At 42.6% G+C, this 288,358-nt stretch overlaps 4 protein-coding genes across 12 annotated transcripts; 2 read left to right on the top strand and 2 right to left on the bottom strand.

Annotated features, from left to right (window-relative positions):
• Positions 1–84,802: 84,802 nt before the first annotated feature.
• Positions 84,803–92,944, bottom strand: LOC139573950 (galanin receptor type 1-like). The gene is made up of 3 exons (XM_071397965.1): positions 91,912–92,944; positions 91,600–91,665; positions 84,803–85,997 (listed from the first exon to the last, which is right to left on the bottom strand). Exons 1-3 carry the CDS (start codon positions 92,641–92,643, stop codon positions 85,680–85,682), a joined length of 1,116 nt encoding a protein of 371 aa, XP_071254066.1. The 5' UTR covers positions 92,644–92,944; the 3' UTR covers positions 84,803–85,679.
• An 11,512-nt stretch (positions 92,945–104,456) lies between these two features.
• Positions 104,457–151,345, top strand: LOC139573947 (myelin basic protein-like). 2 transcript variants are annotated; one of them, XM_071397954.1, is made up of 4 exons: positions 104,457–104,693; positions 116,211–116,269; positions 134,520–134,613; positions 150,972–151,345. In XM_071397954.1, the coding sequence occupies exons 2-4, from the start codon at positions 116,225–116,227 to the stop codon at positions 151,268–151,270; spliced, it is 438 nt and encodes a 145-aa protein (XP_071254055.1). In that variant the 5' UTR covers positions 104,457–104,693; positions 116,211–116,224; the 3' UTR covers positions 151,271–151,345. The 2 variants fall into 2 exon arrangements, with proteins under 2 accessions (XP_071254055.1, XP_071254057.1); XM_071397956.1 differs by lacking the exon at positions 116,211–116,269 and having other exon boundaries at positions 104,530–104,693.
• Positions 151,162–168,029, top strand: LOC139573948 (myelin basic protein-like). 8 transcript variants are annotated; one of them, XM_071397962.1, is made up of 7 exons: positions 151,162–151,496; positions 161,533–161,628; positions 161,930–161,956; positions 162,285–162,314; positions 163,704–163,778; positions 163,986–164,004; positions 166,382–168,029. In XM_071397962.1, exons 1-6 carry the CDS (start codon positions 151,383–151,385, stop codon positions 163,986–163,988), a joined length of 345 nt encoding a protein of 114 aa, XP_071254063.1. In that variant the 5' UTR covers positions 151,162–151,382; the 3' UTR covers positions 163,989–164,004; positions 166,382–168,029. The 8 variants fall into 8 exon arrangements, with proteins under 8 accessions (XP_071254063.1, XP_071254061.1, XP_071254059.1 ...); XM_071397960.1 differs by having other exon boundaries at positions 163,695–163,778; XM_071397958.1 differs by lacking the exon at positions 163,986–164,004 and having other exon boundaries at positions 151,231–151,496.
• A 514-nt stretch (positions 168,030–168,543) lies between these two features.
• LOC139573946 (zinc finger protein 236-like) lies at positions 168,544–273,372 on the bottom strand. Its single transcript, XM_071397953.1, has 32 exons — positions 273,232–273,372; positions 269,634–269,767; positions 268,466–268,630; positions 267,910–268,088; positions 267,539–267,669; positions 254,249–254,421; positions 251,553–251,675; positions 250,917–251,087; positions 248,428–248,605; positions 246,062–246,334; positions 234,515–234,718; positions 234,301–234,433; positions 228,227–228,487; positions 227,659–227,915; positions 224,482–224,583; positions 221,125–221,264; positions 220,119–220,228; positions 213,825–213,976; positions 209,474–209,650; positions 207,752–208,040; positions 202,030–202,133; positions 200,528–200,929; positions 196,035–196,180; positions 195,448–195,670; positions 193,649–193,852; positions 192,321–192,464; positions 190,514–190,680; positions 190,017–190,145; positions 189,706–189,900; positions 180,691–180,820; positions 179,157–179,330; positions 168,544–170,788 (listed from the first exon to the last, which is right to left on the bottom strand). Exons 1-32 carry the CDS (start codon positions 273,281–273,283, stop codon positions 170,646–170,648), a joined length of 5,565 nt encoding a protein of 1,854 aa, XP_071254054.1. The 5' UTR covers positions 273,284–273,372; the 3' UTR covers positions 168,544–170,645.
• Positions 273,373–288,358: the final 14,986 nt, after the last annotated feature.

Genomic DNA, 288,358 nt, shown 5'->3' with positions numbered 1-288,358 from the left:
CTTTTATTCAAATGATCCAAATCACATATGGATCATTGCCAAATATAATCCCCTGTATATTCTGAGAATGGACTCCCAAATTGTTGGACTCTAACTCTGGCTATATGATGAAAGAGTTGATTCTTTCTTTTTTTCAAGTATCATTTTATAGAATCTGGCACTCACTAAATCACATACAAGGGCACTAGATTAGAAGCATTAAAAAGCCACTACCATTATCTCTCATGTTTACTGGGCTCATGAACATATCAACCAATTTAATAGTGTGCTCCAATCAAGGATAATCTGCCAATTTGAAATACTAATTAAAACCTGTCTTGTTTTCTGTTTGTGCCATAGGGATGCTACTCTGTTCTCTCCAGAGGATCTGGCCTATGGTATATCCTTAATGCAATGTAAACTTTTATCATCAAGATAAACAATGCCTTATCAAAATAATGAGTTCATAATCTTATGCTTTTTTTGTGCAGATAACACATTCCCTATCATTGCATTTTAATTGCAGTAATTTTGGGGGGAGACTATTTTATTATGCAGTCCCTTACTCCACTGAGCTCCTAAAGTAGGTCCCATACTGACCCAGCAGGCCAATTAAGACCGTTCCTTGATGGAACAGAGAGGAGGGTCACCAGGGACCAGACTAGTGCTGCTATCAGTGGACCATCCCAAGCCTGTTAAACAGTTCCTTCCAAGATAAAGACCTTGTTCTACGACATAGACTCTCTCACTAAAATGTGTCCGTCTCTGGGATGCCGCGTCGAGCAGATTTACTGAATTTATACATATGTCTGTCTGCCTGCCTGCCTGCCTGTCTGTCTCTCTTGCTCCCTCTCCCCCTCCTTTTATAGTGACAGCATTATTAACAGTGAAGTATTAAGAGCAACATGGGGGTGTATTAATGTCAAACACACATGGTAGCTGTCAAGGCCATATGCTGCCATTTTGTTTTTTACAATGACAAAAAGTCAAAGCAGAGATGGACAGCTTGGTATGACATGCCATCTCAAAATCCTGAGGCCTCTCTTGTTTGCGCTCTCTCTCCATTTCTGTTTTGAGACACAGTAAAGGGATCAGAATGCACGTTAACACAGACAATCTCAGTCAATCCCCTCAGAGGTACACTCTGATGACATTACATGAGAAATAACCAATCAGAACTTTGGCTTCACTGAAAACAGTAACACGATTTGTGGCTGTGTGTATGTGCGTTATCCAATTCTCCAGTGGTTCTTGGGATCGAGGTGATGTTCCAAATCATCTTATGGGAACAGCTAATTCATTTTCAATTGATCACAGTTTGAGGGAATACCCTTTCGTTTACGTTTGTCAGAGGCTTGAGGATAGTGAGGGCCAATGCGTACCTCTGTGATAAAACAACATATTTGAAGAGTGAATTCATGTTTAAACATCTATATTTTATTATTGGTTCCATGTGCTTCCACCACCAGCCTCCCTCCATGCCCAGCGAGTGCCCCGTATCAGGCCAAGCACACTCTATCAAAGCCCCACTTCACCACGGGCCCCAGTGGATAAAATAAAATACTGCACTTCTCGTTATTGACGGAGTGAAATGAAATAATCTATGATCCATGAACAAGTCCTAAATGAAATAATAATATCCTTAGCAGTGAAGAACGGATTGGAGGTACAGTAATTGAGCAGATATATTTTTCTCCCCGTGGAAAATAGGAGGGAAGGGGCCCGCCCCCGCTTGTCTCCTGAAAACAGCCCAGCTATTTTATTTAATCTCATATTGGAGGAATTATTGGCTGGTAATCCATTGTTAAACATCATTTAGAGTGATGGATGAAGAGTGTCAAGCTTTTCCCCACGTAATCAATTCATATCTCATTAGTACATATTATTTATGATTCTCATAATGTCCCCCGCGGGTGCTCAGCTGGGGAAGGGGCTGCAGAATGGAGGCCTCAGCTGTTGCTGAAATGAAGTGTGACATACTGTAGCTTATGACTTAATAACTGCATATATAAAAATGCTCTTGCTGGTGCTATTGATTTGTTTCACCCATTCCAGAAATGAATGGAGATGGTGGAGCTTTAATGGAACGTACTGAACTCCCCTCATACACACAAGGAGAATAACTCAGGCCATGGGGGATAAAGAAAAATAGCCTGCCTATATCTAGGGGGAAAATAAGTAACTCATATTCAAACTCTAAATAGTGTACTGAATTACTAAATAGGTGTAAAATTGATTTAAACGGTAGTCTGTAGAGGGGAACTCATTGGTTGCATTGCCGAGTTAATCTCGGTAAGGAAAGAATCCCAGTAAGGTTACTCCAGTTTGACCTATAGCCAAATGAATTTTCACCCTCCGAATAAAAACGAAGAGGCTCAGGAAGCAACGGAGCCAGTGGTGGAAGATAATGTCTAATGGGTAATTGTGTAAAATGGTATCAACGGGTGCTCCAATTAAACTAATTTGCCGCCTCCTGTTTTTGATCTGTATTCTTTATTCAGGTGAGTTGTCCTCTTGCTTCTGGACTCGTGAACATCCAATAAAAACCAATAAGGTGGAATAAGTCATAAACAATGTTCAGGAGAGGCCGTGTTATCAGATTCAGATTCAGAGTGTTTAATGGTCACATGTACAGGGTTGCATGTGTGATTGCAGGGTACAGTGTAAATCTTAGGGCTTCGAGCTCCAATATGCAGGACTATGTGAAATAAAATAAAGAAAATTGTAATAAAATTAAAAAAAACAATACAAAATAACAACTGTGGCAGTGATTAATAAATGAATGTCCATTGGGGTGGAGGCAGAGTAAAGACTTGAGGGGGTGGTGGGAATGACATTAGGGGGAGTGGGGACCAAGTTAAATAAAAAAATGTTAAAACTTTTGGCCAGTCAGTTTGATGCCATGATGCTCCTGTACTACCCGCATCTAAGTAATTGAAGCAGAGGCAACAGGGCATGGCTTGGGTGGCTGGGGTTCCTGATGATCTTCTTGGCCTTCCTGCGACACCTGGTGTTGAAGGTGTCCTGTAGGGCAGGCAGTGTGAACCCAATGGTGCGTTCGGCTGCACGTATCACCCTCTTAATAGCCTTGCGGTCCGCGGCGGTGTAGTTGCCGTACCAGGCTGTGATGCATCCCGACAGTATGCTCTCGATGGTGCTCCTGTAGAACACTGTGAGGGCCCTCTGGGACAGGCCGAATTTCTTCAGCATTCTGAGGTTGAAGAGTCGCTGTCGTGCCTTCTTCACTATGGTCTCCGTGTGGTTAGACCATTTCAGCTTCTCTGAGTTGTGTACGCCAAGGAATTTAAAGTTACTGATTGTCTCCACAGTGGCCCCGTTGATGAGGATGGGGGCGTGTCCAGCCTGGTTCCTCCTGAAGTCCACAATCAGCTCCTTTGTTTTGCTAATGTTGAAGGAGAGGTTGTTTACCTGGCACCATGTTGTCAGAGTGCCTGCCTCCTCCCTGTAGGCTGTCTCGCCATTGTTGGTAATCAGGCCTACTACTATCGTGTCGTCAGCGTACTTGATGATGGAGTTGTAACTGTGTGAGGCCACGCAGTCGTGGGTATACAGGGAATACAGGAGGGGACTGACGACGCAACATTGTAGGGCCCCATGTTGAGAATCAGTGTTGAGGTAATGTTGCCTACCTTCACCAACTGGGAGTGGCCCGTCAGGAAGTCCAGGATCTAATTGCATAGGGAGGAGTTCAGACCCAGGGCTGTGAGCTTTGTGATGAGCTTAGAGGGCACTATGGCATTGAAGGCTAAGCTGTAGCTGATGAACAGCATCCTCACATATGCATTCCTTTTGTCCAGTTGGGTAAGGGCCATGTGCATTGCAATTGCAATGTGCATTGCAATTGTGACCGAGTTGACGTATTCATTGATGTTATCTCCAGAAGAAATTAAGATCGTATTTGCCTGTAAAATACCCATCATCTGCCGTGGTGGGAGAGGAGACGGGAGCCCAGATGGGAGAGGGAGAGGACGGCTGTGATCGATATCCTTGTCTAGGGCCTGGTGGAAAGGCAGCTCTCAGGCTGTGCAGCGAGCCAGCGAGCACAGAAAAGGAAAAGTGTCATTTTGTGATCTTTATCCAGTAATCTTGCTGACACTGGCACTGTGATATATGTATCGGCTGGTCTGGTCTAGTCTGCTCCGGGGCCCTTTGAGTCTCTCTCAGCCACATAGCGTATCATCTCTACTGTGCGCTGGCCTGTGTGCGGGTTATACTTACACACACAGGCTATATGGAAGCCGTTACTGGGGAGAGCTGAGCTATGAAGAGAGTCATCTGAAATGAAAACAAAATTGACAAGAAAGGAGAATGTGGCGGTTGTGTGCAGTTATCCAGAAGGAAGCCCATATCACTTCACAGATAGATAAACGATCACTTCCAGAGGTCACAACAGATCGAGAGGAAAATTATGATAGGGCATTTGGTAAAGAGATATGATCTAAGTAGCTGAATTAGCTTTGATGTGGAGCTCATTTTGAGTGTGTAGGCTAATATTGAATTATCACTGAATATGATACTGTGTGAGAATGCACTGTGTATGACCAAACTCTGTCTCTTAATTACTGCATTCATTTGTTATAATTAACTTAGAAATTAATGATCTACTGTATGCATGGGCTATGTGCTCAACTTTTGTTTGCCACAAGACCATTCTGTATGTATGCAGGCTTTCTGCAAAACATTAATTAGCACACCACATTTGATTTCAACAACTCAGATAAAAAATAAGTGGATTTAGCCATTTCTTTCCAAGTATTTTCCTGTGAAGGAGTCATTAAATACAGGCTGTCATTCTTTTTAATGTCCTTTTTTAATATCCAGAACAGTTTTGAAGCAGAGAGGTGACCACAGACAATTTGGATATCGTGTCATAAGTCGCTCTAAATTTTCAATTTTTCTGCCTGTTGGTTTCATATAGGGACATTTACAGGATGTTACGTTGATGAAGTGATTTAAATTTGAAAATAACTTTATTGACGTCATAGTAAAATGCTTTCATTAAACCTTAACACATCGGTTATATGGAAAAGCATCATTGTACCAAGATACAGTGCATTCAGGAAAGTATTCAGACCCCTTGACTTTTTCTACATGTTACGTTACAGCCTTATTTTAAAATGGATTAAAAAGATTTTTCCTTCATCAATCTACTCACAATACCGCATACTGACAAAGCAAAAAGTTTGAAATTTTTGCAGATTTATACAAATAAAAAATATTACATTTACATAAGTATTCAGACCCTTTAATCAGTACTTTGTTGAAGCACCTTTGGCAGCGATTACAGTCTTGGACATGACGCTACCAGATTGGCACACCTGTATTTGGGGAGTTTCTTGCATTCTTCTCTGCAGATCCTCTCAAGCTCCGTCAGGTTGAATGGGGAACATCGCTGTACAGCTATTTTCAGGTCCCTCCAGAGATATTCGTGCGAGTTCAAGTCCGGGCTCTGGCTGGGCCGCTCAAGGTCATTCAGAGACTTGTTCCAATGCCATTCCTGCGTTGTCTTGGCTGTGTGCTTAGGGTCGTTGTCCTGTTGGAAGGTGAACCTTCGCCCCAGTCTGCGGTCCTGAGCACTCTAGAGCAGGTTTTTATCAAGAGTCTTCTGTACTTTGCTCCACTCATGTTTCCCTCGATCCTGACTAGTATCCCAGTCTCTGCCGCTGAAAAACATCCCCACAGCATGATGCTGCCACCACCATGCTTCACCGTAAGGATGTTGCCAGGTTTCCTCCAGACGTGACGCTTGGCATTCAGTCCAAAGAGTTCAATCCTGGTTTCTTCAGACCAGAGAATCTTGTTTTGAGTCCTTTAGGTGCCTTTTGGCAAACTCCAAGCGGGCTGTCATGTTGGTTTTCCTATGGGGCCTTTTACTGAGGAGTGGCTTCAGTCTGGCCACTCTACCATAAAGGCTGATTGGTGGAGTGCTGCAGATATGGTTGTCCTTCTGGAAGGTTCTACCATCTCCACAGATGAACTCTGGAGCTTTGTCAGAGTGAACATTCTCCCCCGATAGCTCAGTTTGGCCGAGCGGCCAGCTCTCTTGATCTGTGCCTCAAAACAATCCTGTCTCTGAGCTCTACGGACAATTCCTTCGACCTGATGGTTTGGTTTTTGCTCTGACATGCACTGTCAACTGTGGGACATTATATAGACAGGTGTGTGCCTTTCCAAATCATGACCAATCAATAGAATTCTCCACAGGTGGACTCTGATCAAGTTGTAGAAACATCTGAAGGATGATCAATGGAAACAAGATGCATCTGAGCTCAATTTCGAGTCTCATAGCAAAGGGTCTGAATACTAATGTTAATAAGGTATTTCAGTTTTTTACTTCTGATAAATTTGCAAAAATGTCTAAACCTGTTTTCGCGTTGTCTTTATGGGGTTTTGTGTTTAGATTGATGAGGAAAATATTTAATTTAATCCATAAGACTGTAACGTAACAAAATGTGGAAAAAGGGAAGGGGTCTGAATACTTTCTGAATGCACTGTATATGGTTCAGTTTTGCAATGTCTCTAAGTCAAATGCCAGTTTTCTTATCGTTGATGTCAGGTCCAACTTGATTAGTTATAGAGTCTTAACGCTAAGAATCAAGTTGTGATGAAGATATTAAAAAAAACAATACAATATCTATACCATTGGACTTTTGATTTTGAAAGCTACCTTGCCCTTTCGGGTCACCATCTTACGACAAGGTTATTGTTCATTGTGTGCAGACATTTCACTAAAACCACAATTTCTCAAGGTTTCATGTTGTACTTTACTTTCTAACTGCAGCCAATTAATTCAACTATCGGAGCAGGCCTTGAACAATATCTAACCTACTGCTCGGGGGTTTACTTATACAAAGCTGCCACCTACTGGACACATATCATCATTGGGCTGCAATAATGGTAACAAAAATGAAAGCTGCACCAAATATGTATATCCATACTGACGTACTGATAATCTTTACTGTTTTTTCATTAGTCTATTTGTCTGCCACTAAACGGTAAACCATTCTCTATAGGCCTAAAGTAAGCAGTTGATAACCTACAGTACCATGAATGAAACTACCACATTAAAACTTAACATTTTCAGTCATCTCAATACTGTACATCCACACACTGAAATTCTGTGAGTGAAATACATCAGGTTGATCCCATAAGGCAGAAATCACGATCTAATGACAGGGCTTACTTTTAGGTGTCCTTCTACTGCCTTGTGAAAAACCAACTTGCTCTTATGCCTACAGACCTAGGTCTCAGAGTGTTCTGTACAGAGAAAACAGACATAGTGTATGTATGAGGGCATTGTTGCCTTTGCCAGGCTGTATAACGATGGAGAGGCATCTGCTGCGTTATTCATAAAGGGCCATTACACCTTATGCATTTTTAATTGGCCAGACATAGCCTTTTTGTCACAATATGGGGGGTTGTAATGAATATTTACTGCCTATTATTATTAATGACAGAAGCGATTAATAAGCAGGGAAGAAGGCACATCAAAGCAATTAAATTCCACCATACTATTCATTTTCTGGTGAGTCGTATTATAAATGGCCCTTAAGATTGGATTATCATAAAGTTGGGTGCCGTTTCATGCGTTTCCATCCCATATGCAATGTTAATATCTGTGTGATCGCTCAGCATACTGTAGGCATCCAGCGGTCCATATCTGGCCTAATGAATAATAGCAGAAGCAAGTAAAACTGAATAGGCTTTGTGATTTCTCTAATTGTGACTTTGTCTGTTTCCATGAATCTCAGTGTGATTCTTTATGTGGATCCTTGCCTATGTTCAACACGTATTTTGGAAAATTGTAAATTTACATCAACAACTTTTAATTTTGCCAGGAAATAAAAAGAGGCAAATGGTCTCTAATATTTCACAAATGATTTACATTACATTTTGATTGCATTACAAATGGTTGCATTTAAACAGTATATAATGCCGAGGAGTACAATTTGGGACTACATTCCAGTAATGAAAAAAGCTTCCTACATTCTTCGAAAAAAAGGTGCTATATAGAACCTGAAAGGGTTCTTCAGCTGTTCCCATAGGAAGAACCCTTTGAAGAACCCTTGTTGGTTCCAGGTAGAACCATTTAGGGTTCCATGTAGAACCCTCTGTGGAAAGGATTTTACATGGAACACAAAACCAAATGGATTCTACCTTGTATCAGCAATCTACCCCTGCATCCTGCTATTTCCATACAGTGTACACTTTTAGAAATAAAAAAATGTGTAAGGGTTCTTCCGCTGTCCCCATAGGAGAACCCTTTTTGGTTACAGGTAGAACAATTCCGTGTAGAACCCTCGGTGGAAAGGGTTCTACATGGAACCCAAAACGGTTCTACTTGGAACCAAAAAGGGTTTAACCTGGAACCAAAAAGGGTTCTCCTATGGGGACAGCCAAAGAACACTTTTGCAAAGAAAATAAAAAGTATATGATGTATAGCAATAGCAGGATGCAGGGGTAGATTGCTGGAACATACAATAAAAATTACTAAGTTCTTTCTCTCTCTCCCCCGTCTCTGTTTCGTTCTTGCATTTATTTAATTACATGTATTGCTGTGTTGTTGTTAGATAAGTGATACTCTACAGTAGTATGTCTGAACAGGAGCAAAAAAAAACATTACCACTCCTCTTAAACATTATGAAGAGTCTTATTAATCCAGTCAAAAGATATGTAGTTACATAAAAAAAAAAGACAATTATGATACAGTATTTGGTGATCAAACATCTAATGGATGTCTCCTATTCTACAGGACACCTATCTCCTCCTTATCTGTTCGGATCGAAGCACAGACTCTTGAATTACCTATCCATACAAAACCACCCAAGTTGGTGTAATCCGACCTTGAAATCAGAGCCAGCAAAACATTTATTCATTAAAGCCTAATCAAAAATGCTGCTCTCCTTTGGATGGGTATCACACAGGAGGGATGATCTGTCCTGATTTTATTTTGCTTCCAAACCACATGATGCATTCAGACAATTAAAATTTCAACAAGTCATTCGCTGATGGCCCTGTGAGTGAGTACTGCGGAGCCGTGGGTCTGGGTTTAGGGTTTCTCGCGGTTTTTCCGACACTTCGAGGGCAGGTTATTTGTTTTGGCTTTTTGCCATGTCCGCAAGAAAACCATGTTTGTCTGAGTGTGCGTCTGCATCCAGAGTTTGCAAGGTCACACAGGCTCAAAGGCAACCCACTTCCAACAAATTAAGAGTCAAATGGCTCTCTATCCAATGCTCTGTCCTTTAAGAGTAACTAAGATTAGGGAGTGTTATATAGCAAACTGACGTATTTGCTTCCACATGGACACACACAATACCGTTCAAAAGTTTGGGGTCACTTAGAAATGTCCTTATGTTTGAAATAAAAACATTTTGTCCATTAAAATAACATTAAATTGATCAGAAATACAGTGTAGACATGTTGTAAATGACTATTGTAGCTCGAAACCGCAAAACACCAGTCTCAACGTCAACAGCAAAGAGGCGACTCCGGGATGCTGGCCTTCTAGGCAGAGTTCCTCTGTCCAGTGTCTGTGTTCTTTTGCCCATCTTAATATTTTATTTTTATTGGCCAGTCTGAGATATGGCTTTTTCTTTGCAACTCTGCCTAGAAGACCAACATCCCGTAGTCACCTCTTCACTGTTGAGACTGGTGTTTTGTGGGTACTATTTAATGAATCTGCCAGTTGAGGACTTGTGTGGGGTCTGTTTCTCAAACTAGACACTAATGTACTTGTCCTCTTGCTCAGTTGTGCACCGGGGCCTCCCACTCTTTCTATTCTGGTTAGAGCCAGTTTGCGCTGTTCTGTGAAGGGAGTAGTACACAGCATTTTATGAGATCTTCAGTTTCTTGGTAATTTCTCGCATGGAATAACCTTTATTTCTCAGAACAAGAATAGACTGACGAGTTTCAGAAGAAAGTTCTTTGTTTCTGGCCATTTTGAGCCTGTAATTGAACCCACAAATGCTGATGCTCCAGATACTAGTCTAAAGAAGGTCAGTTTTATTTCTTCTTTAATCAGAACAACAGTTTTCTGCTGTGCTAGCATAATTTCAAAAGGTTTTTCTAATGATCAATTAGCCTTTTAAAATGATAAACTTGGATTAGCTAACACAACATGCTATTGGAACACAGGAGTGATGGTTGCTGATAATGGGCCTCTGTACACTTCTGTAGATATTCCATAAAAAATGTTGCTGTTTCCAGCTACAATAGTCATTTACAACATTAACAATGTCTATACTTTATTTCTGATAAATTTTATGTTATTTTAATGGATGAAAAAAATTGCTTTTCTTTCAAAAACAAGGACATTTATAAGTGACCCCAAACTTTTGAATGGTAGTTTATTAGTATTTCCTGTTCTTCATGACATTAACATTAAACAATACCCATTGGGCAAAAAATGGTTGAATCAACGTTGTTTACACGTCATTTCAACAAAAGCATTCAACGTGATGATGTTGAATCAACGTAGAAAACTGATTGGACTTGAAAAAAGTCATCAACTTAAAAGGAAATGTTGTTATTTATTTTCACCCAACCTTTTAACCTAAATGACATCCAATGACATGGTACATTGTTTTGTTCATTTCACATTGAATTCAGATTAGTTGATAAGTCAATCAAATATAAATCAAAACTAGACGTTGAACTGACATCTGTGGCCAGCGGGTATTGAGTATGTTTGTGGTTGTCAGAATCATATCAGGAGATCTGTGGCATGTGGCAGTCAGTACTGGACCATTACATTGTGGTGCAAATGGAGAGAGCACATTTAAGACACCATAAGCTTGCTGAAATGTCTGATGTGTATGGAGTCTATGAACACTAGTACAGACATCTGCATCATGGACACCACAGACTGGGGTGCCATGGCATTCAAACAACAGATGTCTCTCTTACATTAGCTTTCAGATAAATCAATGTCATTCAAGGAGAAGAGTAAATGCTCTAGTCTAGAAATTAGGGAACCATGTTGTGACATGGGACCGAGCATGAGGCCTGGTGAGCCCACAGAGGCAATGCTGTAGAAGAGTGTCAGACAGTTCATAGTTAATGAATGGCTGAGACATGAAGTGACTTTGGCTTCTAAGTGTTTGTGTGAGGGAGAGCAGTGTAGCGTGAAGCTGTGGAGATGAAAATGAAAATTGGAAGTGATTAAGATGAGACCATCAACCATAATCTGTCGCTACAAAACATTGAAACAGCACTGCTGGGAGGTCTGGTAGGGGATGGAGGGGATGGGGAAGTGGAAGGGGCATGGAGGACAGATATAGTGTGCAAGAGTGCGTGACTCCCTTTTCCCAGAGGGAGCGGACCAGGATAAGACTGACAGCTCTGATGATGTCATCAACAGTGGCCCTGGCAGGATGTGCTTGAGAAAGATGCCCAGCTGGCGGGGGCTGGCGATTTAGGGGGCAGCCAAGCATGGGAACTCTACTAAGGGCAGTGCATAATTCTAAGCAGCATGGGTAAGGGGCAAATTTTGAGTAAAAAAAGCACAGAGTAAAGAGTATAGCTTCGCCATAAATAATGAAACACAGATGACATTCTTTACCTTTACATTCTTTACCTTGTCCCATGTGGCTCAGTTGGTAGAGCATGGCGCTTGCAACGCCAGGGTTGTGGGTTCATTCCCCACGGGGGGACCAGGATGAATATGTATGAACTTTCCGATTTGTAAGTCGCTCTGGATAAGAGCGTCTGCTAAATGACTTAAATGTAAATGTACCTTCTGGCTGGCTATGTGGCATGCTTGTTTTTCTTTTACCCCATTTTGTGTTTTTCTTCATTGGATTTTAACCAAAGCATTAAAGCATCAACAAGAAATGACTAAATGAAAGCCCTCAAGGTATGAAGAAATAAATGGCTTTCTTTGTGGAGAAAGCTGGAATCCTTATTGGTGAAACAGCCATGTCCGTTTGCGATATTACAACAACAAAGAAATTACTGCAAACAAAAAACACGTTTTTTTCCCGTCGAACATCATTGCATGCGCGATAGTACAGCAGATGTAGTGTAATTTTTTTTTACCTTGACGTGCGACGCTCCCCCAGCACTCCCCACCTCTGCTTGTCAACAGTGTCACGCCCTGATCTGTTTCACCTGTCTTGTGCTCGTCTCCACACCCCTCCAGGTGTCACCCATTTCTCCATTATCTCCTGTGCATTTATACCTGTGTTTTCTGTTTGTCTGTTGCCAGTTTGCCTTGTCAAGCCTACCAGCGTTTTGTCCCGTACTCCTGTTTCTTGTTAGTTCCTGTTTTCTAGTTCTCCCGGTTTCTGACCATTCTGCCTGCCCTGGATCTTATCCTGAGGTCAGATAGTACAAACTGGCCATGACTGACCCAGTAGACTTGGACGAGCTCCGCAACGCCGTCTCCTCCCAAGGAGCCTTATGGAAGGATTCCAGACCTTGGCAGAACGCCATGACCGTGCCTTGAATGCATTGCTGGAGCAATTCTGCGGATTATCTGGGAGGCAGCCGGCCACGACAGTAAACTCCCAGCCCCTCAGTAACACCGCTGTCAGCAGTACGTCTCTCCAGGCCACCCCGGCTTCCCGAGAATCAATCAATTTTTATTTTTATTTATTTTTTATATAGCCCTTCGTACATCAGCTAATATCTCGAAGTGCTGTACAGACACCCAGCCTAAAACCCCAAACAGCTAGTAATGCAGGTGTAGAAGCACGGTGGCTAGGAAAAACTCCCTAGAAAGGCCAAAACCTAGGAAGAAACCTAGAGAGGAACCAGGCTATGAGGGGTGGCCAGTCCTCTTCTGGCTGTGCCGGGTGGAGATTATAACAGAACTATGCCAAGATGTTCAAAAATGTTCATAAGTGACAAGCATGGTCAAATAATAATCATGAATAATTTTCAGTTGGCTTTTCATAGCCGATCATCAAGAGTTGAAAAACAACAGGTCTGGGACAGGTGGCGGTTCCATAACCGCAGGCAGAACAGCTGAAGAGAACCCCGCTTACCTCCCCCGGAGCGCTTCGCTGGATGGTCAGGAACCTGTCAGGCGTTTCTCTACCAGTGTTCCCTCATCTTCAAGCTGTAGCCCTTCCCCTCTCGAAAATAGCATATCTCATAACGCTAATGTCACGGAGGGTTCTCGCCGGGTTCTCGAATCCCTGTTCAATACCTTCCTTCATGGATTATCGGAGGAGGTAAAGGACAAGCTCACAGGCTCCAGGCCCGTGAGCTGCCTACGGATCTCGACTCGCTCATCGCCTTGACCATCCGGATCGATGGGTGGCTACGGGAATGTAGGAGGGAGAGGTCTGATTCCGGTCCTAATCGCTCGCCCAAGGATCCCAGCTTGCCTCTGAGGAACCCTGGAAGTCCCCAGCATCTACGTACCTGAGAGAATCCGAGCTTACCCGAGTTCCCCCGAGGTCTGCTGACTCGCCTTTTCCCAAGCCAATGCAACTCGGAAGAGCTAGGCTGTCTCCAGCCGAACGCTTACGCAGACTTAACACCCAGCGTTGTCTGTATTGTGGAACTCCCGGTCATTATGTGTCCATGCTCATCAGTAGGTACGACTACTCTGGTGGGCCCTACGGATCATTTTTTTTCTCCCCTTACTTACACCACTCTCCATGCCATCCTACTGTGGGGCGACCAGTCAAAATTACAGTGAGTCTGTACAGTTTATGCTCATCAAGTCTTCTCAGGTTCCCGTGATATTGGGGATTTCTTGGCTCCAGCCCGTTCTGCCACGCCCATTGCCTGACGTCGGCGCAGCCTGCCCCAGGACGTCTTGCTGTGGGCTCGGAAGGAGCCTCGGGCCTCTCCTCCATTCCCGCAGAGTACCAGGACGTCCAGGAGGTTTTCAGCAAGGCCTGGGCCACTTCGCTTCCTCCGCATCGACCCTATGACTGTGGTATCGATCTTCTCCCCGGGGATGGCTGTATTCACTGTCGGGTCCGGAGACCAAGGCTATGGAGACGTACACTAGCATTCAAAGGTTTGGGATCACTTAGAAATGTCCTTGTTTTTGAAAGAAAAGCCCAAAAATTGTCCATTAAAGTAACATCAAATTGATCAGAAATAGAGTGTAGATATTGTTAATGTTGTAAATGACTATTGCTGGAAACGTCGGGTTAATATTTTTTTTAAATAATGGAATATCTACATAGCCATACAGAGGCCCATTATCTGCAACCATCACTCCTGTGTTCCAATGGCACATTGTGTTAGCTAATCCAGGTTTATCATTTTAAAAGGCTAATTGATCATTAGAAAACTATTTTGCAATTGTTAGCACAGCTTAAAACTGCTGGCCTTCTAGGCAAAGAAAAAGCAATATCTCAGACTGGTCAATAAAAAGAAAAGATTAAGATTGGCAAAAGAACACAGACACTGGACAGAGGAACTCTGCCTAGAAGGCCAGTATCCCGGAGTTGCCTCTTCACTGTTTATGTTGAGACTGGTGTTTTGCGGGTACTACTTAATGAAGCTGCCGGTTGAGGACTTGTGAGGCGTCTGTTTCTCAGCCAGTGTTTTTAGTTGAGCCAGTGTATCTTGTCTTGTCAAGCCTACCAGAGTTTTTTCCTGTACTCCTGTTTCTCGTTAGTTCCTGTTTTCTAGTTCTCTCAGTTTTTGACCATTCTGCCTGCCTACCGTTCTGTACCTTCTGTACCTGCCCTGGATTATATTGACCTCTGCCTGCCGTTGACCTGTTGTTTGCCTGCCCCCTGTATTGTAAAAAGCATTTGTTATTTCAATCTGTCTGCATCTGGGTCTTATCCTGAAGTCTGATAAACAAAACAATTACAATGGCTGTGGGGCAGACAGTAGTACAGTTTCCCCCTACTGCGGATTCTATCTTTAAAGGACTTGCTTTATGAGTTTCAGTTCTCTTTCACTTTTGTTTTCTTACAACAAAAGGGCCAAAGCAGAGGATGCAATGGTATTTTTAATAAAGACACTGAAGTTGTCTCTTGTAACCTATTAATCCCAGGCCTTTGGAATGACCTCTCCTTTCCCCTTCCCTAATGTTTTAACAATTTACTCACCCAAGAGCATACGAGTGTTTCCACTATCAATGACAAGTCGAAGTATTTGATAGAATGTAATTTTATTTGTTTAACTTGTTATGCATGGACCCCTAAAAGGTCATTTGAACCGGATTTTTCAAAAAGTTAAATAATATCATAATTTTCTACAATTATGTTAGCCGATTATGGGATGACTATGAAACCAATGTTTGAGAGGTAAATACGTTTCAAGAATCTGGGAGCCTACAATAAAGTTCTATATAAGATGTGTTCGTTTTAGGGGTATACATTATAATGTCCCTAAAAAAAAAAAAATACATGTTCTTGAGAAGCATATTTGTTCAGTATATTCAGTGTAAAGTACACTTTTTTTTATATATATAGACCAAAAGTGCTTATATTGCCTTCAACACAAATGAACAAAGTCATCATAGAATACTGAATACAGTTTCATAATGGTAACTAGAGTATTATAAGGAAGGTGACTGGGTTGGCTGGGTGTCTCCTTCACAGGAACATTTATACGAGCCACACACCTGCCACCAAGTGGACAGCTCTTGAAATTACAGAGAGCAGACAATGTTTGTAAAATAATGGAAATACTCTTACCATTCTAGTATTTACTGGAAATTAATGTCTCTCTGTTGCAAAAATGTTATTGATTGTTGTATTCTGATATTGTCTTTACAAACAATTTTTTTGGGTGGGATTGTGATTTGCATTTTGCTGAAAATATTGACCATGACTATCAACAGAGAATCAATTATTGATTTCATCCATTTAAGGAGGGAAAATATTTGTGTCTTTATAAACTCAGAATAAATAGAAACGTCTCTTTTTCAGGACCCTGTCTTTCAAAGATAATTCATAAAAATCGAAATAACTTCAGAGATCTTCATTGTGAAGGGTTTAAACACTGTTTCCCATGCTTGTTCAATGAACCATAAACAATGAATGAACATGCACCTGTGGAACGGTCGTTAAGACACTAACAGCTTACAGACGGTAGGCAATTAAGGTCACAGTTATGACAACTTAGGACACTAAAGAGGCCTTTCTACTGACTCTGAAAAACACCAAAAGAAAAATGCCCAGGGTCCCGGCTCATCTGCGTGAACGTGCCTTAGGCATGCTGCAAGGAGGCATGAGGACTGCAGATGTGGACAGGGCAATAAATTGCAATGTCCGTACTGTGAGATGCCTAAGACAGCGCTACAGGGAGACAGGACGGCCAGCTGATCATCCTCGCAGTGGAAGACCACGTGTAACAACACCTGCACAGGATCGGTACATCCGAACATCACACCTTCGGGACAGGTACAGGATGGAACACCAGGAATGCAAAATCCCTCCATCAGTGCTCAGACTGTCCGCAATGGGCTTAGAGAGGCTGGACTGAGGGATTGTAGGCCTGTTGTAAGGCAGGTCTTCACCAGACACCACCGGCAACAATGTCGCCTATGGGCACAAACCCACCGTCGCTGGACCAGACAGGACTGGCAAAAAGTGCTCTTCGCTAAACGAGTCGCAGTTTTGTCTCACCAGGGGTAATGGTCAGATTTGCGTTCATCGTCAAATGAATGAGCGTTACACCAAGGCATGTACTCTGGAGCAGGATCGATTTGGAGGTGGAAGGTCCATCATGGTCTGGGGCGGTGTGTCACAGCATCATCGGACTGAGCTTGTTGTCTGTTACGGATACAGGTATCCTGTGTCTGTGTATCCTGTGTGTGTATTTCTTTTCTCTCCTTTTCCCCTCACAGGTGGCAATCATCATTCCCCAATCAGTCGCTAATCAGAAGACACACCTCCTCCTGTTTCCATTACCCAATCACATCCCCTTTCCCTTGGTTTAAAAACCCATTCAGTTGTTTTCTCTAGAGCTCGATCTCTCTGTGTCTCAATCTCTCTGTGTCTCAATCTCTCGCAATATCTCTCTCTTTGAGCTCCCGTTTGTTTTTACACCTACGGGTCACTTTGTCCCACCTGTGAGTATTGTTTTGGTTATTGTGTTTGACTGTTTGTTTGATTGTGGGAAAAGGGGTACCAAGACAAGTTGCCCATGGGCATACACTACCCGTAGGTAAACTTTGTCTAAATACACTAGTTAGAACTGGGTGGACCACCCTCTGTATTTTTGGTTAGTTAACTAGCTGTTGAAGCAGGTAGACTAGCTTAGGGGTGTTTTTGAATACTTATTTCCCTGGGTCCAGCTCAGCCCCTTTCCCGCTCCCCCATTACCGTGTGTTTACAAATAAACCTGTCTGTGGTTATTTGTTCTCGCTGTTACTTTTTCACTGGTATAATTTGCATGAGTTATGTTACGGGTCTCGTTGCCATCCCCCTAGACAGTAGAGCCAAAGGGATTCGTAACATTGTCATTGCAGGCAATCTCAATGCTTTGCGTTACAGGGAAGACATCCTCCTCCCTCATGTGGTGCCCTTCCTGCAGGCTCATCCTGACATTACCCTCCAGCATGACAATGCCACCAGCCATACTGCTCGTTCTGTGCGTGATTTCCTGCAAGACAGAAATGTCAGTGTTCTGCCATGGCCAGTGACGAGCCCGGATCTTAATCCCATTGAGCATGTCTGGGACCTGTTGGATCGGAGGGTGAGGGCTAGGGCCATCCCCCCCCAGAAATGTCCGGTAACTTGCAGGTGCCTTGATGGAAGAGTGGGGTAACATCTCACAGCAAGAACTGGCAGATCTGGTGCAGTCCATGAGGAGGAGATGCACTGCAGTACTTAATGCAGCTGGTGGCCACAACAGATACTGACTTTCTTTTGATTTTGACCCCCCCCCCCCCTTTGTTCAGGGAGACATTGTTCCATTCATGTTAGTCACATGTCTGTGGAACTGGTTCAGTTTGTCTCAGTTGTTGAGTCTTATTATGTTCATACAAATATTTACACATGTTAAGTTTGCTGAAAAGTTTGCGACGGCCCGCGGTCCGGAACCTCCTGAGACGGCCCGCGGTCCGGAGCCTCCGGCGACGGTCGGCGGTCCGGAGCCTCTGGCGACGGTCGGCGGTCCGGGGCCCCCGGCGACGGTCGGCGGTCCGGGGCCCCCGGCGACGGTCGGCGGTCCGGAGCCCCCGGCGACGGTCCGCGGTCCGGAGCCCCCGGCGACGGTCGGCGGTCCGGAGCCCCCGGCGACGGTCCGCGGTCCGGAGCCCCCGGCGACGGTCGGCGGTCCGGAGCCCCCGGCGACGGTCGGCGGTCCGGAGCCCCCGGCGACGGTCGGCGGTCCGGAGCCCCCGGCGACGGTCGGCGGTCCGGAGCCTCCGGCGACGGTCCGCGGTCCGGAGCCCCCGGCGACGGTCCGCGGTCCGGAGCCCCCGGCGACGGTCGGCGGTCCGGAGCCCCCGGCGACGGTCCGCGGTCCGGAGCCCCCGGCGACGGTCGGCGGTCCGGAGCCCCCGGCGACGGTCGGCGGTCCGGAGCCCCCGGCGACGGTCGGCGGTCCGGAGCCCCCGGCGACGGTCGGCGGTCCGGAGCCTCCGGCGACGGTCCGCGGTCCGGAGCCCCCGGCGACGGTCGACGGTCCACGGTCCGTAGTCTCCGGCGACGGTCCACGGTCCGTAGTGTCCGGCGACGATCTATGGTCCGGAGCCACTGGCGACAATCCACTGAAGCGGTCCGGTTCCACGGAAGCGGAGGGATCAGCAAGCGGAGCGGGGTCTATGCCCCGAACCGGAGCCCCCACCGAGGCTAGATGCCCACCCGGACCCTCCCTCATAGAGTCAGGTTTTGCAGCCGGAGTCCGCACCTTTGGGGGGGGGGGGGGGTACTGTCACGCCCTGACCTTAGAGAGCCTTTTTATTTCTCTATTTGGTTAGGTCAGGGTGTGATTTGGGTGGGCATTCTAGTTTTCTATTTCTTTGTTGGCCGGGTATGGTTCCCAATCAGAGGCAGCTGTCTATCGTTATCTCTGATTGGGAATCATACTTAGGCAGCATGTTTTTCCACCCTAGTTTATGGGATGTTGTTTTTGCACAGTAGCTGTATAGCCCTGCAGAACATTACGTTAGTTTTTTCCTTTGTTGTTTTTGGTGTTCATTCAAATAAAGTATGATGAACACTTTCCACGCTGCGCTTTGGTCTCATTCCGACGACGGACGTAACAGCATGTAAACTTCCGACTTCAACTGTAGACTAGCCTACAACACCACAATGCGAGTATAAAATTAGACTTCAATGGCAAAATGCATACTGTTTTTATGCAGATTTTAGAGTATTCACATGAAAATCTGTGACTGATTGAATGGGAACCTAGCTATAGACACCATAAAGACTCTGGCAAGTGCACTAGTTCAGTGTCACTTTGATTATGCCTGCACATCATCGGTCACCAGCAGCCCTGGGGAAGAATGAAGAATAAGCTACAGACCAGCCAAAACAAGCATGTTAGAATTGGACTTAAACTCCACACTCATATTCATCTGGAGGTCAAGCATTTTAAGCAGCTAGGCTGGCTATTTGTCGAAAAAAAATAGTAGTATTAATTAAACTTGGTCTGGTCCACATAATTATCACGGACTCAGCCCCCAGGTACCTACCCAACTATTTTTAATTTGTTAAAAATGTCCACCAGCATGATACCAGAAACTCTCCTTTAAATATAAGAGTCTATCTGTTAGGAACACATTTTTATATACCAGCTCTTGAGTGGAACGAACTACCACAGCAACTTAAAGCCATTTCCACAAGAAATGTTCGTTTTTTTCGGTAATGTCCATCATTTATGTCCAAATAGCTATTTTTGTAGCGTATTTGGTAAACAAATCCAACGTCAGGAAGCGCATTCACTAAAACCTGACGAAATGTCCAAAAGTTCCGTAACAGTCTGTAGAAACATGTCAAACGATGTATTGAATCAATCTTTAGAATGTTTTTAACATAAATCTTGAATAACGTTCCAACCAGAGAATTACATTGACTTCAGATGAGCGATGGAACAGAGCTCCCTCTCATGTGAACGCGCATGGTCAAAGAATGGTCAGGTCATGGCATACCTGACTAATTCCCCTCTCATTCGGCCCCCCTTCACAGTAGAGGCATCAGACAAGGTTCTACAGACTGTTGACATCTAGTGGAAGCCGTAAGAAGTGCAAACTCATCCATATCTCACTGTGATTTCAATGGGATCTTGGTTGAACATCGAACGGCCTCAGAATTTCCACTTCCTGTTTGGATTTTTTCTCAGCTTTTTGGCTGCCATATGAGTTCTGTTATACTCACAGACATAATTCAAACCGTTTTAGAAACGTCAGAGTGCTTTCTAACTATGACTGAGGAGCAGGCCGTTTACTCTGGGCACCTCTGTGCACCTTTCATCCAAGCTACTCAATACTGCCCCTGCAGCCATAAGAAGTTAAAGAAACCACAAAGTGTATTGCACTATAAAGACAAAGAAAGACGATTCACACACCTGTGCAGCACAGAAATTAATGTTTGAAGCAGTGACTATGATAACTCCCTTTTACTAAATGTATCATGAAGAGTCTCCTCATCCCTAAAATAAACAATGAGATATTTTATTTTTTATTTAACTAGGCAAGTCAGTTATTAAGAACAAATTCTTATTTACAATGACGGCCTAGGAACAGTGGGTTTAACTGCCTTGTTCAGAACGACAGATTTTTACCTTGTCAGCTCGAGGATTCGATCTAGCAACCTTTCGGCTCTAACAACGAGGCTACCTGCCACCACAGATATGTTAGCGATAGAGATATTACTGTGCAACGTAGACATTCTATTTTCTCCCGAGATTGCAAAACAATTTATGTTGATGTAGTGCCCATCAGTTATGAATGTTTCAACCTCTGTGTTGAGAAGTCGGGTTTTTACCATCAGTTGCTGATTTCCAAGAGCACCAAAAACTACACTAACCTGTTCTAACATGTCCAGCTGTGAATCCGAGGCCATGATTGTGTTTCCGTTGTAGGTGTGGTAGCGAAGCAACCTTTATTGCGCACAAGAGAGGCGCATGCTTGCAGCTCCCCCTAGTGGTAACACAAAGTATACGCGTATTAATGCAAAACCATGGAGGACTAGGCTACAATAATAATGTTGTGCACAAACCAGGGGTTGGAACTACAATTATTTTCCAATTGTTTCATTCTGAAAATAACCATAATATATTTTTTTCCATTCCATGGTTACGACCAGCAAAATAAAGTTCTGAACCGGTTCCTCTTCCTTTAAAAACTTCTGAATTGGGCTTTTTTTTTTTACATTTACCTCAACATTAAATTACTTCACCAATGCGGATAAAACAGCTTGCTATGGAGCGGGCAAGCTATTTACATGCATTGGACAAACAAGAGTAGCATGAGATGCACATTTTTCAGGTGGGTAGAAAGCAAGAGAGGGTGTAGGAGGAGACTTGGCGCACTTGGCGTCTTGTTGTTTAGGCCTGAATTAGGCCCACGGCTTCTATGAAGGAACTTTGAATGTCTTAGAGATGGCCGTAGGACCAGAGCTTGCTAGCTACAGTAGACTATGCTTCGGAGGGGATAGGCAGGTAGCCTAAACATGCACACACGCTGGCATTGGTTTTCAGCTGGCAGGCAGAGACACTGGAATACTTTTCTGAGTGATAAAGTGAGGGCTTTGCAAAGCCCTCAAAAGGCCCGGAATGTAAAAGAACGTTAATAACCAGTTCCCGTGCTTTTAAAATAACGGTTCTGTGTTCCGGAATAGTACAGACCACTTTCACACCTGGTTCTGATTCGGTTCATCGAAAATTCTGTTCTCTGAAGTAGTTCCAACCCCTGGCACAAACATACTTTGATTTCATTTGTATCCCAAAATATGGATTTGTTTTACTACTTGTGCATATGAGTGTATAAAACGTGTGAATTTTGTCCCAATATGATCATTCATGATCTATTGAATTGATTCCATGTAGCTCTGCCATTTTAAAGTAAACCATTTCAAATATTTGACAACTGGGCTCCATGCAAAAAGTATAATACATTTTTTTTTTTTACTTGTTAAAGAACAAGTTAGGCCTGCTAGTGAGGAGGAAATAAAAGTAGTACAATGGAGATTGCATTGTTTTATTATACAGTCTAGTGTTCTGAATAATATGACATACTTGATTGTTGATTATCTTCAAAACAAACATATTAACAAAGTAAGAAGTGTTTGTTTTGGTGTAGGGGAGTTGAGCCAAAGGGGTCAATTGAGCCACCATTGTTTCTAGGAAACCATACACAAAACATTTGACCAAAGATTTAGGAAGAAGTCATATTTTATTGAGTCTGTGAGGGGAAAAAAACAACATGGAAAAAGTGGTAGTCCAAAAAACAGATTTCACCATGTCAAATTAATTTATTGTGTCAGAGGTTTCATGATTCTTGTGTCTAAACCAAAGTAGATAATTTTTAAGATGTTTTTCTTAACATCAATTGGGGTATCTATAAGCTTCAATATGAGGTCCTAAACCTAGCATGAAAGTGCATCCTTTTGTACCTGTGTGGGCTAATATAGTCAAAATATTTACGCTGGGGTAAGTTGAGCCAATTGCCATGGGGTAAGTTGAGCCAATGGCAACTTGAGCAAATAGAATTGTTTTCTTCCCGGGCATATGCAAGGTATTATCGCTGGGAAATGAGGTAACAACAGGGCCTATGTTAAGTGTTTTTTTTTATTTAAGTACAATGTGTTTGTTAGGTGATAAGCCTGTATTTAAAATATGCTTAAAATTATTAAAAGACAAAAAAGCTACTGTGATTGTGTTGAATTGTGTTTGGGAAATAAAGATAGACATGGTTTTAAAAAGGTAGTGGTAATATTTTATTCAGTACAGAAATGTGTAGGCGGCTTAATTTACCCTGTCCCGTGGCTAAACTTACCCCATACCCGGGGTAAGTTTGGCACTTTTTTGGGGACAAGCTATGTTGTAATGTTTACATCAATTCTGAGTATTTCCAGGAATGCTGATCCTGATATATATGTAGCTATCTTTGATAGAAAGAATACTATATTTCCCTTGACGGAGTGATGCCGTCTGCCACTAGCACAGGGATCAGTTAACCACCTAACTGCGGAACTAAATTTAACCTTGCGTAATAACCTAGATGCAATTCGAAAATAGCTCCCTGGTATACAGAAAATATCCGAGCTCTGAAGCAAGCTTTCAGAAATTTTGAACGGAAATGGCGCTCCACCAAACTGCAATTCTTCCGACTAGCTTGGAAAGACAGTAACGTGCAATATCGAAGAGCCCTCACTGCTGCTCGATCATCCTATTTTTCCAACTTAATTAAGGAGAATAAGAACAATCCAAAATGTATTTTTGATACTGTCGCAAAGCTAACTAAAAAGCAGCATTCCCCAAGGATGGCTTTCACTTCATGACTATTTCAAGGACAGCTTTTTCATGTCTTTGTAACATTGCAGAAATCTGAAACTTTCTGTCCAAAAATGATGCAGAAAGGTTTATCCACACTTTTGTCACTTCTAGATTAGACTACTGCAATGCTCTACTTTCCGGCTACCCGGATAAATCACTAAATAAACTTAAATTAGTTCTAAACACGCCTGCTAGAATCTTGACTATAACCAAAAAATTTGATCATATTTCTCCAGTAGATAGGCAGGGCTGATTTCAAGGTTTTACTGCTAACCTACAAAGCATTACAAGGGCTTGCTCCTAACCATCTCTCCGATTTGGTCCTGCCGTACATACCTACACGTACGCTATGGTCACAAGACGCAGGCCTCCTTATTGTCCCTAGAATTTCATAGCAAACAGCTGGAGGCAGGGCTTTCTCCTATAGAGCTCCATTTTTATGGAATGGTCTGCCTATTCATGTGAGAGACGCAAACTCGGTCTCAACCTTTAAGTCTTTATTGAAGACTCATCTCTTCAGTAGGTCTGATGATTGAGTGTAGTCTGGCCCAGGGGTGTGAAGGTAAACGGAAAGGCACTGGAGCGACGAACCACCCTTGCTGTCCTTGCCTGGCCGGTTCCCCTCTCCCCACCGGGATTCTCTGCCTCTAACCCTATTACGGGGGCTGAGTCACTGGCTCCCTGGTGCTCTTCCGTCCCGTCCCTAGGAAGGGTGCGTCACTTGAGTGGGTTGAGTCACTGACGTGATCTTCCAGTCTGGGTTTGGCGCCCCCCTCGGTATCTCCCGACCCCTCCTGTCTCAGCCTCCAGTATTTATGCTGCAATAGTTTATGTGTAGGGGGGCTAGGGTCAGTCTGTTATATCTGGAGTATTTCTCCTGTCTTATCCTGTGTCCTGTGTCAATTTAAGTATGCTCCCTCTAATTATCTCTCTCTCCCCTCCCGGGAGAGAGGACTACCTGGCCTGATGTATCCTTGCTGTCCCCAGTCCACCTGGTCGTGCTGCTGCTCCAGTTTCAGCTGTTCTGCCTGCGGCTAGGAAACCCTGACCTGTTCAACCGGATGTGTTACCTTGTCCCGGACCTGCTGCTTTCGACTCTCTCTCTATAGCGCACCTGCTGTCTCGACCTCTGAATGCTCGGCTATGAAAAGCCAACTGACATTTATTCCTGAGGTGCTGACCTGTTGCACACTCTACAACCACTGTGATTATTGTTATTATTATTATTTGACCCTGCTGGTCATCTATGAACGTTTGAACATCTTGGCCATGTACTGTTATAATCTCAACCCGGCACAGCGAGAAGAGGACTGGCCACCCCTCAGAGCATGGTTCCTATCTAGGTTTCTTCCTAGGTTCCTGCCTTTCTAGGGAGTTTTTCCTAGCCACTGTGCTTCTACATCTGCATTGATTACTATTTGGAGTTTTAGGCTGTGTTTCTGTATAGCACTTTGTGACAGTGGCTGATGTAAAAAGGGCTTTTTAAATACATTTGATTGATTGATTTGAAAAGAAATGACTGCTTCGGGCCCCACTATTACCAAAGGTCCTCTCCAGAATGTATTCTTTTTTTTTTACATTTATGGTACAATCCACACAACATTTGTTACAGATCTAAGAACCATTTTTTTTGTGTTGTTTTCAACACATCACCTCTAAGAGTGCACGATCGAAATATGACAAAACTCAACTAAGGTCTTTCTATTACTTTGAGGATATTGCGCTATTAATTTTTTCTATATTGCGCGAACGATCATAAATCAATTTGAGACGCTGGAAATGTTCCCAGTGGGAGTGAAGAGAAGGGGATTATAATGCCGGCCCCGCATTCACTTATTACCACAACTGTCATCAGAAAATGGATGAATCTCCAGGGGGAAAGAAAGGCTGCATTTCCATAATCATTCACTTTCTTTATGATGGATTTGAGATTCACAAACTCAGGCTTTATGTTTCAATGAATGATTCGAACTTCTAACTTTCCTTCTCGCAGTCGATGCAATCCCTATGCACCCACTGTCTTTGCTTTAACCAAGACATCCATCTGATTTTGTCAATGTTGTCACATCTCCTGCTCATCTGGTAAAGATGTGAGAATAATGCAACCCACCTCCACAACCAAGGCATATCTGACTGTGGCAAACCTCTAGGTGTCACCATAACGCAGTGCATGACCTAAAGACCAATCAGAGACTTTCCTGACTTACCCAAAGGAGAGAACGTTCTCAGACCAGGAATAAATGGCTGTGTGCATGTTTCACAATAATTCAATTAAGTTTAAAATGAGGACAAAGTGTTCTTGGGAAGAACACAAAACATGACTTTGTTGGCATTTCATGACTATTTTCCAACAATATACTTTATGAAGACAAGGTGTTATTCGCCAGAAATATGTTTTTATTCATACTAAAGTGATACTGTAGTTTGAAATGCCTGTCTAATGTCTCAATTGGGCATATACTGTCTGTAATGTACCAGTTTGTGAATGTGTTGATTCAAGTCATATCTTACTTGTTGGATGAAGTCATTTTGTAGGTCATAATATATTGGGGCATTTTTCATCTAATGGATCCAACAAAGACAATATGTTGTCTGTGGCTCTACACAAACAACATCTGGATCAGTGAGATCCATATTGAGTCTGAGTGTAGGCCTGGGGAGTAGCAGTGTTCAAAGACCAACGCATTGACATAAATGGATTCCCTATAGGGGAAAGTGTCTACAGACAGATTTTGAAGATAGAGTGGAAATGAATGAAATCCATAATCTAATCCTGTGTATCTGTGAAAGAAACATGTTGTGGATCCTGAGCCGGAAACGAACAAGTCGTGTGGGTGGAGTAGCCACATCATAAGAACTTGTGTTCTTACTCATGGCCACGATGTTAGTGAAGGTAGTACCTCCTCGTTTCACTCCATTTCAAAATACTTTTTCCCCCCCTACTGAACATGACCCTGATGTTATCTAATGTGGATTATGTAAAGCTCTTACCAAAGCACATGGTCTCCATGACAACCGACATCCAGAAGAAACCACTACTTCGCAATAAACAAAGGTCGGTCATGTGTGCTGCACAGCCTGTGTCTATATCACCTATATCTATATCTACAATACAATTCTCAAATGCAAATTGCCATGACATCTGAAGAGAAACATAAGGGTATGTTTTCAAATCTGCTTTCAAAAGGCCTCACAAGGATAGTAAAGGAAGGTTCGGACAGGTGGAGACATTTCTTTTTCCCCACAAGGAAAAAGGCTTAAATTAGCTTTAGGGTAAAAGTTAGAATTAGGTTTAGAATTAGGGTTAGGTTTAGGAGTTGGGGTTGGGTCAGGGAAATAGGATTTTGAATGGGTGTCTGACAATGTGTGGGCGAATAAGGGTGTCTGACAACCAGGGGTGAAAGTAAGCTGGAATACCGAGTATCAGTCAAATAAATTGTGCGGGTACGCCATTCCATAAAATATGATCCTATCACAATAATTAAAACATAGATTTCAAGAAAAGGCTATGACACTATTTATTATTACCGCATGTCAGTCACATGAAACATTTACGAATAGACTTGAAAACTTGTGGAATAAGCTCCAAAGATAAAAAAAATTGTAACGCTACAAAATGCTGTGCAGTTCAGCGACACTGACATTTTTGCCAACACGCACAGACAGCAGTGTATGACTAATGAATGATGTCATTCATAACACTTTTTGGTGTTTTGTAAGTGATCTCTATGCATTTATCAAATGGCACTGTATGGATGCCAACATTATTTTAGAGTTGAGTAGCTTAATAGTTGTAATAGTAAGTCTGGACAATAACTGTAGGCCTCACATGTAGCCTTTTATAGTATTAATTCCTGCAGAATTAAAATGTTTCTCGCAGTAAAATGATAGCCCAAATGCACATTTTGTTTCGGGAACAGGAGTGGAGAAATATTATTTATTTATTTCAGCATCTTGACGGAATGCAATTGCGTGCTCAGTGATCTATTGTGTAGCCTAAACTCGCATTTTCTTTCAGCGACATTAAAGCTGACAGTACCTAATTTTCAACCACATAAAATATGCACCCAAAAAACAAAAATATGATCAGAAACATGTTGGATCGTTTTTACAGATTTTCATTTCCTTTAAACCGGTCCAGCTGATGTCACTCAGAAATCTCCGTCCCTAAATGTCCTCACCCCGGTGAGAGAAGCAGAAAAGAGAGAACTTTACCGATGTCAATTAGATTGTTGATGTTGCATAGATCATTCTATTGATTTATGTGGAATTTTGTTAGGCTCCGTATCAGCTGTTGTGAAAGCAGCAGCTACTCTTCCTGGGGGCCACACAAAACATGAAACATGACATTATACAGAACATTAATAGGCAAGAACAGCTCGAGGACAAATCTACATCCGATTAAAAACGGCACACATAGCCTACACACACTATATATACAAAGGTATGTGGACACCCTTTCAAATGAGTGGATTTGGCTATTTCAGCCACACCCATTGCTGACAGGTGTATAACATCGAGCACACAGCCATGCAATCTCCGTAGACAAACATTGGCAGTAGAATGGCCTTACTGAAGAGCTCAGTGACTTTCAACATGGCACCGTTATAGGATGCCACCTTTCCAACAAGTCAGTGCATCAAATTTCTGCCCTACTAGAGCTGCCCCGGTCAACTGTAAGTGCTGTTATTGTGAAGTGGAAACATCTAGGAGCAACAACGGCTCAGCCCCAAAGAGATGGGAAACACAAGCTCATAGAAAGGGACCACCGAATCTGTCCTCGGTTGCAACACCCACTACTGAGTTCCAAGCGCCTCAGGAAGCAACGTCAGCACAAGAACTGTTCGTCAAGAGCTTCATGAAATGGGTTTCCATGGCCGAGCAGCTGCACACAAGCCTAAGATCACCATGCACAATGCCAAGCGCGGGCTGGAGTGGTGGAAAGCTCGCCGCCATCGGACTCTGGAGCAGTGGAAACGCGTTCTCTGGAGTAATGAATCACACTTCACCATCTGGCAGTCCGATGGACAAATCTGAATTTGGCGCATGCCAGGAGAATGCTCCCTGCCCCGATACATAGTGACAACTGTAAAGTTTGGTGGAGGATAAATATTGGTCTGGGGCTGCTTTTCATGGTTCGGGGGAGGCACCTTAGTTCCAGTGAAGGGAAATCTTAACACTACAGCATACAGTGAAATTCTAGACGATTCTGTGCTTCCAACTTTGTGGCAACAGTTTGGGGAAGGCATGACAATGCACCCGTGGAAAAAGCGAGGTCCATTCAGAAATGTTTTCTCGAGATCGGTGTGGAATAACTTGACTGGCCTGCAAAGAGCCCTGACCTTAACTCCAACGAACACCTTTGGGATGAGTTGGAACGCCGACTGTGAGCCAGGCCTAATCGCCCAACATCAGTGCTCAACCTCACTAAGGCTCTTGTGGCTGAATGGAAGCAAGTCCCCTCAGCAATGTTCAAACATCTAGTGGAAAGCCTTCCAGGAAAAGTGGAGGCTGTTATAGCAGCAAAGGGGGGACCAACTCAATATTGATGCCCATGAATTTGGAATGAGATGTTCGACGAACAGGTGTCCACATATTTTTGGTCATGTAGTGTATCAATACATACACCTAAAATATCTAGGTCAGATATTTTGTGCCGTGAGGTGTTGCTTTATCTGTTTTTTGTAACTAGGTTTGCTGTTCATTTGAGCAATATGAGATGGGAGTTCCATGCAATAATGCTAATATGTAATACTGTATGCTTTCTTGAATTTGTTCTGGATTTGGGGACACTGAAAAGACCCCTGGTGGCGTAAGTGTGTGTGTCAGAGCTGTGTGTAAGTTGACTCTGCAAGCAATTTGGAATTTAACACATGTTTTTTATAAAAAGAAGAAGCAATGCAGTCAGTCTCTCTACAACTCTTAGCCAAGAGAGACTGGCATGCATAGTATTTATATTTGCCCTCTGATTACAATGAAGAGCAAGATGTGCCACTCTCTTCCTGGCCAGCTGCAGCTTAAACCTTTTCTCAATAGGGGGCGCTGTTTCCACTTTGTAAAATATCGTTCCCAAATTAAACTGCCTCGTACTCAATTCTTGCTCGTACAATATGCATATTATTATTACTATTGGATAGAAAACACTCTCTAGTTTCTAAAACAGTTTGAATTATATCTGTGAGTAAAAAGGAACTCATTTTGCAGCAAACTTCCTGTCAGGAAGTGAGAAATCTGAAATCGAGGCTCTGTTTCAGGGCCTGCCTATTCAATTGCCTAATATTTATCGATATGCATGCACTTCATACGCCTTCCACTAGATGTCAACAGGCAGTGGAAGGTGGAATGGGGTGTCTAGCTTGATCTGAGGTCGAACAAGAGCTCTTGGAATGACGTGTCCAGAATTTCCTTTGTCTACCAAGGCGCGCGAAGCACCTCCATATTGTCTTATGATAAGCGTTCGGTATACACGGCTAATATCTCCGGCTCTGATTTTATTTGATACATGTGATAATAACATCGTAAAGCAGGTTTTTTCAACCGAGTTCTATCAGTTTATTCAACGTTTATTTGGACTTTTGGAGTTTTCCGTTCTTTGCGTCGAGAGAAACTGGGAACATCATCAACACTGGCTAGCATTGTGGCACGAATTCAACAGGAGAAAAGGACATTCTAAAACCAAACAACGATTTATTCTGGACCTAGGACTCCTTGTACAAGATTCTGATGGAAGCTCAACAAAAGTAAGAACAATTTATGATGTTATTTCGTATTTCTGCGGAAAATGTTGATTCCTATTTTCTGCCGTTTTGGCGGGCGCTGTCTCGCAATAACGCAAGCTGTTTGTTATGGTAAAGTTAATTTGGGCACGATTTTTTCCAAAGCGAAAACAGCACCCCCTATTGACAAGAAGTTTTAAGGCTACACTGAACTCCACATCTGAAAGAGACATCTGTTACACAACACGCGTCTCGGTGTCAGCAACTCATCTCTGCCTTGGCTGTGTTTGAAGCTAACCACATGCAGTTGAAGTCGGAAGTTTACATACACTTAGGTTGGAGTCATTAAAACTCGTTTTTCAACCACTCCACAAATTTCTTGTTAACAAACTATAGTTTTGGCAAGTCTGTTAAGGACATCTACTTTGTGCAATGACACAAGTACTTTTTCCAACAATTGTTTACAGACAGTTTATTTCACTTATAATTCACTGTGTTACAATTCCAGTGGGTCAGAAGTTTACATACACTAAGTTAACTGTGCCTTCAAACAGCTTGGAAAATTCCAGAAAATGATGTCATGGCTTTAGAAGCTTCTGATAGGCTAATTGACATCATTTGAGTCAATAGGAGGTGTACCTTATGGTGGCCAATTGAAAAATTATGTTATAATACTTTTATTGCAGCATGGTTGTTTTATTCAACAGAATAGAGTATTGTTAACTATTGTGTGTGTGTTCTACTGAGGATGGGCCTCTGGGAGATAACACTGACAGGAGATTTACAATATATTTTCGGTGATAAAACCTAAAGAGCATTCACAAGCATGAGTTAATGTTTCTGTTCTATACCGTACCAGGGAGAGATGGTTCCAGTTTGGAGTCGGAGGGCCAGACACTGGTCTGTACAATAAAAACTGTTGACACAGCAGATACTGTCTGCTATGTATTATAGGTATCTTTCATACAAATCTTAACCTTGTGACCCATTCTATATATCTGTTGTTCGTCATGTAGGTTGAAAGGGGTGTATCTTGGCTATGAAATACTTTTTTACTTTTGTCTCGGCGCTCTCAACGGATCATCAGAGACGGTGATTCGTCGACCAGCCATCGCTATTGCAAAGCTCTCACTATTAAAGATTTAGTTTAAGTATAACTCTGACTTGTGTGATAACTTTGTCTCTCCTCATTTGATAGTAAAGAAATTAACCACCACAACCTGTGGATGTATTTCAAGGCCTACCTTCAAACTCAGTGCCACTTTGCTTGACATCATTGGAAAATCAAATGAAATCAGCCAAGACCTCAGAAAAAAAAGTGGATACCTCCACAAGTCTGGTTCATCCTTGGGAGCAATTTCCAAACGCCTGAAGGTCCCACGTTCATCTGTACAAACGCAGCTGTCGTACCGCTCAGGAAGGAGATAGGTTCTGTCTCCTAGAGATTAACGTACTTTGGTGCGAAAAGTGCAAATCAATCCCAGAACAACAGCAAATTACCTTGTGAAGATGCTGGAGGAAACAGGTACAAAAGTATGTATATCCACACTAAAACGAGTCCTATATCAACATAACCTGAAAGGCAGCTCAGCAAGGAAGAAGCCACTGCTCCTAAACTGCCATAAAAAAGCCAGACTGTGGTTTGCAACTGCACATGGGGACTTTTTGGAGAAATGTCCTCTGGTCTGATGAAACAAAAATAGACCTGTTTGGCCATAATGACCATCGTTTGGAGGAAAATGGGGAGGCTTCCAAGCCGAAGAACGCCATCCCAACCCTGAAGCACGGGGGTGGCAGCATCATGTTGTGGGGGTGCTTTGCTGCAGAAGCGACTGGTGCACTTCACATAATAGATGGCATCATGAGGCAGAACAATTATGTGGATATATTGAAGCAACATCTCAAGACATCAGTCAGGAAGTTAAAGCTTGGTCACAAATGAGTCTTCCAAATGGACAATGACCCCAAGCATACTTCCAAATTTGTGGCAAAATGATTTAAGGACAACAAAGTCAAGGTATTGGAGTGGCCAGAACTGAAAAAGTGTTTGCGAGCAAGGAGGCCTACAAATCTGACTCAGTTACACCAGCTCTGTCAGGAGGAATAGGCCAAAATTCACCCAACTTATTGTGGGAAGCTTGTGGAAGGCTACCCAAAACGTTTGACTCAAGTTAAACAATTTAAAGACAATGCTACCAAATTGTCACGCCCTGACCATAGAGAGCCCTTGGTTCTCTAAAGAAGTTGGGGGAGAGAGAGGAGAGAGATGTTGGTCAGGTGTGTTCTGCTGGGCTGGGGAGGCGTACTGGAGGCCTGATACGTGGAGCCGGCACAGGTGGCACCGGACTGGTGACACGCACTTCAGGGCGAGTGCGGGGACCTGGCACAGGATGTACCAGTCCGGTGCCACCTGTGCCGGCTCCACGCACCAGGCCACCAGTGCGCCTCCCCAGCCCGGTACATCCTGTGCCAGGTCCCCGCACTCGCCCTGAAGTGCGTGTCACCAGTCCGGTGCCACCTGTGCCGGCTCCACGTATCAGGCCTCCAGTACGCCTCCCCAGCCCAGTACGTCCTGTGCCGGCTCCCCGCACTCGCCCTGAAGTGCGTGTCAACAGTCCGGTGCCACCTGTACCGGCTCCACGCACTAGGCCTCCAGTGCGCCTCCCCAGCCCGGAGCGTCCTGTGCCGGCTCCACGCACTTGACCTGAGGAGCGTGTCATCAGTCCGGTGCAACCTACGCCGATGCCCAGTTCAGGCACGGTGTTCAGTCCCGCTCCAAGGCCGGAGCCTTCCTCTGCGCCGGTGCCCAGTCCAGGCACGGCATCCAGTACCGCTCCATGGCCGGAGCTTTCCTCTGCACCGATGCCCAGTCCAGGCAACGACGTTCAGCCGGCGCCATGGCCGGATCCGGGGTCTGGGTGGGGGCTATGACCCACACCGGAGCCGCCACCAACACTAGTCACCCCCCCTGACCCCCACATTTGGTTTCAGGTTTTGCGGCCAGAGACCGCACCTTTGGGAGGGGGGGGGGGGGGGTGGTACTGTCACGCCCTGACCATAGAGAGCCCTTGGTTTCCTGCTTACAAGCAAAAACTCAAACAGGAAGTAACAGTGACGCACTCAATATGGAAGTGGTCAGATGAAGCGAATGCTAATGTACATGACTGTCTCGCTAGCACAGACTGGAATAGGTTCCGGAATTGATAACATTGAGGAGCTAAAGGCTAGAACTCCTCTTTCAAGGAGCGGGACATTATTCCAAATGCTTATAAGAAATCCCACTACGACCTCCGACGAGCAATCAATCAGGCAAAGCGTCAATACAGGACAAAGATCGAATCCTACTATGCCGGCTCTGACACTCGTCGGATGTGACAGGGCTTGCAAACTATCACGGATTACAAAAGGAAACCCAGTTACAAGCTCCCCAGTGACGCGAGCCTACCAGGTGAGCTAAATGCATTCTATGCTCGCTTTGAATTAAGCAACACTGAACCATGCATGAGAGCACCAGCTGTTCCAGACGACTGTGATCACGCTTTTTATAGCCGATATGAGTAAGACCTTTAAACTGGTTAACACTCACAAGGCCGTGGGGTCAGATGGATTACCAGGACACATACTCAGAGCATGCGCTGATCAGATGGCAAGTGTCTTCCTCTCCCTGACCCTGTCTAATACCTACATGTTTCAAGCAGACCAGCATAGTCCCTGTGCCCAAGAATGGCAATGGAACCTGTCTAAATTACTATCACCCTGTAGAACTCTCATCTGTAGCCATGACATGCTCTGAAAGGCTGGTCATGGCTCACATCATCACCATCGTCCCAGACAGCCTGGAACCTCTCCAATTTACATACCGCCCCTACAGATCCACAGATGACGCAATCCACACACTGCCCTCTCCCACCTGGATAAGAGGAACACCTATGTGAGAATGTTGTTATTTGACTACAGCTCAGCGTTCAACACCATAGTGCCCTCCAAGCTCATCAGTAAGCTCAGGACCCTGGGACTGAAGACCTCCCTCTGCAACTGGATCCTGGACTTCCTGACGGGCCACCCTCAGATGGTAAGGGTAGGCAACAACACATCTGCCACGCTGATCCTCAACACGGGGGCCCCTCAGGGGTGCGTGCTTAGTCCCCTCCTGTACTCCCTGTTCACCCACGACTGCGTGGCCAAGCACGAATCCAACACCATCATTAAGTTTGCTGACGACACAACAGTGGTAGGCCTGATCCACGACAACAATGAGACAGCTTATAGGGAGGAGGTTAGAGACTGGGGCAAACAACCTCTCCCTCAACGTGATCAAGACAAAGGAGATGATTGTGGACTACAGGAAAAGGAGGGCCGAACACGGCCCCATTCACATTGGCAGGGCTGTAGTGGAGCAGGTAGAGCGCTTCAAGTTCCTTGGTGTCCACATCACAAAAAACTATCATGGTCCAAACACACCAAAACAGTTGTGAAAATGGCACGACAATGCCTATTCCCCCTCAGAAGACTGAAAAGATTTGGCATGGGTCCTCAGATCCTCAAAAAGTTATACAGCAGCACTATCGAAAGCATCCTGACTGGTTGCATCACCGCCAGGTAGGTATAGTAGCTTTTGTCTTACTTTGCATAGTCACTTTACCCCTACCTACATGTACATATCACCTCAATTACCTTGACTAACCTGTACCCTCGCACATTGACTAGGTACCGGTACACCATGTAAATAGCCTCGTTATTGTATTGCGTTACTTATTTTTTTTAATTTGATTTAGTATATATATTCTTAACTCTTATATTTCTTTCAACTGCATTGTTGGTTAAGGGCTTGTAAGTCTGTATTTCATGGTAAGGTCTACTACACCTGTTGTGTTTGGCGAATGTGACAAATACAATTTGATTTGACATCTGATATTTGCAGTGCTTTAAAAGAGCAGTGATGGACATTTGGGTGACAACTAAACCCCAAAATCTGACATTGTTTTTCCATTGGAATTAGGTTGTGCTTCAAGATGGTTGAAAGCATAATGATAAAACATTAGAAATCCAACTAACTTTTGGTAGGTGAATACAGGCTGTAGTCTCATTGTTAAACATCTCAACCACATATTACCCAATTATCCAGGTTGAAATGACATGGTGTACCCAGTGGGTAATCTGTAAAACCTCATTAAAATGTCAGCCCACGCTTGAGTGCATTGATATAACTTCAAACATTCCAAAGATTTGAGATTATTACAGTATAAAATAGTTGAGTAAGTAACCAATGATGTCCTTTACGGACATACTATCATAGATAACACAGTATCCCTAGAGATATCACCAATAGTGATACACTACATGGCCAAAAGTATGTGGTCAAATGAGTGGATTCGGCTATTTCAGCCACACCCTTCGCTGACAGGTGTATAAAATTGAGCACACAGCCATGCAATCTCCATAGACAAACATTGGCAGTAAAATGACCCGTACTGTAGAGCTCATTCACTTTCAATGTGGCACCGTCTAAGGATGCCACCTTTCGAACAAGTCCGTTTGTCAAATATATGCCCTGCTAGAGCTGCCCCTGTCAACTGTAAGTGCTGTTATTGTGAAGTGGAAACATCTAGGAGCAACTATTGCTCAGCTGCGAAATGGTAGGCCACACAAGCTCACAGAATGGGGACCGTCGCGTGCCGAAGCACGTAAAAATTCTGTCCTCGGTTGCAACACTCACTACCGAGTTACAAACTGCCCCTGGAATCAACGTCAGAACAAGTAATATTTGTTTGTAGCTTCATGAAATGGGATTACATGGCCGAGCAGCCGCACACAAGCCTAAGATCACCATACGCAATGCCAAGCATTGGCTGGAGTGGTGTAAAGCTCGCCGCTATTGGACTATGGAACAGTGGAAACACGTTCTCTGGAGTGATGAATCATGCTTCACCAACTGGCAGTCCAACAGACGAATCTGGGTTTGGCGAATGCTACCTGGCCGAATGCATAGTGCCAACTGTAAAGTTTGGTGGAGAAGGAATAATGGCCTGGGGCTGTTTTTCCATGGTTTGGGGAAGGCCCTTTCCTGTTTCAGCATGACATTGCCCCTGGGCACAAAGCAAGGTCCATTCAGAAATGGTTTGTCAAGATCTGTGTGGAAGAACTTGACTGGCCTGCACAGATCCCTGACCTCAACCTCATCGAACACCTTTGGGATGAGTTGGAACACCGACTGCGAGCCAGGCCTAATCGCCCAACATCAGTGCCCGACCTCACTAATGCTCGTGGCTGAATGGAAGCAAGTCCCCTCAGCAATGTTCCAACATCAAGTGGAAAGCCTTCCGAGAAGAGTGGAGGCTGTTACAGCAGCAAAGGGGGGGGGGGGGACCAACTCCATATTAATGCCCATGATTTTGGAATGAGATGTTTGACGAGCATTCGTCCACATAGTTTTGGCCATGTAGTGTACCACCAAATGCGATATTACTCATATAACTCAATAAGTGCAGTCCTTCATTCACCATACAGTTTCTCCACTAAGGCCATACAAATTTCAAATGTGTAACGGATTTCTTTTTTTAATTAAACTTCTTAGGGCTCCTTTTTCCTCAATTTCCGCCCAAAGTAAACTGCCTCTTGCTCAGGCCCTGAAGTCAGGATATGCGTATAATTGGTACCATTGGAAAGAAAGCACTTTGAAGTTTGTAGACATTTTTAAAAAAATGTAGGAGACTATAATACAATAGATATGGTGGGAGAAAATCCAAGCGGATTTTTTGGGGGAGACAGACCATGCTCTTACAATGGAAAGTATAGGGGCATTCTGAATTGTAGCTCCCAGCATGCAATTCCTATGGCTTCCACAGGGTGTCAGCAGTCTATGTTCAAGGTTTCAGGCGTGTAAATTCCAAAGCGAATAAGAAATATGAGTTTAGTACAGGGACACAGTCTTGGAAATTCGTGTTTGGACGCACCTGCTAAAATCGGTTTCCAATTGAACATACTTCTTTCCGTAAGAAATATGCTTTCACTGTAAATCGGTCAGTGCAGTTAGATTAACAAGAATTTAAGCTTTCAACCGATATAAGACACTTGTATGTACCTAAATGTTTAATATCCATAAATGTTTATTATTTATTTGAATTGCGTGCCCTCCAGTTTCACCGGAAGCAGGACGCCTAGCCGAAACAGGTTTTAAAGTGAGGCAAATAAAAGTTAAAACCAAAATGTGGATCTTCTTGTTGAAATACTATAGCGATCTGTTAAAGGAATTTAATTCCTATATGTTTATCAACCAATTCAATTAAAACACTCTGCCCATACATAAGAATTTGTAAGATACTTATCAGCATTAAATGGACAGAAACCAGTCTCAAAATCAATCAATCGCGTTTATTCTCGAGAGTACTGACCATAGTACAATTTACATCAGGTTATATAATAATAATGATGTCATAGGTTTTAAAATGTCCTTCCTCCTCTCGGATACAATGGCAGTACAGTTAGCGTTCTTGTTTTGTCTGCCACCTGTTAGACAATCTGCAACCAACCCAAGGTCTCTCCCCTCCCTGGGTAGAGAGAGAATTTCCTGTAAGGAACACATCATTCCAGCCTGTCTGAAGATAACTCCATTCTTTCTAACAAAGAACACATTATATTCAACATTATGATTCATAGGTGCATTCATCCATACAGTAACATAGTAGTATTCTGTTTAGTTATAATTCTAAGTCAAATGTATACATATTTTAGTCATTATTCACAAAAATCCCGTAACAGATCTTAGTTCAGCACCTAGCAATCTAATCAGGATATTTTTGCTTCTTGGGGAGGCTAAAAGAGGCATCGTTCAGCCATAATCCGAGAGGAAGTTGTTTATCTCTTTACTGAAATCTTAAGGGCATTAGGGTTGCTATACCTTTGCTATAATCTTGAACACATTTAGCCGTTTCTATGAGCACTGTGCATTATCGACTGAGTGTTGACAATTTTAGGTCAAACACTAAAAGGCCAGCCTTTTTGACTATTGCTTTATTCATACGCCATCATTCATATGTTGAGTCCTTGAGAACAATTAGGCTACAGTAGATATAAACGTTGGAATGGTTGCACTCACAAAATCCGTTGTCCTGCATGCATCCTGACGTTATGGGCTACTATACCTAACGTCTCAAGCATTCATTTTCACAAGGATGCGGTTTTTGCACTTACACCATCAGTATTCAGGTATGGCTCCCATGGCATCACTACTAAAGTTAGTTTTACAGGAGTCTGATTGAAATACCGTGCCGATATGACTGGGACCGGCTAGGAAAGCAACTCTAAGCTGTCTGGATCTGGGAACCGTCGGTGAGACTGCCTTCCATCCATTTGCTAACACCAACAATTTAATGCAAGGGTTTATCAGTGCTTTTTCTGCATCTGGCGGGCACAAGACATCCTGAGGTTTTGGGAGAGATTCATAGGGTGGGGCTGAGGGATGGGAGCTTTAAGTGTGTGTCTCCCCCTGATAAACATGGCTGTTTAGGCCAGAAACTGAGAAGGAAAAAAAATTCTCTGTTTCTTTTTGTGTGTGCAGGTACAGAATGCCTTGGGACTCGTATTGATGTAGCGCAAGACAGATGTGTCAAGTCTAAGGTTTGTTGTTTGACGACGATGTGAACATAGCATAGCTTATTTTGGAATGCCAATCGAAATGCAGAAGTTTAGTGGAAAATATGTGTCAATTCTATCTCGTGTGTGTTCAGGCTGTGGGAAGACTACGTGTGCAGATAAACATTTTGTGGCGTGCCTGCACTGTAAAACCTTTCCCTATAAAATGACAGCATTATACTGGCAGCAGAGTTGCCAGCTAAATACTGTAATTTTGCTTTACAGCTGTGATGGCGTCATGTTATACAGTAAGACAAATTGTACAATACAGAGTTATACTGTACATGAATGAGCCTACTGGATTCATTACAGCATCACAGCTGTATTATATAATTACAGTAATTTGCTGGCAACTCTGCTGCCAGTATAATGCTGTAAATTTACCAGGGTTTGTATTTTACAGTATTTTTATGTAATTGTATGGGATTGGTGCAAGCAGATTGGCAATGTATTTTCATATTACAGCATATCAAATATATTGTGTATATGAATATTTCCAAACTTGTTGTGATTACAGGGCAAAACAGACCAAGGTACATCACTCTCTCACGGGCGCAACAAATGTAGCCTCTTACAAGACACACCTCAAAATATGTTCATGAGACTGAAACAATACCATGCACCCACTAGTGGTCAAAAGTTTTTTGGCGCTCATAAAATATGGTAGGGGACTGTATTCTGTGGGGTGGAATTACAGTACAATTTGAAATACAGTACTTCTTTACAGTAATGTACTGTTAAATCAATGTTTCAATGTTATTTCCGGTATCATTTACCAGTTATGCCTAAAATCACCAAGAGTGCATTGCGATTTACGGCTGTATGTAACCAAAGAAGCGCAGCATTACAACAGTAATTCAAAACGTATATTGTGTGGGGTGGGTGTTGGGGAGAGAGAGAGATAAAGAGGGGGAGGTAGATGGAGATAAAATTGGGATTCTATGATCAGGAGCAAATCTATTTGGGGTAAGGGAGCTTATAGTCTGAGCTTCATGTCTCTCACCCGACAGCATGAGGATGGCGCCTGAAACGGAAAATGTATATCTAAGAAATACAGTATGTTAGAGTCATTTTTCATGAGTGTTTCAGTATTTTACCCATAATAGTACAATCTACAGTATTAATTCTGTAAAACACATTTAATGTATTTTACTGTGCATTCACCAACCAACACCACCCCACTACTATCTTTTTCAGACCGACCTTTTCTGACCCTCTTTACTCATGCTCTTACAACTAGATACAGTGTTCCTTTCCCTCCAGACTATCTCCATGCACACACTCACACAACAGACACACACACACACACACACACACACACACACACACACACACACACACACACACACACACTTATGGATTCTGTCCCCCACCTCCTCCTCACATCTCCTTGGTGAGATAGTGAATAACCTAGAGGAAAGCATCTGATGATAGAGTACATTAAGTCCACGCAGTCCCACTTTAATTATCAAACACAGGGGGAAAGCAAATGCCGTTCTCCCTCTCCTCAGACAATTTCCCTGGTAATCTCCCTCCCTCTGCGCTGAAAAGAGAGGCTCCTCCATCACCCCCTCTATTGACTTAGGGAAAGATCCGGTGTTGATTCAGCTATGATTGAACCAAACAGTATTCCCTAGAGGGAACTGAGTTTTTTCTCTATTGAAGCCTGGATCATTTAGTAGAATAATTATAACGGTCAGGCAGCACCAAACCCAATATAGCTGATAGAAAAACGAGTGCACAAATGTAATGTACAGAATTATGCTCGTTCATAAATGAATCAGCTGGCAAACGCACGGGCTCAGTCTCTAAATCACAAATGAAAATACAAAAGCAAGTCCCTGTTCTCCAGTGAAAGTACAATTTCAATTTAGTCCCAAAATTCTGCAAAATCGAAATAATTCAGCCTTGAGAAATTAAGTAAGATTTGATTTTACCAGTTCATTTGCCAGTCTGTGTAATCCAAATGATAGTCCACAGAGAAACCCCCCAAATATATAGATTGGCCTTAGAAATAGCCTTATAAGCAATAGTACACACAGGAAATGTACATTGAGTGTACAAAACATTAGGACAGACTGACCAAGTGAATCCAGGTGAAAGCTATGATCCCTTATTGATGTCGCCTGTTAAATCCACTTCAATCAGAGTAGATGAAGGGGAGGAAACCAGCAGGAGACAGGTTAAAGAAGGATTTGTAAGCTGTGAGACATTGAGACATATATTGTGTATGTGTGCCATTCAGAGGGTGAATGGGCACGACAAAAGATTTGTGCCTTTGAACGGGGTATGGTAGTAGGTGCCAGTGTGAGTGTGTCAAGAACTGCAACGCCGCTGTGTTTTTCACTCTTAGCAGTTTCCTGTGTGTATCAAGAATGGTCCATCACCCAAACAACATCCAGCCAACAGCAGGCCAGTGGTTGAAAACAGTTAATTGATAGAAGAGGACAAAGGATGCTGACATGAATTGTCCAGAGCAACAGACAGTCTACACTTAGTCAACTGATATTGGGACTTTTCAAGTACATGTGTGCCCATTATACATCTTAGAGTAGTCAGCAGAATAAGTGTAGTCAATGTGTATGTCTAGGTCATTAGGCACCATTAGACATGCACTGTCTTGGGAGTGGCATGTCTGTTTATTTTTTATTTTTGTACCAATGCTATGGCCTAATGTTCACTCTTGCTATGGTTACGCCACCAATGGACTCTATGCCCTAATGTGAAACCAAGCTAAAATTAGTGCAAGGGAAAAAAGATAATGGTGGCTAAATGCCTCAGCAGTAGGTCACCAAGTGGGTCTCTCCAAATTTGACGAACCAAAGAAATATTGGGAGCTTTTGGTTTCAATGAAATGCATGCAAAATAATGAGGGGATAAAAAGCTTTGAGGGTTGCAACAGTGAAGATAGAGTATAGTAATTTGTGTGTGACCACTGCAGAGGGAGAGTTGTGTGCTTCATCTGTCTTGACTGGCTCAGTTGAATGGGGATATTCACCTGATTTGTTCGGGCAGTTCATCTGACCAGTTTATTCAGTCTGTTTGAGTTGTGACTGTGTTGTCTGATTCAGTTTGGCCGGATTTGTTTGTTTAGACCTGTTTGAGTTGCGCACGAACGCAACCCATTCGTTTTATTCAATCAGTCCGAGTCGGGTGGGTCATTCAATTCATCCGGCTCACTCAGTTGCTCATCTGGGGTGGGTGTGCAGTCTCGTTCATCTGTCTGCCATATTGACTGTTCTGTTCGATCCAGTTTGGAGTGACAACTGTCCATCTGCATGGTCAAATAAAATTAAATAGAAATCCTATGATACCACCTATTGTGTTGAGAAAGTGGATCAATAAGGACTGCTTGGATAGGTACAAATCCTGTATAATACTGCTTTTCTGTGTCGAAGAAGTGAATCAGAAAAAGTGCTGAATTTGCAGGTCACTTAGGAGAGTGTGAAAGTTCTCTGTGTGACCTGGTAGGGAAGACGCGCCCAGTCCCGCACTAAAGGAAGGGAGTGTGAATGGTACATGAATAACCATTGAAGTAATATGACATTTGATATCAGTAGTGTTAGAACAGAAAAGGGAGATAATAAATGAAAGATTATGTGGAAATAGGAAGATAAGTGTGAATAGTTTTTGTAATATGGGTATCAATAGTGATATTTGAGGCGCAATACTGGAATAAGACTTTAAGTCATCTGTATTCTCAAGTAATACATTTGCAGATGCTATGGTATAGATTCTAATACAAGGTATTCAGTGCCATAACCAATTCATTATTATCCGGGGAAGTGGGTAGCGCTACCTTGGAAAATAGTTAATAGAAGGTGTGTGATATAGACGAGAGTGAAGAAATCTAAAACACCCTCGACACAGTAGGGAGGTTTGGGAATAATAACTATTCATATGTCAACAAACGGCCCCATTTCTCTCTGTAATATGGCGCTAGAGGATTTTAATAAAGCCATGGAGTCGCTGAAAGAAGTTCACGAGAATTCTACCAATTCGGCTCGAATATGGGAAGAATTGAGCAAACTGGATAATATTGGGCAACATTTCCCTGCTGACGGAGAATTCAAATCAAATAAAGAATTCAGTGAGACAATTATGACTTGGCACAATCACATAAAACCAGAATCAAAAGCTCGATTTACCAACTTATTAATGTTAGCATTCTATCAGCGTAATTGCACTAACCTCACTATTTGAGTATGGATATTGTTAAATAGGGTACTTGGTAAAATCGCTCAGGCTATTTTGTGCGGATTTCAAAGCACTGGTTTGGATGTACCAGAGTGCAGAATAACTAATGAATTTACGAATGCTCAACGCCGGGTTGAATATGGCCAGTGTCAGTAAACGTCAGGGAAATAACGTAATTTGAAATATTGCCAGCAGCACAGTCACCAACATTCTTAACAAACATGTAAAGAGCCTAACCAGCTCTGCGAGGTGATTAGAATGGTGAGTGAAGATGTATTCTCTTGTTTGTGTCTGGAAGTAGCGCTAGCTAAAATAGCTAGCCAACTTTAGCCAGTTATTTTGGATGCTTGAATGCCTGGTCGCAAGAAAAGTATTATGCATTATGAATCAGAGAGCTTGGATCAACCCTGTTCCTTAGCGGATTTTGGGGTTGAATAATCCTTGTGAGAATCAAGGACAGCGGATATTAGGTAACATATTAAAATTGGCAGTATATGGTCAAGAGCGCTAATTAAAAATAGTAAGTCAAACTTTGTATCACGCCACATTCAAACAATCGCTAAAGGGTGTGGATTTGGGGGTTCTGGGTTGATACAATATGTTTTGGATTTGTTATTGGCGTGAAAAGACGAAGAAACTCATATACCAAACATCGCCACATTAGTAAACTATGTGGTAGAGTAGGGTCACACGGAATTATAGCTATGGTAAAGTACAACCAGCGAAACGAGAACATATTTGGGGGGTTTCGAGAACCATTCGAATCAAGAAAACCCTAGTAGCTTTAAACTCGTATGACTTTATTTTGTTTTATTCTAAAATAGATTTATTGAATTGACAAAAGGGAAGAAGAGATACGAGTAATTAAAGTGGCCTCCCTGTGAAAAGTAGAAGTTGTTTGTTTTGACTTTAATTGAAATAAATAAATAAATCACATGGAAACTATAAACATTAGATGGAAAGACAGAGGTAGAGTACAGTAGAGATTCTAGAGGGCTTTCTGAGTTTAATGGAAGACATGTAGACTTGTGGAGGTGACAAAGGAGAGTAAGTCCATTGGAAAGTAAGAATTTGGGGTTTGAATTTTTTGGATTGATTACAAATTGGCTGATGTATTTTCTACATTTGGGCATTACAAGTTCATCTTAAAATAACAGATGTTTAATGAGTGTTAAGCAGTGGTTATTGATACAAATATAGTTATATTGATGAGGATTGATGTAAACGTAATGAGTGTTGACAGTATGTGAATGGTAATATGTTATGTTTTTTTATAGCACTCTAATAATGCGATATTTTAGTCATTTGAAAAGCTGAGGTTTCAATACAAAGTTAAATGATGAGTAGAGGGATTGAGCCTTGACAATGTAAAAAAGATTAGCTGTGGTTGAAAGTGAGCAGGCAGTGGGATTGTTTATTTTAGATGGGGTCGATTTCACTTAATGGAACACTGTATTATCTGATGTGTCTGGAGTAGGATTCTTGCTTCCAGGACTGATGAAAGTCCAGTACAGTATGTATGTTAATTAAGGGAGACATAGGAGACCACGTCTCAAACAACTTTTTATTAGATGCCTGGGATCAAATGTCACTGATTCCTTGAGATGAGAAATGAACTACATTTGTGGTAGGAAAAAGTATTACATTTAGAAAGATTAAAACTCCTTAGGGATAGGGGGCAGTATTCATAAATTTGGATGAATGAGGTGCCCAAAGTAAACTGCCTGTTACTCAGGCCCAGAAGCTAGGATATGCATATAATTGGTAGTAGTGAATAGAACACTTTCTAAAACTGTTGAAATAATGTCTGTGAGTATCAGAACTGATATAGCAGGCAAAAACCCGAAGAGAGTCCATCCGGAAATGTTTTTTTGGAGGTGACACCATTTAAACTGCCTGTCTTTGGGGAAATCAATGGAGATCCACCCAGATTGCAGTTCCTAGGGCTTCCAGCAGATGTCAACAGTCTATAGAAAGAGTTGCAGGCTTGTTTTTTGAAAAATGAGCTCCCATTTTGGCTGTAGTGTTGTGGCGCGCGTCGGTGAGGGCGCGCACTTCGTTATTTATCTCCGTTATTGAACATACTATTCTCCGTCTTAAATTTAATTGTTTATTTACATATTAGGGTACATGAGGATTGATTAAAAATGTTGTTTGACTTGTTTGGACAAAGTTTATTGGTAACTTTCGGGATTCATTTGTATGCATTTTAAACGAGGGAAACCGGTGGATTACTGAGTCAAGCGCGCCAACTAAACTGACTTTTTTGGGATATAAAGAAGGACTTTATCGAACAAAAGGACCATTTGTTATGTAGCTGGGACCCTTGTGATTGCAACCAGAGGAAGATCTTCAAAGGTAAGTGAATTATTTTATTGCTATTTCTGACTTTCGTGATGCCTCTGCTTGGTTGGAAAATGTTTGTAGTGCTTTTGTACGCGGGGCGCTGTCTTCAGATAATCGCATGGTGTGCTTTTGCCGTAAAGCCTTTTTGAAATCTGACAAAGCGGCTGGATTAACGAGAAGTTAAGCTTTTAAACGATGTAAGACACTTGTATTTTCATGAATGTTTAATATTACAAATGTATACAATTTATACAATTTTGTAGTTGTGATTCGGATACAGCGAAAGAGAGAGTTGCTTTCGAACGATGAAGTATGAGGGCACTCCTCAAATTTATTGGCCAAGGGAGTCTCCAGAAACCTTATCTCTAAGTGTCCTCCGACAGAGAGGTTGTTTGTTAGAGAAATCACTGGATGATCGCTTTGGTCAACCATTAAGTTTTTTCTTCTTCTTTTCAAGTCAATATGTTTTTAGGTTTCGTTAGTTTTTCTTTAAGAAGCCCCCCTGTTCTCCACTCATTACCTGTATTAACTACACCTGTTTGAACTCGTTACCTGTTTAAATATGGAGTTAATTAAGTTAAATTGAACATTACACATACCCAGATCATGGTGAGAGTGGTGGCATTTCAGACAATATGATAAACTTTCAAGAAACCTGTGACTCAGAGTTTTGTTAGGTTGGATATTCTTCCAACTCATTAATCTCTTTCCCAATTTCTAACAGCCGGCGAACGCTTGACAGATTACATGCAGGAGTTATTCTTACGGCAGTTGCTGTAGGGACCGTAATTAAAGGAGACTATAGGCATGGGCCATGTTAGTAGTAGCAGGAGTTATTTTAGTAGCATTGTTGGGATATCAGTTTATGAGGACTTCTGCCACATGGCTTGGTAACTGGGAGACCGATGGGAGTACAGGGGGGCTGTTATTCAAATGTCACAAATGAGTGATCTTGCCATAAGAGTCTGTTGTCAGGAAATGACCCATGTGTTTCAGTGTGTATATCCTCAGGTGAAAGCAGCAAATAAGGAGCCAGAGATAACCGAGGGCACGGGCTGAATTCTGGAGATTGAGTGTACATCAAGATATACCAGGCGGGGAGTGTTGGGACAGCGTTGGTCTGGTCCACACACAGTACTCCTTATAGCACCTGCAGCGGTAAAGATCGTCATGTCTCTCCTCTGTGAGTGTATTGTTCTCACGAGAAGTGAGGTCCAGCTGCATAATGGGTGAGCTTGGAGACACCATGAGAGAGGAAGCAGAGCTAAAGTGAGAGAGAGAGACTAGATTCCACTGTACAGATGTATATGGGTTGGGTCTGGGAGCTATTGTAACATCATAGTTGGGTTGGGTTAGCTGCTTTATTGGTTAATGCATCATATGAAAGAGGATAGATGTTAGGGTAATTGTACTCTGAACAATATTTTGAAGACATTGACGTGAAAGTATATACAGTGCTGAGTTTCCTCAAGAGGATGTAGCGTTGATTAGGGATATGCACTTGCTTCTCAGGTGACGTGCCTATCAAGTGGCAATGAAGGAGATGGGGAACAAAGTGAAAATGACATGGCTTGGGAACACCTCTCGGAACCTGGGGCCGGAGAGGGGAAGAATGGGCGAAAGCATGAGGAGGCTTTTTAGGGCCTTAATTTTTGTGGAGTCAGCAGAAAAGTATCCTGGAGGCATAGAGTCAGGTGAAGAGAGAGTGGGAATTGTCATGGTCTCAGACTTTGGTTTTCATGCATATATAATTATGCATAGCTTACCACATTGTTAAAACTTCTTCGGCTTGCAAGTGTCCCTTTTTTTCCTCCAAACATAACGATGGTCATTACGGCCAAACAGTTCTATTTTTGTTTCATCAGACCAGAGGACATTTCTCCAAAAAGTATGATCTTTGTCCCCATGTGCAGTTGCAAACCGTAGTCTGGCTTTTTTTATGACGGTTTTGGAGCAGTTGCTTCTTCCTTGCTGAGCGCCCTTTTAGGTTGTGTCGATATAGGACTCGTTTTACTGTGGATATAGATACTTTTGTACCTGTTTCCTCCAGCATCTTCACAAGGTCACAAGGTCCTGTGTCATGCACGAAGTAGATATCCTAACCAACTTGCCAAAACTGTAGTTCGTTAACAAGAAATTTGTGGAGTGGTTGAAAAACGAGTTTTAATGACTCCAAACTAAGTGTATGTAAACTTCCGACTTCAACTGTAGTTGACTGTATAACCAGATTACAACCAATTGTTCTCTGTTACGACCAGGTACAGTAAATTAAATGTTTTTTCATATAGAGAATGGTAAAAACTTAATATGCTGCTTGTTATCTGATCAGATAAACAGATACGATTTTCTTGTTGCTAAAAAAACAATTGCCACCATGAAAGATGTCACTGCAATCAGTTTTACTGGGATTCAACTGAAAAAAAAGTATACTTCTTCCACTAACACCACATTCTGAGGTGAGTCACGGAGTAGGTGTCTAGACAGCTGTCATTTCTAGTATTTTCTTTCATGAATATTCAGGTAAGCTTTTATAGAAAATGGTGATGCTTAATGCTGATTATTGGAGAGAAGGACACATGTCCTTTTAGTTTATTTGGTTATGTCAATAAATAAATAAACACTGGAGAGAAGAGACACTTCTGTTCTCCTAAAAAATAATAATAACTGTAATCAAAATAAAATGGTGTTTTCATTTCATTAGTGGTACACAGACCTGCATGGATGTGTATTTGCATTCATCCACACTCACTATGATAATCAGAGTGGATATGCAGCAACAGAAAAAAAATTACTTTCATTATTTGCTGTAATAGCAAATAATTATTTGGTGGGTGGGGTATAATTGGTGGAACGTTCCAACAACTTCGTAAATACCAAGGTTGCCAACAAACAACTATTCTGCCACTAAGTATAGCGGCAGAATAAGAATAAGATACTACAGTGGGCAATTTAATAACGTTTTTCACTCACCACGTTTATTCTGAGAAATGTCTGTCCTCACTCTGGTAACCTATGGACAAACATTAAGAATAAGCTACTTGGTGAGTTGATGCCTACTCGGCAGCTAGTTATCTAGGTGAATTGATCATGCTACTTTGTATGCGTTGTTTGTTGGCATCCATGTACTTTACAAAGTTTTTGGAACAGATTCCTGTTGGAACATTCCACAAATTATACCCAGTCCCCCTGGTTGATGTGATGACTCAGTCTGATCTGTTCTGCAGGCTCTAGTTTTGTCTAATCGTGATTATTGTCAAGTTGTGTGGTCCAGTGCTGGAAGGGAAGACCTAGTTAAGCTGCAGCTGTCCCAGAACATAGCGGCAAGTTTTGCACTTCATTGTAATCAGAGGGCTGATATAAATACTATGCATGCCAGTCTCTCTTAGCTAAGAGTTGAGGAGAGACTGACTGCATCACTTATTTTGAAAAGAAACATGAATGTGTTGAAAATCCCAAATTGTTTGCGTAGTTAACTTACACAGAGCTCTGATACACACACTTATTCCACCAGACATGCCACCAGGGGTCATGTCACAGTCCCCAAATCCAGAACAAATTCAAGAAAGCATACAGTATTATGTAGAGCCCTTATTGCATGGAACTTCCTTCCATCTCATATTGCTCAAATAAACAGCAAACCTGGTTTCAAAAAACAGATAAAGCAACACCTCGCGGCACAACGCCTCTCCCCTATTTGACCTCGATAGTTTGTGTGTATGCATTGATATGTAGGCTACATGCGCCTGTAAAAACAAAAAGTATGTAGTTCTGTCCTTGAGCTGTTCTTGTCTATTGATGTTCTGTATTATGTTTCATGTTTTGTGTGGACCCCAGGAGGAGCAGCTGCTGCTTTTGCAACAGCTAATGGGCATCCTAATAAAATACCAAATACCACAGGTGATCCCAGCAGCCATTGCAGTAGCAAGATAATGGGGTGATGGGAATATGCCAGAAATACCCACAGTACCTCCCTCCACAGAACACAATGCATTATGAATGAACAGTCTACATCAGCTCCCCCTGGGGAGATCAACACTAACACTATTTATTTTTCCTCTCCTCCTCTGGCTTCTAGTTACTGTAGATGCCTCATTTCGAAAATACAAAATAAACCAACAGCAAACAAGCACAGGCCGTGTTCCTGAGATTAAAGGGGTAAACGACAGCTGCAGAAATCTGTTTGTGTTGTGTTTTCTTCCTTCGCCATCCAATTTTAATATATTAAGGCAAACCTTTACCATAGCTCACACACAAAAAAACGAGGCTGAAGTTGAGCACTCACTCAGTGCTGTGGTTGTCATTTAATAAGTTCCAGTGGGCATAGAAATAGATTAAATAGACATACGGTGCACGGCTTAAACACAAAGAAACGAACATCCTGTGTCTGGTAGAATCATCTTTATATGGAATTTGTTGAAAGGGAATGTTCAAACAGGTGTCAGCTGCTGACCCTATGTTCTACCTTGGTATCCCAGCAAAAATTCAATTAAATTATCCTCAACTATCAAACTGCAGTCACATATGCTGGAAGCTCTCAAGTATTCTGTCTACAATAAATGGTAAAATTATGTTTCAGGATAAATGGCTATCATGTAATTTTGGTCAAACAGCAGAAACCAGAAGGTAGTTTGCAAAGTTACACCACTAACTCTTTCTCAAGTTTTCTTTCAGCTTATTTCCTTATCATGAGATGGAATGGGTAATTTGTCCAATTTTTTAAATATTTTTTTTATTTAACCTTTATTGAACTAGGCAAGCCAGTTAAGAACAAATTCTTATTTACAATGACAGCCTACTGGGGAACAGTGGGTTAACTGCCTTGTTCAGCGGCAGAACAACAGAGTTTTTTACCTTGTCAGCTCATGGATTTGATCCAGCAACCTTTTGAATACTGGCCCAACGCTCTAACCACTAGGCTACCTGCCGCCTCAAAGGCAATTGCAAGAGTATAAAATGTGTTAATCTCATCAAAATTCTTATTTCCAATTTCTAATACCAGGTTTTTGGATTGAAATGTCTAGCGGAAATCTCCAATATTAATCTCTGATTAAATGTAATAACTCATTAGACACCACGCAACATCGAAAGCTAGGTTTAATTATTTATTTCCAATGTCAGTAATTAATTAGTGTGTGTGTCTCAGAAATGTTTGCAACAGCTTTAAAAAAGAAAAAACATAAAAAGCTTAGTACTAAAACCTATCAAATTGTATTAGTCACATGCAACAGGTGTAGACCTTACAGTGAAATGCTTACTTACAAGCCCCTAACCAACAATGCAGTTTCCAAAAAATACAGATAAGAATAATAGATAAAAGTAACAATTAAAGAGCAGCAGTAAAACAACAATAGCGAGACAATATACAGGGGAGTACCGATACAGAATCAATGTGTGGGGGCACCGGGTAGTTGAGGTAGTATGTACAGTTGAAGTCGGAGGTTTACTTAGGTTGGAGTCATTAAAACTCGTTTTTCAACCACTCCACAAATTTCTTATTAACAAACTATAGTTTTGGCAAGTTGGTTAGGACATCTACTTTGTGCACGACACAAGTAATTTTTCCAACAATTGTTTACAGGCAGACTATTTCACTTATAATTTACTGTATCATAATTCCAGTGTGTCAGAAGTTCACATACACTAAGTTGACTGTGCCTTTTAAACAGCTTGGAAAATTCCAGAAAATTATGTCATGGCTTTAGTAGGTTCTGATAGGCTAATTGACAAAATGTGAGTCAATTGGAGGTGTATCTGTGGATGTATTTCAAGGCCGACCTTCAAACTCAGTGCCTCTTTGCTTGACAACAAGGGAAAATAAATGTAAAAATCAGCCAAGACCGCAGAAAAAAAATTGTAGACCTCCACAAGTCTGGTTCATCATTGGGAGCAATTTCCAAACGCCTGAAGGTACCACGGTCATCTGTACAAGCAATAGTACGCAAGTATAAACACCATGGGACCATGCAGCCGTCATACCGCATTCTGTCTCCTAGAGATGAACGTACTTTGGTGCAAAAAGTGCAACTCAATCCCAGAACAAGAGCAAAGGACCTTGTGAAGATGCTGGAAGAAACAGGTACAAAAGTATCTATATCCACAGTAAAACGAGTCCTATATCAACATAACCTGAAAGACCGCTCAGCAAGGAAGAAGCCACTGCTTCACATTTTTTAAATAAAGTGGTGATCCTAACTGACCTAAGACAGGGAATTTTTACTATAATTAAATGTCAGGAATTGTGAAAAACTGAGTTTAAATGTATTTGGCTAAGGTGTATGTAAACTTCCAACTTCAACTGCAAATAGGCACGTGTCATTTTGTTTTGCTTAGCATTCCAAATAAAATGAAATGTTTTTTGCTCATATGATGTGAAAACGATTCATTTGGAGTAGGCAGTGCCATTAGTAAGTAAGTAAACTGTGATAGGACCAAAGAGTTAATCAATGTGATTTTTCCATAAATGGACAACTATTCACCTCTCCATGGTGGCAGAATCGTATCTATTTTTGCTAACTTTCTATTGAAATACATTTTGGGAAGTTCATTTTATATTTTTTGAGATGTGAATACCAAGTACAGTGGCTTGCGAAAGTATTCATCCCCCTTGGCATTTTTCCTATTTTTTGCCTCACAACCTGGAATTAAAATTGATTTTTGGGGGGGTTTTATCTTTTGATGTACACAGCATGCCTACCACTTTGGAGATGTAAAGTATTTTTTCTCGTGAAACAAACAAGCAATAAGACAAAAAAACAGATCTTGAGCGTGCATAACTATTCAACCCCCAAAAACTATTCACCCACCACCCCCAAAAAAGTCAATACTTTGTAGAGCCACCTTTTGCAGCAATTACAGCTGCAAGTCTCTTGGGGTATGTCTCTATAAGCTTGGCACATCTAGCCACTGGGATTTTTGCCCATTCTTCAAGGCAAAACTGCTCCAGCTCCTTCAAGTTGGATGGGTTCCACTGGTGTACAGCAATCTTTAAGTCATACCACAGATTCTAAGTTGGATTGAGGTCTGAGCTTTGACTAGTCCATTCCAAGACATTTAAATGTTGAAAAAGTACCTTGCTCAAGAGCACTGTCCCCTCAGAAGTGCCTCCATCTGCCGACCCTCACGTCAGCCTCTTGTGATGGAGCAGTGAATGGCTCATCACGGCAAATGTCTATGCACCTCTACTCTTCATTCAGCTGTTGCGTTGAGATTCAGACAATATCAGCCCCCAACATTTTTCATAGCTGGTTGTAATGCAATGAAAGTAACACCATTGTGCCGAATAGTCATGTTTTTGCAGGCATGGCTGTCAAACACTAAGCCAATCAAAAAGGTCAAATATTGCACGGTATTACAAAGAGAGGTATTATCTAGAGGTAACCCCACAACCTCACCCTCCTCAATTCTACAGCAGTTTAAAGACAGGGCAGGTGGACTTTAATAGGGTACAATAGTCTAACTACACTGAGCACTTAATGCGAGACTTGTTTTCATATATTTCACTTGGCCTACATACAGTGCCTACTGAAAGTCTACACACCCATTTTACTGACTTAAAATTACAGCTAAAAAAGGGATTTAATTCAAATTTTCCAAATATACACAATCTACTCCACATATACAAAGTGAAAGATATTTTTATGAAGATGTCTTCATTGCATATGTCTTCACTACCCAGAGGTAATACTTGGTGGAAGCACCTTTGGCAGCCATTACATCTGTGAATCATTTAGAATAATATTCTACCAACTTCGCACAATTCTTAGAGCAACATTTATGCATTGTTTTTGCCAAAATTGCTCAAGCTCATTCAATTTGGTTGGGAATCATTGATGGACAGCACTATTCAAATACTGTCTCTTTTCAATCTAATTAAAGTCAGGACAGAGACTGGACCACTCAGGAACACTCAACACCTCTTGGAAAGCCATTCCTTCTGAAAAATTAAAGTCTATCCCAGGGTTCGTTTTTTAGAATACTGAGGCGCGTTTTCCTCTACCTTTTTACCTGTGCTTTGCTCCTTTCATATTTATTTTGATTCTGACAAACTCCCCAATCCCTGCCAGTGACAAGCATACCCATAACATGATCCTGCCACCACCAGGGTTGAGGAGTAATGGATTACATGTAGGGTTGGGTAGATTACTTTCTAAATGTAATCTGTTACAGTTACTAGTTACATGTCTAACTAGTTACATGTCTACATTTTGGATTACCCAGTTTAGTAAAGTAATCTGAATTAGAGGCATTAGAAGAAGACAAAAATGGATACTATAAATTGAACAACATCCATAGGATAAATCAATGTTAAAGTTTACATAGCTGGCCATAAATGGATGTTACATTTTACTTTATGGGTTGGTTAGGTAGACTTCTTCTAACCCATCGCTTTCTACTACATATAATAATATGATTAGGCTATATCTTTACATTAAAAACCAAAGTCTGTCAAATATCCAGTCATTCCAGTTAATTTAATATGCCTTGATCTTCAAGAATAGGACTTGGAAATATGGAAATGTAGTTTAGACATTTGTTTACCTGTGCATAACCCAAAAACTAAGGACGTACTAGCTTACTCTGTTGTTTATGATTGTCAAATCAAATTTTATTGGTCACATGCGCCGAATTAAACAGGTGTAAACTTTACAGTTAAATGCTTACTTACAAGACGATTCCCAACAGTGCAGAGGTAAACATATTTTCTAAATAAAAAAGGAAATGGTAACACAATTAAAATAATAATGAGGCTTTATACCAGTACCGAGTTAATGTGCAGGGGAACGAGGTAGCTGAGGTAATTGAGGTAATACAGTATGTACATGTGGTTATCAGTAAAAGTGACTAGGCAATAAGAATATATTTTTAAAAAACAGAGTAGCAGCAGCGTATGTAAAATATGTCTGTGTGAGTATGTGTATGTGTGACCTTAATATGCATGTGTGTGGGTGTTTGTGTGTGTTGGAGTGGGTACATTGACTTCAATACAAAACCTAGGAGGCTCATGGTTCTCACCCCCTTCCATAGACTTTCACAGTAATTATGACAACTTCCAGAGGACATCCTCCAAACTATCAGAGCTCTTGCAGCATGAACTGACATGTTGTCCGCCCAATCAAAGGATCAGAGAATGAATCTAGTACGGAAAGCACAAGCTACAGCTAGCTAGCACTGCAGTGCATAAAATGTGGTAGTTGACTCAAAGAGAGAGAAAGATAATAGATGAACAGTTTTGAACAAATACGTTTCTTCCAAAATTAAGCAAGAGAGAGAGATAGCGAGCTATATTTTGTTGTATATATTTTTTTCACTTTGTCTTAATTAGCTAGCTCAGACAGAGAGGGATGTTATGTTAACTAGCTGGCTATGGCTATCGAACACTGGAACTCTTCCAAGTCAAAGCAAGCTTTTGGTTTTATTAATTTATTGCCGCCGGTGTAACTGCTAAACTGCTTGCTGCTGACTGTACACTGTCCTGCATGATTGTAGCGGGTTTACTAAAGCGTTAGTTCTAGTAGCTATGTTGACTGTGATGTGACAACAATGTAGGCTGTGTGTAGCGGTCATGAAATGAAGGTTTGGCATGGAAGGTTTTTTTTGTTGCCTGGTCAGACAGCTGATGTGTTGTCCACAAGCGAAGGGAAAAGGTGAGAGGAGAAGAGTGCGATGTGAGAAGGAATTATATATACAATGAGCTGTTTGTATGTGGCTGCTATGGAAGTGAACTGTGTTTGTATTCATTGCGCCGATTCTGTTAAAAAAAAACTTTTTTAAACGGAAGCAATCAGAACAAAACGGGGATAAACATACCTAAATTTGTCCAATAGAAACTCTTGTTTGCAACTGTTGGACTAATGATTACACCCTAGATCAGCTAGATGTAGGCAAGAGTGGGCACTGTGTCACCTTGATTACTCAAAATGATCTCGACCTGTGCACCGACGTTGTAAACTTTCGTTCATAGGCTAGGTTTTAGCAACCTTCATGATGGGTACATGGAAAATTTAAATCAATCATCCTCCCTCATCTTAAAACGTCACCGACCGCCACTGCGGTGTCATATGTGTGAGTGCGTGGGTCGAGACTAGTGAGTGTGCACAGAGCCAGTGCAAAACCATTAACAAAAATAATAAAGGGGGTCAATGTAAATTGTCCAGGTAGCCATTTGATGAACTGTTCAGCAGTCTTATGGCTTGGGGGTAGAAGCTGTTCATGTACTGGGCCGAACACACTACCCTCTGTAGCGCCTTGAAGTCGGATGCCGAGCAGTTGCCTTATCAAGCGGTGATGCAGCCAGTCAAAATACTCTCAATGGTGCAGCTGTAAAACTGGGGAGAACTGATTGTGTTGTCATAAAGGATTGATTGGCCTCCTTGCTTGGAGGTGAAAAAGAAATGCTGCTTTCATGGAATGGCATGCTTTGAGCGCTACCTAAAGGGCTATTTGCATGTGAAAAATTCATGCCATACGCTGCATTTGCTAAAGGCCTATTGTTTACGTTTTTGTGAGGGACACTTTGATATCTCGATTTTGAAGCTGTTTTAAGTCTAACAAAAGTGTATAAATTTTAATCCGTTACTCCCCAAAACAGATTACATGTAATCCATTTTTTTTTACTATAATCTATTACAGCACCAGCAACAATATTGTAATCAAATTACATATACTTTTGAAAAACTAGAGGATTACTTCTAGGATTACTTTTAAATTCAGAAAGGATGTTTTGCAAAACCAGCATTAAAAATAGGTGCAAGTTTTTAAGTTTGGTCCGCCTGAGCGAGTCTGACCACAACTTAGAGACCACTATGACACACCAAATGAGTTTGATGGATCACGGGCAAAGAGGGGGAATAGCCTACAGTCAAGGCTATGTCTTCCAGTTGTGTTGTGACAAGGTAGTGGTGGTATACAGAAGATGGTATTTTACCAAATAGGGCTAAGTCCATATCATGGCAAGAACAGCTCAAATAAGCAAAGAGATCATTACTTTAAGACATGAAGGTCAGTCAAACCAGAAAAAGTCAAGAATTTTTCAAGTTTCTTCAAGTGCAGTTGCAAAAACCATCAAGCGCAATGATATTTTCATTTGTTGAACACTTTTGGTTACTACTGTACATGATTCCATATGTGTTATTTTATGCTACAATGTAGAAAATAGTAAAAATAAAGAAAAACCCTTGAATGTGTAGCTGTGTCAACTTTTGACTGGTACTGTATGTGTATTTTAACCCAATAATGGTTGAATTTAAGAAGTTTAACTTCTTCTGGCCAAAAGCCAGAAAAAATGTAGCGCGCCAAATTCAAATATATTACTATAAAAATCAATCTTTCATGAAATCACACATGAAAGACACCAAATTAAAGCTACACATGTTGTGAATCCAGCCGACATGTCTGATTTCAAAAAGGATTTACGGCGAAAGCACACCAAACGATTATGTTGGCTCAGTACATAGCCACAGAAAAACACAGCCATTTTCCCAGCAAAAGATGGTAGTCACAAAAAGCAGAAATAGAGATAAAATTATTCACTAACCTTTGATGATCTTCATCAGATGACACTCATAGGACATCATGTTACACAATACATTTATGTTTTGTTCGATAATGTGCATATTTATATCCACAAATCTCGGTTTACATTGGCGCCATGTTCAGAAATGCCTCCAGAATATCCGGAGAAATTGCAGAGAGCCACGTCAAATAACAGAAATACTCATCATAACCTTTGATGAAAGATACATGTTTTACATAGAATTAAAGATACACTTGTTCTTAATGCAACCGCTGTGTCAGATTTCAAAAAAACTTTACGTAAAAAGCACACCATGCAATAATCTGAGACAGCACTCAAAAATAACAACATTTCTCCGCCATGTTGGAGTCAACAGAAATACGAAATTACATCATAAATATTCCCTTACCTTTGATCTTCATCAGAATGCACTCGCAGGAATCCTAGTTCCACAATAAATTGTTGTTTTGTTCGATAATGTCCATTACTTATGTCTAAGTACCTACTTTTGCTAGCATGTTTAGTGCACATGTCCAAACGCTCGCGTAGATGCAGGCGAACTCGGACGAAAACTTCAAAAAGTTATATAACAGGTCGAATAAACTGGTCAAACTAAGTAGAGAATCAATCTTCAGGATGTTGTTATCATAACTATCCAATAACGTTACAACCGGAGAATTCCTTTGTGTCTCTAGAAGTTATGGAAAGCAAGACGATATCGTTTGGAACGCGCGTGGCCAGGAACTGGCATTCTGCCAGACCAATGACTGAAACACCTCCCATCCGGCCCCACATCACACTAGAGGCTTCATTCCACGTTCTACACACTGTTGACATCTAGTGGAAGGCGTAGGAAGTGCAAACAGATCCATATCTTACAGGGAATTGAATGGGCGATGAGTTGAACATTGACCAGTCTCAGAATTCTCACTTCCTGTTTGGATTTTTTCTCAGGTTTTTGCCTGCCATATGAGTTCTGTTATACTCACAGACATCATTCAAACCGTTTTAGAAACATCAGAGTGTTTTATATCCAATAGTAATAATAATATGCATATATTAGCATCTGGAACAGAGTATGAGGCAGTTCACTATGTGCACACAATTCATCCGAAAGTGAAAATGCTGCCCCCTATCACAAAGAAGTTTTAAGCTGCTTATCAATTATTGTTTTTTGTGACCAGTTGACAGTCAGTGATAAATGTGCTCTTGCAACAGCTGCGTAGAGCCGATCCCAGCTTATGGAGCAAAAGTTTGAGGGAGTTCCTCCCTTCTAAACTCCTCTTTGTTATTGTGCTTCAAACTGTCAAAAACAAGTTTGTTTTAAGAAAACCACTGGTGGGGCTTTCATTGCTCAATGCAATTTGTGCTGGTAAAAAAAAAAAAGTCCTTACGGACAAATGCTCAAACTCGCACACTTTGATAGACTTAACCTTTTACTGCAGCGGGCTAAATCAGGGTCACACGGTGTTTCTTGGTAGTCTTAAACAAATCTACTTTAAAACAAAAGTATACACCTCACACACATGTTTATGGGCTTACAAAAAATTAGAAACAGTACAAAACTATTCAATTTAGAGTTTGCATCCCAATATTACACTTTATATACATCACAGAAAACTGATATATAACAATGTTTGACATAGAAACACTGGATTTTTTTACCTAAAAAAAAATTATAATTAGGTTTATCAATTATGAAATTATGGAAAATACGAATAACAGCTGCAAATTATCGAGATATCAAAGGGTCACCCACAAAAAAAATTAACAGTAGGCCTATAGCAAATGCAGCATATGGCATACATTTTCCAAATGCAAATAGCACTTTCTTTACTCCAAGCAATGAGACCAATCAGTCCTCCATGACACAAAACCATAAACGACAGAGTAGGCTAATAAGATCTTAGTTTTTGGCTTATGCTCAGGTAAAACAATTTGGTTAAATGCACATTTCCATATTTCCATGTCCTATTCTTGAAGATCAAAGGGGTATTCAATTAATTGGAATGACTGGAATCTGACAGACTTGTGTTTTTAATGTAAAGATATAGCCTAATCGTGTTATTATATATAGTAGAAAGCAAAGCCTCTCCACCCTCTCCACCCACCCGCATCTTGTCATGAATGTGATGGAATTACTGCAGCCTTGTATATTGCTGTACTGATCAAGACAAACATGCACACACTTTAATTGAGGATTGAGAGCAAGTACACAGCAGTGGAGTCTTTTACTTTCCCTGTGTGTCTGTCTGTGTGTGGGGGGGGGTGTACCTAATACCTTGTCGGGATACCTAATCAGACAGTGGAGAGGAAGACCTGCTGTGATCTCTATTGGCGTGCGCGATTACTTAAATACTGGAGTGAGAAACATTCAAAGTAACCAGAATCAATGTCTGCCTCCAGGAGAGAAATGAATCGCAAAGGCAAGGAGAGAGACAGGAGAGAGACAAATCACAAAAAGCATTAATACGAGTTGAAAGTCCACAGACTGCCTTTTGTATCTTCTGCAGCCCCCAGGGATGGATCGAAATGTACAAAATGGTTACCTGGAGGAAAGTGGGGAAGGGCCATGCTTTTTACATTTCAAGGAGGGTTTAGTGTTTTTTAAATCTAGTTCAGGGGAGGGTCATGTAATTGACATTTCTATATTTCTCAGTGTTTTAGAATTAGTTGCTTATTAGGCTATATATCGATGTGTGCCCGACGTCGCCCCTTATCTCTGATTCTCCACTGGGCACACAATATCAAGTGGGCCTATAGGCTATTTAGTGTGTACTCAAGCAAATGATCCATAGCCTATAGGCTACAGGCTATGAAGTGCATGCTCGGAGAAGCACGGAGCAAAGTTGTATTTCTAAGATAGCTGCTGGGATGGTGTAAATACAACTAGGCTGCATTACACACTGCAATGGATAATCCAACCCTGAGCCCTGGCCTGCTCTGCTCTTGCTGATGGCTGGGGTGTGTAGGCCTATGTTGGCAGTTCAGGAGGAGAATCAAATGTTTTTTTATTATGCACGTAGACTAGCCTATAGCCTATGTTCTGTTCAGTCAACTTTGATAGCTTGCTACTACTATAATTCATTTTAATAAAAACAATATGTTTCTTGCAATATGTTTCTTGCAATATGTTTTTTGTATTCATCAGTTATTCGATTAACTTACATTGTGGTGCTGAAACTTGAAGCAGCAGCCACTGCACAATCAATCGGAAATGGACAGCTCATAGTACTGAAAGTAGGCAAATTCGAAAAGGCAAAATTCATTTCAACCATATTGATTTTATATTCATTTGACTAACAACAAGAGGGCTTTGTGTTGGAGCCTATTTTTTCCTATTTAAGAGGTAGGCCTAACTGTTTGACATACGAAATTAGGCTATAGGCTGCTATATCCATAGATTTGTTGGTCAATTCCTCCACACACCATGCACTCTTTATATAGCCTACCTTTGTGTCATTGAAGTGCTGTTAAGTTAAAACCAAGACTTGAATTGAGGGAGTGTGAAAGGGTATGCCATAGGCCTACCTTTTATTAAAGAAAATGTCAAAAGGCACAAGCCTACCCCTTGTAAGTTTAGGATTTTTAAGAAAATAAAACAGATCCGATTATATTTAAGCAATAAGGCACGAGGGGGTGTGGCATATGGCCGATATACCACGGCTAAGGAATGTATCCACGTTGCGTCGTGCCTAAGAACAGCCCTTAGCCGTGGTATATTGGCCACGTACCACAAACCCCGAGGTGCTAGTTACCAACGTAATTAGAACAGTAAAATTAATATTGGAGTCATACCCTTGGCATACAGTCTGATATACCACGGCTTTCAGCCAGTCAGCATTCAGGGCTCGAACCACCCGGTTCATAAAAAGTGAACTATAACAGCGCTTTGGTCCACAATGCTTTATGATAGAAAAAAGCTGTAAAATACCCGGGAAAGATGTGACTCATGCATATGGGGATATCATTGTTTAGTCTCTATGACATTCAGAGGCTGAGCTACAACCTTCTATAGCCGAGGAGACAAAAAGCCTTTGCTTGGGAAGTAATCTAATTCTGTCACTATCAATTGATTAATCTATTCACTTTCTGTTTAAACCCAGACAGCTTTTGGGGAAACACTTGTGACCTTCTGCTAGGTTAAGCCACGGAATAAGAATAGCCTGCAGTTAAAGCTTACATTTTTCTGCGTCAGTAGGCCTACTCTGTCTGAGGTGGAAAGGTAGACCTAACTTTTGAAAGTATCATGCTCAGATTCTAATGACTGTCAGATTGAATTATTTGCAAACAGGGACAGTTTCATAGCAAACAAGACAAGGTGATTTGGCATTTGTACACCGTAGGTCTACACAAGATAGTTTTGGTCGGTATACACAACCAGAGGTATAGAGACCGTTACATAAACCTCAAAGTGCTGAAGAGCCATTACCAAAGCGAGTGTCTCCTTCTCGATAGTCGAGTAGTATTTTTGATATGATGCCAATTTCTTTTAAAAGTATCCCACAGGGTGCTCAACTCTTATCGTCTTTCTGTAGGAGCACAGCTCCTGCGCCTCTGTCGCTGACATTGGTGTACAGAGCAAACAGACAATGGGAATCCGGAGCAGCTAGCACCGATGCAGAGAGCAAAAGGGTCTTTGTTTTCTCAAAAGCCTGCTGACAGTAGGGGCTCCAACGGAAAATGACTTTCGGACTGATCAAATATGTGAGTGGTGCAACAAGTTCTTGTAAAAAGCATGGTAGTAACCAGCTATTCCCAAGAATCTCTGCAGTTCCTGGCAAGAGGCTGGTACTAGAAGGTTATTGATGGCCTCCACTTTTGCAAGGACTGGTCGTACTTTCCCTTGCCCCACCACCTTCCCGAGACATTTTACTCTTGCTCGTGCAATTTCGTTCTTTGACAGGTTAACTGTCAGGTTGGCAGCTGCGAAGACTTGCTTCCATTCAGCCACATGAGCATTAGTGAGTTTGGGCACCCAAATATGTTCAATGGAGGTGAGGTCAGAACTCCTGAAGGTCAGTCAAGTTCTTCCACTTCTGATCTCGACAAACCATTTCTGTATGGACCTCACTTTGTGCACGGGAGCATTGTCATGCTGAAACAGGAAAGAGCCTTCCCAAAACTTTGCCACAAAGTTGGAAGCACAGAATCGTCTAGAATGTCATTGTATTCTGTAGTATTAAGATTTCCCTTCACTGGAGCTAAGGGGCCTAGAGAAACAGCACAAACCATGAGAAACAGCTCCAGAACATTATTCCTCCTCCATCAAACTTCACAGTTGGCACTATGCATTCGGGTAGGTAGCGTTCTCCTGGCATCTGCCAAACCCAGATTTGTCCATCAGACTGCCAGATGGTGAAGCGTGATTCATCACTACAGAGAATGCGTTTTCACTGCTCCAAAGTCCAATGGTGGCGAGCTTAATACCACTCCAGCCGAAGCTTTGCATTGCGCATGGTGATCTTAGGCTTGTGTGCGTCTGCTCGGCCATGGAAACCCATTTCATGAAGCTCACAACGAACAGTTCTTGTGCTGACGTTGCTTCCAGAGGCAGTTTGGAACTCGGGAGTGATTATTGCAACCGAGGAAAGATCATTTTTACACGCTACTCACTTCAGCACTAAGCGGTTCCATTCTGTGAGCTTGTATGGCCTATCACTTCGTGGATGAGCTTTTGTTGCTCCTAGACGTTTCCACTCTGATGTCTAGGAAGCAGCTGATTTTGGAACAAAGTGTCAACTGTAGGGACCTTCTCTTCCTTCAGCGGTGCTAAACTCGCTCACATTTGGAGTTTTCAAAGGAGAGGTCAACTCAGGAGGTTTACCAAAATCAGGATCACCCATAAACGTCTCAAACAGATCAACCATGGTGGGATCCCTGACATTATTCTCAAAACTAGACTTGCTCCCAGTGACTTTCTTAGACATAGCAAGTGTAATGGCAAACGTTGGGAACACTCTAGGGTACTTTCTGATAACCCATCGGGTTCCTCTACTCTGGGTTCCTTACAAACAACAGGATTTGGCACAACCTTCCCTCTAGCCAAATTGTTTCCCAAAATGAATGAGACCCCCCTTCACCGGTATAACATCAGACTCGAGTTCCACATTATACAAAGGATCTTCCATGCAACACATCAACAAGCCTTGTACTAACATACTGTAACCAGTTGCTGAAGTGTCAGACAAAGGCAAAATTAAGGACCGGTCTGCCCCAGTGTCTCGCAGTATCTTCACTGGCTGCTTAACAGCATCGCCACTCTGCAGAGACATGAACCCATCTGAAATAAAGGGTCCATACACATCTGATCCAAAATCTTGTTTAGGTGATACACCAGTCCCAACCAGAGACTTAATGGGCTGGAGTACTCCCACAAGAAGAAACTGCTTTTTCTCAAAAATGTTCTGTTTCAACTTAGGACACTGAGAGACAATGTGTCCTTTCTCACGACAGTAATGACAGCTGCCGTATATGAAAAAAACAGTTTTCTGACGATCTTTATCATTGGGCACTGTAGGAAAAGACTGAAATCTTGCAGTAGGAGGTGATTTCTCTGGATTGCTATTTGTGTAGGGATTGCTACTGGGTGCCTTTTTTGTGAAAGTAGTTTTATGTGTCAACACAAACTCAACACAAGAACTGCAGTTTTCTCGAGTGAGATCCTTGTGCTCATAAATGTACAGTTGAAGTCGGAAGTTTACATAGACTTAGGTTGGAGTCATTAAAACTCGTTTTTCAACCACTCCACAAAAATCTTGTGAACAAACTATAGTTTTGGCAAGTCGGTTAGTACATCTACTTTGTGCATGACACAAGTAATTTTTCCAACAATTGTTTAGACGGATTATTTAACATATAATTCACTGTATCACAATTCCAGTGGATCAGAAGTTTACATACACTAAGTGCCTTTAAACAGCTTGGAAAATTCCAGAAAACGATGTCATGGCTTTAGAAGCTTCTGATAGGCTAATTGACATCATTTGACATCATCTGTACTTAGTACGCAAGTATAAACACCATGGGACCACGCAGCTGTCATACTGCTCAAGAAGGAGACGTGTTCTGTCTCCTAGAGATTAACGTACTTTGGTGCGAAAAGTGAAAATCAATCCCAGAACAACATCAAAGGACCTTGTAAAGATGCTGGAGGAAGCAGGTACAAAAGTATCTGTATCCACAGTAAAACGAGTCCTATATCGACATAACCTGAAAGGCCGCTCAGCAAGGAAGAAGCCACTGCTCCAAAACCGCCATAAAAAAGCCAGACGACGGTTTGTAACTGCACATAGGGAAATGTCCTCTGGTCTGATGAAACAAAAATAGAACTGTTTGGCCATAATGACCATTGTTATGTTTGGAGGAAAAATAGGGAGGTTTGCAAGCAAAAGTGACACTTTTGAACAAAGCCACTTATGACTCCTTCTTGTCACATGTGCCACTGCAGAGACCTGCAGTATCCCTCTACAGCTACAACCACACACCGATCTCAATCATTGGGACTGTCTCACTGCCAGTCTGTTACAACAACAAACTAGCCACCCAGTTCTACGTTGCAACAGATGGCACTAACATCCTGGGACTGGACTTATTTCATGCCCTAGGATTCAAGCTGTCAGATTCAACTGGTGCACATGTGTAGCACTTGCCTACACCAGTGCCTATGGAGTACTCACAACTGTTTGAGGGGCTAGGTCACCTCAGAGGTTTCGTCCATTGGCCTACAGTCAACAAAGCGGTCAAGCCAGTAATCCAGCCATTGCAGAGGGTTCCGCTAACCCTTCGGGAGCCCATTGACAAGGGACTTGACAACCTCCTGGAGGATATCATCATTAAGCCCATTGACTCCTCACCAGGGGTCCCAAACCTGGTCGTTGAGCCCAAGAAAAATGCCTGTCTTCGGATCTGCATGTACCTCAGGGCTGTGAACAATGCGATTATTCCTGACAAGTACCCGCTACCAAGCGCTGAGAAGCTCACAACCCATTTTTATGGGTCCACAGTATTCAGCAAACTAGACCTGAGGCAGGGATACCTCCACATTCCCCTGGCACATGAGAGTTGATCTCACTGCGTTCATAACACACAGGGAGCTGTTCACGTACAAACACATGCCATTCGGACTCAGCTCCGCGCCCAGATGTTTCCAGAAGATTTTGACTCTTCTCCTGGAAGGCATCCCTGGAGTGTCAATCTATCTGGATGACATTGTGGGGTACAGTGCACTGAAAAGTGTATGTGTTCAGGGTGTCAGACGTTAAGTTCCTTGGATACAGGCTCTCCAGCCAGGGTATCAACCCCATCCTGTCCCATGTGGATGCCATTTTCACATTGCCTGAGCCTCAGTCCGCAGCACAGCTGGTGTCATTCCTTGTCATGGCAACATACTACTCACGGTTTCTTCCAAACTACACTGAGACAACTGCGCCTCTTCGACGGCTTCTGAAAAGAGAGGCACCATGGACATGGACTCAGGACTGTTGGGATGCTGTGCAGGAGCTCAAGGTGAAGCTCACATCGACCCCAACACTGGCTCACTTGCTTGCATGTGGGGGTGCAAGTGCTGGCACTTGTACCTTTACTGCAGACCATTCAAACTCCACACAGACCATCAAGCCCTCACAGCACTGCTGGCCACACAGGGCTCCAGACACAAGCCTCTACGGCTTTTCATAAGGGCAGACCATCTGAACCAGTACAATTTTGATCTTGAGTTCACCCCGGTACGCCACAACATTGTGGCTGATCTGCTGTCCAGGGCGATCTCACCTGCATCAATAGTGTGCATGGCAACAGAGGGGGACAGAATGGAGAGGGACAATGACAATGAGTGGGAACATCGGGCAGACCCACAATGAGTGTGAAATTGGGCAGACCCACTCCTGCACCCCTGGCACCAGTGGAATGGCCAAAGGCTCCCTGGGACCACATGGAGGTGGATATCTGTGCATAATTGCAGAGGGCCCCAGTACACGCAAGATACCTACTGGTCATTCATGACTTACATTCGCAATGGGCAGAAGCTGTTATCCTCTACCACCACACCGATGATCATCCAAACACTGGATAGGGTAGGTAACAACAGCTCCACCCCGCTGATCCTCAACACTGGGGCCCCACAAGGGTGTGTTCTCAGCCCTCTCCTGTACTCCCTGTTCACCCATGACTGCGTGGCCATGCACGCCTCCAACTCAATCATCAATTTTGCAGACGACACTACAGTGGTAGGCTTGATTACCAACAACGACGAGACGGCCTACAGGGAGGAGGTGAGGGCCCTCGGAGTGTGGTGTCAGGAAAATAACCTCACACTCAATGTCAACAAAACAAAGGAGATGATCGTGGACTTCAGGAAACCGCAGAGGGAGCAGCACCCTATCGACATCGACGGGACAGTAGTGGAGAAGATGGAAAGTTTTAAGTTCCTCAGCATACACATCACGGACAAACTGAAATGGTCCACCCACACAGATAGCGTGGTGAAGAAGGCGCAGCAGCGCCTCTTCAACCTCAGGAGAATGAAGAAATTTGGCTTGTCCCCAAAAACACTCACAAACTTTTACAGATGCACAATTGAGAGCCTCCCGTCGGGCAGTATCACCGCCTGTTACGGCAACTGCTCCGCCCACAACTGTAAGGCTCTCCAGAGGGTAGTGAGGTCTGCACAAAGCATCACCGGGGGCAAACTACCTTCCCTCCAGGACACCTACACCACCCGATGTTACAGGAAGGCCAAAAAGATCATCAAGGACTTGGTCTTTTACCAAATAGGGCTATCTTCTGTATACGACCCCTACCTTGTCACAACACAACTGATTGGCTCAAACGCATTAAGAAGGAAAGAAATTCCGCAAATTAACTTTTAACAAGGCACACCTGTTAATTAAAATGCATTCTACCTCCATGAAGCAGGTTGAGAGAATGCCAAGAGTGTGCAAAGCTGTCATCAAGGCAAAGGGTGGCTATTTTAAAGAATCTCAAATATATTTTGATTTTTGATTTCAAATATATTTTGATTTGTTTAACACTTCTTTGGTTACTATATGATTCCATATGTGTTATTTCATAGTTTTGATGTCTTCACTATTATTCTACAATTTAGAACATTTAAAAAAATAAAGAAAAACCTTTGAGTAGGTGTGTCCAAACTTTTGACTGGTACTGTATATGTACACAATAACCAAGTAGGAGACCTGAAAGGCAGGACAAATCAACATGACATATTCTTGTAAGGAATGGTCTGATATCAAACTCTTGGTTCAAACCTTTAGGAGTCATGATACACAAACGATAAATCTAATACAATTCCCTTCTCAATAATCAATTATCAGTATCCCCCCTCCTAGAATTCTTAACATGTTCGATACCAATGTATGTCAGAGAGCTGTTGTGACGAGTTTCCAAGCTAGCACTCGCAGTGAAATTGACTAGTATGGCGAATTCTAAAATGTTGAAATGTTCTGAGACTGAAGCAAAGGTTTACACTGCAAAGGTATAACAGTTGTAATAACTATGCATTAATGTGAACCTACACTATGTAACTTCCAAGTACTGTAAATACTACCCAAAACAGTGGGACTTGACTCAACCCTGTCAAGTTCATAATAAACAGAGTATTTCAAGTGAGTATTCAGTTCAAGAATGAGATCTCTTCCATATGTCATGTTACAGAGTTATATGTGACTCACCACCTGGATTCAGTCTTATGTAGGAAAATGTGTAATTCTGTTTTTTTACATTGGATAAAAGTACAGATGTTTTGGTATCTAGTGAAGAGCTCTTCTTTGTCTACACACATTCACATCGTTCACACCCTCCTAAACTTTAGTCCCACCCATCTCGGAGCGCTCTCGGGGGGGGGAAAACTTGATGCTCTGACCGATGATTTATTTACCTCTTGATAACATGAAAACAGCCTAACCAGCTCTGCTGGCAACAATTTCATTACGCTTTTTTTGCCGACATTTACTGACATTTACTGACCCTGAGCCTGCCTGACGTCCTGTACCATTGCCCCACTACTCTGGATTACCGACCTCTGCCCGCCCTGACCCTGAGCCTGCCTGACGTCCTGTACCATTGCCCCACTACTCTGGATTACCGACCTCTGCCCGCCCTGACCCTGAGCCTGCCTGCCGTCCTATACCTTTGCACCACTACTCTGGATTATCTACCCCTGCCTGCCTTGATCTGTCGTTTGCCTGCCCCTGTTGCTGTAATAAACATTGTTATTTCAACACGGTCTGCATTTTCGTCTTACCTGAAACGTGATAGCACGAACTGTCCCTGTCTGACCCAACAGACTTGGACCAGATCCCCAACGCTATCTCCTCCCAAAGAGCCCTCATTGGTAGACACAAGGAGTTGCTTCGTGGTCTGATGGAAGGGTTCCAGGACATGGCCGAACGTCACGACCTAACATTGGACGCTTTGCGGGAGAAATTCCATGGGTTGCCTACTAGGCAGCCTACCACGACGGTAACCTCCCAGTCCCTCAGTAACCTGGCTGGTAGCAGCGCCGTCACCCCGGTTTCCCGGAGCGCTACGATGGAGATTCCAGAACCTGCCGGGCCTTTCTCTCACAGTGCTCCATCATTTTCGAGCTGCAGCCTTCTTCGTTCCCCTCGCACCACTCGAATATAGCATACATTATTACGCTGATATCCGGGAGGGCACTCGCCTGGGCCACGGCGGTGTGGGAGAAACAATCCGCCGTCTGCCTCAGTCTGGAGGTATTCGTGGCGGAGGTGAGAAAAGTTTGAGGCTCCGGTGTCCGGGAGAGAGGCTGCCCAGAAGTTACTCAAGCTTCGGCAGAACTCCCTCAGTGTGGCAGACTATGCGGTGGATTTCTGCACACTAGCAGCAGAGGGTACCTGGAACCTGGAAGCGCTGTTCGACACTTTCCTGCACGGATTATCGGAGGAAGTAAAGGACGAGCTTGCAGTCCGGGAACTATCGACAGATCTCAACTCACTCATCACTTTAACCATCTGGATTGATGGTCGGCTACGGGAACGTAAGGGACAAGAGGTCTGATTGCGGTCCCAATCACTCACTCAAGGAACCCACCTTGCATCTGATGAACTCCGGAAGTCCCTGGCGTCTTCGTCCCTGACAGGATCCGAGCTTACCGGAGTTCCTCCAAGACCCTCCGAAGACTGCCAATTTTCCCCTTCCCAAGCCGATGCAGGGCTAGGCTGTCTCCAGCCGAACACGTATGCAGACTTAACACCCAGAGCTGTCTGTATTGTGGTGATGCCGGTCATTATGTGTCTACCTGTCCCATCGAGACCTAGCTCATTGGTAGGAATGAGTACTCTGGTGGGTCTTAAGGATAATGTTGCTTCTCCCTCTACTCACCCCCTTCTCCATGCCACCCTGCTGCGGGGTGACCAGTCCAAGTCTCTCCAGATACTCATCGACTTGGGGGCCGATATGAGTCTTATGGACGTTACCCTGGTGTCTGAGCTGGGCATCCCCACTCAACCCCTCTCCAGTCGCATGGATGTTAGAGCGCTGGACGGGTGCTCTGTAGGCCGTCACATCCTGATCTGTTTCACCTGTGCTTGTGCTTGTCTCCACTCCCCTCCAGGTTTCACCCATTTTCCCCATTATCCCCTGGATACTTATACTGTACGTGTGTTCTCTGTTTGTCTGTTGCCAGTTCATTTTGTTTCGTCAGGCCTATCAGCATTTTTCCTCTGTTCCAGTCTAATGATTCTTCCTGTTTTGACCTTTTCTGCCAGCCCAGACCCTGAGCCTGCCAGACGTCCTGTACCGTTGCCCCACTACTTTGGATTGGCAACCCCTGCCTGCCTTGATCTGTCATTTGCCTGCCCCTGTTGCTGTAATAAACATTGTTACTTCAACACAGTCTGCATTTGGGTCTTACCTGAAATGTGATAATAACGTCCGCTAGGGAGCCAGCCAGCTAACATTAGCTAGCTAGGTAACAGTACACTTTAGCTTAAGACATATAGCTAGATAAACAATGAACTTAGCAACGTAAACAACGTTTAAGATAACACACGTAACGTTAGCTAATGAGCCAGCCAACTAACATTAGATAGTTAAACAACAATTAACAAAGTGCCAACAATAACATGGTGCTGGGAGCTAACCAACCAAGTCCAATGTTAGCTAGCTAACATTAGGCTCTAACTAGAAAAGCAAACATCTCTGGGAAACAAATAATAATGTCAGCTAGGGAGCCAGCCAGTTAACGTTAGCTAGCTAGATAACAGTACACTTTAACTTGAAATGAAATCATTTTCTGTCAAAGTTAGAAACGTGTAATATCTGAAAATGTAGCTAGCTAACGCTAGACTGTTACCTGTATACATCATTATGCATGATGGACGTGTCTCCCTGTCTGGAATGCCATACCACGGTTGCCCTTAGTTTGAATATGTAATCCGGAGACAGAGAAAACACCTATCTCTTTAGCTATCATATTATAATTCCACTGATTTCAAAACTTGATCCTCCAGAAAGTGGAGAGTAACACTTATGCAGCTTCAAAACACAATACATTTTTTTTTAAAGCCACGTTCGACAGGATTATCAACATAGACTGACGAGCTCAAATAGACGGCAGACTTCAATATGGCAGACCAATCCGAACTCCTCTCTCGGCATTTCCAGCCCACTCATTATCTCAGCCAATCATGGCTAGTGGGAAGGTTGCTAACTTTTTCTGTGGAACTTTTTCTGTAGAAAGAGGAGTGGGAGGCCCCGGTGCACAACTGAGCAAGAGTAACAAGTACATAAGAGTGTCTAGTTTGAGAAACAGACGCCTCACAAGTCCTCAACTGGCAGCTTCATTAAAAAGTACCCGTAAAACACCAGTCTCAACGTCAACAGTGAAGAGGCGACTCCGGGATGCTGGCCTTCTAGGCGGAGTTCCTCTGTCCAATGTCTGTGTTCTTTTGCCCCTCTTAATCTTTTCTTCTTATTGGCCAGTCTGAGATATGGCTTTTTCTTTGCATCTCTGCCTAGAAGGCCAGCATCCCGGAGTCGCCTCTTCACTGTTGATGTTGAGACTGGTGTTTTGCAGGTACTAGTTAATGAAGCTGCCAGTTGAGGACTTGTGAGGCGTCTGTTTCTCAAACTAGACACTCTAATGTAGTTGTCCTCTTGTGCACCGGGGCCTCCCACTCCTCTTTCTATTCTGGTTAGAGCCAGTTTGCGCTGTTCTGTGAAGGGTTCTGTGAAGCGCTGTTCTTGGCAATTTATTGCATGGAATAGCCTTCATTTCTCAGAACAAGAATAGACTGACGAGTTTCAGAAGAAAGTCTTTCTTTCTGGCCATTTGGAGCCTGTAATCAAACCCATAAATGCTGATGCTCCAGATACTCAACTAGTCTAAAGAAGGCCAGTTTTATTGCTGCTTTAATCAGAACAACAGTTTTCAGTTCTGCTAACATAATTGCAAAGGGGTTTTCTAATGATCAATTAGCCTTTTAAAATTATAAACTTGGATTGGCTAACACAGCGTGCCATTAGAACAAAGGAGTGATGGTTGCTGATAATGGACCTCTGTACGTCTATGTAGATATTCCATAAAAAAATCTGCCGTTTCCAGCTACAATAGTCATATACAACATTAACCATGTCTACACTGTATTTCTGATCAATATGATGTTATTTTAATGGACACATTTTTTTGCTTTTCTTTCAAAACAAGGACATTTCTAAGTGATCCAAAACTTTTGAACGTTAGTGTATATTACTCTTACAGAATTTCCACGTGGGCGAGGATATTGAAAATGTAACCAAAGCGTACTGGATTTTTAACTAGGACAGAATCATTTATAACTGACTTTAGGTACAGCAGATCCCCTTATTGTATGGGACACTTTTAAATGAGCCTTTAGAGGCCATGCAATTCAGTACTCCTCTATAAAACAAAAGCAATTTAGGTCAAATGAGTCCATATTAACAAAGGAAATAGAAAGACCTACAGTACAGATAGATAGCAATAAAAACTGTACCACAGAGGCTCAGAATAAGTCAGAGGAAAAACAAAAAGAAATTGAGGAACTTATTCAAGAAAGATCCAGTGTAATATATTATAAAATAAAGCGAACTGGATGGAATATGGGGGAAAATGCAACAAATTATTTTTCAATCTTCAACATAGAAATGCTAACAAACATTGTTTTACTGAAACTTGTTACAAATGACGGAGTCAATCATGATTCACCGAATTATATTTTGAAAGAGGAAAGCATATGTTTTTGTTTCCGTCTCCTCCATCTCCACTAACCGAAGCGAATTGTTTTCCTATTAATAAAGTAAAATTAACATCTGTACAAAAAGACTCATGTGAAGTCCAAATTACAGAAGAGGAACTTCTTGCAATTAAATTAAAGCCTTTAAGTCTGGGAAAACGCTGGATGGTATACCAGTGGAAGTATTCCAAACTTTTTTTGATATACTCAGAGGACCATTATTAGCAAGTTTGAACCACTCCTATATAAATGGTAGATTATCGGACACTCAAGGTCTGATTTCATTATTACTGAAACAGGATCCAAGTGGTATATATAAAAACAATTGGAGGCCTCTTACACTTCAGTGTTGTGATGCAAAAATTATAGCTAAATGCTTAGCGCATAGAATTAAAAAGGTTTTGTCAGATATTATTCATCCTAATTAGACAGGTTTTTTACATGGACGATACATTGGAGATAAATAACTATAATAATAATAAATAATAAAAAATTGTAGATAATACAAGACAAGTACTGGAAACACAAGAACGCTATGAAATATCAGGGAAACCAGGCTTGGTTTCCATAGCTGACTTTGAAAAGGCTTTTGTTAAAGTACGACTGGAGTTTATATATAAATGTCTGGAATCCTTCAATTTTGGAGAATCTCTTTATGAAATGGGTTAAAGTTATGTATAGTAACCCTAGGTGTAAAATAGTACATCATGGCTACATCTCAGGTGTAGGCAGAACATTTTGCGTTCACAGGCTGTTTGTGAGAGATGAAAGCGCCTTGGGACACAAGTCATTTTTTATATCTCTCTCATGATTAGAAGGAGAGAGAATCAGAGCAGTAATCAGTACATACTCCTGCCTGGCAGCAGGTGGCTAATGGGGGGCCTTAGGCACCCACATCCTGCCTGCATATAGAACATCTGATTTGCTCCAGTGCATCTGATTGTAATGCATGCTAAATGAAAAACCCTGAGGACTGGGATGTTCTGAGAGGACCAGAGATACTGTACTTGCTACCTGGAAGGAACAAACCCAACGTACTCAGGATGCAGAGTATGAAACCTGTGGTGTTAATTAAAAACCGAATGCATGTAGATCAATTGAACCACACAATATGCACAACACATCTATGCAATGTTATGCCTTGATTTAATTTAATTTCTGTTTTAGGTCTCTGGAAGGGGAAAAGGAAAGTCTGAAAAAGCTAAATGTTATGAGCAAAGGGTAGGTTCGACTGAGTGCACCTTCAGGTTGGGGACACACGTTGTTTCCCAAATGTCTTTCTGGGAAATGTGGCATTGTTGGAGTAATTGTTTTTTTGCCCAGGGGTGTTTTGGCAGAGCAAATATCTTGTACGATCACTGTGACCTCAGACATCAGACTTGAGGCCTGAAACTAGACGGTCTTATCTATTTGAAAGAATATACATTTATCTGTTGTTTTTATATCTGTGCACATACAACTGTGTACATGTACTTTTCTTCACTGAAGGAGAGGGACAACCATTTTCCTGTGTACTCTGGGCAGCCCAAGGGGCTCAGCATGTGATCTCAAAATCCACCTGCAGAATCCTTCCTGGATCACAAATTTCAGATTCCAAAGTTCTGTTCCATGTTTTGCGATAGACAAGTTCCAAAGACATAGACAGGTTTCTGTCCAGTGTTATACAACGGGTGGGTCTAATCTTGAATGCTGATTGGTTAAAATCGCTTTCCAGCTGGTGTCTGTTCCACAAATTGCCACCGGCTAAATCTATGACGTCATACTATTTACTCTGTTCCATCTGGCTGCGCAATCCACTGTCTTATCGGCCCAGACAGGCACTTTATAAACTTGATCTCCACTATAAAAAGCATCTATACATTATCTCACGTTTTTTTTAGAATAACATTTCATTTTCAACAGCAGAGATTTGTGTTGACGTTGATGTCTGTCTGTCCGACATTTGCAACATTGTTTCAATATTCAAATTCGATCTCCTGCTGTCCCATAGTAATGAACGAGTCGAGACATACAGGCAGGCAAAGTTTCTCAGCCAGTCGAAATCATGAATCAGCTGGCATAATTTTTATGTATATATATATATATATACAAAAAAATCAATTGAGAAAAGGTCAAACGAAACACAGCTTATTTGCAGTCTTTCCAGCTTCAGTTTGAAGTGATCGTGTTAGCTGTGTTGTTGGCTAGCTCCTCTGAACAGTGTCCTGACGAGGAAGCACATTTTCAATGCCAGGCGAAATCGCGCCTCATTGTCTCATGGATGTATCAAAATAAATGTCAATAGAAAACCGATTAAACAAATGCAAATTCTACTACTTTGATGTTATTCTCGCTGCACTTTTTGACGTGACTGTAAATTAGCCGTAGTTGGCTAGCAAGCAAGGGATAAGAACGTTGCCAGCCAGTACGGCAATAGAACATTTAGAACGAACGACTGGGTCGCATCCATAGACAGAACAAAAACACTGAACGACTGGGTCGCGTCTCTAGCAACCCTAGATTTGTGTCGGGACTATATCTTGTAGAAGGATGAAATAGTATGAATAAATTAATCAAAATAATTTTTAAATGAATATGTCAATCATTATTTGAATATGTTTGTAAAAGTTATAATGCCCTCGAAGCCGGTATTTGGAGGATATATGCCAACCCTCGGCATTATCTCGGGCCTAACAACACCTGTGCCAATATATCATCCAAACACCGGCTTCTCGAGCATTATCATTTAATAATTCACCAGAGTGAACAAACTGCAGCACATTGTGTGTGTAACGGATGTGAAATGGCTAGCTAGTTAGCGGGTACGCGCTACTAGCGTTTCAATCAGTTACGTCACTTGCTCTGAGACTTAAGTAGGGTTTCCCCTTGCTCTGCAAGGGCCGCTGCTTTTGTGGAGCGATGGGTAACGACGCTTCGAGGGTGACTGTTGTTGATGTGTGCAGAAGGTCCCTGGTTCGCGCCCGTGTCGGGGCGAGGGGACGGTTTAAAGTTATACTGTTACATTGGTGCCGTGGCCTTTGTGGAGCGATGGGTAACGATGCTTCGTGGGCGACCGTTGTTGATGTGTGCAGAGGGTCCCTGGTTCGCGCCCGTGTCAGGGCGACGGGACGGTTTAAAGTTATACTGTTACATGTGTTCAATTAAAAGTTTAAATTTTTTTGCAAGAACAACAATTTTTACTAATAATGCTGTTTACATGGACATCTGATAATCAAATACACAGCAGGAACTTGAATATACAATACCAGTCAAAAGTTTGGACACACCTACTCATTCAAGGGTTTTTCTTTATTTTAATATGTTCTACATTGTAGAACAATAGTGAAGACAACAGAATTATGAAATAACAGATATGGAATCATGTAGTAACCTAAAAAGTGTTAAACAAATCTAAATAGGTTTAGATTTTAGATTCTTCAAAGTAGCCACCCTTTGCCTTGATGACAGCTTTGCACATTATTGGCATTCTCTCAACCAGCTTTATGAGGAATGTTTTTCCAATAGTCTTGAAGGAGTTCCCACATATGCTGAGCACTTGTTGGCTGCTTTTCCTTCACTCTGCAGTCCAACTCATCCCAAACCATCTCAATTGGGTTGAGGTCGCGTGATTGTGGAGGCCAGGTCATCTGATGCAGCACTCCATCACTCTCCTTGTTGGTCAAATAGCCCTTAGACAGCCTGGAGGTATGTTTTTGGTCATTGTCCTGTTGAAAAACAAGTGATAGTCCCACTAAGCGCAAACCAGATGTGATGGTGTATCGCTGCAGAATGCTGTGGTAGCCATGCTGGTTAAGGAGACTGCGTGAATCAGGCCTTCATGGTCAAATTGCTGCAAAGAAACCACTACTAAAGGACACCAATAATAAGAAGAGACTTGCTTGGGCCAAGAAACACACACAATGGACAACAAACAGGTGGAGATCTGTCCTTTGGTCTGAAAAATCCAAATTTGAGATTTTTGGTTCCAACCACCGAGATGCAGAGTTGGTGAACAGATGATCTCTGCATGTGTGGTTCCCACCGTGAAGCATGGAGGAGGATGTGTGGGGGTGTTTTGTTGGTGACACTGTCAGTGAATTATTTAGAATTCAAGGCACACTTAACACACACACGTACACACACACACACGTACACACATATATATATATATATATATATATATACAGTGGGGAGAACAAGTATTTGATACACTGCCGATTTTGCAGGTTTTCCTACTTACAAAGCATGTAGACGTCTGTCAATTTTATCATAGGTACACTTCAACTGTGAGAGACGGAATCTAAAACAAAAATCCAGAAAATCACATTGTATGATTTTTAAGTAATTAATTTGCATTTTTTTGCATGACATAAGTATTTGATCACCTACCAACCAGTAAGAATTCCGGCTCTCACAGACCTGTTAGTTTTTCTTTAAGAAGCCCTCCTGTTCTCCACTCATTACCTGTATTAACTGCACCTGTTTGAACTCGTTACCTGTATAAAAGACACCTGTCCACACACTCAATCAAACAGACTCCAACCTCTCCACAATGGCCAAGACCAGAGAGCTGTGTAAGGACATCAGGGATAAGATTGTAGACCTGCACAAGGCTGGGATGGGCTACAGGACAATAGGCAAGCAGCTTGGTGAGAAGGCAACAACTGTTGGCGCAATTATTAGAAAATGGAAGAAGTTCAAGATGACGGTCAATCACCCTCGGTCTGGGGCTCCATGCAAGATCTTACCTCGTGGGGCATCAATGATCATGAGGAAGGTGAGGGATCAGCCAAGAACTACACGGCAGGACCTGGTCAATGACCTGAAGAGAGCTGGGACCACAGCCTCAAAGAAAACCATTAGTAACACACTACGCCGTCATGGATTAAAATCCTGCAGCGCACGCAAGGTCCCCCTGCTCAAGCCAGCGCATGTCCAGGCCCGTCTGAAGTTTGCCAATGACCATCTGGATGATCCAGAGGAGGAATGGGAGAAGGTCATGTGGTCTGATGAGACAAAAATATAGCTTTTTGGTCTAAACTCCACTCGCCGTGTTTGGAGGAAGAAGAAGGATGAGTACAACCCCAAGAACACCATCCCAACCGTGAAGCATGGAGGTGGAAACATCATTCTTTGGGGATGCTTTTCTGCAAAGGGGACAGGACGACTGCACCGTATTGAGGGGAGGATGGATGGGGCCATGTATCGCGAGATCTTGGCCAACAACCTCCTTCCCTCAGTAAGAGCATTGAAGATGGGTCGTGGCTGGGTCTTCCAGCATGACAACAACCCAAAACACACAGCCAGGGCAACTAAGGAGTGGCTCCGTAAGAAGCATCTCAAGGTCCTGGAGTGGCCTAGCCAGTCTCCAGACCTGAACCCAATAGAAAATCTTTGGAGGGAGCTGAAAGTCCGTATTGCCCAGCGACAGCCCCGAAACCTGAAGGATCTGGAGAAGGTCTGTATGGAGGAGTGGGCCAAAATCCCTGCTGCAGTGTGTGCAAACCTGGTCAAGAACTACAGGAAACGTACGATCTCTGTAATTGCAAACAAAGGTTTCTGTACCAAATATTAAGTTCTGCTTTTCTGATGTATCAAATACTTATGTCATGCAATAAAATGCAAATTAATTACTTAAAAATCATACAATGTGATTTTCTGGATTTTTGTTTTAGATTCTGTCTCTCACAGTTGAAGTGTACCTATGGTAAAAATTACAGACCTCTACATGCTTTGTAAGTAGGAAAACCTGCAAAATCAGCAGTGTATCAAATACTTGTTCTCCCCACTGTATATATATATATATATATATATATATATATATATATATATATATATATATATATATATACACAGTATATACAGTGCCTTTGGAAAGTATGCAGACCACCTGGCTTTTTCCATATTTCGTGACGTTACAGCTTTATTCTCAAATGTATTGTTTTTTTTCTCATCAATCTATACACAATACCCCATGATGCCAAAGCATCAGTATTCAGACCCTTTACTCAGTACTTGTTGAAGCACCTATGGTAGCGATTATAGTATCGAGTTTTCTTGAGTATGACGCTACAAGCTTGGCAGACCTGTATTTGGGGAGTTTCTGCCATTTTTCTCTGCAGATCCTCTCAAGCTCTGTCAGGTTGGATGGGGAGCATTGCTGCACAGCTATTTTCAGGTCTCTCCAGAGATGTTCGATCCGGTTCAAGTCTGGGCTCTGGCTGGGCCACCCAAGGACATTCAGAGACTTGTCCCGAAGCCACTCTGTGTTGTCTTGGCTGTGTGCTTAAAGTCGTTTGTTCAGTTCATCTTTCCCTCGGTCCTGACTAATCTCCCAGTCCCTGCCGCTGAAAAACATTGTCATAGCATGATGCTGCCACCACCATGCTTCACCGTAGGGACGGTGCCAGGTTTCCTCCAGACGTGACGTTTGGCATTCAGGCCAAAGAGTTCAATGTTGGTTTCATCAGACCTGAGAATCTTGTTTCTCATGATTTGAGAGTCTTTAGGTGCCTTTTGGCAAACTCCAAGCGGGCTGTCATATGCCTTTTACTGAGGAGTGGCTTCCGTTTTTCCACTCTACCATAAAGGCCTGACTGGTGGAGGGCTGCAGAGATGGTTGTCCTTCTGCAATGTTCTCCCATCTCCACAGAGGAAGTCTGGAACTGTCAGAGTGACAATCGGGTTCTTGGTCACCTCCCTGACCAAGGCCTTTCTCACCAGCTTGCTAAGTTTGACTGGGCGGCCATCTCAGTCAGAAACTTCTTCACTCAGGAACCACCAAAAACAGAAATACCTTACTTACATAAGTATTCTTGACCCTTTGGTATGAGACTCGGAAACTTCTTCTAGACTTGGAAACTTCTTCCATTTAAGAATGATGGAGGCCACTGTGTTCTTGGGAACCTTCAATACTGCAGACATGTTTTGGTACCCTTCCCCACAATCCTGTCTCGGAGCTCTATGTACAAGTCCTTTGACCTCATGTCTTGGTTTTTGCTCTGACATGCACTGTCAACTGTGGGACCTTATACAGGTGTGTGCCTTTCCAAATCATGTCCAATCAATTGAATTGACCACATGCGGCCAATGAAGTTGTAGAAACATCTCAAGGATGTTCAATGGAAACAGGATTCACCTGAGCTCAATTCCGAGTCTCATACCAATGGGTCTGAATACTTATGTAAGTAAGGTATTTCTGTTTTTTGCAAAAAAAAATCTTAAAACCTGTTTTCGCTTTGTCATTATGGGGTGTTAGGTGTAGATTGATAAGGGGAAAAATTACTTTCATCAATTTTAGAATACGACTGTAACATAACAAAACGTGGAAAAAGTCAAGTCGTCTGAATACTTGCTGAATGCAGTGTGTATATATATTTATGGTGTTATGTGACATGTTTTTCGAAAGACATGCAAGACAGATTTTAGTCCATTTTACTAATTACCATTGCCCACAACCTGATCTAAACTAAGTTTGTACAAATGTTGCATAATGAATATAATGACTGAAACAAATGATTAAAGTGACTGAAATGTAAAAATATATATTCTTACATGGATATCCAAATTCAACTCCATATCACCGAACATACCACAGTCCTCAACGTCATAGTTCCTGGGTTCATTTTTCATTCAATATGTAGTTGTAGCTGATGTGCCATCAACCCACTCCCAGTCTCCCTCTATTTTGATGTAATGCAGGCCAATCCAGACTTTCAGAAATGCTTTGAATCCATATATAAATTCCTGCTCCGCTTCGCTGTTATGATCACCAGGTCTAACCCTCTCTTCTGACAGTCCTGTCTTCTCTCTTGCCAGGATTTCTTCTCAGTGGAGAGGTAGTAGATGGATTCTCCAAACGTCCTCTTTCCATTGAGCTCCATGTCCAGTTTGTTCACCTTTTCCTGTAACTGGTCTCTCTCTTTCGTGAGGGTGTTGAATCTGGCCTGTTGGTGTTTCCATGCATGATAGTACTGACCAAGGAGTCCATTTTATTGAACAGTCAGTCCTATGATCCCAACCATTAGGAGAACACGCAGCAGCCCCAGACACATAGCTCTGGAGGGCCTCTTCCACCTCTGAAGATGTAGAGAGAGTTGAGCACCAACACCACCTCCAATATTCAGTCTTCATTGTGCTGGATTCCTCGTTTTCAAATCCATCTTCCTTTGCAACAAGGTCCTCTGACATCATTACACATTTGTATGATAAAATACAGTAACTGGTGCTGTTATCTCAGCTCTAATGTGGGGCTTGTACCTGTGTCTCTGCCAATTATAATGCTCTGATTTGTGTGTCGCTTACTGCAATTCACTGTTTTTTTTGTAACAAAACACAAAACAAAACAGCCCTGTCCTCGTTTCACTCCAAATATTCTTAGTTGGAATGCAATGTCTGATAATACTTCCACCCTACTACGCATTACTTTTTATACACCAAAAACATACACTTTTATTCATTACTATTGCCCAAACCTCGTCTAAACTGAGTTTGTACAAAAATACACCCTGCAGCTTACCCTTTTTTGCCAGTATTGTAAATATTGACCAAACATATTTCAGACTTTCCAGAGATAATCCTTATTATCCATTATCCTTAGGAGAAAGCTGTCATCGGTAAGTATATTGCCTGTTCAGAGTATCCCTTAGCTAATATATTTTATTCCACAGGAGACAGATGCATGATTAATGATCTTATTCATATTAATTAGCTTTGGAGGGCAGCTTCTCTAAAATGTTTACAGTCTCATAGCATGGTGTGTACAACCCCTCCCCCACCCGGTGTATAGTCAAATATGAGTCATAATTGTGCTGGCGAAACAGTGGCAGCAGTCTTTAACCAAACAGTGCCGTGTTCAAATCAAATTGTATTGGTCACATACACATGGTTAGCAGATGTTAATGCGAGGCTAGCGAAATGCTTGTGCTTCTAGCTCAGACAGTGTAGTAATATCTAACAAGTAATCTAAGAAATTCACAACGACTACCTTATACACAGAAGTGTAAAGGAATGAATAAGAATATGTACATATAAATATATGGATGAGCGATGGCCGTGTAGCATAGGCAAGATGCAGTAGATGGTATAGAATACAGTATATACATATGAGATGAGTAATGTAGGATATGTAGACATTATTAAAGTGGCATTATTTAAAGTGACTAGTGATACCTTTATTAAATAAATGTATTACATTTCTTAAAGTGGCCAGAGATTTGAGTCTGTGTGTTGGCAGCAGCCACTCTATGTTTGAGATAGAAGCTGTTTTTCAGTCTCTGGGTCCCAGCTTTGATGCACCTGTACTGACCTCGCCTTCTGGATGATAGAGGGGTGAACAGGCAGTGGCTCGGGTGGTTGTTGTCCTTGATTATCTTTTTGGCCTTCCTGTGACATCGGGTGCTGTAGGTGTCCTGGAGGGCAGGTAGTTTGCCCCCCCCAGGACAGTACAGATGCTGTTTAATCATAAGTAAATAGTCAAAGCTGTGTGGAAACATAAGTGGGTGGGTGAGATAAAAACCCTCACATACAGCTAGCATATGTTACATGCAAGGGAGGGAGCAGATAGCTTGTTTAGTCCGCTGTTATCTACCTGCTGGGTCGATAAACTAGAATTCAAAGAGCAGATATCTTATCAACTCACAAAATTCCAGCCCATCCACGAAAGCACAAAATGTGCAAAATATACTTTAACTACACATGAATATTTGTACCTCAAAGTGGGTAGAAAGAACATGACCTTGTACCAAAAAACGTATCCCAAAAGCATACCCAGGATGGAACCAGGTTTGACTGGTACAGCCCTCAACAATAGTCAATAATAGCCCTTACTTTCATCCTCTTCAGATTGAAATAAATATATCTCAGTCCTCCAAAATCAACTGTACAAGATGTGGTTGGAGTGTGTTTGTGCTTTTGAGAAAAAGAGTGACCTTGATACAGTACTGTACGCTAGAACCATGGATGTTCTCTGTATGATTAAAGAGTTTCATTTATTGCCTAATAACTGGTACAGATGTAGGATCTTAATTTGTTGCTGAGAATTTTCCTGAGCCGCAGGAAATGCAGATGAGTTTCGTGATTTGCATAAATTCTCTGAAAACCTGCACTAGCACACGGTTATTTTAACAGTATTGCACTTTTCATGTAGCCTCATTTTGGCCGGCTAATAGCCTAACCACTATTCAAGCAACATTATGGACTAAAAGTTCAAATCCATTTGCTTCAGGATTATGCTGCGACAATACTGGTCAAATTAAGATCCTACATCTGTAGGGGACAGCATTATTTATTATTCTTATTGCTGAGCATGGTGACCCATGCATGATGACCCATGGTGATCCTTAAAAGTGAGAGGTAGTAAAATAGCTAGCCAAGAAGATTATGAGTAAGGATAAAGTGTATATTTGGATGGGAACTAGTGGTGTTTATTGTCCTGAAGGGAGCATGCTACCAACAAAATAATTCACAAAAAGTTCACAAGAAAGATTGGTTCTGGAATCAACTTCATCTCCACATTCTTGGAGGGCTATGCTTCCGGGATGAGATCGTTTTCATGTTTTATGTATGTTTTGTGCTCCAAGTGTGTTTACTAAGACTACTAAGTACTAGAGATGGCATTTTTCACGCTTTCTGATGTGAGACATTTATTCCTGCAGAACTGGGTGGCGATGGATGATGTGGCTGATGATTGGCTGCTTTCTAGTGCAAAAAGATAAGCACATTCTGTATTCATGCCTTGCAAACCAATCTATTCTGAGCGATGCCAGTGGTCCATTACCTGGGCTAAACAGTCCAATTCAGCACATTAGCCAAATGCCACATTCAGGAAATTAATTCTTCTCTCATGGGCCAGCTGGTTGTTACCTATTACCTCAATGGAAATCAAGACTTGATTGAGGGAATAAAAGTGAACTACAGATGGTCAAATTCCAAAACATCTACCTTCATCACAATAGTGTATATTGTATGTTCACAGTAGACAAGAATACACCAAATTAAATCAGTGAGTCTTTTCATGAGGAAACATATTGCTTGTCACAACATGATCAACAGTTTAATGTGATATGAACATGTATAAGCACTGCATTGGCAAATTATAAAAGTGTAGATTTTTTTCCAGGATAATATGGCACAAAAAAAAGCATTTTACATTTGCCCAAACATTTTAGAAATTCAAATACGAAAGTGTCGAAAGTTTCTTCCATTCCAGAAAGTAAATATTTGATTCATTGTGTTCTGGAGCAGAAACTAATTGTGGGCGACTGAAAGAATCCTCAGGAGTCTTAATTCATCAAGAGAGTCTTCATTAATATTAAACACACTGATAATGAGTAATGAGGGATTAAAAGGAATAATTTAACATGATTATCACTTGGTAGTCTCTGGGTTGCATTAATCCGTAAATACAAAATTAAATAATTAGTAGTTCCAAATAATTAGCAGTTCCAATGATTCTATGGGCAGCTGAGTTTGAGTGTAATTGTAAATTTGCTGATGCTCTTATGTGGTGGTGAGTGAAAACGTGACAAGAGTCACGTTGCTTTGCAAGGTGGTTGGTTGGTTGGTTGGTTGTGGGGAATGTAAATTGCAGGATTTGCAATCTGTGAGTATCAGAAGTTTCCACTCCATGGATGTTCTTGTTTTCTTACCCTAACCCGAACACTTACCTTAACCACTTGCTACAGTAGCATACCTAACCTTACCCTGCCTACCACTTACCCTAACCACTTAATAGCATGCCTAAACCTAACCCATTCTAGATGTTCATTACTGATATTTGTTTTTGCTAAGTAAGAGTGTGCAACAGCGCCTCGCTTGTGAGAAAGCCACACACCGTACAATGAACACAAAGTGAGTTTCCCATGGCAGTACTCAAATATATACAAATCCGAATGAGATAGTTTTGTCCTGTACCATGGATAGAAATAACCAAAGTGCTGTCTCTTCCATGTTTTTAGTTTTTTACTGTATTCATTCTTGTTCTCTATCTACAACCACTGTGATTATTATTATTTGACCCTGCTGGTCATCTATGAACGTTTGAACATCTTGGCCATGTATTGTTATAACCTCCACCTGGCACAGCCAGAAGAGGACTGGCCAACCCTCAGAGCCTGGTTCCTCTCTAGGTTTCTTCCTAGGGTCCTCCTTTCTAGGGAGTAGTTCCTAGCCACCATGCTTCTACATCTGCATTGCTTGCTGTTTGGGGTTTTAGGCTGGGTTTCTGTATAGTACTTTGTGACATCGGCTGATCTAAAAAGGGCTTTATAAATACATTTGATTGATTGATTGATAGAGTGGACAATCCCTGATTGGATTATGTTAACCATACAAAATATTTAAATATTTAAAGAGTATTAGCTAGCTTTCGACACATAAAATGAGAAGAAGTGACTTTTTCAAATCTCTCTCACATATACTAAACTATCAAACATGGATGTGGTATTAGCTGTGAAAAGGGGCAGGATATACTTTTGTGAGAATAATTGTGTTTTTTCTGTTTACTTCTGATTGTAAGTGGTTACCACAGACAAACAAAATCTTGGCAGCCTCTGATCTTTGAAGATTTTCCTTTAGTTTACTCTGTAATGATGAGGGGAAATGGAAGTCAAAGGGTAACGAGATCCCACACAATGCCTTTGAAGCAAGGTTGCTCAGTGATCCAGCACTAAGATAAAACCACATACTGTACCTGTACAAGTTCTAATGTACAAGCCAAAGTCATCACAAAACAATACGCCAGAAAACATGGACTTAAGCTTTCCATATCATACACCAATTCAATAAATAAGATAAAGTAGGCTTATATTGACTACACATTATAGTTTTTAAATAGTTTATACAATAACGTTATTAAAAATCCCAACATGTGTTTATTTCCATTGAAAACTCTATTACAGATGGCAAGACAGGTTTAAATTATACGGACAACATTTCCCTTGTATACACATTGGCAACTCGCAACAAGAGAATTGGCCATTACATTCAAACAACAAAATGCTTTCTCTACAAAAAAATATTCAACTTTAAAGAGAAAATTACACTGTGTGCATTTTTTATATTCTGGGCAATATCTAATAGAGCAATAGCTAATATTTTTAACAATTCAAAACTACTCCATGATAGGATACCATGTACAATATACAGCAGTAACCTCAGGCTTTAATGTGTAGAGTGAAGCTATATTATAGACGCTCATTTCAATAGCTACTTAAGACAGCAGAAATACAGCATCACAAAGGACCAACAATATGCACATATAAGAAGGCAAATGACCAAACATTCACAGTTTTGATGTATGATAAGATGGTCAGTGAGATATCAAAGTCCACATTCTTTCCATTCCTGAGAGTCAGACTCAGCAATCTTCCTGTGATCACAGCAGAGAGAACGAGAGAGAAAGCAAGATAGAGGAGGAGAGGGAGAGAGAGGGAGCAAGAGAGAAAGAGAGCTGCTAACGTGATCGTATGTCCAGTATGGCACATCGTCTGGCGTGGCGTTATTCTGATGATGGAACAGCACTGATGTGGAACTATGTAGCTTGAGTGCATATCCAGTTTCCTTCATATTGTCTTCATGCAATCTCTGAATTAAAACATGGAATCTCATAGCATTATATGTCTCAGAAGGCCCCCTTGAAAACAACCAATCAGCATGGCCGTAGTTGAGCTGGCACTCGGTGACCTCCAATCAGACGTTGGTGCAGTTGGTGGAGGGTGGTGTGTTGTCCACCTTGCTGCGGAACTCCTTGAGTTCGTTGAGAGGGGAGTTGGTAATCTGACACCTGAACACCTGCTTGTAGGCCTTTCTGAAGTTCTCCGAGAGGAAGGCATAGATGACAGGGTTGACGGAGGAGTTGCTATAGGCCAGGCAGTGGGCCGCCACCCGGAACAAGAAGGACCACTGGGTCAAGGGGAAGTTGCCGAACTCCACCCACAGGTGGACCACATGGTGGGGGAGCCATGACAGGCAGAACACCACCACCACTACAAGAACCGTCTGGGCAGTCTAGTGGGGAGAGAGAGGGGAGAGGGGGAGCACAGGGTAAGAGGTCTCCAAGTATGAAGGGTGGCATTTGTCCACTACAGTTTTATCTTTCATAAAAATAAAAATAAATCTGAATGCATCTTTTAATGTCAATACATTGTCTATTTGTTATAGCGGTGTGCGTCCACTAAGCATGTGACGTGTATAACCTTGTCTCTTTATGAATCTGGGATGTTCTCATGTCTTTTGCCAAAACTAGCATAGTTAAAGGTGGCACCTGTCAGCTGAAATGCCAATTTCATGCTTGCTGGCCTGCTCTGCCTTTCCCCTGCATTCCTGGCTTGCAGATTGATTTACCGTTGTGTTAAATAATTAGCACACAACATGGGAGATATATTAAAGAGCGGGAACATACTAAAAAAGGCATTGGGGCTGGGCTGGAGATGTTTACAAATGTGTCTGCTTGCTTTCCACTGCTATTTGGGTAAAAGGGAGGCTCGAGTGTCTGCCTGCCACAGCAGTCCCCAAGCCCCACTAACAGGGTAGCCCATGGAGCTTTTACAGGAAACTGGGAAATGATGCTGAGAAAAAAGGAGGGAGGGATGGCAGAGAGAAAGATATATGGTCAAAGACCGATAGGAACGCAGACAATAAAAAAACAGACCTGTAGTATAAAGACAGACAGAAGGACAGAAAGATCAGACACAGAGGGGTAGATGTAACTAAGTAATGAATTGATGAACTGAGGTTCAGTAAGCTTGGTCGCATCATGAAAATGTACATAAGTCCAGCTCAAACACCTACCATTCAGCACTACAACCAGCCCAAAATCAACATCGACCACATTGTTTCAAAAGGCACATCCGCAGAAAAAAAATCTCCCTTTCACCTGTTCCCAAGATCTCCTTTGAAGACCAGCAGAACTGACTGTACACTGAACTCCCAATCATTCACAGCTGTCAAATTGGTATGTGTAGCGTTCAATTACTCATTCAACAGTCAAATCCCAAATTTTAAACGGAAATAACCTTGCACTGTTATTTATTTTTTATCATCATTAGTTAAGTCTAGGTGTTTGAGTCTATGTGGTGTTTCTCTTGAAGACCGAGCACAGCTATTTTGACGGTGACAACTTGTGAATCTGTAAATAGTTATTGGGCTCATATATGGAAATATAAATATATAAATCACTCTCTTAAGCTACTGTATATGGTATAGAAGAGGAATCTGAATCGGTATGTATAGTACAGCACACACACATGCCCACACACATACACACACAAACACAGTCAGAGGGGCAAAAAATCCCCCCAAAAGATAAAATCAATGAAGTGAAACAGTGGAGGTAGAATATTGTGACTTCCCCTCTGCCATCCTCACATTGAAGGGCTTTAGCTCCTCATTTAGAGGTTTTTGGAAGAGCCAGTCCAGTATTGGCATCCATAACAATTCCTGTGTGCTGTTTAAATGCCTAAATGAATGAAATAACTGAGAGTAAAACTGTTAAATCTGCTAATTAACTGTGCCCTACGCAGGGAATTCATTAAAACATAGCGGCATGCCAATCCAAAACAAACCCATTACCTACTCCAGGGAACTTTTTTTTTTTTTCAGAACAGCCTAAATATGTTTTTTTAAGACTGCAATCGCTAACAACCGTCTGTTGACATTTCATTTATTTGAGTATGTTTATTATGAAGTGTCAGAAAGTACTGGAATTCATATGACATGTCACATTTATAACCAAGTGCATGATACAAAAAAATCCAGGTTTATCTGGCCTCGTGTCACGATTCCCTTTATAATAATCCAAACACGTTGTCAAGATTATTTTTCAGGAGTGGATTGAAAGTACAACATTTACTCAATATGCTTGTCACAGGGGATTACAGGAGCTTTAGAGAGATCCCTATGAGCACAAGATGTTGAAAATACGTTTTTTGGCGTGCTCACTTGGATGCCACACGCGGCAGTCTAAAAACACCCTGTCCTCCTTCTGTGTGTACCTAGGGCTGATAAGTGGAGACGTTTTATAACAGTGGCTAGAGTAGCATTGTTTTCCCAGCTGCTCCTCCCAGCTGCGCCGTTTCACAGCATTGGAGGAGTTACTGAACTGACGGCTGGAGTTCGAGGCCAGTGTACAAAGCATTATGAACACCTGCTCTTTCCATGACATAGACTGCCCAGGTGAATCCAGTTGAAAGCTATGATCCCTTGTTAAATCCACATCAATCAGTGTAGATGAAGGGGAGGAGACAGGTTGAAGAAGGATGTTTAAGCCTTGAGACAATTGAGACGTGGATTGCGTACGTGTGCCATTCAGACCGTGAATAGGCAAGACAAATGATTTAAGTGCCTTTGAACAGGGTATGGTAGTAGGTGCCTAGCGCACCGGTTTGTGTCAAGAACTGCATCGCTGCTGGGTTTTTCACACTCAACAGTTACTAGTGTGTATCAAGAATGGTCCACCACCCAAAGGACATCCAGCCAACTTGACACAACTGTGGGAAGCATTGGAGTCTACATGGGCCAGCATCCCTGTGGAACGCTTTTGACACCTTGTAGAGTTCATGCCCCGACAAAATTGAGGCTGTTCTGAGGCCAAAGTGGGAGGTGGAACTCAATATTAGGAAGGTGTTCTTAATGTTTTGTACACACAGACACACAAACACACAATTGATTATACCTTTAATTGAATACCTTGTCTCTTGATCTGCCTATGGACACAGCCTCAGTTTACTTTACTCATTTGACGCATTTAATTGTATCCACAGTGAAAGCTTTAACTGTAAATAAATTAGGCTGGTTGGGTGAGATGATTGACGACTCAAACATGCGCATCGATTTGAACCAGGCAGCAGTATCTCATCAGTTAGGTTTCCATCCAATTGGCGACATATTTTCATGAGTATATTCTAAAATCTGCATAAAAACAATATGTGCGTTTTCCCACCAGAGATGTATTTCCATTAAATTGGCTTCTTGCGGCTGTGCGTGATGACGTAGTGCACATAAAAATCACTTTTGTGATTTATGTATCAGATGTATCATGTATCAGATAAAAATAAAAAAAGATATAAGTTAAATGGGTTTCCATCACATTTTCAACTCTACTGATGGTTTTGTCACAAAATAAATTACGTTATTTGGCGAATGTGCCCCCTCTGGTATTGGCACGTGCGCCTTAGCCAACAGCTCGCAGATACAATGCGGGTATAGCCTACATGATGAGATTATTATGGACAAAATAGCGAGATTGTTTTTATTTGTCAAATAGCAGCCAAGCATCGATCATCATGTCACCAGAATAAGACCCTCGATATTTATTGGAAAGGAGCATCAAGTTCATCATAATTTATTTCATTTGTAGCCTAATAAAATGAATTATTTCCTGAGTCGTAGTGGGAGGACCACACAACATGTAATGGAGTCACGCGATTACGTGATATGATGGTTATTATTAAAAGCGTATCTCGCATAATTAATGTTACTGACACAAAAAGATCCCACCTTGTCTGAAGTATTTAGTTGTGTTGACATTTTAGTTGTGTTGACATTGGTTTCCATCAGGCCTGTTGTGTCATTTATCCGACATGTACTTTACTCGCATGGAAACCTGATTATAGTGAAGCTATTCCTATAGACAAATATTTCAGTAATCAGAGTTTATACTTATTGAATGACATTGAAACTGTGTAAATGTGACAAAACGAGAATACATTTTTGTAAACACTTAGTTCAGACCATCATTAATATTTGATTGTTTAGTTATGTGTACGCCATATGGACCAGTATCTGGGCATATTGTAATGGCCAACACTAATGAGCCAATGTATTTAAAAAATCTGAGGACACTACTGAACCGTTTATTTGGAGTATATTGGCTAGAACAAATATAGATCTCTGAGGCCCATATTTTGGTGTGTGATACAGGTCTGACAGACGGTCAGCGCCAGGCGAGCAGCAGCAGCGGGTTGGCTTAGACAGGCAAATGGCCATTAAGAAGAGTAATGGCTTTAAGTCCAGTTTGATTGCACTTTCCCACCCTGCTGCTTCACTCAAGTGTGGTAATTGACAGGCGCTTCAGGGACATTGTAGATGGAATGTACCGCCGATACCAAGTGCCTTATATTCAACTTACAATACTGACTAAGTTTATCGGTTATTTTTCTTCACTCGACTATTATGTTTGCCTAGAAAACTGGCAATGGAATGTTGGTTCTTCCATGGTATACGTTGCAGGTCTATGCAGGTGCATAATGCACCCCCAAAAAATCTGAGCTGGTACAAAGTACGTGAGGATGGCTGGGGGGGTGGTCCGGAGGGGAGCGGAGGTTGGAGATGATTGCCTTGTTCAAACACCTGAAACAGCTTTTTCCTACAATCTAGAGCCATAATCATTATGATTGATTCTATGTCAATAATATGTATATTTGGCTGCATATCTAAGCATACCTCTTGAGCTGTCTGGGGTTCTCCTTTTAAAGAAACTAAATATGCTTCTCTGCATCTCTGCTAAGATCTGGGTAAAAGATTGAAAGGTGTGAGTTTTGTTCAGTACATGTAGTTATTGCTTGCTTTTCTAAAGTCGACCGATCTTGCCAGAAAACATGTCAGCTAAGATAGACAAGATAGCTACTCTAACTTGATTGATAGCATGAAATGGCTTCTTGGTAGCTAGTTATGAGTTTGGGAGATAGGGAACTTATCTGTGCCCGCTAAAGCCAACTTCATAACATTTCTAGGTGGCTAGTGGTATTACAGAGAAACAACAACCAAAAATATATTATTCATTTATATATATATTTTTTTAAACAGAACAAATCGGATATTGGGCATGACACCTCTGGCTCTATGCTTTTATACACAATGTCTCTGAAAATGGCACATTACTAAACATGGGCTTTCTCAAATTACATTGAGTTTGTGTAACGACTTGAACCAAATTGATCATCAACATCATTATAAACATCATCATAAAGTGCATTGAAAAGTAAGAGGGATTGGACATTGAACATTGCATGATATGTTTGCTATGATTATATCTTTGAAAACATCTTATCCAAACAGTGTTTTTAGACTCCTAGAGCTCTAGACAAGATGTCTAGAAAAAGTGTTAAAGTAAAAATGTTAAACAACAAAACAGGGTCACCGTCACTTGTTTGCCACATAGCTGAGCTGTGATGAGGCATAAGTCCTCTCAAAATCATAGAACACTCTTTAAATGCAAGGACTGACAGGCTAAGATGGTTCAACTCCTAGATATAGTTTAAACCATATTTTGAAGCTATACAGTGTTTCTTTACATTCTTTGTGTTTGTAAACAAGTAATAAAACCTATTTTGGGTTATGATAAAAACCACAGTGGGTCATAGTGCTAAGCTCGTGAGACATGTATAAGTTATATTCTTCAAGAATCATTAAGTAAATATGAAGAATTGAAAAGACCAATGCACAGCTTCCTAAATCCCAGACTGCAGCTTTAAATCCTAGACTGCTGCTGGACAACTGGTGTGGGAGACTGTAATACAGCAACATACTACATTTGTGGGGCTGTCCGCCATACAACTAATGATCACCATCAACAGTCAATATGTAAAATGTGATGAATGGTTTTACATACCTTCTTTTTCGACGCCTCTGACTTTTTGGACATGTTTCTGAGTTTTTTGTGCAGGTGATTTAAAACCTGAAAATGCATAAAGAATTGTGTGATGACATACCAAACGATCCATTTAAGCCTATGCTATAACAAATATACAATAACATTATATTGACATAATTGATTTTCAAAGGCTATCTAATTGATGTCTTAGTTGTCCCCATTTTAGATTACCCAAACTCATAAATTGACATATGTAAAGGCATTCATAACTCATTGCGAATACAATTCTCTATCAATACAATAATAAATAAATCAGGATTGCTTGCTTACTTTTGCGTAACAGAACGAAATCAGCAACAGGGGCAATACATAACCAAAAACAAACGTGCAAACAACATAGACTTTCTTTTGGTTTTGATCCGGCCACACTTCCCAGCAATAGGTGTGATTCTCGTCTCTCTGGTATATGTTGTGTATAACCGCGACTGGCGCTGCCATGGCCAAAGAGAGTATCCAAATGACCACCACTCCGATCAAAGCGTGCTTTGACACGCGGATGGAGGACGACTTTCTGGAGTGAACAATGGCAATGTAGCGGTCCACCGACATTGCGGACAAGGTGAAAATACTGACCAGCATGGAAACGGTGAAGAAATAATGAATGAACTTGCAGATGAAGGCACCCAGAACCCATGTCGGCATCATGTAAATAGTTGACTGAAAAGGGATGCAGAAAAGCAGGTAGGACAGGTCAGCGATGCTAAGGTTGAGGATGAATATGTTGGTGGTGCTCCGTGGTTTTCCGGGTTTACTATGGGCCAGCACCGTGATAACCATGGAGTTCCCCAACACTCCAAGCGTAAAGATGAGTCCGAAAACCAAAAGCGTAATGAAGTTGTCCATGCCAATCCCGAACAAAAGTTTCTGATTTTCCTCCTCGACATCCGTTCTGTTGACATACCATGGTGCAAATTCGGTTAGGTTGTCCAAACCAGACGAGTTCATCACTTTTTCTAGCGCTGAACTATTTTCAAATGTAAGTGAAGGAGCAAATGCCTTCATATGTCTTCCTGGGTCGTTTGACAGTAGCTGGCAGGCGTTTTTGCCAATTCAGATAATTAAAGCATAATTTGTCTCAAAGTCTCTTGAGTCTCTTGAATGCAGCCATCACACAATATTGTATCTAAATTCGTTGCAATGTTCCTCATTGTTTTTCGATACAATGTAAGTGAAGATACTTTTTATGAGACATTTTGTCAATATGTCTGAAGTTAGCGGTCCAGAGGGTACTGTTCTATATTTGATTGGTGCGTAATGCAGTTTCTCTCTCCACCTGATGCGTCCTCAGTCGCTGGATGGCTTCGCTCAAATCCCTCCTTGCCCTATTTCCCCCTACATATTATAGAAGGGGCTGGGCAGCGCGTCTCACGTCAGCTTTCAGTACCACGCCCAATATGTACTAAAAAGCACTCCAAAATTAAATTTGACCTGTCCACGTTCTCATGGCCATAATTATGCACAATGCGATGTATAAGACATCGAATGACATCATTCTCTTGTAGGCTAACATGTGGGGTGATTGCATTGTTAACAGCAGTCTAATATACACTGAGTGTACAAAATATTCGGAACACCGTCCTAATATTGAGTTGCACCCCCTTTTGGCCTCAGAACATCCTACATTTGTCGGGGCATGGACTCTTCAAGGTGTCGAATGCATTTCACAGGGATGCTGGCCGATGTTGACTCCAAAGATTCCCACAGTTGGCTGCATGTCCCTTGGGTGGTGGACCATACTTGATACACACGGGAAAAATTTGAGCGTGAAAAACCCAGCAACGTTGCAGTTCTTGACACACTTAAACCGATGCGCCTGGCACCTACTACTATACCCCGTTCAAAGGCACTTAAATATTTTGTCTTGCCCATTCACCCTCTGAATAGCACACATACACAATCACAGTGGCCATTTGATTAATTGTTCAGCATTAATTGTTCTCTTGATAATGTTGTGTACACTCAGTGTAGTTGGCATTCATAATTCCTGTGAAATGGGCTGTTGGCTTATGAAACAAGGTGCTGGATTTGTGGTTAGCCAATGAAGGATAGTGGGCCAGGCTTGACAAACCTTATCTCATCCCAAAGTATGATTTTTGAAAAACAACAAGCATTAGCTCCTCTCTGATAATGGTAAATGATTGTGCCTGGCTCTTGTTCTTGCAGTAGGCCTAGAGCTTGTATTTAGGGAGAGGCTACTTTATGAGATGGAGGCATTTACAGTAAAGGATGCACAATAGCCCATTAGTATATCCCCCAATGTTCTCCCCACTGGATGGCCAAATGTTGGTGCCATTCCTTCTCTGCTGAACAACATCAGGACAAAGAAGTGTGCTCTCAAGAACAAATCATTTCAGTTATCTCTGATATCCTTCAATATGCTTCCATTCGCCCATATCATTTACTAATTGATGTTACAGCCCTCTGGTTAATGTAATTTTTCAGTTGGGCACTTCCTTCATTCTCACATATGTGCAGGACTAAACAGCACAGATGAGATTTATGACTGGTGGATCATGCTTAAAACACACACACACACACACACACACACACACACACACACACACACACACACACACACACACACACACACACACACACACACACACACACACACAAACACACACATGCAAACAAACACACTATATGGGGGACTTGTACAGTTCCTTGATAGCGTATGGGACTCTATAGTACACTGAGTTATGACCTATTGTCCAAGATTGTGGCTGTTAATTAAGATTAGACAGTGTGACACATAAATCCTGCTGTAGCCTATTGTTGGGGTGTCATATAGCTCTGGGGTATGATTTACCAGTATACCTGTAGATATCAAAGAACAACAATAGCCATGCTATAACTGGAATTGAGATGGAACTGACCGCCATCTCTTCTCAGGACATCCAGAAGGTTCCTTTTTCTATACCGGTGTTAATGCTACGGCGCTGGCCTAAGCTGGGCGATGAAGTAGAATGGACCCAGAAGTTCAGCAAGCGTTGCCCTAGAAGCTATGGCAACAGAGCCACGATGCAAGGTAGAGTGTATTTCCCTCATTGTCCTGGGTCAGGGTCGAGTGGCTTTTCTCAGTCCAGCTAGCGCCGAGCGATCAGTGCATACCCAAACACACATTCCCACACAGCACCCATATCATCCCAATCATGGCAGCTGTGTTTACCCACATCAGCAAAGAGTCATCAACAACAAAGGCAGAAAAGAAGTAAACCTGCCATTTGAGTCAGAATCACTCCATTGGCTTCAAGACCTTTTGCTTCACAGACAACAACAAAGGCATTGTGTCCGACATGGTTACACAAATAAAGGCACCTAGGCCACTTTATTGCTTTGTCCGATACTTCTGGACAAGGGAGAGTAGATTTATGAACTATAGCTTATTCTTCATTTAGCTGAATGTCATTGTTTACTGCACTCTTTCGTTCAATGGAGACAAGGAAAATGTACTTTAGACAGCCCTGGTATTTTCATAAGAAATGATCAATAACATGCAGGTTTTATTCACAGGGCTTAATGGGATTGAGATTCAAATGGAATGATGTAAACAGATTGACACCAAACAAATGACAGCAATCATAAAGATTATTTGCCAAGTAAATATATTATTTCTAAATGAGAGTAAACAGTGAGGTTTATATGGTTATTGGATTTTAGATCTGGTTTATGTGAGCCTTATGACTCCGGCTGATGATCATGGTTCAGAAAGAAACAGCGACATTGAGACAGGATGATGTACAGCATCAATAACACACGCACCAAAATGCCTATAAACACAATACATGTCAGAATATTCTTCAAAATACTTAAAACAGATTGATGAATAGAGCAACATCCATTTACAGTATCAACTTATCGGCATCAACCATTTCAGAATTGTTCATATTGCCAAACAAATAACTGAGATTATAGGCTGTAGAAAAATAGACTACGTGGTTAATATGGATTTTTACTTCCACTAGATGGGGTTATTCTATATTGAAGAGAAAGGGTTGTCTAAAGCAGCTGTGACTGTAATTTATTAGCTGATTAACTGAACTACTTAATTGAACGCTTAATACAGGCCACCTAAATAGGTGTGAAATAAAGGACGTGTTTTCATCAAGGCTAGTGCACCAAAATGTCAAATTGGTGCTGTCTGTTTAAGATGTGAGCTTTCTCTGTACTTACAGGAGCAAAAATGCAATGAGAATAAAAGCAAACATTTACAATCAAATAAGTACGTAGAATGTATATGCAAATATTTGGTTTGGACAACCAACAGATACTGTTTCCTAGACTGTGAGCACTAAAAGCTGTATTGTGAACACCCCATGTTGCTGCAACGCAATACAAATAAGACTGTTCCCTTTGTGATTGGTCCGTCATTTTGTCAGATATCAGAGCTTTGTGTTGTGCCTCTATTTTATGCTATTTCATCCTTGGCTCACCTAGCTACAGATAGAATGCCCATTACAGGCTTTCTGAGCACTAGGTGGAAAACCCCCAGAATGGCCCGTCAATTTTCTTTCGGTGTTGTTGCAGTGGACATTGCCTGAGTGTTCTGAGGGAGACTCACTATCCAGAGCACCTTAATCACTGCTTCTGATGTGAAGGTGCCTCCGACTCCAATGATATGGCAATTACCTGCTTGTTGTTGTCCAGGAAAGGAAGCTAGCTGGCTAGCAGCATGCAGGAAACGTTTTGGGCATTATAGGCTACCAGTATACAGTGCTGGTATCAGCACATACTCCTAAGTGGCAGACATAGAGGAAACAGAGCAGCAGCTCACTTGTAAAGCTAAAATATTGAGGCTTTAGCCATATGCAAATGTCCAATAGTGAGAACAATGACAATAGCCAACTGAAGACATATCCATCTCAATCAGATTGTAGCATCGATAACACAATGACAATTAACAAATCAACGTGAAGCCCTAAAATGGACATTTCACTGTCTTAATGGTGGTGTCAGCCCCCCCAAACACACACACACTCTAGATGATTGCCTCCCAAAGGAGAAGCCAGGCCTTCTTGATAATGATCAGAGTTTTACGAGGACGCCATTTACTGATTTTCAACGTAGAGACATTTCATGTGGAAAGGGTGGAAAACAACAATAAAACTGAGTAACATGAGATGGAAAATCTCTATTTGCAATCTCTATATTTCCTGCTCCTAGGTTATCTGAATGGAAAACACATCATCTGTGTCCAAAAGTCTCCAATCAGCATAATTGCGTTGGTCATTATTGATGAGAGACAAACACGGATTCCTGTAATAACCATAAAGAGGTTGTTCAGGGTCGTATTCACTGGGCACCAAACGAAAGAAAACAGACTGACATCCGTTTCAAATTGTTCAATTTGAATCGCTCGTTTGTTTTGCAATGGTGTGCACTAATGAATACGACCCAAGATTGTATTGATTGCTGTATTTTAATTTTATTTATTTATTATTTTACTAGGCAAGTCAGTTAAGAACAAATTCTTATTTTCAATGACGGCCTAGGAACAGTGGGTTAACTGCCTTGTTCAGGGGTAGAACGACTGATTTGTACCTTGTCAGCTCGGGGATTCGATCTTGCAACCTTTTGGTTACTAGTCCAATGCTATAACCACTAGGCTACCACTAGTGGGTTAACTGTCTTGTTCAGGGGTAGAACGACAGATTTGTACCTTGTCAGCTCGGGGATTCGATCTTGCAACCTTTCAGTTACTAGTTCAATGCTATAACCACTAGGCTACCACTAGTGGGTTAACTGTCTTGTTCAGGGGTAGAACGACAGATTTGTACCTTGTCAGCTCGGGGATTCGATCTTGCAACCTTTTGGTTACTAGTCCAATGCTATAACCACTAGGCTACCACTAGTGGGTTAACTGTCTTGTTCAGGGGTAGAACGACAGATTTGTACCTTGTCAGCTCGGGGATTCGATCTTGCAACCTTTTGGTTACTAGTCCAATGCTATAACCACTAGGCTACCACTAGTGGGTTAACTGTCTTGTTCAGGGGTAGAACGACAGATTTGTACCTTGTCAGCTCGGGGATTCGATCTTGCAACCTTTTGGTTACTAGTCCAATGCTATAACCACTAGGCTACCACTAGTGGGTTAACTGCCTTGTTCAGGGGTAGAACGACAGATTTGTACCGTGTCAGCTCGGGGATTCGATCTTGCAACCTTTCAGTTACTAGTTCAATGCTCTAACCATTAGGCTATGCTGCCGCCCCGTATGGTCTATGGTCTATTGCAAATTAATCCTACAGTATGTGACATTTCCATACAATAGTTGGTCATTTCTTACATGCAAAATAAAACCAGAGATCTGTGGACTGAGCCCTGGAACGCAGAAAGAATATGAGTTATTACAACCCATTTCTACCATACCTTGCTTTTTTTAACCTAATATTTACTGTGTAATTTGATTCCATCTGACAATTATAGCTGGGCAGAAAAGCACAAACTTTCAAGGAAATTGAAAGTGAATGGCGAAATTGTTTTGTATTTGTCTCTGAACACCTGATCCTGTGGGTCTACTGCGTTATATGCTTTGATGCAGCCCCCAAACAGATATAAAATGGGGCAGAGTGGGAAAAGCAATTTGATCAAATATTTGCATGACCAATTTCAATTCTGGGTTTGATTAGAATTCAAGTATAGTCTTTTGAGAAATTGGAAAAATAAAGTATTGTGAATTTGTTGTATAAGACCTTGATGTGACTTGATCATTTTACAATAAGGGTGCCTGGGTTGTCACAGGACGACATAACTTACAAATAATCAAAATGCACAGTGCAATATTCATTTGCGATCTTTCCCGCCAAAATATATATTTTTAAATATAGCAACAATTATTGTTAAAAGTCAAAGTGATATTTTCTAGTTGTCTTGTCGATTTAGCCCTCTATAGTTCAAGAGCTCTCCAGAGCTGACAATGTTATTGGCCTTACTTTGTGCCCCCTCATTTTAAACAATGTAGAACATAAAACAGGTGTGTGCACTTATTGCCAACACCTACCTAATATGGCGTGGCTTTCTTGCTCTTTTTGTTTGTATGAAGTTGAGCAAGTTGTGGAAGTTTGACCATGGATACTACTAGTGACTGTGTCAAAACAGACAAAAAGGGCATGATTGCTTACCCTGGGATCCAATGATACAGCTTACCCTGGGATCCAATGATACTGCTTACCCTGGGATCCAATGATACTGCTTATCCTGGGATCCAATGATACTGCTTACCGTGGGATCCAATGATACTGCTTACCCTGGAATCCAATGATACTGCTTACCCTGGGATCCAATGATACTGCTTACCCTGGGATCCAATGATACTGCTTACCCTGGGATCCAATGATACTGCTTACCGTGGGATCCAATGATACTGCTTATCCTGGGATCCAATGATACTGCTTACCGTGGGATCCAATGATACTGCTTACCCTGGGATCCAATGATACTGCTTACCCTGGGATCCAATGATACTGCTTACCCTAGGATTGAATGATATTGCTTACCTTGGGATCCAATGATACTGTTGTTTTACAAGTGAAACAATGAGCACATCGTTCAGTCTGGTTTAATAAGGTTGATGTCTGCGCCCGCGCAGAAATTCAATTAGCACAATGAAAATCCACATAAAAATCTGTAATTTTAAACTAGAGATATCTGTTCACACAATACCACATAACGACAAAGCAAAAACAGGTTTAGAAATTTTTGCTAATTTATTAAAAATAAAAAACTGAAATATCACATTTACATAAGTATTCAGACCCTTTACTCAGTACTTTGTTGAAGCACCTTTGGCAGCGATTACAGCCTCAAGTCTTCTTGAGTATGACACTACAAGCTTGGCACACCTGTATTTAGGGAGTTTCTCCCATTCTTTTCTGCAGATCCTCTCAAGCTCTGTCAGGTTGGATGTGCAGTGTTGCTGCACAGCTATTTTCAGGTCTCTCCAGAGATGTTTGATCGGGTTCAAGTCCGGGCTCTGGCTGGGCCACTCAAGGACATTCAGAGACTTGTCCCAAAGCCACTCCTGCATTGTCTTGGCTGTGTGCTTAAGGTCGTTGTCCTGTTGGAAGGTGAACCTCCGCCCCAGTCTGTTCCTGAGCGCTCTAGAGCAGGTTTTCATCAAGGATCTCTCTGTGCTTTGCTCCATTCATCTTTGCCTCGATCCTGACTAGTCTCCCAGTCCCTGCCGCTGAAAAACATCCCCACAGCATGATGTTGCCACCCATGCTTCACCGTAGGGATGGTGCCAAGTTTCCTCCAGACGTGACGCTTGGCATTCAAGCCAAAGAGTTCAATCTTGGTTTCATCAGACAGGAGAACCTTGTTTCTCATAGTCTGAGAGTCTTTAGGTGCCTTTTGGCAAACTCCAAGCGGCCTGTCATGTGCCTTTTACTGAGAAGTGGCTTCCGTCTGGCCACTACCATAAAGGCCTGATTGGTGGAGTGCTGCAGAGATGGTTGTCCTTCTGGAATGTTCTCTCATCTCCACAGAGGAACTCTAGAGCTCTGTCAGATGGACCATTGGTTTGTTGGTCACCTCCCTGACCAATGTCTCCCCTGATTGCTCAGATTGGTCGGGGAGCAGCTCTAGGAAGAGTCTTGGTGGTTCCAAATTTCTTCCATTTAAAAATGTTGGAGGCCACTGTGTTCTTGGGAACCTTTAATGCTGCAGACATGTTTTGGTACCCTTCCCCAGATCTGTGCCTCGACACATTTCTGTCTCGGAGCTCGGACAATTCCTTCGGCCTCATGGCTTGGTTTTTGCCCTGACATGCACTGTCAACTGTGGGACCTTATATAGACAAGTGTTTGCCTTTCCAAATCATGTCCAATCAATTGAATTTAACACAGGTGGACTCCAATCAAGTTGTAGAAACATCTCAAGGAAAATCAATGGAAACAGGATGTACCTGAGCTCAATTTCGAGTCTCATAGCAAACGGTCTGAATACTTCTGTAAATAAGGTATTTCTGTTTTTTATATGTAATACATTTGCAAAAAAATTATCTTTTTCATTATAGGGTATTGTATGTATATTGCTGAGGATTTTTTAAATGTAATACATTTTAGAATAAGGCTGTAACGTAACAAAATGTGGAAAAAGTTAAGGGGTCTGAATACTTTCCGAAGGCACTGTATATATCGGTTGTTTTGCTCTATGACGCCCACAGGCCTCACAAGACTCCTGGTAACAGTCTAAAAAAATGAATGGAAGTCTACAGTATGTATGTAATGCCCAAAGTGTGTGGTTAAATACATGTAAAAAAAACAAATACGAACAAATGTATCCTGATCTTTCTTATATCTCTCAGATATAGGAGAGACACTTCAGAACAAACTTCCTTTTGATATGTTTTTGGGACTATCTATTGTTTTGTTGTTTACCTTTATTTAACTAGGCAAGTCAGTTAATAACAAATTCTTATTTACAATGACAGCCTACCCCAGCAAAACACTAACAAAGCTGGGCCGGCCAATTGTGCGCCGCCCTATGGGACTCCCAATCACGGCCGGTTGTGATACAGCCTGGAATCGAACCAGGGTCTGTAGTGACGCCTCTAGCACTGAGATGCAATGCCTTAGCCAGCTGTGCCACTCGGGAGCCACTCGTTGTTCCATGTAGTGAATCTGTTATTCAACACGTTTGTATGGGCAGTGAGACCAAAAATAATTTTATCAAATTGTTTTATATATTTTTTTTATACTGCAAGGGGTCATAAAATTCTAAATCCAATAGCTAAATGATCCTTGGTATGACCTTCTTAAAACAATTCCATATAGCTTAGTAGAAACACCCACCCCACTTTTTAAACGTCATGGAACAATGGCTACTATTCTTCAGCCTGCGGTATGGTGTTTTGTAACATTGCCATTAGGGTAACAAAGTTACCGGTAATTTACCAACGTTACCAGAATCTTCAGTAACTTTCTTATTTAACAGAAAATCTATGGCAATCTATTGTAACTGTTAATTTATACTTGAATAACAAAACAAAAAAATATATTCAAATATAGTATTAATTTATTCTGTGTCCATATTGTCCATGGGTTTCTAGTAGATAGGCCATATGGTTAAAGAGAAAATAGCCTAATTAATGAAGAAAGACTCATTTTCAATCAACTCTTACAACTCTCTACTGCCACCAGTTTGACGCCAAGACATTGACAACAAATACATATTGTTGACATAGGCAATTTCCATGTAAAAGGACCCATGAGCACCAACATGTGAAGTTCATTGGAGCATGTGAAATTGGGTGTCAAATGAAAGTGAAGAGTCTATATTATTGAGAAATTAAGTCATGTAAAGTACCAATCAAAAGTTTGGACACGCCTACTCATTCAAGAGTTTTTCTTTATTTTACTATTTTTTACATTGTAGAATAGTAGTGAAGACATCAAACCTATGAAATAACACATATGGAATTATGTAGTAACCAAAAAAGTGTAAAACAAATCAAAATATAATTTATATTTGAGATTATTCAAAGTAGCCACCCTTTGCCTTGATGACAGTTTTGCACACTTTTGGCATTCTCTCAACCAGCTTCACCTGGAATGCTTTTCCAACAGTCTTGAAGGAGTTCCCACAAATGCTGAGCACATGTTAGCTGCTTTTCCTTCACTCTGCGGTCCAACTCATCCCAAACCATTTCAATTTGGTTGAGATCGGGTGATTGTGGAGGCCAGGTCATCTGATGCAGCACTCCATCACTCTCCTTCTTAAATAGCCCTTACACAGCCTGGAGGTGTCATTGTCCTGTTGAAAAACAAATGATAGTCCCGCTAAGCGCACACCAGATGGGATGGCGTATCGCTGCAGTATGCTGTGGTAGCCATGCTGGTTAAGTGTGCCTTAAATTCTAAATAAATCACCAACAGTGTCACCAGCAAAGCACCACCACACCTCCATGCTTCGCGGTAGGAACTACACATGCAGAGATCATCCGTTCACCTACTCTGCGTCTCACAAAGACACGGCGGTTGGAACCCAAAATATCACATTTGGACTCATCAGATCAAAGGACAGATTCCCACTGGTCTAATGTCAATTGCTCGTGTTTCTTGGCCCAATCAAGTCTCTTCTTATTATTGGTGTCCTTTAGTAGTGGTTTATTTGCAGCAATTTGACCATGAAGGCCTGATTCACAGTCTCCTCTGAAAAGTTAATGTTGAGATGTGTCTGTTAGTTGATCTCTGTGAAGCATTTACTTGGGCTGCAATTTCTGAGGCTGATAACTCTAAAGAACTTATCTTCTGCAGCACAGGTAACTCCCGGTCTTCCTTTCCTGTGGCGGTCCTCATGAGAGCCAGTTTCATCATAGTGCTTGATGATTTTTGCGACTGCACTTGAAGAAACTTTCAAAGTTCTTGACATTTTCCGGATTGACTGACCTTCACATCTTAAAGTAATGATGGACTGTCAGTTCTCTTTACTTATTTGAAGCTGTTCTTGTCATAATATGGACTTGGTATTTTTCCAAATAGGGCTATATTTGGTATACCACCCCTACCTTGTCACAACACAACTGATTGGCTCAAACGCAATAAGAAGGAAAGAAGTTCAAGTGTGTTGGTTGTCTGTAGTTTATGCCTGCCCATACCATAACCCCACTGCCACCATGGGAAAGTCAGTTCACAACGTTGACATCAGCAAACCGCTCGCCCACACAACGTCATACACGTGGTCTGTGGTTGTGAGGCAGGTTGAACGTACTGCCAAATTCTCTAAAACGACGTTGGAGGTGGCTTATGGCAGAGAAATGTACATCCAATTCTCTGGCAACAGCTCTGGCGGACATTCCTGCACTCAGCATGCCAATTGCATGCCCCCCTCAGAACTTGAGACATCTGTGGCATTGTGTTGTGTGATAAAACTGCACATTTTAGAGTGGTCTTTTACTGTCCCCATCACAAGGTGCACCTGTGTAAGGATCATGCTGTTTAATCAGCTTCTTGATATGCCACACCTGTCAGGTGGATTATCTTGGCAAAGGAAACATTTTCACTAACATGGATGTAAACAAATGTGTGCACAAAATTTGAGAGAAAAAAGCTTTTAGTGCCTATTGAACATTTCTGGGGTCTTTTATTTCAGCTCATGAAACATGGGAGGAACACTTTACATGTTGCATTATTTTTGTTCAGTGTACATTATATTGTAGCAAACTTTAGGGCAGGGAAGTGAACCTGAGTTGCTAGCATTACAGGCAAACACCCTACTGATCCGTCAATATAGTTGTAATGGTTTCTAACAAATTATTACTTGCCTCAGATAGCAGGATTGCTAAACTCCTCCAAACAGGAAGGCGCGGTCCCCTCACACGTAATGGCCTCACGGCCGTCATCCTGCTTCTGACACCAGTGTAGCGAACGGCGGGGCAGGGAAGCGAACACAGGTGGTTAGTGTAAAAGGCAAACAGCCTACACATCGTACCAATAGGATTAACTCACTTGTAGAGAATTGTAACGTGGCTCAAATAGCGAGGATCAGCACAATATTTTAATTCCTGTGCAATGAATAATGTGTAATTAGTGGCCCTAACTGATTTGAATAAGAAACATAATTCACCATGTCCAATTCCATTTAATTCAAAGCTTGTGTAGGAATCTTATCCTATCTGCAGTAATGACATGCTTAGCCTTCTAAAGCAATAGAATACATTGCCGCAGCGTATGTGTTGCCCGATATACCTTGTCTTACAACAAAATATATTTTATTCACAAACTCAAAAGGGCAGCAACCACTCTATCACAAACTTCGAACGAACGTGTCTGGTGACAGAGATGTTACAATAACGAGTGCGTGCGTGTACGGGCATGCTCGGGTCTTTTGCCCACATTTCTTTGCGTTGTATCAACATTCCGCCCCACCCCGAAGAAACAACCATCACTGTACGTAAAACAGGAAGCAACGAGCCATACATGTTTACGAAGACAGTGAAAACAACGCCAAACCGTGGAAGAAAAAGCGTTATTGTCCACGAGAAGAGAAACTTCACATCAAAATCACAGCCTCTTATTGTGGATGCATTTGATTCGATCTAAACGGAGAAGGGTATGTAAAAGACAGTCGAAAACGAAACGCAAATGATAGTAAACTCTGGTTGTAGCAGTGCCCGTCCATGTGACGGATACATTGCAATTCTGTTGCCAGCTGTTTTGTTGCGCTGCATCAACCGATTTAGTATACATGTAAGTTACGTTGTCTTTAGCCTATAAGAGTTTGTTAAGTTTCGACCGGTGTAAGAATGTCGAGGAATGTCGTGTCATTCATTAATTCAGTTGAATGTTTGACAAAGCGACACATCATGCCTATTGTCAATGCGAATATTTATATAGCCTCACTTAGGCCCACAGAACAAAATGGGCTAGTCGGTCGATGTCACTGTCGGTCGAATATCACGTTTTCCTCCAAGCAGTGCTCACACCAACTCTCAGTTGAATGTTATGCTAGGACTAGGCACCTTGGCCAGAACTATCTCATATTGGAGTGGCTGGAGAGAGCAGCCCACTCTGTGGAAAATAATAACATTAAAAACCCAGTTATAAACAGGTCGCTGAGGAAGATGTAAACAATACTAACACCATATAACCTACCTGTAGTCCACAATGAGATGCACTGTCTGGACCTGCTGTGTTATAATCTAAAGCCTATTTTATTGTAGTTGGCGAGAGCTGGCGTTATCTACAATGTTAATGGATGGACTTTGTTTTCAGAATGCATTTCACACTACACGACATCTGTTACATAATTCGTGAGCTTGCACACAGAGAGGGAACCAAACAAACGGCAATGCATAGACCTACTCCCTTTTACTGATATGAAATGATTTGTTTACACGGAGGTTAGTCACCTAACTCGGCTAATGTGGATCAGAAGAAAACATTTGACCCCAAAAGCCATCCTCTCTTGATGTGCTGCATTCTATAAACAAAAACACTTGTACGCGAGTGGGTTCAAAATGGACACCGATGGGCGCACAGTGCACCTTTGGGACCATTTCCAAAAATATTTCAAATACTATTTTTCGGCCAGGTCTAAACTGACAGACGTATGTCATCGACATGTATCCTCTTCTATGTGCTGTTTTCAAAGAAGGCATCTGGTAGTAGCGAAACGCTAACCCCCAACTTAATCGAAAAGTAAGGAATCTGTAAGATCAATGTATTATGCTCAATGTACATCTCTTGTGGTGGAGAAGTGAGACCAATCTGCTGAAGTGGAACTTTGCACACTCTGTTGTAGTTTTGAACAGAATCGACAGGAAAGGGATAGTTCTAGATTGTCTACTGAATTACAAGGTTATTGGAAGAGATTCCATAATATATTACAGAGGCGTTAACTCAGTCAGACACAAATGCTCGGCTGTTTGTTTAACAGACGCACGTCTTGGTGCTTTAACGTTCCTTCATTTGCCTTCCACAAAGCACGCCTCCTCGCACCTGAACACACTGCGTGAACACGGTTTTGACTGTGTCTATTGGCAATCAATCAAATGTATTTATAAAGCACTTATATTGGCTATAACCCTCAGCGTTTGCTGATATAAGTTGGGACGTTTTGTGACTATTTATAGTATTTTGGTCATTGCTGCTGTAGAGACCCAGGGGAATGTCTGTGATACACAGGAAACCAGCTCAACTATAAAGTCTTCTAGTTCTTTCCACAAGCTGGTCCATATTAGACATGCATTTGTCGGCGTGTGAAGTAGTTTACAGATGCAATATAAGACTTGAAATGTGTGTTTAATGCATGTGTGTGTATGTTGTCTTGTGTGGGAAAGAACACGGAAGTGTATTTGTGTGTGTGTATGTTAGAGAGACTCCCGTTTGCATGTCTAATGTGTATGCGTGTCGGTGTACGTGTCTGCATGTGCATGCCTGTGCAAGTAGATGAATCACCAAGGTAACTTCCGTCCTCCCACTCTCACCGACTTCCTCCCTTCTGTCTATCTCACTTCCTCTCTGGTCTGCACCAGTTGGTGTTGCTTTCGGGCAGGTTGATTCATATCACCTTGAACTTCGTCATGTGACGCAACAGAGTTTTCTAAAGGTGTGGCGCAACCCGACTGCATGGCGCAACGCGACTTTGTGCTCACAGAAAGCCACGATGATGACGGCATAGTTGTCTGACGTGTTGAGCTCACCCAGCGTGGTAGGCCTGTGCGTAGCGTCGACAACATGCAGTAGAAGCAGATGGCAGCGATCGTTTTCATTCCACCCATGCCAAGATTAGAATTCACAGCTTTTAGTGGTGAACTCAAGGTGGCTGTGGGTTGTGTAAGCTGTGGCAGACAGTATCAACATACCCTCCAGAAACGCCGCTCTCAGCGAACACAATAGATGCATATCACGGGATTTAGGCATGTCTATAAATAAGAAAATAAACACAAACATCGACACCGGCGTTTAGGGCTGAGATTTCTATTGCTGCACTCTTATTTATTTTGATGAGAAGACTAGTGATACACCACTTAATACAATATCTCTCTCTTCAAAAGCATCAGGGTGGTTTTTGATTTCAGATTAGTTCTGGAAGATTCTACTGAACATAACCCAAGGATACTACTAAACCTAAACACATTTCTCTGCTGTGAAGCTCCTCCAGAAGTCACATTTTATAGTCTTCAGTGTTTGGTTCTTCTGCCCAGTCTGGGAGAGACTGTGTGGCAGTATGAGAGCTAAGTGATGGACGTGCTGCTGCCTGGAACTGGAAATAGCACAGGTCATATGGAGTATCAAGACAAGATGTTATGGAGCTGAGAACAACTGCCCAAACTTCCTACTGTAAAAGACACAGCTGTCTGCATCAATGATTCAGTGCTGACGGAATGGGCCTAAAGCATAGCTTGGTTCTGCCACTAATGATGGGCTTGCTGTGTAGAACAAGACAGTGATGCTGCAATGGGGTCTATACTGGCATTTCTGCTAATTTTGGACCGTGGTGTGACCATGGTTTCTAAGGTCATCCTTTCTGTGAACTTCTAAAATGACAAAAATGTCTCGAAGCCCAGGGAACAGGGGAGTAGGACAGTGCCTTGCCCACAAACATGACATTCAAAACACTCACACAGACATTCAAACACTCACAAATCTCTCTTCCCAGAGCTTGAGGGAGCAGTGAGTAGAGAGCAAAGGAAGGATGGAGAGATATTTAAACAATAGCCTTTCTCTTCCAAGAGATTGAGAGAGATGAGTATAGAGGGAAAAGGAAGAAGTGAAAGAGGAGAACATAAATTGATAGGGATAGAGAATAGAGGTCGACCAATGATGATTTTTTATGATTTTTAATGATTTTTAAACACCGATACCGATTTTTGGATTACAAAAAAAGCCGATAACGATTAATCGGCCGATTTATAAAAATAATTTTTTTAATTTTTTTTAAAAGTTTTATATATATCATACTCACACACACACACACACACACATTTTTGTAATAATGACAACTGCAACAATACTGAATGAACAATGAACACTTTTATTTTAACTTAATATAATACATAAATACACACACACACACACACACACACACACACACACACACACACACACACACAGCTCTGAAGTGACAATGATACTGAAGGGTCTGCTTAGGAGACAAATACTCTCAACTGTTTGAATAAAAATAGAGTTTAAGTTACCTGTGATGAATGTTGAAAACAAAAACTGTCATTTCTATATGCAGGAAATCCTATTTTAATAATGGGCATGGTAAGAATTGACGACCAAAGTGCGAGTCATAATTCCCATGACACCTTCTAGCAAAATCTGAAAAGCGGTTCCTTCATTTATTCCATAGGATATTTTTAGATTCACTTAAAATAAGGTCTGTGTTTCGTGTATGCTTACACCACCTTGACAATTTTATAACTGTGTAGATATCCATAGAACAAGGTAACTCTGATCAATATTGGCTAAATATAAGCGAAGATCATTTTTTTGTAGAGTGGATTTATGAAAATATGTTGACAAACGTTACCCATGTAAATCTCACTAGGATAAGGTATCAAAACGTCGAGGCGGTTTAAGCCTGCACGAAACACAGACCTTATTTGATGTAGATCAAGACATTCTCTATGGAAGACATGAACGGTAAAATAACGAAGGAACCCCTGTCAAGTTCAGCCGCAAGTTATTACAGGAATTATAACGCGTCGACTATTTCTCTCTAAACCATATACCTTTGACTAATCCGGAAACTATCACCTCGAAAACAAAACGTTTATTCCGTTCCGTATTTTATCTAACGGGTGGCATCCATGAGTCTAAATATTCCTGTTACAGTGCACAACCTTCAATGTTGTCATAATTACGTAAAATTCTGGCAAATTAGTTCGCAAAGAGCCAGGCGGCCCAAACTGTTGCATATACCCTGAATCTGCGTGCAATGAACGCAAGAGAAATGACACAATTTCACCTGGTTAATATTGCCTGCTAACCTGGATTTCTTTTCGCTAAATATGCAGGTTTAAAAATATATACTTGTGTATTGATTTTAAGAAAGGCATTGATGTTTATGGTTAAGTACATATTGGAGCAATGACAGTCATTGATTGATTGTTTTTTATAAGATAAGTTTAATGCTAGCTAGCAATTTACCTTAGCTTACTGCATTCGCGGCACAGGCAGGCTCCTCGTGGAGTGCAATGTAATCAGTGTTAGAGCATTGGACTAGATAACTGTAAGGTTGCAAGATTGAATCCCCCGAGCTGACAAAGTAAAAAATCTTGAAAAACTTGAAATCGGCCATTCCGATTAATCGGTCGACCTCTAATAGAGAAACATGAGCCTCTCTTCCGAGTAAAGTTTTCTTCCATCCAACTCTGTGTCCAGGTTCATGTTCACTAGACACTAAACGCAATAAAAAATGTACTGAAACAAGGAAGGGATAACATGCACTTGTCCAATAAGAAACATTTCTTTTTTTGTTTTCTGTTGCAAAAAAAAAATATGTTGTGCCCTCACGAGCACGACCCTGATTGCTGTACACCAGATGCTCTCTCCAAGGACAGATGTTGACCTCTGACCCTGGCTCTAGTGTCACTACCAGGGACTTAGTATCACTGAGTATCTCCAAGTGGGTTACATAAGCCCTTGGGCACCTGGAGGGTTAAATGAAGCACTTGTCCACCATCCACAAGGACGTCTGTATATTAGCTCATTTTCCATGGAAGAGCCACACACACACACACACACCAGCCCCACACGTTCCTGGCACCTATGGATCCATTATCTGATATAATGACAGGAAGTCTGTTTGTGTGTGTGAGACAGACCGAGATGATGAGTGAGTGTATTGGTCTGCATTCAGCACCATGGAGAGGGCAGTGTTTCTCACCCCTATGAAGACCACACACAGCTGGGAGATGCTACTGGCATGCTATACCTTCTGGGAGTTTATCATTATGGCTAGTTAACACTGATGATGTGAGGACTTAGAGGGAGTGAGTTATGGGACCGTTATACCCTGATATCTTAGAATGATATCTTAGCCCCATGGAAAAACTGCTCAGCAGCACTGTGAATTGTTTGCTTGTCTTTCCCAATCTCCGGAGCTAACTCCAAATAGAGTGTCTACTTCACTCAGTGTGCTCGCTGACCTTGTGTTTGGTACAGTGACCAGAATAACGTGTCAAAGAGGAGGATTCCCAAGCAGGCTAAATAGAAACTCAAATGTTTAGAGCAACGTTTAGGTTTGTTGTTCTCCGAGCCTGTAAAGTGTATACACCCAATGATGTGAACAAGAATATGTGTTCCTTCTGTCAAACTTGAGAAGTGTATCGCATTGTGTCTTGGTTTTATTGTGCCCGCTGTTTGTATTACAGGGTAATCCATAGTTCCTTCTGTCAGCAGTCATAAATAGCCATTTATCCCTAAAGGGCAATTTATGTTGCAGGAAAGTGATATCCGTTTCAGTCTCGCAGGTTGGGAAGCAGAAGAAATGAATACTTATTTATCCGTTTCTCACTGTAGAGAAGGAAGATTGCTTTTTCTGTTGATACTTAAAGCCATCACTCTCGGATGGAGATATGGAGGTATGGCTCATGAATTGAGCTGTGATACCTTTATCTCCAAGTTGGTACATGTTAAAAATGATGGGCTCTCCTCTCTTACGCTATGGGTGAGCAGTCATTTACATCCTCCCTGGATAGAGCATGAACATTCATTTTAAACAAACTCCCAGTTTCTTATGGGACTAGTATTAAAAAAAAAAAAAAAACATTAACTACTAACTATAAAACAAAATAACAGCTGACAGTAGATGGGCAACCAAGTCAGAAGGCAGTATGTTGATATGAGGAAAAGTGTATGAGGTATTTTGTAATGAATTAAGCCTCTCAGCCAGACCAAATCAAAATATTTTTGTTTGATTTTCACAGTATTTGAGTCTCATGGTCCTAGGTAACAGACAGCAGCAGAGCAATCACACAAGCAGAACTTAGTCAGAGGGAATATAGATAATTGCTCATATGCATTGATGGCTCTTGAGTGCTGCAGTGCTGTGAGTGCTGGCCTATATGTGAGGAAGGTTGTCCTATAAATAGCATGCCTCCCTGGTGCTGTATCTCCCATACAACCTTCAAATAGAATATGCAAAGTTCATATCCCCAGAGGGGTGTGTGTGTATGAGAGAGTAAGACCTATATGGTTCTCCCTTATCATTCTCATCCACTGTGTGTCTCTGTATGTTCTCTTCCCCTGCCTGTAGTCTACCCCCCAATTGATTTGCAAAGTGTTTGAGTCATAGAATCTTATGTGCAAAAAGGCAAGGAACGGAGCTTCTTTTGTTGGATTGGAGGCTGCTGTGTAGAAGTTTAATTACAGTATGGATTTTTCTTTCAGTGTTCTGCAACGCCCATGTTTTGCAAGTCCTCGCAGGCTCCAGCTGTGGTTGTGTAATATTTTTTGTGAGGGGAAACCTCATCTCATCTGTATCCTCTCACCACTCTTTGTGACATAGATATTCTCTGGATGTTATTTTGGTTTGCCAGAATCTTGCGGATAATACGTTCACAGAGTTTCTCACACTCACAACCTTGGGAAGAATGTTAACACATTGTCAGTGTGGTTACTGGAAAAGTGGCCTTGTTCACAGGCAAAGCCATGAACACATTTCAATATTTCTAGTCTGGAGAAAGATAGCAAAGTGTATTGAAGGGTCGGCGTCTTACTTTGGTTTGCTAGTCTTTGTCAATTCGTTTTCTGCGTTACATTTTCATCTAGCCTAGTTGTTTGTCTTGGATACAGCTACTGAACTACGTAACCATGCTTACATGACTGAGCCCTCTCACACCAGAGAGTGTTGTTTTAAGAAAGGATTAAAACTTGTTTCAGGGCCTTGCTCCATAAGAGAGCTGAGCTCGCCAAAGCGTAGGCTATATGGCAGTTGTAACAGTAGATTAATTCCCGAAGCCAACATGTATTCCATTTTGTAGTAAGCGGAAGTCGTGGCTGTGCGTGACTACCGTAGTTCTTAGGAATCAGAAAAGACCATTGGTTTGGGAGCCTACTGTAAACGAGCCTACTGTAAACGAGCCTACTTGCCAACAATTGTGATATATTTTTCGCCCTTTTAAAGGGACAGGGGAATCATCACCAGGCTACTCTGATCAGCTAAGACCTCTTTTTGTTTTGAAGGGAAAAGTTGAATTCACAGAGCAACTCGCATATACTCCTCTTTTTGCTTTCAGCAGTCTATCATAAAAGGCCCGTAGCAACAAAGCTGGAGTTTTTGGCTCTGGATCTGAAAGACATATTTCATTTGAATGCCTATCAAGATGCTGCGTTGTTCTCTGTTTATAATCTTAAGCCATATGCAGTATTATACTGTATGAGACGTCAAGGGCTACATTTGGCCTCTACAAAAATGCACTAATCTGCTCTATACTGTACATGCTGTAGGTAATACTCACTATATTGCGGAGGTAATCATCCTGAGACTGTACATGCTGTAGGTAATACACACTATATTGCAGAGGTAATCATCCTGAGACTGTACATGCTGTAGGTAATACTCACTATATTGCAGAGGTAATCATCCTGAGACTGTACATGCTGTAGGTAATACACACTATATTGCAGAGGTAATCATCCTGAGACTGTACATGCTGTAGGTAATACTCACTATATTGCAGAGGTAATCATCCTGAGACTGTACATGCTGTAGGTAAAACTTACTATATTGCAGAGGTAATCATCCTGAGACTGTACATGCTGAAGGTAACACTCACTATATTGCAGAGGTAATCATCCTGAGACTGTACATGCTATAGGTAATACTCACTAAATTGCAGAGGTAATCATCCTGAGACTGTACATGCTGTAGGTAAAACTTACTATATTGCAGAGGTAATCATCCTGAGACTGTACATGCTGTAGGTAATACTCACTATATTGCAGAGGTAATCATCCTGAGACTGTACATGCTGTAGGTAATACTCACTATATTGCAGAGGTAGTCATCTTGTAACTTTCTTTTATGATGTCCATGAGAAAAGGTTGTTCCCGCACCTTACTTTAAACTGACATTTACAATCACATCCGCTACACGGTAATCGTAACAGAAAAGTTATTAGATTGTTGCCGCTGCAATATTGTGAATATTAAAGGGGCAATCTGCAGTTCAAATAATTATAAGGCTCCTCTCCACCACTGTTTTGGGAAAAAGCTGAGGGATGGCGCTGAAGAAAAGTAACCACTCAAATTCATAGACTGAGCTCTGGATTCAAGGACCAACCATCCATTTAATAAAAAATATACCTGTTTTGAGGCCATACAGTGTTTGTTTACAAACATTGGAGTAAAACAAGCTTATATTTTGCGTTCTGATGGGGTATGACAGAACTAAGCTCATGAGGTATTTTGAAGTTATTTTCTTCAATAATCAATGAGTATACTATATATAATTAATTTTAAAGTCCCAAAATTGATGTATCAATCACAGATTGCCCCTTAGGTGAGCCTATTTCTAGTGCAGATCCATGCATTTATCCAGAGGTCAAATAAAGCCTGTTTCCCCCCCTACTGTGAATGCTAAAGCTTATTGAAACAGCTCCCTATTACAGCATGATATCAGGACCCATTTGAAACCCCATGTGACAGAAAACATAACCATCACACCTCTCGTACTGTTTAGGCTACTGTCACACCTAATTAGGGCAGAGTTCAGTCCCAACAAAAGACAATGTAACAAAAATGGTTCATAGCTGCCAGCATACAGGGATCACATCTCGGATTCACTCAATGCCATTAAAAGTCAATTTAAGTGTTTCAGCATGCTCAGTATTTCTCCTTATTTCATTGTCCAAAAGTATCCTTCAGTTGTTAGGATCAACAGTGCGTAGTGCTGTGCAAACCCCCTTGGGTATAGGCCCTGAGATTTGTGATATATTCAAACGCTATATCAAGCATAGTGTGGGCACCACGCTCAGTGCTTTAAAAAAAAAATCACGATCTCACTCTCTGAGACACTGGAAGTGTATTATCTGAATTTGAAATGTACGGTAAACAGCGCTCCGCTGCTGCCAGAACAGTGAGAAGTTTCATCAGCCGCACAGTCCATGGCTTTGTCTCTATTTCCAGACTGTTCTGCTCAATGTTTTCATGTGGTGATTTGCTTCGGGCATGAGGGAGGATGTGTGCTTTGAGATATTGACCTTTTGTTAAGGTAAAGATGAGATTGGGACATTGATGCTGGATTTATTCTTCATTACCTTGTCAATTGGATCGATGTTATTACAGGACACATCCAATTGATTTAATTCTTCATTATTTTCTGGCCTCTCTGGACTCAAACCTAATTTTGACAAGATAAAGCGTGCCTATTTCTATAATGAATATGAACTGGGTGGGTTGATGTTATTAAATATAAAAGCACTAAACCTCTCTCTAAAAGCTTCATTTCTACAAAAGTTTTACCTGAACCCAAAATGGTTCTCAAGTAGATTACTAAGAAAAGCTTTGTTTAAAAATGGCCTTTTTGCTTTTGTGCAGATTGCCATGTCTAATTTTCGATTAATTAATCAAGTGAAACTCTGTTCAAAGTATTTCTTTTTCAAACAAGCATTGCAGAGTTGGTTACAATTTCAATTTCATCCCCCAGAAAAGAGAGAACAAATATTACAACAAATATTATGGTTGAACTCAAATGTGCTGGTTGATAAAAGACCTGTATTTATCAAAAAGATGTTTCAAAACGGTATTTTTGTTTTTAAATTATATTGTAAATCAGAATGGTTCTAAAGGTCTTTCATTGAGTTATCGGAATTGTATAGGAAGGTCTGCTCAATCCAAGATTACAACCAACTGATTAAAGCATTACCCCAAATCGAGGAGGCAGGTGGCAGCGGGAGGAGGTAGGGAACTGGGCTCTCTGCCCAATATAAAGGATCAAAACTGGCAGAGGAACAAAAATAGGATAAATAGGAAAGCATACCAGTTTCCTTTGAGGACCAGGATGTTGACAGCTGTGTCATACAGATTGCAAAATAGCTGGGAAGTGATTGTTGATGTACTAATTCCATGGCACAGGGTTTATGAGATGATGAATAAAACAACGCAAGATTCAAGACTTCGTGCCTTTCAGCTAAAATGATTGTACAGAATTCTTGCCACCAACAAAATGTTGAATATATGGGGCATACAATCATCACAGCTCTGCAGATGTTGTTGTGAGGATACAGAATCAATAGACCATTTGTTCTGGTATTGCCCTCAGGTAGCCTGTTTCTGGTCTCCGGTTCAGGAATGGCTGAAAATGCATAACATTAATCTAAAATTGACCCTAGAAGTAGCAATGTTTGGAGATCTGGAGAGACTTGGTCAGTCAGTTACTAATATACTAATACTCTTATTAGTGAAAGTATTTATCTTCAACTCACAATCTGTGGATTCTATTCGATTAGATTACAATTGTATATCAAACATCACAGCATAGTTGAAAGATATATATATATATATATATATATATGGCACGTAGAAATCCAAAGAGGGTGGCAGCAGAACTAGGTGGGATAGCCTGACGGAAACTGAGGGTTGGGATGTGGAACTGGAGACAAGTGGGAGTGGAGTTGCTGGGCCGGGGATAGAATGACAGTCAAAGAAAAAAGTCTAAAATAAAGTTTTTTTTACAAGTAATACGTTTTGAATGACACTATGCCTGTTTGCCTGAGGCTGTTGCCTCGCAGGTGCTTGTACACCTGCATATACACAAACTTGCATTCAAACATGTGCACACACAGAGACACATGCACACGTGTAAATAGGTCTGCACATGCACTGCAACGTATACAGTCTGCCTTGCTGTTTAGGTTTTTGTTTTCCTTGATGTTTTTGCGTGATCTGTTTTTGTTTTTTTCTCTTTTTTCCCTCTTTTGTTAATTTTGTTGGTTGTTGGTTCATTGGGGGATGGTGGAATGGGGTGGGGAATGGAGGGAGAGTGATTTATGAAGTAGTGTTTCTCTTTTTTTTTACGTCAGCTCTGCTGCCACTGAACCCGACTGTCTCCGATTTTAAAAGGAGTGTTGTAATTCCAGATGGGTCTGCTACCATTCTTCTCTTTTCTCCACAGTCTCTGTCGACAACATGGGACAGCATCTAGGTAAACGCGAGCCACAGCCGCAGAGCAAGGTAAGCATCTCAGTCGGAAGTGTATCTATGCATGATTTTGTTGAAAGTATACAGGACAGTAGTGCTCAGCGATTAACCGAAATGTTGGTTTATTTTCGTAAAAAAAAAAAAAAAGAAGGAAGTAAATGACCAACATCAGTTAAATGATTTGAATTCCATTTAGTAAAATGTTTTTCTGTGCACTCACTGCGCCATTTGTGCTGTTTCTCTAGAGAGATTACTCTCTGGGACATGTTGTCCAACTCATCTAAGTTAAGTGAAGTAAATGTGGTAATTAACTACAATGACCAGAATCCATTACGCCTATAAGCTACCTGTTTTCATTGGTTCACGCCTGCTTGTGGGGCCGGCAGACTGACACTGAGAGCGATAGAGAGAAACGAGAGGGATAGAGAGCAGTTGTTTAGGTGTCTCTACCCGACAATGCATCTAATAGAGTGATAGGTGTTATTTAGCAGTCTTAAAATCTACTTTGAAGAACTGCTGAAATGGTGATTTTGTCAGACAGCAGGCAGCTAGCCAGCTAGGCTAGCCTGCTAGCCTGAAGGATGACTCTTTGGGAAACAGAGGTAGATGGCTGGCTGCCTGAGCAGAGATTAGATAATGCCTTGAAATAAAATAATAAATCATCAAATATATATATAGATTTTTTATATGTACATAACAACTGAAATATTTTATTAAAGTAATATGAATGAAGGATGGTTTATTAATAAGTGATGTGCAGATATGGGCAGTCATTGGAGTTGTATTAATGAAATAATATCATCATACTAAAAACAAATGTGTGATATAAACAACCACAATATTTTATTTAAGTAAAGTCACGTGAATAAATGATGGTTAGAGCCTAATAAGTGATAGTAATGGGCAGTCACTACCATCAATTATTTTATTCTGAGTTGTTGCAGCAGTGAACCCACATAATGCATTTGTTTAAAGAAATCTAAACTGATATTGAAAATGTCAAAAAGCACTAATTGCTCAGCACTACAGGACATACACAGTATACACATTTAGTGCACATACAGTTGAAGTTTGGAAGTTTACATACAATTAGGTTGGAGTCATTAAAACTTGTTTTTCAAACACTCCACACATTTCTTGTTAACAAACTATAGTTTTGGCAAGTCTGTTAGGTCATCTAATTTGTGCATGACACAAGTCCTTGTTCAAACAATTGTTTACAGACAGATTATTTCACTTATAATTCACTGTATCACAATTGCAGTGGGTCAGAAGTTTACATACACTAAGTTGACTGTGCCTTTAAACAGCTTGGAAAATTCCAGAAAATGATGTCATGGCTTTAGAAGCTTCTGATAGGCTAATTGACATCATTTGAGTCAATTGGAGGTGTACCTGTGGATGTATTTCAAGGCCTATCTTCAAACTCAGTGCCTCTTTGCTTGACATCATGGGAAAATCAAAAGAAATCAGCCAAGACCTCAGAAGAAAAATTGTAGACCTTCACAAGTCTGGTTCATCCTTGGGAGCAATTTCCAAACGCCTGAAGGTACCACGTTCATCTGTACACACAATAGTACGCAAGTATAAACACCATGTGACCACGCAGCCGTCATACCGCTGAGGAAGGAGACACGTTCTGTCTCCTAGAGATGATCGTACTTTGGTGCGAAAAGTGCAAATAAATCCCAGCACAACAACAAAGGACCTTGTGAAGATGCTGGAGGAAACGGGTACAAAAGTATCTATATCCACAGTAAAACGAGCCCTATATCGACATAACCTGAAAGGCTGCTCAGCAAGGAAGAAGCCACTGCTCCTAAACTGCCATAAAAAAGCCAGACTATGGTTTGCAACTGCACATGGGGACAAAGATCGTACTTTTTAGAGAAATGTCCCCTGGTCTGATGATACAAAAATAGAACTGTTTGGCCATAATGACCATTGTTATGTTTGGTGGAAAAGGGGGGATGCTTTCAAGGCGAAGAACACCATCCCAACCGTGAAGTACGGGGGTGCTTTGCTGCAGGAGGGACTGGTGCACTTCCCAAAATAGATGACATCATGAGGAGGAAAATTATGTGGATATATTGAAGCAACATCTCAAGACATCAGTCAGGAAGTTCAAGCTTGGTCGCAAATGGGTCTTCCAAATAGACAATGCATACTTCCAAAGTTGTGGCAAAATGGCTTAAGAGCAACAAAGTCAAGGTGTTGGAGTGGCCATCACAAAGCCCTGACCTCAATCCTATAGACAATTTGTGGGCAGAACTGAAAAAGCGTGTGCGAGCAAGGAGGCCTACAAACCTGACTCGGTTACACCAGCTCTGTCAGGAGGAATGGGCCACAATTCACCAAACTTATTGTGGGAAGCTTTTGGAAGGCTACCCGACACGTTTTACCCAAGTTAAACAATTTATAGGCAATGCTACCAAATACTAATTGAGTGTATGTTAACCTCTGACCCACTGAGAATGTGATGAAAGAAATATAAGCTGAAAGAAATAATTATCTCTACTATTATTCTGACATCACATTGATTTCACATTCTTAAAATAAAGTGGTGATCCTAACTGACCTAAGACAGGGAATTTTTACTGGGATTAAATGTCAGGAATTGTGAAAAACTGAGTTTAAATGTATTTGGCTAAGGTGAATGTAAACTTCCGACTTCAACTGTGGATGTGCATTGTGTGTAAGATAAGTTTGATCCTTTTGTTTTTATGGGAATAATACTGACAATGGTGAAGTTCAATGTGATTGTAGACTGTAGAGCCTCTTATATCATTCACAGCTTAGGCCTTTATCAGGGAAGTGAGGCAACACTTTGGACCCTGCTGTAGTTTATTCATGCAGTCCTCCGTCAGAACAATGGAGTTATGACCATAAAGAAGCTCTCAATCAAATCTGAAGCCCTCAGAAAAATACAAACGGCTTCAAAAAGAGTCTGGCGGAGTACTTGAATAATATAACCCTCAAATGAATGCCAGACAAAGGGTGCATTCCAAGTGACAACCTTTTCCCTTATGTAGTGCACTTTAATTGTTTGGAGCTAAGTGGCGTTTTCCTTTCAGTTATAGCACAAGGAAAGGGGAATGGGGTTGTGGTGACTGTTCTGCTGTAGGGGCCAGCTTGTTAACCACTGAGTAAGGATGTGGTGTTTGGTAAATAAGCAAGTCATTTAAGGTCTTTTGTAGCCTTGTGTTTTTTCCATGAATTGGTGTTTTTGGAAGAATGTGAAAGTTAGCTTTTTGTATGTCAATACTGAAAAAGTCCCCTCTTGAAATGTGTTGACATAATGTATGTAGTCATATAGGTAACTGGCAAAATAAAGGAAACACCAACATAGTGTCTTAATAAGGCCCCCAAGAGCCAGAACGGCTTCAATGCACCTTTGCATAGATTCTACAAGTGTCTGGAAATCTATTGGAGGGATGCAACAGTGTTGCTGATGGTGGTGGAAAACACTGTCTCAGGCACCACTCCAGAATCTCCCATAAGTGTTCAATTGGCTTAAGATCTGGTGACTGAGATGGCCATGGCATATGGTTTACATCATTTTTAATACTCATCAAACCATTCAGTGACTGCTCGTGCACTGTGGTAGGGGGCATTGTCATCCTATGGGGGCATAGCCATGGTAGCCAAAATAATGTATTTTGGCTACCAATACAATATTTGTATTTATGACCCTAAGCATGATGCAATGTTTATTGCTTAATTAACTCAGGAATCTCATCTGTGTGGAAACACCTGCTTTCAATATACTTTTTATCCCACATTTACTGAAGAGTTTCCATTACTTTAGCAGTTACCTGACAATATACTGTAGCTACAGACCAGGTGTGTCAAACATACGGCCCGAGCCCATTCAATCTGGCCCACGGTGGTTTGAGTAAATAAATAAACATATTTGTTCTCATAAAAATATAGAAAATAAGTTGACATTGAAATAACTCGAAACTGTGTAGAAGTGATAATGGATCTACAATTATAAACTTTTCACCCTGTCAAACTTGCTAAAAAGTAATCGAAACTAAATCTAGACAGTCAGGGAGTGTCAAATTCCAAAATTGATGGATAGAGGACAATTTTTTTTATAACTTTTGACGGCGAGGAAATATACTAAATTGTAAGTGCAGACCTCCAGACCTTGGTGAAGTCCGATTGTGGCGCGCAGTGCAAAATGAGCTTGACACCCTTGCTATAGAGATAACTATCTTCTCCATTTTTTTTATCACTCCCCCTCTTTTACCCTACTCATTCTCTCTCTCCATGCTTCTGGGGAGATGATTTTCTTCATGGGCAGTCCAGTCCTGAGAGAGGTGCTTTTTTTTTATATATCCGTGGGAGTGCTGCGACTCAGAGCCGCTGAGTCTTCTTATCGACTTGCCAGATCTTAGAGTGGCGGACTGGTGTTGCCAGGCAGTGGTTGATTAGCGAGCATCAGAGTGTGCCTGGGTGGTCAGGACACTGCGATTTCAGTAAGTGATGACAAAGCTCGCCTGCTACTTCTGCAGGTCAGCCCGGAGGCCCAGGGAGAGGAGGAAAGGTTATGTAAGGTCAGGTCTCAGGCGCTAGCCTGGTTATAAAACTAGGCCGTTTCAGGTTAATGTTGAATGTGATGTACAGTATCTTTGATTCATCATTTTCAGCATAGCCCTTTCATATCCCTTTCTTGTTCGGGTCACAGAATCCGAACGAGGCATTTCAAATGACACACTGATGACTGTTAGAACACTTCTGGTGATGGACTGATTCCCAACTCACATTTCATTTTGAGTATTACCCTGTTACACCTCGGAAAGATTACATTTCCTTGCTTGTCATTGCCATGGGACTGCTATGCAAGCTAAACTGCTCGCTCAAAATCATAAAATAATCATAAAATAGAACTCATTAAACTGTAATGAGTATAGCTGTGGAGGGCACAGTGTTGTTACTTACTCAAGAAGAGTAATTTGTGTGTTATGTTCATTTAAAATGGGATGGACAAAGCAATATCTGCATGGCACGATGCGTTTTATTGACAGATGGTCGTTTAGACATCCCACCAATGAAATTCTCACTCTTGGTAGGCATATATGTTGCCGTGGTGATATCTGATGCGTTACGTTAGGCCATTCAATGTCAGCGGCTACTTTCGCGTCACCCACATCCATCCACCCACCCACCTCACACAATACACAGAGACGAAAGAAGCATCAGTGACCCATTTCCTTCTGTAAGGATGAATGGACTATCGGGCAGATTATTATGAATTACATTTGACATTTTAGTCATTTAGCAGATGCTCTTATCCAGAGAGACTTACAGTAGGGATTGCATACATTTTCGTATTTTTTTTAGGATGAATCAGTTTATGGTCAGTTTCATACTATCATTAGCTCAGGGCCAACAGTCCACGAGAGCCTATTCAGCAGTCCCACCCAAAGAGCCCAGCTGTCCAATAACGTTGAGCTCATCTCAACCGTCCTACACAGTGAGTGATGTCATGTTAAGATATCATGTCTCAAACACTGGTGCTTTTACCCTTTTGGGGAAAATCTGTCAGTTCCATCATCAGTTAATTTGTTATGTTTTTCTGTTGAACTAGCCCACATGAATGATTAAATTAAAGAGCTTTTAAAAGTCAAAAGTATAATCAGTCAATGGGGGTGTTTGGTAGGGATGGGGGGGATAAATCGATACAGTTGAGTGTCGCAATATATTTTTATACGATAGTATATAGACTCTGACTCCAACTATGAATTCTTTAAAAGAATGAAGGTTAAATTAAGCTACTGCAAGTCAGCTTTTCCTGCGCAAACACTCAGGTGTTTCTCCTTCTATAGCTTTTTCTCCATCTTCCTTTTAAAAGGTAAGCCAACATTTTCAGCATTTTTATTACCATGACTGAAGAAAATCTCTCGTCCCTCTGCCTCAGACAAATAGTGAGCAATATGTTTGGGACATTAAATTGCAATAAAATTGCAGTATCAAATTGCAATACATGATGGAACTTCCATCAGGAGCTAGCCAGCTAACTAGCTACCAGTCGTTGTTAGCCACGGCTAGCATCATCAAATCAAGTTTATTTTATATAGCCCTTCGTACATCAGCTAATATCTCGAAGTGCTGTACAGAAACCCAGCCTTAAACCCCAAACGGCAAGCAATGCAGGTGTAGAAGCACGGTGGCTAGGAAAAACTCCCTAGAAAGGCCAAAACCTAGGAAGAAACCTAGAGAGGAACCAGGCTATGAGGGGTGGCCAGTCCTCTTCTGGCTGTGCCGGGTGGAGATTATAACAGAACATGGCCAAGATGTTCAAAATGTTCATAAGTGACAAGGATGGTCAAATAATAATCAGGAATAAATGTCAGTTGGCTTTTAATAGCCGATCATTAAGAGTTGAAAACAGCAGGTCTGGGACAGGTAGGGGTTCCATAACCACAGGCAGAACAGTTTAAACTGGAATAGCAGCAAGCCAGGTGGACTGGGGACAGCAAGGAGTCATCATGCCCGGTAGTCCTGACGTATGGTCCTAGGGCTCAGGTCCTCCGAGAGAGAGAAAGAAAGAGAGAAGGCAGAGGGAAGAGAAGCAGTCTTCACCTTTTCCCCAGTCATCAGCCAGCCTTAGCTCAGACAACACCTGCCAGTCTGCACAGCGCGATATCAATCCAGAGCATATCGGACTGCTTCTCTCTACCATATCACCGGATTCCTGCCGATCTGGATCCTTACACCAGATCATCGCAGCTAGCTAACTGTAAACGAATGGCTACTGTTACCTAACACCTCTGTCCCAAAGAAAGCACCAGCTAGCCTTGAGCTAGCCCCGAGCTAGGCCCATATACCAGCTAATTCTGAGGCTACAATACCTTTACCAATTGGCCTGGACCTTTTATTGTCGACACGGAGCCCCGCCGATCCATCACGACTGGACTGCCGATGTGATTGCCCGATGTGGTCTCAACAGGCTATTCTGTTACGGTGTCGCCAAAGAACCATCTGCTAGCTTTTCTGAACGCTGTGTCCCCTGCTCGCCTAGCATTGTAGTGACTACCGAACTGCACCCTGACTCACCTATTGCTGCTCTTTTGACCCTATGATCACTCGGCTACATAGCTGATGCCCCCTGGACTGTTTGAATAACACGGTACCTCATTTTGTTTACCTGTCGGCCCCAGCCTCGAACTCATGTACCGAACTGACCCACTCTGCCCATTCATCGCCATTTACCCTAATGTCAATATGCCTTGTCTACTGCTGCCCTGGCTAGTTCTTATTGTTTCATTTTACTGTAGAGCCCTCAGTCCTGCTCAAAATGCCTTAAATAGCTCTTTTGTCCCACCCCACACACATGCGGAGACCTCACCTGGCTTAACTGCTGCCGCCAGAGACGAAACCTCTCATCGTCACTCAACGCCTAGGTTTACCTCCACTGTACTCACATCCTACCATACCCTTCTCTGTACATTATGCCTTGAATCTATTCTACCACACCCAGAAATCTGCTCCTTTTATTCTCTGTCCTCAATGCACTAGACAACCAGTTCTTATAGCCTTTAGCCTTATCCTACTCCTCCTCTGTTCCTCTGGTGATGTAGAGGTTAACCCAGGCCCTGTAGCCCCCAGATCCAGTCCTATTCCCCAGGTGCTATCATTTGTTGACTTCTGTAACCGTAAAAGCCTTGGTTTCATGCATGTTAACATCAGTAGCCTCCTCCCTTAGTTTCCTTCATTCACTGCTTTAGCACACTCCGCCAACCCTGATGTCCTAGCCGCGTCTGAATCCTGGCTTAGGAAGGCCACCAAAAATTCTGCAATTTTCATCCACAACTACAACGTTTTCTGCCAAGATGGAACTGCCAAAGGGGTGGAGTGCTTTCCTCACCATCTTAAACAAGCATGCCCCATTCAAAAAATGTAGAACTAAGAACAGATATAGCCCTTAGTTCCCTCCAGACTTGACTGTCCTTGACCAGCACAAAAACATCCTGTGGCATTAGCACCGAATAGCCCCCGCGCTATGCAACTTTTCAGGGAAGTTAGGAACCAATATACACAGGCAGTTAGGAAAGCAAAGGCTAGCTTTTTCAAACATAAATTTGCATCCTGTAGCACAAACTCCAAAAAGTTTTGGGACACTGTAAAGTCCATGGAGAATAAGAGCGCCTCCTCCTAGCTGCTCACTGCACTGAGACTAGGAAACACTCACCACCGATAAATCTACGATAATCAAATTTCAATAAGCATTTTTCTATGGCTGGCCATGCTTTCCACCTGGCTACCTCTACCCCATCAACAGCTCTGCACCCCCCACAACAACTTGTCAAAGCCTCCCCTATTTCTCCTTCACCCAAATCCAGATAGCTGATGTTCTGAAAGAGCTGCAAAATCTGGAACACTACAAATCAGCTGGGCTAGACAATCTGGACCCTCTCTTCCTAAAATGATCCGCCGCAATTGTTGCAACCCCTATTACTAGCCTGTTCAACCTCTTTCGTATCGTCTGAGATCCCTAAAGATTGGAAAGCTGCCGCGGTCATTCCCCTCAACTGTTACAGACCTATATCTATCCAACCCTCCCTTTTCTAATGTCTTCGAAAGCCAAGTGAACAAACAGATCACTGACCATTTTGGATCCCCCCCGTACCTTCTCCGCTATGCAAGCTGGTTTCTGAGCTGGTCATGGGTGCACCTCAGCCACGCTCAAGGTCCTAAACAATATCATAACTGCCATCGATAAAAGACAATACTGTGCATCCATCTTCATCGACCTGGCCAAGGCTTTCAACTCTGTCAATCACTGCATTCTTATCGGCAGACTCAACAGCCTTGGTTTCTCAAATGACTGCCTCGCCTGGTACACCAACTACTTCTCAGAGTTCAGTGTGTCAAATCGGAGGGCCTGTTGTCCGGACCTCTGGCAGTCTATATGGGGGTGCCACAGGGTTAAATTCTCAGGCCGACTCTTTTCTCTGTATACATCAATGATGTCACACTTGCTGCTGGTGATTCTCTGATCCACTTCTGCAGACAATTCTGTATACTTCTGGCCCTTCTTTGGACACCGTGTTAACAAACCTCCAGACGAGCTTCAATGCCACACAACACTCCCTCCGTGGCCCCCAACTGTTCTTAAATGCAAGTAAAACCAAATGCATGCCCTTCAACCGATCGCTGCCTGCACCCGCCCGCCCGTCTAGCATCACTACTCTGGACAGTTCTGACTTAGAATATGTGGACAACTACAAATACCTAGGTGTCTGTAGTATGGAGAAGCATGGAGAGAGAGAATGAGTAGGGTAAAAGACTGTAAACTCTTCTTCCAGACTCACATTAAGCATCTCCAATCCAAAATTAAATTTAGAATCGGCTTCCTATTTCGCAACAAAGCATCCTTCACTCATGCCAAACATACCCTCGTAAAACTGACTATCCTACCGATCCTTGACTTCGGCGATGTCATTTACAAAATAGCCTTGAGCACTCTACTCAGCAAGTTGGATGTAGTCTATCACAGTGCCATCTGTTTTGTCACCAAAGCCCCATATACTACCCACTACTGTGACCTGTATGCTCTCGTTGGCTGGCCCTCGCTTCATATTCGTTGCCAAACCCACTGCCCCCACGTCATCTATAAGTCTTTGTTAGGTAAAGCCTCACCTTATCTCAGCTCACTGGTCACCATAGCAGTACCCACCCGTAGCACGCTCTCCAGCAGGTATGTTTCACTGGTCATGCCCAAAGCCAACTCCTTATTTGGCCGCCTTTCCTTCCAGTTCTCTGCTGCCAATGACTGGAACGAATTGCAAAAATCACTGAAGCTGGAGTCTTATATCTCCCTCACTAACTTTAAGCATCAGCTGTCAGAGCAGCTTACCGATCATTGCACCTGTACACAGCCCATCTGTAAATAGCCCACCCAACTACTTCATCCCCATATTATTATTATTTATTTTTTGCTCCTTTGCACCCCAGTATCTCTACTTGCACATCTATCACTCCAGTGTTTAATTGCTAAATTGTAATTATTTCACCACTATGGCCTATTTTATTGCCTTACCTCCCTAATCTTACTACATTTGCACACACTGTATATAGACTTTTCTATTGTGTTATTGACTGTACGTTTGTTTATCCCATGTGTAACTCTGTGTTTGTGTCGCACTGCTTTGCTTTATCTTGGCCAGGTCGCAGTTGTAACTGAGAACTTGTTCTCAACTGGCCTACCTGCTTAAATCAACGTGAAATAAAATAAAAAAACATATAGAATTGTGATAGAAATACAATGGCAATACATACTGTATCATATCGACACCTAAGTAATGTGATACTGTCGTGTTGTGAGGTCCTGGCAATTCCCTGCCCTAGTGTTTGGGTGGTCATTCTGATGCTGGTTAGCCCTCTGTGGTTTGTCCTGTCCACTCAGTAGAATAAACTGGATTAAGCCAAAGCCTTAGAGAGCCTTTGTGCTCGCTGATGGATGACATTTGTTTGACGTAGCCATTTTAACTTCTAACCGTTGGCTGTATAACACACCTAATCAAAATGGGACCGTGTCAAACACTTTTGCTCTCAAAGACACTGGACATTATATCAGTGTTGATGACTACTATGTATGAAGTCATTCATCTTAGCCTATAGGCTGGCGTGTTGTTTTATAAACATGAAGATAAAACCTTTGGCTCTGAGGTTGCTTGACTCATAGAAAGAGAATAGTAATTATTCTATTTCTATGGCTTGATGTCTGTAAGGCCTTGAGTGGCTTTGTACTGTAGGTAGTGAATACAACACGTATGATTTAAAAACAACATTCTCACTTTTGTTTGATTCATTTGAGTTTCATGTTTATATCTCAAGAATTGTCAATATGACCAATGGTTTAAAGCCTAACTTAAAGGCCTACATTTGATAGTTTTGAGGTCCATGCTCAAACAAAATGTTTTGTCTTTTTATAGATGGTAGACCTATACATGAAACAGTTTTCTGAGGAGGTTTAATCTGCTGTTATTCCATTTGCTCTATACATACGGTCAGAGATCATGGGGGATAGCATAAGGATGTCATCATTGGCGCCATAAAATAAAAACCGGATCTAACATAGTGGATATTTGTCAAATCCGTAGTTATTTCTGTGTCCTAACAGGCCCACAATGTGTTTACTAAAATCTGATTTACATATACTGTATATTTGGTTGTTTTCGATGCATAATATTTAGAAGTTGTCCTTTTCAGGTTTCATTTATTTATTTTTGCTAATGGTTAGCTCTCGTTTGGATAAGGTGGTAGCTAGCCAAATAGAAATCGGTGGCGGAAGATGAAGTCATTTTTTACTGTAATGCCGTTAATTGGTGATTATGAAATTAACATATATTGAGGTTGACATCCAAACAAGCCTCATACTTAGATTTGTACCCCAACATAGTGTTGAATACACATAAATAAATGTAAGCTAATTTAGATGGGCTGCACTGAGAGAGATTCTGGATCTATCCCCGACGGGGGGGGGGGGGGGGGGGGGGGTGTGCATGGTGTTTCCATGGTTTTAGTTGAACTCTTACCTGTGTTTTGCATATACAGTCGCTGCCTCAATGCTGTGTGGTCCACCGATAAGGACAAGTAGAGGCTTATTTAACAATAACACACCACTGTTTTCAGTCAGGTTGGGTCTGAGAGCTGCTACTTTACTGAAAAAAAAATCAGAATGCGATGCCGCCGCAATTGAACAGAACAAAGATAATTAAGAGGTGAGTTGTTTTCTCTGTGTCTCGCTCTCCGAATCCTGAAATTGCACCCCACCTATTGTTCCTGTCTGTTGCGGCGTGGGTGGGGAGGAAAGAGGGGGCTTTAAATGGCGAGTAATGTACTTTAACGACATCAGGTAATTAACCTCCGCCTTGCCGAAGTCCATTTGTCACAGATTTTCAAATTACAGCAGAGAAAAATAGGCGCGCCATTAAAATTCAGCTGCGGCTGCAATCAACTTTCCCCCACTCTTCTCCTCCTCCACCGCATAATGGAATTAGAAAAGACAGAGGGAGGGAAAAAAGAGAGAAAAAGGGAAGACAGCCCTTTTGAACGGTGTCAGAAGCACAGATAACGAGGCCTTAATGTTCCTGGCATGGGCTTACCTAGACAACAGGACAGTGACAGGGAAACCCAGGCTGGGGCTGGGCCTGCCTGTCCTGCCCACCTGTCCCGGGGTTGATGAGGATGTATGGGGCTCTGTCAGACTCGGCTGGCCTGCTGGGGGTATCCGAAAAAAACAGGAGAGCCCAGCCCAGGCAGGCTCACAGTGGTAAGGCAGGCAACCAAATACAGGTTTCCATTGGTTTCCCTTTCTGCAAGGCACACTCTGAGAGAGCTGAGACCAGAGTGGGGAGGAGGAAAGTGGATAAAGAGAGTTAGCAACTGCTAGATAAGGCATCAAATCAGACTGATGTCATATTTTTAAATATGTGTTTGTGTTGCTGTCTTTGTTTTACCTTAGGTCAGTATGTGCTTAGAGACAATATCCAGGTTTCCGTCCAACCTTTTTATGCGAGTAAAGTACATTGGATAATAAAAACATGTCATGACAGGCCTAATGGAAACAGTAGATTTGTCGAAAAAACGAAATATGCTAGACAAGGTGGGATCTTTTTATGTCTGTAAAAATGTATTGTGCGAGAAATGGAGGTAGAAATGCTTTTATGTGCAAATATTTCTATAATAACCATCATATTGAAGTAAACTTGGAGTCACTCGATGACATGTTGTGTGGTCCTCCCATTACTAAAGCATGCAGATTATTAGGCTACAGATGAAATAAGTTATGTTGAACTTCACCGGGTGGTGAAAGTGCAAGGTGATGACCTTGATGCTCATTTCCAATACATTTAGAGGGTCTTATTCTGGTAACATGATGATCGATGCTTGGTTGCCATTTGACAAATTTTAAATAATCTTGCTCTTTTGTTCATGATAATCTCATCATGTAGGCTATGCCCGCAAGTAGGCTATATATCTGCAAGCTGTTGGCTAAGGCGCACGTGCCAGTACCAGAGGTGGCACATTCGCTATATAACACATTGTTAGTGACAAAACCATCAGTAGAGTTGAAAATGCGATGGAAACCCATTTAACTTGTATTTTTATTTAGTACATGGGAATTTAACCACAAAAGTTATTTTTATGTGGACTATGTCATCACGCACAGACTTTTTATCCACAACAAGTTAATTTGATGGAAACGCATCTCTGGTGGGAAAATGCGCATATTTTATTTATGCAGATTTTTGAATATTCACATGATAATCTGTCGCCAATTGGATGGAAACCTAGCTACAAATGAATGGCACAGAATATAATTATCTTTTTAATTACATGTTCAGTGGAGTGTATGGACTGAACACAAAAAGTATACAATATAAGCAATACATTTAGAGTATTACACTTATCGTGTGATTTAGTAGTATGCATTTAGTATTATGCATGCTCATTTGACGGCTGTCTTTCTCTTTGGCAGTGTCATCTTCACATTAATCAGAGCGTCGACTTGGTGTTTTGTCAACACAGCATTGTGACAGTGCTGAGTGGAAGCGAGAGGACCACATAATGTGTTGAGAAGTCAGTGGAGGTCACATGTTGAATCCAATGCTTCCCACAGTTGTGTGAAATTGGCTGGATATCCTTTGGGTGGTGACACACTCAAACTGGTGCGCCTGGCACCAACTACCATACCCTGTTCAAAGGCACTTAAATATAAAGCGATCAAAACTTTCACCTGGATTCACCTGGTCAGTCTATGTCATGGAAAGATCAGGTGTTCCTAATGTTTTGTATATTGAGTTGTAATATTTTTCACCAGGTGATCCAGGAGGGAGGGCGTGGTAGGAAAAAATGAAAGGGGATCAAAAATGATGCAAGTACTGTTATTTTATAGACTAATCTGCCTGCTTGTATCATAGCTGATATATCCCTCCCCCCACACAACATTGATTCCAAGCCAACCGTTATGGTGCTGGCTATAAGGCCTTATGCATACACTGAGACACACGTACATCGGGGATAGGACTATTTATCCATCCTCACAAAGCCGATTTGGGAGACGTGGTTGTGTCTGCGGAAAATTTATGCATTATCAGGCCTGTGGTAGAATCCAATCTCCTGTCTGATAAGCCTGCATTGTGAACTGTTGTGGAGACCCCTAATCCATGTCCAACTTCCAGAACTGTTGATCATGTTCTGCCATTTTGAAAGCCACCTTATTGGCTTTTTCTCCGTTTTCAAGAGAGTCATGTTGTATTGAGTAAGTGCATTGTGGATTAAGAGGAGAGGCGGCGTGTAAATCCAGTCTCCAGTGGAGGGAGCCTGAGGCCCAGTTAGTGATCCTGAAGTTAGGCTATTGTCCACGCATTCCCGCCTTGAGAGGAGTTTCTTTTTGTGATGTACTGTAACTTACACACTCATGTTCCTGCCTGACTGGAATTGTGTTCAGTAGCAGATATGGGTTGAAATCCTATTTGAAAGTTTTCAAATACTTTGAGTGTTTGCTTTAGTCTGCCTGGGAGTGGCGAATGGGCGGGGTTTGCAGTTTTGGGACTTTTTTTATTGGTTCATGAAGCCAGGTTAGCGCAAACGAGCACAGATAAAGTATCTGAAATGATTTCAAATAGTATTGAACCCAGGTTTGTTCAGTATCTTTCCCTAAAGCTAAGGGGGTCGTAAATAGCTCCTTCTCATTTGTTCCAAACCTGTTTGTTCATGCTTGGGTAGCAGCAGAAGCACTACCCTTCCTGTACTTGCTCTCCCCCATGTTACGCAATCATTCCCCATAGTAACATTCATGTTCACTGCTCTCCGAAAGAAGGAAGTAAAACTCCCCACAACATTCCTTTAAGGTAAAGAGAGTATCTCCGGATATTACTGTTAGAACGCAAATACGTTCCACATTTGGAGACCTACGCAGGGACAAATACAGCAGATATATTTATTTCGTATTTAATTTTTTACAGAGAAGAACCGATTTCTTATTTGCAACGACGACCTGTCGAGCATAGCAGAACGACTTTGACTAGGTAATATTCATGAGACTAGGGTGCCTTACTGTTGTACAGATGAGTATTGTTTGATGCTGATACTTGTTTTCATCATTAATGTCACAGCAACCACTAAAATGTATCCTATTACATTTTGTGCATGAATATACTTTTGAACACTAATTTGTTTTGCTCATAATTAAAGTGGGATACATGCTGTTAAATTACCAGCTCTTTGACAATTTAATATTACAATTAATAATTATACAATTCGCTGAGGGCTATCATTTTCACTGATCTCAAGTAATTGCGTGTTGGTACTCTGATAAAACATCCTAACAGTTCAATGTGATCCTTCTTTGTCTATTTCCTGACACTGATTTTTATATCTGTGGCCAGCAATATAGCTTTACTCTCTGTTTGATGCGAATTAGAAGTTGTACGATCCCTCAGTAAGACTACATCCTTTTCGTTGAGGCCAGGCTTTTCGTTTGGTAATGATGAGCTATAGGCTATAAGTATCCCTTGGGAATAGAGTATTGTTGTTTTCTTGTTCTAAGAACAATGTCAAATTCCTAGGTGGCCACATTATTTGCCATGTCATGGGTGCTTAAGTCTTTTGGCTAATTACCCTATACACTAGTTTGTTTGCGGGTGGTTTGAAATAAGTATATTTTTCAAGTTAGAGGCTTTGAGGAGCCTGAGGCGGGGGACTTGTGAGCAATCGTACTTCATGTGAGTAGGTCTGTGCGATTTATTGTGAACATTTGCAGTGTGAGCACATCCTGCTGTTTGAGAAGACATCTGTGGGATGGAGTCTCCAAGTCCCCATTCACCATTCCTCTCGGGGATGAACACAAACGCTTAAGGGCACAGCAATCAGAGAGGAAACGGATAAGACCGTGACCTTTGACTCTCCAATAAATTTCTCCAAGTCATGAGAGGTTCCAATCACTACACTCCAAATCCCCCCCTAGACTATAAGAGCTTAGAAATCTTTCGGAAACTACAAATGGAAAAAAGGAGAACCAGCTCATCTTTTATATTCGAAAGCCCATCCAATTGATATCAGATAAAGACATTTTCAAAAGGTAGCATTTCAAGAAATATCAGACTGATAGGCCTAACCTTGGAGAAATAGATTGGCATGCTTTATATGAAGAACCTCTTTGAATATGGAGAACAGACAGATTCCGGTTGAGATTGGGAGAGAATGCAGTCTACCTGTTTCTGCAGCAAGAGTAGGTATTATGCTGCTAGATTTAGCATTAACCTCCGCCTCGGCCCTCCTCAAAAAGGTGAATTTTATTCCCCCGTCATTGTGGTGCGAGTGGCTGGTCTTATCTCGTGCTGTGTAGCAGAGGCAGCGAAGCTCCAGGGGCCCATACCAACCCTCCATCTGTCCTCTCCCCCCTGGGAAACTCTTCTCAACAAGATGGAAATATTATCCCTCTATTATGATAAGCAGGTGCAAAGTCACGTCGTCAGCTTCTGCCTGCGGATGGTGACAAGAAGGCTAGGCCGCCGCTCATGTGGCTGCATAGCCCACTTTGTAGAAATAGCCAAGTTTTCAAAGTCCTCCTGTGATAAAAAGCCGTCTGAGCGAGGAGGGGTGTTATCTTTTTGGAAGGAGATGGGGGGGGGGGGGAAATGTGACTGGAAAGGGGATTTCTTAAAATGTATCGAATGGTGAGTAATGGGAAATTAATACAGTATATTGTAAAGTTAATGTACCACCAGTGCTCAGATAATGGTACATTTTAATAGGAATTCATGGAATGGGATACGTAAGACGCTATTGACTTCAAGGTATACTTAAAAAGAACACAATTTCAGTCCAGCTGAGTCACCATAATATCCTGTACACACCATGAGCTTGGTTCCAGGAAACAACTTCTTCAGAGGGACAATTTTCTATATTTCTAATGTATATTTTTTGTTGACGTGCGTTTTTGTGTTTGTGTGCGCATTTGAACTGAGTGTACAAAACATTAAGGACACCTGCTCTTTCCATGACATAGACTTACCAGGTGAATCCAGGTGAAAGCTATTTATGTTCCCTTATTGATGCCTCTTGTTAAATCCACTTCAATCAGTGTAGATGAAAGGGAGGAGACAGGTTAAATAAGGATTTTTAGGCTTTGAGACAATTGAGACATTGATTGTGTATGTGTGCCATTCAGAGGGTGAATGGGCATGACACAATATTTAAGTGCCTTTGAACGGGGTATGGTAGTAGGTGCCAGCACACCGGTTTGAGTGTGCAAGAACTGCAATGCTGCTGGCTTTTTTACACTCAACAGCTTCCCATGTGTATCAAGAGTGGTTCACCACCCAAAGGACATCCAGCCAACTTGGCACATCTGTGGGAAGCATTGGTGTCAACATCGGCCAGCATCCCTGTGGAGTGCTTTCGACACCTTGTAGAGTCCATGCCCCAATGTATTGAGGCTGTTCTGAGGGAAAAAGTGGGGGGTGCAACTCAATATTAGGAAGGTGTCCTTAATGTTTTGTACACTCAGTGTACATGTACACTACCGTTCAAAAGTTTGCGGTCACTTAGAAAGGTCCTTGTTTTTGAAAGAAAACCACTATTGTTTTGTCCATTAAAATAACATCAAATTGATCAGATATACAGTGTAGACATTGTTAATGTTGTAAATTACTATTGTGGCTGGAAACGGCAGATTTTTTTTTTTTAATGGAATATCTACATAGGTGTACAGAGGCCCATTATCAGCAACCATCACTTCTGTGTTCAAATGGCACGTTGTGTTCGCTAATCCAAGTTTATCATTTTAAAAGGCTAATTGATCATTAGAAAACCCTTTTGCAAAGACCTTTCTTCTGAAACTCATCAGTCTATTCTTGTTCTGAGAAATGAAGGCTATTCCATGTGAGCAATTGCCAAGAAACGGAATATCTTGTACAACGCTGTGTACTACTCCCTTCACAGAACAGCACAACTAGCTCTATCCAGAATAGAACGAGTGGGAGGCCCCGGTGCACAACTGAACAGTAGTGTATGTGATGGCGTGTGGGTGTGTAAGTGTCTAGAGGAGAGGGGGGGGTTAATGCATTCAGCAATGTTTTTATGCTAATATGTACGTCCCCAAAATACTGCAAATGTGCCTGACTTTTGTGTGCTGCGATAATTCAGGTAAAGCTCTAAATAAATATCAGATTCGGCTTCATGTGGCTGATAATGAAAAGCCTCTTCTGTTGCCATGGTACCTCAGCTCACCTCTTTCTGTTTTGTGCTCTCTCTTTTAAAGCCTTCGTCAGCTGAACCAGAAGCAGAACAGACCATAGAACCAGCACCCATTGGTGAGACCATGGCAGAACCCGAATCACAAGACGAGGTCTTTGGTAAGGAGTTTCTTTTTATTTGTCGTTTTTGTAATTTTTGGTAAAGAACATAAGCAGAGCAAATTCAGCCATAATACATACAGTTACAAAAGATGGAAAGGGTTGTTGTGATTAAATAATATTTTTTCCCCCCTATGCTACAATGCTGTTGCTTCATAATTATTAAAGGTTGTAGCAAAAGGTGTTCCCTAAATGCCTTATCTGAAAGCCCCTCACCCGAAAGCTCTCATAAACATTGCTTCAAGTGGAATAAAATGGGTGCCAATATTTTGCATGGGTATTTATTTTGTAAATATTTTGCATATTTTGCATCTGGTACTAAAGTAGAACATTTGAGTTGCTGGTACTCTATACCAGTCAGCAACGGCCCACTTCAAGCAGTTATCTTAAATGATTTCGACAGCGTGAACCTTTTTCACCGGCAGGGGAAAAAACAGTACTTCTTACCACAAATGCAGACCATCTCTCAATGCGGGGTATCTTTCAGTTAAGGGGCCGGGTGATGACAAGGTATCCGTGGCCCAGGGATTCATTGCTAATGGTGATGGGTGTGACCCAACCTGGTAATGGAAAGAGTGCTACATCCCCTGTTCCCTCCCTCCGCACGCTGTCAACCTGTAAAATGAGGTTGTTTTTCCATCTACCTCTACTCCTCTAGGCTACTTGGACTGTCTGATCTCATGTTAAATTGAGAGCTTTCCACATTTTGTATTCATTGTGGATGCATCCCAGGGTATGACTCGACAAATAAGAGATGTAGCAATCCAAGAAATGTAGAAAAAGATGATTGTGCCCTAAACGTAGTACTCCAACCTAACAGGTGAGGGCAGAATCCATTGTGTTATAGCAGAGCCACAGAAAGCTGGTTGAGAGTCCTAGCTGGTTGACCACACTGATTTCTCTACAGGGGTGGAGATGGCTACCAGTAAGGAGGCAAACGGTGCACTTTAGAAATGCTGATGTGAGTTAGTTTGAGTTAGTTTCATATTTTACATGCAGTTGAGGTTTCCCGTGAAGTGTTCTAAATCAAATGATTTGGACATACAGTGCCAGTCAAAAGTTTGGACACACCTACTCATTCAAGGATTTTTCTTTATTTGTACTATTTTCTACATTGTATAATAATAGTAAAGACATCAAAACTATGAAATAACACATGGAATCATGTAGTACTTCAAAGTAGCCAACCTTTTTCCTCTGACAGCTTTACACACTCTTGGTATTCTCTCAACCAGCTTCACCTGGAATGCTTTTCCAACCGTCTTGAAGGAGTTCCCATATATGCTGAGCACTTGTTGGCTGCTTTTCCTTCGCTCTGCGGTCCAACTCATCCCAAGCCAGCTCAATTTGGATGAGCTCGGGTGATTGTGGAGGCCAGGTCATCTGATGCATCACTCAATCACTCTCCTTCTTGGTCAAATAGCCCTTATACAGCCTGAAGGTGTGTTGGGTCATTGTCCTGTTGAAAAACAAATTATAGTCCCACTAAGCGCAAACAGGATGGGATGGCGTATCGCTGCAGAATAATGTGGTAGCCATGCTAGTTAAGTGTGCCTTGAATTCTAAATAGATCACTTGACAGTGTTATCAGCAAAGCACCATCACAGCTCCTCCTCCATGCTTCACGGTGGGAACCACACATACGGAGATCATCCGTTCACCTACTCTGCATCTCACAAAGACACGGCGGTGGGAACCAAAAATCTCAAATTTGGACTGATCAGACCAAAGGACAGATTTCCACCGGTCTAATGTCCATTGCTCGTGTATCTTGGTCCAAGCAAGTATCTTCTTCTTATTGGTGTCCTTTAGTCATGGTTTCTTTGCAGCAATTAGACCATGAAGGCCGGATTCACACAGTCTCCTCTGAACAGCTGATACTGAGATGTCTGTTACTTGAACTTATTTTTATTTGGGCTGCAGTTTCTGAGGCTGGTAACTGTAATGAACTTATCGTTATTTGGGCTCCCGAGTGGCGCAGTGGGCTAAGGCACTGCATCTCAGTGCTAGAGGCATCACTACAGACACCCTGGTTCGATTCAAGCTGTATCACAACCGGCCGTGATTGGGAGTACCATCGGACGGCGCACAATTGGCCCAGCGTCGTCCGGGTTTAGTCGGTGTAGGGCGTCATTGTAAATAAGAATTTGTTCTTAACTGACTTGCCTTGTTAAATAAAGGTTACACTTTTATTATCCTCTGCAGGAGAGGCAACTCTGGGCCTTCCTTACCTGTAGCGGTCCACATGCGTGCCAGTTTCATCATAGCGCTTGGTTGTTTTTGCGACTGCACTTGAAGAAACTTTCAAAGTTCTTGACATTTTCCGGATTGACTGAAACTGTCGTTTCTCTTAGCTTTCTTGAGCTGTTCTTGCCATAATATGGACTTGGTCTTTTTCCAAATAGGGCTATCTTCTGTATACCACCCTACCTTGCCACAACACAACTGATTGGCTCAAACGCATTAAGAAGGAAAGAAATTCCACAAATTAACTTTTAATAAGGCACACCTGTTAATTGAAATGCATTCCAGGTCACTACCTCATGAAGGTGGTTGAGAGAATGCCAACAGTGTGCAACGCTGTCATCAAGGCAAAGGGTGGCTATTTTGAACAATCTCAAATATAAAATTTATTTGGATTTGTTAACACTTTTTTGGTTACTACATGATTCCATGTGTTCTTTCGTAGTTTTGACGTCTTCACTATTATTCTACAATGTAGAACATAGTAGAAATAAAGAAAAACCCTGGAATGAGTTGGTGTCAAATTTTGACTAGTACTGTACATCTGTCTGTAATTACGTTTTTATTCAATGAGAAGAAACAAGACGTCTCATTATCTACTTGTTATTAACAATGGTGCTTTGCATACTTGAATTGTTTTGTATATGTAATTGGATCCAATGTGTAGTGGATGAAACCTACACTACATGGCCAAAACAATATGTTTTGAGAACCCCCTTCTTTATCCCGCGTACAATGGCTGCGCCTACCGATCAAAGCAAAAAATGCGAATTTAAGGGAGCATCAACGTATTTGAGCGTATGTTTAACCAGACACATTCATATAGAATATCAACATCTAATTGATCATCTCACCAATCCTAAATCAAAAGCCTCAGTCACACCAGAGACTCTGTGAATTGAACAGCAAACGGTCATTCTCTCCCCATTTCACCTTTTTATCAGTTCTGATTTAAAAGAGCTGAGGTCTGGCTGTTGCATCCGGGGCGTTGGAGTAATGTTCTTTGTGTTCCTGCACATGAGCACAACCCTGGAACACCGTATCGACTTGGGAGCCGAACAACAAACAAGCAGCTCATTGCCGACCCCTGTGGCGCACCACTGCCTCTGATCACTATAGACATGGAGGCACATGGAGACACAAAGACAACACTAATTAATGGGGAGCGGTGTGAGGGAGACAGGGGGCGTAGAAGGACGCTCGCCCTGTTATTCCTTAATGGTAATGATGACCCTAGTGCTTATCATGTGGCACAGAGCAAAGGAAGGTCTTAGGACTTTCGTCACGTCTGCGTTGAGAGAGGGAAGGGACGATAAGTAAGGGAGGGAGGGAGGGAGGGAAGACAGAGGGGGAAGTGAGAGAGGAAAGGTAGAGAACACTGAAAGAGAACCAGGTAAGAGAGAGCTGTACGTTAGAGAGGGAAGGGAGATGGGGAAGGGAGAGCGAGAAAGCGGGGAGACGGGGGGTGGGGGGAGAAACAGAGGGAGGGAAGGGGGAAGGTAGAGAGTGCCCCCAAGTAGCAGAACAAGAGATGAAAGCTCAGTGTGCCTTGGTTACCATGAGCACCAGATCAATAGAAAAGCCATTTTCTCTGCGTCTCTCACAGCCTGTTTGCACGATGGAGTGAACTGGTCGGGGTCGGGGTGGGTGTGGAGGAGAGGTAATGGACAGAGGGAGGGATTCAGGGTTGGGGAACAAGGTTAACTACAGGTCAAAGAAGCATGAGATGTAGCATGTAACTGGGATTATTGACTGATCTAGTGTGTGTGTGTGTTTGCACGTTCTTGCTTACATGTGTACATTTGTGCGTGTGCATGCGGGTGAGTCTGTATGCATGTACCTGACAGTGAGATGTTCTGTTATGGGCAGGTATTCTTTCATCCTCAATAATGCACCTTGTTATCAGCAGTGGATGTTAGTGCAGAGAATTTAGATTGATCCATAACTAGATATCCTCCTGCAGCCAATTCATGTCCCATGAGTTAAACACATTGATCAATGCTGAGTAGGCCTAGGCTCTCCAATTAAAAATCAGTTGTTTCAAACCCCCACCTAAAGGAAACCGTGTTTTAACCTGGTGAGATCACATATAATATCACCTGATCCTAGAATAACGTACAAACAACCTATACACATTTTGTCATTTATTAAACATAAATGTTTGTCTGTCGGTGTACCTTGCTGATTCTGAGAGAGAGAGGGAAACATATTTTGGAAGGCACAAAATGGTCACCAGTGACGTTCAGCAAGGTACGCCAGTGACAAATGATGATTTTATGAAGGTGGTGCATGAGGTGGCAGAAGGGATTGGGTGGGGATGATACCCTTTTGTTTATACTGTACAAAGTTGAAAATGGAGAAACTCTTCCTTTAACTGGAACGTTAGCCTGGCTCAGGTTCTGCTATAGTGTTAAGGGATTTGAGAGAGTTCCGATGCAGGTGAAAGTCGTTGATCTCATTAAGAAAGGAGACACTTACCTGGCACATCGAATACAATTATTATCCCTGCAGCCCTTATCAGAATTGTATAGGGATGTACTTCAAAGTTGTTCTTATACAACCCACCTGGCTGCAACCTAATATAGAGAAAATCACCAGATTGGCTTTTTGATTCATTAAGATGAGCAAAACCGACCAAAGGACAGAGGAAGAGCTTTTGAGGCTTGAGATTTTATGTTGTTGCATTGACAGCTCTTTTGGAGATTTTATGTCAATGAGAGAAAATATGATTACTGTTGTTGTTTTATTCTTATTCTTAGAGGTGTGGGCTTTCTTAGGGCATGATGCAACAGGTGTGTAACATTCAGGTTTGGTGGATCCTGATCTCGAGTCAGTCTGAAGTCCAGGCTCTTTTTATTGTGTGCTATTTTATCAGGCGTCGTTAATATTAAACCATTCTTAACAGGCTGTTATTTCGTAAAATACCTCTTTCTAGAACTCTCGTCAACTTCGAGAGAGGAAAGAACATTCATTACTGCTCTCAGCTTCCTGTGAGGTAAGCACGCTGACCGAAACCATTTGACCGCTTGGTACAGACAGTAAAAAAAAAAAAAAGGAATTTCCCACCAAATTGCCACGGTTAAAGTGGTTTATGAGAGCCAGCTTAGTGGTCTGGTCTGTTTGAGTTGTCATCAGCGAACTGCTCTGATCGCCGAGGCCTCTCAAGCGTTAAGGTCTCCAACGTATCCACGCTGCACTTTCTGTTAACAGACTTTGCACTCGTTTTCCAGTCCTGAGCAAACACACCCGGTCAGCATTGTCTGCTGTTAAAAGGCCATTATGCCTCCATTACCTAGGTCTGCTCCGGGGCCTACACTCAGGCTGCAGCCACAGTCCTCTTGGTATGTCTGTGTCCGCCCTGGCTCCAGATCCTCCTGACCTGTCTGGGTTACCTTAGCTGACCCTCTCCCCTGCCTTTCAGTCTGTCACTCCCCCCCCCGTCCCCATCCCCATCCCCTTTCCTCGGAATAGATTTAAACAAACAGCAACTGGTAGATTCTACTCAGGATGTCTCGTGGTGCTGTCGCTGTGGTTCTCTTTCACTGAGGACAGGGTGGTCTAGGCTCTCTGAGCACATCCCATTGCAGGTTAAATGTTTTCTCATGCTGGAGAAGGTTTCAGACCACGTGGGTGTATTTCTATCAACTTGAACTTGCTCTTTAGGAAAGTGTGGCCAAAGTTTGTGGGACCTCCATTATGACACCAAAACTGTGTTCTCAAGTAGTCCACCTTGAAAGTCAAAATAGCTAAAATGACTCGATTCAGATATTCAATTTTAATTCACAAGCAACTGGAATTAATTGCTGAAGGTCTTGGATATTAAAGATTATACCGAGAAAAAACTAATCTAAAGGGGGAAAAAAGAGAGGAATAGACATTGGTCTTAAACCTTTTTTTATGAACGACCAATCCTGTTCAAGATCTCCACCGTCTTGCCTCTTTCAAGAAAATGTAATGATTTCACCATAAGTCAATTATTACTTATTTCATGTTCGCGTCTTGGTTCTGATTGCATTTGGGACCTGGCCCATCCTCTGCCTTTCTAATGGGCGTGCTGCTGCCTTGCCTATGTTGCAGCAGACTGCATTAGTCTGTCCCAGGGCTGATTGTGTTAGAGCTCTATGCTCTTCTGTTCTGGCTGAAGGAGAAGAGGATATGAGTGGGTGCTGCTGTTTCTCAACCTGGCTCCCTTCCCTCCATCACTCCATCCGCCGTTCGCTCGTTTGTCTGTTCGTTACTAACTCCATTGAAAAGCTCCAAGGGTCAGGATGTAAAATGGAAAGTGAATCACAACATGCCGGGGAATTTGATTGTCTTCTGGGCCTGTTAAAAGTTGTATTTTCTTGTCTATCAGACAAGAATGCGAGGAATGTGTACTTTATTCGTTTATTTGCTGCTTGCACTTTAACAACAGACTGAGAGAGAATAGCTCAGTTTTGTCTCTCTCGCTCTCTCTTTCTCTCTCCCATCCTTTGTTCCTCTCTCTCTTTATATCTACAGGTAACTGACAACATTTTAATGGAAACACTTGAGTGAACGAGGGATACAAAGTACTGTGCATTGAAAGCAGGTGCTTCCACACAGGCGTGGTTCCTGAGTTAATTAAGCATTTAACGTCCCATCATGCTTAGGGTCATGTATAGAAATGCTTGACAGACCATTATTTTGACTACCATGGCTATGACCCCATAGGAAGCCAATGCCCCCATCCACGGGGCATGAGTGGTGGTCACTGGATGGTTTGATGAGCATGAAAACAATGTAAGCCATATGCCTTGGCCATCTCAGTCACCAGATCTCAACCCAATTGAACACTTATGGGAGATTCTGGAGCTGCGCCTGAGACAGCGTTTTCCACCACCATCAACAAAACCCCAAATTATGGAATTTCTCATGGGTGAATGGTGTCGAATCCCTACAATAGAGTTCCAGACACTGCAAGGTGCATTCATCCCCCCCCCATCCTCTCCCCTGTAACTATTCTCCACGTCTTTGCTGTAAATGAGAACGTGTTCTCCGTCATTTTATCCTAAAATAAGGGTAAAATAAAACAAATCTTTTTTTTTAAACTATTGTGTATCATGCTGGCCCAACACCCTATTAAGAAACTATGTTGGTGTTTCCTTTATTTATTTTACATGTATCTATCCATCTTACTCTATCTATATACAGTACCAGTCAAAAGGTTGGACACCTACTCATTTTATTTATTTTTTACTATTTTCTACATTGTAGAATAATAGTAAAGGCATCAAAACTATGAAATAACACGTATGGAATCATGTAGTAACCAAAAAGGTGTTAAAATCTAAATAGATTTTAGATTCTTCAAAATAGCCACCCTTTGCCTTGATGACAGCTTTGCACACTCTTGGCATTCTCTCAACAAGCTTCATGCGATAGTCACCTGGAATGCATTTCAATTAACAGGTGTGCCTTGTTAATGATATGGTGAATGATATGGTGTGTGGATCTACACCATTACGTGGCTATTGTGGGGGTTGTTGAAGCTTGCGAGGTCTTTGGACTTAAACCTGAGGACACTGCAGGGCTGGGTCAGTGTGCTGTGTATGTAATCTCCTGCGCCTGCTACATCAGCATGCGAGTTAAATCCGTCATTTCCCATTTGACTGCTAAAGGATTCTCAACCTCTATCTGAAATAAGAATAGAATAGAAGTGTGATTTATGAAAGCATTTTCACCTCCAGAAGTGTTCACCTGAAAAAAATGAACACTTTAAAACAATTAAGTACCTTACTTTGATTGTTTTCAATTAAAATGGTCAAAAAGAAACAGAAATAGCGGGACAGGTGGATGCGCAATGGATTCGAGTCATTGTAGTTATTTACCATGTTTTATGCACTAAACTATGTTGAATATTGGCCTGTTGGAAACCACAACTCCCTACTACATCGCACAGTTCAGGCTGGATCTGATTTATCTCTAGAGAAACAGTGCAATGTGCGCATTGAGCTCACAGAAAAAAACGGAATGAAATGGAGTTCAAATAATTCAACCGATGTAGGTCAATTAGTTAAAAAATCGAATTTAAAAAATGACATTCCGGTAGATCGCTCAGCTCTACTGGACATTTAATCAGGCTGTCTGTTTTCTAAGGTACGTTATTTTGTTTCACCTTCAAACGTGTTGGACATAACATTTGGCTCCTTGACATTCATTGTGTTTCACCTCAAACTGTAGATAAAGGAAGTAATAACTGTAATTACATTTTATTTTCAGTTCCAACCACAGGGGAAAGGTCAGTTAATAATCTGTTAACAGGTTTCCATTTATTTTGTGATATTATTATTTTGAAATGGAAGAACTGTTGAATTGGATATAAAACCATTAAATGATAAGGGTTCCTTTGGCTGTGTGCTCTATATTGTCTTTGTTGTACTTACCGAATATATTTTCTTTGTTAGTCCAATGTCTATTCAGTAGGAATAATTTATACTTCATGCCTAGCCTTTATTGGGAACAAATATAAATATGTAATCTGTCGATCTTTGTACAGCTATATGGTAGATGAGCTATAGCTATCTCAAGCGTTGTTTTTTCATCAGTAGAAGTAGATCATCCATTTACTGTACGTGTGTGTCTGTCTGTGTGTGCATGTGTATTGTCTCCCTATGTGCATTTAGCTAGTCTTTCGCTGTGTCTTATGTCAGGCCGTATATAAAAGAGGCTGATGGCTCAGGCATTTGTCTCGGTGGCTGGGGCTACCACTAGCTGGTACAGCGGGCACTAGACCCTGGCACTGCCACAGCAGAGCTCCTCGCCACTCAAAAGCGTTGATTGTTGAGAGCCACCATTCATCACTGGGCCAGTGTTCTCTGCTCTGACACCATTGTTCAGATTCTCTCACTGTCTCTGTCTTTATCTCTCTGTCTTTTCTCTCTTTTTTTTCCTCACTCTCACTCTCTCATTCTCACTCCCTCTTTCATTCTCACTCTCTCTCTCTGTGTGCGTGTGAGAAAAGCTGAAGCAAATGTGAGAAGTGGTTCGACAGTGAACTTGCTAACCCCTATAGTTGGTGCACTACTTTTGGCCAAAGACTCCTATCAGGCAATAGAGTGCCATTATGGGCACATACTAGGTTGATATCCATCTGACCAACCGTGTGCTTCGCTGGAGGGACTGGTCAATAGGCGTTGTATAGGACCTGGGTCTACATAATGCTTCCACAGAGCGAGAGAGTGGCCGATAAAGAAATGTACACTATACATGAGAATGGTCAGCAATGTCTCGTGGAGTCATTCATTCTGTGATGGGAATACATGCATTGGGTGGGAGTTTGTGTGTGTGCATCGCATGTGTGTGAGTTAGTGGGTCCAGAGTCCCAGGGTCCACGTCATCTTGCCTTGACCATCTGGCTGGACAATCGGGGAGTGTGTGAACAGCTGGTGATGGATGGACGATGGCTATTGTAGAGTAGAGGAAGGAATGGACATCCGTCACCCATCATTCTGGGAAAACATTTGGACCTAGTGTAGCACACTGCGTCCCCAATCCCAAAATTGATTCAAATGATTGACATACAAATAGAACTGTAAATGCCTCCCCCCAAAAAATGTACAGTTTTTTTCTGATGCTTCTTTCCTAACATACTTGCCAGAGCGAGTCATAAATAGCTTTTTACGATTAGCTTTTTGAACTTTCCCTGAACCTGTGTGATAAGATAAAGTGTCTTCAGCAAATTGAGTGAGCAGTGTTTTGCTGTCCTGTCGATACCAGTGCAGATGGTAGATATAGATGTGTCTAGCTGATCTGTTTTTTATGGTGTTTTTTCTGACCACTTGACACAAGCACTCAGGATGATGAGTTAATTATGCCAGTGGTCAGATAGCGTATTGAACAACGTAACGAAGCTTTGTTGCGCCTTGCTAAATGAAGCAAGGCGTTGTAGCAAACAAGTCTTTGGTTGTCTAGGCAACCCCCCCCCCCCTCCCTGCAACAGCAACACACATAGAAATAGAATGAATAGGACGGACTTGGCACCTCTTACCCTGGCAATTTGACTACTAAACTCATGGGTACATTCGTAATGTCTACCTGGTATGGTAATGCAACAATTTCCATGGTAATGTAGAATATAAATTCTAATTATGTAAACTGATGTGGCTCATACAATGAAATGTATTTTTTGTAATGTTGAGTTAAAAAAAGACTCCAATTACAACGAGTCATATCAAGCCATATTTGATATATGGACAAACGGCTTAACCAAATTATTTTGCACCATTTTGTGAATTAGCATGGGCAAGTTGCAGTATGAGATATCCCCAAGGTATGTTTGAGCAAAACACTCACTTGGTAACACCCATATCTTTAAAACCTGTAAGCGAAATCGGTACAGGAATCCAATTAACCCCCTAGAGTCGATTGACACACCGGTGCGTCAATCTAAGTTACAGTACATTTAAAAACAAATCCCCATCAAAATCCTTCTATTTGGTAGTGTCCAAACACAAACTAATGAGACCTCACTGTGGAATGGGGAGATTCTAACGAACACGGTGGTGTTTTGCTCTAGGACCCCCATAACATTCAGATGTTCTTTGTTTCTGGCCATTTTGAGCCTGTAATCGAACCCACAAATGCTGACTCTCCAGATACTAATCTAGTCTAAGGAAGGCCAGTTTTATTGCTTCTTTAAATAGCACAGCAGTTTTAAGATGTGCTAGCATAATTGCAAAAGGGTTTTCTAATTTATCAATTTGACTTAAAAAATTATCAACTTGGATTAGCTAACACAACGTGCCATTGGAATACAGGGGTGATGGTTGCTGATAATGGGCCTCTCTATGCCTATGTAGATATTCCATAAAAAAATCTGCCGTTTTCAGCTACATTAGTAATTTTCAACATTAACAATGTCTACACTGTATTTCTGATGAATGTGATGTTACTTTAATGGACAAAAAATTTGCTTTTGTTTTAAAAAACAAGGACATTTCTAAGTGACCCCAAACTTTTGAATGGTACAGTACCCGTCAAAAGTTTAGACACAAGGGCTTTTCTGTATTTTTACTATTTTCTACATTGTATAATAATAGTGAAGACATCAAAACTATACAATAACATATGGAATCATGTAGTAACCAAAAAAGTGTTCAACAAATCAAAATATATGTTATATCTGAGATTCTTCAAAGTAGCCACCCTTTGCCTTGATGACAGCTTTGCACTCTCCTCGATTTAGGACAGACACTTCAAAACCTTGTTTCTTATGATACATTTTTTGACTGTCCTTTTTGCCGTTCATGAATATGTTATTCAATGCTTTTCTATGGGCTTTAGTAATAAAGGACAAAATCTATATATTTTTTAAAATCGTTTTTTGGGATAAAATAAAAAATATATACCCAAAGAGGTCCTAAAATTGAAAAATGTAATTTGACCATCTTAAAACAATTCCATATGTCAGCTTAGCACCCCCTTCTCCCCCAACGTCTTAGACTTTAAAGAATTAAACATAACGTAAAGAGGAAATGTCATGAAACAAGAAGAAATGAAGCAATTAGACGAAAGCCCACAGTACATGTTCATCTAAAGCGAAATAATGGTGTGTTGTGCTCGGGGCGTAAACGAAAGCCATTGTCACCGACTGGATTTGCTCCTTTTCTGTTTAAATGTGCCAGTGATCCAGGACAGTGGTGGTGGGAGAGGAAACTAACTAGTGTATTCTCTGGGCATACTGTAAATGTAGGCTGCGTTAGCTCAAGTTCACACAGCTCACGGCTGTTTTGTTGAGGAGATGGCAAGGCAATTGCCCCTTCCCATTAGAGACAAAGTCCCTGTACGCACGTCCGCATGCATGCACACAGACACACACCCACACGCACTGTGGATTGATCAATAGCAACCTGTTGATGCCTGTTCTGTGCTGTTGTTACCTAACACCTTTTACCTGAGAGAGGAGAGATCATTGGCTAGAAACTTCATGGGAGAGAGAAATAGAGAGAGTAAAATACTGAAGGAAAGAGAGTCTTAAGAGAGAGAGAGAATGCTCTGAGTGAGATGTTCTTGGCCAGTAAACAGATTTAGTGCGAAAAGCATTGGGTGGTGTTGACAGAACAGAGTTGAGGTTCCATCATCGCTGGTAGTGGTGCCAGCCTCACTGGGACTAGATCAGATTACAATGTAAACCTCAACACTGATGCTGAACAGGAAGTGTAACCCAGCAAAGTGGATTTTGTTTTGCATGAGTGCATGCTGAAATAGTGAAGATTTGGCACTACCACTGACACATTTTTATAGATTTCTTTGTCCTGAGTAAAAGTTGATATCACATACACGCTTAGGAAAAAAAAGTTCCAGAAGGGTTCTTTCATTGTCCCCATAGGAGAACCATTTTTGGTTCCAAGTATAACCCTTTTTAGTTCCAGGTAGAACCCTCTGTGGGAAAGGTTCTACATGGAACCGAAACGGGTTGTACCTCGAACCAAAAAGGGTTCTTCAAAGGGTTCCTCTAAGAGTGTACACGGGTTTGGTTGAACTGTTATTTCTGACGTACACATGATTCCCCATTTTTGGATTGAGCAGTTGTAGGAAGTGAAGGTCACAGAGGTCATGCAAGGGGCTTGGGGTTTCAAGGACAGAGGCGAAAAATAAGGGGTTTAGCTGTAGCGTCTGTAGCATCTCCTCTATCTGCCGCTGAAAAATCTCCGGAGGACGGCCTGACCATGCATGCCTGATGAGTCTGAAGACAGAGGGTCATTCTACCCGGGGCCTGTGGGTGGAAGTCCGGGAGCCATGATGAATGCTGTGGCAGAGTGGGCGGTGGCAGTTTTTTACTCCTGGGTGGGAGGTCTGGTCAAGGGCCACATAACTGCGCTGCTTCTTAGAGGAATATTTCCCGTGCCTGGGTCCCACCACTGTAGGTGGATCCTGGCTGGCTCCTTGTTGTTGTTCCAGACGCTGGTCCACCAGAAGGCCAAACATCCTCTGCTCTACAGGGGCCTTGAGGAGAGCGATTGAGAAAGGGAGAGAGCCAAGGCCCACTCGCTGCATTCCTCCTCTCCTCGTCTTGTCTGTTTGTCAAGAGTTTGTCACTGTGGGTTGTCGCTTCTCCTTCTTCTCCTCTCACTCGGCACTACAGAGCTTCTTTTTATGGACCGGTCATAGCTTGCTAAATAAACATATTTAAAGTACATTCTTAGGAAAAAGGGTTCCAAAAGGGTTCAGCAGCCGTCCCCAAAGGAGAACCCTTTTTAGTTCCAGGTAGAACCCTCTGTGGAAAGGGTTCTACATGGAACCAAATGGGATTCTTTAAAGCTTCTCCTACTTTAAAGGGTTCTCCTATGGAGACAGCCGAATAACCCTTTCTGGTTTTAGATAGCACCTTTCTTCTAAGAGTGGAGGTCATTAACGGGCCTGATTTGAAGTGGTCCGTCTCCCCAGCGAATATGTACTGTATCATGATGAGTGGCTGTCTGCTTTTCATCCCTTCATCTGTCTCCAGCCAGGCCCTGTGCCTGCCTCAGCCTGCCCTGTGACGGACACGTTGCCGTGAGAGCCTCATTTTAAATGTTCTCATCGTAAAAGCACATGAATAAATACGAAATTGATGAGAGGGACCAAGAGATCAAGAAAAGTGTGCTACATTGCAAACCCTGAGCAGCTCTGTAGAGACCCTTCTACCTCCTACCCCCCTCCTCAGTGTTATGCATCAGCCCGCACATTCACTTCCCTGAATGTTGTTGACAAGCACCAGCGTTTTAGCATCCCCGCTATCTCTGCTACTGCATCTTTGTTTGGGGAGAGGGGTAAGCATGGTTTTGTTAATGTAATGAAGGAGCACACTGGGGTTAAATCACCTCTTTCTCACTCTCTTTCGATCCCCGTATCTCACTTTTAGGCTCTTTCGAGCCTTGTTTTTCAAAGATGACGCAAATGTTTATTTTTTATGGTTTTGCTTTGGACCAGCTTCTGCCTGATTTTTTTTTTCTTCCGACATTCCAGTACCACTTCGTTAGGGCTTAAAATATACAGTATGTTATGTATAAAGTGGGGCCGACGTTTCTGACACAACTCAAAGTGTCTCACAAGCAATATAGGGAGCGTTAATGAAATGCAATCGTCCACAATTTTTCAAGGCATCGTCGCCGCGCTCCACGCTGAGCATATGACTAACAGCATTTCCTAATAGAAAATGGAGTAATGTTAAGCTCCGTTATCTGTGGAGGGAACAGTGCTCTTAATTTATTTGTCAGGGGGAGTGTGTGAGGGAGACTTTAATTAGCATTCAGCCCTGTTGATTGAATGACTGATAATATGTGTTTAAAGTGAAGACGGTGGCCCGGTGCAGACGTATTCTGAGTGCATCTGCAAGTAGTGGCTGAGCCTAATGGAGACAGAGTCTCGTTCACAGTATTGTTGCCAGGGAACCAAAGACGAAGCATTAAAGGGGTATTCCACTTCAACATCAAAGTCAGTCAGATGTTTTTAGACCTTTTTTAAAGCAGTCTAATGTCAAGATGACCATCTTTATAAACTTTATTCATAACTATATTATTTTCTAACAATGCACACGTGGAATAGATGGGCAATGCAAAACTATACAATTGTACATTTGTTGGTGTTTAATTTTCAGAGGTGTTTCAATGTCAAAACACTCAGATAGGTATACAGTTCCTTTCCCAGAGTCACAGAGAGAGGGAGAAGGAAAGGGGGTTAGACAGATTATTCAGCGTTTTTGTGTTTGCCAAGCATACAAGATGCAAAGTGACTTGTCGTCATACTGTAAGTGCAGTGGAAAGTGCTTATCAGAACAATGCTATTTGATGGCAGTTGATGATGGAGGTGACTTGCCTAGTTAAAGGTTAAATATACAAATAAGTACTGTTGAGGTCTTTCTCGAACCCAATGATCTGCTCAAACCGGCTCAAACCAACGCCTGCCTTGCAGTTGCTCAGGCATCAGATGAGTGTCACTGTGAATCGGGTTGAAAATCCATACTTATAGGAGTTATTTTAGTGACACTGGCCTCCTTGTCCCACATAAACAACTATGCGGCTCTGACAATAAACCACTGTTGAGGAAATATTAGCATGCAGATTCCACTGTTTTTTTTCTACACCATTTTGTCCGGTATAGTGTTTGCATTGTTCTTCAGGGAGCTCTGCACTCCATGCCCTGTGCTCCGGGAGCTAGCTAGCATGGTGGCTTCTGTCAGAGGGCATACGTTACAGTTAATGCCGTAGCTCTCAGCATCACACTAATGGCCATAGTGTCCATTTGCACATGTGGAAAACAAATGGAGAAAGTTGTGAATTAGCGTGTCGGCATTGGACATCAAATGACTGACCTAGGGATATGAGTACCACCCTACATCCCACTGCTGGCATGAAGCTAAGCAGGGTTGTCCCTGGTCGGTCCATGAATGGGAGACCAGATGCTGCTGGAAGTGGTGTTTGAGAGCCAGTAGGAGGCACTCTTTTCTCTGGTCTAAAAAAATATATTTCCCATTGCACCAGGGCAATGATTGAGGACATTGCCCTGTGTAAGGGGCCGTCTTTCGGGTGGGATGTTAACCGCGGTGTCCTGACTAAATTCCCAATCTGGCCCTCATACCATCATGGCCACCTAATCATCCCACGCCTCCAGTTGGCTCATTCATCCCGCTTCCTCTCCCCTGTAACTATTCCCCAGGTCATTGCTGTAAATGAGAACGTGTTCTCAGTCAACTTACCTGGTAAAATGATTCCCGTACTAGTACAGGAATGTGGAAAGTATGCCATTATCATTCCAAGAGAGCTATTGTGGTGGGGTTTAGGGAAGGATATGTGTGTGTTATGTTACTTTTATACAGTATTATAACTGTAAGGAACATTTGGCATGGACTGAGGAGGAGACATTGTGAAACCGTTTTGATAGCCGGTAATGACCCTTGCTAACCATGTATGGTTTTCCCAGTTGCTGTAATCTCCTAGCTATTTATTTGATCTGTGTTCTAGATCTATTACAGGGCATGTCACTCAGGATCCCTTTTCTGTTGAGTTTCTCTGGCAGAAAGGGCAGGGTCTTGTCAAAGGGACTCATTGTGCAGGGCCCTTGTGCGCCATGCAGGCCCATGGTCCAATAGATAACCCTTGTTTGTTTCTGCGCAGGCCTGGATGAGGCAGATGTGAACCCGAACAATGGCTGCCCCTCTGAGAAGGCGGCAGCGGTGACTGACTCCACGGGCACTGAGGGGCCCAGCAGCTCCTGGAACGAGGCCAGCACAGCTGATGCGGACGATAGCGCCGTGCCACGCCCCCACCTGGTCCGCCTCTTCTCCCGAGATGCCCCGGGCCGCGAGGACAACACCTTCAAAGACCGCCCTTCTGAATCAGATGAGCTACAGACCATCCAAGAGCACAGCGGAACGGGATCAGAGTGTGGTTCAGAGGATCAGGATCTAGACTAAGTTTGTTTCTTTGCTCTCCTTTCTCTCTCTTAATACCCCCTTCGCTCTTACCGGAGAGACAGAACCCCACTTACAGAGATACTAGCTGCACTACCCAACCCAAACCACTGACATGGCAACTGCAAGCTCCTCTGGACTGTCTAGCCTGGGAAGGAAAAAGAAGGCCCCTGGCCTTATGGATCAAATTGGGAACTTCTTTGGAGGGGACAAGAAGAGGAAGAGCAAGGTGAGGAAAGGAGAGAGTTTGATGTTTGGTTTGTTTGAAAGATACACCTCTAATGTACCATGGTTCATTTTTTTGTTCAGCCTTAAGTTGAGGGACTGATGTCTGATTTTGTGGTTTTGGCAGATTGTGAGCTGCAAGAATTTGTCACCAGTTTTTGTTTCAATTTGCTCCGATTTTATGTCTTTAAAATAATACAAATCATGTGATCTACCAAAGTTTCAGACATTCACCTGAAATGTGCTTATTTACGAATTAATGGCATTGAAAACTACATTTAGACACTGGATAACTGATTTGGGTGTGGTTTGAGATTGGTGTAGCGCAAAGAGGCTTTGACTTAAGTCTTTCAAATAATTGTTTTGTAATTGTTATTTTATCGTGGTACTGTCATTTAAAATTTTACATTTTATTTCAGTTAGAGCTTCAAAGCATCTGCGGTACATATATGGTCATAGTTGTGGTACAGTACAAGTGAATGATTGAATTGTTCCATTTAAATGTGTGTTTGCTTTCATTCCAAATATACTGTATGCTTAACTCGTAAATATATATAAAACTGGAGCCATTTTAAAGTTGTGTATCAGGTATTTTTAAGAGATTAATAATGATTCTGGCATTTTCATGGGGAAATTGGAATACATGTCATAAATGTCAGCACCCTTAGATGTATTTTGGGAGAGACTGTTATGATCGTTAGGCTACCAATTTTCCTGATTTATGAGTCTTCAGTTGTTAGCCATTTAAACTGTGGATAGTCCATGGTGGAGAACTATAACCTAAATGCCTTGCATGGACCTCCATCGGGTGCAGAGAGTGTCTTCGACTAGGATTCTCTCACTCCTTCTTTACAAAGACAACTCTAGACCATAATATTGTACATAATCCAACATAAATAATATAATATACCATAGAATAGGAAAAAAACATTTATCTACGCTAATCCTTATCCTATATGGGTTTGTGTAGAATTCAATATGCTGCGTTGTGTAGTTGGAGAGCAGGTTCAGAAAATATATGTAATTTAGCAGACGCTTTCATCCAAAGCGAATTACTGTCATGCGTGCATACATTTTAAGTATGGGTGGTCCCGGGAATTGAACCCACTATCCTGGCGTAGCAAGCACCACCTGGACCCAGATGTGTGTGGATAACTGTTGCGGTACAGTGAGAATAATTGTGCCCACATTGCCTTGTTTGTCTCGCTCTCTCTCTCTATCTCTCTGTTATGTGCTAATGCTAAATCCCAAAGCCTCTCCTTGAACTGGTGACAAGGGATGTACTGTAGATATAAATTGATTTAACAACCCAGTGCAGTGCATATTTCAGTCAGCTTGGCACTGTTTGTGTATCAGTTGTCAACTTTGGAAGCAGAGGAAAGTCTAACACAAAACGTACTGTATATTTCAACTGTTATGTGTTGAAGTTGGTACAGTGTATTGAAGAGAGAGTTCAAGTCCAACGCTGTTATTTTTTCCAGCTCTGTTTCAGTCCACTCTGGGGATTTGGAGTTAGTTCCTCATTGGTTCAGAGAGGAGAATGGTAGTTTCGGATGATGATCCAATAGGTTGCAGAATGTGGTCTGACAGTCAAGCCTTATAACAACTTCAGAGAGGACACAAATCTTATGACTTTTGCATATAATTAAATCCCAGCTCAAAGTAATTTTAGTAGTATTTTTTTCTTCTTCTTCGCTTGCAGAATGATTTGGTTGTGTGCATTGTAGATCTGATTCTTTCACATTTTAAACAACATTGAAATGGACTGCTGAAACATATCTGTCACGAGTGAAAATGTCAGTGTTTTTTGCCTGTCAAAATTGAATGAACCAAATTATTGTAAAAAGAGGCAGTGGTAGCTTTTTATTTGTTTGAATGTCATCGTCACCTCTGCTCTTTCAGGAAATCGTTTTCTACATCAGAGCAGTTAGTTTAAGATTAAAAGAAACATGAAAAATATTTTTTACCAAGGGGTTGCCTTCAGATTTGTGATAAGTGTTTGTATTTCAAATATATGATACCTAACTCTCTGTTGCCTCGAGCATAATTATTTTTTTTCTGCACTGATCAAAGTTTGAAAAGGGATAAAACAGGTTAAACATTTGTATTTATTCTTAAAAGTCCAATGTAGCTGTTTTTGATCTAATATCAAATCATTTCTGGGTAACAATCAAGTACCTTTACTGTGATTGTTTTCATTTAAAATGGTAAAAAGAAACAAAAATTGCTTCTTAGCAAAGAGTAATTTCTCAAGCAAGAATTTTGTTAGGACTGTGTGGGAGTGGTTTGAGTGGGGAGGAGAAAACTAGCCGTTATTGGCAGAGGTTTGGAACTCTCTTTCTTATTGGTCTATTAACTAATTGACCGTCTGGTAATCACACCAAAACAGGCTTAAATTTCAGGCTGTCATTTCAAACAGCTTTTAAACTAAAAGGGAATTGTCATAATTTTCATCCTTTCACAGTATTATTCCAAACTCATAGTGTGGAAATATACACTGAGTGTACAAAACATTAGGAACACGTCCTTTGGGGGGTGAACTATTCTTGATACACACGGGAAGCTTTTGAGCGTGAAAAACCCAGCAGCGTTGCAGTTCCTGACATACTCAAACTGGTGTGCATAGGCACCTAATTCCATATCCCGTTCAAATGCACTTCAATCTGTCTTGTCCATTCACCCTCTGAATGGCACACATACTACAATCCACGTCTCAAGGCTTTAAAATCCTTCTTTAACCTGTCTCCTCCCCTTCAAGTGACATAAATAAGCGGTCATAGCTTTCAGCTGGATTCACCTGGTCAATGTATGTGATGGAAAGAGCAGGTGTTCCTAATGTTTTGTACACTCCGTGTATATTAAACACAGGGACATCACATTTTTGACTGCACTGGGAATTACATTTTATAAAAAATAGTTTATAACAAAACATAAAATAGTTATGTTTTCAATGCATATTTTCCATAGAAACTCAGCATTCGTGGCCTTGTCCATTACAGTGTTGAGAGAATGCCATGTTGAGCACTGTATCAAAAGTCGCTGTGTACTCTTGAGCATGTTTGAGTCATACATTTATAGTTGCTTTCAACTGGTATGGGAACCTCATTCATTATCTCCAGCACCAAACCAGTCTACATATGTAAAAACAGTGTGTTTCTATGATCTGTGGTAAAAAAAAAATAAGACGATAGGTCCTAAAAATATACAATGCTTCTCATGGTCACAGGGTAGGATAATACATTTTTAAAAAGTGATTATCGAAACCTGCAACGAGTTTCTATGTCCCCATGTCACCGCGAATCTCATGCTGTTTGAAAATCACTGTTTTTAAAATGTTTGTCATTGGGTAGAACTTATTGACTTTATATTTGTTCCTAAACAATGTTGAAATGAGCGGTTTTCACATATGTAGACACTGCTAGTGTGCTGGAGATAATGAAAATTAAGTTGAAAAGTGGTAGAATTGCCCTTTAACTTTTTTACTGCAGTATTTCTTGGTAGTCTTTAACAAATCTTCTTTGACACAAAAGTCAGATATAGAGTTGAAATGTATTACATTTTGAGTTTGCGTCCCGATATTACATTTTATATACATCACTGAAGACTGAAATATAATAAAACAGTTTGACAAAGAAACACCAGATTTTTCCGCGGAATTTTAGGTATTATTAATTATGGGAATATGGGTAACATTCCACCCATGAGGCCACTACTGTAGTTCCTTTGACTGCAGGAAAGGGCTACTGTTACTGACCGATATGAACATTCACTATTGAGCCATTGATCCTTTTACAAACTGGAATTTGCTCTTTCTATTGTACGTTCTTGTCTTGGTTTCACCTCTATTTTTTTTTTTGTCTTTTCATTAGTTGATTCTGGTTTGAAACTAGTTCATGGGAATCTGCATGGTGATGTCATATTTATAATTTTTTTTTTTAAAGATATCGCCAAAAACAAGGACAAAACTGGTTTAACCTCAGGAACTGAAGCTAATTTGTTACCTGTCAAAGCTGATTGATAATCCATATTATTCAAAAAGGGGAAGACCTTATTAGACTTAATTGATGGATAAATTAGTGTCTATGTGCAGTCACCATGGAACTGAACCACATGACTGCAAAATAAGCTCATTTAAATATGGGGTCTATTCGGTAGCTTTGGGAGAAATAGCAGTTTATGATTCACAACCCAAAAAGTTTTGCACTCGTCCTTGGCCTGAGTACCAATCTGTTTGTGCCATCATGCCAAACATGTCAAAAAATGGCATGAAAGCAGAAGCAGACTGATACCCGGGCTAACTCAAACCCAGTGTCTTGGCCTAAAGCTTCTAAGAGCTGATCTCCTCTCGCCAGCTAGATGGAGCACCTCAGGTTCACTGGTGTCTTTTACTGAGACCTGGCTCAAATACTATTTAAAATCATTTCAAATACTTCAGCTGTGCTTGATTGTGCTTGCCTGGCGCAATGGAACCAATAGAATTAGTCGCCAACGTGCAAAACCTGGCCATCTGGAACTCTAGGCAGACTAAAGCAAATGTTAAAGGTATTTTAAAGAGTTCAAATAGTATTTGAACCCAGGTTTTCCTTTACCCTGTCAGGAACTGTGTGTGTGTGTGGGAGTCTGTTTGATCCCAGGGTGGATCCATGGATCCTATTCGCTGATCCCTTTTGTAATGCTTTGAGATATCCTACCGATGCTTCTATTTCCTGTGAATTGTAATGACCAACATCTGTTCCTAACCTGATCCTGTTCTGAGCTTTTGGATAAATGACATGATTAAACTCTCTTAACAACACCCACCCTGAGCAGCGTGTTTTTTTTTAGGCTTTTGTATTGTTGTTTTTATTATGTAATGTCACTTTTAACAACCCTCCTCTGACGCAACAGGTGCAGTCACACCACAGAATGTTGGGAACGAAAACATAACTGGACACGATCACACTGATTTGAGCGTAGTGGTTATTGCTGATTTTCACATTGTATTATCTCAATCAGTGACGTTGGCTGTTCCGTTTCGATCCAGTCTAGCTTGAGGAGAAACCTCTCATGCTGGGCTGTGGTGGTCTGTGCTAGGAATAGCCAATTGAGAATCTGGCCCAGTTGAAGAGGGAATGGAATGTACATCATCAAACTATTCCCAATTGATTTGTCCTTTTTACTTCTTGGGTGGATAAGACTACACTCTGCAGTAATGGCATACTTGTCTAGATAAGGCTGGGAGAAGTGTTGTGTAGACTTAATGGAATTATGAGGCTTACTCTTAGCTCAGCTTTTATTAAGTAGCTTAAGGCCTTGTAAAATAATTGTTGTCATGCCAAACAGTCTGGCCTCACCTCAATCTCCATATCTGATCATTCTGTCATTGATGGGCACAGTGAGAAGTTAATCATGTTTGGCATGACAATGACCGTATGATTTGGCAAGAGAGCATTAACAAATCTGGGACCAGGTTTATTTGCTGAATTTGTCTTTTGGAAATTCATCTTTAGTACTGTCTGCCTTATCACTTTTATTCAACTGAAAATTATATTTCAGTCACATTTTGTATTTTATGCTTTTTTAATAAAATTTTTTTTTTTGAATTGGTCTTTAATTGGACATCTTGGAAAGTTTATCAAGATCCTGTAAATCAGGATAAAACAACAGTGTTTATTTCCTGTTTTCATTTTGTGTTCAGGTTAGCAAAGGGGCAAATGACAGCTATTTTCAAAATCAACCTGAATACAAAATGAAAACAAGAAAGTCTGTCTCACTTTGTCCATCTCACTTTTTGGAGACCTCCAGTTAAGTATTTTCATTCATAACTGAATATGAATAAGTTGGACTGGAATTGCCAACGAGATGTTACTTGTCATTGAATTCATTAAGATGTGCCTCATGATCAAAAATGACAGAGTCAAGGAGTCAACCCTACCTTGTTCTTAATTTTTGAATGTGTATATTTTCCTAAATCTAAGACCTTAATAGTGATAGCCAGAGTCAAGTTAGTGCAGTCTCATTTCCATTTCTTCTAGTGTTTGTGCTTGAGAGTGAAACAAGGACAATGAAAAATAACCTGAATTTCCTCTGAGCCCTACATTTACTTGACATTGATGTCAGATAGTGGTATAGTTGCCGTTTTATTTATTCAGAGTTGATGAGAACTGAGGAGTGTAGAGCATACCTACCATTAACTTACTTTCCCCTGGCACTGTAAGACAAGCACTGTCAATAGCTAGATCTTACTAGACATTTGGTCCAGTACCCTGGTTTTGGATTGTAAAGAACCAGTTCAACTATGGTTTAGTAGATTGCAGTCCACAACTTTGTCTTATTGTTGTCAGTGTTAGGGAATGACCTAGAGCTCCACTGCTTTCTAATATGACACTTTGTTGTAAACGGTCAACCCCCTGACGTAGTTGTCCAATTCCTGCTAGCTTCTCCTAAATAGCTGGAGAAGTTGCAGCACAGAGACAACTGAAGAGGTCACCTGGCAGAGGGATGGGGGGGGGGATGTTCTCCACTCTCTGTTTGATGTTTGAAGAGTATGAGAGATAAGTGTGTGTTCCTGGCACGGAAGCGCATTGTTATTTACCCACAATTCAGATTTGACAAAGTGGCTGGGCTCGTTCCACAGCGCAAAAGAAAAACGATAAAAATGCACCACACTGTCATCCAACTTTCAGAAAGCTACAAAGCCCGTTTCATTCTCGACGTGCATGATTGGATTTACATAACAGTGGACGTCCGCTCATCATTTCGAAACTCGGCTAGCTGCTAGCCTGGCAGCCCAGCCGGCGTAGAGAAAGTTCGGTAACACTTCATTTGACACTTCGTTTCACCTCTGACATAGAGGCTGTTATCCAGGGGTGTTAGGGCAGTACAGTCATAACGCAAAACGTTACCTCTATCATGACAACTGTCATACGTTATAACTGCAGTCATGAATGGATTTGTCTCCAGATTACACCTTCGTGTTAATGTCACAGTGACGTGTCAAATGAAGTGTAACCAAACGTTTCCTGCAGTGAAGAACAAGGTCACCTAAACCCAAGTAGAGAGAGTATTCAGGACTCATAGGACACCTTCTCCCTGAGGATTTAATTACTGTTAAACCTCTCTCCTCAGAGGTGCAGGAGGTCAAACTTGGACAGATGCTGACTCCTTAAAAAATGGACCACGGTCAATAATTTATTCTGGAATAAATTAATTGCACTAATGTATTATTTATGAAGGAGCAGGAGGATATGAGGGCCACATAGTGATCACTACCTCCTATCCTATTGAGACAGTGTGTGAGTCATTGTGGACACACGCAAATCACAAACCGCCCACGGTCAAATGAATAGATCTCACCCACAATAGGTGAAACATCCATGCACCATATGTTACAATTATTCATATACAGTGCATGCTCCTTCTCAATCCATCACAGCTTTACATTTGACTTGGGCCCTGATTGATCACAAAGATCAATGTCCGTCAGTGTCATAACAGACAACTCGGCGATTGATTAATAAGACTCACCGGGTGCAGATCCACTAGCCCCTGACTGACTCCTTCTTTGGAGTGAAATCCACTTTTAACAGTTGGTAGTCTCAGGAGGACATACTTTTTTTAAAAGTACTACACAATAATCCCCCGCTCGGCTCTATCCTGAAAGGACCCTCCTTGCATCAGAATGCCGTTGTCCTTTGAACACTCCTCTTGTGTTGGAAAATGAAAACCGATACTGACAACATCCGATGCAAGATGATTCAGTAAAGGACATGTGAAGTTCATAACTGGATATTGTGGTCCTTCTTTACAAATAAATCAAACGGATTCTAAATTCAGAATTTCATCTTTCAATGTCTCTCTCGCTCTAACTTCTCTCCCTCCACTTTCTGACTCTACTTTCTCTTCCTAACTCTCTCAGGCTGCTCAAACTCTGGAACTGTACTTAATGGGAACATAAGTGGAACTTCTGATGTGTGTAGTACCTAACTTTGATGGGAATATGTGACCTCAAGTCAATGATCAAAATAAATAAATACTAATCAACTGCGGACAGGGTTCTGCAATGGCAATCAGTAATGAACCCCTAGGTTCCGTCCCAAATAACACCATATTCCCTATATAGTACACTACTTTTGATGGGCCTTGGTCAAAAGTAGTGCACTATATAGGGAATAGGGTGCCATTTGGGACGCATCCCAAGTTGTCTCCATTTTGGTGACAGAGCTGCTGGAACACATAATGAATAGCCGTTGAGTCATCCAGTCGCAGCTGTCAGGCAGATCAGTTCTTCACAACAACCACAAGTGGTGAGATGAATTCACCTGTACCAGCTCCAGCACAAACCCAATGAGCATTTTTTGGGGGGTTGAAAATAACTTATTTTCCACGTCTTTTCAACATCTTTTGCTCATCGGGAACAAACTGACCAACCAACAACCATGCTACCTGGCTATTCTACTGAGCATCTTCTGTATTCATAAATGTGTTGGATATTATCATCCACTTCCAATAGTTTGATAGATTCTAAATTCCCTCTGGTCCTCTGGTTTAGATACCTATTTATTGGAGAGGATAATGCTCCTAAGAACAAACACATTTTTTTATGCTAATGTGTTTCTTTCCTGAGGTCATTGTCTGCTTGAGTCTGCATCTATCCATCCAACTATCCATCCATATATGGGCAGAGAAGACAGTGAATGAAATGCAATTGGAAGCCCTAATGAGTGTATTGTATTGTGAACGATGTACAGGGGGTGTTTGCCCTCTCATTTTGGTAAAGTTCTTTCATAGGGATAATCGCAGTGATTCAGTGAGAGCCTCAGCCTCTCCAGTCTCTTCACTCACTGACATGAATGGGGGCATAAAGGTCCCCTCGCTCTCACTCCACAAAATACCACAGAGAGAGAGGCACTCATTTGGATGAAATGGGTTTCGCTATATAAAGGATGTTATTCACAAACATACCCCTAAATAGCCGACTGGGAATAATCAGGGTTATTATTGAGAAAATGACAATGAATCATTGCAGATTCACACCATTTTAATTAAGGTCCCAGTTGTGTGCGTCTGGAAAGTACATGTTAGAGCCTATTGTGAGGGGGGGTGGGGTGGGGGGGGGGGCTATTTATTAAAGTTCAGGAGAATGAGACATAGAGCTAATTTTGCATTCATCCCTATCCAATCCTCTAAAGGTTTATTTGTCTGAAGTACTTCATTGTATTGATCTCTACTTAACATCCCCTTCAACAGCATTTAGTGTTGATATTTATCACACTTTGCAAAGATCCAAAACATTTCTTACTGACTTGATTAATAAATGAATAATTCCTTCATCCCGTTAGTTTTTAATCACTTGTTTTCAGTTTGAATAAGTTTTGGATGGGCGTTATCTGTGTACACCTACGTGAGTCTGCTCTGAATGACTCGGAGAGCTTGTCTCAGGTCCTCTGTGATGTAAGAGCTCCCCAGGTAGTCCATCCATCCAGCTGAAGAAGAAGCTGTTCTACAGCCCCAGAAAATGTGCTCCAGCATCCCTGGTGTTTGGCAATATGCCACCAGCTGTTTCCAATGCTAACACCTTTCAGGAGCTGGAGAGTAGAGCCAGAGTACAGCCTGGTCTGGTTCAGGGAGCACACTTTCATGTTAGGTTGTGTTGGGCTATATGTATTCCCGCTGTGCCTTTATAATGTTCTTCCATCCCTCCCTCCTTTCCTTCTTCATCCCTCCCTCCTTTCCTTCTTCCATCCCTCCCTCTGTTCCTTCTTCCATCCATCCCTCTGTTCCTTCTTCCATCCATCCCTCCGTTCCTTCTTCCATCCCTCCCTCCGTTCCTTCTTCCATCCCTCCCTCCTTTCCTTCTTCCATCCATCCCTCCCTCCTTTCCTTCTTCCATCCATCCCTCCCTCCTTTCCTTCTTCCATCCCTCCCTCTGTTCCTTCTTCCATCCATCCCTCCGTTCCTTCTTCCATCCCTCCCTCCGTTCCTTCTTCCATCCCTCCCTCCTTTCCTTCTTCCATCCCTCCCTCCTTTCCTTCTTCCATCCCTCCCTCCATTTCCTCCAGGGTTCCTTCCGTGGCCTGTCCTCCTCTCCTGCCAGACCTGCCAAGGCAGCCCCTAAGGGTGGGGAGAACGCTGTTGTACGCCTCTTCAGAACGATCGTGAGTCACCCCATTTGCATAGTTTGCCTACTACTGTTGATGTTTGACTTGTTGATATGAGGGCGGCAGGTAGTCTACCAGTTAAGAGCAGGTGGCCTAGTGGTATAAATAACTTTAGGCCAGTAAACGAAAGGTCACTGGTTCGAATCCCTGAGCCAACTAGGTGACAAATCTGTTGATGTGCCCTTGAGCAAGGAACTTAACCCTAATTGATCCTGTAAGTCGCTCTGGATAAGAGTGTCTGCTAAATGACTAAAATGTAATTGTGTTTCTAAAGGTCTGTGTCACTCTCTCCCCTCAGGTGTCCCCTGCCCCTCCTAAGTCTAGGGTGAGTCCCATTTACCTTACTCTTTGTCAATATTATCCAATTGAGGAGTTGAAGGTTGTTTTAGTCTTTGGATGTGATTGTGTATTTGGCTTTGTTAACATGTGATGTCACTGAATGCCGTGCACTGTATGTCACTGAATCTGTGCTCTGTCTGATGACGCGAGCGTCTGCCTTACTCTGCTATGCTCTACCCTGGATGTGGACTCATCTCTTCTTGCTGCACTGCCTTTGCTCCGAGTAAGACCTGAGTGTTTAACTTTCCTCCCCTCACCCCTGTGTCTCACCCCTGTCTGTTCCCTGTCTCTGTCTCTTACATGTCCTTGTCCAGTGGACGGCAATGACTGCGAAACTAGGCCTGGTACGTGGTTAAACGCTACAGCTAAAGAAAACTAAGAGAGAAATCCCAGGCCGTTCCTTAAACAGTATATTCTGTAGCCATTTTAAGGCTTGAGAGCTTGTTCTAATCCAAGCGTACATGCATAACGCCCTCATCAGTTTTTCTCTTTTATTAAATAATGTTTTGAGTGGTTTTGTTTGGCAAGCTCTCCGCCTCCGGCTCAAATTAAATATCCAGTTATTTACCTGCTGAAGTCGTTTTTCCCTTTCGGTATGATAACCAGCAACTTAATCCTGCTTTTTCTTATTCGCCCTGCTGAATTGTAAGTCTTGTCCTCTTCTCTTGGCCTGTGTGTGTGTGTGTGTGTGTGTGCACATGCGTTTGTGTCTTTGTGTGTGTCTCTGTGTGTGTATGTGCCAGTGGTGGCTGCTGATGGGAGGACGGCTCATTGTAATGCCTGGAATGGATTCAATGGAATTGTATCAACTGCATGGAAACCACGTTTGATTCCATTCCCATTGACTCCATTCCAGCTATTATTATGAGCCGTCCTCCCCTCAGAAGCCTCCACTGGAGGCTGTGTGAGTGGTGTGTGTGTGTGTGTGTGTGTGTGTGTGTGTGTGTGTGTGTGTGTGTGTGTGTGTGTGTGTGTGTGTGTGTGTGTGTGTGTGTGTGTGTGTGTGTGTGTGTGTGTGTGTGTGTGTGTGTGTGTGTGTGTGTGTGTGTGTGTGTGTGTGTGTTGAGTCACACATAACAGCTAACACTTTGTGGGGGTAAAATAACGGTGATAAGGGATGAGACCTTGAAAGCTCTTCTCTGAGGTAAGGGATCTTTAAATAACACTTTGAAGTGTTCCTCCCCACCTTTAATTCATCCTGATGCATGTTTATTGTGAACAGTTCTCAGTCTAATCCCCCTTTGAGAGTCAGAGCAGCCACAGCTCAGCTGTTAAAGAGATTGAATTTTCAAACGTTTGATTTAGAAAGTGAAACACTTCCACTTTGACTCAGACTGATTTGCTTCAATGCCACCGCAAAGGAGACACTTTTTGATCTCGGCTGGTTCAATACTGCATGTAAAATTTCACTCCGCGGTGAGAGTCACTGACTCAATAGCCATCTCTTCTATAACCTCGTCACCTGCTGGCTTTCAATTGAGCTCGGGGACGAGGCTATCGCTTCTGTTGTTTTCATGCAACATGATATTATCAGAAAACCTTGTTTTGTACTAAACGGCGGTGCAATACCCACGTAAGATATGTACATATGATGTCGCTTTTTAGCCATTAGGAAATCATTTAGATGAACAAACACAGAGATGCAAAAGCACACACTGGGCCACCATGCTAGGTGACAACAACAATGTCTCCCGGTGTCTTACCTCACCCCTGCTCTCTTCCAGGGCTCTCAGAAGTCAACAGGATCCGCTAAGGCAAAGAAGGCCGGTGCAGGAGACAGCGGAACCCTGTCCAAGATCTTCAAAATGGTAAACTAAAAAAACAAAACCCATTTTTAAGTGACAAAAACGCTCTAATCTGCCTGTGACATTAACATAAAAAGGGAATATCTCATTCTATATTCCCCTTTGTATGTTATTGAAACTAATTCCAGAATGTGCGCTTGATTAAACAGATGGGATCTCACTTTCTTTTTTATTCCTCCCTTCTGTCTCTCTCTTCTTCTTTCACCTCAGTGATGATACCCAGCACTCAGTGAGTAACGGATGAGTCATGAGCGGCAATATATATTTACTCTTACTTGCTATGGATTTATTCAACGCTGATAGGCTAAGGTGACACCTTCCATTGCCTATCATACCACCAGCAGAATAACTGCAACTTGAGACAGCCTCTAGACAGTGATCATTACAGTGTCTGGCTGATGCTACAGGCTTCATGCATTTAAAGAGTGCAGTTCGGTGTCAAAGGTAGTGCTATTTTTTGGCTTGATACGGACATGTAGCGCCTAACATAATTGGCTGCTTACTCGCAGACAGTGACCTTGCACCTGAGGGCCTACACCTGGCTGTGAAATGAATGGATTAGAAACAAGCTTTCGGGATAGTCGTCCTGCTTACTCTTAATGGCTGTTCTGGGAGCTGTGCTAACTGCAAAGGAATATGCTTAGCAATTACAGCTGTGGCATGTGGTAGCTTTGCTCACTTTGCCGACGGCTTACGCGACTGCAAACGCACCATAAGGTAAGCCAAGCTATTATGGAAGCAGTGCCGTTCATTCTTTCTACAACTAGGACATTGCACTTTTCATTACAATGACCATCTGGTTCATGCATGCGTGTACCAAGTACACTGTATACGATACTGGGATGTATTACTACACAGGCAGACTTATACAAGAGGTTTTTCTCGGACACAGTAGGCCACACACACAAAGGCAAGGCAGACACACTTATATGCACTTGAGTGAACATTTCCTGACTTTTCAAGGGGCAGCATAGTACCCCGATGTGTTCATCTCAAACAGATGAACAGAGAGAGTATACCCTCCGTATGAGATTTGAGGTATTTTTGCTACAATCAGCAGCATCCACTATTGACAGACTCTCCCTGTTTATTCCAGGCCACGTTTCTCCCTCTGCTTCCGCTGTAACGCGACAGGCTCTGAACTGGAGCACATACTTAAGCAGTGCATTCACTTACTGTAATAAGCTGTCAGCAACAGCTGACACACTCCCTAACAGTAGAGAGGGAACATGCCCATTGTTGAGCAATGGCACGCTGCCTGTCTCTCTCCATCTCAGTCTCTGCCTGTCTTTGTCTCTTTTTGTCCATCTTCTGTCTCCACTGTGTCTCTCTCGGCCTCTCTCTTTTGGTCTCTTTCTCTCTGTCTCCGCCTCTGCCTGTCTCTCTGCTTCTCGTACGCTCTCCGCTTATCTTTCTCACCTCTCACTCTGCCAATAGACTCACGTTCTCCTGTGAGTATTGACTCGGAGAGCTCCTGCATTCTGAGAGGATGTTTGTCTCTCCTTGCGTTATCCATGGCATGGTGAATGGTGAATGGTGAATCTCTAGGACATGCTCTGGAGGCAGTTTTAATTATCCCGTCTGGCCCAAGCTTCAGATAGTTATTTTAATTAGGTAGAATAGGCACAGGGAGCTTATGTTACCGTAGGTACAGTCAGCGCACTCACAGTGGGTGTGTTGATTAGCAAGGCAACAAAGCACAGTCATCTTCAGCATACCCTACAGTAGGCCTACTTTTAAAAATGTTTAGAGTATCTGTATATATTCACATGCGCCCTGCATGGTGTGTTTGCTAGCTGGACTATGTGGCATTACGATAACTAAAAGATGACGAAGAGGATCAAAATCTACAAATGTGTGGGTAAATAGTACACCAATCTTCTCTTCTTCGTTTCCCCACAATCTCTTTGCCTAATTGGCGTTAAGCTAAAGCCACCATCTCTAGCGCTTCTGATTCCTCTATCTTGAATCGTTATCTGGGGATGGACTTTTATTTTAAATGTTTTCATTTGTTTGGTGTTTTCCATTCTCCAGTTCTGTTACTGCTTTCAAATTAGTCTGTTTCGAACCGATAATGATTTTAAGCTCAAATTGCTGTAAGAATGGCTCAGAGCTTGGCCCGTTTCCTCCCATCTCCTTTTGTTTTAGGAGATTTAAAGGCTTTGTACGTTATGGATTATATTCATTCCAATAGTTCTCCGTAAAGAATTGTCTCATTTGTATAATCTTTGTTCCGTTCCAATCCTCCCCTCTTTCTCCTACTTTTATATCACCACGAGAAAATGCACAATCTATTCTTAGGGAATGAGCTTGGTGCAACACGTCATTGATCAGTTTTGGCAACAACATGCAAATTTGAACTGGGAGATGTTTCTTTTTAGGGCATAGCCGAGAATTCACAAAAGGAACAATTCTGATAATACCTAGAACTCACCCACTTATTCTAACCAAACAATAGTACACAATGCTCAAGGCCACATAGACTGTACAACAATATACAGCTGGACATTTGTGTCCTAATTAGCAGGTCCCTTTAGTGAGCATCGTTAGCGAATCACAAAAACAGTCCATTTCCTGATTATGTTTCGTCTCTCACTCTCTTGCAGGGCGCAAGCCGGACTGGGTCTCTACCCAAAAAATGAGGTCCCCTTTCAAGAGCACAAAAGCACATGTCAAGAAAAGGGACGCAAGTGGGGGAAAACAAAGAAGATCAAAGAACAGATCTTTGTCAACTCACACACCTCTCCCTGCTTTTCTAACACTTTCATTTTATAACTCAAATGCCTCCCCCCACCGCACCCGGCTGGTAGATATAGCGACACAATCTGTGCCCCCCACCCCCGCCCCTGCTCCTCCCTCCCGCCCGCCTCTCCTGTGCAACCATCTTGGATGTGAACTGTTGCTGAAGTCATCCGGACCCCCTCTTACAGCCTAAAGGACCCCTGTCATAGCTTTACAGTACCTGTCTTCATTTCTATTTCTCTGTCTGTCTGTATAGAGTCGTTTAACAAGGCTGGCTAACTGGACCAGACCTGGCTGAAGTAGCTTAGGTCCAATTGACCTGGCCCTGACCGCTTGTGGTTGTGAAAGTGTGACCAGGTCTGGTTCTGGTTCAGAAACGAGTGATTCTCTGTCTTGTCATGCTTGTCTTTGTAGTTCCCCCCCAAACCCCACACACTCTCCCATGTCTGTACACCCTGACATGAATTCATAGCTAAGCATTGTCTTACTCAGCTTGCATGGGTTGGCCAGTTGGTCATGTGTTTGTATGTCTACCCTCCTGTATCATCAGTGTAAGTGTCCTGTCTTAAGTGTTGCTGTCTTTCCATGTTTTTTCATTAGGGTCTATGGCCGGCTGTGATCCTCGGTGGTAAAATGACATCGAGCTACTGAAAGTTGTTAACCTACTAAAAGTCTCTGTCTGTAGTATCCACTGAATTGTAGAAGTCAATGGATGATATCATTTCTAATGTTGTTTTGATTTCCAGTACACGTAGATTGATTAAGACACTAACGGGTATGGTATTGGGAGTTTCCCCATCCAGATATAACTGAGATTCGTCTGAAGTGCACTGTTTTGACCGTTGAAAAGCAGACACCGACTGCTCTGAAACTAAGCTCACGCTGGACCTGCTACACGCATGGCAATGTCCAACGGGAGGACAGATTCAGACCCTTTCCCCCCATGAGTGTAGTCTAGATTCTGTGGTCTTCTCTGTCTTAAGCATCTCTTGCTTTATATATCTCTATCGAAGCACTGCACAAAATATGAATACAAAACAGCTAGCTAAGCAATGCCATTTCTGACTGCCAAAAACAATGTGCTGTGTTTACTCTTGTGTGGATATTAAAAGACCAACACTGTCATAAAGGTGCTCGTTATTTAACCGTGTAAAAAGCATAAACGTTATTAAAAAAAAGATGAAGATAGAGGACGGGGAGTTTGTTGACCAAGGCACGAGCGACGAGTTGCATAAACTGCTTATTACTGCCACTGTACTGTCCAATACCCCCACACCAAAGTGTCTTTCCTCCATGTGTTTAAAAACAGACGTTTGTAATCTGTAGCATACCCTGCCTGCCCCCGTCTCCCCTCCCCCAATGTGTGCGCGCGTTTTTTGTATGGGTCCTGTGAATGAATGTAAATGAAACTCTTGAGACCGTCATTGTTGTATCTGTAATAAAAAGATGTACACCAGCCACTTAATAACTAGACAAAAATAAATAAAGGAATTAAAAATGATAAAAACATTATGGGTCTCTGGTTGTGTTTGATAGAAGTTTAAAAAGTAGTGTACACACATGCAGTAACTTGCAGATGTAGGGTACAAGAAGTGATGAAACATTCAACACTGTACCAGTATCCATCTTTGTTAAGGTCGGGTCATTGTGTCGTTTGAAGCAGACTCATGACAGAGCTGCATCTCACTCCTGGTTCCAAGAGTAATTGTGTTTGCTCAATAATTGATTAATCAAGGAAAGGAATTTAATAATGCCTCAATGTCAGGGAAGCGATGTTTCAATTTACAGAAGTTGAAAATAGTCATGCTTTTTCCATATGCTGTGAAAGTTTAATAACTCTGGGACTAATGAAAGATAGAGGGACAAAAATGGGTTTTGACAATAGATTTTTCATGTGTTAAACATTTGCCTTTTCTAGATACAAGGTTTTGATACTGAGATCTTCACGTATTACAGAAAATCAAACATAGATGAAATGCAATCAACTTCACCCAAATTCTTTCTAAAACAATTGGCACACATTAAATCTGTAAAAAAATGTATGGTTTTATTAATTAAATACTTTTCAACATTACAAAATACATTCCTGACAAAAAAACAAAAACACTTAACAGCTTATAGTCTGTAAACTGGTTCAGCAATTGACAAAAAATGAATTCTTGTTCACAACCAATTTGATAAGGAATCCAAAAATATATGCAATCTTTCATACACTATTTACATTGCAAAATAAAATATCAGATTACAAAATGGCTGTGCATAAGTTTACAACTAAATTACAATTTCATGCAACACATTGTGAAAGTGGAGAGTCAACCCCTGAAGCCCTCATACAGGGGCCAATAAACAGTGGTATCACAAGTCATCATCATTGTCAAAATTACAGGCATAACATTTAAGAAGAGAGGGATCAAATCCGCACCAAACCAAGGTTTAAATACTATTCAAAATCATTATGCTTGATCGAGCTTGCCAGGCACAATGAAACCTATTGAGTAGTCATTTGCAAGATTGCATTATGCAAACCCACCCATCTGGCACTCCAGGCAGACTAAAGCGAAACATTTCAAAGTGTATTTGAACCCAGGTTTGATCCATATGACCCTTAGCACTTTATAGTCTCACCATTCAAGGCTACCTTCAACTTTATGGCAACAAAAAAATTCATCAAAAACAAAACCTTTAGCTTGCCTTTTAGAAAAGGGTACAGCAAAAATAATGTGATTTAAAAAAATTAATTTATTTTTCTGGTAAACTGCACTCCAATGTGTGTGCCTGTTAAAGCACAGCTCAATTGTCAAACAGTTAATAGTCGGCCTGTTTGCAGTTTGTGGAGCAGCCCCAGGAGCACGGGAGAGATGGAGTTCCCCGTCTAGAAACAACCCCTGCACCCAGCCCGTTATACGCTAGTGTAGATCTGAAATGATTGGATAGGAATAAGCAATAAGGCTAACGTTTCATCCAGCCTTTCAGCGGGCAAGGTGGAGTTCTCACACTATTGCTTATACCTAGTCCAATCCGTAATAGGTCATATGAAGCAGTTTGTGACTGACTACTGCTGACGTAAAAAAGGGCTTTAAAAAAGACATTATATTGATTGACTTATGGACTGCGGCTCTACAGGGGTGCCTAGGGAGGATCTAGGATGCTGTTTGTGGATGGGGCTTGTGAGTGGTTATACTACTCTACAGGGAGACATGAACCAGTACCTCAGGACTGACAGTGCAGCCATGCAGATCTATAGTGTTTGCTCCTCTTATTGGCAAACAGAGTAAACAACAGTCTAGGAACAAACCGCTGGTAGCCTACCTCAGCTTGCTACAGCCTCGACCGGTGAACTGTACTGGGGAGGTCAGTGTCTGATTACTAAACGGCTTATTGACTAAAACGACTCGTACTAATGAGATTCAGAGCGCAGGCTGATTCAGCAATTTAGTCAAATGGAAGGACCAGTTCTCTGCCTTTAAAGGGACAATCTGCAGTTCAAACAATAACAAAAGAGGGCACCCCGCCACTGATTTGGTAAATAGCTGAGGGATGGGGCTGGAAAAATGTAACCACTCTCAAATTCATGAGACAGAGCTATGGATGCCAGGACTGAACAACCATGATATCAAAGGGATAGTTTTAACCATGTTGAGACTATAAAATGTTTGTTTACAATTGCTTTTTTTTTTTTTTACAAAAAAAAGAGGAACAAGCTGAACTAGGCTCATGAGGCATTTTTAAGTTATAGTCTTCAATAATCAATGGGTATATATCATGAATTTAAAGGTTCAAAAATGGATGTAGCAATCACAGATTGCCCCTTTAATGCATATCTGAGGACAAGAGAAACAGGCAGAAATAGCTGCTGCTAAGACCCAATGTGTGTAGGTACAGCCGCACACGCTTTCTGTTTTCAGCATTTGATTGGCAACATCACCGTGGGTATGCTTTAGAAAAAGTGCAGAACTATCCAACTCAATTAAAAAGCTTTTGGTGGGGGGGGGGTTGATCTGAGTGCTATGTTTTTCCACGCCTACTTAGTGGTAAAATCAGTGCTTTGTATCATCGGTGCACAGACTCCTAGTAAAGAGTCTATTGCTGGGATGAACCGGGATGGTAAATTCAATTCTGAGTTGGGATCTAAGGGAAGACGTTGGGAATGCCACAGTGCCAGTCTCCAGAAGACTCCTGGACAACCTCTTCCATGTCATTCAGCTCGGGAGGGATATCCACTTCCGTCTCTGTCCCCTGCTCCAAAGTCATCTCCTGGCTCCGATCGGTACCTGTGTACAAGAGAAAGACGGAGAGACAGACAGAGACAAAGACACACAGAAAGAGAGAAGGAGAGAGAGTAAGAAAGAGAAGAGAATGAAAGAGAGAGAGGACAGAGTGAGAGGGACAAAGTTACTCATGAACGTTGCTGTTAGACTGGAGAGAGAGTGTCAAGGGAGTTTCAGAGTTTAAGAATGAAAAAATACAGTACAACACACAATACATGCATCACCTGTGAAGTAAGTTAGAGGAAGGGTTGAGTGACAGGTGAAAGTTAACCAGAGCTCTTTCTCAATTGTCCAAAAAAAATCCTCTCTTTCGATGCATTGATCTGGAAGAATTGACAAGGTGATGATGAGTCAGCCTGAGGAGGATGAGTTGCCTTCAGCCATATTGTTTTTCCCAATCAGTGCAGATGAAGAGGTGGTGAGGACAGACGTTTTAAGCAGTCGAGACAGAGCCTTTGTGTCCGGGATCCATCAATAGACATGAGAGTTAGCCTCGAGTCAGTTCAGCAGAGGACATTTCCTTTGTACTAACCATCAAACGTTTAAATGGAGGTATACAGAACCAAACAGGCACAAACGGGAGAGTGCGTCACAGCAAGGGTCCATAATTAAGCCCATTCTATCTATTGAATGAACTCACTTCATTTTACTGTCTCTCTCTCTCTCTCTCTCTCAGACACTCTCAATAAAAGAGCTATTGTGAATCATTCAAACACATGTCTGCAGGTGAACGTTTGTTAGAAATCGCCTTGGATTTTTTTTTGCTAGCCTTCCCCTATAAGCGGGCAAGGACTGATGCTCGCACTCACCCCCCACATACACACACAGTGCCTGGATACAGCCCTTAGCCGTGGTATATTAGCCATATACCACAAACCCCCAAGGTGCCTTATTGCTATTATAAACTGGTAACCAACTTAATTAGAGCAGTAAAAATACATGTTTTGTCATACCCGTGGTACACGGACTGGTATACCAAGGCTGTCAGCCAATTAGCATTCAGGGCTCGAACCACCCAGTTTATAATGAGGATTAATCAATTAGAATGTCAAATGAAATGCACAATAATCCTGTGAAAAAGAGCCCTGTTCACATATTTACCATGGAATTAGAAGTGCTATATATCACAAAAAGTTAGTGACAGGGTTGCATATTTCAGATAGATCTAACACCAACATCCCCTTGGTTTGTGTGTGGTCTCCCCGTTTCAAGGTGAACTAATAGAGCACTGAGTTACAGCTCTAGTCAATCAGCTCGGTGGCTGTTGAAATATTTAGGCCTGAAGCTTCCGTATCCATCTTAGAATGAGAACGAAAAGGACAGGTTCTGTCATCACAAGTCTGGCTGCCTTCTCTGTCAAAAAGACCTGTCAGGCAGGGAAATGCAGCAGAATTGAGAGATGGAGTATCAGCCTGATTAGCGTGCTTTATCCCTATGCGCCGTGGTCAAAAGTAGTCCACAAATCAAATCACATTTTATTGGTCACATATTTAACAGATTGCAGATGTAGCGAAATGCTTGTGTTCCTAGCTCCATCAGTGCAGTAGTATCTAACAATTCACAACAATACACAAACCTAAAAGAATGGAATTAAGAAATACACTGCTCAAAAAAATAAAGGGAACACTTAAACAACAATGTAACTCCAAGTCAATCACACTTCTGTGAAATCAAACTGTCCACTTAGGAAGCAACACTGATTGACAATAAATTTCACATGCTGTTGTGCAAATGGAATAGACAAAAGGTGGAAATTATAGGCAATTAGCAAGACACCCCCAATAAAGGAGTGGTTCTGCAGGTGGTGACCACAGACCACTTCTCAGTTCCTATGCTTCCTGGCTGATGTTTTGGTCACTTTTGAATGCTGGCGGTGCTTTCACTCTAGTGGTAGCATGAGACGGAGTCTACAACCCACACAAGTGGCTCAGGTAGTGCAGCTCATCCAGGATGGCACATCAATGCGAGCTGTGGCAAGAAGGTTTGCTGTGTCTGTCAGCATAGTGTCCAGAGCATGGAGGCGCTACCAGGAGACAGGCCCGTACATCAGGAGACGTGGAGGAGGCCGTAGGAGGGCAACAACCCAGCAGCAGGACCGCTACCTCCGCCTTTGTGCAAGGAGGAGCAGGTGGAGCACTGCCAGAGCCCTGCAAAATGACCTCCAGCAGGCCACAAATGTGCATGTGTCTGCTCAAACGGTCAGAAACAGACTCCATGAGGGTGGTATGAGGGCCCGACGTCCACAGGTGGGGGTTGTGCTTACAGCCCAACACCGTGCAGGACGTTTGGCATTTTCCAGAGAACACCAAGATTGGCAAATTCGCCACTGGCGCCCTGTGCTCTTCACAGATGAAAGCAGGATCACACTGAGCACATGAGCACATGTGACAGACGTGACAGAGTCTGGAGACGCCGTGGAGAACGTTCTGCTGCCTGCAACATCCTCCATCATGACCGGTTTGGCGGTGGGTCAGTGTGGGGTGGCATTTCTTTGGGGGGCCGCACAGCCCTCCATGTGCTCGCCAGAGGTAGCCTGACTACCATTAGGTACCGAGATGAGATCCTCAGACCCCTTGTGAGATCATATGCTGGTGCGGTTGGCCCTGGGTTCCTCCTAATGCAAGACAATGCTAGACCTCATGTGGCTGGAGTGTGTCAGCAGTTCCTGCAAGAGGAAGGCATTGATGCTATGGACTGGCCCGCCCGTTCCCCAGACCTGAATCCAATTGAGCACATCTGGGACATCATGTCTCGCTCCATCCACCAACGCCACGTTGCAGCACACACTGTCCAGGAGTTGGCGGATGCTTTAGTCCAGGTCTGGGAGGAGATCCCTCAGGAGACCATCCGCCACCTCATCAGGAGCATGCCCAGGCGTTGTAGGGAGGTCATACAGGCACGTGGAGGCCACACACACTACTGAGCCTCATTTTGACTTGTTTTAAGGACATTACATCAAAGTTGGATCAGCCTGTAGTGTGGTTTTCCACTTTAATTTTGAGTGTGACTCCAAATCCAGACCTCCGTGGGTTGATAAATTTGATTTCCATTGATCATTTTTGTGAGATTTTGTCAGCCAGACACTGTAATGATCACTGTCCACTGTCACATTCAACTATGTAAAGAAAAAAGTATTTAATAAGAATATTTAATTCATTCAGATCTAGGATGTGTTATTTTAGTGTTAGGACGAGCAATGTCGGAGTGGCTTTGACTATAGAATCTACAGTAGAATAGAATACAGTATATACAGTGCCCTCCACTAATATTGGCACCCTTGGTAAATATGAGCAAAACGAGCTGTGAAAAACTTTTTGTTTATCCTCCTTCCATTCAAAATATTCACAAAAATCTAACCTTTAATTAAAGTAAAATTGAAAGAATCAAATATTTGTGTGCCACAATTATTGGCACCCCTTCAGTCAATACTTAGTGCAATCTCCCTTTGCCAAGATAACAGCTCTGAGTCTTCTCCTGTAATGCGTAATGAGGTTGGAGAAGACATAGCAAGGGATCTGAGACCATTCCTCCATACAGAATCTCTCCAGAGCCATCAGATTCCGAGGCCCACGCTTGTGGACTCTCCTCTTCAGCTCATCCCACAGGTTTTCTATGGGGTTTAGGTCAGGGAACTGGGATGGCCATGGCAAACCTTGATTCTGTGGTCAGTGAACCATTTGTGTTTTGATTTTGAGGTGTGCTTTGGATCATTGTCCTGCTGGAGTATCCAACCACGGCCCAGTTTAAGCTTCCTAGCAGAGGCAGTCAGGTTTTGATTTATATCTGCTGGTACTTGATGGAGTCCATGATACCATGTATCCTAACAAGTTGGCCAGGACCTTTGGAAGAAAAACAGCCCCACAACATCAAAGATCCACCACCATACTTCAAATGGGGATGTATTTTTCTGCATGGCTATCTTTCTGTCTACGCCAAACCCTCCTCCGGTGATTGTTTCCAAAAAGCTATATTTTGGTCTCATCTGACCATAGAACCCGGTCCCATTGAAAGTTCCAGTAACGTTTGGCAAACTGTAGGCGCTTGAGTTTGTTGTTTGATGACAGCAAATGCTTTTTTATGGCAACCCTCCCAAACAACTTGTGGTTATGTAGGTGGCGTCTGATCGTAGATTTGGAGACTTTCTGACCCCAAGACCCAACTAACGTCTGCAATTCTCCAGCCGTGATCCTTGGAGATTTTTTGGCCACTCGAACCATCCTCCTCACTGTGCGTGGAGTCAAAATAGACACACGTCCTTTTTCCAGGCCGATTGTTAACATCGCCAGTTGCTTTAAACGTCTTAATTTTTGCCCTGATAGTGGAAATGGGCATTTTCAACCATTGAGATATATTCTTATAGCCATTTCCTGATTTGTGCAGATCAACAACCTTTTGTCGCACATCATTACTGTATTCTCGGGTCTTTCCCATAGTGATGGATGACTATGGTAACTTGGCCTGTGTGTCACATCGTATTTATACCCCAGTGAAACAGGAAGTCATGGTAAGAATACATTTTCACAGCCTGTTTTGCTCATATTTACCAAGGGTGCCAATATTAGTGGAGGGCACTGTACATATGAGATGAGTAAAACATTATGTGAACATTATTAAAGTGACTAGTGTTCCATTATTAAAGTGGCCATCGATTCCATGTCTATGTATATAGGGCAGCAACCTCTTAGGTGCAGGGTTGAGTAACCGGGTGGTAGCAGGCTAGTGATGGCTATTTAACAGTCCGATGGCCTTGAGATAGAAGCTGTTTTTCAGTCTCTCGGTCCCAGCTTTGATGCACCTGAACGGATGATAGTGGGGTGAACAGGCCGGTGATTGTCAAGCAAATAACTGTCGGTCTCACAGTAATTGACTGTTAATTAACAATTAGTATCTCCTGGCTTCTACACATAACCTACAAGCCATTTTAAAAAGTATAATAAATCCATGTAATACAGCCTACACCTTCACAATAAATACCTTTTTAATTTTAGACAGGTCTAAAGAAGCATGATATGTAGTCTATTTCAGATGAAAATAATAGCATACTCTGAATTGTCCTCATGTTAGGTCCTGATGTGGCTATGCCAAATGGCTGAGCTACACTAGTTCATTTAGCTTAGAATTCCGTGGCATTATTTTATAGCATGAAGAATACAATTGAACAAAGCTGAATAAAATATACAGTACCAGTCAAAAGTTTGGACACACCTATCCATTCAACAGTTTTTCTTTATTTTTTCTATTTTCTACATTGAGAATAATAGTGAGGACATCAAAACTATGGAATCCTGTAGTAACCAAAAAAGTGTTGAACAAATCAAAATATATTTTATATTTTTTGATTCTTCAAAGTAGCCACCCTTTGCCTTGATGACAGCTTTCTGTCAATTCTGTCAACCATTCTGTCAACCAGCTTCACCTGGAATGCATTTCCAACAGTCTTGAAGGAGTTTTCACATATATCGTGCACTTGTTGGCTGCTTTTCCTTCACTCCGTGGTCCAACTCATCCCAAACCATCTCAATTGGGTTGATGTCAGGTGATTGTGGAGGCCAGGTCATCTGAAGGTGTGTTGGGTCATTGTCCTGTTGAAAAACAAATGATAGTCCCACTAAGCGCAAACCAGATGGGATGGCGTATCGCTGCGGAATGCTGTGGTATCCATGCTGGTTAAGTGTGCCTTGAATTAGAAATAAATCAGCGTCACTAGCAAAGCATCCCCACACCATCACACCTCCTCCTCCATGCTTCACGGTGGGAACCACACATGCGGAGATCATCTGTTCACCTACTCTGTGTCTCACAAAGACACGGCGGTTGGAAGCAAAAACCTAAAATTTGGACTCAGCAGACCAAAGGACAGATTTCCACCGGTCTAATGTCCATTGCTCGTGTTTCTTGGCTTCAAAAGATTCTACAGATGCACCATCGAGAGCATCCTGACCGGTTGCATCACCGCCTGGTATGGCAACTGCTCGGCATCCGACCGTAAGGAGTTACAGAGGGTAGTGCGTACGGCCCAGTACATCACTGGGGCCAAGCTTCCTGCCATCCAGGACCTATAAACTAGGCAGTGTCAGAGGAAGGCTCCAGTCACCCAAGTCATAGACTGTTCTTTCTGCGATTGCTCGGCAAGCGGAACAGGAGCGCCAAGTCTAGGTCCAAACGGCTCCTTAATTCTTATGGCTGAGATCCCTTATGGCTTGACAACAGCCAGTGAAAGTACAGGGCGCCAAATTCAAACAACAGAAATCTCATAATTAAAATTCCTCAAACATACAAGTATTTTACACCATTTTAAAGATAAACTTGTTGTTAATCCCACCGATTTCAAAAAGGCTTTACGACGAAAGCACACCATCTGATTATGTTAGGTCAGTACCTAGTCACAGAAAAACAAGGCCATTTTTCCAGCCAAAGAGAGGAGTCACAAAAAGCAGAAATAGAGATCATTTTAATCACTAACCATTGATGATCTTCATCAGATGACACTCATAGGACTTCATGTTACACAATACATGTATGTTTTGTTCGATAAAGTTCATATTTATATCCAAAAATCTTAGTTTACATTGGCGCGTTATGTTCACTAATGTTTTGCCTCCAAAACATCCAGTGATTTTGCAGAGAGCCACATCAATTTACAGAAATACTCATAATAAACATTGATAAAAGATACAAATATTATACATGGAACTTTAGATAAACTTCTCCTTAATGCAACCGCTGTGTCAGATTTCAAAAAAGCTTTATGGAAAAAGCACACCATGCAATAATCTGAGTACAGCGCTCAGATACAAAAACAAGCCATACAGATACCCGCAACGATGTATAGAATCAATCTTTAGGATGTTTTTAACATAAATCTTCAATAATGTTTCAACCGGAGAATACCTTTGTCTGTAGAAATGCGATGGAACGCAGCTAACTCTCACAGGGGCGCGCCTGAGACTCAATCAGCTCTTATTCCCTCAGATTTCCCACTTCCTGGTTGAATTTTTTCTCAGGTTTTTGCCTGCCATATGAGTTCTGTTATACTCACAGACATCATTCAAACCGTTTTAGAAACTGATGAAGGAATTTGTTTCCTAAATGTTCTTTAACCAATTTAATTATAACAATGCAAACACTCTGTCCGTTTATAAGAATTTGTAAGTTTCTTATTTGCATAAAATAGACAGAGACCCGTGTCCAAATTAATCAATAGCGTTTATTCTCGAGAGATCTCTGACGTGCATATACAAAACCGTTCTTTTTATCCCTTCTATTACTAACGCACATACATACACACAATATCTGGATTATCTCCTGAAGTCTTTTCATAGTTTATTACCACTTAGCTGACAGTTCCCGTCCCCCCAGATGAGGAAAACCTAGAGGGGCTTGAGCTGTCTTCCCTTATCTCCACAGAGTTATAGCTTAGTCGGTTCAAACATAGGTTAATAATCCACTTAGTTTTCTTTAGGCACACACACAGACATTCCTTTCTACCCCCCTACATGCTACCTAACCTCTAATCCTAATGGTTAAGTTTCTGGGTAGAATTATTTAATAATTTATCTTAAACCTTGATAAAATATCCTAACAGAAACTTCAGAGTGTTTTCTATCCAAATCTACTAATAATATGCATATCTTAGCTTCTGGGATTGAGTAGCAGGCAGTTTACTCTGGGCACCTCATTCATCCAAGCTACTCAATACTGCCCCCAGCCATAAGAAGTTAACAGCTTCTACCCCGAATCCATAAGACTGCTGAAAAATGTATAAAATGGCCAACCGGACTATTTACATTGACAACCCCCCACCCTTTGTTTTTACACTGCTGCTACTCGCTGTTTATTATCTATGCAGTCACTTTACCCCTACCTACATGTACAAATTACCTCGACTAACCTGTACCCCCGCACACTGACTCGGTACCGGTACCCTCTGCATATAGCCTCGTTATTTTATTTGTTACTTTTTGTTTTATTTTATTTAGTAAATATTTTTTTACCTCTATTTCTTGAACTGTATTGTTGGTGGAGGTCTTGTAAGTAAGATTTTCACTGTAAGGTCTACACCCGTTTTATTCGGCACATGTGACCAATAAAATTAGATTTGATCCTTGCTTCAGGTCCTAAGCTACAGGCAGTTAGATTTGGGTATGTCATTTTAGGCGGAAATTGAGATGAAGGGTCCTATCCAGAAGAGGCTAATAGTCACCGTGGGAACAACACGCCCTATACACTTCCTGATGAACTCAGTCACCGTGTCCGTGTATACGTCAATGTTTTTGGGCTGCGGTCCCCATCAATAATGGACTAGCCTCCTCAGAGAGAGAGAGAGCAAAAGTATTGCGCATGTTTGAGTGTTTGAGTGTCCGTGACTCACCATAGCCGTGCGACCTCTTCATGTGCAGCTTCATGTTGCTCTTCTGTGTGAAGCTGATGCTGCAGATTTCACACTTGTAGGGCTTCTCCCCTGTGTGTTTGACCGTGTGTACCTGCAGGGCACTCTTTTGGTTGAAGGCCTTGTCACACTGGGAACACTTAAAGGGACGCTCACCTGCACAAACACAGATAGACACCTTCTCAAGACTTTAAATGAGTACAAAGGTTGCTTGCTTGCAAATGGCGGTGCAATTCGCCGGATGAATACAAAACATACATTCTAATTCAATCTTGTGTGCGGTGAAGGCAATTGCGCAAAAGTTGTCTCGCACTAAGATAAGTTTGAAATACGGAACAGAAGTACCTCTAAAAAGTTGATGCGCTTACAGTAATTGATGAGTTGCAGTATATTACTGCAAGCATTAGCAATTTACATCCAATGCAATAACATTATTATAAAAAATTAAAGGCCTTGTCAGCTTACATTATCTGCTGAAAGATGTGAACCGCTGGCAAAGCGTAAATCAGATTTACCAATATAACTTGTAGCCCACTGTGCCAATCAGAATAATAGCGTTGCCAGGAGATGCCTCCCATTTAAAAAGTATATGGCCTTTAGAATAATCTTGGAACATAACGACCTGCCATAATTGGTACCATTACAGTGAAAGTACACGGACTTATTTGACTGAAATTAAGGAGACCTGTTATGTCTGCAACTAAGTCCATGGCCATTATTTAAGTACCTCTGCCTCAATCTAAACTGCACTGTGAGGAAGCAGCCACACAATTTGTTGAAGACGATGGAGAGTAAAACCAATTTCCAGTACGAAGAGGCCCCCCGTTAGCTTAAAGATGGGCTAAAAGCAACGGTTGTGATTGTGATGCTTTTCTCTTGCTGATGTAACACTAGCAAGCTAGGCTGTCATTACATGTCGTGTGTACAAGCTCCCTTACAGTCTCTCCTGCTGGGGACGATAAGAGGTAAGACAGGACCCCCCCCCCCCCCCCACACACACACCGGTTCAGCTGCCCCAGTGGGCCCTTCAACACACAACATTACAGTAATCTCACCCCGGCCTGCCACTGACACAGCCACTGAGTGGGTGGCCATAAGAGTAGGCAGTAAGTACCAACGAGTCAAAACGTTCAAGTCGCACTTCACCTTAATACTTACCTCTACAGAACAAAAGGTCCCAATTTGAAAGGAGCAAAGGCACATCCTTCTTTGTCGTGTCGGGATGTGTTAAATTCACATTAGGAGAGAACATGATTGATGTGCTCTGAAGAAGTGAATTTGGTCATTTTGCCATTGAGGCATATACATTAAATCATTTTCCTAAGGTCTTTGAAGTGTCCCAAATGCCTGATGGAAGGTCACTAGTCGAGGACTCGGATGGCAACTTCATTCATATGCTACATTTTCACTTTCGCTCCTTCGAGGCTGGGATGTACAATAGTTCTAAATAGAATACTAGTCAGAGATTTATTCGAGTGAACGCTATGTGCGCGCGCACGTGCATGTGTGGGATTACCTGTGTGTGTGCGGTTGTGTCTCTCTAGTTGGCTGGGCTTGGCGAAGGCTTTATCACAGGAGGAGCATTTGAAGAACTTGGGCCTTTGGGAGCCCAGTGAGGGTCCTCGCTGGTGGACACGCTCATGCTCCTGTAGGAGAAAGAGGTCAGAAGTCCCGGGGACAGAAAATGTGAAACAGAGCAAATATGTTACAAAAAATATCTGCAAATTGCCCGAGAACTGGCCCGCCAATTGCGCCAGCGTACACTTAAAACCATCGGAAACCCCAAAGTCTAATGACAAACCATCCCCCCAAAAATACATTCTAATGCAGAACCATCCAGAAACCCCAAAGTCTAATGACAAACCATCAATTAAGCTCAAAGTCTAATGACAACCCATCAAGAAACTCCAATGTCAAAAGACGAAGTATCAAGAAGCTCCGAGGTCTAATGAAAAAGACTGAAGAAAACTCCTGTCTAGTCATGAACAAAGAAACAAGGAGGCCAGTCTCGTCATAGGATAGTGTGATGAATGAAAAGGATAGTATAGCAGCCACGATTGCTTTTAAGATCAAGAAAAACCTATCAGCAACTGAACGTTTCTAAAAGAACTTCCTCTGCATGTCCCCAGAGTCATAGGAAAGTCTGAGCAAGCAAACCAACTACACAGACAAACGAGTTTGAACATTTACTGAACATCCGTTCAGTAAACCAGTCGTTGTTGGTCCGTTTGGAGAACGGGGACGTTGGGCGTGGATTTGATGAATTCTGTCCTCACCTCCACCACTACGTTACCTACGTAGACAACATCCAGAACGCCAACAAGGTCCTGGCGGTAAGAACACCACTTCTTATTGTTGTGACCAACAACTCTCAGAACGCTGTTAGGTTCTGTGTTCCGGTAAGAACACCACTTCTTATTGTTGTGACCAACAACTCTCAGAACCCTGTGAGGTTCTGTGTTCCGGTAAGAACACCACTTCTTATTGTTGTGACCAACAACTCTCAGAACCCTGTGAGGTTCTGTGTTCCGGTAAGAACACCACTTCTTATTGTATTGTTGTGACCAACAACTCTCAGAACCCTGTGAGGTTCTGTGTTCCGGTAAGAACACCACTTCTTATTGTTGTGACCAACAACTCTCAGAACCCTGTGAGGTTCTGTGTTCCGGTAAGAACACCACTTCTTATTGTATTGTTGTGAACAACAACTCTCAGAACCCTGTGAGGTTCTGTGTTCCGGTAAGAACACCACTTCTTATTGTTGTGACCAACAACTCTCAGAACCCTGTGAGGTTCTGTGTTCCGGTAAGAACACCACTTCTTATTGTATTGTTGTGAACAACAACTCTCAGAACCCTGTGAGGTTCTGTGTTCCGGTAAGAACACCACTTCTTATTGTATTGTTGTGAACAACACCTCTCAGAACCCTGTGAGGTTCTGTGTTCCGGTAAGAACACCACTTCTTATTGTATTGTTGTGACCAACAACTCTCAGAACCCTGTGAGGTTCTGTGTTCCGGTAAGAACACCACTTCTTATTGTATTGTTGTGAACAACAACTCTCAGAACCCTGTGAGGTTCTGTGTTCCGGTAAGAACACCACTTCTTATTGTATTGTTGTGAACAACAACTCTCAGAACCCTGTGAGGTTCTGTGTTCCGGTAAGAACACCACTTCTTATTGTATTGTTGTGAACAACAACTCTCAGAACGCTGTTAGGTTCTGTGTTCCGGTAAGAACACCACTTCTTATTGTATTGTTGTGAACAACACCTCTCAGAACCCTGTGAGGTTCTGTGTTCCGGTAAGAACACCACTTCTTATTGTATTGTTGTGAACAACAACTCTCAGAACCCTGTGAGGTTCTGTGTTCCGGTAAGAACACCACTTCTTATTGTATTGTTGTGGACAACAACTCTCAGAACCCTGTGAGGTTCTGTGTTCCGGTAAGAACACCACTTCTTATTGTATTGTTGTGAACAACAACTCTCAGAACCCTGTTAGGTTCTGTGTTCCGGTAAGAACACCACTTCTTATTGTATTGTTGTGACCAACAACTCTCAGAACCCTGTGAGGTTCTGTGTTCCGGTAAGAACACCACTTCTTATTGTATTGTTGTGAACAACAACTCTCAGAACCCTGTGAGGTTCTGTGTTCCGGTAAGAACACCACTTCTTATTGTATTGTTGTGAACAACAACTCTCAGAACCCTGTGAGGTTCTGTGTTCCGGTAAGAACACCACTTCTTATTGTATTGTTGTGAACAACAACTCTCAGAACCCTGTGAGGTTCTGTGTTCCGGTAAGAACACCACTTCTTATTGTATTGTTGTGGACAACAACTCTCAGAACCCTGTGAGGTTCTGTGTTCCGGTAAGAACACCACTTCTTATTGTATTGTTGTGAGGTAGATGGGGTTGAGACAGAACATCATGTCCTGATTGGGTTCTGTGTTCCGGAATGAACATCACGTAGACATTATTGACCAATTACCAGACGCCTTCGAATACATGTCTCCTAGTTCATTTATCTAAAACGTAATGTTTATTTGAATAAATTCCTGTTTGTGTGTTATAGCTGACCAATTACATTGACTGAGGGTGTTTGTTTTAATCTAACACATGCATATAGCGTCAATATTGTTCATGAATATGTATTCAATATGTGTCCTTGGAGATGCCTGGAAAAACAAAAACATTTGTCTGATTGGGCCTTTAGCGTTCAGAGCTGTCATACAGGACTGTATCAGACCATATAGACCACCTCATACAGGACTGGTTAAGACCATATAGACCACCTCATACAGGACTGGTTAAGACCATATAGACCACCTCATACAGGACTGGTTAAGACCATATAGACCACCTCATACAGGACTGGTTAAGACCATATAGACCACCTCATACAGGACTGGTTAAGACCATATAGACCACCTCATACAGGACTGGTTAAGACCATATAGACCACCTCATACAGGACTGGTTAAGACCATATAGACCACCTCATACAGGACTGGTTAAGACCATATAGACCACCTCATACAGGACTGGTTAAGACCATATAGACCACCTCATACAGGACTGGTTAAGACCATATAGACCACCTCATACAGGACTGGTTAAGACCATATAGACCACCTCATACAGGACTGGTTAAGACCATATAGACCACCTCATACAGGACTGGTTAAGACCATATAGACCACCTCATACAGGACTGGTTAAGACCATATAGACCACCTCATACAGGACTGGTTAAGACCATATAGACCACCTCATACAGGACTGGTTAAGACCATATAGACCACCTCATACAGGACTGGTTAAGACCATATAGACCACCTCATACAGGACTGGTTAAGACCATATAGACCACCTCATACAGGACTGGTTAAGACCATATAGACCACCTCATACAGGACTGTATCAGACCATATAGACCACCCCATACAGGACTGGTTAAGACCATATAGACCACCTCATACAGGACTGGTTAAGACCATATAGACCACCTCATACAGGACTGGTTAAGACCATATAGACCACCTCATACAGGACTGGTTAAGACCATATAGACCACCTCATACAGGACTGGTTAAGACCATATAGACCACCTCATACAGGACTGGTTAAGACCATATAGACCACCTCATACAGGACTGGTTAAGCCAGTAGTCTAATGACAGCTCCATATAGACCATGTTTAGCATGTTGAACCATCTGTTCCCAAAATGGCGTCCCCCAGGTTGGTTGGTGGGTGCCACCCACTCCTCTCCTCCTCGGCCCAAAGCCCAGCGCTCCTATTAGGAACATAGTTGTTCTTCTACCTCTCATTAAGGCTGTCTGAAGTGGTACAGACTCCGTCCCTCCGTCTCTGTCTCTCCATCATTAAGGCTGTCTGAAGGGGTACAGCCTCCCTCCCATCCCTCCATCATTTGGCACTAAAAAGGTGCGATGGGGATAGTATCTGTGCTAATTAGCGCTGTAGCTCATAAAGCATCTGCAGCATGGATGAAGTACCTTACTGAGGACTGATACTATGGAGGAAATGAAATGATCTGACATTAAGCCTGTTAGATTACACACTCCCACTGGAAACACCACGCTTCAGTGTCTAGTGACACGCCTCAATGTCATGTCTGATTTAGGTCTGAGGACAGAACACGTCTGGTTAATGACGTTGGTCTGAGGACAGAACACGTCTGGTTGATGACGTTGGTCTGAGGACAGAACACGTCTGGTTGACGACGTTGGTCTGAGGACAGAACACGTCTGGTTAACGACGTTGGTCTGAGGACAGAACACGTCTGGTTAATGACGTTGGTCTGAGGACAGAACACGTCTGGTTGACGACGTTGGTCTGAGGACAGAACACGTCTGGTTGACGACGTTGGTCTGAGGACAGAACACGTCTGGTTGACGACGTTGGTCTGAGGACAGAACACGTCTGGTTGACGACGTTGGTCTGAGGACAGAACACGTCTGGTTGACGACGTTGGTCTGAGGACAGAACACGTCTGGTTGACGACGTTGGTCTGAGGACAGAACACGTCTGGTTGACGACGTTGGTCTGAGGACAGAACACGTCTGGTTGACGACGTTGGTCTGAGGACAGAACACGTCTGGTTGACGACGTTGGTCTGAGGACAGAACACGTCTGGTTGACGACGTTGGTCTGAGGACAGAACACGTCTGGTTGACGACGTTGGTCTGAGGACAGAACACGTCTGGTTGACGACGTTGGTCTGAGGACAGAACACGTCTGGTTGACGACGTTGGTCTGAGGACAGAACACGTCTGGTTGACGACGTTGGTCTGAGGACAGAACACGTCTGGTTGACGACGTTGGTCTGAGGACAGAACACGTCTGGTTGACGACGTTGGTCTGAGGACAGAACACGTCTGGTTGACGACGTTGGTCTGAGGACAGAACACGTCTGGTTGATGACGTTGGTCTGAGGACAGAACACGTCTGGTTGACGACGTTGGTCTGAGGACAGAACACGTCTGGTTGACGACGTTGGTCTGAGGACAGAACACGTCTGGTTGACGACGTTGGTCTGAGGACAGAAAACGTCTGGTTGACGACGTTGGTCTGAGGACAGAAAACGTCTGGTTGACGACGTTGGTCTGAGGACAGAACACGTCTGGTTGACGACGTTGGTCTGAGGACAGAACACGTCTGGTTGACGACGTTGGTCTGAGGACAGAACACGTCTGGTTGACGACGTTGGTCTGAGGACAGAACACGTCTGGTTGACGACGTTGGTCTGAGGACAGAACACGTCTGGTTAATGACGTTGGTCTGAGGACAGAACACGTCTGGTTGATGACGTTGGTCTGAGGACAGAACACGTCTGGTTGATGACGTTGGTCTGAGGACAGAACACGTCTGGTTGGTCTGAGGACAGAACACGTCTGGTTGGTCTGAGGACAGAACCACGTCTGGTTGGTCTGAGGACAGAACCACGTCTGGTTGGTCTGAGGACAGAACACGTCTGGTTAATGACGTTGGTCTGAGGACAGAACACGTCTGGTTAATGACGTTGGTCTGAGGACAGAACACGTCTGGTTGACGACGTTGTTTTAAGGACAGGACACAACACATCTGTTATGCCTTTTTGTTTAGCCTTGTCCGTTTGGCCAGACCAAAAGTAGTGCACTAAATAGGGAATAGGGTGCAGCCAGACTTGCTTCACTTAAAGAAGTGTAGATACGTGGAAAAATCGGTGTCCTTGAGCAAGGCAGTTAACCCTCATTTTCTGTAGGTGCGCCGTACTACTATGGCTGACCCTGTTAAAACCTCTTTGGGCTAGGAGGCGGTGTTTTCACGTCCGGATGAAAAGCGTGCCCAAAGTAAACTGCCTGCTACTCAGGCCCAGAAGCTAAGATATGCATATAATTATGTAGATTTGGATAGAAAACTCTAAAGTTTCTAAAACTGTTAAAATAATGTATGTGAGTATAACAGAACTTATTTGGCAGGCGAAACCCAGAGGACAAACCATCCAGGAATATGTTTTTTTTTGAGTTGACTGTTTTCTATTTGTTTTCTATGGGAAACTAGATTTATGAGGCACCTGGTTGCAGTTCCTATGGCTTCCACTAGATGTCAACAGTCTTTAGAAATTGGTTGATGTTTTTCCTTTGAGAAATGTAGAAGCACGGCTATTCAGAATGAGTGTCAAGCCAAGTGGACTCTTTTGTTTGGGGCGTGCGACCTGGAGCTCGCTCCACTTTGATTTTATCCGCTATTGAACACAGTATATTCCGTCTTAAATTTTATAGATTATTTACGTTTTAGGATACCTAAGGATGGATTAGGAAAGTTGTTTGAAATGTTTGGACCAAGGAAAAGGGGCTGAGCTGGACCCAAGGAAAGAAACAAATATCCCAAAACACCCCTAAACTAGACTAGCCTACTTCAACAACAGCTAACTAACTAACCAAAAATACAGCGGGTGGTCCGCCCAGTTCTAACTAGTGTTCTTAAACAAAGTATTCCTACGGGTAGTGTATGCCCATGGGCAACTTGTCTTGGTACCCCCTTTCCCACCATCAAACAAACAGTCAATCACCATAACAAAACAATACTCACAGGATAACGGACAAAGTGACATGTAGTTGCAAAAACAAAAGAGAGATCTCTGCATACAAAGAGAGAGGTAGAGAGAAACACACAACAACCTCTCCCTCAACGTGAGCAAGACAAAGGACATGATTGTGGACTACAGGAAAAGGAGGGCCAAACACGCCCCCATTCACATTGACGGGGCTGTGGAGCGGGTCGAGAATTTCAAGTTCCTTGGTGTCCACATCACCAACAAACTAACATGGTCCAAACACACCAAGACAGTTGTGAATAGGGCACGACAAAGCCTATTCCCCCTCAGGAGACTGAAAAGATTTGGCATTTGGTCCTCAGATGCTCAACGGGTTTTACAGCTGCACCATCTAGAGCATCCTGATCGGTTGCATCCTGGTATGGCAACTGCTCGCCATCTGACTGCACGGCGCTGCAGAGGGTAGTGCGTACAGCCCAGTACATCACTGGGGCCAAGCTTCCTGCCATCCAGGACCTCTACACCCAGGCGGTGTCAGAGAAAAGGCCAAGAAATTGTCAGACTCCAGTCACCTAAGTTATAGACTGTTCTCTCTGCTACCGCACGGCAAGCGGTACCGGAGCGCCAAGTCTAGGACCAAAAGGCTCCTTAACAGCTTCTACCCCCAAGACATAAGACTGCTGAACAATTAATCAAATGTGCCACGTGTCTAATGTCCATTGCTCACTATTGTAAAGTGGTTGTTCCACTGGATATCATAAGGTGAATGCACCAACTTGTAAGTCGCTCTGGATAAGAGCGTCTGCTAAATGACTTAAATGTAAATGTAAATGTGTGTGCGTGTGCGAACATGCGCCCAAACCTTTGGTCTGGCGGGCCACTTTGAGCAGCCTTGGTATTGACCTTTAAATAAAAGCTACTCAACTCCTTAACATGATTGCTAAAAGTACTGGCATCTCCCGCTTAACTATTGCTGAAAGTGTTGCCCTTTGTCTCTCTCCATCGCTAAATTACATCATGAAGTTAATGAACCCAGCAACAGTTAAAGTGAAGAAAAAACAAAAAAACATGAATTAATCATTCTCTAATCTCGGACACCCAGAACTAAAATCTGTTACGTAATTGCATCAAATGCTTAATAAGCTTAATGTACTAACAAAGCATCCACCCCTCTAAACGGAAACTCAAGCCAGTTTCAGGGAAGTCTATGGGCCAAATGTCCCCTCTGGGCTTACATGGGGCTGCTGATTAGCACGGAAGAGGCTTTGATGCGGTTCTAGCCGTGCTCCACCTACCCAAAGGAGCATTTAATTCCGTAAACGAGATGAGGAAAGCATTTGGGAGCAGGATGAGCAAGGAATGAGGGGGGCGTCACTGAGCCAGAGAAGATACATAAGTATCTTAACACACACGAACGCTCTCTGAATGACGCACAAATCAAAACACACATCTAATATGCTCTCTCTCTTGTTCATACACATGGACACAGACACACCATCAGGGGATCACACGTGTCATATCAGGTAAAGACGGACACACACACAACCCACACACACACAACCCACACACACACAACCCGTACACACACACACACACACACACACACACACACACACACACACACACACACACACACACACACACACACACACACACACACACACACACACACACACACACACACACACACACACACACACACACAGAGCCAAGGACAGAGGAGGACATTGAGGAGTTGCAGAACAACATGGCTCTCAGGCTGGACGAGAGCAGCTTGTAGGGGGCTGACCTCTGCATATTGACCTACAAATTAGGTCAAGCTCCTGCCTCTCCTCAATGCTTCCCACTGTTTACGTGCTGGAGTGGAGCTATTAAATGGAGAGCCTCTCTTCCTTGGGCAGCCGTATCCTCATGAGTAGATTACGACAGCATTGTCAGAGGAGAAAAAGTGTGCACTCAGCTGTTAACTTTTACCTCTCGCTCCTCCCGGGGCTTATTACCCTGTCAGGAGGCAGGAGGCGTTTGGGACACAGAGGGAAGAGTGACAGTTGGTGTATCGTTCTTACGAGACCCCGTCAGAAACTGAAGCAGCAGAAGAAAAAGTTTCAGTCATTGTGCTCAGGTCCTCTAAGGCGATTGTGTTTAAACTCCCCTGAATGCTGAGAAACCCTCAGCCGTTTGACTCCTGTAACCCACTCCTAACCCCGTCCCACCGCCCAGAATACACTCAAGAGTACTCAGAGCTGGCCCCACAGGAAACGATTATCCAGAGTTTAACTCTGCTCTGAGGGCAAGACAGGGCAACTACTATCAGGGAATGGAAGGAATACATATAAACGTGCTGTGTGTGTGTGTCTGCCCAGACCTACGGTGCTTTTTCTGCCACACACTCCGCAAACTTGACAGTGTTCCATGCTATAGTCCAGTCTCCAGTGGGTGTGTGTTGGTGACTGTGTGTCTGTCTGTGCTTACCTTTAAGTGAGTAGCTCTTTTGAAGGCCTTGCCACACACTCTGCAGACGTGGCACCGGTCCTTGCCGTGGGCCTGCCTGCAGTGGCGTCGCAGCGTGTTGGCACTCTGACACACCTGATCGCAGTAGAAACACTGGTTCTGCTTCTGGTTCTCCCCCTGGTCCTCCTTCCCCACCGCCTGGCCCTCCTCTGATAGCTGGTTTCAACACAACACACACATTATCCTACCCACCACCCTGTCCTTCTTAGACATCTGTTAACAACACACCTACAGGTACACGCGCACACACACGCGCACACTGACTGACTGACCCTGTATACATTGTCGAGTTGTCCCTCAGTGGCCTGGGGGTGATGACTGATCAGTATGACCTGCTGGGTGGAGCCGGCCTGTTGTCCTGAGAGATCCTGGTCACTGAGCACAGTTTGGTACTGCTGACTCTATGGAGAGAAGATACTCACTGTTACTGTGTGTGTGTGTGTGTGTGTGTGTGTGTGTGTGTGTGTGTGTGTGTGTGTGTGTGTGTGTGTGTGTGTGTGTGTGTGTGTGTGTACACATTTTACTATACTTGTGAGTACCAGAAGTCCTCTCGCAAGAATAGTAAACCAACAAAAATTCAGAGAAATGGACCTCACTTGTAAAAAGTATATTTTAGGTTTAGGGTTAGAGTTAAGGTTAATGTTAGTGTTTAGGGAAAATGTGATTTTGAATGGGAATCAATTGTTTTTCAGAGTGGTTACCTGTGTATGTGTGTGTGTGAGCGTATGTGTATGTGCATGATTGTGTGTGTGTGTTTCAGAGTGGTTACCTGTGCGTTGAAGTTGAGCGTGAATTGAGGTTGAGCGTCCAGCATACCCTGTGTGTCTGCCAGTGTGAGAGTCACGCTGCCGTCGCTGGCCATGCTCGACGATGACATCACCAGGCTCTGGGAGCCAGCCGTCTGCGATAGGGAGGTGCTAGGCGGCAGGCTGGTGACTGACAGGAGAGACAGGAAGTAGGTGAGAATTTAACTTGACAGAAATACTTGCGAGATTTTAAAAATACATTTTGAATTGGCAATGCATTTTCAAATGGGTAGAATGATGCACTGTGGCATAGGACAATCGCAAGGAGAGCACGCCAGCGGAAATTGACTGGGAGTGAATTGGGCAGATGCCTGAAAACGCCACATGAACAGCAAATACGTGAAAAAAAAGCACATTTTATGAGAAGTTATCAGATAATTTACTTGTTCTCTGCGGCATCATTTAAAACTGTGATGTGACAGTGTCAAGGGAAATTAGGCCTAGCAGCTTGCCCACACTCACAACTACAAGGAATCTTGGCAACTATGTTCCACAGTGTAAAAATGTGAAAGGCCAAGAACCCCTTAGGCCTAAACCTCAACGAAATCTTGTAATGAATGACGTGGAAATTGAGCAAGTTGAGGTGACTAAACTGCTTGGAGTAACTCTGGATTGTAAAACTGTCGTGGTCAAAACATGTTGATACAACAGTAGCTAAGATGGGGAGAAGTCTGTCCAAAATCTTAACAACACTATCAACAAGGCAGGTCCTACAGGCCCTGGTTTTGTCGCACCTGGACTACTGTTCAGTCGTGTGGTCAAGTGCCACAAAGAGGGACGTTGGAAAATTACAATTGGCTCAGAACAGGGCAGCATGGCTGGCCCTTAAATGTACATGGAGAGCTAACAATGCTAACAATATGCATTTCAATCTCTCATGGCTCAAAGTAGAGGAGAGATTGACTTCATCACTACTTATTTTTGTAAGAAATGTTGACATGCTGATTGCGCCGAGGTGTCTGTTTAAACTACTGGCCCACAGCTCGGACACCCATGCATACCCCACAAGACATGCCACCGGAGGTCTCTTCACAATCCTCGGGTCCAGAACAGACTGTGGGAGGCACACAGTCCTACATAGAGCCATGGCTACATGGAACTCTATTCCACATCAGGTAACTGACGCAAGCAGTGGAATCAGATTTATTTTAAACAGATAAAAATACACCTTATGGAACAGCGAAGAGACACACACACACACGGGAACAGACACACATACACGTACATTGTTGTATGGTGGGATTATACGTCTTGATTTGTAGATATGTAGTGGTGTAATGTTATATGATGTAGTGTTTTATCTTTTGTTTTATGCGTTACGTAAGTGCCTTAATGTGTTTGGACCCCAGGAAGAATAGCTGCTGCCTTGGCATACAAATACACAATTCATCCAACCACAGCTTTACTATCTTCTCATCCTTTCATAATATCTCTCGATTAGATGACTCACCATTGTTAAATAAGAACACGTGTAAAATGACCAAACTCCTCTCAACGCCTATTCATTGTTTGTCACAGAATGTTGCCCACTTGAGTTGAGAGGAGAGCGATGACGACAGCTCAGAGAAGTTGACGAAACCCCACAAGTGATGAGCGTTGAGAGGTACTCCAATCAGCGTGTTAATTGACCCATCTCGCCATCTGAACGAATCACTCGACACACGTTACGTCACAGGCCCTTCACTGTGCGCTCCCAGCGGGCTGCACAATGGGTGAGTAGATGCAAACACACACACACACACAGCAGTCAGTGCTGCGGCCAATCCTTACCAGTCATGCCCGCGTTGCTCTGAGGTAGGAGGTGGTCATTGCCAATGGTGAGGGTGGCACCTGTGGTTTGGTGGGATGCCAGCCTGATCCCGCCAATCATCTCTCCGCCACCATGGGTGCCGTGCTGCTGGAGGAGGTCTTGACCTTCAGGAAGAGAGAAAATGCATTTGATCTCCTTGCCCACAGTGACGTGAGTAAATGATATTCCCCCCCCACCCCTTTTTGCTCTTTCTATGTCTGCAGTCTTCATCTCTCCGTTTTTTGGTTTTGTTTACATTCATGCAACGTTTGGTAACAGAATGACGGACGGCACAAGAATCACAAACCAGCATTCTGTTATCAAACTTGGCATCTGTGCACTGTTCGTCAAGTAAATGTGTTTTTGTAAAATGTTCTGTGGAAATTGTTAAAAGTCGCACTTGTGCATAGAGTTGTATGTTTAACTTTGAAATCATTGGTTTTTGTTTGGCATAAAAACTTTTTTTAGTCTCAGCATCACTCGGCTACCGTAGGAGAGGAGAGAATAGGAGAGAATTCTATTCATACATATTTTGTCTATCTCACGATTAAGTATCCTTGAAGCGCTGTTGACGCATCTGTGACAGTACCAATTATAGTCTCATGAAAAGAGTTACTGACCTTTTTATCCGTACAATTTTTGTGAACTTGGTTTGTTGAATTAAGGTGAAGAGAAAAATAGATGACTGTGCTCCTGTGAGCCAGTTTCTTTAGTTGCCACGTGTGTGTGGGCATGAGCGAGTGAGTGACTATGGTGGGTGTCTGCTTGTGAGCATGTTTGTCTGTAGCTGCGTGTGTGTGTGTGTGTGTGTTTTCCCAAAGTGTGCACTGTGTACAATATGTAACTTTTTGGGCAACCCGACCATATTCACATAGAAATGTGTGTTATAGATATGTCCTTCTCATTGAAAGCAAGCCTAAGAAGCGGTAGATCTGTTCTATGTGTGCCTCTGCTATGCTTCCCTTTCTTAAGTTTCGTTTTTGAGTCTTTTACTTTCGGGTTTTGCAAACTAGCTTCAAACAGCTGAAAATAAAAAAAATGTTGGTTATGGAAAATATATTTCTCAGCGGTTTAGATGATACAGTGATTTGCTACACCATACTTGTTTGTTTTGTCACATAAACTGAAATTACGTCAACCAGGAAATGGCAGAGCAATTCCAGCATAGTGCATCTTTAAAAGCATATTGGATTGGTACAAGCATTAGCTGGAGAGTTTCCTTCTTTGTTAAATCCATGATGGGGAGCGTGCAAGTGTACACTTTGGGAGAAGTATGGAGAATAGGGACAGATCATTTGTGTGTGTCTACCTGATATGGTGAGTGTGATCTCCTGGGGGTGGTTGCCTGCAGCAGTGTTGCCCCCAGCAGCAGCGTTGGCCTGGGCCTGGGCATGAGCTAGAGCCTGGGTGAGGCTGGAGTTGTTGATGGTCAGGGTGATCTCCTGAGCACCATGAGCCCCACTGGACACCAGGCCTGGAGCACTCATCACATGGCTCAGGTCCTGATGAGAACCTAAAGGGAGAAGGAGAGAAAACAGGGAGATACAGAAGCCATCATTAACTAATTGACTCTCTTCACTTCTATCCTTCCTCAATTCTTTCCTCTCTTTTTTTCTCTCCTATCCTCTCCCCTTTTCATCCCTCCTCTCCTTATCCCTCTTTTACTCCCTCCATCTATTCTCTCCTCTCCTCCCCCCCATCCCTCCCTCCTTCTCCCATGGCTTGGGCTGACACCCTATGCCGTCAAAGTAGGTCCAGCTGGTGTGAACGCATGGCTGTGGAACAAACTCGTTGTGACAGTTTCCTCAAGGTGGGGCCACGCATCACATACCACTCATATCAACAAAAGAAAGCTGTGGAGACCAAAAGAGAGGAGAGGATATGAGCAGAAGAGACACCATCAGCTGCATAAATTAGTTAAGAAACACTTTAGTGAAACATCTACCCATTTTGAGTTTGGCTGCAAGGAAGCAAAAAGGATTCGGTGTCTTCAAGGAAAATCCAGAATTTCATTCATTATTCTGTGTGATAATGACCATGTTTACATGCACACCAATATCCTGTTATTATTCACAATACTCAAGTATTCTGTTTTTGAGTTGATGCACATAAACATCATATCCCGTTTACAATAACCCGAAAAAGCTTGCATCCCGGTTATGAGAAACCCGGATGAGATGCCTGGGATATGCTGATCGAAGACGGGCTACTGTGGCATGTAAAAATCTTATCCCGTTTAATGTTCTTTTTTTGCGGTCTGCGCAGGCTGAGTTTTGCTTTTCACGGGTGTTGTGTGATGATGTTTTCATTTGATTGTCAAACAAATCACTTCAAAAAGCTTTATTCTGCTTATAATTCCCGACATTTGGTCGTTTTGTCAACTAAAGTTTGATACATGCAGCTTCTCTTCTGTCATAACTTGGTGCCCCAGAAGACAAAATAAAGTAGTGCTCACCAGAATAATGTCTTACATCGTAATATAATTACATAATATAATTTCACTGCCAGAAATGTAACATTCTGCAGGATTGAAAATTATATTATGCTACATGTGAAAGGTAATAAGCCAAAATCAGTGTCCATAGTTCAGTTACTATTCGATTTAACCCATATGACCTTAAATAAGGATTATTCTGTTTATTCATGGTTACAGGGATACTCATGAGCGGGATATCAAATGTGCATGTACACAGCTTATCACGGATAAGACCTTAAGCAGGATATGAACTACTCTCTGGAATACAGTGCGCATGTAAGCGTGGTCAATGTCAGTATAGGAATGCATATGAGAGGTATGGGGGAGAAGACGGGAGCACCAGGCACCTGTGTTGACAAAGAAAATGTATGCATCCGTTGAAGGAACCGGTAAATTGAGGAGCGGAAAAAATGTGTAAATCGAAAAGGCACCACAGTTTCTGCTTTGTACAGAAAATGCTCCATCTTGAAAAACGTGAATGCTGACATGCACAATGCTTTGGGGTTGTAGTGGACTAATAAACGAATAAACATAACATCCGAGGGAACTACCCCTTCAATTCTGCTGAGTGATCATGTTAGCATAGGAACAGAAATGCAAAATTCCGGGGTGAAGACGGGACCACCATGCACCTGTGATGTCGTGCTCGCCAAGGCTGCCCATGGTGACGTGGCCGGGGCCGACAGCGGAGGGCTGCAGGGCCAGGCTGGTGAGCGGGTGCAGGACCACATTGGAGCCGGACCCCGAGGGGTCTCCCGTGGCCATGAGGTGGACACCAGGGTGGCTGGTCAGGCCTCCGTCTCCTGTCAGGGCGTGGGAGAGGAGACCTCCCTGTTGGAGGATGGCTGGGTCAATCTGGAGGGGATGGGAGAATACCAATGAGTCAACACGAGAGAGAGAGAGCGAGAGAGAGAGGTGAAAAGAGAGCGCGAGAGCGATAGGGGAGCACAGGAGAGTTAGGACAGATGATGAAAAAGAGGGAACAAAGGGAGGAGCGGTGGAGCAAAGGAGAGGAAAGAGAGAAGGTGAGAAGTAGGTGACAATGGCAGTGACGCGCGCGCGCGCACACACACACACACACACACACACACACACACACACACACACACACACACACACACACACACACACACACACACACACACACACACACACACACACACACACACACACACACACACACACACACACACACACACACACACACACACCTCATTACCTGCAGTGTGATGTTGTTGATGTTGCTGGAATCGATGCCAGAGATCTGGACGTTGGGACACACTAGGTTGGCAGAGGTAAGCTGGAGGTGGATGCCCTCCAGAGTAGCCAGACCCTCCGACAGAGACACTGTCAGATCACCACCCGCTACAATACAATCACAAACCACACCATTAGATTAGAAGACCTTTACTGTCCAAAGCTTGGATAATTCGATTTGCATTTTAAGTTTCACAACATCAGTAAGGCACAAAATGTCATCAAGTCTATACACAACACATAACGGGCTGTTATAAAAAGCAGACTCCCATTCTGTGATATTTATAGACATTTTCTATCATTTAAATGAATCACAAACACCCATCTATTCTGGAAGAATGCCACTTAGAAATGCATGATGAGCCCAGTTCAATGCATGATGAGCCCAGTTCAACTGTCTACACTCTAAACCCACCATAAACCAAAATATAAGGTGTGGGACTTTGAGAAATAACTTCAATGATTTAATTTAATGCAGATTCACGTAATAAAAAACGAATGGTAATAATTCCCAATTTGTCTGTGTTTGCTCAATGTGCCTTCTGTCTGCTCGAACAGATAAGAGGAGTGGCTCAGAGCAACGTATCATCCACAGAACAGGGCTCCGGGCAGCCGAGCGGAAATGGAGGAAAACTCGCCTCCCTGCGGACCTGGCATCCTTTCACTCCCTCCTCTCTACATTCTCCTCTTCTGTCTCTGCTGCTAAAGCCAATTTCTACCACTCTAAATTCCAAGCATCTGCCTCTAACCCTAGGAAGCTCTTTGCCACCTTCTCCTCCCTCCTGAATCCTCCTCCCCCTCCTCCCCCCTCCTCCCTCTCTGCTGATGACTTCGTCAACCATTTTGAAAAGAAGGTCGACGACATCCGATCCTCGTTTGCTAAGTCAAACGACACCGCTGGTTCTGCTCACACTGCCCTACCCTGTGCTTTGACCTCTTTCTCCCCTCTCTCTCCAGATGAAATCTCGCGTCTTGTGACGGCCGGCCGCCCAACAACCTGCCCGCTTGACCCTATCCCCTCCTCTCTTCTCCAGACCATTTCCGGAGACCTTCTCCCTTACCTCACCTCGCTCATCAACTCATCCTTGACCGCTGGCTACGTCCCTTCCGTCTTCAAGAGAGCGAGAGTTGCACCCCTTCTGAAAAAACCTACACTCGATCCCTCCGATGTCAACAACTACAGACCAGTATCCCTTCTTTCTTTTCTCTCCAAAACTCTTGAACGTGCCGTCCTTGGCCAGCTCTCCTGCTATCTCTCTCAGAATGACCTTCTTGATCCAAATCAGTCAGGTTTCAAGACTAGTCATTCAACTGAGACTGCTCTTCTCTGTGTCACGGAGGCGCTCCGCACTGCTAAAGCTAACTCTCTCTCCTCTGCTCTCATCCTTCTAGACCTATCGGCTGCCTTTGATACTGTGAACCATCAGATCCTCCTCTCCACCCTCTCCGAGCTGGGCATCTCCGGCGCGGCCCACGCTTGGATTGCGTCCTACCTGACAGGTCGCTCCTACCAGGTGGCGTGGCGAGAATCTGTCTCCGCACCACGTGCTCTCACCACTGGTGTCCCCCAGGGCTCTGTTCTAGGCCCTCTCCTATTCTCGCTATACACCAAGTCACTTGGCTCTGTCATATCCTCACATGGTCTCTCCTATCATTGCTATGCAGACGACACACAATTAATCTTCTCCTTTCCCCCCTCTGATAACCAGGTGGTGAATCGCATCTCTGCATGTCTGGCAGACATATCAGTGTGGATGACGGATCACCACCTCAAGCTGAACCTCGGCAAGACGGAGCTGCTCTTCCTCCCGGGGAAGGACTGCCCGTTCCATGATCTCGCCATCACGGTTGACAACTCCATTGTGTCCTCCTCCCAGAGTGCTAAGAACCTTGGCGTGATCCTGGACAACACCCTGTCGTTCTCAACTAACATCAAGGCGGTGACCCGTTCCTGTAGGTTCATGCTCTACAACATTCGCAGAGTACGACCCTGCCTCACGCAGGAAGCGGCGCAGGTCCTAATCCAGGCACTTGTCATCTCCCGTCTGGATTACTGCAACTCGCTGTTGGCTGGGCTCCCTGCCTGTGCCATTAAACCCCTACAACTCATCCAGAACGCCGCAGCCCGTCTGGTGTTCAACTTTCCCAAGTTCTCTCACGTCACCCCGCTCCTCCGCTCTCTCCACTGGCTTCCAGTTGAAGCTCGCATCCGCTACAAGACCATGGTGCTTGCCTACGGAGCTGTGAGGGGAACGGCACCTCCGTACCTTCAGGCTCTGATCAGGCCCTACACCCAAACAAGGGCACTGCGTTCATCCACCTCTGGCCTGCTCGCCTCCCTACCTCTGAGGAAGTACAGTTCCCGCTCAAACCAGTCAAAACTGTTCGCTGCTCTGGCACCCCAATGGTGGAACAAACTCCCTCACGACGCCAGGTCAGCGGAGTCAATCACCACCTTCCGGAGACACCTGAAACCCCACCTCTTTAAGGAATACCTAGGATAGGATAAAGTAATCCTTCTAACCCCCCCCCCTTAAAAGAGTTAGATGCACTATTGTAAAGTGGTTGTTCCACTGGATATCATAAGGTGAATGCACCAATTTGTAAGTCGCTCTGGATAAGAGCGTCTGCTAAATGACTTAAATGTTAATGTTAAATGTTAAATCCAACGGGGGATCTTCGAGGGTACTTGGGGGCTACATGCGGAGAGAGAGAGAGAGGCTGCCAGTAGCACCCCGAGTTGTGTGCCAGCAATGAGCACGGTGTGTGGAAGCCATTTCTAAGTCATTTCGAAAGCCCTACTAGATTCTCGAACAGCGCTGTGAGGGGAATTCATTTCATGGCTGCTTTTTTCGGATGGCTTCCCCCTCGCCGCCAGTTTGAACAAACGACAGATTCGAGGTGAAGTGAGCCAGAGTTCAGTCAAAACATTTCAACTCTTAAAGTGTTGATGCTTTTCAGACTCCACAAATGTTGTTTCAGACTCCTTATTTCGTCCTAGTCCGTAGATCTAACTAGCAGATACGTCATACTGTAGTTGTAGCCTAGAATATCTCTTGAACAAATATTTATTTTCCATGAGATGGAAACTTGTCTTTGACATGAGGTTCACACGAGGAAAACTACAGGAAAAGTGCTTTTCAATATTTGCAGAACATCGGTCTTGCTTTTGAACCAGGCGTGAAAGACGTCGCCTGGCTACCCAGACTCCTTGCTCCAGCCAAATGCTACACCACGCCCATGGACGTTAGTTTCTTCTCCACAATGAGTCTGGATCGGAGTGCCTCATCGACCCCTCACCGAATTCAAACACATTCGGGGCTGTCTTATTGGTCCAGAAACCAATGGGTTGGGCCAGAGCCAGAACACAAGGGGGTAAAGCGTCAGTTTGGAAAATTGCCATTGGCGTTGATACTCTGATTGGTTAGAGACGATCCAATCGCTGATGACTTTGTTTTATACAACACCCCTCGTGCCCCTCTTCACCACAAACAATTTCAATGATGGCAGTCTCAGACTAAAGTATGTAGTGAACGACAGAGCAGTGGAATAATTTTGTGTGAGTCATCAGGCTATGAAAGACAAGCATGTCCTACTTTACTACCAAGTATTCTGAAAAAAAAAGTATGAATACTTTTGCCATTTTACTGGACTAAACTATTTGACCTCACTCTCAATTCACTGAAATCCCCGAATATGACAACAGTGACAATTCTGCCTGAAAATGAGACAGAGCAGGCAAAACAGTTGAAATGACACTGTTACAACCAGGAACTGGTTGAAATGACGACAGTATGACGTCATTTCGATGTAATGTCCCACAATGTCCAGCGCTATTTCCTCGTAATATCCAGCTCTCATCCTCCCTCTCCCAGTGTATCTGTGTATCTACAGCCAAACACGCCTAGTGCAGAATAGGCAGGTTGTGGTGTGCAGTGATGAAGCACCTCTTAGCACTAAGCATGCATGGCCTCAGGCCTAGTGATATGACACTAGCCCAGTAGCTGTAAACACCAGTCCTCAGCTCTTCCTGGCTGGCTACTGAGAACAGACTGTACTTGGACTCAGGCTTCAAACCTCTCCTCTCAGTCTCAAACTATGGTTTGAAATGTAGACTAGGCTAGGGCTGACTGTTCAGGTGAAATATGGTTGCTGCGCTGATCAGCACTTGGGTGCATGCTTCATGTCAATAGTGGAAGGGGTGAGCTAGGCTTGCATAGGGTAATAAGTATTGGCAATAAGAATGAAATAATTCTGTGTTTGTGACAATGGACGGTTGTGCGAATGTGTGTGTGTGCCAGGGTCGGGGGGAATTCCACCTAAACTCAAGTCAGGAATTGAATTGTATTTATACATTTTATGGAGAGGAACCCATGTGCAATTCAATATATTAATTGAATTGGAATTGACCCCCAACCCTGATGTGAGTGAGGGAGTGACTGAGTGGGCACTTACCTGACATGGAGGTAGGCAGGATAGCCTGGCCCACCAGGCCTTGCTGCAGCAGGTTCTGGTCAAACTGGCCTGCGAGGACCTGGTTGGCTGGGAGGTAGATGTTATGGTCTGTGGTAGTAGCCTGGAGCAGGCCCACAGGGTGCAGGGTCTCTGGGTTAACCGGGTGCTGCTGCTGGTTCTGGTTACTTCTGGATGACGCCGCTCGCTTGGCCTTCCGACCCTCTGAGCTGGGCCGGTAGTGACACTGGATGTGGGTCTTGCGGTGGCCTGAGGTGCGGAAGCGGAGCTCGCAGAAGGGGCATTTGAAGGGCTTGGAGCCCGTGTGGAGACGCATGTGGACTTTCAGACTCCCTTTGGTGGAAAAGGATGTGTTGCACATGTGACAGTTGAACAGCTTCTGACCTGCAGGGAGAGAACAGAATGATAGCATTGTTAACGGTAGGTTTCTTCTTGTTTTCCCCTATAGTATGTAGCCCTAACGGGGCTTTACTGTGTTCCACCGATTCTCATTGTTTGACATGGTAGGTTTGGCAATAATGTGTCTGAGGTCTGGGATCGAGTGAGGTTTGTTTGGAGTGGGGGTTGGGTGTTAGGTCCAAAATGTGTATTGTGACTCTAGATTGATGTGAACCAATAAAAAATATATATATTCTCAAAGAACTTTTGCCAATGATGTCCTGAAACAGAGAGTTTGAATGTCGTTGTTCCATTGATGAACGTTTCACACCTCCGTTCTGACTGGCTGACAAGACGCCTTTTCCTCGATTTCTCCCCGAGAGTACCAATAAAACGAGTCACTTTTCTAATTACTGCAGTTCCAAAAGTTAATTCAGACGTCCCTACAGAGAATACTAATCCACAGCTCTTCAACAATAACTTGGGACTATTAGGCCTACTTAGCTAATGTCTGGGCCTTCTCATTAATCAGGGAGAATGAGTGTGTCTGCTCCAGGGTCAGAGTGTCAAACCACAGTAATTACCAAAAGAGAACAAGGTGTGAGGAGATATCTCCTATTATCCCTTGAATAACAAAACTTTTCTGCTGCCATCTTGCGCCGGCGATCAAACCTACAACTCCGTCCCATAAATCACCGGGCACAATTACTCCCCACGGCTCCGTTAGACGATAAGACATGCAAATGAGGCAGATTTAAATATTGTTCATAGTAAATTAGGACTACGTATCCAAGAATTTATAAACTCTTGTTTTTGAGTACGGATCCACTTTCACTGCATTTACTGTGTGTAACTATTAATGTAACTATTAAATCATGGATCAAAGTGCACTCTACACCCAGAGTTGGACCATATTGAGAACATATTGCAGCTAATGTAGTAACAACCCTAACATCACTTAAGCTAATTAACAGGGACAGATCGGCCTACGCTACTCCCACGGTGGCATTTGAACTAATGTTTCCCTCCTACGGTGTTCCCTCTGATCCCTCCCACTCCATCTGATCAGGTGGAGTGGAAGTACACACGGTGCACTACACGCTGACCTGTGTGGGTCTTTATGTGGCAGTCCAGGGTGGACTTCACGGTGAAGTTCTTCCCACACTCGTCACACTTGTAAGGACGCTCTCCTGTGTGGATCCGGATATGTCTAGAGAGAGCGAGGAGGGAGGGAGAGAAAGAGCGAGAAAGTTACTCGTGAACATTCCTGTTAGAATGGAGAGCGTGTCAGGGGAACGCTTTGGGTTAAGTTTCAGAGTCTAAGAATTAATTTAAAAGAAGTTATTTAACTTAAAAGAAGATTAATTAAAAGAAGGTTCACATTCTTTTCATAAAAAAATACAGTGTAACACACAATGCATTTATCACCTGTGGCCATTCTGATGTTTTCCTATTTTAATTTGGCATGCTTTGTGCTTACCAAGGCTCCCAGGAAATTAAACACATGCTCTCCTGAATTTGAATCTGCAAGGTTCAGGCACAAGGCCACTGACTCAGCAAAATTGTTAGTTTACTCCCTCTCATAACCCGAGCAGGGATACGTTTATTTTTATATTATGACATTTTTTGCTGACAAAGCAGAAAGTTTCCTATGAGAATGGGTAGCTTGTCAGGGTAACTTGTCTTTGTCAAAAACACGTCAGCTTTATTGTTTTGATAAAAGAGCACCATGAAATGAAGTGAATACATCTTTGTTGCAGCCATCCCCTGGGGTGTTGCTGTCATTTCCCCTTGTTTTCGGTAGGCTTAGTGACTCGATAATTATATGAGGCTACTTTTGAAGAGCTTCCGAAATGAAAAGCTAAGCCTATCCCATAAATAATTCCATACGGCCTTGAGTTATGGCTGGTCGGACGAAGCCATAATGATCATTACTTAAGATCTGACAAGCTCATTACTTAATATCTTAATAGCCCAATCTAATATTCCTCGCCATTAATTGCAATCAAACTTTTATGGTCCAATAAAACTGAAGTTCATTTCAGTGAAACCTATTCTCTTGGTAGCAGAACATTTTATGCTCGGATTGCAATGAATGAACGGACCCGAAAATGTCACTAACTTAAAGTTACTGCCCGAAAACACTGCACTAAAGAAATGAGCAGTTGATATGGCACCTCTGTCCATTTCATCGCAGTATTTCGTCTTCTTCTTCTTACAAGATGACTCCATAAAACAATGGGACAATTCCAGCTGTCAAACTAGATCCTACCTCTCCTCACTCCGCTCCGCTCATGTTAAGCGGAGGCATCATTCCTTAAAGGGGCAATCTGTGATTGCTACGCTCAATATATAGACCCATTGATTTTTGAAGAACATCACATGCCTCATGAGCTTAGTTCAACTGTCGTACCCCATCAGAAAGCTAAATCTAACATTGTTTTACTCCAATGTTTGTAAACAATGTAGTTGTAAACAAACACTGTATAGCCTCAAAACACGATTTAAAATATACATTTGCAATATACATGGTCAGTCCTTGCATCCAAACATCTTTCTTTGAATTTGAGAGTGGTTACATTTCTCCAGACCCATCACTCAGCCGTTTTACCCAAACAGTGTTATACAATGTTATTGTTTGAACTGCAGATTGACGCTTTAAGAAACATTTCGCACTGTCACGCACTGTTCACACACCGGTGCAACACTAGTGCCAAACAAGAGGGAAATGAAGAGGGAAACAACTCATTTCTCCAGCGCCTGACGGTGACAATCGTTCACAGGGGAGATAAACAAATAACATTGGCTGTTTAACAGCTTGTTCGGCGGTGATCTCACGAATGAACTCCCCAGTAAACACGTGTGTGTGTATTGGCAGGTGATAAGCACCCCAATAACACGAACCCTGTCAGACAGCCTGTGAGAGCTGTGGGCTGTGTTAATAGCTTCAGATAGGATCTATTGTGGAGCCCCTCTCAGAGCAGAGGTCTGTAGTGGAAACTGTTGTAGTGACTGGGAGGAGGGCTCTTCTTCTGGGAGAGAGGTTGGGTCAGGGCTGCAGTTTGGAGCCTGTTCAGGGCCCTGTAATTGGGCTCTCTGTAGTGGAGGGCTCTTCTGGGATATAGGATGGGGTGGGGAGACAATGAGCTGGGCATTGCTCTTTGAGAGGTCCAGGAGGAGAGGGCGGCTGGAACGACAAGGTAACTCTTCAACCGCTGGGAAAGACAATCATGACAGAATAATGTGAAGGAGAGAGAGAGCGAGAGAGAGTGAGAGAGCGGTGGAGATGGACGTAGACTCACGGGCTGGACTGCACCTGAACATGACTACAGAGAGGAGCCCCTCTGAAGAGCTCAGAGAGGTGGGGGAAACTTCAACCCCAAGAGCAAGATATTCAGAGACATAGAGAGAGAGTCTGAGTCGCTCAGAGTCAGCGCATGAGGAGGAATAGGACCAGGGCCTAAACGAACACCTGCCATGTCTATTTCAGCAGCCACGTTGTCGGGTAGTCTGGGCTCCACAGTGCAAGCATTTCACTCACATTCGCCAATAAAAAAAGAGTTTGAAGTCAAGTATGATCACATTTATAGCAAAATAAATGCTGCAGTAGCTGTTTTCAAAGTGTTTCTGTCATTTTGTTTCAAAGCTGGTAGATAAATCACACAAAAAACTACAAATCCTATAATGTCCCACCTCGCGCAACACTGCTCGGCTGGGGAGCTGTGTACACTGGGATTGAAGAGCTGAAGATTCATTTTTAGATGTGCTGCGCACAGGCATACAAGTTGGTCTGATTTACTCAAAAGTCTACTAAAGTAAGGCTTGTTCTTGGCTATTTACATTATTTTGTTCACACACCAGGTTGTTTTTCAACGCTAGAGTTTGCTTCAACTGCTAGCGAAGACACATTTAAAAAATAAAAAATAAATATATTTCACCTTTATTTAAACCAGGTAAGCTAGTTGAGAACAAGTTCTCATTTACAACTGCGACCTGGCCAAGATAAAGCAAAATAGTGCGACACAAACAACAACACAGAGTTACACATAAACAAGCGTAGTCAATAACACAATAGAAAAAAATAAAGTCTATATAGAGTATGTGCAAATGGCATGAGGTGGTAAGGCAATAAATAGGCCATAGAAGCGAAGTAATTACAATTTAGCAAATTAACACTGGAGTGATAGATGAGCAGATGATGATGTGCAAGTAGAAATACTGGTGTGCAAAAGAGCAGAAAATAAATAAAAACAATATGGGGATGAGGTAGGTAGATTGGGTGGGCTATTTACAGATGGGCTATGTACAGCTGCAGCGATCGGTTAGCTGCTCAGATAGCTGATGTTTAAAGTTAGTGAGGGAAATATAAGTCTACAGCTTCAGCGATTTTTGCAATTCGTTCCAGTCATTAGCAGCAGAGAACTGGAAGAAAAGGCGGCCAAAGGAGGTGTTGGCTTTGGGGATGACTAGTGAGATACACCTGCTGGAGCACGTGCTACAGGTGGGTGTTGTTATCGTGACCAGTGAGCTGAGATAAGGCGGAGCTTTACCTAGCATAGACTTATAGATGACCTGGAGCCAGTGGGTCTGGCGACGAATATGTAGCGAGGTCCAGCCGACGAGAGCATACAGGTCGCAGTGGTGGGTGGTATAAGGGGATTTGGTGACAAAACGGATGGCACTGTGATAGACTGCATCCAATTTCCTAAGTAGAGTGTTGGAGGCTATTTTGAAAATTAGGCCCTCCGATTTGACACACTGAACTCAGTCTGAGAAGTAGTTGGTGAACCAGGTGAGGCAGTCATTTGAGAAACCAAGGCTGTTGAGTCTGCCGATAAGAATACGGTGATTGACAGAGTCGAAAGCCTTGGCCAGGTCGATAAAGACGGCTGCACAGTACTGTCTTTTATCGATGGCGGTTATGATATCGTTTAGTACCTTGAGCGTGGCTGAGGTGCACCCGTGACCAGCTTGAAAACCGGATTGCACAGCGGATAAGTTAGGGTGGGATTCGAAATGGTCAGTGATCTGTTCATTAACTTGGCTTTCGAAGACTTTAGAAAGGCAGGGCAGGATGGATATAGGTCTATAATAGTTTGGGTCTAGAGTGTCACCCCCTTTGAAGAGGGGAATGACTGCGGCAGCTTTCCAATCTTTAGGGATCTCAGACAATACGAAAGAGGTTGAACAGACTGGTAATAGGGGTTGCAACAATGGCGGCGGATAATTTTAGAAAGAGAGGGTCCAGATTGTCTAGCCCAGCTGATTTGTACGGGTCCAGGTTTTGCAGCTCTTTCAGAACATCAGCTATCTGGATTTTGGTGAAGGAGAAGATGGGGAGGCTTGGGCAAGTAGCTGCGGGGGGTGCGTAGCTGTTGGCCAGCCGTAGAGAAATGCTTATTGAAATTCTCGATTATTGTGGATTCATCAGTGGTGACAGCGTTTCCTAGCCTCAGTGCTGTAGGCAGCTGGGAGGAGGTGCTCTTATTCTCTATGGACTTTACAGTGTCCCAAAACGTTTTGGAGTTAGAGCTACAGAATGCAAATTTCTGTTTGAAAAAGCTAGCGTTTGCTTTCCTGACTGACTGCGTGTATTGGTTCCTGGCTTCCCTGAAAAGTTGCACATCGCGGGGACTATTCAATGCTAGTGCAGTCCGCCACAGGATGTTTTTGTGCTGGTTCGAGGGCAGTCAGGTCTGGAGTGAACCAAGGGCTATATCTGTTCTTAGTTTTACATTTTTTGAAAGGGGCATGCTTATTTAAGATGGTGAGGAAATTACTTTTAAAGAACGACTAGAACGGCATGACTGCCCTGGTTGCCATGGTAACCTCCCTCCCTTAAAGGAAAAATCCACCCAAAACCACTAATTCCTATAATTTACAGTGTTAAATAACAATATTATGTGAGAACAATATTTTTGTGAACAAATGTTTTATTTTATTGTTATAATAAGGTTGGTACCAACATGTGAAAATGGATGTGGAAACATGGAAATCTGTTAAGCATGTGAAGTAGCTAGTTAGCTGTAAAATTGCCAAAACAAACGGCACTATCAATTTAGAAGTCTACAATCTCACCATGTTCAACCTACAGTCTGACATTCACAACAGCACCATGCAATGCACCCTGGACTGAAGAGGCAGACAAACAGGAGAAATGTGCTAGACCCTCTCTTCAATTACACATTTCTCCAGGTAGGAATATCGCAAAAATATGATCAATGGCTCAATCGAAGACAACCTCTCGCGTTATGACATCGGCCAGTATTTAAATCTGACATGTATGACAGATGTTTTTGTGATCTAAAAGTCATATTCCTATTAACTTCCAGTGTAGTGAGATGCTTCATACCCGCCGAAATTCTGCCTCCTTGAACAGCGATAGCTCAGATACACATGAAAACATGAAATGACCCAGGGAATCGATAGAACATCGCTCAAAATGGGTGAATCTTTCCTTTAAAGGGGCAGCTGATTTTTTTTGTCTCATCTGTGATATTTTGATTAAAAGACTAAGGTCACAAAAAATGAAATAGCATTGGGCAATATTCCACATCACTTCTTACTAGTAGTACATTTCTTATTTTAGAAGCATGCTCCTCTGTTTTGGGGGGGGAGGTTTTGGTGTAATTATGGAGAAAAAAACATTTTGGCTAGTTAAAATGAGTGGCTGGTCAATTTTTAAATCTACCTGCCACAGAATGGCTGGCGGAACTAAACGTTAGTTTCAGGCCCTGAATAGGACAGAAAGTAGATGAAGAGAGAGTGAGAAAGAGCATATAAGAGAGTACAGGACAGAGGGAGACAGTTCTCCGACACTCAGCTCACCTGACGAGGTCGCTGGGCTTCTTGAAGCTCTTGGGGCAGAAGTTACAGCAGTTGGCGAACTTGGGCTCCGTCTCCAGCTCCACCGCCTTGTCCTTGATCTCGCTGATGCGGTCGCGCTCCGCCGCCGACTGGGCCAGCACCTTCTCCGACACTGACGCCTCGTCACCAGGGTCATTCTTGGCCAGCTCCTCCGCCTGCTCCTCGGTGAAGGTTATGATGTTGGCCCGGTTCCTTTTCATCACGGTCTGCTCGCCCTCCTCTTCCTCCTCGCCGTCCTCATCCTCCAGCCCTGCGAGGGGAGAGACACATAGGAGGAAAGGATTCACATGCTTCTTAAGTGTCACTCAACATCACGCCCACAACTCCAACTCAGACCTGGGTCCATTTCAGATGCATTTCAAATAATTGCTGCTTGTCAATATAAACTTGTCAGGCAGAATATAATCAAATAGAATATTAATAAACGTTCACACTCTATATGGAAGCAGACCAGCTAAAATCAAGCACTTCAAATATTTGGAAACCGTATGTGACCCAGGTCTGCTTTAACTTTTATGTAATCATGGCTGATTGCCTTTTTCTAGGGGTGTCAAACTCATTTTGCCCAGGGGCCAAATTCTTTCTTTGCAAAGGTCTGGAGGTCCAAAGTGAAAATGGTGTATATTGCCTTGGTGTCAAAATCCACATAAAACTTAATGAAAGCTGAATCTCATTTTATCCTCACTTTTCTGCCTGATGGTGAAGCATGATTCATCACTCCATAGAATGCATTTCCACTGCTCCAGATAAGCCCAATGGTGGTGAGCTTTACACCACTCCAGCCTACGCTTGGCATTGTGCATGGTGATCTTAGGCTTGTGCGCGGCTGCTCGGCCATGGAAACCCATCTCATGAAGCACTCGACAGTTATTGTGCTGATGTTGCGTTCAGAGGCAGTTTGACACTCGGAAGTGAGGACAGACTATTTTTTACACACTACACGCTTCAGGGGTCCCATTCTGTGAGCAGATGTGGCCTACCACTTCGCGGCTGAGCCGTTGTGGCTCCTAGACGTTTCCACCTCACAATAACAGCACTTCCAGTTCACCGGGGCAGCTCCAGCAGCGCAGAAATTTGACAAACTGACTTGTTGGAAAGGTGGCATCCTATGACAGTGCCACGTTGAAAGTCACTGAACTCTTCAGTAAGGCCCCTCTAATGATAATGTTTGTCTATGGAGATTGCATGACTTTGTGCTCAATTTTATATACCTGTCAACAACAGGTGTGGCTGAAATAATCAAATCCCCTAATTTGAAGGATTTCTTTGAAGGATTTTGTAAAAACTACATCTCTGTACTTATATAATTAAATGGGACACTGACCAATATGGCTGCCATTATCAGCAAAATCTAGAGCTAAACAGATCTATGACACTAGCCACTCTAAATAAAAAACGTATTGGTCACATACACATATTTAGCAGATGTTATGGTGGGTGTAGCGAAATGCGTGTCTAGTGTATATCTCTATGGCTATGTCCCAAATTCCTCTTCTTCCTCCCTAAGTGTGCACTTGTTCACTTCCCTTCACTGATTTGGAAGGAAATGACTGGTATAACAAATATCATAGAAACTCCTACTAGCCTCCACCAATCCAATGCTTTTAGATTTGTGGGAAGTAGTGAACAAATGCATACTTTAGGTGAAAGGAGATATTATTGGGACACAGCCTATGTCTGTACCTCTGTCCACTTCGGCGTGGTCCTTCTTCAAGTGCTTCCTATACAGCACGTTGTTGCGGAAGCTGTCCTCACACATGTGACACTTGTAGGGCTTCAGGTGGACAACCATGTGGCGGTTCAGACTGCCGTTGGTGGTGAAGGATGTGTCACACATGTTACACTTATAGGCCTTCACTCCTAGGAGCGGGAGCAAAAGAGATGTAGATATCAATGACCATATGTTTCATCAGTGTGTTGACCAATAAGGTTTAGGTTTCCCCAGAGGTGGAACAAGTACCCAATTGCCATACTTGAGTAAAAGTAAAGATACCTTCATAGTAAAATACTCCTTGAGTAAAAGTCTAAAAGTATTTTGTTTTAAATATACTTAAGTATCAAAAGTATTCCTTATATTAAGCAAACAAATGGCACGATTTCTTGTTTTTTAATTTATTTAAGGATAGCCAGGGGCTAATTTTACAAACAAAGCATTTGTGTTTAGTGAGTCTGCCAGATTTGAGGGATACCAGGGATGTTCTCTTGACAAGTGTGTGAATTGGACCAATTTCCTGTATTGCTAAGCATTCAAAATGTAACGAGTACTTTTGGGTGTCAGGGAAAATGTATGGAGTAAAAAGTACATTATTTTCTTTAGGAATGTATTGGAGTAAAAGCAAAAGATTGAAACAGTCAAGGAAAGTACAGATACCCCGCCTCCCGAGTGGCGCAGCGGTCTAAGACACTGCATCACAGTGCTAGACCCAAGTTCTATCCGGGGCTGTATCACAATCTGCTGCGATCCGGAGTCTAATAGGGCAGCGCACACTTAGCCCAGCATCGTCCGGGTTCGGGGAGGGTTTGGCCGGGAGGGCTTTATTTGGCTCATTGCGCTTTAGTGACTCCTTGTGGAGGGCCGGGCACCTGCAGGCTGACCTCGGTCGTCAGTTGAACGCTGTTTCCTCCGACACATTGGTGCGGCTGGATTCCGGGTTAAGCGGGCAGGTGTTAACCGCTCTAGGCTAGGGGGCGGTATTTTCACGTCCGGATGAAAAGCATGCCCAAAGTAAACTACCTGCTACTCAGGCCCAGAAGCTAGGATATGCATATTATTAGTAGATTTGGATAGAAAACACTCTGAAGTTTCTAAAACTGTTTGAATGATGTCTGTGAGTATAACAGAACTTATTTGGCAGGCGAAACCCCGAGAACAAACCATCCAGTAAAAAAATGTTTTGAGGTCACTCTCTTTTCAATTAGTTTTCAATGGGGATCTGGATTTCTAAGGCACTTGCTTGCAGTTCCTATCGCTTCCACTGGATGTCAACAGTCTTTAGAAATTGGTTGATGTTTTTCCTTTGTGTAATGAAGAAGTAGCCCTTTTCAGAACGAGGGTCGAGTGAAGTGTACTGTTTGTTAGAGGCACGTGACCTGAAAGCACGCTCCACTTTGTTTTCGTCCGGTATTGAACGCAGTTTATCCCGTCTTAAATTTTATCGATTATTTATGTAAAAAAATACATAAAGTTGTATTAGGAAAGTTGTTTGAAATGTTTGGACAAAGATTACAGGTAACTTATGAGGTATTTTGTAGTTATGTTGAGCGAGTTGGAACCAGTGTTTTTCTTGATCAAACGCGCCAAATAAATTGACATTTTGGATATATAACGACGGAGTTAATCGAACAAAAGGACCATTTGTGATATTTATGGGACATATTGGAGTGCCAACAGAAGAAGCTCGTCAAAGGTAAGGCATGAATTATATCTTTATTTCTGAGTTTCATGTCGCGCCTGGCGGGTTGAATTATGATTGTCTGTGTTTGTTTGGTGGGGTGCTATCCTCAGATAATCGCATGGTTTGCTTTCACCGTAAAGCCTTTTTGAAATCTGACACATTGGCTGGATTAACAACAAGTGTAGCTTTAATTTGGTGTATTGCATGTGTGATTTCATGAAAGTTTAACATTTATAGTAATTTAATTTGAATTTGGCGCTCTGCCATTTCACTGGATGTTGTCAAATCGATCCCGTTAAAGGGATTTGATCCTTAAGAAGTTTTAATTGAAAAGTCCCTCTTTGCCATGTAAATAAACTGAATCCCCCAAAAAACATTTACACTGCATTTCAGCCCTGCCACAAAAAGACCAGCTGACATCATGTCAGTGATTCTCTCGTTAACACAGGTGTGAGTGTTGACGAGGACAAGGCTGGAGATCACTCTGTCATGCTGACTGAGTTCAAATAACAGACTGGAAGCTTCAAAAGGAGGGTGGTGCTTGGAATCATTGTTCTTCCTCTGTCACCCATGGTTACCTGAAAGGAAACACGTGCCATCATCATTGCTTTGCACAAAAAGGGCTTCACAGGCAAGGATATTGCTGCCAGTAAGATTGCACCTAAATCAACCATTTATCGGATCATCAAGAACTTCAAGGAGAGCGGTTCAATTGTTGTGAAGAAGGCTTCAGGGCGCCCAAGAAAGTCCAGCAAGCGCCAGGACCATCTCCTAAAGCTTATTCAGCTGCGGGATCGGGGCACCACCAGTACAGAGCTTGCTCAGGAATGGCAGCAGGCAGGTGTGAGTGCATCTGACTTTTGGAGGATGGCCTGGTGTCAAGAAGGGCAGCAAAGAAGCCACTTCTCTCCAGGAAAAACATCAGGGACAGACTGATATTCTGCAAACGGTACAGGGATTGGACTGCTGAGGACTGGGGTAAAGTCATTTTCTCTGATGAATCCCCTTTTCGATTGTTTGGGGCATCTGGAAAAAAGCTTGTCCGGAGAAGACAAGGTGAGCACTACCATCAGTCCTGTGTCGTGCCTACAGTAAGCATCCTGAGACCATTCATGTGTGGGGTTGCTTCTCAGCCAAGGGAGTGGGCTCACTCACAATTTTGCCTAAGAACACAGCCATGAATAAAGAATGGTACCAACACATCCTCCGAGAGCAACTTCTCCCAACCATCCAGGAACAGTTTGGTGATGAACAATGCCTTTTCCAGCATGATGGAGCACCTTGCCATAAGGCAAAAGTGATAACTAAGTGGCTCGGGGAACAAAACATCGATATTTTGGGTCCATGGTCATGAAACTACCCAGACCTTAATCCCATTGAGAACTTGTGGTCAATCCTCAAGAGGCGGGTGGACAAACAAAAACCCACAAATTCTGACAAACTCCAAGCATTGATTATGCAAGAATGGGCTGCCATCAGTCAGGATGTGGCCCAGAAGTTAATTGACAGCATGCCAGGGCGGATTGCAGAAGTCTTGAAAAAGAAGGGTCAACACTCAACATCAACTTCATGTAATTGTCAATAAAAGCCTTTGACACTTATGAAATGCTTGTAATTATACTTCAGTATTCCATAGTAACATCTGATAAAAATATCTAAAGACACTGAAGCAGCAAACTTTGTGAAAATGTATATTTGTGTCATTCTCAAAACTTTTGGCCACGACTGTACAATCATTGAGATGAGATTGGAGATGTTGGTTAGAGCTGCCCTGCCCTATAAAAAACTCACAAAATTTGAGTTTGCTATTCAACAAGAAGCATTGCCCTAATGTGAACCATGCCTTGAACAAAAAGAGATCTCAGAAGACCTAAGATAAAGAATTGTTGACTTGCATAAAGCTGGAAAGGGTTACAGAAGTATCTCTAAAAGCCTTGATGTTCATCAGTCCACGGTAAGACAAATTGTCTATAAATGGAGAAAGTTCAGGGCCTGGCCTCAGGGCCTGGACACCTTGCTATCATCGTCAGAAAAATGTATTCCCAAGTTTATCAAGATATTTTGCCTATCTGTCCACCAATTGAAGTTCAACAGAAGTTGGGTGATGCAACAGGACAACAACCCAAAAACAGAATGGCTTCAACAGAAGAAAATACGCCTTCTGGAGGGGCCCAGAAGTCCTGACCTCAACCCGATTGAGATGCTGTGGCATGACCTCAAGAGAGCGGTTCACACCAGACATCCCAAGAATATTGCTGAACTGCAACAGTTTTGTTAAAGAGGAATGGTCCAAAATTCCTCATGAACGTTGTGCAGGTATGATCCGCAACTACAGAAAACGTTTGGTTGAGGTTATTGCTGTCAAAGGAGGGTCAACTAGTTATTAAATCCAAGGGTTCACATACTTTTACCACCCTGCACTATGAATGTTTAGACGGGGTGTTCAATAAAGACATGAAAATGTATAACTGTTTGTGCGTTATTAGTTTAAGCAGACTGTGTTTGTCTATTGTTGTGACTTAGATGAAGATCAGATCAAATGTTATGACCAATCTATGCAGAAGTCCAGGTAATTCCAAAGGGTTAACATACTTTTTCTTGCCACTGTATGCAGCCGTGCTGAGGTACACTGTTCTTACCTGTGTGTGTGTTGAGGTGGGACTTGAGGACCCCTGCTGAGACGAAGCATCGGCCACAAATGTTGCAGCAGTAGGGTTTCTCTCCGGTGTGGGAGCGCACGTGTTGCTTCAGATGGCTGGACTTCTTAAAAGGTTTATTACACATGGTGCACCTGGGGGGAATCAAACACACAGGTCGTGTCCATTAGGAATCAAACTGAAGAAAACAGACTAAAACAGGGAGGGACTAACTGACCACCAAAAGGAAACACTTATTTGGTCTGTTGCAAAACCCTTTCCATCGCGTGCCCTAATGAACACGACCATTATATAATAATGTTTCTGTTTCTGTCAATGAGATGTGTATCAATAAAGGTCCTAAAAAGTCACCAATCCTCAGTTAACAATACTGACAACAGGAATCATTTCAAAATTCCACCACCAATTCACAAAGCAAGTTGGGGTTTATAAAAGTACATTAGACTTTTTGTGAAGAGTGGAATAATTGAAAACCAGACCTTTCTTTGGAAAGGTCACTAACTCAGCCCTATGGCATCTGTTTGTTCTTCCTGTTTGGAAGGTGTGAGTTATGGGTTGAAGCTTTAAAAATGACAGTGTACTGCGGCGCAGCATGCATGGTGCAGCAGAATTCTATGGCACGTTATTTAAGTGTGAACCACTGGTACCATTGATTCTAGTTAGTGCTAGTTTGACTACTATGCATCTTTGAGAAGCATTTGATAGCCTTGAATAGTGGCTGTACTAGAGAACGCAGGCACGTGGGAGACCGGGGCTCAATTCCCCGATGGGGAGGAAGGAGCAGGCTGTCCTTGTAAATAAGAACTTGTTCATAACTGATTTCGTGTGTTATTTCATAGTTGTTTCATAAATGTCTTCACTATTATTCTACAATGTAGAAAATAGTCAAAATAAAGAAAAACCCTGGAATGAGAAGGTGTGTCTAAACTTTTGACTCGTACTTGCTTATTTAATTTGATTAATATTATGTTCTTTCTAGTCCAAGAAAAACGAAAAACCCTCTGGGTTTCCGTTAGAATGGAACGGAAAATATCGCAATGTACAACGTAACGGTCGGGAGTACATTACTGGGCTATTTAGCTAAAGAATCCCTGTGTTGTGCGGGCACGCAGGACACCGGGGTTCAATTCCTCGACGAGGAGGAAGGAGTAGGCTGTCCTTGTAAATAAGAATTTGTTCTTATTAACTGACTTGCCTAGTTAAATAAAGGTTACACTAAGAGCATAACATTTCTTCACCCTAATTTTCGAATTCTAGTCTAACCAACACCCAAACAGAGATTCAGTGAAAATAAGAAATCTCCTTGATTTATCAAGACCAGTCCCCGTCTCAGAGCAGCGCGAAACGGTGCTAAAATAGTTGTAGGCTATTGCTTCTAAATGAATAATAATAATCAAATTGTTTAAAAAATAACAATATTTTGGAGATGAGCAAGAAAAAGGCCAATCTTGAACATGGGGTGAGACATTGTTACTCATTTGTAAATAAAGCCAGTTTATTATTTAGAATTATTTATTTCTATTTTTAGAGGGAGAGAAACCAAAAACCCACAATCATCTCACGGGTATTGAACCAGCATCTGTAGCAACACAGCTAACAGCTAATGCGACTGAGTCTAACGTGACCGGTCGGGAGTGGCCTACAGTACTACAGTAAGAGCAAAATAACCCGAACAAAATAAAATAATAAAACCTTAGCGTAACAACAGTTTTAGTAATACTGAAGTCGTCCACAATTATCAGTTTCTATTTAGGTTTATGTCGCCCATTCATTATCAGTTAGAGACACAGTAGGACCCAAAATCATAATCAGTGCTCTAACTCCCCCTTGCGCTGGTCTGGAGCAATGAAGTGGTGACGTAGGGTACTGTACTAAAACACAAATTACCTCTAAGTCCCGCAGCATAAATCACAAAACTTTAAGTGGAGCAACCACTGTCTGCACAGCCTTTAGAATGAGACAGAAAGAGATAATCTCGCCATATATATGAGGTGTATGTGTGTTCTTATCTAAACAGAATGTGGAGTCTAATTTTGATACATATACAGGACTCCATACAGAGCATTACTCCCAAACTGAAGTCACACTATACTCTTTTCTCACTGTTAAAACCTTGGTCTTGACTACATCTGTGTCGTATCTGAAGGAGAAAGTTCAGTAGTTTACAATCTCAAATACATATTCCCCTTATCTATCTACGTCCTCCTTTCTCTTGTTTTGTCTATACCGCTAGTCGTTTCATCCTAGACATGCATTAATAATGCATTGTGCGCTGACGTGATAGGGATTTTGTAAGCCATGGGGAACAACTGAGGGAAAACTGAATAAAAGCATGACGCATTACTCAGTCCCCTTCCCGTCCCACTCTCTGTTTCCACAACGCAACAACATCAGTGGCTAGTGCGTCAGATGTAGCGGAGGACACAAGTTAGTTGGAAAACTAAGAGCTTGTAGCAACACAAGCTGCCACCGTCACCTCTACAGACATCTGACGCACAAGTCAGTCACAAAACAAAAAGCCTGGAGCAACACAATCTGCCACAGTCACCTTTAGAGATAGAAAGCTAGCAGAGTTAACTCATTGTTTGATTCCCAAATGGCAACATGGTCAAAAGTAGTGCACTAGATAGGGGATAGGGTACCATTTGGGACAGTTATTTATTTGAGCAAATTCTAAATAAACATTGTGTCATATACACACAAGATGGCGCCGGAGAACAAGGCTGACGTTTGACACATTCCTAACCAAATTGTGTTTTTTTGTTAGTTTCTTTGTGTTGTTTGTAACTTATTTTGTACATAATGTCGCTGCTACTGTCTCTTATGACCAAAAATAACTTCTGGACATCAGAACTGCGATTACTCACCACGGACTGGCAGAATCCTTTTTTTCTTATTACGAGTCCGACGAGCCCGAAGCGAATGACATACTGCCTTCCCCCGGGAACAGGCCCAGATCCTTGTTATTTGTGTGAAGAGAATGCGGAGAAAAAGGGTCCAGAGGGCAGCCTGCCTTCGGAGAATTCGTAGGCGATCGAATAAAACCCCACTTCCTTCCATTCTGCTAGCAAACGTGCAATCTTTGGAAAATAAAATGACCTACGCGGAAGATTAAACCAGCAATGGGACATTCAAAACTGTAATATCTTATGATTCACAAAGTCGTGGCTGAATGACGACATTATCAACATAGAGCTGGCTGGTTATCCGCTGTATCGTCAGTACAGAACAGAGGCGTCTGGTAAGACAAGGGGCGGCGGACTATGTATTTTTGTAAACAACAGCTGGTGCACGATATCTAAAGAAGTCTTGAGCTATTGCTCGCCAGAGGTAGAGTATCTCATGATAAGCTGTAGACCACACTATTTACCTAGAGAGTTTTCATCTGTATTTTTTTCGTAGCTGTCTACATACCACCACAGACCGATGATAGCACTAAGACAGCACTGAATGAGCTGTATTCCGCAGGGAAACTTAAATCCATCTTACCAAATTTCTATCAGCATGTTAAATGTGCAACCAGAGGGAAAACAACTCAGGATCACCTTTAACCACACACAGACGCATACAAAGCTCTCCCTTGCCCTCCATTTGGCAAATCTGACCATAATTATATCCTACTGATTCCTGCTTACAAGCAAAAATTAAAGCAGAAAGCACCAGTGACTCGATCAATAAAAAAAGTGGTCGGACGAAGCAAATGCTAAGCTACAGGACTGTTTTGCTAGCAGAGACTGGAATATGTTCCGCGATTCCGCCGATGGCATTGAGGAGTACACTACACCAGTTATTGGCTTCATCAATATGTGCACCGATGACATCATCCCCACATTGACCGTACGTACATACCCCAACCAGAAGCCATGGATTACAGGCAACATCTGCACTGAGCTAAAGGCTAGAGCTGTTGTTTTCAAGGAGCAGGACTCTAAGCCGGAAGCTTATAAGAAATCCCGCTATGCCCTCCGACGAACCATCAAACAGACAAAGAGTCAATACAGGACTAAGATCGAATCGTACTACACCTGCTTTGACGCTCGTCGCATGTGGCAGGGCTTGCAAACCATTACAGACTACAAATGGAAGCACAGACGAGAACTGCCCAGTGACACTAGCCTACTAGACGAGCTAAACTACGTCTATGCTCGCTTCGAGGCAAATAATACTAAAACATGTATGAGAGCACCAGCTGTTCCGGAAGACTGTGATCATGCTCTCAGCAGCCGATGTGAGTAAGACCTTTAAACAGGTCAACATTCACAAGGCCACAGGGCCAGACGGATTACCAGGACGTGTACTGCGAGCATGCGCTGACCAACTGGCAAGTGTCTTCACTGACACTTTAAACCTCTCCCTGTCCGAGTCTGTAATACCAACATGTTTTAAGCAGACAACCATAGTTCTTGTGCCCAAGAACACTAAGGTAACTTGCCTAAATGATTACCGCCTCGTAGCACTCACATCTGTAGCCATGAAGTGCTTTGAAAGGCTGGTCATGGCTCACATCAACACCATTATCCAAGAAACCCTAGACCCACTCCAATTTGCATACCGCCCTAACAGATCCACAGATGATGCAATCCACACTGCCCTTTCCCACCTGGACAAAAGGAACAACTATGTGAGAATGCTGTCCATTGACTACAGCTCAGCGTTCAAAACCATAGTGCCTTCAAAGCTCATCAATAAGCTAAGGACCCTCGGACTAAACACATCCCTCTGCAACTGGATCCTGGACTTCGTGACGGGCCGCCCCCAGGTGGTAAGGGTAGGTAACAACACATCCGCCACGCTGATCCTCAACACAGGGGCCCCTCAGGGGTGCGTTCTCAGTCCCCTCCTGTACTCCCTGTTCACTCATGACTGCACGGCCAGGTACGACTCCAACACTATCCTTACGTTTGCCGATGACACAGTAGTAGGCCATATCACCGACAACAACGAGACAGCCTATAGGGAGGAGGTCAGAGACCTGGCCGTGTGGTGCCAGGAGAACAATCTCTCCCTCAACGTGATCAAGACAAAGGAGATGATTGTGGACTACAGGAAAAAGAAGACCAAGCAAGCCCCCATTCTCATCGACGGGGCTTTAGTGGAGCAGGTTGAGAGCTTCAAGTTCCTTGGTGTCCACATCACCAACAAACTAACACGGTCCAAGCACACCAAGACAGTTGTGAAGAGGGCACGACAAAGCCTATTCCCCCTCAGGAATCTAAAAAGATTTTGCATGGGTCCTCAGATCCTCAAAAGATTCTACGGCAGCACCATCGAGAGCATCCTGACTGGTTGCATTACTGCCTGCTATGGCAACTGCTCTGCCTCCGACCGCAAGGCACTACAGAGGGTAGTGCGTAAGGCCCAGTACATCACTGGGGCCAAGCTTCCTGCCATCCAGGACCTCTATACCAGGCAGTCAGAGGAAGGCCCTAAAACTGTCAAAGACTCCAGCCACACTAATCATAGACTGTTCTCTCTGCTACCGCAAAGCAAGCGGTACCAGAGTGCTAAGTCTAGTTCCATGAGGCTTCTAAACAGCTTCTACCCACAAGCCATAAGACTCTTGAACATCTAATCAATTGGCTACCCATTTGCATTTCCCTCCCTCTTTTACACCGCTGCTACTCTCTGTTGTTATCATCTATGCATAGTCACTTTAATAACTCTACCTACATGTATATATTACCTCAACTAACCGGTGCCCCCGCACATTGACTCTGTACCGGTACCCTCCTGTATATAGTCTCGCTATTGTTTTTACTGCTGCTCTTTAATTACTAGTTACTTTTATTTCTTATTTTATGTTTTTAACTGCATTGTTGGTTAGGGGCTTGTAAAGTAAGCATTTCACTCTAAGGTCTAGACCTGTTGTTTTCAGCGCATGTGACTAATACAATTTGATTTGACATGTCGCACACTCAAAATGGTCATTCCTCTGTGTCGACTGCTAATGCTGTTACAGCCCTAGAGCACAACTGTTGATAAAGGTGCATAACAGTGTTATCTGCTGACGAGCCGGGAACAATGACAGAAAGGAAATGCATCTATTACTTGCCGAAAATTATAGGCTCACTCTCGCTTACAGACATTTACATTTTAGTAATTTAGCAGAGGCTCTTATCCAAAACAACTTACAGCAGTGCGTGCATACGTTTTTCAACCTTTTTCTTTTTGTACTGGTCCCCGTGGGAATCGAACCCACAACCATTGCAAGCGCCATGCACTACCAACTGAGCCACACAGACCGCAGAAACACACATTGGACAAACACACACACACCTGTAAGCCCTCTTGCTGTTGTCCTCGCTGTCTTCAGGGTCTTGGTAGTCTTGCGTCTGGTCAGACAGCTGGAGGTCTCCTTGGCTAGTCTCCTGGAGCAGGCCACTCGTCTAAACATAAATATATGCAACCATTAATTAACTACATCGTGATTAAATCACTGAATACAAAATAACTACTTGACAATATGCTATACAGTCTATTTGAACTGACTACTTCAGGCTACATTTAATTTAGTCCTTTTTGGCTTGATAGAACACCCGCTACATTAGGGTGGCAAACAGGTTTTGAGACGGCTTCTACCCCCAAGCCATATGACTGCTAATAGCCAGAATGCTAAATAGTTCATCAATGTTACCCAAACTATCTGCGCTGGCTTTCTCTTGCCCTGAGCCTACTACGCACACTCACTAGACTTTATATACACACCATATACACAAATCACACACTACACTGTCACTCCCCCACACATCCCTCACTCAAACACTACATACGCACACACATAACACAGACTTTTAGAAACACAATTTGCTGCTGCTACTCTGTTCTTTATTTGACACTTATTATTATCTACCCGGATGCGTAGTCACTTTACCCTGCCTTCATGTACATATCTACCTCAAGTACCTCGTACCTCTGCACATTGATCTGGTACTGGTACTCCCTGTATATAGCTCCGTTCTTGTGTATTTTATTTATTTTGCGTTAGAATAATAAATAAAATATGAACACATTTTTTTTCTCTGCATCATTGGGAAAAGTTTGTAAGCAAGCATTCCACTGTAAAGTCTACACCAGTTGTATTCGACAGGTGATGAATAAAATGTGATTCTAAATTTCCCAAAGTCCCTGGGTTTTTCAGAAACCCCTATGGAAGGGTTTACTGAGAACTTAGGGACATTTTGCAACCCTACACTACATAGAGCCAACGCCACGCTATGATGGTGAGATGGAAGCCCCCTGTGGAAGGTGTGGAGGTAGAGGCTGACGGTGCTGGACTCCCCACCTCTTGGCTGGGCACATGGAGCAGGTTCTGGGGGTGGTAGCTGGAGGACAGGGCCTGAGACTCCAGCGTGCTGGAGTCCTGAAGCTGCTGCACCGTGGAGAACTGGGCCTGGGGATAGCCCTCTGCGGTGATGGTGAAACCTGCAGGAGGACACAAAGGGGTACAGTCAGCACTACAGCATACAATGGGTTAACCCCGTATGAGAACTTAAAGGGACCCTAGCAACTCTAAAGGAGGATGTACAGTGCATTCGGAAAGTATTCAGACTACTTGAATTTCCCCACATTTTGCTACGCCTTATTCCAATGTATAAACTTTTTTTTTTGTTGAGATTTTTATGTAAAAAAATCCTCAAATCTACACATAATACTCCCATAATGACAAAGCAAAATAATTTACTTATTTACATAAGTATTCAGACCCTTTGCTATGAGACTCAAAATTGAGCTCAGGTACATCTTGTTTCCATTGATCATCCTTGAGATGTTTCTACAATTTGATTGGAGTACACCTGTGGTAAAATCAACTGATTGGACCTGTCTATATAAAGGTCCCACAGTTGACAGTGCATGTCAGAGCAAAAACCAAGCCATGAGGTCGAAGGAATTATCCGTAGAGCTCAGAGACATACTTTTTTCGGGTACCAAAAAAAATCTGCAGCATTGAAGGTCCCCAAGAACACAGTGGCCTCCATCGTTCTTAAATGGAAGAAGTTTAGAACCACCAAGACTCTTCTTTTGGGGACCTAGTGGCGCAGTGGTCTAAGACACTGCATCGCAGTGCTAGAGACGTCACTACAGACCCGGGTTCGATCCAGGGCTGTATCATAACTGGTCATGATCAGGAGTCCCATAGGGCAGCGCACAATTGGCCCAGCGTCGTCCAGGTTAGGGTAGGGTTCGGCCAGGGTAGGCCGCCATTGTAAATAAGAATTTGTTCTTAACTGACTTGCGCAGTTAAATAAAAAATTTAATAAAACTAGAGCTGGCCGCCCGGCCAAACTGAGCAATTGGAGGAGGAAGGGGAAGGGGGAAAAACCTAGTCAGTTGTACAACTGAATGCCTTCAACTGAAATGTGTCTTCCGCATTTAACCCAACTCCATCTACGAGGTGCGGGGGGCTGCCTTGTTCGACATCCACGTCTTCGGCGCCCGGGGAACAAAAGGGCCTTGGTCAGGGAGGTGACCAAGAACCCAAATGGTCAATCTGACAGAGCTCCAGAGTTCCTCTGTGGAGATGGGAAAAACTTCCAGAAGGATAATCATCTTTGCAGCTTTATGGTAGAGTGGCCAAACTGAAGCCACTCCTCAGTAAAAGTTACATGACAGCCTGCTTGGAGTTTGCCAAAAGGCACCTAAAGGACTCTCAGACCATGAGAAACAAGATTCTCTGGTCTGATGAAACCATGATTTAACTATTTTACCTGAATGCCAAGCATCACGTCTGGAAGACACCTGACACCATCCCTACGGTGAAGCATGGTGGTGGCAGCATCATGCTGTGAGGATGTTTTTCAGAGGCAGGGAGTGGGAGACTAGTCAGGAAAAATGAACGGAGCAAAATACAGAGAGATCCTTGATAGAAACCAGCTCCAGAGCGCTCAGGACCTCAGACTGGGGAGAAGGTTTCTCCTTCCAACAGGACAACAACCCTAAGCACACAGCAGACAATGCAGGAGTGGCTTCGGGACAAGTCTCTGAATGTCCTTGAGTGGCCCAGCCAGAGGCCAGACTTGAACCTGATCAAACATCTCTGGAAAGACCTGAAAATAGCTGTGCAAGGACGCTCCCCATCCAACCTGACAGAGCTTGAGAGGATCTGCAGAGAAGAATGGGAAGGGTCTGAATACTTATGTAAATGTTATATCAGTTTTTATTGTTAATACATTTGCAAAAATTTCTAAAAACCTGTTTTTGCTTTGTCATTATGGGGTATTGTGTGTAGATTGATGAGTGAAAAAAACGATGTAATCAATTTTAGAATAAGGCTGTAACGTAACAAAATGTGGAAAAAGTCAAGGGGTCTGAATACTTTCCAAATGCACTGTATACACATGTGGAGGCTTGAAATCGAAGGACGGGCTCACTGTCATGGCTGTAAGGGAATGAATTAGTTTGATACCGTTCCATTCATTTTAATACCAGGAATCTGTCCTCTGATTTCTCCCCCCACTGGTACACAAATTGTACCTTAGAATAGATTAATTGATTACACAGATAGAAGTGGATTTGAAAAGCCTATTATGGATAAACCTCACATTCAGCACTACAGCACAAAATGAGTTAACCCTGTATATCTGGCTAGAGGCTAGAGCCTTTGCCAAATTAGAAGAGTCGGAGGAGGAGGACATTAATTACTGGAAACATGACATGGCTAAAAGTGTGATTGGAAAAGTTAAACAAAAGCTAATTAAGGATTGCTTACGGCTCACCCTCCTACAACGCGCCATTAACAGACTGATGCTTCCAGAGCCCATGCCGCCAGTCTGCGTGTGTGTGTGCGTGCGTGTGTGTGTGGACAAAGACTGTGCAGGAAACTTCCTGTGCCTACGCCACCAGTCGGATTGTCTTAGGGTGTAAATTAGGGGACTCTGAACCACACAGTCATTCATTAAAGCTCCACTCACTGATATTAATGAATGGCCACGATTCATTAAAATACTAGCAGACGGCAGAGGGAAGTTCTAGGAATTTTCAAATAATTCCATACTTTCCTTCTTGAAAAGAACAAGAGAGGAGAGGAAATGTATAGAAGTCCATCTCGTGGAGTGCCACACACATGCTAATGAGAAACACAGACACGCATACAGACACAGACATCAATATCCTCCCTGCTGTTGGTCTATGGTTTATTTATGACATCAAACTTTTTACATTAGCAAAACTGTACAGAGAGTATAGGAGGCCGAGGATGAGGCAGGAAATCTGTCGCAAGACAAAGTGTTCTACTGATTAATGCACCTCTGTAGGAGAGCATACTGCTGTGGGCAATAGAGGCTGGATGCAATCATCACGGAGACAAAAGGTTAAGCTACCCATTGTGAAAATGAAATATCTGATGTGCCAAGCAGATGCTTTCTGACAGTCCTCGCTGTAAATGGGCTCTTCTCAGCCAGAGGTCAGAGACAACCATGGCGTTATCCATTACACTGGATTCAGACAGTCGCTGGTGTGTGTGTGTGTGTGTGTGTGTGTGTGTGTGTGTGTGTGTGTGTGTGTGTGTGTGTGTGTGTGTGTGTGTGTGTGTGTATATAATTTACCCCAGGTTAACTCACAGACATTGTTAAATGTACCGAGAGAAAGGTTTCTGTGCCACCACCATGCAGGGGGTGTTTTTGTGTGTACGTGCATGAGTTACCTTGAGTAAGTACTTGCTGGTCAAAGCCAGGCTGTGGGAGTGTCTGCGTCTCAAAGTGGCTAATATTCTGAGGCAGAGCATGCTGGGTAGTCACAAAGGTGTCTGGAGTCAGAGGGGGAGAGATAAGAGGACAGAGGAACAAAGCAGGTTAGTCTGGCTAAACCGTATAAATTAAGGCCAAAGTATTACGATTCAAGTAAAAGGTCCAATGCAAGCTGGGATTTTTGTCCAATTAAAATGGTCAAAAAGAAACGAAACCAAAAATACTGTAGCTTCTTGGCAAAGAAAAATGTCTCAAGCAAGAAGAAAAAAACAACAACATTTTGTTAGGACTTGTATGGGAGTGATTTGAGTGGGGAGGGGAAAACAAAACAAATGTGCAGTTATAGGCCTAGAGGTTTGGAACTCTTTCTTATTGGTCTACTAACTAATTTACTGTATGGTGATGTCATGATGGATGATGATGGTCTTTTCAAACAGCTCTTACACTAAAAGGGCATTATCTTCATTTTCACACTATTATTCCAACCTCATAGAGTGGAAATATACACTACCGTTCAAAAGTTTGGGGTCACTTAGACATTTCCTTGTTTTTGAAAGAACAGCACATTGTTGGTCTATTAAAATAACATCAAATTGATCAGAAATACAGTGTAGACATTGTTAACGTCGTAAAAAAAATATGTATATATATATATATATTTGACCTTTATTTAATAACTAGACAAGTCAGTTAAAAACAAATACTTATTTTCAATGACGGCCTAGGAACAGTGGATTAACTGCCTTGTTCAGGGGCAGAACAACAGATTTTTACCTTGTCAGCTCGGGGATTTGATCTTGCAACCTTTCGGTTACTAGTCCAACGCTCTAACCACTAGGCTACCTGCCGCCCTAATGACTATTGTAGCTGGAAACGGCTGATTTTTTATGGAATATCTACATAGGCGTACAGAGGCCCATTATCAGCAACCATCACTCCTGTGTTCCAATGGCACGTTGTGTTGGCTAATCCAAATGTATTATTTTAAAAGGCTAATTGATCATTAGAAAACCATTTTGCAATTATGTTAGCACAGCTAAAAACTGGCAGCTTCTATGAATAGTACCAGCAAAACACCAGTCTCAACGTCAACAGTGAAGAGGCGACTCCAGGATGCTGGCCTTCTAGGCAGAGTTGCAAAGAAAAAGCCATCTCTCAAACTAGGCAATAAAAATAAAAGATTAAGATGGGCAAAATAACACAGACACTGGACAGAGGAACTCTGCCTAGAAGGCCAGCATCCCGGAGTCGCCTCTTCACTGTTGACGTTGAGACTGGTGTTCTGTGGGTAATATTTAATGAAGCTGCCAGTTGAGGACTTGTGAGGCGTCTGTTTCTCAAACTAGACACTAATGTACTTGTCCTCTTGCTCAGTTGTGCTCCGGGGCCTCCCACTCCTTTTTCTATTCTGGTTAGGGCCAGTTTGCGCTGTTCTGTGAAGGGAGTAGTACACAGTGTTGCACGAGATCTTCAGTTTCTTGGCAATTTCTCGCATGGAATAGCCTTCATTTCTCAGAACAAGAATAGACTGACGAGTTTCAGAAGAAAATTCTTTGTTTCTGGCCATTTTGAGCCTGTAATTGAACCCACAAATGCTGATGCTCCAGATACTCATCTAGTCTAAAGAAGGCCAGTTTTACTGCTTCTTTAAATCAGGACAACAGTTTTCAGCTGTGCTAACCTAATTGAAAAAAGGTTTTCTAATGATCAATTAGCCTTTTAAATTGATAAACTTGGATTAGCTAACACAACGTGCCATTGGAACACAGGAGTGATGGTTGCTGATAATGGGCCTCTGTACACCTATGTAGACATTGCATTTTTTTTTTTTACTGCCGTTTCCAGCTACAATAGTCTTTTTTTCCCTTTTTTTTTCTTTTCTTTTCTTTAAAAAACAAGGACATTTCTAAGTGACCCCAAACTTTTGAACAGTAATGTATATATATATGTATTCACTCCACAGGCATCAGTGAATCAAATCAAGAGGTTATCTGTTCTCTCTGTGAATGTGTCCGGGGTTACCTCATGTATTTAAGCCTTTTTAAAAACGGTTAAAGGACTTTACCGAAGGCTGAGAGGACGAATACTAATCTAAATCACATACAATCGTAAAGCTAGGGTAGTTTATTTTATTTTATTTTTTCCCTCTTTCAGTTCTCTTTTCTTTTACTCACCGTGAACTCTTGAGGTTGAAAGGGTAGTGTAGCAATTTTAATGGCGATTGAAGCTTGACTTCTGGCCCGGTTTAATTTGTTGTGCTCTTCTCTTTTTGTTCTGAGGTTAAATATAGTATACGTTGTAATGGTTTTAAATATTAAAGCTACAAGGTCAAGGAGGCGGTTCTGTCAGTCACACACCATGAATCCTAATGAGATGTATCCAAAAACCCATTGTATAGAAAAACCCATTGAAATAACAATTCCAAGAAAGCCATCAATAAGAAAATAGAAGGTTTATGAAGATCCAGCATTGGGATGGAAATAGCGTTTGAGTAATGGACAGATAAAGTCTTGAAAGAGTGAAATAAATGGACACACTATTTGGAGTGAAGGAAGGAATAGAGATGGAGGAGTTATACAGACGGACGAGATGAGAAACCCAGATTTGTGCCCTTTGCTATCTTAAAAGGAGTGCCGTTTAGAAAGATTCCATATTCAACAGTTCCTTGCTTTATTTGCTAACACAGTTGTAGCCAACCATTGTCCCTGAAAATGAAACACCTTGCAGCGTAGACTGGCCAAATGAAAAATACAATCTAAGATCAAGAGAGATGGGTGGAGAGCAAGACTGTATCTCTGTAGAAATGTCTCTTGATTTTGGGAAGGGTTCAGACACCTTCTAGGGGTGGATCACTTTATTCACATCATCCTTTGTACATCCAACATAGAACTATGTGGATCCCCCATTGAATGTTAGAGGGCTGTGGCAGCAGGCCTATAACGTTATGGCATGATTGGCATCGACATTAAAAGACTATGTTCGAGATCAACTACAAAGTATATTGCCAACAGACTGCACAGAATCACTGATCCTCAAATCCCCATGCGTCCCTAATAACTACGTATTACGTGTCCAAGACCAGTGAGTCTGTGCCTTGTCCAAACTGATGCCCTCTAACACGCTGACACTCTTACCCTCTTCCTGTCCCAGGGGCTGGTCACTTAGCTGGGTCTCCAGCGACACCTGTTGGCCGCCGTCCACCACCTGCGCCTGGCCCAGTCCCAGCATGCCCTGCTGCTCTGAGCCCACCATGGGAGGAGCCTCCTGCTGTAGGGTGCCGTCCTCCAGCTCCACCTGCAGGTTGTGGGTCACGGTGGTGCCGTCCATGGGGTCGTCCAGCGTCGAGGGCTCCGGGTTCAGCTGTTGGTGGAGCTGCTGGGCCAACTCATACCTGGGAGGGGGAATGGGGAGGTGGATTCAGGTTGTTTACTACTTTGATCTACAAACAAACAGAAATCAGCCATTTTTTATGGAAAGATTTGACATCTAGAGATTTAGAGTTGAACGTTTCAATTTCACACAAATTTCAGCAACATGACAATAACCAAATTGGGAGAGCGACGCTCTCGCTAGCCACTTAGCTAGCCAGTATTCCTGATGAAACGACCTGAATTAGGGCCTGTAGTCTTTCACTTTTTCCACCTGGTCAGATCACATGACCCGAAACAACTCTGTGCCTGACAACACATGAGCATTACTAACCTGTGGGTCTTCATGTGCTTCCTGCAGTTGGGTGAGGACTTGAAGGTCTTCTGGCAGTAAGGGCACATGTAGGGCCGCATGTCGCTGTGGGTGGTCATATGGCGGCGGAGGCTGCCGCTGGTGGTGAATGTGGTGTCACAAATCAGGCACTTGTAGGCCTTGAGGCCCGAGTGGGTCCGGATGTGGGCCTTCAGCACCCCCGAGGAGGCAAATCCCTTACCGCACTGGACACACTTGTACGGCCTCTCTCCCGTGTGAGACCTGATGGAAGATGACCTAACAATGTTAATATCATGAGAAATTAAGAAAGTATTCAGACCCCTTGACTTTTCCACATTTTATTACGTTACAGCCTTATTCTAAAACGGATTAAAAAATATATATATATATATCCTCAATCTACACACATTACCCCATAATAACAAAGCGAAAACAGGTTACAGATATTTTTGCAAAGTTATTACAAATAAAAATCAGTAAAACCTTATTTACACAAGTACTCAGACCCTTTGTTATGCGACTTGAAATTGAGCTCAGGTGCATCCTGTTTCCATTGATCATCCTTGAGAAGTTTCTACAACTTTATTGGAGATCACCTGCGGTAAATGAAATTGATTGGACATGATTTGGAAAGGCACACACCTGTCTATATAAGGTCCCACAGTTGACAGTGCATGTCAGAGCAAATACCAAGCCATAAGGTTGAATGAATTGTCAGTAGAGCTCCGAGACAGGATTGCGTCGAGACACAGATCTGGGGAAGGGTACCAAAACATTTCTGCAGCATTAAAGGTCCCCAAGAACACAGTGGCCTCCATCATTCTTAAATGGAAGAAGTTTGGAACCACCAAGATCTTCCTAGAGCTGGCCGCCCGGCCAAAATGAGAAGGGCCTTGGTCAGCAAGGTGACCAAGAACTTGATGGTCACTCTGACAGAACTCTAGAGTTCCTCTGTGGAGATGGGAGAACATTCCAGGACAACCATCTCTGCAGCACTCCACCAATCAGGCTTTATGGTAGAGTGGCCAAACGGAAGCCACTCCTCAGTAAAAGGCACATGACAGCCCACTTGGAGTTTGCCAAAAGGCACCTAAAGGTCTCGAGAAACAAGATTCTCTGGTCTGATGAAACCAAGATTGTAGTCTTTGGCCTGAATGCCAAGCGTCACGTCTGGAGGAAACCTGGCACCATACCTACAGTGAAGCATGGTGGCGGCAGCATCAAGCTGTGGGGATGTTTTTCAACGGCAGGGACTGGGAGACTAGTCAGGATCGAGGGAAAGATGAACACAGCATAGTACAGAGATCCTTGGCGAAAAACTGCTCCAGAGCGCTCAGGACCTCAGACTAGTGCGTAGGTTCGCCTTCCAACAGGCACACAGCCAAGACAACGCAGGAGTGGCTTCGGGACAAGTCTCTGAATGTACTTGAGTGGCCCAGCCAGAGCCCGGGCTTAAACCCAATCTAACATCTCTGGAGACACCTGAAAATAGCTGTGCAGTGACGCTCTCCATCCAACCTGACAGAGCTTGTACTGTATCAACACAAGAACAGAAAGGCCCGCACACTGAATATGCTCCCAATTACCACCTTTACTGACAACGTTTTAATCCACAAGGATCTTCCTCAGGTCATGTCACAAACACTTTGCATATCAACCCTGGGTGTAGTAGAATGTTATGAATATAATGTAATGTTATGAGAGGTGATGTTATGACTGGGTGTGTTATGGTCTGAGTCAAATGGCTCAAATTAGGAAGAATAAATGGTTCTATAAAATGTCAAGGGTCTTGAATTTGCATATCCTAAAAAAACAGTAAGCATTATACGTTGTGCATGGTGTATGCAGTAAATTCCCTCTGACTGAGGAACACGTTTATTAGTATAATGTTAGTATTAGTATATTTGACTTGGGCTCTGTCATAGTGTCAGGTAAACAGACACTAGGGAATCTCAGATATGCTGAGTGGAGCAGCGAAGGCAACATTGTTATTAAGGTTAACTTTTGTTTCCTAGTTTATCGAGACTGTGACCTTTATTATATAGGCCGTTACTTTTCTTTTCCTCACAGTAGTAAAATGAAGAAACATTTTAGTAAAGGGGAAGATTCGATGTGTCAGCCCAAAGGGCAAAAAGACAGCTTGAGAGAATCAATGAATATCGCTCGGGAAATTACTCCATGAAGCCCTAAACTTCAATCTCCCATATTTCTCAAACTAAGAAAAAAGGCAGAAACTGAATACAATACTCATTTTAGAGGGATTTTTTTCCTGTGGTAAATGGCAGGGTGACATTTTCCAGATACATTTGCTAGTTAATGGACCTATAATGACTTAGGCTACTGAAAACAAAAATAAGACTTATCCACCACTGTGACATTACACATTATTCCTGAAGATTAAACCAGACAAAGATAAAATGGCCCAGTACACATTTTAGTCATTTAGCAGAAGCTCTTATCCAGAGTGACTTACAGGAGCAATTACTGTTATGGTTACTGGCTTTTATCCACTAGGCTACCTGCCGCCCCACACTATATCTGAATATTTTCTCTTTCCCTCTCTGTACCTAAATCCCCTCAGATCTCTTCCCTCTGTACATTTTTTCCTCTCTACCTGGCCTGTCTTATCATAAACCAGGCCCGCAGAGCATAGACAGCACAGACGTTAGCCAGACCTGGGCTCAAATAGTATTTGTTTTCTATACTTGAAATACACTACATGACCAAAAGTATGTGGACGCAAAATAATAGGCATTCATATGGAGTTGGTCCCCCCTTTGCTGCTATAACAGACTCCACTCTTCTGGGAAGGCTTTACACTAGATGTTGGAACATTGCTGCGGGGGACTTGCTTCCATTCAGCCACAGGAGCATAAGTGAGGTCGGGCACTGATGTTGGCGATTAGGCCTGGCTCTCAGTCGGCTTTCCAATTCATCCCAAAGGTGTTCGATGGGGTTGAGGTTAGGGCTCTGTGCAAGCCAGTCAAGTTCTTCCACACCGATCTCGACAAACCATTTCTGTACGGACCTCGCTTTGTGCACGAGGGAGTTGTCATACAAAAACAGGAAAGGGCCTTCCCCAAACTGTTGACACAAAGTTGGAAGCACAGAATCGTCTAGAATGTCATTGTATGCTGTTGCGTTAAGATTTCCCTTTACTGGAACTAAGGGGCCTAGCCCAGACCATTATTCCTCATCCACCAAACTTTACAGTTGGCACAATGCATTGGGGCAGGTAGTGTTCTCCTGGCATCTGCCAAACCCAGATTCGTCCGTTGGACTTCAAGATTGCGAATCGTGATTCGTCACTCCAGAGAACGCGTTTCCACTGCTCTAGAATCCAGTGGCGGAGAGCTTTACACCACACCAGCCGATGCTCTGGTTTTTGCGCAAGGTAATCTTAGGCTAATTTTAGGCTACTCGGCCATGGAAAACCATTTCATGAAGCTCCCGACTAGCAATTATTGTGCTGACGTTGCTTCCAGAGGCAGTTTGGAACTATGTTGTGAGTGTTGCAACCGAGGACAAACGATTTTTATGCGCTACATGCTTCAGCACTCCGCACTCTCGTTCCGTAAGCTTGTGTGGCCTACCACTTCGCAGCTCCTAGACGTTTCCACTTCACAATAACCGCACTCACAGTTGACCGGGGCAGCTCTAGAAGGGTAGAAATTTGACAAACTGACTTGTTGTAAAGGTGGCATCCTATGACGGTGCCACGTTGAAAGTCGTGGGCAATGGGCGTGGCTGAAATCGCAGAATCCACAGATTTGAAGGGGTGTCAAAGTACTTTTGTACAATTGAAGTCTGAAGTTTACATACACCTTAGCCAAATACATTTAAACTCAGTTTAAATTTTCTATAGGATTGAGGTCAGGGTTTTGTGATGGCCACTCCAATACCTTGACTTTGTTGTCCTTAAGCCGTTTGCCACAACTTTGGAAGTGTACTTGGGGTCATTGTCCATTTGGAAGACCCATTTGCGACCAAGCTTTAACTTCCTGACTGATGTCTTGAGATGTTGCTTCAATATATACACATCATTTCCCTCATGATGCTATCTATTTTGCACCAGTCCCTCCTGCAGCAAAGCACCCCCACAACATGATGCTGCCACCCCAGTGCTTCACGGTTGGGATGGCGTTCTTCGGCTTGCAAGCGTCCCCCTTTTCCCTCCAAACATAACAATGGTCATTATGGCCAAACGGTTATATTTTTGTTTCATCAGACCAGAGGACATTTCTCCTAAAAGTAGGATCTTTGTCCCCATGTGCAGTTGCAAACCGTAGTCTGGCTTTTCTATGGCGATTTTGGAGCAGTGGCTTCTTCCTTGCTGAGCGGCCTTTCAGGTTATGTCGATATAGGACTCGTTTTACGGTTGATATGGGTACATTTGTACCCGTTTCCTTCAGCATCTTCACAAGGTCCTTTGCTGTTGTTCTGGGATTGATTTGTACTTTTTGCACCAAGGTACGTTCATCTCTAGGAGACAGAACGTGTCTCCTTCGTGAGTGGTATGACGGCTGCGTGGTCCCATGGTGTTTATACTTGCATACTATTGTTTGTACAGATGAACGTGGTACCTTCAGGCGTTTGGAAATTGCTCCCAAGGATGAACCAGACTTGTGGAGGTCTCCAATTTGTTTTCTGAGGTCTTGGCTGATTTCTTTTTATTTCCCCATGATGTCAAGCAAAGAGACACTGAGTTTGAAGGTAGGCCTTGAAATACATCCACAGATACACCTCCAATTGACTCAAATTATGTCAATTAGCCTATCAGAAGCTTCTAAAGCCATGACACCAATTTCTGGAATTTTTCAAGCTGTTTAAAGGCACAGTCAACTTAGTGTATGTAAACTTCTGACCCACTGGAATTGTGATACAGTGAATTACAAGTGAAATAATCTGTCTCTAAACAATTGTTGGAAAATTACTTGTGTCATGTACAAACTGACTTGCCAAACTATAGTTTGTTAACAAGAAATTTGTGGAGTGGTTGAAAAAAGGAGAGTTTTAACGACTCCAACCTAAATGTATGTAAACTTCCGACTTCAACTGTATATCTAGTTTACTTTAGCTGTGCTTGGTCGAGTTTGCCTGGCACTCTAGGCAGGCTCAATAAAACCCTCAAAGTATTTGAAAGAAAACAAATACTACTTGAACCCAGCCGTCTGCCAGTGGCTCAAACCCTCTGCCATGTGCTGAGCCTTCCCTCCCCCTGCCTCTTTGTCCATCCCCATGCTCTGCTCAGCCCAGCTCATCCCTCTAGCATCAAATGAGGAGCTAATGCCACTAAGCCACAGGGGTGGACTCTAACTCCACTGATAACAGCAGCTCAGCAGCTGTCTGACATGCTATAGCAGGCTTATCCCACTTTTCTTTTTAAATTTATATTTTATTTAACTAGGCAAGTCAGTTAAGAACAAATTCTTAGTTACAATGACGGCCTAGGAACACTGCCTTGTTCTGGTGCAGAACAACAGATTTTTACCTTGTCAGCTCGGGGAGTCGATCTAGCAACCTTTCGGTTACTGGGCCAACGCTTTAACCACTAGGCTACCTGCCGCCCCAATGACAAAGTACAAGAGGATCTAAACTGAAGCTAAATATATAACTTCCTCTCCCAACTATATATCCATGCACTCAAATCAGAAATACATTCATTGGTATATGTCGGCAATGCCAGCTGCTTCAGAGAGGATGATATTTCGAAACGAATACATGTGAATACAAACTAAATGTGTGTGTGTGTGTGGGCTTGTATTACTATCCTTGTGGGTACCGGAGATCCCCAAAAGTCCCCACTAGGATAGTAAAACAAGTAAAATTCTCTCTTGTGGGGACATTTCCGTCAAAGACAAAGGCTATTTTAGGCTTAGGGGTTAGATTTAGGGTTATGGTTAGACCAGGATTTTCAATGGAAATCAATTTTAGGCCCCCACAAGGACAGTACAACATATGCTGTGTGCGTCAAATTGAATTTTATTGGTCACATACACATGGTTAGCAGATGTTATTGCAAGTGTAGCGAAATGCTTGTGGGTGTGTGTGACACGTGTAGCGGATAGCTGTACCTAACGTGCTGCTTGAGGTGGCTGGATTTCTTATAGGCCTTGTTACAGCAGGGACACTTGTATGGCCGATCATTGTCCACCATCTCCAGGTACGTCTGAAAGGCCAGGCGAGGGTTCTGGGATTGGATGAGACCTGGGGAGGAGGGGACAATATGAACAAAGTGCGTGTGTCTATGCGTGCTTGTGAGGTAGCGAGTGAGCATGCATGTGTTACCGAGGTCCGTGATAAGTATGGGCTCTTGCAGGGGGATATCAGGCAGAGGTATGTTGCTCTTGGACACCTTGGTTTTATGGGCTTTGCGTGGGAACTTGTGCTTCTTCTGCTGCAGGCTCTTGAAGTGGGAGGCGATGTGTGTTTTTCTGTGGCCCGATGTACGGAAGATCTTGTCACAGTGAGGGCACGGGAACGGACGCACACCTGATAACAAGAACATAAACCTCAATTAGCATGTAGAATTAAATTCAGACAATAACGAGAACAAACTACATCAGTTTTGAAATGGAAATGTATTCATGTCAGTTAAATCAAGAGACAAGCTAGAGAAAATACAAACTTATAAACAGTGTCGTATTGAGTAGGCCGAAATCGATTTAACGTACCAATGTCTCCTGAGAGATTAGATAAAATCAAAAGAAACCTGTGGAACGCCAACCCCTAAAGTTGTCAGCATGCTTCAGTTCGGCTAGCCGATCCAAACTAGCGTATTCGCATTCTCCCTTCAAAGACCTTCTTTTTTTTTTTTAAATACATAAATAGTACTGTTTGTCCATTTTGAGACGCCATAGCTAGTATACGATTCCTCAAAAAGGTCAGAATTAATCTAATATGACTCAAGAAATCGGTCATCCATTTTATGTTTTTGCCGAAAAGATCTTAGTCGCGCAATTTACATCAAACTAAGAGGTTTGGTGCAGTATTTTCCAATAATTAAATTTTGCATGAAAACAAGTCGTCTCTCTTTGAATGATAAAGACTTTATTGAAGAATCCCTACTGTTGACCAATCACAGACGAAGGGGCGTAGACTTGGCTTGACTCCAGCTGCCAAAACTAACGAAATGTTGTCATAATATATGCACAAACTCGAAAGCATGCGGACGCCTTAACAGACTAAACCACAGTAACCTAAATGTTGCATTGTTGTTGATTTTTCTTAAATTAATATCCTTTTTTTAAATCATGCATTACGTAATTCAGAATCAAATCGTATGACATGTGAAGAAATTAAATCAACTTGAATTTGATCTAAATCACAAACACCCATAACAGCTCAGCTACACATGAAAACAAGTGTGTTTTCATGACCCGTTCCGTATAGACCTGGTCGGATCCAGACACGGTCTGATCCGAGTGATGGAAGCAGCAGAAAAGTCATTTTTAAGCTACTTGATTAACCGGAGCTTATAAAGCGCAAGAGAAGTGCAGCTCTAGCAGGCGGGGAAGGGCCATACTGTGAGTGAGTGACACGGGGAGCTGGGAGGGAGAGACAAGAGACAGCAACCAACCAACCAACAAGCCGACTCGCACTATAGTAGACTAATAGCTGCCATAGCTAGGTTATTTATCATCAAATATGATTACGTAGTACCTGTCTTGACGTTAGCTAGTGTTAGCAATTTGTTATTCTTTAATAACACAGACTCCAAAGCAAATCAGGGGGAGGAAGATAGGTTTATTCGAAGAGGACAAATCATACTGGGCGGTAGATGGTCATTCTCCCCTGTCCTCAGTGATGCTCTCTCCAGTGGTTCTTTCCAGTGATTCTCTCCAGTGGTTCGCTCCCCAGAAAAAGGGACAGCATGTAGTTTGATAACCCAGCCCTAGCCTGTGGTTGACCAACTAGAATTCCTTGCAATAAAACTAACCAATGGCCAAATAACAAGTATCCTATTTCAGAAGACATATTCCTCCCATGTCTAGACTTCTAAATAACAACAACTACATGAGGAATATTAAGCAGCACCCTACCGGTTGGCTCTTGGTCGTTGTAGCCTATCCTTCTCCTTTAACTTTTAATTCCGTCATTTTCATTCCATCTTCCTTTGATTAGGAGGTTCTATGACTGTAGCCTATTGCGGCTTTAATGACTTATGATTGCCTACAACAACAAGCTACACGCGCCACAATCCTCTCTCGTGAAAAGCAAGAGCAGCAGCATAAATTATACAATGTCTCTCTCGACTGCAGCAGTTGCGCTCGGATCGGTACGGGCCCTTTCGGGCACGTCAGTTAAAATGACACATACCCGAGACTTGTGACAATCATATCAGATCCGACCCAGACCCGTGTCATTATTTAGAATTCTGGATCCAGACCCGCTCTGGTCCCGGATCGGGTCTTGGGTATTTGGGTACAGGTGGATCTGTGAAAATCTCTACTTTGCATCAATCAACTCTAACACCAAAAGACGGATATGCGGCTACGTTAAGGGCAACACTCTAAAAGACGAAGCAATACCAGTAATCAAATCGTCATGCAAATGAGAGATGAGGCCATGGGTTTAGAGGCATCTGTGTTAATTGTGTGCGTGTGTGTGTGTTAATTAAATAATTATGGAAGGCCAAGCATTACATAGCACCACATAATTCACCCAGACATCTTAATCTTGGCTGTGAAACAAAATCCCAACTACTGCAATCAGTGAAAGGACACCACGAACGTCACCTCTGTAAACAACCGCGTATCAAAAGCTTTACGCCACACTATCTGTTCACCGGCAACACGAGGCTAATTAAAGCTAATCATAGCTTTGGTGCACCACTGTGCATTCAATCTAAAACAGGGGTATTCAACTACTATTTCAAAAGGTCTGGGCTTCCTAGGTGGCAAAGGTCCGGATGGATATTTATCAGCGTAGTAATAAACCCCCACCTCGCAACCCATACGACCCGAAACTGTTCAAACTGTTCACACACTTCGTTTGCATAGAGAAAATATTTGAATTTTAAAATCGTATTTGCTGCAATTTTACACCCTTTGCCATGGGGCGGCGAGAAAATGTTTCAGTTTTAAAGCTAATTTAAAAGTAATTCTACACCTTTTGCCATGTCTTGTGTGTTCATAGGAGTGACTCAACAAAAGAAAAAAAGAAAAATTGGGCCCCCCAGGAGATCGAGGCCTCTAGGAACGTAATCTGGCCATGATAACTACAGGACTTTGATAACTGGTTAGCCTAACTGACCTATCTAGCTAGCTAACATGGGCTAGTAGTTGATCAACTGGATATTTCTGACAGGTTATACAGTGCTTTCACTGTATTCCCTTGACTTATTCCACATTTTGTTGTGTTACAGGCTGAATTCAAAATTGATTAAATATATTTTTTTCTTCCCCTCACCATCTACACACGATATCCCATACTTTTTGCACATTTATTAAAAATAAAATACAAACATATCTAATTAACATAAGTATTCACACACCTGAGTCACTACACGTTAGTCACCTTAGGCAGCGTTTACAGCTGTGAGTCTTTCTGGGTGAGTCTCTAAGTTTTGCACACCTGAATTGTACAATATTTGTATTCTATATGTATTATTTTAAAATTCTTCAAGCGCTGTCAAGTTGGTTGTTGATCATTGCTAGACATTTTCAAATCTTGCCATAGATTTTCAAGCCCATTTAAGTCAAAACTGTAACTAGGCCACTCAGGAACATTCAATGTCGTCTTGGTAAGCAACTCCAGTGTAGATATGACATTGTGTTTTCGGTGACTGTTGGAAAGCTGACTAAACCAGGCTTTCCTCTAGGAAATGTTGCCTGTGCTTAGATCTATTCAGTTTCTTTTTATCCTAGAAAAACAAACTCCCTAGTCCGATGACAATCTATTCCGTTTCTTTTTATCCTAAAAAAACAAACGCCCTAGTCCGATGACAATCTATTCCGTTTCTTTTTATCCTAAAAAAACAAACTCCCTAGTCCGATGACAAGCATACCCATAACATGATGCAGCCACCACCATGCTTGAAAATTTGAAGAGTGGTACTAAGTGATGTGTTGTGTTGGATTTTCCCAAACATAAAGCTTTGTATTCAGGACATAAAGTTAATTTCTTTGCCACATTTCTTGCAGTTTTACTTTAGTGCCTTATACAGGATTTGTGTATTCTGTACAGGCTTCCTTCTTTTCACTCTGTAATTTAGGTTAATATTGTGGAGTAACTACAATGTTGATCCATCCTCAGTTTTCTCCTATCACAGCCATTAAACTCTGTAACTGTTTTAGTCAACTATTGGCCTTATGGTGAAAACCCTGAGCAGTATCCTTCCTCTCCTGCATCTGAGTTAGGAAGGATCCTGGATGACTGTGTGATAACGCTCTCGGTAGCCGATGTGAGCAAGACCTTTAAACAGGTCAACATTCACAAAGCTGCGGGGCCAGACGGATTACCAGGACGTGTTCTCAAAACATGAGCGGACCAACTGGCAAGTGTCTTGATTGACATTTTCAACCTCTCCCAGACCGAGTCTGTAAAACCTATTTGTTTCAAGAGGACCACCAAAGTCCCTGTGTCCAAAGAAGCAAAGGTAAATGATTACCGCCCCGTAGCACTCACGTCGGTAGCCATGAAGTGCTTTGAAAGGCTGGTCATGGCTCACATCAACAGCATTATCCCGGAAACCCTAGACCCACGCCAATTCCCATAATGCCCCAACAGATCCACAGATGTCGCAATCTCAATCGCACTCCACACTGCCCTTTCCCACCTGGATAAAAGGAACAACTATGTGAGAATACTGTTCATTGACTAGAGCTCAGAGTTCAACACCATAGTGCCCATGACGCTCATCACTAAGCTAAGGACCCTGGGACTAAACACCTCCCTCTGCAACTGGCTCCTCACTTCCTGCCGGGCCACCTCCAGGTGGTAAGGGTAGGCAACAACACGTCTGCCACGCTAATCCTCAAAAATGGTGCCCCTCAGGGGTATGTACTCAGTCCCCTCCTGTACCTCTCCCTCAACTTGAGCAAGACAAAGTAGCTGATTGTGTACTATAGGCTGGCCGAACAGGCCCCCATTAACATCGATGGGGCTGTAGAGAAGCGTGTCAAGAGTTTCAAGTCCCTTGGTGTCCACATCACCAACGAACTATAATGGTCCAAACACAGCAAGACAGTCGTGAAGAGGGCACGACAAAACCTACTCCCCCTTAGGAGTGAAAAGATCTGGCATGGGTCCCCAGATCCTCAAAAAGTTCTACAGCTGCACCATCGAGAGCATCCAGAAAAGTTGCATCACTGTCTGGTATGGCAACTGCTCGGCATCTGACCTTAAGGAGCTACAGAGGGTAATGTGTACGGACCAGTACATCACTGTGGCCAAGCTTCCTGCCATCCAGGACCTACATACAGTTGATGTCGGAAGTTTACATACACTTAGGTTGGAGTCATTAAAACTTGTTTTCAACCACTCCACAAATGTCTTGTTAACAAACTATAGTTTTGGCAAGTTGGTTAGGACATCTACTTTGTGCATGACACAAGTCCTTTTTTCCAACAATTGTTTACAGACAGATTATTTCACTTATAATTCACTGTATCACAATTCCAGTGTGTCAGAAGTTCACATACACTAAGTTGACTGTGCCTTTAAACAGCTTGGAAAATTCCAGAAAATGTCATGGCTTTAGAAGCTTCTGATAGGCTAATTGACGTCATTTGAGTCAATCGGAGGTGTACCTGTGGATGTATTTCAAGGCCTACCTTCAAACTCAGTGTCTCTTTGCTTGACATCATGGGAAAATCAAAAGAAATCAGCCAAGACCTCAGAGAAAAAATTGGAGACCTCCACAATTGGAGACCTCCACAGCAATTTCCAAATGCCTGAAGGTACCACGTTCATCTGTACAAACAATAGTACGCAAGTATAAACACCATGGGACCACGCAGCCGTCATACCGCTCAGGAAGGAGACACGTTCTGTCTCCTAGAGATTAAAGTAATTTGGTGCGAAAAGTGCAAATCAATCCCAGAACAGCAGGAAAGGACCTTGTGAAGATGCTGGAGGAAACAGGTACAAAAGTATCTATATCCACAGTAAAACGAGTCCTATATCGACATAACCTGAAAGGCTACTCAGCAAGGAAGTAGCCACTGCTCCAAAATAGCCATAAAAAAGCCAGACTACGGTTTGCAACTGCACATGGGGACAAAGATCGTACTTTTTGAATAAATGTCCTCTGGGCTGATGAAACAAAAATATAACTGTTTGGCTATAATGACCATTGTTATGTTTGGAGGAAAAGGGGGGAGGCTTGCAAGCCGAAGAACACCATCCCAACCGTGAAACACGGGAGTGGCAGCATCATGTTGTGGGGGTGCTTTGCTGCAGGAGGGACTGGTGCACTTCACAAAATAGATGGCATCATGAGGAGGAAAATTATGTGGATATATTGAAGCAACATCTCAAGACATCAATCAGGAAGTTAAAGCTTGGTCGCAAATGGGTCGTCCAAATGGACAATGACCCCAAGCATACTTCCAAATTTGTGGCAAAATGGCTTAAGGACAACAAAGTCAAGGTATTGGAGTGGCCATCACAAAACCCTGACCTCAATCCTATAGAAAATTTGTGGGCACTACTGAAAAAGTGTGCGAGCAAGGAGGCCTACAAACCTAACTCAGTTACACCAGCTCTGTCAGAAGTAAGGGGCCAAAATTCACCCAACTTATTGTGGGAAGCTTGTGGAAGGCTACCCGAAACGTTTAACCCAAGTAAAACTATTTAAAGGCAATGCTACCAAATACTAATTGAGTCTATGTAAACTTCTGACCCACTGGGAATGTGATGAAATAAATCATTCTCTCTACTATTATTCTGACATTTCACATTCTTAAAATAAAGTGGTGATCCTAACTGACCTAAGACAGGGAATTTTTACTAGGATTAAACTGAGTTTAAATGTATTTGGCTAAGGTGTATGTAAACTTCCGACTTCAACTGTAATAGGCGGTGTCAGAGGAAAGCCCATGAAATTGTCAGAGACTCCAGTCACCCAAGTCATAGACTGTTTTTTCTGCTACCGCATGGCAAGCGGTACAAGTGCGTCAAGTCTAGCACCAAAAGGCTCCTTAAAAGCTTCTACCCCCAAGCCATAAGACTGCTAATCAATTCGTCAAATGGCCACCAGACTATTTACATTGACACCCCCCCCCCCCTTCCCCTCCATTTGTTTTGTACACTGCTGCTACTCACTGTTTATTATCTATGCATAGTCACTTCACCCCTACATGTACAAATTACCTCAACTAACCTGTACCCCCGCACACTGACACAGTATCGGTACCCCCTGTATATAGCCTTGCTATTGTTATTTTATTCTGTTACTTTTTATTATTTTTTACTTTAGTTTATTTGGTAAATATTTTCTTAACTCTTCTTGAACTGCACTGTTGGTTAAGGGCTTGTAAGTAATCATTTCCCGGTAAGGTCTACACTTGTTGTATTCAGCGCATATGACAAATAAAGTTTGATTTGATCCCTTTATCTTTGGAGTGACTGGGTGTATTGACACACCATCCAACATGTAATTAATAACTTCAACATGCTCAAAGGGTTATATAATCAAATGTTTTCTGTTTTTACCCATCGACCAATACGTGCCCTTCTTGCAAGGCATTGAAAAACTTCCCTGGTCTTTGTGGCTGAATCTGTTTTTGATATTCACTGCTCGACTAAGAGCAGGGCTGTTGCGGTGACCGTATTATCTCCACACCGGTGGTCACGAGTCATGAAGGCAGTCAAATCCCACATAACCATTTAGTCACGGTAATTAGGCTTCTCCAAGCTCTGATGCTGCTGATGGTTATTAGCAGCCTGCCAAACTTGCTAACTGAATGGTACTCAGCACTCTATTGTCCATCTAATCACTCTGACATCAATGCAAATGTAATCGACAACCTAAGCAAACACTTCATGAGAGCCCACGAGCTCATGTTGCGCAACAGTTCTGTAGGCTATGCAATTGCGTGAGAAAACGTGTGTGATGGCCTATACTAAAAGAGGAGGATCCCATCAGCTTTCTATAGGCTAGGCCTACTATTTATTTATAAACTTTCCTAATATTAAGCAAATGTTAAGCACATTGCTTATCTTTACAACAGGAGTATGTATAGCCTACCTGGCTGGCATGAAAATGAACCACAAGAAAATCATCCTCCATTCGTTATTTAAGTGTAGAGATATTTTTTCATGATAATGGTCCATTCTAAATCAAATTTCACACACATTATTTAGTATATGTAAATACAAGATTAAATCAAGAATAGTCTGATGTGTGCCAATATTAGCATATCACATGTGAATTATATATTATCACTTGTGAATGATGCCCCAGCGTAAGGCAAGAAACAATGCCTTTTTTTGCTATTTTTTCTAATCAAAATCGCACACCTCATGTAGCCTAGCCCATGGGCCTATATGTTTTGATAAGGTTTGTATCACAACTAAAGTGGCCAAATAACTTCTTAAAATTAAGCACATTAATATGCTTCACAATTTGATAATGGTGTTGTCCCCACTAATGGAAGATTTGTGCATATAGCCTATAACTGCATGCGTATTCCTGCGCTTATAATGTGAAGAAATGGCCAAAAGTTTATCAACATTTTAAGCTAAACGTTCTGATCTGTTGCATGAGCCTTATTGAGTAAAACAGTTTTTTTATGCTAGTGGTTGTATTAATTTGGGATCTATTATGTCCCACAACTGTCCCAGACTATGTATGGAATATATACTTCTCGCACAGAATAGGTCAACTTGTCTTATAGGGGATAGTAGATTGACATAGGCTAGTGCTTTTGCTGTTCGTTAGGTCTACTCATCTTGTTGACAGACAAAAAGCACAGTACCAGTCAAACGTTTGGACACACCTACTCATTCCAGGGTTTTTCTTAATTTTTTACTATTTTCTACATTGAGAAACTATGGAACTATGAAATAACACATGGAATCATGTAGTAACCAAAAAATGTGATTGCACATTATTGGCACTCTCTCAACCAGCTTCATGCATTGTAAAAATTAATTTGTGGAATTTCTTTCCCTCTTAATGTGTTTGATCAGTTGTGTTGTGACAAGGTAGGGGTGGTATACAGAATATAGCCTTATTTGATGAAAGACCAAGTCCATATTATGGCAAAAACAGCTCAAATAAGCAAAGAGAAACGACAGTCCATCATTCCTTTAAGAAATGAAGGTCAGTCAATCCGGAAAATTTGAACGTTTCTTAAAGTGAAGTCGCAAAAACCATCCAGCGCTATGATGAAACTGGCTATCATGAGGACCGCCACAGGAAAGAAAGACCCAGAGTTACCTCTGCTGCAGAGAATAAGTTCATTGAAGTTACCAGCCCAAATAAAGAAATTGCAGCCCAAATAAATGCTTCACAGAGTTCAAGTAACAGACACATCTCAACATCAACTGTTCGAATATCAACTGGTCGAATTGGTGCAAAGATACCACTATTAAAGGACATCAATAGGAGGAAGAGACTTGCTTGGGCCAAGAAATACAATCAATGGACATTAAACAATTGGAAATATGTCCTTTGGTCTTACGAGTACAAATTAGAGATTTTTGGTTCCAACCCCCGTGTCGTTGTGAGACGCAGAGTAGGTGAACGGATGATCTCCGCATGTGTGGTTCCCACCGTGAAGCATGAAGGAGGTGATGTGGGGGTGTTTTGCAGGTGACAATGTTGGTGATTTATTTAAAAATCACGGCAGACTTAACCAGCATGGCTACCAGAGCATTCTGCAGCGATACGCCATCCCATCTGGTTTGCGCTTAGTGGGACTATCATTTGTTTTTCAAGAGGACAATGACCCAACACACCTCCAGGCTGTGTAAGGGCTATTTGACCAAGAAGGAGAGTGATGGAGTGCTGCATCAGATGACTTGGCCTCCACAATCACCCGACCTCAATCTAATTGAGATGGTTTGGGAAAAGTTGGACCGCAGAGTGAAGGAAAAGCTGCCAACAAGTGCTCAGCATATATGGGAACTGCTTCAAGACTGTTGTAAAAGCATTCCAGGTGAAGCTGGTTGAGAGAATGCCAAATGTGTGCAAAGCTGTCATCAAGGCAAAGTGTGGCTACTTTGAAGAAGCTAAAATCTATTTTGATTTGTTTAACACTTTTTTGGTTACTACATGATTCCATGTGTTATTTCATAGTGTTGATGTCTTCACTATTATTATACAATGTTGAAAATAGTAAAAACTAAAGAAACACCCTTGAATGTGTCCAAACTTTTGACTGGTACTGTAAATGTGGACAGTTCTTCTACTATCTTCAATATGCACCTCAAGATTGGATAAGGACGTGCGCAGTTGCATTCCCGATGTGTCGGTCTTCACTTGTAGCCTGTGAGAAAGACCCGATTCACGTGATGGAGAGCCGTGTGAGTGAGAGGTGATTCGGAGCAGGCAGCACTCAGGGAGAAGGGCCGCAAAAGGCATCGATTATTTTAGGGTGAATTATGGCCACACAAAGACATTATCAAGTGCTTCTCAAATTTTGAATGAGAAACTGATGTAGTGTGTACGGCCTGCGCAAAAAAACAAAGCAGAGCTCATTCCTTTCAAGCTACTTTTTTCAAATCATCATTAGTCGCATCATGCAGCCTTACAATGTATTAAACATCAACACATATAGCCCAACATTTGTAGAACAACTAAAGAACAACTAAATTAATAACTCTAAATTAAGTATATAGGAGTACCTACAGTATCTCTTTGTTAACTGCTCAACACAGAATAGCTATTTTATTCAGCTTTGTTTAATTGGATTCTTCACACTCTAAAATAACGCCAAAGAATTCAAAGCAAATCTTGTCTGCTAAATTAACTAGTGTAGCCCACAGCCACATGGCATAGCCAGATCAGGATCTAACATAAGGACAACTCAAAGTATGCCGTTCTGTTCTTCTGAAATAGACTACATTTTCTTCATATCATGTTTCTTTAGACCTGTCTAAAATAAATAATGTATTTATTGTGAAGGTGTAGGCTATATTACATGGATTTCTTAGACTTTTTAAAATATAGATGTTCAAAAGGTCTGCATCAGTAGGCTGTGTGGAAGCCAGGAGATGCTGAATGTGTTTATGTTAATTTACGGCCAATTACCGTGAGACCGACAGTTATTTGTTTGACAATCACCGGATGGCGAAATTTCATCACCTCCACAGCCCTAACTAAGAGACCTGATAATTGTATGTGTGGGGTACAGAGATGAGGTAGTCATTCAAAAAGCATGTCAAACACTATTAATGCACACAGAGTGAGTCCATGCAACTTATTATGTAACATTTTTACTTGAACTTATTTAGGCTTTCCATAACAAAGGGGTTGAATAGTTATTGAATAAAGACATTTCAGCTTTTAATGAATGTATAAACATCTCTAAAAACATCATTCTACTTTGATATTATGGGATATATTGTTTGTAGGCCAGTGAAACAAAATCGCAATTTAATCCATTTTAAATTTAGGCTGTGTCAAGAGGTGTAAATATTTTCTGAAGGCACCGTAATTAAACACAAAAAACCAAGAGGACAAATTAATAAAAGAAAATAGGACTTTTTTCAATAACTTAAATCAAGTTAAATCGTCAAAACCAGATTATGACACCAACGTTAATCATAATAAATCTTGATGACCATTATGGAGTGATATAGATGCCAACCCGGAACTAAATGTGCATCTATGAATACAATCAAAATATCACTCCATAATAACAACGCCATAATATCGCTCACCTGTATGTAGGCGCATGTGGACCTTCCTGCTGCCCGACGTGGAGAAGCACTTCATGCAGCACTGGCACTCGAAGGCCTTGATGCCTGTGTGCGTCTTCATGTGGGCAGTAAGGGTGCTCTTGACGGCAAAGGCGCGAAAGCACTGCTTGCACTTGAAGGGCTTCTCGTGTGTGTGGATGCGGATGTGGCGCACCAGGTCGCTGGGCTTCTTGAACTCCTTGCTGCAGTAAGGGCAGCTGTGCCACCGCACGCCGTTCTCCTCCCTGATGGAGCCTAGGGGAAGGGGGGACAGAAAGAGGTGACACGGGTTGTGTTCTATTAGGCACCAAATGGAAGAAAACAGACTGAAACAGGGAGAGACTGCCTGGACCTGTCCAATAACAAACATTCATTTTCGTGTTACGTTTCAAAACATTTTGTTATAGGGTGCCCTAATGGATGCGACACTGGTCCCACATGAGATGAGCAGGCACAGAGCTGAGACCAAATACACTTAAATTCAGGGAATCAATTGAAACTCCCGATATATAGTGAATTTGGAAAGTATTCAGACCCCTTGACTTTTCCACATTTTGTTATGTTGCAGCCTTATTCAACAATGATTTAAATTGTTGGTACCCCATAATGACAAAGCAAATGTAACAAACATTCATTTTCGTGTTACGTTTCAAAACATTTTGTTATAGGGTGCCCTAATGGATGCGACACTGGTCCCACATGAGATGAGCAGGCACAGAGCTGAGACCAAATACACTTAAATTCAGGGAATCAATTGAAACTCCCGATATATAGTGAATTTGGAAAGTATTCAGACCCCTTGACTTTTCCACATTTTGTTATGTTGCAGCCTTATTCAACAATGATTTAAATTGTTGGTACCCCATAATGACAAAGCAAATGTTTGCAAATTTATAAAAAATGTAAAACTGAAATATCACATTTACTTAAGTATTTAGACCCTTTACTCCGTTCTTTGCTGAAGCACATTTGGCAGCAATTACAGCCTTGAGTCTTCTTGGGTATGACGCTACAAGCTTGGCACACCTGTTTTTTGGGGAGGTTCTCCCAATCTTCTCTGCAGATCGTCTCAAGCTCTGTCAGGTTGGATGGGGAGCGTCGTTGCACAGCTTTTTTCAGGTGCCTCCAGAGATGTTAGATTGGGTTCAAGTCCGGCTGGGCCACTCAAGGACATTCAGAGACTTGTCCCGAAGCCACTTCTGCGCTGTCTTGACTGTGTGCTTAGGGTCGTTGTCCTGTTTGAAGGTGAACCTTCACCCCTGGTCCTGAGTGCTCTGGAGCAGGTTTTCATCAAGGATCTCTGTACTTTGCTCCGTTGATCTTTCCCTCGATCCTGACTAGATCCCTCATCTTTCCCTCGATACCGCAGGGATGGTTTCAGGTTTCCTTCAGATGTGACGTTTGGTATTCAGGCCAAGTAGTTCAATCATGGTTTCATCAGACCAGAGAATCTTGTTTCTCATGGTCTGAGAGTCGTTTAGGTGCCTTTTGGCAAACTAAGCGGGCTGTCATTTGCCTTTTAATGAGGAATGGCTTCCATCTGGCCACTCCACCACTAAGGCCTGATTGGTGGAGTGCTGCAGAGATTGTCCTTCTGGAAGGTTATCCCATCTCCACAGAGGAACTCTGTCAGAGTGACCATCAAGTTCTTGGTCACCTCCCTGACCAAGGCCCTTCTCCCCCGATTTCTCAGTCTGGCCAGGTGGCCAGCTCTAGGAAGACTCTTGGTGGTTCTAAACTTCTTCCATTTAAGAATGGAGGCCACTGTGTTCTTGGGGACCTTCAATGCTGTAGACATTTTTTGGTAGACCTTCCCCAGATCTGTGCCTCGACACAATCCTGTCTTTATGGACAATTCCTTTCGGCCTCATGGCTTGGTTTTTGCTCTGACATGCACTGTCAACTGTGGGACCTTATATAGATAGGTGTGTGCCTTTCCAAATCATGTCCAATCAATTTAATTTATCACAGGTGGACTCCAATCAAGTTGTAGAAACATCTCAAGGATGACCAACGGAAACAGGATGCACCTGAGCTCAATTTCGAGTCTACTAGCAAAGGGTCTGAATACATGTAAATAAGCTATTTCTGTTGTTTATTTTTAATACATTTGCAAAGACTTTTAAAAACCTTTTTTCGCTTTGTCATTATGGGGTATTGATAAGGAAAAACATTTATTTAACCCATTTTAGAATAAGGCTGTAATGTCACAAAATGTGGAAAAAGGGAAGGGGTCTGAATACTGTCAATGGACATTTAACGAGCAAGTAAATTGATGGAGTTGAAATGGAACTGAGAGAGGGTGACATACACAAGCACACATGGACATTATTTGGGGTATGCCCTACCTGGCATCTGTACAGGTTTTCTGAAGATACTTCTCTTCTCCTTCTTGGCGGTTTTGTCCTGGCCTGGTAACTTCTTACTGTCAGGTAGAGCCCCCTCGGCGGCATGGCTCTGAGTCTGTCTGGCCGCTCCGTTGGTCTGGGACTGAACCACGCTCAACCCACTGTTCTCCAGGGCTTGCTGTGTGGGTTCAGGGGTGACAGGGTTTAACAAAAACTGTGACTAATACTATGTATTAGTACATTTTCCCATCCATAGTATTGGGCAATACTGTGCTGTATGCCGAGCTAGGCTACATGACACTAGGGATTAACATCGGTAACCGGGATCCCGGGACTGTCCTGGGCCCACTCTTCAAGTTTCCCAAAAAAAGGGAAATCACAACACTTTCCCCCAATGTCGCACTAATGCAATTCCACGAAATACACAACATGCGCAGCAGCAGATTGGCAAAAAAATAGAATAGCACAATATACAAACAGGTTGTCGCATAGAATCCTTTAGCCTAGCGTATTTACTTCACACAAAGTCATCACAAATTCAAACACACGCATAATTGACACTGCCAGACTGCACACGAGACCCGAATGGAGTTCGCATCAGAAGCATAACTGAAATTTCGATCCCGGTCCGGCCCAAGCCTGGTGAGCTGAAGCCCAAGCCTGGTCTGACATTTAAATGAGCCAGAAACCGATTCCCATTCAAAACCAAGTTTAAAACCAAGATATGCCAGGGTTCTCACAAAATAAGATTGTCGCTGTGCCACTATTTAAAGATTTCACAGCAAGTGAAACTGACATTTAGTAACGACAGAGTAACTTTGATCGCCAATGACATTGTTGTGTATTGCAAAATCATGTTCCTCAATTAATTCAGCGCATTTCAGCAGTAGGCCTAGGTTATGTCGACACAGAGCACACACAGAGTGCACCCCGAGCAGGCTATAGCGTTGTCGAATAATACCAACTTTGTAAATTGCAGTCAAACAAAAGTCAATTGAGCAAAATTGCTAAACTTGCTAGATAACCTCCTACTAATGACAGAATATCTCCCATTTGGCTAAATCTAGTTGATGATTATACAGATCACAGATCAGCTCATGAATAACGGGGAGATGAAGAGGAAATTGTTTAAATATCAAGGTATCTTATATTTTTATCTATGTTTAAAGGTAAAATATCCATATCTACTCCCACCGTTTGTTGATCACACATTCTCTACCGAAGCTCTCATATGGGCAGCAACATGAGACAGCGCAGAGAAGTGGGTGAAATGTCATAGCGGTATTTTGACATGCATAGGCGAGATGTGCTTTGATAATCCAAACCCTGGATTACAGAATAAAGTTAGGATTTTTCATATGAGTCAGGAGTCAGGATTTTGGGTTTCAGTGGAATTGGGATGATAGGAAAATAGCCTAGGCTCTATATAAGACAACAGATACACTTGATTTAGGCTACATTATTTCATGCTAAATGTTTCTGATCAGTGAACGAATAAATTAGCTACCACTTCCACTTGTCCAGCCAGAGATCAATTAACCAAATATACAGACAGACAAACTAAATCACATTGATTGATTATGAGACAAGTCCCAGGCTTTTGGACGGGAGTAAGACAGGCTACTACGCAAGTGAAGAGAAAAATCCACTCGTATAACATGCTAGCAAAATGTTCTGATCAGCTAATATAATGAGCAAACTAGTATAAAGATGATCATTAGCACTCGTCTCAATTTAGTTAACATTTCCCCAGCTTAATTGTTACCAAATATCCAAATGGAGATTCAGTGAGAAAGAGAAGAATCCCCCACGCTTGTCTCAAAGCAGCGCGGTGTCCCAATCAAAACAGTGCTGAAATGATCACCTAGGTGACCACACACACACGACTATTGCTTTAAATGAGTATAAAGGTTGGATATGACTTCAGGAGTTTCAGTCCAAGCAAGAATTTGATACATACCTTCAATTGCATTAGCCTACTTTATTCTAATATTTTCATCATTCAGTTGATCATAACTAAGGTGAGTTTTCCTCTCACTGCGCTTTTTCTAGGCCCAATGGCTGTTTCCCCGTCTCCTCACTCCGCTGCCGTCCACCTCTGCCGCGTTGTTCTCAACACCAGTTTAAATCAATATAGCCTACTGTTTTCTAGAAATCGGTACCAGAAGTCATCACAAGAATAGTAGACTAAAATTAGTAGACTAAAATTCAGAGAAATTCTAACATTTTCCCAGTCCTCACTTGTAAAAAAGGCTATTTTAGGCTTAGGGGTTAAGTTTAAGGTTACAATTAGGGTTAAGGGTTAAGGTTAGGGTAAGGTTTAGGGAAAATAGGACTTTGAATTGGTCCCCAAAAAGTTCTCTCAAGTATAGTAAGACAGCTGTGTATGTGTATGTACATGTATGTGTGAGTGAGTGCGTTTGTGTGTCTGTGCTTGTACGCTTTTGCGCATGTGTATCTACGTGTAATTCCTGTGTTATGGTTCCCACCTGTAGGATGTCCTGGTTGATAGCCGTCTCCATGGTGATGGTCTGTTCTTGGGACTGTGACTGGGTCCCCTCCCCTGTCACCTGCTCTGACAGCTCTAGGAGCTGCTGGATCACGTCAGTCACCACCTCGCTGCCCTCTGACCCCGCCACACCCTGACCCGACTCCACCTCCTACGGGACAGCGAGGGAGGGTGTGAAGGTGGAGAGAATGGGAGGAGAAAAGGGAATACTGAGAATGGCAGAGGTGAGCTGATCTGAGCAGCGTAGAGCATTTTCAATCTTGTTTTGTTTTTTTGCAGTGCATCATAGATGAGCGAATTTTTTTTATGGAAGCTTAGTTCACCTAATTAATAGTCTACCTGAACACCTGATTTTCAAGGTTCCATTAACTTACAAAAACACAATGACATATTATGAAAATGAGAGGCTTTTTTATATTGAGCCCCACTCTGAAATAATTACATAAAAATCTGCATGTAGTGGTAGAGCTACAGGGAGGTTCCGGTGTGGGCGTGTGTGTCTGATCACTCAGCATCAAGCTAGCTGCAGCGCGAGGCAACAAACTGAATGCAGAGGTCAGAAACCGAATCAGGAGAAACTTCTAGAAGTTCACATCATCTGCATGCACTCACTCACCTGTGTGTTGGCCGATTCCTCTATGAGCAAGATGTGCATCTTGCTGATGTGGGCGTTGAGACTGCCCAGCTTTTTGAACACACAGCTACAGTCCATGCACGGGAACAGTGGTACTCCCGTAAGCTGAAGAGACACATAGGTAAAAACAACATAAAACGACCTAATACCATGTCATTATAATTTAATACCAACTAAGATTTACAGTACACCGAGTGTACAAAACATGAGGAACACCTCCCACTTTTGCCCTCAGAACAGCCACAATTCATTGGGGCATGGACTCTACAAGGTGTCGAAAGCATTTCACAGGGATGCTGGCCTATGTTGAATCCAATACTTCCCACAGTTGTGTCAAGTTGCCTGTATTTCCTTTGGGTGGGTTCTTGATACACACAGGAAACTGTGAAAATAACTGCAACGCTGCTGGGTTTGACACTCAAACCAGTGCGCCTGGCACCTATTACCATAACCCATTCAAAAGCCACTGAAGTCTTTTTTAATTGAACCTTTATTTAACTAGGCAAGTCAGTTAAGAACAAATTCTTATTTACAATGACGGCCTTGGATTAACTGCCTTGTTCAGGGGCAGAACGACATATTTTTACCTTGTCAGCTCTGGGATTCGATATAGCAACCTTTCTTGTTACTGGCCCAACGCTCTAACCACTAGGCTACCTGCCGCCCATTTTGTCCTGCCCATTCACCCTCTGAATGGCTGGCACACATACACAATCAATTGTCACAAGACTTAAAAATCCTTCTTTAACCCATCTCCTCCCCTTCATCTACAACGATTGAAGTGGATTTAACAAGTGACAATAAGGGATCATAGCCTTCACCTGGATTCACCTGGTCAGTCCATGCCATGGAAAGAGCAGGTGTTCCTAATGTTTTGTACAATCAGTGTATACATTATACATATTTTATCTTCAGCCAAGACAGATATTACAAATATCCATCTTCTGATATTTTAAAAAGGGCAATCTAATATAAGGCAGCGATTAGGATAGAGAACAATTTCATGCAAAAACGTTGGGGTAATCTAAAAACGGTTCCACTTCCCTGTCCATATTCCAGATGCTTCTGCTTATGAAATGTATTCCCACTCACATTTGACTTTAATATATTCATGAAGTCCGTTCATAAAGCCGAGGTCCTGACTGCCAGAGTATGTTGAGGGACACTCGTGAGAATCACATGCATTATTCAAAAACGTTGAACAGCTGCGGTTTGGGGCTTCGGGGGAGATTCAATCAGCCCCACTGCGTCATTGCCAGTTAGCACTGACGGACAAAATAAACGCTACGGACGCTCTTTAGACTCTCTTCCCCATTTGTTAAAAAAATTATAATAATTTGACGGGCTCCGTAAAAAATGTTTGGTTGATAAAACTATCACATGTATTTGTTGTGAGGGGTGTGGAAAATTGAAAAGCTAGCTGATTGAGTTGGCCACTCAATAAAAAGGACAAAGCCTCACATTTGCATGTCCTCATTTGCACAGATGTAAGTAATGATGACTAGCGGACACAAATACGATGAAAGTAGCACTCAGGTCCAGAAGAGCGTACAGCCAGTCACTCAAAACTTCTGCCTATAAACACCAACTCCTCGACTGCAATCATCACACAGAATTACCCAGAGACTGCTTTTCATTTAGGCTCATTATTTTCCCATGGAATGTCAAATATGTGAAAATATCACAGATGTGTGCAATGTTGCTACATCAGTAATAGAAGCTTCTGTTTCATAATAATGTTCTATTTTATTTCTGTATATCTAACTGATTAAAGACAAAGGGGGGGGGGGGGGTCAAAGGTCTGAAGAGACAAGACCCACCCCATATCAAATCCATTTCTTACCAATGACAATGTACGATTTTGTCTGTAATCAGAATGCATGCAGAGGCTTTTTTTTTAAATGAACAAGCTCTTTTGCAGATAGTGTAATAGAATGGAAGCCTTCTTTTCTGAGTGGTAAAGTCAGTCCCGAGAGCCTTAGACTCTACCCTAAGTGGTATAGACAGTGGGGTCCGAAATTATGGACACCCTTGATAAAGATCAGTGGTGGAAAAAGTACCCAATTATCATACTTGAGTAAAAGATAACTTAATAGAAAATGACTCAAGTAAAAGTGAAAGTTACTCAGTAAAATACAAATTGAGTAAATATCTAAAAAGTATTTGGTTTAAAATGTACTTAAGTATCAAAAGTAAATGTAATTGCTAAAATATACAGCACCAGTCAAAAGTTAGGACACACCTACTCATTCCAGGGTTTTCTTTATTTTTACTATTTTCTACATTGTAGTATAATAGTGAAGACATAACTTAACAAGACACACCTGTTAATTTAAATGCATTCCAGGTGACTACCTCATGAAGCTGGTTGAGAGAATGCCAACAGTGTGCAAAGCTGTCAAGGCAAAGGGTGGCTGTCAAGGCACACGATTCCATATGAGTTATTTCATAGTTTTGATGTCTTCACTATTATTCTACAATGTAAAACCCTAAAATGAGTAGGTGTGTCCAAACTTTTGAATGTATATACACATTACCTGTAGACACTAGCGGACAAATTTGGAGGATCAGACAGGTGAAAGTTATTTGGTGATAACAATAAGAATTACATCCAGTCTACTGATTAAAGACAAGGGCAACAGAGATGTGCCAGGTGATGTAGTTAGTTGGTTGTTTACCTCAGAGTGCACTCTCTGGACATGCGAGTGCAGGTTGCCCTTCTGCGAGAAGGAAGAGGGGCAAAAGATGCAGAGGTGGGGCTTCTCTCCCGTGTGCCTCACCATATGGGTCTGCAGCACCACTTTCTGGTTGAAGGCCTTGCTACAGTGGCTGCACTTGTACGGTCGCTCACCTGGGTGGGAAAGGAGAGAGGATAGGTGGGAGGATAGCTAAAAAAAATGTAAGAATGAACTTCATTGCCATTGAATTATACCGTGCAATTATACTGTGCATTATAGGGAAATGCACACTCTAGAATGCCATTCAAGCCAATCAGAAACAAGTATTCAACAATCCCATGGTGTAAAACTCAATATAAACTCGGTGGTTTGAGCCCTGAATTCTGATAGGCCGTATACCACAGGTATGGCAAAACATTTAGTTTTACTACTCTAATTACATTAGTAACCAGTTTATAATAGCAACAAGGGTCCTTGGGGGGGGGGTGATATATGGTCAATATATCATGGCTAAGGGCTGCACTCCACAGCCCTTAACCGTGGCCATATACCACACCTCCTCTGACCTTATTGCTTAAGTATACCTCGTTGGTATGGAGAGAAAGAGAGGGAGAGAATGGTAAAGAGATAACACACACTACTCAATACACCTGAGGGGGTAGAGATACACCTGAGGGGGTACAAAGGGAAAGGAGAGAGGACGGACACGCCAGTAAATAGACCCTCTCCCAGCACACGACACACTTTACTGGTTGAAGTTGAAGTGTTAATATAATGCAGTTGATTTGCGAGGACACAAACATTATATTAAGCAGGAAATTCATAAGAGCCTTAAATATCTAATTATAATCCAAAATTACTGTGAAATGCACTCATAAGCAACATGTAAATAGAGTCTCTTTTTTTGCTGGCATTCTATTAGAACTCCCCCTTATTCTGCCACCAACTTGCACACATCGCCCTCGTGTGGCAATGTTTGCAAACACAGAAAGGGGTCTATATCCCGCAGGAAAACCACTGCTTACATTTTAGTCCCGAGATGAGGAGGAGGATTATTTAAGATACTGTTTGAAGAGGTAGAGTTTCAGATGTTTTGGGAAGATGGGCAGGGACTTTGCTGTCCTGGCTTCAGGTGGGAAGCTGGTTCCACCATCGGGGTGCCAGGACAGAGAAGAGCTTGGACTGGGCTGTGTGGGAGCTGCCCTCCCATAGGGGTGAGAGGGCCAAGAGACCTGAGGTGGCAGAACAGAGTGCTCGGGTTGGAGTGTAGGGCTTGAGCATAGCCTGAAGGTAGGGAGGGGCAGTTCCTCTTGCTGTTCCGTAGGTAAGCACCATGGTCTTGTAGTGGATGCGAGCTTCGACTGGAAGCCAGTGGAGTGTGTGGAGGAGCAGGGTGACGTGAGAGCACTTGGGAAGGTTAAAACCAGGCGGGCTGTAGCATTCTGGATATGTTGCAGGGATTTGATGGCACAAGCGGAGGCCAGCCAACAGCGAGTTGAAGTAGTCCAGACGGGAGAGGACAGTGCCTGGATTAGGACCTGCGCCGCTTCCTGTGTAAAGAGCAGCTCCATCTTGTCTAAGTTGAGCTTGAGGTGGTGGGCCGACATCCAAGTTGAGATATCTGCCAGGCACGCAGAGATGTCCGTCACCTGGGTGTCAGAAATGGTGAAGGAGAAAAGTAGTTGAGTGTCATTCGTATAGCAATGATAGGAGAGACAATGTGAGGATATGACGGAGCCGAGTGATTTGGTATATAGAGAGAAGAGGAGAGGGCCTAGAACTGAGCCCTGGGAGACACCAGTAGAGTACGTGGTGCAGCCACAGATCCTCTCCACGTCACCTGGTAAGAGCAGCCTACCAGGTAGGATGCAATCCAAGAGTGTGCAGAGCATGAGACGCCCAGCCCTGAGAGGGTGGAGAGGAGGATCTGATGGTTCACGGTGTCGAAGGCAGGAGATTGTTTTTAACCTCCTAGACCTGAGGAGAGAGAGTCAGCTTTGGCAGTGCAAAGAGCCTCCGTGACACAGAGAAGAGCAGTCTTGTTTGAGTAACCTGTCTTGAAGCCTGACTGCTCAGGGAGATCTGAGTTTAGCTAAGCTGAGAAGCCCACAGGGACTAACCTGCCTTGCTTTAGACAACGAGGATGTAGAATCAGAGCAGAGGTGGATACTTAGCTGACTGGAGCCTGCAGGCTGAGCTTAAAGCCCCATAGCTCCACTTCAGCATATCCCCTTAATGTGCTGTTTGAGATTCAGAGCACAGGCCAACCATTTCCAGCACAGCATTAGTCATCCATCTAGCACACAAATTAACATTAAGATGAGGTGGCATGGGGGGGGCTCAGTGAGGAAGGAGAGCTGAAGCTCTGAATGAACTCAGGAGTCTGGGCTGGGAGTCTGCACTTAATGAGCACTTATCTCAGGTGATATGTCCGAAAGGAAAGCAGTAGGTGCATTGGTGAAGAATGGCAACTTCTGAAAATGTTAAGATTATTTCAAATCAAATTTTATTGGTCACATACACATGGTTATATGAAGACAGCTTGGCTGTCGAAACGTTGGATATTGTATTTTTGCATCTGAGCTCCTAGAGTGTGCGGCTCTCCTTTGTTTTCACATACACATGGTTAGCAGATATTAATGAGAGTGTAGCGAAATGCTTGTGCTTCTATTTCCGACAGTGCAGTAATATCTAACAAGTAATCGAACAATTCCCCAACAACTACCTAATACACACAAATCTAAAAGGGAGGAATAAGGATATGTACACTACCGTTCAAAAGTTTGGGGTCACTTAGAAATGTCTTTGTTTTTGAAAGAAAAGCAAAAAATGTTGTCCATTAAAATAACATCAAATTGATCAGAAATACAGTGTAGACATAGTTAATGTTGGAAATGACTATGGTAGCTGGAAACGGCTGATTTATGGAATATCTACACAGGCGTACAGAGGCCCATTATCAGCAACCATCACTCCTGTGTTCCAATGGCACATTGTGTTAGCTAATCCAAGTTTATCATTTTAAAACGCTAAATGATCATTAGAAAACCCTTTTGCAATTATGTTAGCACAGCTGAAAATTGTTGTACTGATTAAAGCAGCAATAAAACTGGCCTTCTTTAGACTAGTTGAATAGCTGGAGCATCAGCATTTCTGGTTTCGATTAAAGGCTCAACATGGCCAGAAACAAGGAACTTTCTTCTGAAACTCATCAGTCTATTCTTTTTCTGAGAAATGAAGGCTATTCTATATGAGAAATTGCCAAGAAACTGAAGATCTCGTACAACTCCCTTCACAGAACAGTGCAAACTGAGCAAGAGGACAAGTACATAAGTGTCTAGTTTGAGAAACAGACGCCTCACAAGTCCTCAACTGGCAGCTTCATTAAATAGTACCCGCAACACCAGTCTCAACGTCAACAGTAAAGAAGCAACTCTGGGATGCTGGCTTTCTAGCCATGCTGGCCTTCTGTACAGACCTCGCCTTCTGGATGGTAGCGGGGTGAACAGACAGTGGTTCGGGAGGTTGTAGTGCTTGATTATTTTGGCCTTCCTGTGACATCAGGTGCTGTAAGTGTCTTGGAGGGCAGGTAGTTTGTTCCCAGTGATGCGTTGTGCAGACCGCACAACCCTCTGGAGAGCCCTGCTGTTGAGGGCGGTGCAGTTGCCGTACCAGGCGGTGATACAGCCTGACAGGATGCTCTCGATTGCGCATCTGTGAAAGTCTGTCAGGGTTTTAGGTGACAAGCCAAATTTCTTCAGCCTCCTGAGGTTGAAGAGGCACTGTTGCGCCTTCACCACACTGTCTGTGTGGGTGGACCATTCAGTTTGTCTGTGATGTGTACGCCGAGACACTTAAAACTTTCCACCTTCTCCATTACTGTCCCGTCGATGTGGATAGGGGATCGCTCCCTCTGCTGTTTCCTGAAGTCCACGATCATCTCCTTTGATTTGTTGACTTTGAGTGAGAGGTTGTTTTGCTAACACCACACTCCAAGTGCCCTCACCTCTTCCCTGTAGGCAGTCTCGTCGTTGTTGGTAATCAAGCCCACTACTGTTGTGTCGTCTGCAAACTTGATGATTGAGTTGGAAGAGTGCATGGCCACGCAGTCATGGGTGAACAGGGAGTACAGAAGGGGGCTGAGCACGCACCCTTGTGGGGGCCCAGTGTTGAGGATCAGCGAAGCAGAAATGTTTCCTAACTTCACCACCTGGGGGCGGCCCGTCAGAAAGTCCAGGACCCAATTGCACAGGGCGGGGTTGAGACCCAGAGCCACAAGCTTAATGATGAGCTTGGAGGGTACTATGGTGTTGAATGCTGAGCTGTAGTCAATAAACAGCATTCTTACATAGGTATTCCTCTCGTCCAGATGGGATAGGGCAGTGTGCAGTGTGATGGCGAATGCATCGTCTGTGGACCTGTTGGGGGCGGTATGCAAACTGAAGTGGGTCTAGGGTGGCAGGTAAGGTGGAGGTGATATGATCCTTGACAGGTCTCTCAAAGCACTTCAGGATGACAGAAGTGAGTGCTACGGGGCGGTAGTCATTTAGTTCAGTTACCTTCTTGGGTACAGGAACAATGGTGGCCATCTTGAAGCATGTGGGGACAGCAGACTTGGATAGGGAGCGATTGAATATGTCCGTAAACACACCAGCCAGCTGGTCTGCAGCCTTGTGAGGGTTAACATGTTTAAATGTTTTACTCACAACGGCCACGGAGAAGGAGATCCCACAGTCCTTGGTAGCGGGCCGCGACAGTGGCGCTGTATTATCCTCAAAGCGGGCAAAGATGGTGTTTGTGTGTCTGGAAGCGAGACGTCGGTGTCCATAACGTGGCTGGTTTTCTTTTTGTAGACCACGATTTGCTGTCACATACGTCTGAGCCGTTGAATTGCGACACCACTTTGTCCCTATACCGACATTTCGCTTGTTTGTTTGCTTTGCAGAGGGAATAACTACAATGTTTATATAATTCGGCCATATTCCCACTCCTCTTTCCATGGTTAACCTCTCTTGGGTAGGGGGCAGTATTTTCACATCCGGATGAAAAGCGTGCCCAGAGTAAACTGCCTGCTACTCAGGCCCAGATGCTAGGATATGGATATTATTAGTAGATTTGGATAGAAAACACTCGGAAGTTTCTAAAAATGTTTGAATGGTGTCTGTGAGTATAACAGAACTCATATGGCAGGCAAAAACCTGAGAAAAAAATCCAACCAGGAAGTGGGAAACTCTTTGCTTATCCAAGATACAGTGGAAACGGGGTCATATTGCACTTCCTAAGGCTGCCACTATATGTCAGCAGTCTTTAGAACCTTGTTTGAGGCTTCCACTTTGAAGTGGGGGCGAATGAGAGGGGAATGAGTCAGAGGTCTGCCAGAGAGCCGCGAGCAGACCAGGCGCGTTCACGTGAGAGAGTTAGCTTGCTTTCCATTGCATTTCTGAAGACAAAGGAATTCTCCGGTTGGAACATTATTGAAGATGTATGTTAAAAACATCCTAAAGATTGATTCTATACATCGTTTGACATGTATTTACGGACTGTAACGGAACTTTTTGACTTTGTCTGCACCTAGTGATCGCGCGTCAAGAATTTTGATTACTGGGCTAAACGCACAAACAAAAAGGAGGTGTTTGGACATAAATGATGGACTTCATCGAACAAAACAAACATTTATTGTGGAACTGGGATTCCTGGGAGTGCATTCTGATGAAGATCGTCAAAGGTAAGTGAATATTTATAATGCTATTTCTAACTCTGTTGACTCCACAACATGGCGGGTATCTGTATGGCTTGTTTTGGTCTCTGAGCGCTGTACTCAGATTATTGCATGGTGTGCTTTTTCCGTAAAGTTTTTTTTAAATCTGACACAGCGGTTGCATTAAGGAGAAGTGGATCTAAAATTCCATGCATACCAGTTGTATCTTTTAGCGATGTTTATTATGAGAATTTCTGTAAATTGATGTGGCTCTCTGCAAAATCACCGGATGTTTTGGAACTACTGAATATAACGCGCCAATGTAAACTAAGATTTTTGGATATAAATATGACCTTTACCGAACAAAACATAAATGTATTGTGTAACATGAAGTCCTATGAGTGTCATCTGATGAAGATCATCAAAGGTTAGTGATTAATTTTAGCTCTATTTCTGCTTTTTGTGACTCCTCTCTTTGGCTGAAAAAATGGCTGTGTTTTTCTGTGACTGGGCTCTGACCTAACAATCGTTTGGTGTGCTTTTGTCGTAAAGCCTTTTTGAAATCGGACACTGTGGCTGGATTTACAATGGTACAATGGACTTTAAAATGGTGTAAAATACTTGTATGTTTGAGGAATTTTAATTATGGAATTTCTGTTGTTTTGAATTTGCAGTTTCACTGGCTGTTGACGAGGTGAGACGCTACCGTCCCACATACCCTAGAGAGGTTAAAATGTGGTTCGCGCTTTCAGTTTTGCGCAAATGCCGCCATCCATCCACGGTTTCTGGTTAGGGTAGGTTTTAATAGTCACAGTGGGTACAACATCTCCAATGCACTTCCTTATAAATACACTCACAGAGTCAGCGTATAGATCAATGTTATTCTCAGAGGCTGACCGGAACATTTCCCAGTCCGCTTGATCAAAACAATCTTGAAGCGTGGATTCCGATTGGTCAGACCAGCGTTGAATAGTTCTAGTCATGGGTACATCCTGTTTGAGTTTTTGCCTATAAGACTGTAGGAGCAAGATGGAGTCTTGGTCGGATTTGCCGAAGGGAGGGCGAGGGAGGGCCTTGTATGCATCGCGGAAGTTAGAGTAGCAGTGATCAAGTGTATTGCCCGTGCGAGTGCTGCAATCAATATGCTGATAGAATTTAGGTAGCCTTGTTCTCAAATTAGTTTTGTTAAAATCCCCTGCTACAATAAATGCAGCATCAGGATATATGGTTTCCAGTATACATCGAGTCCAGTACAGTTCCTTGAGGGCCGTCGTGGTGTCTGCTTGAGGGGGTATATACACAGCTGTGAAGATAACTGACGAGAACTCTCCTGGGAGATAATATGCCCTGCATTTGATTGTAAGGAATTCTAGGTTGGGTGAGCAGAAGAACTTGAGTTCCTGTATACTGTTATGATTACACTATGAGTCGTTAATCATGAAGCATACACCCCCGCCCTTCTTCCCAGAGAGGTGTTTATCTCTGTCAGCCCGACGCATGAAGAAGCCCAGCCCGACGCATGAAGAAGCCCTGTGGCTGATCAGACTCCGACAACGAATCCCGAGAGAGCCATGTTTCCGTGAAACAGAGAATGTTACAATCTCCGATGTCTCTCTGGAAGGCAACCCTTGCTCTAATTTCGTCTGCCTTGTTGTCAAGAGACTGGACATTGGCGAGTAGTATGCGCGGAAGCGGTGGGCACGCCTACTGAGCCTGACCAGGAGGCCGCTCCCTCTGCCTCTTCTGCGGCGACGCTGTTTTGGGTCGGCTTCTGGGATTAGATCCACTGTCCTGGGTGGTGGTCCGAACAAAGGATCTGCTTTAGAAAAGTCTTATTCCTGGTCGTAATGTTGGTAAGTTGACGTCGCTCTTATATCCAATAGTTCTTCCCGGCTGTATGTAATAACACTTAAGATTGTCTGGGATAACAATGTAAGAAATAATACATAAAAAAAACGAAATACTGAATAGTTTCCAAAGGACTCGAAGCAACCATCTCTGTCGGCGCCATCTTAGCATCATACGAGTGTGTGTGTGTATGTGTGTGCGCGTCAACACAGCTGTCGGTAGCTGTGTGTGCCACTGTGGGTTTAAACAGGGTCACTCTCCACACCACTGGCAAGCTACACTACTGTACATATACAAAAGTATGTGGACACCCCTTCAAATTTGTGGATTTGGCTATTTCAGCTACACCCGTTGATGACAGGTGTATAAAATTGAGCACACAGCCATGATATCTCCAAAGACAAACATTGGTATCAGCATGGCCTTACTGAAGAGCTCAGTGAAGATGGATGCCACCTTTCCAACAAGTCAGTTCTTACATTTTTTACCCTGCTAGAGCTGCCCCGGTCAACTGTAAGTGCTGTTATTGTGAAGTGGAAACGTCTAAAATCATCTGTCCTCGGTTGCAACACTCACTACCGAGTTCCAAACTGCCTCTGGAAGCAACGTCAGCACAAGAACTGTTCGTCGAGAGCTTCATGAAATGGGTTTCCATGGCCGAGCAGCCGCACACAAGCCTGATATCACCATGCGCAATGCCATGCGTCGGCTGGAGTAGTGTAAAACTTGCCGCCATTGGACTCTGGAGCAGTGGAAACACGTTCTCTGGAGTGATGAATCACGCTGCACCATCTGGCAATCCAACGGACAAATCTGAGTTTGGCGGATGCCAGGAGAACGCTACCTGCCCCAATGCATAGTGTCAACTGTAAAGTCTGTTGGAGGAGGAATAGTGGTCTGGGGCTATTTTTCATGGTTCAGGCTCATTAGTTCCAGTGAACGGAAATCTCAATGCTACAGCCTACAATGACAGTCTAGATGATTCTGTACTTCCAACTTTGTGGCAACAGTTTGGGGAAGGCCCTTTTATGTTTCAGCATGACAATGCCCCAGTACATGTAGCGTATGACTATTATATTTTAGTGGATGTTTCGGGGGAATTTTTTTTTCTCCCCTCAGCAGTCTCCTGTGACAGAATCCTTAGTTGGTGCAACAGGAGTCCTTGTTGATTATTTTTACTTCATTTTTTTTATTTAACCTTTATTTAACCAGGTAGACCAGTTGAGAACAAGTTCTCAAATACAACTGCGACCTGGCAAAGATAAAGCAAAGCAGTGCGACAAAAACAACAACAGAGTTACACATGGGATAAACAAACGTACAGTCAACAACACAATAGAAAAATATGTATACAGTGAGTGCAAATTAAGTAAGGAGGTAAGGCAATAAATAGGCCATAGTGGCGAAGTAATTACAATTTAGCAATTAACACTGGAGTGATAGATGTGCAGATGAGGATGTGCAAGTAGAAATACTGGTGTGCAAAAGAGCAGAAAAACAAAAACATATATGGGATGAGGTAGGTAGTTGGTTGGATGGGCTGTGTACAGCTGCAGCGATCGGTAAGCTGCTCTGACAGCCGATGCTTAAAGTTAGTAAGGGAGATATTAGTCTCCAACTTCAGTGATTTTTGCTATTCGTTCCAGTCAATGGCAGCAGAGAACTGGAAGGAAAGGCGACCAAAGGAAGTGTTGGCTTTGGGGATGACCAGTGAAACATACCTGCTGGAGCACATGCTACGGGTGGGTGTTGCTATGGTGACCAGTGAGCTGAGATAAGGCCGGAGCTTTACCTAGCAAAGAATATAGATGACCTGGAGCCAGTGGGTTTGGCGACGAATATGAAGCGAGGACCAGCCAATGAGAGCATACAGGTTGCAGTGGTGGGTAGTATTTGGGGCTTTGGTGACAAAACGGATGGCACTGTGATAGACTGCATCCAATTTGCTGAGTAGTGTTGGAGGCTATTTTGTAAATGACATTGCTGAAGTCAAGGATCGGTAGTATAGTCAGTTTTACGAGGGTATGTTTGGCAGCAGGAGTGAAGGAGGCTTTGTTGCGAAATAGGAAGCTGATTCTAGATTTAATTTTGGATTGGAAATGCTTAATATGAGTCTGGAAGGAGAGTTTACAGTCTAGCCAGACACCTAGGTATTTATAGCTGTCCACATGTTCTAAGTCAGAACTGTCCAGAGTAGTGATGCAAGTAGGGTGTGGGAAGCGATCGGTTGATGAGCACGCTTTTCGTTTTACTAGCATTTAAGAGCATTTGGAGGCCACGGAAGAAGTGTTGTATGGCATTGAAGCTCATTTGGAGGTTTGTTAACACAGTGTCCAAAGAAGTGCCAGATGTATACAGAATGGTGTCGTCTGCATAGAGGTGGATCAAAGAATCACCTGCAGCAAGAGCGACATCATTGATATAAACAGAGAAAATAGTCGGCCCGAGAATTGAACCCTGTGGCACCCCCATAGAGACTGCCAGAGGTCCGGACAACAGGCCCTCCGATTTGGGTCTAGAGTGTCTCCCCCTTTGAAGAGGGGGATGACCGTGGCCGCTTTCCAATCTTTGGGAATGACAGATGATACGAAATGAGAGGTTGAACAGACTAGTAATAGGGGTTGCAACAATTGTGGCAGATCATTTTAAAGAGAGGGTCCAGATTGTCTACCCCAGCTGATTTGTAGGGATCCAGATTTTGCAGTTCTATCAGAACATCAGCTGTCTTGATTTGGGTGAAGGAAAAGCGAGGGGGGGGGGGGGGCTTGGGCAAGTTGCTGCGGGGGGTGCAGAGCTGTTGGCCAGGGTTGGGGTACCCAGGTGGAAAGCATGGCCAGCCGTAGAGAAAAGCTTATTGAAATTCTCGATTATTGTGGATTCATCAGTGGTGACAGCGTTTCCTAGCCTCAGTGCTGTAGGCAGCTGGGAGGAGGTGCTCTTATTCTCCATGGACTTTACAGTGTCCCAAAACTTTTTGGAATTAGTGCTGCAGGATGCAAATTTATGTTTGAAAAAGCTAGCCTTTGCTTTCCTAACTGACTGTGTATATTGGTTCCTGACTTCCCTGAAAAGTTGCATTTCGTGGGGACTATTCGATGCTAGTGCAGTATGCCACAGGATGTTTTTGTGCTGGTCAAGGGCAGTCAAGTCTGGAGTGAACCAAGGGCTATATCTGTTCTTAGTTCTACATTTTTTGAAAGGGGCATGCATATTTAAGATGGTGAGGAAAGCACTTTTAAAGAACAACCAGGCATCCTCTACTGACGGGATGAGGTCAATATCCTTCCAGGATACCAGGGCCAGGTCGATTAGAAAGGCCTGCCCGCAGAAGTGTTTTAGGAAGCCTTTGACAGTGATGAGGGGTGGTTGTTTGACCGAGGACCCATAACGGACACAGGAAATTAGGCAGTGATCGCTGAGATCCTGGTTGAAAACAGCAGAGTGTATTTAGAGGGCAAGTTGGTCAGGATGATATCTATGAGGCTGCTCATGTTTACGGATTTAGGGTTGTACCTGGTAGGTTCCTTGATAATTTGTGTGAGATTGAGGGCTTCTAGCTTAGATTGTAGGATGGCCGGGGTGTTAAGCATATCCCAGTTTAGGTCACCTAACAGTACGAACTCTGAAGATAGATGGGGGGCAATCAATTCACATATGGTGTCCAGGGCACAGCTGGGAGCTGAGGGGGGTCTATAACAAGTGGCAACAGTGAGGGACTTATTTCTGGCGAGATGGTAGTTGCTCGAACTGTTTGGGCATAGACCTGGATAGTAGGACAGAACTCTGCAGGCATCTCTACAGTAGATTGCAACTCCGCCCCTTATAGCAGTTCTATCTTGACGGAAAACGTTGTAATTGGGGATGGAATTTCCGGGTTTTTGGTGGCCTTCCTAAGCCAGGATTCAGACACGGCTAGGACATCAGGGTTGGCAGAGTGTGCTAAAGCAGTGAATAAACCAAACTTAAGGAGGAGGCTTCTGATGTTAACATGCATGAACCCAAGGCTTTTACGGTTACAGAAGTCAACAAATGAGAGCGCCTGGGGACACACAGGGGCTGGGTTAACCTCTACATCACCAGAGGAACAGAGGGGGGGGAGTAGGATGAGGGTACGGCTAAAGGCTATAAGAACTAGTCGTCTAGAGCGTTGGGAACAGAGAATAAAAGGAGCAGATTTCTGGGCGTGGTAGGATAGATTCAGGGCATCATGTACAGACAAGGGTATGGTAGGGTGCGAGTACAGTGAAGGTAAACCTGGGCATTGAGTGACGATGAGAGAAGTTGCATCTTTGGAGGCGCCAGTTAAGCTAGGTGCAGTCTCCGCATGTGTGGGGGTTGGGACAACGGAGCTATCTGAGGCATGTTGAGCGGGACTAGGGGCTCCGCAGTAAAATAAAACAATGAGAGCTACCCTAAACAACAGTATACAAGGCATATTGACATTAGAGAGAGGCATAAAGCAATCACAGGTGTTGATTGGGAGAGCTAAGACAACAACGGGTAAGACAACAATGGGTAAACAGCTAAGACCACAACAACGGGTAAATGGCTATGAATGGGCAGAGAGGGTCAGTTAGCTACACACAGGGCCTGAGTTCGAGGCTGGGGCCGACAGATAAACAAAACGAAGTACTGTGTTAATGAACAGTCCAGCAGGCATCGGCTGTGTAGCCGAGTGATCATAGGGTCCAATGAACAGCAATAGATGAAACAGGGAACCGTTCGGTAGTCGTTACTACGCTAGGCGAGCGTAGAAAAGCTAGCGGCCGGGACTAGCAGATGGGTCTTCACCGACATCCACGACGCAGAGGTCGGTTGAGAGCACATTGGCCGAATTACGTCAGTAGACCAGCAAACCAGTCGTGATGGATCGGCGGGGCCCCGTGTCGACAAAGGGTCCAGGTCAAATGACAGGAGAGGTTCTGTAGTTGGTGTACTTAGTTTGCTAGCCAAGAGATGGGCCTAGCTCGAGGCTAACTGGTGCTTGCTTCTGGACAAGGGAGATAGCAAAAATAGCCACTCGGTAGCAGCTAGCTAGCTGCAATGATCCGGTGTAATGGTCCAGAGCTTGCGACAGGAATCCGGTGATGTAGTGGAAAAAAAGCAGTCCGATATGCTCAGGGCTGATATCGCGCTGTGCAGTCTGGCAGGTATTATCCGGGTTAAAGCGGCTGGTGTCTGAGCTAAAGGTAAATGCCGTTAGCAGTGGCACACAATGACTAAATAGCGAGTAGCTAATTAGCTGGCTAGCTTCTTATGGAGTTTCCAGTTATACATTTTTTTTTTTTTATAGCAGATCCGTACCACATTGGGTGAGGCGGGTTGCAGGAAGGTATATTTAATCAGAATTTGGGGGGAAAAAAGAGATTGAAATATATTGAAATGTATACAAAAAACGAAAAAGAAAACGGAATATTTACACAATTTTTACAATATTTAAACAAACACACCTTACTACTACGCCATCTTGGATATCTTGATGAGAGGCAAGGATCATTCCCAATCATGGTGGAGACCTCTGGTGTCCAACAGTGATACACCACACTGACTGAGGCCATTATTTTATTTCATGCTCTCCATTTAATTCCCTTTCAAAATCAACAACTCCAAATCCAAATCTTGTATAAAGCAGAACAAGCCTCGGTCGTGAATACAAATTGAAACAGGGAGGGACTCATTTTCATTTGCAAAATGTTTTTTTGATGCGTGCCATAATGAACATGACCCAGCTGTCTTTTGCTTACCTGTGTGTATTCGTGTGTGTCGAACAAGCTGGCTGGGCTTTTTAAACGTCTTGCCACAGTGCTGACAGCTGTTGGTGAATCCACTCCGATCGATATTCTTCTTGTAGTTTCTGGAATTCGAACTGAGTGGCCTAACGGAAAAAACAAGTGCAGAGAAACAGAAATCAACCCAATGTGGAAACACTCTTTGGTCAGGTTGTTCTTTTGAAACACAATTTAACTGCTGGTCCTCCAAATGAAAAATAGGAAACAGAAAGACACAGGGAGATAAGAGCACTCAATACACTTAGTAATGTGTTGCTAAACAAGCACTTTGGACAAAAGTATCAATCAACCCGAGACCCTCTGCTACTGTCCCCTCGCTCTCTAACCTCATCTTGACGTGGGTCTTGGTGTGCTCCTTGAGCTGGCCCGCCATCTTGAACTCCTTGCTACAGGTCTTGCAGGTGTACACCTTGGCCCCAGACAGCTCTTTGCGATGCTCCTCCAGATGCAGCATGAGCTGACTGTGGAGAATGAACTCGTCGCCACACTCTGTACAGATCAGATTCTAGAGGAGAGAGGGAAAGAACAGAGGGGGGGAAAGAAATGAGAAGATGAGGTCACAGACGAGAGGAGGATGGAGAAGGACCACAATTCAGAAGACACGCATGAGTCGATCATACGTCTTTGCAGTTTAGAAAGCTGTCACCTATATAAATGATATGTATTATCATTATTATTATGAGGATGGTTGTGACCTGATGTGAAAAAGTCCACAGATGTTTATTGATTAATTGAATTAATAAAATAATTAAAAGTAGTAGGCTAATCCACCAGCTACAAATTACATTTTTACCTTCGATAAACCATATTTCCCAGCAGATTCAAGATAATCACATTTGTTTAATGTTTGAATGGGTTCAATCATATCACTGATTGACAGACCTCCTCCTTCTCATGCAGCATGATATGGGACTTGAGACTGGCCACGCGGGAGAACTTCTTGTGGCACACCGGGCAGGTGGGGTTCGAGGTGGCGTGTGTGGACTTGTGGAGCATGAAGTTGAACTCCACGTTAAACGTCTGAGCACACTGGTCGCACCGGTGAAGCTGGAAGGGAGCAAGAGAGAAAGGACAGTTCATGAGTGAGTAAGTGAGCGAGTGTACGCAAGTGAGTGACTGTGTGGACTGCAGGTAGCCTAGTGGTTAAGAGTGTTGGGCCAGTAACCGAAAGGTCGCTGATTCTAATCACCAAGCAGATTGGGTGAAGAATCTGCCGACGTGCCCTTGCAAGGTACTTAACCCTTATTGATCCTGTAAGTCAATCTGGATAGGACCGTCTGCTAAATGACTTAAAAGTTTAAAAAATGGTGACTGAGTCCTATAATAACAGTCCGGCCAGTACATTTTCTCTCCTGTTATAATTTTCAGTCAAATGCCAGTTGGTCTGTTTGGCAGAAGGTCTTATTTCCTGGGTATATTTCTAATATATGTATTTATTCAATAACTCATTTGCATTTGCTCTCTAGTGCCACTACATTTCCCTCATACACTGGGCTATTTGTCTTAAGAGGATGTTCCCTCTGTCTGTCTGTCTGTCTGACTGTTTGCTCACTGGCCAGCAAAGAGGCTCTCCCACTCTGACAGCTGAATAATGAAGAGTAAACACAAACTTAAATCCACTCATACTGTATCTCTGTGGACAAGCTACAACTGTCATCTGAGGACAACTCATCCGTGTGTCAGGCAGAAACATCAGTAAAAGGACTAGGCCTATATGCTGGTACTTTTTTGAGTTCTTCACCTTAATCAACAATGGATGTAACGTATATATCTAATGTTTTCACATGCGGCACACCATTCATACATATACAAAATCAATCATGTGAATGAAGGACATTTCTATCCATATCAAATGAGATCATTATGGTAGGTCTGTACTAGCCTGGACCCAGATGGGTTTATGTTTTTGCTTACTCCATTGTCATTGTCAAGCTAAACATTGGCATGACAATTCCAAAAGGAGTTGGCGAAAGAGACTGGCACCCAGGCTAGGTCGGTCCAGCCTATGTTGTGTCAAACAGCCTCGTCTGGCCCTTTGCACTGTGCTTGCCTTGTCGTTGGCCTCATGGTCGCGCTGGTGCCTCTGTAGCTGGCTCTCAGTGGTGAAGCTCTGGGAGCAGACAGTGCACTTGTTGTCCTTGGAATCCCCATGGCTGTTGTCCTGCTTGGCTCCAGATATACCCTCTGTTGACAAAAAGAGGGAGACAGAGACACTCATATTACCATGGTGTTCATAATTAGGTTACTTAAACGGTACCTGCAATTTCCCTAATGTTTTGGTCCACCAGCCTATTTCCCGGCAGATTCCAGACAGTAAAATATTAGGTTTAGGATTTGCAGGGTTCTCCCCAGGATTTTTTAAATAGGGTGGTGCTGCTAAGTCTGGTAACGGGAGACTTGGAGGGGACAGCTTTTGAACACCTTATATGGCGTTATATGATAACACAGTTTAAAAAATATATATATATTATATATATATATATTTACATAGTGGTGCAGCCAGTCCACAAGGTGGCACAGCACCTCTTACATTCTTTGGGGAAAACCCTGGGTTTGTTTGCATTTTTCAGTCTGATTGATGTGTGGAAAGGAGATATTTCGAACTAAACTAATCCAAATAACAAACAGCCAAGCAAAGTAATAGCCTAATAATCACATTTATTGTAATTTTCATACCTAAACTAAAAAGAAGGTTAAGACACAAGACAGTAGGGGTTGCAGGTAGCCTAGTGGTTAGAGTGTTGGACTGGTAACTGAAAGGTTGCAAGATCAAATCTCCGAGCCGACAAGGTAAATATCTGTCATTCTGCCCCTGAACAAGGCAGTTAACCCACTGTTCCTAGGCCGTCATTGAAAATAAGAATTTGTTCTTAACTGACTTGCCTAGTTAAAGAGAGGTAAATAAAACAGAGCATCCACCAATATATTTTTGGTCTTTATCTGGTAGCCAAATCAGGTAATGGGCACTGTTACATAGGGTAACAGATGTGAGCCTGTCCCAAAACACTACCAACCCCTTCCCCTTGGTACTAGCCTAATCTTTCAACGTTTGCAAGTCTGGATAGGTAGCCTACGCAGTGCAGTGGTGATGCTACCACCATATTGATACACCTGACCAGGTCAGACTGACCTTACAGATCTGCAAACATTGAAGGATTAGGGCCAGGGAGCATATATGGAGTTCAGTTTCAACAGTATGCACAACGCTCAAAATGATTTGTTATTTAAGTCTATGAAATTAGTGAACACCAGGGGCCACATGAAATGTCAGGGGTCGAATTTGAATATCAGGGGGACTAGGAGTTCTTTCTGGATTGGGACTACTTTTTATGACAACTGTTGCACTCAACTTGGTCATTTTGTATATGTATAGGCCTGTATATTTTCTGGAACGACTACATGTGCCCAACTCATTGATATAAAATTAGAGGTACACAAGTTGTTTTTGAAATAGGTCACTGTAATTATATCTACAGCCATTGTGCATGTTGCATGTAATGATCATATGGGCGGGTCATATGTCGTGGTGGTAGTAGGTTACAACATCACGTGACTCCAAGTTTACTGTGACATAATGGTTTTTCTATCAATATTTGCACATAAAAGGGTTTCCACCGCAATTGACCAAAAAATATCCCACATTGTCTAGCGTATTTTGTTTTGTCAACATTGATTTTGAACCATTTCATGTGTCTGAAGGTATGAACTCTGCCTTCCTGGTGTGCCCGGAGAGCAAATCAAGTGCACTATAGGCCTAACGCTGACCAATCGGATGGCTAAGATTAGTGTCTGCAGTAACATAGCAGGCGCAAAAGTAAGCTACAGAAAAGTCAATACTGTGAGATTACAAAACTTTTAAAGCCATTACTAGAGACTGTCAACGAATACATTAAAGAGCTGATGTTTTTATGAGTGAGAACTTGTTTTTACTCCGCACTGTCAACACCTTTTATTCAACACTTTTATAAGCCATAAAATGTGGGTTCTTCCTACTTCCACTTGCGCTACAACCAGCAGTAAGTTGTAATGAATGAGTAGGAAAGTGTATCGACAGACTTGCATTACTATTAGCAGCTTGGGTCTTTAATTATTTTTTATATCAAGGAATATTTCACTCTGTTCATAGGAGTAACATGAATTTGTGCATGAAGCAGACATAACGCAGTGTGACTCTAGTTTCAGCATCAACTGGAAGACTGTCACTTTTTGGTCAGTGTCATAGGAGGAAAGGGAGAGCGTAGGGACCTTGAGAGGCAGATCCTAAGTCTTCTGCCCTCTCTCTCCACTGAGACTGACCAGATGCAGGCACCGTCAGCCCAGTAAAATAAAAAGCTAATTATTGAAATGTATGCTCACTCAGCTGTACCTCACAAGTAATACAACAACTATTACCGGTGTGATCCTATAACTTCTCAAATTTTGAAATAAAAATATATGTTTTTTCTTTTAAATGGTTCAAGCAATGTAGTGATAATATATTGGGCCTATAGGCTAGTGCACAAACCTCATTGCTACAGTACTGTTTTTAAAACGTTAATGTTGCATAGGCGTGCTTTTTTTTTTAAAGTCATGTTCAAAACAAATCTGAGCGATAGATCTCACCTTGCATTTTGACACAGAAAAGGTTGGTGACCACTGCACCAAACAAGCCCACTGAATATTACTGGTGTGTAATCATCAAACTGTTGAACGAAAACTAGCGTTTCTATTGGACCGGTCAGCAAATGGGGATGGACCTACCTGAATCTGACCAATAGAAACGCTAGTTTTAGAGTAAAAATTTGCACACCTGATGGCCTAGCTGGTTGAACATACTTTACGCTAGCTAGTTAGTAGGCTGTCATAAAACTAAACATGACAAAATACCCTAACCTGTACTATAGCTAGCTCTTGTCTAACTAACGTTACTACTCTTACGATACTAGCTAGCTAACTACCAATTGACTTAATTCTGGCATAGGGATATTCTTCTTCTTTTTTAATTACACCTCTGTGCTGTTAGCTCAGGTGTATCTAGTTAGCAACGCGTTAGTTAGCTATAGGATAGCAACAAACTTAGCCACATGCAGAAAACCCATTCTCTTCTGATCACTATACTTGGATGCTAACTAGCTAAACTGTTAGTTAACTAGTTAACGGTTGTAGTTATAATTCGCAAATGTGGCTATCGTATCGAGCTGCAGCGAACCGAGAGAGACTGGATGGTGAAACACTACTTTCCTGATGGTTTGGCTAGCTGAGTGAAATCTAGCTAGCGGTCTTCTCGCACACACAAATTAAAAACAAAGGCTAGCCTGTTAGCCAAGCACCAACATGCTAACACATGAGTCAGAAAAACACTAACTGACGTTACCTAGCCAAATGCCCTATATTTGACAGGACTCTACGGGAGCTGTTGCCTCCCTGAAGTGTAAATTAGACTGAATCTGGATAAGTAGAGCCACCGAAATGTTATTAATATCATTCCGCCTCAATCACTACTTTACAGCACAAAGCAATGGACACCCGCAATACTATATCCGGGGACTATATACACTATATTCAAGTGAGTTTATCTCTGCTACGCAAGAGCTTGTTCATTCATTATGAACTTGTGTAAACAGCATGGTCGCTGCCTTTTTTATTCGTGACATTTTGGAACTGATTACCTGTTCCGTCGTTGGTTTTATCCCTCAGTTTGCGAGGCCGGCCCCGCGGCATAGTTCCAGGTTTCAGGGCGGGTGTACTGTGAACGATTTGGGTTTCAAAATGGCGACTGCCTCACGACGAGCACCTCGCGGACACAGAAATCAGCAAACACATGAACTCTTCAGTGTGGTAGTAGTGCACGTCTAGCTAGGCTACTTGTTGTGAGGCTCCGATGCATGGAGGAGGGAGACATCTAGCGTATATGTATGTGCATTGTCGCAAGGAGGAGCAGGAGTGTCATCAAATTCTTAATAAGAATAGGGAATAAAGTCTATTAGATTTTTTTGGTCCAATGACAGCATACAATTAGGACTTTTATAAAGGAGGCACAATTCCTTTTCAAAATCTTGCAAGAAAAAGCAAGAATAGGCTACTATAGGATGGGGGAAAGCAACATTGAAGCATTAATACATGTATTGCGATGTAAACTCAGCAAAAAAAAGAAACGTCCTCACTGTCAACTGCATTTATTTTCAGCAAACTTAACATGTGTAAATATTTGTATGGACATAAGATTCAACAACTGAGACATAAACTGAACAAGTTCCACAGACGTGACTAACAGAAATTGAATAATGTGTCCCTGAACAAATGTGGGGTCAAAATCAAAAGAAACAGTCAGTATCTGGTGTGGCCACCAGCTGCATTAAGTACTGCAGTGCATCTCCTTCTCATGGACTGCACCAGAGTTGCCAGTTCTTGCTATGAGATGTTACCCCACTCTTCCACCAAGGCACCTGCAAGTTACTGGACATTTCTGGGGGGGAATGGCCCTAGCCCTTGTAACGGATGTGAAATGGCTAGCTAGTTAGCGGGTACGCGCTAGTAGCGTTTCAATCAGTTACGTCACTTGCTCTGAAACCTATTAGTAGTGTTGCCCCTTGCTCTGCAAGGGCCGTGGCTTTTGTGGAGCGATGGGTAACGACGCTTCGTGGGTGACTGTTGTTGATGTGTGCAGAAGGTCCCTGGTTCGCGCCCGTGTCGGGGCGAGGGGACGGTCTAAAGTTATACTGTTACATTGATGCTGTTGACCCGGATCACTGGTTGCTGCGGAAAAGGAGGAGGTTGAAAGGGGGGTGAGTGTAACGGATGTGAAATGGCTAGCTAGTTAGCGGGTACGCGCTAGTAGCGTTTCAATCAGTTACGTCACTTGCTCTGAGACTTAAGTAGGGTTTCCCCTTGCTCTGCAAGGGCCGCGGCTTTTGTGGAGCGATGGGTAACGACGCTTCGTGAGTGTCAGTTGTTGATGTGTGCAGAGGGTCCCTGGTTCGCGCCCGTGTCGTGGCGAGGGGACGGTTTAAAGTTATACTGTTACACCCTCACCCTCCGATCCAACAGGTCACAGACGTGCTCAATGGGATTGAGATCCAGGCTATTCGCTGACCATGGCAAATCACGCACAGAACAAGCAGTATGGCTGGTGGCATTGTCATGCTGGAGGGTCATGTCAGGATGAGCCTGCAGGAAGGGTACCATATGAGGGAGAAGGATGTCTTCCCTGTAACGCACAGCATTGAGATTGCCTGCAATGACAACAAGCTCAGTCCGATGATGCTGTGACACACCGCCCCAGATCATGACAGACCCTCCACCTCCAAATCGATCCCACTCCAGAGTACAGGCCTCGGTGTAACGCTCATTCCTTCGACGATAAACGCAAATCCGACCATCACCCCTGGTGAGACAAAACCGCGACTCGTCAGAGAAGAGCACTTTTTGCCAGTCCTGTCTGGTCCAGTGACGGTGGGTTTGTGCCCAAAGGCGACGTAGTTGCCGGTGATGTCTGGTGAGGACCTGCCTTACAACAGGCCTACAAGTCCTCAGTCCAGCCTCTCTCAGCCTATTGCGGACAGTCTGAGCACTGATGGAGGGATTGTGCGTTCCTGGTGTAACTCGGGCAGTTGTTGTTGCCATCCTGTACCTGTCCCGCAGGTGTGATGTCCTGAAAAAATGTCCTGAAAAAGGGACATTTATTTTTTTGCTGAGTTTATATAGGGATTGATTGTTTGGATTGTTATAGGGCCATATAAACAAGGAATATGTACCTGTTCATAGTTGTTTATTAGGAACAGAAACTATACGGATGCTGTGAAACAAAAAAAATTGTGTCTGTCATTGTATGTTGTCATTACGATCGCCGCCTAACCTTGTTGTATTCCCTTCTTCCCCTTTCCCTCTTCCAAAGGACCACAATGGAAATAAGCTGTTAACCTTTATTGTGTTATCCTTGGTGATTTTCTTAAAAGGTATGTGGAGGCGGCACCAGCTGGAGCGCCCTTATGTATGGACTTTACAAATTGTCAAATAAATTCAATCAATCAATCAACGGTCTCTATGTGACCTGGCACAGTAAAATAGGTTTCAAAAGTTACTGGCTAGAGAGGTATACTACGAAAGAAGCTAGATTTCCTCAGGCGTTTATAAAGCTAGCCAGCTTCATGTAGCTTCACATTCCCGCTCAGGCTTCATCTGTTCTACGACGGTGAATATTTCTCGTCAGCCTGCCACTTGTAACTGGGCGCGCATGTTGGAAGTGGCTGGTCGAACGCCGAACTCTGTCCTACACAATATAAATATAAATATAATTACTAATTATTATGATGCATAATTGCCATGGTTTACTATTGTGATGCATAGTTGCCATGGTAATTGTCAATATCCAGTCAATGAACATTATGGACAATGTACTAATACTATAGATTCAAAATTGGCCAACAAATGCTTACAGCGTTCTCATTATGACAGCATGATCTCCCAAGCAACTATGGCATTCCAAACACACAAAAAAATTGAAATATTAGTTTTTATTATTTAACCTTCATTTTATCAGGGAGTCATACTGAGATCAAGGTCTCTTTTACAGATGAGCCCTGAATTAAATAAATTACAGAAAATACACACATCAAAATATCAATACAAAATGCAAGCAGAAAGAAATACATGGTCATGAAAAAAAAAAACATGAATCAGTAACAAGGTCCTCAAATTTAAAAACACTTAGAAGCCTGTTCCATATATAAGGTGCGCGAAAACTAAAAGCTGATTTTCCTAACTCAGTAGAGACCAAAGGAATTTCCAGAATTAGCCATCCCTGAGACCTTGTGTGGTAACTCCTACTGTATGTCCAAAGTTTAGTAATGATGTTAGGTACAGTGGGATTTTATAAAATGGCTTTATAAATTAAAACACAGCAAGGTATCAACCTAAGTGACATCAACGAGGGCCAACAAACTTTTTGTTAGAGAATGCAGTGATGAGTACTAAAATTGTTGCCCGTAATAAAGTGCAGTGCGCTATGATTAACTGCATCTAACGGCTTTAATGAAGTGGTAGCTGCGTTCATATAGATGATGTCGCCATAGTCTAGGACTGATAGGAACGTCGACTGAATAATCTCCTTTCTACTATTTAGCAAGAGGCAGGACCTATTTCTTTAGAAGAAGCACATTTGTGTTCTCAGCTTCTTAACTAACTTATCAATATTCTTTTTAAAAGACAGCTTTTCATCTATCCAGATGCCCAGATATTTGTAATCAAGGACACAATCAATATGGACACCATCCAAAGTACTTATGCTTAAATCATCAGACTTTTTTTTTTGGTGCTCTAGAGAACAACATATACTTAGTTTTACATGCACTCAGTACAAGTCCAGATGTACATTTTTACAGAAAAGTCAATATTGTTAATGTGAACAGTAAAAAGTACAGGACTGAGAATCAACCCCTGAGGGACACCTTTCGTAATATTCTGGAAAGCTGATTTAATACCATCAGTAGCAATACATTGAGTTCTGTCTGTCAAAAACCTCTGAATTAGCAGTGAATGATCAACAGTATCAAAAGCCTTTGACAGGTTAATGAAGAGGGCAGCACAATGTTGCCTTTTATCCATACAGTTAACCACATCATGTATAACCAGGAATGCAGCAGAGGTAGTGCTATAATCTGGTCTAAAACCTGACTGATGTACATTTAGAATACATTTCAAAGATAAGAAAGGTCTTAGCTGAGAATTAATCAGGGATTCTAATATTTTAGCTAGGCAAGAAAGTTTAGAAATAGGCCGATAATTATTTAGGTCACAAGGGTCACCACCTTTGTGAAGAGGGAGTACATGGGCCGCTTTCCAAACCTTGAGGATAGTACCAGATATAATCAACAGATTAAAAATATGGGTTAATGATTCAGCTATCGGGGTGCAAAGCATCACTTATCCCATTCTTCTCAGTTATAATGTCAGAGTCAGACAGGACTTGCTTAGGCAGGGAAAAAGAGGAATCTACACTTCATTACATTTACTGTTATTCAAACTTTAGAAGGATCACCAGCAGAGTGAGAGATAGAGATTAAAAAGTAGCTTAATTTAGCCTTCTTAATCAAGACAGTACAGTTGAAGTCGGAAGTTTACATGCACTTAGGTTGGAGTCATTAAAACTCGTTTTTCAACCACCCCACAAAAGTCTTGTTAACAAACTATAGTTTTGGCAAGTCGGTTAGGACATCTACTTTGTGCATGACACAAGTAATTTTTCCAACAATTGTTTATAGACAGATTGTTTCACTTATAATTCACTGTATCACAAGTCCATTGGATCAGAAGTAGCCTGCAGCTTTGATATGTGTAGGTTTTGATATCAATTGAGTCAGATAGCGTCCGCCATGGCAGTAGGTGGTGGTAAAAGCTCAGCAACAAATAAATGTGTATTCTGGTTTATGGACACATCTACAACCAGGGTCTCAAAGTTCTTGAGAACAGAAATATTTAAAGATTGGGATGCCACAAAATTTGATTTGACATTTTTTTCTCATTTCTGGAGGTTTAACCTTTTAACTAGGCAAGTCAGTTAAGAACAAATTCTTATTGACAATGACGGCCTTCCAGAAGGCAAAAGACCTCCTGCGGGGACGGGGGCTGAGATTCAAAATAAAAAAATAACAAATATATAGGACAAAACACACATCACGACAAGAGAGACACCACAACACTACATAAAGAGAGACTTTTGACAGCAACATAGCATGGCAGTAACACATGAAAACACAGAAAGGTAGCAACACAACATGGCAGCAGCACAACATGGTAGCAGCACAAAACATGGTACGAACATTATTGGGCACAGACAACAGCACAATAGGCAAGAAGGTAGAGACAACAATACATCACGCGAAGCAGCCACAACTGTCAGTAAGAGTTTCCATGATTGAGTCTTTGAATGAAGAGATGGCGATAAAACGGTCCAGTTTGAGTGTTTTTTTGCAGCTCATTCCAGTCGCTAGCTGCAGTGAACTGAAAAGAGGAGCGACCCAGGGATGGATGTGTGTGCTTTGGGAACCTTTAACAGAATGTGACTGGCAGAACGTGTGTTGTATGTGAAGGATGAGGACTGCAGTATGTATGTCAGATAGGGGGGAGTGAGGCCTAAGAGGGTTTTATAAATGAGCATCAACCAGTGGGTCTTGCAATGGGTGTGCAGAGATTACCAGTTCACTGAGGAGTATAGAGTGCAGTGATGTGTCCTATAGGGAGCATTGGTGCAAATCTGATGGCCAAATGGTAAAGAACATCTAGCCGCTCTAGAGCACCCATACCTGCCGATCTATAAATTATGTCTCCATAATCTAGCATGGGTAGGATTGTCATCTGAATCAGGGTTAGTTTGGCAGCTGTGGTGAAAGAGGAGCGATTACAATAGAGGAAACCAAGTCTAGATTTAACCTTAGCCTGCAGCTTTGATATGTGCTGAGAGAAGGACAGTGCACCATCTAGCCATACTCCCAAGTACTTCAGAGGTAGTAATCACACCGGTGGGGAGAGGGGCATTCTTCTTACCAAACCACATTACCTTTGTTTTGGAGGTGTTCAGAACAAGGTTAAGGGCAGAGAAAGCTTGTTGGACACTAAGAAAGATTTGTTGTAGAGCGTTTAACACAAACTCCGGGGAGAGGCCAGTTGGGTATAGGACTGTATCATCTGCATATAAATGGATGAGAAAGCTTTCTACTGCTTGAGCCATTTTGTTGATGTAAATTGAGATGAGCGTGGGGCCTAGGATTGAGCCTTGGTGTACTCACTCGGTGCACTGCACTCTTTGAGAGAGGAATTAGCAAGCCAGGCCAAAGACCCCTCAGAGACACCAATACTCCTTAGCCGGCCCACAAGAATGGAATTGTCTACCGTATCAAAAGCTTTGGCCAAGTCAATAAAAAAAGCAGCACAACATTACTTACTGTATATTACTTAAATACAGCACCAGTCAAAAGTTGGGACACCTACTCATTCAAGGGTTTTTCTTTATTTTTACTATTTCTACATTGTATAACAATAGTGAAAACATCAAATCTATGAAATAACACATATGGAATCATGTAGTAACCAAAAAAGTGTTAAACATATCAAAATATATTTTATATTTGAGATTCTTCAAAATAGCCACCCTTTGCCTTGATGACAGCTATGCACACTGTTGGCATTCTCTCAACCAGCTTCATGAGGTAGTCACCTGGAATGCATTTCAATTAACAGGTGTGCCTTGTTAATTTGTGGAATTTCTTTCCTTCTTAATGCGTTTGAGCCAATCAGTTGTGTTGTGACAAAGTAGGGGTGGTATACAAAAGATAGCCCTATTTGGTAAAAGACCAAGTCCATTTTATGGCAAGAACAACTCCAATAAGCAAAGAGAAACGACAGTCCATCATTACTTTAAGATATGAAGGTCAGTCAATCTGTAAAATGTAAAGAAATTTGAACGTTTCTTCAAATGCAGTCGCAAAAACCATCAAGTGCTATGATGAAACTGGCTCTCATGAGGACCGCCACAAGAAAGGAAGACCCAGAGTTACCTTCTGCTGTAGAGGATAAGTTCGTTAGAGTTACCAGCCTCAGAAATTGCAGACCAAATAAATGCTTCACAGAGTTCAAGTAACAGACACATCTCAACATCAACTGTTCAGTGGAGACTGTGTGAATCAGGCCTTCATGGTCGATTTTGCTGCAAAGAAACCACTACTAAATGACACCAATAAGAAGAAGAGACTTGCTTGGGCCAAGAAACACAATCAATGGACATTAGACCGGTGGAAATCTGTCCTTTGATCTGATGAGTCCAAATCTGAGATATTTGGTTCCAACCGCAGTGTCTTTATGAGATGCAAAGTAGGTGAACTGATTATTTTTTCGCATTTGTGGTTCCCACCACGAAGAGTGGAGGAGGAGGTGTGGAGGTGCTTTGCTTCGGACACACTGTCTGTGATGTATTTAGAATTCAAATCACACTTAACCAGCATGGCTACCACAGCATTCTGCAGCAATACGCCGTCCCATCTGGTTTGCACTTAATGGGACTATCATTTGCTTTTCAACAGGACAATGACCCAAAACACACCTCCAGGCTGTGTAAGGGCTATTTGACCAATAAAAGTGATGGAGTGCTGCATCAGATGACCTGGCCTCCACAATCACCCAACCTCAACCCAATTGAGAGGGTTTGGGAAGAGTTGGACTGCAGAGAGAAGGAAAAGCAGCCAACAAGTGCTTAGCATATGTGGGAACTCCTTCAAGACTGTTGGAAAAGCATTCCTCGTGAAGCTGGTTGAGATGATGTGCAAAGCTGTCATCAAGGCAAAGGGTGGCTACTTTGAAGAATCTCAAATATAACATATATTTTGATTTCTTTAACACTTTTATGGTTACTACATGATTCCATGTGTTATTTAATCGTTTTGATGTCTTCACTGTTATTCTACAATGTAGAAATTGTAAAAAAAAAAATAGAAAAAAAATAAAATGGAATGAGTAGGTGTGTCCAAACTTTTGACTGGTACTGTATATACAGTATTTCATGAACATATTGCAAATATATTTAAATTTATTTTGAATTTACCACCCTACATTTCACAACATAATGTAACTTATTATTTAATTAAACTTTCAGTCGGGGTACAATTCACTGTGAGTCATTAGGCTCTCTCTATGTTTCGTGCAGTGCTTGTACTGGAGCACTAAAAGACCCTTTGTTTTGATGTGACCCTTTCCCTCACTCTGAGGTCACACAGCACCTCTATATCCATCACTGGGCAAAAACTAAGCACTTCTGGTGGACACACGCGTATGCTCTCCAGATTGCATAAACCTACACACACACACACATACATCTTCAACAGACACTCAACACACACACACACAGACACACACACACACACACACACACACACACACACACACACACACACACACACACACACACACACACACACACACACACACACACACACACACACACACACACACACACACACACACACACATACACACACACACACACACACACACACAGTATCTTGGGTTGGTTTCGGTGTGTGAAAAAGGTAAATATATCTACCAGTAGAGGACATCAGTGAGTTGTGAATTTTTGCCATAGTTGCTACAGAAGCGATAATCTGAAAATTGTCAACAGGCTGCCATTGCTGCTAAAGTAAGATACGGTCCATTGAGATCAGTTGTTCTGCTTAGAGAGGCAATCTCAACTTCCTGTATCCTGCAAAAATCATGAGTTGTTGGTCCTCACCTCCTCGATAGCCTCCTTTTGGCGAAAAAGGACAAGTATATCTTACCTGAGTCCTTCACAGAAGACTTTTGAAATTTGCCATAGAATCAGTTATTGTTTTCTGGAAAGAGGAAAACATGCAAACATTTAAAAACGATATGTTACTTATCCTTTTATCTATACTTGCACAACTAGCTACATTTGTTTTTATCACTTTATACATTTACATTGGGATTTCACCCTGTACACTTAATTTGCCTGATAACACGCAATTGGATGAGTATCATTTCATACAAGTGCATGTTCGTCCACTCCTTGCTGCCTCTCCCCGATTACCTTTGACCTTTTTCAAAAGGGGGCCAGAGAGGAAGGAGGCGAGATGACAAAGGAGCTGAGCAAATCTAATTGAGAAAAGGCCAATTACAATCCTCTGCTTACTCACTCCTGCTCAAAGGGAGAATCACCTGAATGTTAAATGTTTGTCCTTGGCAGTGAATGACCCGTGACGAGTATTAATAACAAAGCTTTCATACACTGACAATAACAGGAAGTTGGGAGAATTGATGTTTCTGATTCAGTGTGACAAACACAGTGGCTCTGTGGAATCAAGCCCATTATAACCGAGCTGGCAGAGAGGGAGCGAGAGGAGCCTCACAGCCATATGAACACAAAGGAGAGGGGGAAGCATGGGGAGAGAGTGAAAAGAAAACTCGAAAACTTGTATTCCATAGCCTTTGAGTGCTTGTTGATAATATGATGTTGTGGGTTTGCATGGCATTTCGTTTGCATTTATAAATGTGGACATGAAAGTAACTCCCTACATAACTCTGGTTTTATGTGTTTACATGTAGTTTACATCTCTGTTATGTATAGTTATTGGAATGCAGTGTGGCTCCCAGGTGATTTCTGGTTGGAGGAAGCCACACTCTCGACTCCGACCGAAGAAGAGATCCATGTTCATTGTGTTAGAACATCTGATCCTGCCACCTCAGCTACACTCTTAGAAAAAAGGGTTCCAAAAGGGTTCTTTGGCTGCCCCCATAGAACCCTTTTTTGGTTCCAGGTAAAAAAACATTTTTGTTTCCTGGTAGAACCCTTTTGGGTTCCATGTAGAACCCTCGATGAAAAGGGTTCTTCATGGAACCGAAAAGGGTTCTACCTGGAACCAGAAAGTGTTCTTCCTATGGGAACAGCAGGAGAACTCTTTTAGGTTCTAGATAGCACCTTTGTTTCTAAGAGTTTATTCTGCCTGTCTTGGCATCCATGAGGACACACCACCGAGCCTAAATATAGACAATCCAAACTCCAATACATCACACACCTCAAACACATGTCCAGTACAGACAGGACAATGAAGAGTGTTAGCTCTCTATTTTCAAGTCTGACTCAATGTCTGCAGTGCCAGACACTCAGTATCATTGATGTCAGTGTAAGCGGAGAAACTTGTTAGTGGGAAGGGTTTGGACTGGGGCAGGGATGAGGTTATCACAATGTTCTCATCACGTTTCCTTAGCGTTTTTGCAGTGTCCCTCAGTGTGTCCCTCTCTATCAGAGAGGTGGGCTTTACAATCACCATGCCATTGGCAATGACAATCTTCATGATTGATCACTCCCCTCTTCACCGTGGAGAAAGAGAAACAGACTGCTGGATAAGAAAGGAGAGAAAAACAGGGGGGTTGAGGGTCCCTCAAGGTCAGTGTGATGTCCAGGCTTTTGTTTTCATCACTCAGATCAGTGGTCCAGGCGAACCACGAGGGAGGGAAGCCAGGCTTCCCCCCAAAATTTACCGATTAATTAAAAAAAATAAACATAAAATAACGTATCTTTTGTTTCTTTGTTTCATAATTTTCCTTCAATTCGCAAGAGGTTGAATGAATCCCACCGGAGAAAGCATATGAGCGAGCAAAACAGCGGCCCTCTTTCTCAGTATGTGAAGCCCAAGCCCATCTATCTGATGCTGTCTGGTCAAAAAGAGTATGATATTTTTGCCGCCCATAGCATTGAATGCAAGGGAGCCAGCGAGCATTTGGCCTCCCTTGATAGATTTAAAAAATAATAATAATAGCCAATCAGCGTTGAGCTAAACTGAGTAAGCTCAACTGTGAATGGTCCCAAAAAAAGTGTCAAGGGAAGCCAGTTTGGATTTGGCTTCACACCAATCACATCACATCTTAAGCAGAACGTAATGTACAGAAAAACTCTTACAGAAAAAACTGTTGCATCTCGTTGAGTTGTTGTCCTCCAGTGGCTAGCTAGCTAACTAAAATTGTCCCTTTCCTAAATTAGCCATGGATGGAGATAGTGATTTAGACTTGTGGTTTTACTTAATTCTCTGTACTGGCCAATGATTATAACCACGATTCTGATCCAACCATAAATGAAAACGTTGTTCCCCTGGCCTGAAAGGATGGAAGTTCAATATGTAGCTAGATGTAGTAGGCTAATGTTAACTAGCTGGTCTGGCTCATTGTTACCCATGAAAGGAAGTTAGACTAGTGAGCAAGCATTTTTGCCATGTAGTGTAGGACAACAAAAACTAACCGCGTGCACTGTATAACAGAGTCACTTCCACTTCTGAGGTAACGGTCGATTCTTTGGTGTCCAATATGCAGTCTGTGTTGGCGGGGGCAGGCATGGTTATATGTCTCCTGAGCTGTTTTTGCTGTTTCTTTGTGCTCCTCTCCTCCCACCTCTGTACACTGCTCTGGCAGAGTTGCTGCCAGGTGGAAAGGTTGGCTGCAGCAACCTCCATGTCTGTGGGTTTGATGTTGCACTTATTCAGTGACGTTTTCATCTGCCCCCCTGCAGACCGCCGACCAAGGTGTAGCTGGCCATATAGGATCTTCCGTGGCAAGCGCTCCTGAGACATTTTAATGACATTGTCACGCCGAGTGGAATAGGGGAACCCAAGAGCAGACTCAGACGAGGAGACTGGGATCAAGTAACCAAGGTATTTATTGAAACACAGGGGGAAGATGGAGTGCAGATCAGGGGAAGCTCAGGCGGGTTGCAGGAAACCAGGTGCTGAGGCTGGAACGAGAGGGGTTGGGACAGGGTAAGGAGGTCCGGAGGGAAATCCAAAGGAGTAGTAGAGTGGGGAATCCAGGACAGAGTAGCAGGATGACAAGACATGAGACTGGAGACAGGGACCAGAGACAGAGCGGGCAGAATTGTATCGGAGAGGAAAACAGCATCAGGCAAGGAATACAGGCACAGCAGGATAACGGGATCTGAATAGTAACAAACGGCTAGAAACGTAGACTGACAGAGCAGAGATTACGATCTGGCAGCGTGAAAGTGGCAGGGCTGAGTATTAGTAGAGGTCTTGCTTATGGAACTGGTTGCAGCTGGTGGGGATCTACTCTGACTCCAGCACACCTGTCTCTGCCCACACAATCACACACACACACACACACACACACACACACAAACACACACACACACACACACACACACACACACACACACACACACACACACACACACACACACACACACACACAAAAAGCACTGGGGGAGGCGGCAGGTCAAGGAGACACAGGATGGGCAGTAGAGGGCGTTGCAGGAGCCGATGTGACAGACATGCCCAAGCTAGCGCAGTTGGTGTTGGGTGACCATGGCCTCCATACTCTTGCAGTTGGTCTTAGCAAGTATTTCTGTACGGGGCACACGTCGCACCAGGTGATTCCTAGGTTGCACTGCAGGCATCTTATGTGGAATTGATCGAGCTGCTTGTTGTGGCGACTGTAAGTGACCACAGCTGCAAAGAAGTATAGTGATGCAGACGGTTTGACAGACGGCGACTTTGATGTGGAGTTGGAGATCCCTGTTTAGGAAGACCCTCCGTCTGAGTTTCCTGAAGCCAGATGATGCTTGCTTGATCCTGTTTTGAATTTTGAGGTCGATGCTGCAGTCCTCCGAGAGGATGTTGCCCTGGTATTTGAATAACGGGACTATTGCCAGTGATTTGTGTTCAATGGTGAAGACAGGCATTGTGGGTGGAGGGCTGGATCTTCATTGGCAGACCACCTCTGTCTTGGTGGTGTTGATAGACAGTCCCATCCTGCTATAGACCCTCATAGCCGCTACAAGGACGGACTGAAGGTCTTCTGGAGTGTGAGCCACAAGAGCACATCATTAGCATACTGCAGCTCAAGAACCCCATTAGTGGTTGCTTGGAGCCTCCTGATGTTGAATAGGTTTCCATCCAGCCTGAAGTCCACCGCAATCCCGCTACTGTCCTCAAGCGCCTAATGGAGAAGCTGGGTGACACATAGGATGAAGATTTTAAATGGTACAAGCGCCAGCACACACCCCTGTCTCCGATGCTTACTCAAAAGGGCATTGACTCCTGCCCTCCTATGGCCACCGAGCCATTATTCCATTATGGAACTGGCAAAGGATGTTGACAAATTTGTCTGGACAGCCAAATTTGAGTAGACACACACACACACACACAGCCAGATCATATTTATCTTATGTTGATTGGACGAAATAGTTTTTGGTATCTTTTAGTTTTGTCACTGTATTAGACTAAGCGTAGGTGATTTGATGATGTTGAAGTTGAAGTGGTGCTGGAATAGTGGAGGCAGCTCCTGTTTTCTTTGTGACTTGTGGAAACTCTCTGTTGTTCTAAATCAATAGTTGTTTAGTAGTCTGAAAATGTCGGAAACATTAACTTGCTTGACCATGTATGTCATGTAACTGTTTGTTACATGTAAACTGCTTTGTGGATTTCACCGGACAGAGGTTGCTCTCCGGTTTTGTGATGAACCAAAGGTGTGGTTGAATTTATTCTGCCATTGTGTCTTCTTATTGTCTTGACATTTAGGTCTATATATCACGGTCACAAGGCATACGAATTAACAAGCTATTGAGCAAACAAAGTAATATGGCTTTTCCCCCCTGGCTTGGCTTCCCCGGTGGTTGGCTTCCCCGGTGATTTAACCCACACACCGCTACTGTTTAGGCTAACACCAGAAAGAGCAGTAATGGTTATGCCTACATAATGTTGTGATGTCACCTGAATATCAATGAGTTAAGTAAATAATAAGAAAACAAAATTAATCTTGTTTGCTGAGGGGGTATTATTCATCTTCTTACGCATTTCAACAAAACGTGATCTCCAGAGATGGAGAATAACATATTTCCTTTACTAACAAACATGTCATTATCATATCAGCCATTTCCCACACACATGAATACATCTGCCAGCACATAAAAAAATCGAATAAATAAGATGTTAACAAAAAAATATAGTCATTTGAATTGATCCTCTAATCATTTGTCAAACCTATTCTGTGTTTTGTCCATTAGTAAGACTTGGCATAATTATGGGTTATACGTGATATTTGACAGGTGTAGAGATGAGCCGACGACCTCTGGTATGACCTTGTACTGACTACGTTTCCCATCCTGCCCATACGTCATGTCCCAGGTGTGGTAACCACGGTGATGTGTCCCCTCTGCTGTCAGAGAGGGGCAACTGGATCTATGAACCCAATCATTCTTAGGCATCATGGAAATAACATCTGACAGGGTGGCTCAGTGCTCGCTATGGGCATTCCTCCCCTGTGGCCCCTCGACAGGGGACAGAGGAAGCACAGCCATGTGCTCTCGGCATCTCTCAGCGTCTCTATCTATCTCCCCTGTAAAATAGTACAACTGAAATTCTTTATGAAAAAATAAAGTCATTCAATTAAACTCAGGGATTCTTGAGTGCATTACTGTGAGCTGAAAATTCAAAAACGCATCGCAATTTCTCACAGGGCATGTGTGATTACCAATATTATTGCAATCAATACATAGTTATTTAATTAGAAATTACATTTAATTGATATATGTAGGCTGATAAATGTGGGTATTTGGTCAAATATTAGATAATAGGTCAAATATACAAAAGGAATCAATGTGTTCGCTGTTAGAATCAATGTTGCTTGTTTTATTTTTGTATTCCCAATTTCCCCTGCCTTGATTTGTATTGTATCTTCATATTTCTACATTGTCTTGTATTTTTGAATTCATATTAGGTTAGATTATTTCACTTAATATGCAGCAACTCTTGCAGTACTTTTGAGTCAATGCATGAGATATCTATTCTACATGACACTTGGGAGCCCTTTCCTGTATCTGACCACAGTCTTCTCTCTTTCTCTCTTCTTTCTTTCTTTCTTTCTTTCACTCTATCACTCTTTCTCTCTCACACACACACACACACACACAAATGGACACACACGTCTTGTTTTTCTCATTTCTCATCTCTTATTTGGCTGATATCAAATAGTGCTTGCATAGCAGGGTGTATAGAGTCCATTTACCTGTGCTGTTAAAGGTCTGCTTTACCTGCCTTGAAGAAATGACACAATCAATAGGTAATCAATAGGTCTATCAATAGGTAAATAGGTTTCATACTACATGAAAAGGGCATTGCATTGCTCTCTCTTGTAGAAAGATGTGGATTTATTTGACAAATAGTCTGGTGTTACAAACTATTTTGATTTGATGGGGCTCTTTCAACGTACTTTCAAATGCTTGCAATGAGC

The sequence above is a fragment of the Salvelinus alpinus genome, chromosome 4 (assembly GCF_045679555.1).
Source record: "Salvelinus alpinus chromosome 4, SLU_Salpinus.1, whole genome shotgun sequence".
Lineage (NCBI taxonomy): Eukaryota > Metazoa > Chordata > Actinopteri > Salmoniformes > Salmonidae > Salvelinus > Salvelinus alpinus.
The sequence above is the reverse complement of the archived record's forward strand: the minus strand, read 5'-3'. Positions and strand labels throughout refer to the sequence as shown.

What these genes read in the sequence shown, in the direction of transcription:
- LOC139573950 (XM_071397965.1), bottom strand. Translation starts at nt 92,643, where the DNA reads ATGAAGGCATTTGCTCCTTCACTTACATTTGAAAATAGTTCAGCGCTA. An exon ending in TTTCGTTCTGTTACGCAAAA is followed by an intron (nt 91,666 to 91,911) that starts GTAAGCAAGCAA and finishes ATGCATTTTCAG; the next exon opens with GTTTTAAATCACCTGCACAA. An exon ending in CAGAGGCGTCGAAAAAGAAG is followed by an intron (nt 85,998 to 91,599) that starts GTATGTAAAACC and finishes TCTCCCCACTAG; the next exon opens with ACTGCCCAGACGGTTCTTGT.
- LOC139573947 (XM_071397954.1), top strand. Translation starts at nt 116,225, where the DNA reads ATGGGACAGCATCTAGGTAAACGCGAGCCACAGCCGCAGAGCAAG. An exon ending in AGCCACAGCCGCAGAGCAAG is followed by an intron (nt 116,270 to 134,519) that starts GTAAGCATCTCA and finishes TCTCTTTTAAAG; the next exon opens with CCTTCGTCAGCTGAACCAGA. An exon ending in ATCACAAGACGAGGTCTTTG is followed by an intron (nt 134,614 to 150,971) that starts GTAAGGAGTTTC and finishes GTTTCTGCGCAG; the next exon opens with GCCTGGATGAGGCAGATGTG.
- LOC139573948 (XM_071397957.1), top strand. Translation starts at nt 151,383, where the DNA reads ATGGCAACTGCAAGCTCCTCTGGACTGTCTAGCCTGGGAAGGAAAAAG. An exon ending in CTGCCCCTCCTAAGTCTAGG is followed by an intron (nt 161,957 to 162,284) that starts GTGAGTCCCATT and finishes GTCCTTGTCCAG; the next exon opens with TGGACGGCAATGACTGCGAA. An exon ending in TGACTGCGAAACTAGGCCTG is followed by an intron (nt 162,315 to 163,694) that starts GTACGTGGTTAA and finishes GCTCTCTTCCAG; the next exon opens with GGCTCTCAGAAGTCAACAGG.
- LOC139573946 (XM_071397953.1), bottom strand. Translation starts at nt 273,283, where the DNA reads ATGCCGCGGGGCCGGCCTCGCAAACTGAGGGATAAAACCAACGACGGA. An exon ending in AAGACCCACGTCAAGATGAG is followed by an intron (nt 267,670 to 267,909) that starts GTTAGAGAGCGA and finishes TTTTTCCGTTAG; the next exon opens with GCCACTCAGTTCGAATTCCA. An exon ending in TCAACAACATCACACTGCAG is followed by an intron (nt 195,671 to 196,034) that starts GTAATGAGGTGT and finishes CATCCCCTCCAG; the next exon opens with ATTGACCCAGCCATCCTCCA.